Source organism: Erithacus rubecula (genome assembly GCF_903797595.1).
Source record: "Erithacus rubecula genome assembly, chromosome: 14".
Taxonomy (NCBI): domain Eukaryota; kingdom Metazoa; phylum Chordata; class Aves; order Passeriformes; family Muscicapidae; genus Erithacus; species Erithacus rubecula.
In genome coordinates this window covers 14,661,603-14,927,665 of record NC_136666.1, presented here as the reverse complement: position 1 = coordinate 14,927,665, position 266,063 = coordinate 14,661,603, and the positions used below count along the sequence as shown (strand labels likewise).

Sequence of the window (266,063 nt, the reverse complement as noted above, 5' to 3'; positions counted from 1 at the left end):
TATGTGAGTTGTGTGGCAGCATTTCAGTTGAACTCACAGGTATTACACAGACATTTATAATGGCTGTATTTTATTACAATTAGAGTGTTAAGAAACATGCTGACAGTTTCTTCAGCCTCATACTGTAGTTTGGTAAGATGTGAAAGAATTGCACTTAATAGAAAACAAAATACTTAATTAAAGAGGTGTAGACACCTATAATTTTCATGTTGTTAAAGGTTAACGAAGACAGTGTTAATCGATGATGTACAATAATATATTTCCATTGAAGTTAGATGCAAACCAGAAAAAGAAAAAAATGTAAGAATAATTTCTTGCTAAAACAACCAGGCTATGATGACTACTAGTCATTACTATAAAATCTATAATTAATTTTTTTCATTATATACCTCTCAGGTAGCAGCTTAGGAGACACTTCAGTTGCTATCTGTCATGCTCAGCATTGAACTGCTCAGAAAACCTTTCTCTTGTTCTGTACTGAGCTTCAGAAAAATATGCCAAGTTATTTTTGTTTCTTTTATTTCTTTCATTCACTTTACTTTTCTGTATCAAAGATGGGGGCTGAAAAAAAAAAAAAAAAAAGGTGGGACAAGCACAATTGCAAAATTACTTATATTGGCTGTGAGCATCCCAAACCAGTTTTGACTGGATTTTCACAAGCTCTATCCTACACTTCTTGAGCCTTTAATATTTCATTGAAACTGTAGTTTAAGTCAAACATTTAGTCAAACAGTTTCTTACAGATCTGTGGCATATTTTGAGCATGAGTTTTACAAGTACTTGGTTACAGTAATGCAGCAAACATGAATTGTTCAGTAAGAACCATAGCCCAGCTGGAATATTAAAAAATTACAAGGTTATCCAGTGAGGTAAGAATTTTTTAAGGAATGTATACAAGCCCAGCAATAAGCTAAAATTGCACTGAAGACAGACTTAGATCATATACAGAATATCATCTCTGTGCAGGCTGCCATTTCCTTTCCCACCCCTCAGTAAGTTATTTTTCTTGTCCTTGCCTTTAAGTGAAGGTTTTGGTCCTTGTTTACAAAACTGGTTTGACACTGTGATTGATGTCTCTCTGTTCAGGCAGTGTATTATCAGGCACTTGTGAAACACAATACAAAATGGAGTTTGCAGCTAAAGCAAAAATAAACAGTAATGCCCCAGCAGCCTGTGCTGTAGATTAATTCCAGCTGCTGCTCCAGCACACCTCGGGAGCATTCAGCTCTGCCTGTGCAGTGAGTCCCTCTGTGGTGAAACCTGGTGTGCCAGTGCTGTGCTTGGCTCCCAGCAGGATGCACCTCTATCTCTCTGCTCTTCACTACACACTTAACTGAGTTTTGGCACTTCAGTTTCCTTCCAGGGAAGGATCTAATCCAATAATCAGAGTAGAAAGTAGGGGAAAAAAGTCTGGTATATCATTTAATTGAAGCACTGCTTCTGACTTACCTTTTACAATACATGCTGGAAATTTTCTTTATTAACAAAGATTAGATGTCTGTTGCTTAAGAAATAGCAGTTATCCCTCTTACTACTCTATTCAGTAAGCTACTAAATAGACATTTTTATCTATTTCTTATTTCAAGAGACAATCTTAAAAATTCTGGTGTTTACTTTCTGAGAAGGAGATGAGGCATTTGAAGAAATGTAATTACACATTCTTATCAGATGCTTTTTAATTTGTGATCTCTGTTTTTTCTTCAAATGCAACTAACCAAAAGAGGAGGCCTTTCATTTTCTGCTTTTCTTATATTTCCCCCACTGCCCCCCTTTACACAGTGGACCTTCTCTCTCTCCTCTTTCTTCCTTTTCTCTGTGTCTTCCTCCCTTCTTCCCCTCCTCTCCCCCTTTTCTGTTTGGGGGTAGCCCATCTTTAACATTTCTCCCATTTCCCTCTTCTCCCACACAGAGCTGTCAAACACAGGGTACTGCTGACAGAACCCAGAGCACAGGGTTCTCTCTATCTGTAACCCTAGCACTCCATGTGCTTTAAAACACAAATAAAACCTGAATAATCCTAGCCATTAGGCCTAGCCATATATTCAAGAACATATTTACTTTGCAGAAGAATAAGACTTATTAAAAAAAATTTATAAAATGACAGAGTAAATTGTAAAGCAAGAGATTTATGTTTTCAGATCACTTCAACACTGGAAAATACTTTATATCAGCTAAGGATGGTAAGGAAAAACTTAGGAGATGAAGATTTATATTGTAACTTGTTTTCTGTAGAATTTTTCCATCTTAGCTCAAGTTTACAAATACTCTTCATGTTGAATATAAGACTGTACAATTATTTACCTCACTTATGTACATAGAAATCAAGAGTGAGATGAAGATACCATTGACTTTAAAAACTTTTGAGGGGAAAATACAACAGAGAGTTTGATCATAAATAATATGATAGTTTCAATATTCATTTAAGAAAAAAATATGTAGTCAGTAATTAGGTAAATAATTCATATTTATATGAATTTAAGTTGGAGATTTTGGACACTGCTCAGCATCTAGCCACAATGAAGCTTTCTGATTTCCCATTCTTCTCCTTGGACAGCTTTTGACTAAATCTATGTTTCTTCCTTCACCTTAGTGACATAGTCTTGCTCCTACTAGTCTTGTTTCAGTAATCCTAGCAATGAAAAAAGTGATTTTTTTTTTTTTCCAGAAGGATCCTACAAAAAGCCTAAGTACTACCAAATGCACCTACATGAAACTTCCAGAAACCAGTGTAGTGTTACCTGCTCAGCCATGGTCTGTGCAGCTCTCCTTGGCCAAACCCAGGCTGCTGGGATTTAGCTGCCCAGTCTGCAGAAACAAGCTGATTTTTTAAGAGTAGGGTAGCCTGTATTTCCAAAGATACATAAAGTTAGTAATTTGTTGGCATTGTCAATGTATTTATTTAAAGAAAGCTTAATGGGTGTATTGTTTCAGTCATTGCAGATGTAAACATTGATTCATTTACCACAGAAATAGTAATGTAGTAAACGAAATGGCATCTATGCTCTTCATGCATGTAGCTCTTATTTAAATAGAGAGGTGAAACGTTCAATCACTTGGGCATAAATCTAAGCATCACTAGCCCAAGGAAAAATTAACTCTTTTTTTCTTATAGGCATGCGTGGATATCTTAGCAATTACTGTTTTGGGTGGGTTTTTCCTACTTTTGGACAAAACAAGGAGACTTTTGTGGACTCCTGAAGCAGCCAGTGCCTGATCCAAACCCTTTCTCCTGCTGGATTTGGGGAACGGCCGGGAGCCCTCTGTGCTGTGGGGCAATGGCACCACCTGGTGGCCTCGGTCATTGTAACAGTTCCGTCCTTCGGCACATCCCGAGCAGCTTGAAAATAGAGACCAGGAAAAAAGGATTACCTTTAATATTTTTACGTTTGTTTTTATTTCCAGCTACTTTGCTTTATTGGGTGAGGTGGTACCATTTAAACAGTTTTGTGAAGCAATATTTTCAAAGAGATTGTAAACATTTAATGATGTCCAACTACTATAATAACCAGCTTAGAGATATTAAACCTTCTCCTTGAAAGAAAAAAATCACTCCTGTTTCACCTGCAGTAATTTAGCTACTGATGCACTGAAAACTTAAGAAAATAACTGTATCTTTTCAAATCTAGGAAAAACATAGAAATACAACTTAAAGACAGGGTTTAGAAAATTGGAGTTTTCAATACTAGAATGTACATGTGTAAAATAAGCACTTCGTAGACAATTAATTTTTTTGAAAATTTTAAGCTCCACTTATGAACTAATTTCTCAATTTTCACAGCTCTTATAGAAGAGTTAAACAAACAAATTAAATAAACTCACGGGAACTAGGTCGTCCTGGCCTTTACCATGGTTTGTTCCTCATTCTCCTGTGAAAATAACAATGTATTTTATGTGTTTCCATTTCAGATCCCACAGTCATCCATTGCTTTAAGAGAGGAAGCTTACAGCCTAATTATAAGCACAGAATATATAAGGTATTTTCAATTCTCAAAGATGGAGGCTTTGATGATGAAATAGATTTTATCTTTGGCATTTATGCAAAGTCTGCTCATTTTTACCAGGAGAGATATGTTTATATAGATCTGGCACTATGCTAATGAACTAAACTGCTACTCCAGTTTTCAGTTAATACTATTTTTTTTTTTAGGAAGAAGAACTCTTCCTGGTTAGTGTTTTGTGACTGTAGAGGGTGCTCTTCAAATACTGGAGATGGTAATAATATGTGGCAATCAGTTTCTTTTTCTGTAAAGCTTATCAATGTTAGGATGTTTATATTTAGCAAAGAACATTGTAGCACTAGTGTGTTATATTTTTGATGTGGGCAAGAGTCACTATCTGCATTTGCATCCAAAAACGTCCCTGGAAACTTTTTCTGGATTTAGTTTATTTTTGCAAGTATGTTTCTGCCAAACTGTGATAGTATCTTCTGAGAAAACTATTGATGTGCTCTAAAGCAAGTTGAAAGAAATACTAAATAGAGTGTATTTTTAGTTGCAAGGCCACTGAGGGATGAATAAGAGCTTGTTGTTCCAAATAAGCCATTGAAATATTAAAAAAAAAAAAAAAAAAAAAATCCTTAGTTACATGAAGTTGATGCTTCCACATTGTGCTATCTGGCATTCTGTTGGGAACAATTTAACTTTCTTTTACTTTCATTTGTCTGTCTTATGCTTTTTAAATTGAATTAGCAAGTGAAAAAAGTCCTAGGTGCAATAGACTAAATCAAAATATGTCCTGCTATATTTTTCCATCAACAATACAATTTTTTTTTAAATACAAAATTTCATGTTCCACTCAATACAGCAAAGAAACAATTAATTCTGTATGCTTAAGAAATGTTGGCCTTACTAGTGAGACTGGAGTCTAAAAACCTCAGAAAGATAAGAATTTTGTTTTAAAAATCAGAACTGCCCCCTTTAAAGCAGTATAAAGAGGACTAATATTCCCCAGGCCAAGACCTTTAGTGAGACCAAGATGAGGCCAGAGACCTGTTGCAGCCCTGCTAAGTCAGATTGGGCTGTAAAAAAACCCTCTGCTGGAACTGCACTGCAACAGCAGATCTGCCCTTTGTCCTGAGAGGTCATTGAACTGGCAGGAGATGAAACAGATACTACAGAAGCAGAGTTTTCCCAGTTCAAACTTCTGCTAGCAAGAGCTACTCTGCTTCTTACACTGGATTTATATACTTACCCTGAGATGGTGCTGTTAGATGTGAACTCAGTCTATTTTCTAAGATTTCACCAGTGATCACTCAGTTGAGATTCAGTGTCACAAAGACTGTGACTCTTCACTTTTACAGCAGCTCTGCTGTAGGCCCAGTTTAGTGCACAGAAGTTGGTGCAGCTTGTTTTGCCTGGGGGAAGCCCTCTGAGCATTTTTTGGCAAATCCAGCAGCATCTATTCTAGGGAGACTTTGCCAAGACCAGTAGATTAAGCAACCTTGTAAGCATAGACCAAACTGAATTTGCTGGCTTCCAATTTGATGAATTTGTCCTATTCCCTTCTCCAGTTTCCACATCAAATTCATCACTAGTGACTTGCAGGTTAGAGCATGTCTGTGAATCATGCAAAGGGGACTTGAGGTTACCTAGGACTGTGACTGCAGGCTTGCTGGAGTCAAATGAAATTCTTTGTGAGAGCTGGCAAAAATGAACTATCCCCACTCATCAGTCTCTTCAACAGAAGAAATGTTGCTGCCTGAGGTCTGATGGTGGGAAATATTTCTGTCACAAGTCATATAATAGGGGAATGCAATGACTGGCCAGAGATAAGGATTTTTTCTTGTGGGGCTTTCCTGCTCAGGTTTAAGTAGAGATTTGACCAAACAAAACCTAGGCCTCTTCCCACCTTAAGTACACAAACTATTAAAATAAATAGTCATATTTATTCTCTTTCCATTCACAGTATTTATGGTGGGCAGTGTTTTCGCTTCCCTGGGAGAAACTAGAAGTGTTTCCCCTAAACATCCCTTATACTGAGGTTGTTAAAATGGAAAGTTTGAAATGCAAATCTTACACCCTCAGAGTTAAGACTTGAACACAGACTTCCTCTGATGACTAACTTTCTGTTCACCAAGCTATTAGATAAAACAGATAATACTTTTCCTCCCATTTTGTAAGAACAGGTTGACATAAATTTCTAGCTCTTGGAGAGAGTTCAAGAATGTATTTTGTAGATTTTCACACCTCTGCAGCTCACATTAAAGGACCAGAATATTAGAAACAGATGGAACTCAAGACCCATCATCTTTTCTTTATAATGGCCAGTCAGGATGTAACTTATCAACTTTAGTCATTCCTATAATGGATTCTCTTTTCCTGAAGTGTGAAAAGGCCAATGCACTTTATTTGAGGTTGGAGACTCCACTACACAGCAAACATCACAACACCTCTAAGTTGCAGCCACTTACAAAAATTACCCAACACATTCTACATTGAGTCTGCCTTTGCTGGTTCACTTTTTACAGCACATTCTACAATTCTAGAAAATCTTAAAAGCTCAGGAAAAAGATATCTTGCAATGTACAGTACTTGCATATTTCAAGCAGTAAATGTTGCACATGCTGGAATGACAATAAGACAAATGGAAGTTTTCATTGGGAAAATACAAACCAGAAGACAGAGTTTGTTTTGCTTTAGGCTAAGCATGAATGCAAACATTTAAACTGAAGAAACTCCCCTTTCCTTCTGTGGCCCCTCTGAGTCATTACATTAATTACTGGGAACTACTTGCCTACTTCCCTTCATTTAGGCCCCAGGTGCAGAATCTGAGTACAGAAAATTATTTTCATTCTTTTTTCTGGAGTGAAAAAACAATATATGGAAACACTCATAATTTCCTCTCTGAAATCCATGAAGGTGAGAAGGGGTGGCATCCTAATACATATATAGTGTTTTCCTGTTTTTTAATACCCTATAGCAAAACACAAGAGTGGTAGGGTGTGTCAGTGATGTTTCTTTTCTGAGGTACAGTAAGAATATTTGTTTAGTTTTGTTAAATTAGCTGGGGCAGCTGCAAGTGTTTGCACTTAGGCATCTTCTAGTACTTCACTGGAGGGATACCCCTAATTCTTGAAGACAGATAAATATCTCATTTTACAAATTTGCTGACCTGTGCTTATGCAGTGGCTTTGACAGCCTCCTTCTGTGATCAGTGGATTACACTGTCTTTGAAATGTGTCCTCATCCAGCCACATCCAGGCATACACTTTTCCATATGTGAAACTAGAAAATTAACAGAGGCATGAAATGTTTAGAAAATAAACAATTAATCAAATTAGAACTTTTGTTAAAAAAAATCATAGAGGAGGCACAAAACCTAAATTTCCAAATTAGTAGTAAAGAGGTTCAGTTCTAAAATCTACAGTTCTTTTTGGCAAGATAGCCATGTCTCAAAGCTCTTGGTTGGAGTTTCATTTCTAACTTCCCTCTGGGGAAAAAACAAGTTAAACCTTACTTTGTACTCTGAGATGTTCTTCTGCTCTTCATAATTTTGTAATGCAGACAGCAGACTGTAGGACATGGGCTGTATAGATATCTTAAATAACAACTTACAAAATCTATGGCTATTTTCACAAAGTGTAGTCAACTTCACCCTTCCTAATAAAGAGTATCAGTCAATCCCAGGGTAGCCCAGGTCATCAGGGGGTTGCTACTGACTCTGGCTCCCCCTGTCACAGCTGCCTGGCAGTGGGCCCACCCTTGGGAACAGCCAGCTGGCTCTGCTGTGCATTTCAGCTTTCTCCAAGTTTGCATGTGGACCTGTGAAGCAGCTGAGTGTATTTTGCCTGATCGGCTTATTTGTTGTCACTGCAGAGAGTTTTCCCATTGCCATGAGTGCTGATGATTCAGTCAGTTTTCAGCATGGCCCCTCTGCTCTGTCATTTCTGCTGCTCTGCACTGGCTCTTCAAAAGATCAGATCTGTTTCACAGATTTTGCTTGTTTTCAAGTAAGTTCAGCACTTCTCTGTTCTGATATGGCTTGTCCAGATGCACAAGTTTCTTTCTGCAATCTGCCAGCTTTTGAAAGGCCCTGGGCAGACTCAGACTATGAGAAAGATGAGTCCTTCCTCTACTTTGTCTTATGTTCCAGCTGCATACCTGTGTAACTATACAAGCTGTAGGATGACCCTTCATTTAGAATATCTTGTTAGAGCATGGATGTGTGTGTCCATCATTAATGATGCATCTCAAACTTTACTCAGAAATATAACTCCCTCATGGAGCTGTGAGCAGTAACAATGCAAACAAAAGCAACCTCTTCCATGTTCACCCTCTGATGTTAAAAGAAGAGCATAAGTAGCATCTGCCATAGAAACAGAACTTTAAATTCTAGGGTGTAAATCCATGTGTTCAAGGATTTTCAGAGACAATTTTGGATTAATTAAGGAGAGTACCTTCAGAATAAAAAAATATTTTCTAGAAGATTTTAAAATTAAAAATATTATGTATACCCAAAGTATGCAGTGCTTTCTATTCCAAACTGATAATCAATTCTTCTTCTGAAAAATAAAGTTACTTGACATAGTGAACTTAAGGAGATGATATTGTAATTAATTTAACTATTCAGTTGTATTTTTAATCCCATCAGATCAATATCCTGTTCTATTTAGCTACCTAGATGAGGGAAAGCAATAGTTGCAAAATTGTATTTTAATATCTGATCTTTTTTATTGTATATTGTCTTCTTATTCAATAGTTCAGCAATGGAAACATTGGTACTGATACTCATTGATTTACATAACCTCATGATCTTAGTTACTTTCTGTTTCAGCTCAGTAGCACAAGTTTCACAAATCTGGTATTACAAAAGTCTCTTCAGATTGTTTTTAATCATTCTCAATGTCTGGACTTTTTCTGTGATTGCAATATACTTACTGAGATGTGAATTTGAATGAGGAGAAATAGTCCATTCCAGATTTCAATATCCAATGGAGATGAATTTAAGACCTTGTCATGAGTCAGTGGTGGCTTTTCTAAGGTAGGTTCCTGCTAAGTGCAAGGCACATCATTACTCCAGCTTCAACACCCCTCTCACACTTTAACAGTAGTATTCACAGGTATAGAAAGAGACAGTTGTTAGAGCAGCTATTTCCATTCACTTCTAAAGAAAGAGTATCAAATCCAGTGCAGCTATGCCTACCAGATATGTGCTTAAACAACCACTTAGACACAGGAGCCATGGCCATGATCTCATCTTCACACTGAATACTTCCAACAGGCACCAACAAATGTCATTCAATGCTCTTCCAAACCACTCTACTTGGAGTCATCTCATTTAGTATTAATTATTTGGGTTTCAAATTACTCAAATTCATCTGCTTTAATTGATTTTTCATGACCTTCCAAATCTTGTTGCAGCTTGTCAAGAACTACCATGAGCACAGTCCACATCAGCACACTCACATTTTCTGGCAGGTAAATTTCTTACAACAAACCTAGTCAGGATGACATCTGAACATGTGTCCAACCTAGGTGGACAGAATTACTCAGATACTTGAAACTACTGATACTATTCCTGCTAAAGTTCCTTCTTGAAATGGGGCCTTTATCACTATAAGGATGGGCAGCTGCTGAGTTTAAAAAAAAAATAACCAAACCCCAAACTCTGGTGTGGAAATCTGTTTGACATTCCCTTCTCAATGTCCAGTATACACATTCTGATTCAAATTCCTGTTTAGTATCATGTGTAAAAACTCAGTCAGGATTAATATGGAAGTGTAAAAAGTAAAGATATCTGTGAAAGAAAATTAAATTTAAATTGTAATGTTGTGTTTGGAAGTTAGTGTTTACACTATGCATGAAGTCTGTGATTTATTATTATTCCTGCTATTTCTGATTTTTGCTTCAAATGAAATTGGGTTGATTATGAAGAATGTTACTGAATTCTTCTGCTTATTTATAAAGGAAGTTGGAATTTTTGGAAGATGTAGAGCATAATCACTATCATGGTATTTGAGGGCAGGAAGCTAAAGAGTCTGAGAGATCTTTCCCATAAATACAGTGTTCTTCAAGCACAAAGACTTGGGAAGGAAACAATTCTTTCTAATTAGGAAAGTAATTTTAAGCAGAAAAAAAGATGTAAAAGCTTAGGGACTGTTCTTGTCAGAGAGAGATGTTTCCGAGAAGAATTAGGGCAATAGAGGATTATTGTTTTGTTAAGCCTTTGATTGAGATCTCAGACTTTCATCAGTTTTGTAGCAATGCAAGCAAAGAGATAGATCTAAGGCTCAAATGCATCTCAGAAAAGAGATCTGGGAGAAATAAATTAAAATAAAATATTAAAAAAACCAAAACAAAAAAACAACCCAGACTAGGATTTAGCTTTTGGGTATTTGTAACACTCCATTTATAGCCAAAAGGAAGTTTTTCTGTCATCACCCTGTTACTTTTAAAAACAAAGGGGGAAAAGTGTTGCTTTTGATTTCTAAAAACATTGTGCCAGTTACTTGAAAAATTCCAGCTAGAGCATGAAAGATTCTTTGGAGGAAAACTCCAAAGCTGTTGTTTAGAAGCTGCCCTGAGTATAGTCAAGATTAAAGCCCTTAATGAAGGCAAAGCTTACTTATCTGATCAGATTTTAGCATAATGGTCTAGCATGTGATATTATTTTGTAAAAGTTACATAACTTTTTGTTTAAGAGCATACTTTAATTTCAAGCAGCACAAACTACATTTTTAACCTGTTCATATCCTTGAGAAATGCAAGCAGATTTGAAGAAAAAATTTGAATATTTGTTACCAAAAGAAAATCATTCCTTTCTGTGACTTGGTTAAGATGAAAACAAGACAGGAAACTAATAAAAAGGATCAGAGAACATGGAAATAAATGTTGACAGGCTTGTGCACTGGCAGTTTGAAATCACATATTATTAAGCATTAGCTTTCTGCTTAAGTGTTTGCCCACAAGATTGCCTTTCCCTAGGAAAGTCTAGAGATTACCCACAACTCATTTGTGTTTGCAGGTTTTCTGTAAGTATGTGTGGGTACATCCTACCATTTATCAGCCACAAAACACTGAGGTCACAAGTCCCCTGCCTCATTAAAAGACAGTGAGCCAATTGAAAAACAACTCTGTTCTCCCGAGGAGCATCTGGACATCTGGTGCAGGAGTAGTCTGCTTAATTTTGAAACAGACTGATCTGGGAAGAAACTAGGCAGCTAGACAAAAAATAGGTAATAAAACCTTGGATATACAGAGTTTTCCTGTTTTGACAATAGAATTTGTGGATTACAGCTCAAAGCTTTTTAGGGTTTCTCACACACTGAGAAATAGAATTTAAAACTTACAATATTAAATGGTGGGGTTAGAAAAACAAGCACATGACCCTCCACCTCTGTGGAAATATCTCAGGGCTTCATGAAATCATCAACTGCATATTGAGTGCTGATAGACCCAGCACACCATGATGCATTTATCATCAGGGTGTTTGTTACTGTCAAAAAACAAAGACTGAGAAGGAGAGAAGGTGGTGGCTTGGCTCCTTATGTGCCCAGTACAATGCAACCTGTCACATTAAAGAGTTGTTCATAGGCCACAATACAGGCTTGTAACAACTGCAGCAACTCCTGCAGGCATAGTGTGAGTGGCTGCTGCTGCCTGCTGTCATGCCATCCATCTCACCTTTTGCACTGCCACAGAAGTACAGTGCTAATCCCTGCACTTTATATGCTTTTGGCTAAAATATTTACTTCATTAAGCTTTTCACTCATCTGTTCTTCCATTGGCTTAGGGAAATGCTCTTGTATCCTGAGAAAATTGCCATTATATACAGCCTTTTCCACACCAAGAAACTGCTTGCTATATTTTCACTCATCTTTAAAAGGGAAATAGTCACTAAAAATTTTATATTTGAATGCAAACTTCAAGAGTTTTGTTCAAAATGGTCCTCCAGAGAGCACAGTGAAAACAGTATCTCTTGGGGAAGCAATGGAGAAGCTTTCACCAGTACTGAGAATGCAAACATTCATTGCTTCTATAGCCAAGTGAATGATCACTACTTTGTGACACAATATACTCAATCAAAATGAAATTACTTTTTTCTTTATTATTCCTTTTTCCTCCTCAAGATGTCACACTCCCTGTTGAATATTAAATTTATTCTGATTAATCAGTAAATGGTGGAGTTACCCAGCAGGGAAAAACACTGCATTGCCAAATGAAAGGACACTGGTCTGCTGCACCATGATCTCCTACCATGATGTAAAGTAATAGAGTAGAATGGGTAGCAGCACTCTTCTGTCAGCTTAATGCTACAACTTCAAGTTTCTGCATGATGAAAAGACCAAAAGAATGTTGAAACATACTTCTTTTCTGTCAGATATGAGCTAATTAATTTTTTGTTATATTCTTTACTAACAACGTGGGATGAGGCTTTGTGAAGCTCCTCCTACCACATTTTACAATGAGAGAATAATACCCAACAAAGAAGTGTTTCTGCTGTTGAAAGAAGGGAGGGAAAAAAACCTGAAACCAACATGGAGGTAGAAGAAATTAAATATATCTTTTCCTCCCTCTTTGCCAGCTGTACAGAGCTCGGTGATGGAAAGGGAGTGCCACATTCAGTTACTTCCTCCCACAACACACAGAGCAGCAAAGTAACTGATGTTGTTGTCCAGTTGCAGAAACAGATGTGGTTTGAATTTCTGCACACATGGGCCTGAGTGCCTACGCAGACTGAGCTATACCCTGCTTATTTCCACATGCTCATACTTGATTGAAGAGAACTACCTGTAACTTTTTCAATCACCCACAGCCTTTAAGCTGTTCAAGCATAGCTCCAGAGCCAGGGTTATGCTGTGTCACCAGGAGAAAGGCTGTGATAATGCATGATTAGTCCAAATCCCTGAGAAGAAGCAAGACAGCTGGGACTACTAAACCTGGCACTGCTGGTTTGTAGTGATCAAGTTGTGCACTGGAGTAGGGAGACACCTGGAAGCCATTTCCTGCTTGTGAACTGTTCTCCCTCCCCCTTCCTCTCAAAGATAAGTGCATGCCATGTGGCTTTTGGCCACAATGAGTTTTTTTGAATTTGTAACATCGGGAAGGTTTGCTTTAAAGGCACAAATCCAGATCTTGCCTTGCATACAAAACTTCAAAAGACTGTTTTTTCCTCATCTGATGCTTCCCCTCCTCTCTCCCCCCAGTCTCTTCTGACTTCAAATTTTTCCAACTCTGAAAAAGTCTTTGCAATTTTTTCTTGAAACTGGCAAATGAACTTTTAACAGACTAGAGACTGCTTAGGTACTGGCCTTTGTTTTTCCAGTGCCAAAGCCACTGATTGTTGCTTTCTAACATGCTTTGCTAACGTGCAGCAGGTTAAGATCTCCACAAATGCACATACCCCCACCCTTAAGTTCTTGAAGCTTCCCTGGCTTCAAAAAGTAAGCACATATTTTGTCCATGAGAATGCCTTTGAGTATCTCTTTTGTCAGCTAGGTTTCTCTTGTGCATTGTAAATCTTTCCAAGAGCCATCTCCTAACTTTTTTTCTTATTATTTATTTTATTTTGTCTCTGGAAATGCTTCATTCAACAGAATGGTCTCAGTGTTTTAGCCATTGTGCAAGACGTTTCCCCTGAAATCAGCAGGAGCCACCAAATTCTAAGGTACCAGAATTTTTCACCTCTTCTCTTTAATACCACTGAAATCCAGAAACATGCAAGGCTTTACCAGTTTGAGACTGCTCCAGTCTTCTCTTGATATTTTCTATGGAATTGTTGGTCTTAGAAAAACTAATAGCAGAAGTGGAACACTCCTTTATTTTTGTCACAACTTTATATATATATAACCTCCAATTTTTATTTTTTTTTTTTTTTTGTTAAAAGAAATCCTAGCTTTTATAACTGAAATCTAGAAGTTTTGGAAAACAAATTCAAAAGGAGAGACAAACTTTAGTAGGCCAATAAAAATGGTTTTGCAAAATCTGTTATAAAATACCACTGAAGTAGTCTTCAATGTTTTGAGAAAAATATACCTAAATTTATTTCAATATACACCATACTATTGCAGTAGTTGTAGGATTTTACTAAGTGAATTTCATCTTTTAAACAGTAACCTGTAGTTGCAAAGTCTGAATGCAGACTTAGCCTTCAAGTCTTGCTGGAGAAGTAGGACCTTATAGGAAAGTCACACTCCCTTTTAAGAAACAGAAGGGGTAAGATAAAGTGGTCAGATAACAGCAGGGGCTGGCTCCCACCAAAGAAGCCAAACATGATATTACAGCCATCATAGTAGAGACCTTACCAGGCAGAGCTCCATCCCACAACACCAGAACAAGAGAGGAGGCAGGCAGTCTGCAGGGAGGGTCAGCCCAGGAATCACCAGGCAGGACTGTGCATGAGAAAGGAAACTGGGAAATCAGCCCAGCTCATGATCTGATCAGCAGGGTCAATGGCCAGGCACAGGCACACCTAAGATGTAGCTCAGGCAGAGACTAAATACCCATGGCTGATCTTAAATTAATCTCCTGAGCCCATGGGCAGGGTAGAGGCCCCAGGTGAGGCTGGTCAGGGCTGTTAAGCCCTATTGGTTCACTCAGGCCCCCTGATATAAGTCAGTGGAACATCCAGACTCATATTTTCATGCATAAGCAAGAAAAGAGGAGAATTATGATTGTGGTTTGACCTGTGCTGAGTTTTCTGACCCCTGAGTGCCTGATTGCTCAACCACGGTATTACAGTAATGCTGTGTCTACTCATAGTTTATATAAACACAGAGGATGTTAAACAACTGACTTATGATGTGATACTTTTGTTTCCACTGAATTCTAGGCCATCTGTGTACTAAAAAATCTCTAGACTTGGAAAGAAGATCTGATCTCTTCAGTTTTTTCACTAAATAGTTACAGATACTACTGAAGTATTCTTTATGTATACTTTGACATTTATATTTCGTTCCTTTTCTCATTGCAGTTAAGCATCTCTTGGATTCCCAGGCTTGGTTGATACTTCTGTACTTTCTAAATGTCTTCTTTACTCATCTTAAATCTTTAAAATTCTTTATTCATATGCTGTTCAAATTATGAAAATTAATGCAATCTTGAAGACTTTGAGTTGCTATAGCAGAGTTTCAAGTCACCTGATTTCTGAGAAACAGTTTCATCCATGTTTGTTGACAAGCAATGTTTTCTTTTTCATCTTTCCTAGCTGAGGTAATACATATTATTATCTCATATTCTGGGACACAGAGCAGGATATCAGCAGTATTGCAAAATACAATTCCAACAGGCAGTCTGTACTTCTTGGAATAACTCCTGATCAGAATTTTAAGTGTCCAGTTGGCAAACTGTACCCCACTCTATAATTAAAAAATGCGTGATTCTCCTGTTGGCAGAGAGAAGATCCAAAGAGCCACACCAACATCTGCCAACTTCTCACTTGGTAGTGAGAATTATGGCAAAAAGGATCCATTTCAGTGCTTCACACAAAGGGTTTGATCCCAGCTGACTGTTTCTGTAGTTACTGCAGTACAGTCATTTGCTTCCCTGATTCTGTCTGACCAGGACTAGAAGCAAAAGAGTAAGGACAGGCATTGTTTCAGGTGAAGGAGGGGGTAAGAAGTTCAGGGCACCAGTGCTGGGTCAGCCCAAAAGCCCATCTAGCTCAGTATTGTGTTGTGAAAAGTGCTCAAGGGTGGGTGCCTTGCAAGAGGGAAATGCTTTTTGGCTTTTCCTTACAAAAACTGTTTCCTTCACATCTCTTCTTTAGAATACCACAGTGGGCAAGACAACTGCATAAAAGCTAGTAACTCATGTTTTATGCAAGATAAAAGAGATCCAGATCTTGCTGATAGAAACATTGTGGCTTCAGTGCCAGTTGTCTCTGCCGAGGATATTACCTCAAAATTTTACACAGAAAGAAGAGTCTAAATCAGGACATTACTCAGTAGCCATATCAGACTTCATAATCTGTCTGTATTTTATGTCTCTAGAAGATCATAGTGCTGCTCTGTTTCTAGTCTGACACTTTGTTTTGATTTTAATAAACCTAATACGAATTAAAATAGCAGGTGCAGAGCAACACCTCTTTAGAATGAATGTTTGATGCTAATCACCATGTTAAGCAAGACTTTGCTGAGCCATGGCTTTCATCTCAGTCTGTACAATATATATGTGATTAAAAACCACTTAACCCCTTAGTTTCTGGCTTAAGGATTGTAAAAAGCATGTATAAAATCAATAGAAAAATTATAAACCCATGAAGTTACGGGAGATCATCTGGAAAATAAGAAAGATTTAATGTCATCAGTTGCCTAATGTCCCTGTACTCTGTATTTTTTATAATAATGCTGCCAACAGTGGAAAAGCTGGACTGAGAACAGACTAATGCATGTTAAGGGAATCAAACACTACAGAGAAGGATTCTTGCCCAGCACAAAAATGAAACAAGAATCTGGGCACAGACACAAGCAAGTGTAGTTGCATCTAGTGAAAAATTGAGGGCTCATTAATGAAAGGGTGAGGGGAGGGATTATAAGAATGAACTCCAGGCAACCAGTGGATTCAACTCCTCTAGATTGTTGGGAGAAGGAAAAAGCTGCATATCTTTGTCTCTTGTGATTGCTTTGTTCATTACCCTCCTAAATCCCCAAAACAAACAACAAACAGTCCAAGCCTTTCCTTCACACAGATACAGATTCCACTTGTAAAACCACTCTTGTCTTTTTCTGTGCTTTTTTAACATTTTATCCTCTTACCAGGTTGAAGGTCAACAGAACTCACAAAGAAAATACTGTAATTTGTTTTGCTAGCAAACCAGTACTTTACTGGAGACACATGCTGTATCAGACTGTGATACTGCAGACTTCATACTTGACCTGAGTCCAGATTAGAATTCTAAAAAGATAGCTTGGTTGGACCCAATGGTCTCAGAGGTCTTTTCCAAGTTAAATGATTCAATGATTCTATTATGGGTTACTGCCACAATAACTTTAATGTATTATTTAATTTCTCTTCCGGCTTCTGGGGCAAACCCTATATACTCCATTATTATCTTAAATCAAACAACACATTATATAAATTCCCTGCATTGCTGAAGTTTCCAGTTTCTCCATTACTTTAGTACATTTAATGTCTCTCACTGAATCATCAGGCCTGCACCTTCTGATAGAAAACACCAGCAAAATGGCAGATATTAAGGAGAAATCCAACACACATGGAAGAATGAGAGGGATTTCTAAAAGCTGCTTATTAAATTCTGGGGGTTTTTTTAACATTGCTGGGTCTTGGTTATGACTTTGTGTTAGAAGCATAATTGCATTAACTCTCAGCAAGGAAATAGAATTTCCTTTTTCTTGATTTAGTCTCAGTTTGGACAAAGCTGTTAATGGGCTGAGTTCTGCAGAAGTGTCTGTGATTCCAGTGAATCCAGACACAGCAAATGCATATTTGACATGGGTAAACCTGACTATTTGAAGTCAGTGAGCCTAAACTATGTGGCATAATTAGAGGAATGAGCCTCAGGTTGCTTTGTCAAAACATTCTTTAATTGCTGGATTATAGGATTATTGGATTAGAAGATTAGATGGAATGGCTGGAAATCTTAAATTGGAGCATCCAGTAAAGTAAGACTTCTCATGAATCTGAGTTATGATGTATCTATAAACCTCACAGTTTGTATAGGTTGTTTTAGCAATTGTTCAAAATACTCAATGGTAGGACAATATGGACATATTAGCTATGTTTTCTCTTACCTTTCTTTTTAAACACATTTTTAATATTGAGGAATGTGGTAACTTTTCTTCATGACTATTAGTTGCCAGCTTCCATGTAGACAGAGTGCTAGAGCTACTCTGAGCTCAGTCTGTGAATCAATCTGCTTCCTTGTCCATAGGATCTAAAAGAATCTTGATATCAGCAGACACTGCATGGCATCCATCTTGCAGTGTGTGCATATTATTTAATTACATCATGCTCAGTAAGCACAGCTATGGTTTTTTATGGCATTCTTACAGGACTTACTTGGTTCCACATGTCACATACTGCACATGTCAGGTATGAAAACCACAAGAAGTACATGTGTGTACAAGTAGAAAAGTAATGGCTCAGGGATAAACAGATGACCAGATAGGAAGGGAAACTTCAGGACATGGTTCAAATCCCCCTTTAGAAAAATGCTGTGAAATTTTGTGAAGCAAACAGAAGAGGACTTCTGTTCACAAGCAATATGGAGACAGCTGTGTTAGCCATATTCTCAAGCCATTAACTGAATAGTCATCAGCACTTCAAAGTACCATGTTTCTATGTCACTTCATATTTACACTGCTAAAATCACAGCATCCAAAATAAAAGCCAAAGCACAGAAGTGTCCCAGTATTATGAAGATTATGACTCTGAACAGAAGGATCAATATGGAAAGGTGGAAATTGTATTCCTATTTTCTGGAGTCAAACCCCAAAACACTTTGGTTCAATTTTGACATCTTTTAAAATCAGTTATAATTTTTGTCACTGATTTCCACTAAGCCCTGACTGTGCTTTTTAAGTGACCATCTTGTCAGGATTTAACATACCTGGATAAGCAGAATTATATATACTCACAGCTTTAATATTTTCATATTGAAACTGTAGGAATAACAAAGATTACAGTTGATCACTTCCTTCTTTGGTAACAGAGCTCTATTAAAAAATAAGTGCTTTCACTGAATTCCCACTTTTTCAAAAATTTGTGTATGAGCACAGAGCTCACCAACTTCATTTAAAATAGTGATCTGTGTTTTTGTTTAACCCAGGGACTGATGAAAATTCTTCTCAGATAGCATAAAATAGCAAAATAAATAGTTCAACAAATATTCAGTGGGATATATTTTTTTTCTATATTATGGGTGGCTTCTCACTACCATTGAATGAAAAAGAAAGTACCTGCAGAAGCCCTCTGCATGCTCAGACTGGAAGGGGAGCCTAAGTCTTGTCCAAGATCAGAAGCAGTGTTGATCACAGGCAAGGAAGGGATCTCAGTGTAGGCCAGGCCTTTTGCCAGCATGGCAGGGATTATACTCTTCAGGTTCTATTTTCCCACATTTTCCACCAGTGCAGCTGTACTGTCTCCAAAGAAATCCCCCAGTTTAAGTCAGATCAGAATGCAGCCTTGAACTATCTGTCCTTCTGAAGCACTTATGGCTGTGGGACAAAGCAGCAGAACTCATACACAGAAAGCTTCAACACAGCCTGTAAATAGGGACAGAAGTGGGCATGAACCACCTCCCACCCCCATGCCCACCCTATGCCCTCACATTCACTGTGAGCTGGAGGCCTTGAAATCCCTGGCCTCTTCTGAATTGCTCTCATGGGTAATGTTGTCCCCAAAGATACCAGCCACACATGATTTGGGGGCCACTAGAACTGCTGCTAACTTTATGTTAGCTTTTTCAGCTTCTTTGCCTCTTAAAAGGCACAAAAGATACAGTCCTAAAGGTATTTATCAGCAATTTACAGAAAGAGAGTAAAGTGTATAAAGTTCTATAATGTGTGAATCCTACCATTTGGACTATAGAAATACTTTTGTAATCAAAAATATCCTTGCCAGAAACAGTTTCAGGTTTCTTTGGTATTTAGAAATCCTTTGCTAAACAAAGTAAAAATGAATGGTAAACAAAATCGAGTTTCCTTTGAGCCTGATGTTCTTGCAGCTGCACTCCACTTTTAAGAGTAGCCTATTAGCAATTAATTTAGAATGACACTGGCAAGCAGTCCCCAGACTTTAATTAATATCTCTTTGACAAGCTCATAATCTTTCTAGTTAATAAAGTCTCCCTTAAATTAGTTTAACTCTGATTTCACTTACTGTTGTAAGCAATCAGCATCAAATCTAGGGTACTTAACAGTACTTTCTCATTTCAAATGTCTTTAGAAGGAGAATTCATAGTTAAATTTTACAGAGTAGAAAGAGTATTTGATGAAGGTCACCCTCAATCCAGTGGCAGTGCTGGAAAGAATATCTAGGTTTCTGCATGCCCTTCTGTTATGCAATTGATTAAGCAATGGTGTTGTCTCCTGTCTTATTATCTTGCAAGGAAAAGATTAAATTCTGATTCCAAGTTATATAATTGTTTCTTTTCCTTTATGCCAATATCAAGATCTTAGAAAGCTACGGTATAATACTGTAAATATAATATAATGAGTCATTGTAAAAATTGCTTAAATAATAAGTATCAGTATAGGATGATGTAGGAATCAACTTCTTACTTAATTTTAAGCTCTTAATATACTTCTAAAAACTTTGCCTTTAAAATTCTATATCAGTTTTATCCATATGTCTGAAATGCAGAGCCAATCTACATGAGAACCTTATGCAGCCACGTTACTGTGTCCTGTGGAATAGGAGATAATACTGTGAGCTGGAAAAGATGCTCAGATAAAATCTCCTTTGACTTCTTGGTAAGTCAAAAACCTTTATGTAAGTGTAATGAAATGTGCTATATATGTGCCTGTGCATATGTGTATTACAAGGGAAAAATAGCAGTAATGAGACAATTTTTGATGTGTAAGATCACATCAACCTACCTTTCTTTCTGCTTTGCCTGCAGAATAAACTAAAAGGTGCACAAGTTACTGTCAGGCTTTGAGTCTGATAGGTTTTTTTCAGAATTGAGAAAATTCCAACTTCCAGGTTGTGAAGTTCTAAACTGATTAAATCTACAAAGAAAGGAGATCTTCTCATTTTAAAGGTAATCAGTGTTTTGTATCTAACTAACAACTGTAAGAAATATCTGTGTAAGCATTAATGACTGCTGTAATGTACTGCCAAGGGAGACTGAAGTAGGATCTTTTTTGAAGGGAATTTTTGCCAGCTGATGATATTGCAGCCTTAATTTTCAGATTCACAGGAATGACTTATTTTAATGTTTCTTTTTCTTGTAAGATGAAGCTTGAAGTGAAAATAGGGTATGAAAAAAACAAGATTTGCTTATTAGTCTCCAATTTCAATAAATGTAAAAAGCTTAATTTGAAAATCTGTCTCATTAACAAGGACTAAGATAATTGAGATGGCTGAGAAAGGTCAGTTATATATGCAACTTAACTAGGATCCCAAGGCCAGGAGACATCTTACCATCTCTAGAAGTCACAAGCTGTCTAGGCACTCTAGAAGTATTTCTCTAGAATACATAAAACTGAAAATAGCATGTCCCAAACACTTTTCAGAACAGTTTTAGTAGCAATAGGCATGAGCCTGTACCACTGCCTTAGGATACTAAGTTTGTACAAAGAACTTATTTTATGTTGCTTCTTTGTTTTTTCCTCTTCTTAAGTCAACAGGGTGATAACAAAGAGAGGTTAAATAGATATTAGCTAGTGAGGAAAAGTGCAAAAATTGTTCTCAGTCAGCAGCATGTTCTTCAGCTGAATTTCTATAATTTTTCCTTAAGCACTTGCTGCCTCTGTCATATTGACATGCTGAACCACAAGCCTTATTATTGCTATTCCTGTGTTTCTGTGGCAATGATAATTCCATCCCAGAAGTCACAAATCAGAAAAAGTTTCTTCCAATGAGACAGCAAATGAAACACAAGATCATCCTCCTTTCTCATGCGTGTTAACTGTAAAAAGTTTCTTTGCTCGGAATGTGGCTCTGATTACATTTCTCTATCCCAAAATAAACATGGTGCAAAAGAAAAGGATATAGGGAGGAGGGGAAAGCCTGTCAATGGGCCACCCTCAGGAAACCTCACAAGATCTACTGTCTGTCTGTGCAAGCCATGGAAGAGCCAAGGAAGTGATCCCAGCTTGGTGGTCTTATTCTTAATTAAAACAAATGAGGCTCTTTCAGCTGTTCCAGATAAATATTTGATGAAAAGAGACAGGAACAGATGTCGAAAAACTGTAGTAAATAAAGAATAAAACCAGAAGAGCAAATGTTTCAACAGTATTTTATATTTAAAAAATCACTTTACAGATTTCTGTCAAATGTTTATTTTTACTAAGATTATTCCATAAGTGGGAAAACTAATTATTTTTTATAAAGTAGAATTAAAATACAAATGCATATAGATAGTGAAAAAAAATTAAGTAAATTTGTTGCACCTTATATGGTTAAAATAAGAGTTAGTTCTTGGGCCATTGATGAGACAGAAGACTTCAAAGTAATTTGTACACTTCCATGAGAGTTTATGTTTATTCTAGAGTTATTAGCATAGAGTTTTGCTCCAAAATTTATATTAAGGATGCACAATGAGAAAGTGCCCAGCAAAATATTATAGCAACATCCTTGTTGAAATAGTCTGTCATAATATTTTTAAGTCCCTTCCTTTATGAATAGTTAATTTTATGAGGTAAATTCAACCTTTTCCTGTAGTTTGCAGTTCTACTTATGAGTACACTTGGCTCTAACTTTAAAGTTCACCTTGCTCTCAGTGGGGTTTTATACAGAATCTCTGAAGGTCCCTTTCCATTTCAGTTACACCATACCTTGAGAGTACTGGGTCCAAATTAATTTACCTTTTAGCAAATGCATTTATAGCATTGTATGCAAAAAACCTGAAATTGAAATAACTGAAAGTAGGCCATAAAAGAAAACTGAGTCATGAAATAGAGGAAAAATCTCAGTAACTGGCTCTTTCAACATTAACATCTTCATTGTTAGCACCAGATTGGCATTGCCTGCTAGTTTAAGATCTGGTCTGGTCTTCCTGGGTAAAAATTATGTTTCCATTGAATCCAATGTAAATTAAACATCTGAGTGTGAAAGAACTGATTTTATAAGCAGACCTTACAAAACTAAAGAGTGTGAACCACAGGAGTTCCAATGAAAATATTTGAAAATAATATGATGATTTGGGTACCATAATCTGATTTCTGAAGATATGTTCACTCCCACTGGGAGTTGGGAGTGAATGGAGTTCTGAAATATAAGCCTGACTCTGAAGATGTTTGAGAAGAAAAAGTAAACAACAGTTGATTGACTGCAGTGCATCAGGGTCTACATGGGATACTACAGAGCTGGAATCCCAGCACAGTAGGCACAGGAGAAATCAGAGAAACATCCCTGAAATAAAAGTTAACAGGTTCAGATGAGAGATGAGGAACAAATTTTAAAAATGGAGGAAAAGAAAACTTTCCATGACTGGAGGAAATTAAATCAACTAGAATTCTAATGACTAATTAAATTGTGAGGTATGGTACTTCATAAAAACTATGAAGCACTTTGTAGTTTGCAGAAAATCAAAATAAATAATCTTAATTGTATCTTCTAATTATCTCTTCTGGCTACAGCACCTGCAAATTTGTAGTGTTCAGCATAGCATTGTATCCCAGCCCTCTAGAGGTTTTCTGAAGCTGACACAAAACTCCTAATCCACAGGCCATGCAAAACACCTGCCCTTTCCATTGGTGCAAAATTCAGACAAAACCAGGTAGACTTAAGTGTACTTGAGTCTCAAGTGCACACCAACGAGGCAGGTAGCTTTTAATTTGAGGATCAGACATAAAGAACTCAATAGCAACCTTGCTTGGTGCCAATTTGCTTGTGATCTGACAGAGCCAATCTGAGCCCAGCAAGTTCCTGAGATAACAGTTTGTCAATTTTCCATTTCAAAGGCAGCATGATAACTGAAAGCTTACAGATGTATCACATGGAAATCAAACTTGCAGCAAGCAGCAAACTTTCTGATAAAGGCCTAAGCCTAATTCTATTGAAGTCAATGACAAAGCCCAGCAGATTTCAATACAAGTTGAGGGAGGCTTAAGGTGAGAAACAACTCTGAGAACAGTTACAATCAACTCAGTCCCCAGTTAGGACAGAAGAAATGTGAGAGGATTTCTTTTGGTGATCAGTGCCCAGGCTGAGAATTCACAGTGAGTTGCAAAGATCTCTGACACTGTGCATTTTAAGGGAGCCTTGCAGAATCTCATAGGATTTGGCAAGGTCAGCATGTCCCCAGTTAGCCTGGTATTGCCATTCCCAGTGAGAACTTACAGGAACCTGCAGCAGTTACCCTCTTTATTTAGCCCCAAGCAACCTCCAGATTGCTGCAGCCACACTCTTATACTGGAGCATAAACACACAGAGTGTGACTGATGAAACAATAAATAAAATGAGTGGGCAGAGCAGGGACAAGGACAACAACTTTTGCAAGTGTTGTAAGAACAACAAAATGTAATCACATCTATGTCATGGCCAGTGCAAGACATGAGAGAGGCAGGGAGTTGATTCACATCTGCCTCTGTGTGTCTCTGACACTGGCTGCAGCAAGAATGTGATACAGTCTCAGATCAACAAACAGTGGCTACTCTGGATTCCCATGCATCAGTTGCAAAAAAAAAAAAAAAATACCTGTACACCAGTTCTCCACTACTGGAGTAATCTCCAAGCTGTGATGTCATTCACAAAGGCAGAAATTGAGCAACTTCATTAAAGAACTTCCCTTCTACTTTTTGGAGTGCAAAGGAAATGGATAGGAGACATGTTTGATGTTCCTAATCATGAGTGACATGTTTTATAGAGGTCTGCTTCTGTAAAGACTTCTGTGATGGGTGAGAAAGAAGTAAAGAAATTTTTCTCCAATTTCTTGTTACAAAAAGGTAAAGAGAAGGCTCCAGAATAATATTCACTCCTTTGTGTCCATTACAGAGCAGGGTAAGGCAGACAAAAATGAAAATATTTTCCATGGTTATGCTACACAGTCAGGATTCAAACTCAGAACTTCTGAATATAACCCCAGTGCCTGAGCCACACATTCATTTTCTTCTCTATATTCCCCCACAGTCTTAGGCCATGTGGCCACTGTTGGTGAAATGAAAAACAGGTGCAGATCCAGGAACAGATGGGAGACCAGCCCTGGCTGATCTCTGGAGGATAATACAACGTTGTTTTCCAGCAAAGAGGATTCCAAAGAACCACAGAGGCAGCACCCCTGCCCTAAAACTAAAACTGCTCTGTCTCACACTAAATGTTATCTCCACCAGCCCAGCGAATGGGAGTTTTGAGGAATGGTCTGTTGTCTATCAGCAAAGGACACTGCCTCACTGACCTCTTGGATTTGCAATATTGACATCTCTGTTTTTCAAGCATGCCTCTAAAGATTGTAGAAGACTAATTGCAATTCCATTCTTAGCAGTAACTGCAGCCAATGTTTCTAAGTTGCTGGAACATGAAATTTCTTCCCTTGAGTAGAAATCTTTGGAATGTCTAACTCTCAAAAAATGCCATTAGCCATATGCAGCATCTTTCTCTGGGAAAATCACTAGTGATATGGGACAAATCTCCAGGTAAGATGAATAATAGATTTGTTCTGGATTTGTATGGAAAGATCTACTTTTGATTTACAGTTCATGTGGAGCTGATGGTTTATTCCACAATAAGTGATTAAACAAAGGACTTGGACTGTTTTCTTAATGGGAGAGTGATAGTACATTACTAACAGGGCAATTGCTTGGGCCTAAGTACAGAATGGAGTGCAAAGTATTCCCTGCCTTGTGTGACCCACAGTTACTGTCCCTGCCAGACACATCTCCCCTCCATGTGCCACCTGACACATCAGCCAGAAGGCAGGGCAGTCTTCCCTTTGCACAGAGCACAGCCCAAAAGGAAAGTACATGCAGGAGGACAGGGGATCTTAGGATTCTTAGGATCACAAATAGTTTGGATTGGACAGGACCTTTAAAGGCCTTCTGGTCAACCCTGCCCCATCCAACCTGACCTTGAAGATTTCCAGGGATGGAGCATCTATCACCTCTCTGGGCAACCTGTTCCAGTGTTTCACCATCCTCTATGTAAAAAAAAAATCTTGCTTATATCTAGTCTGAATGTACCCTCTTTTAGTTTAAAACCATTCTCCTTATCCTATCACAACAGGTCCTACAAACATTTCAGCTTAGATACTACCTGGTCCAGCCTTCTCCTTGTTTTTTGGTTTTGTTTTGTGCAAAAACCACTCCTTGTAGTGCTGTGTCCAACAGAGATTATTTGTCCTTGCTAAAGTTGCTTTTATAACAATGTTGCTTGACTACTTGGGCCAAGGTATTTGAAGACAATCTGTTTCCTTAGACTCTGTTTGGGGCACAAAACCTGATTTGAAAAAGTAGGCCAAACCCACACTGCTGACATGCATGTATTCTGCTCAACTGTAAATCAAATTCATTGGGAAAACCCATCTTGTCCAAGTGTTAGTCAGGTTTTCAAGGGAAACATTCTCCACCGATGACACAAACAGAATTAAACAACAAAGACCACCCAGGACACTGGGAATTTCAAACTTCTTGGCCTCAGTTTCTCTGATTTGTTCTTCCCAGCTTCATGTGTGCTCTTTGAGACAGAAAAGAATATTTCCTTCATTTTGAACTAGTGTTTGTCTTCCAGTGAAACATTTGTGAAAGCAGCTGGTCCCAGAGGTTGAATGTTCCAAAATCCCATTTTGGAGCCAAGTGCGTACGTTATGGACTCAGTCATGACACCACTTTATAGAGAACAGACAATGAGTTTTGGATCTTGTGAATACCTTTCCTCCCTGCAAATAAGTTCCCTGCCCCCATTCTTTTGGAAACATCTCAGTCTGTATTGGAAACAGAGGATGTAATTTATTTTTATCGCCTTCCCTGTCAAACTGGCCAACTGCCACAGGGTTCTGCTTTCAGATATAGCAAGAGGCAGGAGAATCACAATGAAGAACCATTCATTTCAGTGGCTCCTCCTCTGTTTCCTTATCTTATTTTGAGGCTATCTACTGTGCTGTCTTATCACTCTTTCTAATCCTGCAAAACTTCTCTGCAACTTGACCCCTCTGCAGAAAGGGCTGACCTGCTTAGACCTCCGTGCTTCTCCACTCCTGCTCCCATCCCCACAGAGCATGTTGCTCCTTCCTTTATTACTGTAGAGCTCCTTTTTCACTGTCTTACCCTCACTCCTCTTTTCCCTAGCTCATTACACTGCACTATATTTCCTAGCTGGATGTACATACAGCTGTGTGGCCTCCTTGGGGTATGTGCAATCCCTCACTGTCCAGCCTGTCTTTGATGTCTGCTGAAGAAGGATACATCTTCTTTTCCATCTCTTCACATGTGCCTATTAATTACTCTCTTCAGAGAAACTGTTTACTGACTATCACTCTGTTTACAGTTGAATACAGCCAAACATTTGGTCTTCACAGTTCCCCTCTTCTACACCACCCACCCAGTTTCTTCTCAATTGTTGCAAAATAGATGTCTCCCAATCTCTTTATAAAGGCACAGATACAACATACTTACAATCCACACCCAGCCTCCTGTTCTAAAATGCTGGGTTTACCTCACTTGCAGAGAAGTAGGAAAAGAAGCTATATTGGTGTTTTTGTCTTCTGGCCTCTAACAGAAAAGAAGCAGTGAAGCTTGTGTTGCACAGATTCCTACCCTGAGTCCTGTAGAAAACCCAGGAAGATCTGCAAGCAGAGGACTCATGACCTGTGAAGAAATAATACAAGCTCAGTATGAAGTACAGAAATGTGCCCACTGAAATAAGGACTATCCTATGCATAACCTGTGCATATGTATTTGTGAAATCAAGGGCCCTTGGGCAGAGAGAATTTTAATAGGCTAGGGAGGAAAAAATTACTTTAGCAAATGTGCAGAGAAGTTGTTGTTCACATCTAAGATGAAAATTCCTTCGGATTTCCTCCTTATTCCATATGGAGCTTAAAATATTACTAAATAATATGAAATAAATTAAAAACAAATGTGGGCTAAATTACATTTTTTTCCAATGAACAGATTATTATCCATCATAGAATCATAGAATGGTTTGTATTGGAAACTGACTGACTTCCAACCCCTCTGGTATGGATAAGGACACCTTCCTCTAGACCAGGTGGCTCAGAGGCCCATCCAGCCTGGCCTTGAACACTTCCAAGGATGGAGCATTCCCAGTTTCTCTGGACAACCTGTGCCAGTGGCCAGCCACTCTCACATGAAGAATTTCTTCCTCATATGTAATCTAAACCTGCCCTCTGTCAGTTTAAACCCAATACCCTTTGTCTCATCACTCCATGCCCTTGAACAAGGTGCTGTAAGGTCTCCCCAGAGCCTTCTCCAGGCTGAACAGCCCCAGTTCTCTTGGCCTGCCTGCACTGGAGAGCTGCTCCAGCCCTTGCTCTCTGTGGAAGAGACAGCTGCTGCTGTGTCTGATGGAGGCAGCCCCAGCACTGGGCCTGGAAGGAGCAGAAGCTTTAAACTTCCTTAAACACAAATGTCATGCAACAGAAACTGGGGATGGGCTGGGGCAGGGAAGGAAGTTCAGGGAGGCCTGTGGAAGCAAGCACAGCCAGCTCAGTTTACAGAGCCTTCCAGCTGAAAAGGAGAGGGTACAGAAACATGGGAATGAACCTGTGTGTGGTTATTTTTCATCAGTTATCCCAGACAGGAAAAACAGCCACACCAGAAAAACAGACGGCAAAGCCTGACGTGTCAATTTTAGTGTCATTCACACTCTTTTCCCTGATACTCTTGTAAATGCAGAATCTGCATTTATATCCAAAACACTTTTTAATGAGCACTTTACTGACACATTTGTTCTACTTCTATATAACAGGATAATGATGAACAGCTGGCTACAGATAATGACAGGCACTAATTTATATTGGTTACTACCTTCAGATTCTGTAGGCTGTTACCTTTTTTTTCTTTTAATTTTTAGCATTCTTGCCCTCTGTTGTACTTGCATTTTATGATGCTCACATTTATTACTCTGGCATGCTAGGAAAGGAATAAGCATTTTAAAAGCTTTATGTTTAATTACACTTTCAGCTATTAATTAGACACATAAACAAATTAAATGTACATTTAATTAAATGTTACCCATTTAAACAGGTAAACTGGAAGCAGAGTCCATCGACTTTAAAACCAATATTGTGTGCATTTATCTTAATTAGTCAGGTAGTGTTAGGGATTAATGAACTTTAACTGTTATATTCATAAGCAGATGCATTAGCATTTGTGTCTGTGGCACACAGAGTTCAGATGGGAGCTCTCTCCTGCTATGCAATGTACAAACAGAATGGGAGGTCCATCTGCAAGACTTTCTTTGTCACCTTGGAAGGGAAATACTGATAGTCTATTTAGCTTTTGCAGGTGTGAACTGAACATTCAAAACATCATCCAAAACTTCCCCCTACCTTGTAATTTCATATTTACACCCAGGAAATTCCCTTCCACAGAGTGGCTATTCAGTGTCTTGAGAAGTGGGTTCTCATTCTGGCACATCCAGGTTCTAGTCTGAGTGAATAAAACTGAAGAAATATTAAGCCCACAAATGTCCTAAAGAACTCACCTGACTGTGAAAGCAGTTATTTCAGCAGGCAGAGAAAGTCATTTGGAAGCAGTGTGGAGCACCTGATCTGGCTGTGCAGCAAGCAGTTGGCTGTGTGCTGTCTACCCAGCACACACACAACTAGGGCTGCTGATGAATTCCACTTCTGTGAGAAACTCATTCTTCTGATCATCTCTGCTCATTTATTGGTGCTGGGAAGTAAAATGTGGAGCCATAACTCCTCAGATATTTCATTGTACAGATGAGTTTATAACTTCAAGTTTGGAGAACTTCTTTTTATAATTGATATACACTCATCCAAGTTCATGAAATTTCTTTAGTTGTATTAGACCATCACAGGTATTTCTTTTCTGCATTGTGGATAGAGATTGTGCATTTAATGCAACATCGTGTGTCAGAACTTCCATGAGCATAAGGAACCATTTAACTTATATAAAGAAGTGATGCAGACTGGTAAATTCAGCCTGTTCTGGCATTCCAAGCCTTCCTTTGACATCAAGATACAGTGTCAAAGTATCAGCACAAAAATTAAGTAGAGTGAAAAATCCACATTACTAAGTTATTAACACACTGTTGTGTCCATTTTGTACAAGAGTTTGATTCCATTTACTTTGAATAATTTCCTCCTGGATTTTTTTTTTTTTTTAAGAGCTGAAATGTAGAATTTTCCAAAACAAATAAAACCTGGTGTAGTATTCAGTGCTTTGATGGAAAGAAATTGCTCCAGCTATAGGATCAGCTTTTGTATTTTTTTCTGAATCCAGGACTAGCAGGGCTCTATATCTAACACAGACTGAACTTTGAGTTATATTTTAGAGCTCTTTTCTCATCCATTCAATCACACTTGGCAGCAGTTGTTGCTCTGGCTGATATAGTTTATATTTAACTCCTTTGTCTCTATATGTTTATGTGATACTGTTAAAACTGCAGTGGATCTTTCCTGAAAATGAAACAGCCTTGGTATTCCTCTTTCTCTAGTTCACCTGAAATAACCAGAATTCCAAGTATTAAGCCCAACCACTGACTTTCTAACAGATCTGCCCTCCAGGACCAGTTACAATTACTATTTTGAGAAAGATTTTTATCTCAGCTGGTATAATTTTGTATAAGATTTAAAATAAAAAATCAGGTTCTATTTAAGAGATGTTATTAATTGCATCAAAACATTTTAAAAATTGGGAGAATTAAGAGAGAATTGAAAGGGATTCTGTTTACAGGCCAGACAATTTGCAGTTTCAGAGCCTGGCCTGGACAGTTTCTGACTGATTCAAACAACCTGAGGTGACTGCAGGGAGCAGCTCAAGAGCTGAACAGGCACACACAGTGCTTGTGCTGGCAGCTGAGCAGTATTTCTATCTTAACCAAGAAATAAACTCTCCCTGTTTTGCCAAGGCATCCAGGTTGACAGAGGGATTAACTTCAGTAAAACAAAGGTTAAACATACCAGGTGACCCCCAACCAGCACTGAGTGTTCTGCTCTGTGGCAGCAGAGCTGAGGGGAGAGGAGAAGGGATTGCAGCATCCTCCTGGCAGCACAGCTCTCCCAGCCTGGGAGACATTCACCTCCTTGGCCTGGCAGGGGAGCAGCAGCAGCAGGAGCTGGGCCTGCCCTCCCTGCAGCCCAGGCTGAGGCAGGAAGGTGCCAGCCTGCTCCTTCACCCTGCTCTTGATGTGCTGCCAGCCTTCAAACTTTCTTCCTTTTACAGGACATTTCAGTACCCACAGGCAAGGACTATTAGGATGCAGAAGGTATTGGTGTTACAAACAAATTACCACCCTCTGTTTTGTTGTCTTCTACACGTTGTTCCATTTTAATTTTGGTCTGCCGTGATTTCTAGATGCTGGGGGAAAATGTTTCATTCTTGGGGAAATTTTAATTAATGAAGAATCCAAAATCTTTTTAGTAGCTGGAAGGAAAAAAGGTAAAGCCCATTTTAAGACCTTCCCAATGCTTTAGATTTACAGCAGAGCTTTCCTACAATATTCCAAATGCTAATTCTAGAAGAACCATATCTAACAAAGGTATTCCAACATGCATCTCTTCCACAAACACACACCAAAAAATCAAATGGAAATAAAAGAAACATGGGAAAAAAAAGATGAAAAACTTGTGATCAAAAAGCATATGCAAACAGGACAGCATAAATGAGGTAAAGATAACGACGGGGAAATGGCCATTTTCACTCTCTCTGAAAGAAGTGACAAACTTTTAAGTCTGATTAAGTCTGATTCTGATACATGTTCAAAGGCTGAATTTAGAATAATTACTGGAGTAACGTTTGAATTGGGAGTGTGTGGGGAAGGCACTGAGCATCTCTCCCACTGCTGCTGCTGCAGGCATTCGAGAAGGAGCTGCCTGACCTCCCCTGCTTGGCCAGAGCAGGGCAGAGCTCTGTGTCTGTCACAAACCCGTGCCTGGTCTGCACTCTGGGCACTGCATGTGTCAGGTGAGCAAGGACAGACTGGCATGGGGAGCAGTGCTGAGCACAGCAGCTGTACTGACAGCCCACATTCACACATCAGCCCTGCACGGACACGGAGCTGGAGCTGCTTGTGTCTATGATGTGCTTCAACTCCAGACACCCTCCCCCAAATTTCCACAAAACCTACACAGATGCATCCATCAGTTCAGAAATAACTTGGCCCTGAACTCCCCTGCACAAAGGGGCTCAGATCTTCAGGACAGACAGAGTGAGCTGCACAAGGGGCTGTGCCTGTGGGATCAGCTGCTCCTGGTTCACTGTCTGCCTGTGAATCCCCTTTCTGTCTGCAGCAAACACAGCTCAGGCTCTGCTGCTCCTCAGGCACTGGGCATTTCTGGCCTGGCTTCACAGGAGCAGCAACACTGCCTGCAACATGCCCTGCTCCTTGAGAATGTGTCAGGCTTTGTTCTGATCTTTTTCAAGCAACGCATTGCCTAAGAGGAGAGAGAAATTTAAAAAACTCACTGATTTACCATGTTAAAAAAAGATGGCACATTTATTGCTACATAAATGTTATATACATAGTGTTTTCTGTTACATTGACAGAAATTTTTTGAACTTCTTGCTGCTGGTTGGAAAGGTTTATCAGCAATACCTTGAAATTTGACACAGGGTACAAATCTGCAATAAACCAACAATGGAAACTGGAGAACAAGATGAGAAGCAATTCATCTCGGACAATTAGCTCTTACAATACTCCATAGGTACTACACGGTATGCTAGAACCCTACTATGGTCTTACAATGCTATTGTAAATTTCTGATATTAATGAACAGGTTATGGTAAATAACCCTACATTTTTACTACCTAATATAGTAAAATAAAGTAAGAAACTTTTTACTGAAAACTTTTTTTGATTTCAAAAATCTAGAAAGAGTAATATTTAGAATTCAAGAAATTTTCTTACAAGATTATTGTATAAAAGACTAGCTACAGTGAAAAATAAGCCAAATGTTTTTTTCTTTCTATTTTATGAAGGAAAGCTTCTGGGCATACTGCAAAGTCTAATATAGCCAAAAAGACAACAAGCTTAGAAGGAAAAAGGCCAGGCAGTGGCACGTGATCACTTTCACACGTCATAAGCAACAAATTCCGTTTAGCTGATAAACACTGAAATGAAGAACAAGGCCACAGATATAATCAGGTGTTATTTGATGATATATGCAAATTAAAGTAATAGACATGAGTCCACTAATTCCACAAACTGTTTTGTTAGGAACCATCCAAAACATGAGCTTAAATTCATTAGTTTATTTTATCAATCCATCTTTTGTTCTTTCAAATGAAATGACTTCATAAAAACTATAGTTTTGTTCCTGTTTCGTGTGTGAACCAATTGCCAGTGATGAAAGATGCACTATATAAACAATAGCTCAGACAACCTTGGCTTAGGAAATTTCCTCCATGGTCATTGCAGTGGAAGACAGTTTCCATGGAAGTTCAAAGGGATTTTAACCATTTCAACACATCTGTGACAAAGGAATACTTATGGACACTATTCTGGTGGAGAAACATTTAAAGGTTTAATGCTAATATGGCTTGGGACAGGGGTATTTGCATTTGATTCACACTATTTTTTCTCCACTGACAAGCCATACAACATGACATGATAGTTAACGTGTACAGGAAGGAAAAACTGGTGACCATTGCTCTTAAGATTCCATTACATAATAAGCCCACCTTGCTGGTGGTTATATCATCACACTACCTGCCACGGTGAATCTGAGATTTTACTATTCACCAAAGTTACAGCCTGAAAAAAATCTCCTTTGTATTTTAATGCATTTTGTGCTTACATACAGCTAACACTTTACATGTACTATATGTAGTACTTACTGCTCGGAAAACAAAGCAACTCTAACAAAGTAGATTCTCCCCACCCAATTTACACTTCACGTTACAAGCTTTACTATGAAGCCTAGAAGCCTAAAAAGGTTTTGTTTATAATTAGAAAAAAAAAAATGTTTGAGGAAAGTCTGAGGGAAAATAAAAATCACTTTTTAAATCCAAGAAATGTTATGGTCACAGTATTGCTCCAGCCTGCTGCCTTCATGAGGCCTCTGAGTGGCTTGAGGCACAGAGCTCAGTATGGAAGGGGAACTGTGACCATAACTGTTCAGATTAACAGAGATCAAAAATAACATAAAATAAGCTATACCAAGGAATAATTTCCTATTGCATGGAAAACACTAGTCATATGGCAAAAGGAGAGGAAAGGACAACAAAAGACTTTTCCCTTCCTTTTTTAAGACACTAATAGGTATGCTGGGAATGCTACGGGTCGACGGTTGTCACTGCTTTGTTCTCTGAATGTGAACAGCTTTAGTAAATGCTGGCATTCAGCTGAAATTTTATCAGCTTTCAACATGTTAACTTTTCCCTTTATATGTAGACCTTTACAGTTCCATAACAATAAATAAAATTTGTAGTTACAATGCATTTGTCAATTCAGTTTAGGCACAAGGCAACTTCCACAATGAGTGGAGAGATCACAACAGTCTCTGATTGTGCAGAAGCGACACACTGCTTGCAACAGAATGATATGTTCAGAGTATCTCATGGGCTGAAATTCTGTCTGAAGATCTTGTATCTTCACTCCTGATGCAGGTGTTGACCAGTAGCTTTGATCATAAGATTGCATTTGGGTTTCTTGCTTCAAGTGTTTTCTCCTGTCAGGTTTGTGTCTTCGTATAATGTTAGTTGTCTGTGTCCTTGTGAAGAAAGGTCACCTTCTGTGTATCCTACCAATAATTCTGGAATTCTAGAAAGAAGTTCAGGAGAAGAAAAAGGTTATTAGGAAAAGAATAATTTAAAAGCTCAGTATCAACACTAGAGACCTAATTTAAACTGGATTTGGTGGCATTTTCAGTCATTTAGGTGCAAAACAAAATCAGATTGATAGACCCTGAAATCCCCTGTTCCAGAGATATCCATCCTGAACATGATCTATTGAAGAGATTACTCTAAAGAACCTTCTGTTGGGCCTCTCTGGATATGGGAGAAAGAATAATCTGCACATCTCAGACCTTCAGTTTGTGTTTGCCTTTGCTCTCCAAACCAAGCAGAAGACAGTGCCAAGTTCACTCCCTCCTGAAGGGAAATTGAGCCTTTTCTGTCAACTTCAGTCAACCCACAGTTACTGCTATTAAAAAAGCAATGACACCAAACTTTTGAAAGTGGTTCTTTGTATTTATATGGCAAAAAGAGACTAAATTGGCTATAAATCAAAAATTACCTGGCAATTCCAAAGTAGCCAATTGCTCTTGTACAAAATGAAACAAATCAGAGGAATTCAAAGCATTAAAAATTATAATATACACAACAACAAGAAACCTCCAAAAACATAAAATTTAGTAAGGTTCTGAATTAAAACAAGGGCAGTGAACCCAGTTTTTTTTATTCTTTTTGAAAGTGGCAACAGCCCTACAGGAATACTCAATTTTTTTTTCCTTTTAAAATCAAGTTTCATAGCTATTTAAGAAAAACACCCAACAACACTAAAAAAACCAAAAGACTGATATTCCTGTAGCACCTCCCCATCAGTGTGTTTAAATGAGATGTTACATAGCAGGCTACCTTGCAAAGCTGCAACCATTACTTTTAAATTTGAACTATCCTCACCAATACAGAGCGTGACTTAAGGCAGTTCCCAGTCTCTGCTGGGCAAATGAGAGGAGTTAGAATGACTGGCCTTGAGCCAGAGAGCAAATCTCTCTGGGATGAGGAGTCCCTGAAACTGTATCAGCACCGGGAAACAATAAGAGGATTTTTAAATGAACTAATGTCATATTTAGACCATTTAAAGATGTATAATTCATCTTTATTAAGCTTGGCTTATCTAGCAAGCTGTTCACTGTTCCTCTGATGCCATGCCAAGAAGACCACCTGAGCCAAGAGATGTAGCCATTGGCAACGAGGCACAAAAATAAAGAGACTGACGACAGTTTCTTGGGGTTTTATTATAAACCCAAACAAATCTGCAGCCTTCTGCTTCTGCTGAGAGATGGGAAAGCACAGAGAAGTCTGGTGCTGCTGGCAGCTCAGGAGCTAAAGCCACCACATGCAGGTGTCTCCCCCCTCCAGGCAGGACGTGCCTGACGTACCTGGCTGGTGTTCACATATGACCCATAGGGTTGGTAGTTTCACTCAGGCCAGGGTGGCTTCCTGGGTGTGCTGTTGGTGGCTCTGCCGATACGGCAGAAACTTTTTCTTCTTCCCTTCTCTTAAGGCAGGCTGCTTTAGGGTTTAGGTTTCGTTCTGTAACAGAAAAATCAGATTTCTTAATGTCCCATGTGCTGACACCATGGGCAATACCAATACATGAACCCTGGAGTAAAAATAGCTCTGCAGCTTCCCTCTTCAGCTGCTGACACCCCCTGCTCACCCACAGGTGTCCAAAGCTGCAGACAATCACTACTGAAAGTCCTGCCAGGCAGCTCCTAAATTGGTATTTAAAAAAAAAAGAGACAAAAAGCCAAACCCAAACCCTTTCAGTAGCCTTCATACACCTTCAGAAACTTTTAAAAAGCACCTTCTTTATCAGCATAAGACACTGAAGTGCTAAATGAGAACTATCTGTAATTTACGATATAACATAATGAAATATATCCATTTTGTTGGTAGGCTGAAGTCTTACCAACCTTGCTGACATCACACTAGTTTTAGTAATGTTGCTGCTTCTTTCTTCCCAGTAAGTATTAGCCAGCTGCTAGGGCAGAGGAGGCAGCACACCCTGAATGGATAGTTCTCATCAGCCTCAATCTGTGAAATCACCTTGTGCCCATCTTGGTTCTATCAAAAGACTGTGATGACAGTCGTATACAGCAGGGGCATTATTTTTTTTTCCAAACCCTATTTCCTCTCACATTAAAGTCCATATTTTATACTAACCAGCTGTGGACCAGCTATCAAGGTATTTTCATCAATGTGTTTCCACTTCCCCACTTAGCTTCAATAGATGTAGATTTGGATCTCATTTCCAACTAATGACAGTTTCTAAAAGTCAACTGTTCCTGTTCTTCAAAATGGCTTTTCATGAATCAAATACAGAAGATGTAAATCACAGGGGTCCAAAACACACACAAAAACCATCTAATATATTCCACTGTGGAATTGAATCAACATTTTAAGGTATATTTAAGGTATTTTCTCACTGTCAGTGCATTCTGTTTTGGAGTTGGAGGGCAGATACAATTATAATTGCAAGAAGTCTGCCAAAACTGAACAGACAGCACAAGCCCTTCTCTTCTCTGCACAGGCACCCTCTAGTAACTGCAGTTTACTGACCCCTGTGCATTTCAGCTCATCTGACAGAGACTATTTTGGATGGACTTGATAGTTCTGCTGTCACCAAAGTCATTATCAACAGCCTCCCACTGCATTTCCTTAAGGATGAGCACTCCTAAAGAGTCTACTGGAAAAAAAAAACCCCAAAACTGCTAACTTTCCTTAATCATAGTTTTCTTTGTCTAACTGGGGCTTGCCTTGAAGTTTTAAAGATTTAATTACGTGGAAACTTTGAAAGGAAGTTAATTTACAGCGATTTAGGAAATGGAGATAAAACCCCTGGTCTACACTGAGAGCTTAAATCAGAAATGGTTCATTTTGAATAGCACCAATCACAAAATGAGAAGCTTCATTACCAGCAGAGAGAGGAAATTGTTTATGCAATTACATAAAGCACTGTGCAAGCTCCTGTGGGTGTCACACAAAGCTCTGGTCACTCACTCACAGGAACAGGTGCACAGAGGGACAAACAGAGCCAGGGCCTCTCTCCAGGAGCCCCAGAGCACAGGGAACCTGAGGAAGGCAAGTTCTCCACTTCCACTGCCTGTACAATGGGGCCAGTTTAGCTGTTAGCTCACTGAAAAAAGGATTTCTACCAGAGACACCAGGGCTGGAAGTCCTCTGACCAAGGCAGTTATTTTGTTAGCATGGAGCTTCCTGTGAATTACACAATCTGTGAGAGCAGGGAGATGGAATTGATACTTTTTAAACACCAAAACCCATGCTTGATTAATGCCCCTCAGACTTCCTAATACTCAACCTGATCTTCCAGACCACAGCAAGCATTTTCAGACCTCAACAGTGCCCAAGATCTAAGTCTCAGAGATGCTCAGCTGGGTTTTACAATGGCCCCAGCTGCTGTCTCATCTGCAGAACAGTTGCTCTGTGCCTTGGAAGAGCTCTGGCTGGACACAGTGTGTTCCTTTACTGACAAATGGATCAGTAAAAGTGCCTGAAAACACAGCATCTCATCCTTACTGCATGAAGTACATAAGCTTGTGTTAAGTTAGTTGCATTGAGCAAATCCAGCCACTGACATACCCACATCTCACACTTTTCCTTGATGCACCTTCCATCAGTGAGACACTAAGGAAGGTGGTTGCTGATGAGTCCCAAACAGCAACACATGAGGACACTCATTTGGGAAGTGCCACCTCCACAGAACGAGATTATTTCTGTTGGAAGGGCCTCCCAGCCACCATCCAGTCTGACTCAGGGCTGACCAAAAGTTTGAATAAGGTGCCTCAGAATTTCAGCATGTCTTTGACAAAAATAGACCGGGAGATTAAACGTCAACTGTGGCTTCACCAATTCACAAGAACAGAAGAGCTGAAGAACCAAACGTGATTCCCAGAACCATCTGTCCTTATGAGAATGAATGGCACAAAGCAGTTTTCCTTCTGCACTACCAGCAGGCCTCTTGTTTCTTTCTTGGAAAAATTTAAAGCAATCAGAGAAAGAAGGTTCATGCAAACCCCATTCTGATTCAATTAGAGTAGAAGCTTCCTCTCTCCAGTACATGTTTAATGCAAAAACTTAAGAAAACACAAATAAATTCACTGCATTATAGTATTTCAATTGTGGAGTTCATCCTAAAACCAATCTCTTATTGTTGCTACACTAAAGCAACACTAAACTAAACAAGTGCTTGTTACAATTTAAAGCAAAATGTATCAATCTCTTAATTAAAAGTCTGCCTTGAAAATTTAAGCAAAGAGATGCTGAGGGAACAGAAAAAATAAAGGTCAGAGTATAAACCTTATACTCACTGTTCCCCTTTTCTTTAACAGTAATTCTTTGCTTTTTCTAAAGAACTTCAGCATCGTTTACAGAACAGCAAATACACTTTCAGCAGCTCATGCATCTGGCTGAGCAGGTTTCAACTGCTCCATGGACAAAGCTGCCCCAGGCCACTGACCTCTCACTTGCTGCTCCAGGCTGAGGATGACTGCCACAGCCTGGTGGAGGATCAGCAGCTTGGTCTGCGGCTTCTCGCTCTTGAGGTGCAGCTGGCACATGCGGCCCAGCTCCTTGAACGCCTCGTTGATGTCGCGCACGCGCAGACGCTCCCGCGCGTTGTTCGCCATCCTCCGCTCCTTCTCCCGCTCGATCTTCTGCTCTGGGTTCAGATCCTCATCTTCGTTAGTACTGCTGCAAGAAAGAAAATGTCATAGGAAAAATGGAAATATCGCTGGTGTTTCAAACAAGGGATCCTGCTGCTGACTCCAAATAGGTGAAGAATACAACAATTTCCAACAAAGCTTTTGCTATTTTCTAATACATCAGCTTATGCAAAAGCACGTTCAAGGAATTTTCAGTTTCGTGTGCTTATTTAAGAGCCTTTTGTTAAACATCACACTAGCCATTTTTAGAACTATTTTTTGTAGAGTTAAACAGTTATATTTAGAATTCTTGAACTGCCTCAAATGATATTAAGTTTTTTAATATAGGTTCATCCAATTTAGTCTAAAACTGTACAAAACCTCTAATAAAATTAACACAGTAAAATGCCATCAAATATGTGCTAATACATATGCTGCCTGTGGTTGCAAAATTCTGATTGTTTACTGTTACCTCAAATTTCAATGCTTGTATCAGGTCTATTAGACAGACTCAGAAGCATTTTTTTAGCCAGTGTCAGCTCCAGTTTTGTGGTTTGGGAGGGGACAAAGTGTTTCAAGAGGACACTTAGCCACAGCGTTTCACCTCAGGTTCCAGGTCAGGAGCTGGAACTCTCCACTGACACAAATTCACATGCCCTGTGCCAGGTATAAAGCATCACTAATTTCTGACGTTGCCCCATGCTGTGTGCTCAGTCTTTTGCTGCTTATATGTACAGCAGATATTACAGCAAGGCACTAGAATAAGGGAATGCAAACTTGACAGATGATTTTCCAAGCAAATCCTCTACCTTGTATTTAAATATACAGATACCATAAACTTTTTCTCCCTTTCAGCTGCCTATTGGTATATGCACTGCAGTAACACAAAAGCCTTGCAACAAATTTATCAAATGTCAGGCCAACATGCTACTGAGCATTATCAAGGCACAGATTCTCAGGTTATGTCAGCAACGCACCTTGTCCTGCCTCTGGATGAGACCTTGATATCCTTCTGGGAGGACTCGTCATCTGATTTCATGTCATCTGATGAGGGGGGTTCATGGATATTTTCATCCTTCTCCTTATGTTCAGACTTGATTTCTGTTGGACCTATAGCCACAGACTGGCTCTGTAAGCCACCTGACAGTGCTGCAAGCAACCAGAGAGCAGAGTGAGAGTCACAGCACTGAAACACTGCAGATAATGGCAGCGAGGGGCCAGAGCCGAGCGGAGTCTGGGGAGACAACAGGAAGAACTAACAGAAACAAGAAATCCTGGCAACACCACTGTACTTGGACATGTGTCATGGGTTATAAAGCAATCACAGCTCACAGAGCAGCTTGATTGGTAACAGCTCAGTCTAAGGAAAACACTGTTTAAGACAAAAGGACACTGAGTGAAGTAAGGAAATTTGCACCTGATGTCTGGGCTGCAAATTTACAGGCAGAGCTGCCCTGACACCGAGGCTGGGGTTTAGGCTGAATGTGCAACACCCCCTAAATGGTGCTAGCATGCTAGTAAAGGAGCTGAGTGCAGTTTTCTGCAGTTTACTTCTTCAGCTAGAAATGGAAGGAACTGTAAACACGGGCATGGAGTGACCTCCTTCCACTGGCTGTGCTGAACTCTGCTGTCAGCCCACTCCACAGCTCTCCTGGCTGACTGGGAAATGGCTGCAGCTCTGCCAGTGGATCGTGGCCCTTAAGCAGGAGGGATGTGGCTGTAATGCAGCCTTATCTTGAAATTATACTGGAGTAATTGAGGGATGCCCTCAAAATTGTTACAGGTGTCCCTAACAGTGGTGTTATATTGGATTTGTTACTAATTTTTATTTTTCAACATTATCTATGCCCCTATCCCTTGCACTGATGCCATTTTACCAAGATCTACAGCCTCACTGGCTCTAAACTATTGCAAACCCTGTCCAGCATAGAAGTCTGGAAGGTTACCTCTGTAGCTGTCTTGTGTTTTATGATTTAGTTCTGTGCTCTGAGCAGAAACTGCACTGGGAAGAACTGTATGGTTGCTGTTGAGGCTGACACCTTCTTCCCGGTGAGTCCCAACCTAAAGCAAGAGAAAGCAAAGATTTCTTTTAAAGATGTGTTTCAAAGAAATAATCCAAAAATAGAAATTTAAAACACTGAAAGTATTTGCTGGATTAGAGACCCAAGTTAAAATTCTCACTGAGTAAAGGAAACCTTTAGCTGATTGATGCTGTTACACTGAAACATCTGATTACACCTAACTGGGCTGGGCTGTATCTCAAGCAGTGACCAGCTCTGTTTGGAATAAAATAATCCAGCTATCTAACTATTCTTACCACCTATTTTCTCATCTATTCCTTCATAATACATAATGATTTAATTTCTGAGCGAGCAAGCATTGAGATGAAGAGTCTTGAAAATTTCTAATTTTGCATAAACTTGAATTAATGATACTTATGTGAGACATCTTTGAGTGTGCATACCTAACCTGAAGAGGCAACTTGTTAAAAAACTGCTGCTCAATACAGAATACTGTCATCAACTTCTTTAAAAAATATTTGTTCAAGAAAAAAAATACACTGCCTGTATTTAAATAATTTGGACACATTTCTAAAGTCCTTAAACATTTATAATATAACCAACATAATACAATTAAACAGTTAAAAAATGAACAAAGAGGAGGGATTCTACTATTATTTGTATAGTTACAAAAACTGGCTACAGATGAAGCTTTTTATTGGAACAGTAGCAAACATGTCAACTAGAAGATTAAGCCTTTAATTAAATAGGTTTATTGCCTGGAGTTACACATGAGAACCACTGTTTTTCAATAAATCCTTCAATCCTAGTAAACTGCTGAGCTTTGAATCCCTCTTGAGTAATTAATGCAGCTTTTACCTTTCATGTCTTAGTATGGGTTTTACCCGGAGAGAGATAAATACCCTTATGCAAGTTTATCCTTTGTTTAATATACACTTGTTCCTGTAAGCTAATGCACAGGAACAAAAAAAGAAAGGGGGAAGCACCCCTCCCCAACAACCCACAGCTAATATCAGGTCATTCCGGGCTGCTATTTGTATCCATTGTTCTGCAGAAAATCTCCTCTTGTATACTGTGGAATATCTGTTGCTATTTCAAGTACATTTTATCTTCCTCTGCGTGTAATAGGCTTTGTTTGGGAGAAATTCTGCTCTGGATACAGACGGCCCAGCTCCTGCAAGAGCCATGAACTGCCTGGGAAGAAGGAGCTGAGCCCAAGAGGCAAAACTCTCTACAACTGGAACATGATGCTCATTCTCACTCTGAACTTTTCAAAACGGAGTCTTTCCTTAATTCCACCTTGCAGGTTGTGTGTTTTATTTTCTTCTTCTGGTCATGCTTAGTCCTAACACTTGAGGGTGCTTTTATTCAAGCTACAGACTATTACTTGTTTCAGGATCAGGTTTGTTTCAAAATCTACTTCTTAAAAAAGGCAAAACTTTCTTAAAGCTGTATACAAACAGCAGCTGCCAGAACCTTGGCAATTTTCAAATCTAGAGCTAATCTAAAGGCAATAGATTAGCAAATCAGTTCTGATAAAGGCAGAGAATAGATAAGAAATAAAACCTGAATTCAAGCCATGTTCCAAACATTTGAAACCAAGATGTACAAATTAAAAGCATACAATCTGGATTAACAGGATTTACACAGAAATTTTAAGAGCTAAAATGTTACAAAACTGACCATAACAGTGATTTTTATCTGTGATCTCTGATATACCAGAAAATCCAATCTGGCAAACAAAAAAACCCAAACCAATTAACTTGCTGAAAATCACCGCATCTCATGCACAGGCAAACAGCTCTGTGGCTACTTCAAGCTACCAAAGATTCAAGTACCTCAAACACTCAGTTCCGAATATTTAGTTTGCTCTCCTATCGCTGGACCCGCACGGCATAGAGAAAGCGCTCTCGCCATCTGCATTTCAATGGAGCACAACCTCAGGCTTCCTTTAACTCTTCTGAAAGGCGGCCGGGGCCATCAGCGCCGCGGCGCTCGGAACAAACGAGCTCTCGACGTGTTTTATTGCTATTATTTATAAGCGATTCCCAGTCAGGCGCTTTCCTAGCGCCAAGGGCCAGCTCCGGGGGCAGGGAGCTGCCGGCGGCCCCCGCGGAGCCCGGAGCGGGGCGGGGATCGGGGGGATCGCGATCGGGGATCGGGGGATCGCGGCGCTGCCCAGCGCTCCCCATTTCCATACAGCTGCGGCTGGGCCCGGCCCGGCCCGCGGGACTCGCAGCAGCTCGGCTCCAGAGCCAACTCGCTCCGAGCCAATGCATCCTCTCCGGCGCTAATCCAGCCTTGTTTCCATGGTCTCTCCGCCCAAGCAAAGCTCGAAGCTTCCCAGGCACACAAAATGGGAGACCGGCGGAACGCCGGGCTCTGCCACACAGTGTGCGGGGAGACACAGCGGTGAGCAGTGCCCAGGGCAGGCACAGAGCTCGGGATGTGCTGTGAGCAGTGCCCAGGGCAGGCACAGAGCTCGGGATGTGCTGTGAGCAGTGCCCAGCACAGGCACAGAGCTCGGGATGTGCTGTGAGCAGAGCCCAGGGCAGGCACAGAGCTCGGGATGTGCTGTGAGCAGTGCCCAGCACAGGCACAGAGCTCGGGATGTGCTGTGAGCAGTGCCCAGCACAGGCACAGAGCTCGGGATGTGCTGTGAGCAGTGCCCAGCACAGAGCTCGGGATGTGCTGTGAGCAGAGCCCAGCACAGGCACAGAGCTCGGGATGTGCTGTGAGCAGAGCCCAGGGCAGGCACAGAGCTCGGGATGTGCTGTGAGCAGAGCCCAGCACAGGCACAGAGCTCGGGATGTGCTGTGAGCAGTGCCCAGGGCAGGCACAGAGCTCGGGATGTGCTGTGAGCAGTGCCCAGGGCAGGCACAGAGCTCGGGATGTGCTGTGAGCAGTGCCCAGCACAGAGCTCGGGATGTGCTGTGAGCAGTGCCCAGCACAGGCACAGAGCTCGGGATGTGCTGTGAGCAGAGCCCAGCACAGAGCTCGGGATGTGCTGTGAGCAGTGCCCAGCACAGGCACAGAGCTCCGGATGTGCTGTGAGCAGAGCCCAGCACAGAGCTCGGGATGTGCTGTGAGCAGAGCCCAGCACAGAGCTCGGGATGTGCTGTGAGCAGTGCCCAGCACAGGCACAGAGCTCGGGATGTGCTGTGAGCAGTGCCCAGCACAGAGCTCAGGATGTGCTGTGAGCAGAGCCCAGCACAGGCACAGAGCTCGGGATGTGCTGTGAGCAGTGCCCAGGGCAGGCACAGAGCTCGGGATGTGCTGTGAGCAGTGCCCAGGGCAGGCACAGAGCTCGGGATGTGCTGTGAGCAGTGCCCAGCACAGGCACAGAGCTCGGGATGTGCTGTGAGCAGTGCCCAGCACAGGCACAGAGCTCGGGATGTGCTGTGAGCAGTGCCCAGCACAGAGCTCGGGATGTGCTGTGAGCAGTGCCCAGCACAGGCACAGAGCTCGGCACCACCACACTCCCATCACTGCCCTTTACCTGCCTCCTGCACACAATACCAACACAACACAGGTCAGCATCCAGTGCAATCACAAAAACCTTACCCCTCAGTAACCCTAGGCTGAGCAAAACAGTAGTCCTGTTAAAAGACTGTACGTTGTTGTAATTTACCAGGCCAACTGTATTCATTTTTATGCATTTCAAGAAAAACTTGTAGACAGGACAGTCTGCAGCCCCACTGACACTTGCAAAATTAAAAAAAAAAAAACCCTAACCAAACCTGAGGGCAAAACATATTTCAGTTGATTTAAGTGGTAACATTTTGGATCTGAAACCAGAAAACCAGTTAAGTATTTCAGGCAACTAAATAAAAACTGGACAAATCATGGGCAGTGATGACACACAACTGCATGCAGGAGAACTGAGAGTAACACATGGGGAAAGGACATCTCTGTCCTGCATTGGTTCTGCATCTCACACTTCAGATTGAGTATTCATTTTGAGCACTTAGCACTGAAAGCTTTTGAGAACTGGAAAATAAAAACACCACTCTTGGTCTGAGTCTTAGAACTTACCAAGCCCTGCTAGCTGGTGAGTTTGCCTATGGTCATTAAAACCATTTTAGCCAAGGTGTGCATAATTAAGGCAATGAAAAGGGCTTTGTAATCAAGAATTTTACACTTCAGACAGCTCAGAGTTATTCAGTGGGAGCACAATCTCTGCAGGGAAATAGCAGCTCTGAAAGGGTTTGAGCAAGAGCAGAGGTTGGTGTTGGCAAAGTTGCTTAACTGCCCTTTCGTGCTTCTACTGTAGCAGGCACAGGGCACAAAGAGGGAGATCACCAATTCTCTTAAATTCCTGTTATACCTGAAAAAACCCTCTGACTTAAGGATTGAGTTTCATCCTTAACTGAGTTTCCAGGCCTTTTATTTATTTATTTTTAATCAGTTCAGGCTGTTCTTTTTCCATTGTATTACAATGACAAATAAAAAGCAGCTTGAATAAGAACAAAAAGTATTACTTCTTAACTTTTCAATAATACATGAAATAAAATACAAATCAACTTCAAAGGCCAGTTAGCAAATATTTGATGAGTTTGAGATATTAAAAATCTATTTGAATAAGTCTAATGGCCAGCCCGGCTAAAAAGAAAACAAGACCATTCAGAGCAAGCAGGAAATGAAGTCAACTAGAGTTGTAAAATAAATCTGGCTCAAAAATTAAGCAAATGTTAAAATAAAACCATGCCTGGTTACACTAATTACATAAAAAGGAGTTAAATTACTCATTTCCTAGCTCCTTCTGCCAAGATCATCATCTTCAAGGGAAATTAAATTTTTTTCCTATTTTTTTTAAAAGAGAAAAATGTTTTGTGCAAAGATCCCACCCTCATTCAACAAGGAAGTTTCATTTGGTGCTGAATTCCAATGAACATTTCTTGACCCTATGTCAAACAAAACTTCAAAAATAGGTAATCACCATTATCATTGTTGACATTTCTCACTATGTTAGCCAAATACTCATTATTTTCTTAAAATTTACTGGATGTCATCTTAAGTAAAGTGGTATTTAAATCCAGAATGAAGGCTGGATCTTACAGTTCAGGCCGTGTGTCAAATCCTCTGCTCTCCTACTTACTATTTAAAAAGAACACTAACCTAATAGCAAATAAGAGTTTGAAATTAATTGGTTATTGAAGAAGAATTACCCCTTATACTTGGAGGGCATTACTGCAATGCAGTCATCACTAATAAAGCACTCAGTCTGCAGCACAGCCAGATGTGCCAGCCCCTGCTCTGTACCTATTTCAGGACTCCATCCTAAGCCGTGCTGAGTTCCTGCAATTGCAAATGATGTCAAAGGGCACTCTTTGGGGACTGGGCAAGGCCACAACAGGATGCCTTCTGTTGGAGCCAATTATTCTGATGTAACAAAATTAAGGTCAATCCAAGAAATTCTTTAGCTGACTCACTTTTCAAGGCAAAAACTGATCTGCAAGCTTGTTTCACCAAGTGAGGATAAAATGTACAGGCAGGTTTTTTTTCCCCTTAATTTAAGTTTATTTCTAACAGACAAGCATCTGTCAGCCAAATAATTAGATGATAAATTAGATGTGTAGTACTTACACAACTACATTAAACCAGAAAAGATCAAGGAACTTCTGTCCATTTTGGAAAGTCATTTTCCACTGTCCCCTATTTTAATAAAAACTGAGTTGATAAAGTATTTATCATAGCTTATTTAAAAGAGAAACTGAGATTTTTATATACACTTTAGCACTACCTATATTTATTTGACTGTGTCTGGCTAAGCAGTATCAGAAGGTTCCTCGAGTCACAGAAAAAATTTGTCACTGCAGTTTCAGTCACTTTATGCTGCATCAAGACCAGAGGGGGAAAAAAAGTTTTCTTTTGTATGACTAAATTTCAGTCTTCCCCAGAACATGGTAGAACTTTAAAAAACATTATTTAAATATTAAATCTCAGTAGGTACTACAAAAAAATTCAAAAGTACTTATGCATCACTTCTTTCATTACTAAAAGTAACTGTGAACTTGTATAGAAAGCTGAAGTTGGATGTGCATTTGGAAAGAACCCCCTCCCCAAAGCCCCCAAACACACGCAGCTCATAGAAAACAACCAGTTCTTTTTGATGTTTACTGCAGTGGTCCTGAAATTAATATAAATGGATGTGTGACGTGCGAATGGGAGAGCCTGGAACTAATTCTGTTTTATAGAATACAAACCCTTCAGCAATTGGGGTACCTAATTATTTTGATGATAGGTGAAATTTTGCCTTGATCACACAGTACCCAGCTGTGAATCTGTTTTATAACAGAAAATTTCACAGCATGTAACTGGTCTTTAAAATTACGCTGTAAACATGCAAACACATGGCACCACTAAAACAAGCATGTTCTTAAAAGCTCTTTTTCCTTTAAGCATTTTTGAGAGGGGTGGAATGAAAAGGAAGAAAAAGGGAAGTGTGCAATGCTACAAATAGATCCGTTTACTGTGTAATGCTTTTAGCATATTTCTAATCTATAAAAAGCTCAACTACATTTTTTCAGAACAGTTCACATTTTTAAAGAAACTAAAAGAGATGGATTGAATTATTTCACCCTTCTTGGGGATTAATCTGAAAGTTGTTTCCTTTTCATTGTTACTTACACTACAGCTGTGCTCAAACTCCTTTTCGTTTAGAAAAAAAGTTTAAATTTTGAGCCTGCGCACACTATGGTTCCACATTCCAACAGCTTCCTCCCAGTCCTCTGCCAGCATCTGCTATTGAAGACTAGTTCCAATTTACAATAAACAGCTTTTCCAGACCAGAACACTTGAAATTCAGTCCTTCTCGACTGCTTTTCCCATTCAATCTCCCTATTCACCATTTCAAGGAGAAAACGGTTCTGCCAATTATTACACATCTGGAAAAAATGCATGTATAAGCTGAAATGCTCTAAGCAGAAAGTTTCAGCTTTCTGCATATGGTCACAGCAGGATTTTATGGGCCACTGACCAGGCCAAAGTCTAAGTTTTCCCATCTTTTTCCTCCCCCTCATTTCTGCCCACCCCCACTCCAACATTCTAATTGGAAACCCATAGCAGGTGCAAGCTGTCTGCCATCTTTTTCCTCCACAAAAATCTCAAGTGGTTTCTTCCTGATAAATATTAGTCTTACAGCCCAGTTCAACCTCACTAGGCTCTACAATAGTCTCAATGCATCAGCTGTAGTTGCTTTGCATAAACACACTCATGCTTTATAACATCATTACCATGGACGCTTGTCTGTTGGCTGTTACAAGGCTGGATGCTCCATAGTTTGAGTTCAGGCTCCCAATTGGCCCATTGTGGGATGGTCCCAGTAAGCTGTGGATATCTCCATGGCCAGCTGACAGGCTGGTGGAAGGCCCCACGGCGTGGTTCCGCAGCACATGGATGGCATCATCCAGTCTGTCCAGGCGATCCTCCATCCGGGACTGCTGTGGAGGCAAGAGGGGCAGCAACACCCATTACTCAACAAATCCCCAGGCTCTCACACCACAACAGAGTCTATCTCGGAGGTATTAAAGATAGAAGATGAAATGTGGTATCAAAATATTATCAAAAGACTTTGAGAGCACCTACCAGCACTACAAACAAACAGGAAAAAGAAAATATTATCTGGAGATTTTGTTCGAGATAGAATTCATTCCTCAAATAGGTGGCAGCTTTGAAAGTGAAGCTTATTATAAGGTTAATGTTACTCAGCTGCTATTACATGGCATGAAAAGAAAAAAGGAATTGCTACAAAATAAGCTAATGCAGGACAAGAAAGAATGATCATAAAATCAGCCTCACCACGCTGGAAACAATTAAGAGAGGCAGTAGCTTTTTGAGAATCTGTATTACAGAAAAACTGGACAAAACCTTTAGTAATAATTTTTTAAAATGGACCTTCAAACAGATTAGGTATTTCAGAAATAAAAGCGAGCTATTTGTGTTACTGTTAAAGTCCATCTTAAAATTACTTTCTTTTATTAAAAGGAATATCAAAAAAACCCAAAGCAAAACCAATTCTGACACTGCAGCTCTAGAAACTGAAATAGCAGGATGTTGGAGTCAAAAGATGGGTCATACACCACAGTAATTTAAGTTTTTAATGGGGAATCCGAAGGAAGCGTTAATTGAAACACAAAAAGGCACCATCTAAAGTGAAATAGTACCTCACAGACATCCTTTAAGAAGGACATTGCATCTTGCAAATGCTCGTGAAGTTGCTGTTCAACTCGATTTTTCTGGCAAAGTCAAGACAGAACAGGAAGCAAAGCACAGGTTAAGATTAATTCAAAAAAGAGGTGAGGAAACAGCTGATGTGCATGTCAGCAATAAATTGTTAGTCAAGTTAATGCAACAGAGATCTGATTATATTAAGATAAGAAAAGGCTAAATATTTAACATTGCAGTTATGTTAGAATTCTAAGATGTACATAACAATTATATTTAATTGCAAAAATATTGAAGAAAAGAAATCTGATTTAACTCATAATTTATTCTTGTTAGACAGAAAAAAATAAAAATTACATCTCTGGAAACTAGAAATATTAAGCAAATAATCAAAACCTTCCCTCAAATTTTCCCAATGTTCCTTCCCGATATTGTATCGGAAATGTAAGAAGCAAGTCAGTAACTGAAATCCTCTGCTGAATCCTCCAAAGAAGAAAATTTACAATGCTGTAGATTACTACCTGTGTGTTTTTCTGTAAAATGTATAATTAATAAAGGAACATTCCCCACAACAAATAATACGCAAATAAAAAGTATTAATCCTTTAATAACAGTGTAATGCAAACAAGCCCTAGAGACTGCCATTTGAGGGAGAGAAGGGGGAAGGACAAGTAAATGCGGAGGCATGAAGTCTTTATCTTTCTCCAGACTGAACTTTAGATAAGAATTAGCTATGGATTTGTGAAAAGGTACCAGAATCTCATAACAGCGCTTTAGCACCAGCTGTCCTCAGCACAGAAGCCTGATGCCCAAGGAACAGATGGTGAAAGACACACCCTGCACGTCTTATATTGTTCAACTGAACAGGCCATTTGTTAGCAAAGAATTCATTTGTAATGCTATCCTACTGTTTCCTTTAATGATATGCAGGATTTATACAAAACCAAGCCTTCAACTCCTAAGTAAAAAGTACTATGTTGCTTTCAGCAATTCTTACCAAGGAGTGTAGAGAGTTTTCATAGCTGGGAGATGAGGGGGCTTGTCCTCCACTCCTCGACCACTGACTGGCACCTGTCAAAATTGTCTAGGTTAGTGCACAGATTTACACAGCAGAAGTGGGAAGCAGAGACTGTATTTCTCAACATAATTAAACCCAACATATTCTGCATAAAGGTAAGCTAACATATGGGCATACAAAGGAGGACAAATTCCTTCATTCTGCCTTACTGAGGGGTAATTTTCATATCTTGGCATCTGTAGGGTTAGATCATTGTCAGTGACAAAAGTGGTGACATCTTCAAAGTACTTCAACATTGAAAAGTGGACTAAGTACACACACACCATATTTGAAATATCTGCTTCTGCCTGTGTCACCGTAAAAGACCTGCTGAATTTTTCTTCAGATTCTGTTCAGTATATGAAGGTGTACTTTTAATATTGTTAAAATACATAACAAAAATATTTAAAGTAATCAAATAGACACCAAGTTAAGGGTAATCGGAGAACCATTTTTATGACACCTCTCTAGTAAACATGAAAACTTAAAACTGGGTCTAAAAGCTTTATCTTGTCCAGTTGTCTAGTAATTTCAACTACATAATTTTAGATTACAATGCATTCCAAATTTAGAAGAGTAAAAATACACCTCATTTCCATTTTGTATTTCAAATATTCTTAAGGTAAACCAGCAGCAGAAGAATCATTGATTATGCAACAAATTGACAATTAAATTCATATTACCTATACAGTGAAAATTCAAATACATAGGCATTCTGACATAAATATACTTAATTATGATGTAAATTTTAAAAATTATTAGATGTGAAAAGCAATAACTAATAAAACAGTACTTGTAACATAAAGCCTAAAGTAGTACAACACGCATTTTTCTCACCAACTAATAATGCATCTTTTATAAAGATACTACATGAAATTCTATGGCCATTAGAGACAGCTTCCTTTCAGCCATACAAATGTAATAATAAAGCAATTACATTAATAAATTATGGATATACAATCCAACACAGCTCATTAAAGGAAGAGCCTGTGGGCTTGTTCTTTCAATAACAGCCAGAGCTGTGCGTCTGGAAAACTGGGAAAAGGTTTAATAACATTACAGTTCCTTTGTTCAGAGAGCTGCAAGTAGTTACCTTTTAAAGACAAGGTTTTATTTAACAAAGAGTACAGCTTGCATAGCTATTAAAATTATTAAAATACCCAAATATTTCCTTTCTAATTAAAAAATAATAAAAATCTCCTATTTTATGAAAGTCCAGAGCTGCCATAATTGTGCTGGAATTCTCTTTTAAAATACAAAGAGTTCAGTCAGTAAATTTATAATTACCGATTTTCACTTCATGCAGCTACTCTGGATCTGGACCTGTAGTCTCTGTCTGCATTGCTGTCATTCCTGAACTCGGGAATAATGCTTGGAGCCCCACTTATTTTTGCACAGCCATTAACGAAAAAACAATGGAGTATTCTGGTTCAGCATAATGTTCAAACTTTTCCCAGATCAGAACTCCATTTTTAGAGACAGGACTGTGGCTCCTGCTATCAAATCTCAGAGTACCACTCCCTGCAGCATAGCAGCAGCTCAGATTAAGCAGGAAGGTGAGCAGCACACAGACTGAAAGCCCGTGCACTTCTTCTGACACGTTTGTCTGGGGGGTTTAGCTGAAGAAGGTCCTATTTCTGTAGCGTAAACCCAGAACAAAACTGCCACTGGGAATCTCACAAAAGAGACAAAAAGAAAAGAGAGGGAATAACCAACTGCTCCTATGCAATGCCCAACCCAAGTGCAACCTGCAGCTTTCAGCCACACCTCTGCGCCACCAGGGCTCTTCCCGAGCGTGGCACTCTGCCTCCATGGCTGCAGGTTGCCAGATGGCACCGATTTCCTGCTTGCCTCATTCCACTCCCCCTCCTAGAAGTTTGTGCATGAAATCCACCAATTATGTTAAAAAGCATCCTGGCACCAGAAGCCCTGCAATTAACAACTGCAGCTTTTAGTGCAGCACCAACACAGCAGCATTAAAAAACAAATAAGCCAGGCAAGTGTTAGGATTTACAGGGGTCACCGACAGCAATCACTGCAGTATTGTTCTTACCCCTGGTCTCCCCAACACTAATCCTCTGGCTCCCCTTTCAAACACACTCAGAGCTGCAGAGGGCTTTGCATCCTCAGAACCCACCAAACCTCCTCAATGCCTCTGATCCTGCAGAAGGATTCTCAAAATGCCGAGGCTCCCACCATTCAGATCCCTATAGAAACTTCACATGCGTGTACGCAAACACTAAAACTATGCAAGATGCTCAGCTCTGGGCATGTTTATGTAAAATTAGAAATTAAATGAGGGCAGGGCAGGCGAGACACGCACTATTGTCTCATAATACTTGGGGGTTTTCATCAAGTTGTTCTCCAAGCTTTTACTTAACTGAATTAAAAAACGTCATTAATCCTCATTCAGCAACATAAGAGCCAAAGAGTCACTCATGAGCTTATGAACCCCAAGGTCTCATGACGTTGGTATCTGTCAGTGCTTTCCCTGGTAACAGAGCACTCCTACCCTAATTCACAATTACAGGATGGGCAAATTATGACTTAAGCAATCTGTAATACTATGAATGCTAACTAAACAAATACCTAACTGCAAAAGGGGAAAATGACAATGAAGGCAAAAATGCTCCAAAATATATTATTTCAGTACACATAAAACATTTGTTTTATCTGCAATAACTTTTTGGGTCAAGACAGAAAATGGCTACCAGGAGTATAAATAGCAATAAATGCAGTAGTAATTACTTCACATTGTGCTTCACCGTGTTCTTAGTGACTCATCTGGGAATAAAGATAAAAGTCCAGATTCATAAATGAAGGTAATTAACTACTGGAGCAATTTACCAAAGGCTTGATAAATTCTGTATCACTGAAATTAATGGGGATGGGAGGGTATAAATGTGAAGCAGATGCTAAGTTTGAGCCTGAAAAGGATTTCGGTATTATTTGCTAATGTCCACTACCATCTTAACCATCAGAATCCAAAATAAGGAGCACGAAGTGAAATTTTGTAGATTTCATACAGGTTGCAACAGGCAAAGACATCAGCAAAAGGAAAATACAAATTTTAGTGACCTCAAATTTGTACTCTAAACTCAGAAATTAGCTAGTGCTTTCACACTTCAAAAATTAGGTGCAGTATTTCATTAGGTGACTCTTGGAAAACACCTCATTGGGATCTTTAAAATTTTAAATACTTTAAGATGTCAGAACTTCTTTCTTCCAGCCACTAAATATTTTCAATACTTGCTTTGATGTTAAAAAGAAAATAATAACAATTTTCTGGTCTGATCTGCCTTTTCAGTACAACAGAATACACAAAACATTTTTTGTCAACTGTAATCACTAAATCAAAAATCCCATTAATCCCATCATTACTCAATTCAACATGGATTATTCAGTAATAGAAAAGAAATGCCCAAAGCAGCTGCTCAGGTAAACCATGTCAGATATTCATTAATCCATTACATCCACAGAAAACCAGAGCAGTCTCCATTAAACAGGATTGAAGCATGTATGATGGAGGTTCTGAGTGACACTGCATATAGAGATATGCATATTCACACCCATATGATGATGACTGTATTTTACATGCAATACCTTTGCTAATTTATTCCTCTAGATTACAAAAGTGTTCAGCTAAACTCATTCTGTACCCTTTTCACCTTAAGGTAATTTTATTGTTTTATAAAAAGCACAACACTTTTAGTGACCAATGGTCAGGAACCTGCAGGTTTATATTAAACAACAAAGAACGGGGAAGCAGACTGTTGTATGAATGTTAAATAATTTAACAAATTGCACTGTAGGAAAGAACAGGGTTAAAAGTTACATCATCTTACTTGTAATTCTAGTTCTTTGTTAAACAGCAAATTTAAGTCAATGGAGCTTTCACAGTCCTCTCTATATGGAGAACAGCTGTTCAACTTTTACTAGACAGCTGAGGCCACAGTGTCTGTGAAAGCTGCACTACCACTAATAGCTGTAGGCAGCTGCCCACAGTTCATCTCCACACTGGAATGCTTCTTCCCATATTCACTACAAACACACAAAGCACAGGTGACAGAGGTGGCTGCAATACACAGCACTTATTTTGAAAAATGCCAGAAATTCTTCTCCCATAGAATGAAAACATTCATGAAATATATGAATGAAAAGCTATCTTGTGTAAAAATTGGATAGTCTCATAGCCTACTATATTTTCATTAGAGGGAACACACATCTGCTGTGTTTGTCACTGAAAGCTGCCGCAGAGCGCTAACATATAGCTTAAAAAAACCCCCAAATCAAATCAAATCATTCTTCTTTCTCTCAAACAGTGCAAATCTGTACAAATATCTTTATAGCCCTGATAATGTATGGTCAATTAATGCTTCCAAATATTATTTAAATTAGCTAATTTTCAACGCAAGTTGCCAGGACTCAAGTGAATGCCTCTAACAAAATGTCTATGAATCTGGATTTATAAATCTTCATCTTGTACAATGGAAAAATAACTGAAATGCACAAGCAGTTATGCAAACAAGTTAATGCTGATTTCACTGTGTGATTCCAAACAGGACATATTTGAAACAACAAACAAGGTACTGACAAATGGCCAGTCTCATACCTGTAAGAGGCGATGGTGACCCAACTGGTGTTGATGGATTCGATGGAAAACTACTGCTGGTATGATCAGGAGAATAAATCTGACAACAGACAAAGAGATTATAGATTACTATATGCTATAATACACAGGAAAAAAAGCTACTAGGATTCTTTTTCATGTTTTAATTGTCACTCTTGATTCTGGATTGATAAAAAATGCAATTTGATCCTTCAATCACAGCTCTGCTTTATTACATTCAAGGCTCTAAAAATGTCCGAAGAACTTTCATTTTCAAGCAGCTGTCCAAATAAGCATAGCCTGTATTTCATAGTGACACAAGTATTACTGACCTTCCTGCTCATTTAAGAGCAGCAGAAATTACAGCCTGTCTCTGCAGGGGAATGATTCACGTAAGAGTTCACAATACACAGCTAATTATATCAAACAAAACTTCAGGAAAATGCCAATGAATAATCACTTTCCAAACTTTAGAGAGAGATTTTAGCAGCTAACAGATATTATCTGTTAAAAATCAATCCTTCACAAAATACCAAGAAAGCATTCAGGCTCTCTTCTTATTGCTACCTACCAAACAAAAAACACTCGAAATTTTGTTCCTCTTGCAATGTATTGCAGCACATAACACGTTTCTCTCTTATTTCAGAATCAACTGGCCTCTTGAGATACTAAATTTCAACTAACAATTCTTTCCTTGGTATTAATGAAATTAAAAACTGTTGGTAAAAATAGAAGACATAATACTTAAAGCTTTAATTAAAAATTGAAATCTCAAGACACTGAGAAAATTCATTTTATAAAGGGAATTGAATAGATTCAGAGGCTAACTATGGACTTCAGAACATATTTTTATAGGTCATCGGTTCAAACCTGTTTTACTTGAGCAGAGACCAGGATTTGTTAGATCAGATGGCAGTTAAAAGAATTTTCACTGGCAGTGTGGTTGATGTCTATTCACACAGACAATATGACATTTCAGCATTTAGCTGACAATAACTTCATTAAGTTCCATATTGTATTTTCTGAACTGACAAAACCAGGACCTGATAGACCACATGCTCCTTCCTGGTGTATCATACTTTTCCATTAGAAAAGACCATCAGTTCCCTAATGGAAATGCTTCCTCCTTTTCATACATGCTAGAAAGGAAATATATTTAGAACAAACTACCTCATACTACCGGAGGAAATTCATGCATTGTACATCAGCATAAAAATAAATCTTGGGTGTCAGTACAAGAACCGCAGAGGGTTTCAGACAGATAAGATAAAGAAAATTAAAATAAAGTCAAAGGCCACGGAGTTTTCTTTGAAACTGCTCATTTTCCACAGGTCTACCTGCCAATTTTATTCTGCTGTATTTTGTAACAGGGAAAATCTACAGTACACCAAAGCCCCAAGTAAAACACGAAGTCAAAATTCATTCTGCATGCAGTCCCTGGCTGCTGTGCAGTTAAATGACCAATGATGAACAACCCTGACACCTTCTGCCAGGCTTAAACGGTAACATGACTCATTTTACTGCAACAAATGAGACTCCTCCTCCTATCAGTCATGGTCCATTCCAATCAGTGGGGTGCCAATATGCCAGGGTCTAATGAAAAGGCTCTTAGACAAAAGCTGCACAATTGAGAGCCTGCAGAGCCAAACCTCGGAGCTGTTAGTCCAATTTTTTAAACACTACAGTGTACATTTCAGTTAGGCTTTGTTATGTTAATGTTATTGAGTCTAAAGCAACAAAGAAACTTAATTCATGAATTACTTTTAGAAGTCAACTTCCCTACATTTTCTTTTCTTTTGTGAAGGGACCAGTGGCTATTTAACTACCAAGACGGTACAAAGGCCTTTACCCCAGTGCTGAGGTAGGAATCAAAACATAAGTTATCACAAAGAGGTCTGATATAATCAACAAAGTTAAACAGTCCTCCTGTTTGATCTCCTCTAAATTAAAGACCAAGTGTTTTGATTTGGCATTAGGCAATGAAATAAACCAGATGTTTCTCCTGCCATATAACCCTCCATGGGCACAATCTTAAAGGGTTATTGTTTGGCAAATGTTCAGGGAAACACATTAGAAATGGCACGAATACCCAGATTTTCTTTTCTTTCTATCTATACTAGTTCATTATCCAAACTAATGCATAATCCACAGGGCTTTGGGAACTTTGTGTAAATACTTTCATGTACAATTCTCTTTCTTGCCTACCCTGAGATTAAGACCACAATTATCCAGGCTTAAACCTAAAATAAAAGAACCTTTGCAAATGTATTATCTGGCCTTACATGTTTAATCACATACTATTCTGTATGGTCTTTAATACCTAAACTGAAGAACAAATGTCGTATCCTCTGATGTTTCACACATGAAAGGCCTATTGTGAGATGTACATCAACAGAATTTTAGAACTAGAAATTCCTCCCAACAGTTGCAGCGGCAGCATTTCAAATCAAAACAGAAAGGAATATAGTGGCATTTTACGGGGGAAAAAAAGGCACGACAATCGCAATGTTTAAATAAAACTTTGTTCCAACAGAAAAATATTCTTGATTTCCTAGCTGTCAAAATTCATGTGTGTCAGCTTCACCTGCAGGAGAGCCCAGCTCCCTCCCGGGCCAGCCGCGAGCCGAGCTCTCGCTGAAGCAGCGCGAGGAGTGTGCTGGGTGCGCGTGGTGCGGGGGAAGCAGATGGATGAGGCGAGGGATTTGAAGTGTGCAGACTATGGCATGCACTGATAGAGCAGATGGAATGCATCACCATCAGCTATGACAGAAATGATTTATGGAATGACCTGGCTGCTCCTGCCAAGCAACAACACGGGATGACAGAAACAAGTTTCTATGACAACCAGAGCCCACCCACCAGTTAGATTAAACATTTCTGCCCTGACTTCCACTTGCAATATATTTAGTTTTTCCTCAAAACATCAGCCTGGTTTTCTCAGCTAGTGACTTGGACAAAAATACCTGAAAGGATGAGAAAATCATCTAGAAAAGGAGAGCAGTGGAAAATGTCATGAAGTCCCGCAGGTCTAACTGGCCAGCGTGCCAGACTTAACAACAAAATTTTGTTCCGGATGCAGAACAGCAGACACCCAAATACATCTGCAGAGCAATGGACAGCCTGGAGTATGTGAGCACTGCTATTTCCAGGAGGCAAAATGATCCCCGTTCTTTTCTGACAGCACTCAAACAGACCAAAGGAGAGCGTTAACTGCCCTCTGGACTCCCAAATTGTTATCTACTTGCTGAATCCCTGAAAGCAACAGGAACCTTTTTCTCCTCAAAGCCAGTAGGTCAGAGTTCTCCCCAATATGGACATTACTGACATTATCAGATCTGGTAATCTTTTAACATATGACCCTCTGAGGGATGCAAGGGTAACAGGATCTGCATGAATATGCACATTTGCATTCACTGGTATGAGCTGAGGGATGCAGAAGCCAACACGGGGACGGTCACTTAGGGCTGCAAAGTTTGCCCCATACAAGAAATACAAAGTGCTCCCCCAGCCACCATTCCCAACTTTGAAATTTCTGCCGCTGTGTATCAATTATTCTTTTTATAAAAAGTACATCTGATTGTACTAACGAAAAAATAATTACTGTATGCATGCATATGGAAACAGAGCTTCCAGTAGATTGAAGATACTTGCCATGTTTTACAGTATTCCAACAGGAATTAAAAGTTTAAATTTATGCATATACAACATTCTAAAGGCTGTTCCATAGATTATAGCTAAACAACACAGCATTCAAAACCTCTCGGTTTTATAAGGCCACTGAGAAAACACTTTAAACCTTGAAGCAGGATCTGCTCTAATACTAATGTTAAAAAGAATTAATTTTACCTAAAACACTATAGAAAAAAATTAAAATCAACGTTTTATGATTATCTTATACTTTGTCTAACTAGCTTTTTAAACTAGATCTGCCTTAAATCTTTTGATAACCTGAAGAAAAAGGAATTCAAAATAAGTCCTCTTCAACTCAAAGTATTTTTTGCTTGCATTTAAAAAGGACAGGAAATTGCATCATAGTACACTGTTTTGACTTTGTGAAAATTCCTGATTCGATATTATAAAATGAATGACACATAAATAATAGACTAAAATATGTGTTTCAGATCTGAATATTCTAACTGCTACTTACAGATGCCAATGCCTTTCCAAGTGCATCACCTGTCTGTGAGCTTCCAGCACCATTTCCTCTGTTTCCTGTAATGTGGAAAGTAAACCAAACACTTATTTTTAAAGCTGAAATTTTATTTACTTTTATTATTTTATTCATCACATAGAGTTGAGCAACCACTTTTTAAATGGATTTTCTGAGGAAGTCAGTGTCAATAGAATCAGTTCTCATTAGACTTAAAAATTTAATTAAAACAATTAGATTTACATTTAGATGCTCTCCTCTTAAAAGTCAAACACAGTATCACCCTGATAACTTAAGGACCAACAAGTGAAAGTAGCTAGAAAAAGACAAATTATTTTCTAGCATCATAGTCTAATTTTAATGAAATGTGATAAGAAAAATCAAAATCAGAAAATTACATTATTGCGGCTTATTTCTAAACTGCCCCCACTGAAGCGCTGCACGTTTAATTAATTCTTAAAGCCAAATTCACAGAATAGTTCCTTGTGTGTCTCCTTGCTCCCCCTGCTCCAATTCCCCATGTTGTACTCTCATCTTTAGTTTAACAAGTCCCTGAAAAGCTCTGATGCACCAAGCTTCCTGTCACCCCTGCTCTCAGTTGCATGTTAGCAGCTTTGCGTGCCCTTTTGCTCCACACACCATTAAGCCAAGAGGAAGTCTGAAGCCCTGCCAATTGGAAACACAGAGAGGAACTGAATCCTCTGAAATATCTGCTTTGCTGTAGAAGACAGACCCTTTAAAAGCAAATCTTCTTTCTCCAATTATCAACTTCTAAAGCCAAAAAATGTATTGAATGTGAATGCAAGCCATTCACATCAGAAATCCAAATAATGCAATGCTTGCCGTTTCCAAGTTTGTGACAAACTTGGATTTTCCAGCCTGAATTTCCCATGCAGATTCACTAACTGGGTTCTGTTTAAAGATCTCGGTGCAAAACGTGCTCCCAAATCAAAGCTGACACAGTCACCCTAACTAAAGTCCACTTGCTTTAAAATGAAGCAAAGTGCAAATCCTATTGAACCAACAAGGGGCATATACAAGTATTTAACTTCTACAGCTGCAACTTAAGACAAGCAAATCTGTGCAAGGAACAGATTATCATCCTGTACTTCTTGCTTTCTAGATGAGCACAGAGGAGACTAAACCAGCCACCACAATGGCTACTCTGTAATCTCTAAAACAGTTAAGAGAGGAATTTATGATGCACTTTATCAACCTCCCCTAAGAAACAGCCTTCCTGCCTTTCTCCAGAGCAGTGCTTTGGTGACACAGAAGCTCTGTCTGAAAACTTCAGCACCAGAGCTGCCTATACGGACATGCACACGTACTGAACCACGAAGGGACAGTGGGCATTAAGTCAGGCACATCCAGTCCCTGAGCATAGACTTGACTGCAAAAGCAAATAAATGGGTAAGTCTTAAGCTGACTGAAAAACAATTTGCCTCAGCCACACTGAGAACAGAAATATCACAGTGGTGAATTTTTCCTGATCTACAAGCATGCCATAAATTAAATCTTACTAATTTTGTGCGTCATGCAGCCCTAAATTTCATTTTCCTGTAAAATGGAAAAAAAAAAAAAAAGCAGGAAGAACTTTTTACCCAGAATATTATCTGATCCATTGACAGGTGGAGTGTGTGAGGCAGCTACATAAGGTGAACTGCTGGTACTGCCACGATGGAAGCTGGACATTGGAGGAAGACTGGCATTTATATCTGTAGGTGAGACTGAATGTGGGGGATAGCTCTGGAGAGAAGAGAAGCAGACATAAGACATTAAGTAGTCCTTAAATAAATGTTGATATTTTAAGACACCAAACCTGTAACACCCAGCTCTTCATTACAGAAAAAAGGGACTCATCCATCCTCTGAACAGACCTCTACACAGTCACAGATTTTTATTTATACAACAGACATAACTAAAAGGACATAAATCTAATACATAAAGTTTGTGATTTCTAACAACTGGGTTTTTAACTGACATACATGAGCAGCAAACGAGAAGTTAATTCTCCTAAGTTAGATCCCCATACACGACTATAAACAGATTAATGTGTGCTGAGTCTTACCAAACGATCGTGTGCGTGCAGGCTGCCGTAACTGCCGGACTGGGACATGTGGGAAGAGGAGCCTCCAAGCATCCCACCATAGCCAGGCTGGCTCATGCCATTGGATGAACTCCAGAGGTCAGAAGAATTGTGGGTCCCATCTTTTTTTTTTTTTTTGTAGCATTTTTTCAGTGGAAAAGAAAACAAGAAAAATACATTTAATGAAGAATACTTATTTCTCTGTTCATTTACAAGATTATTTTAAACAAATACAGAATTCAGTTACTGAGACCAACATGAGTGGGGAAATGGTGACCAGTTTATACTGCATCTTCTATTTTCATGCCACCACACTGTTGCTATATTTATTAAAAAAAAAAACCAAAGAAACAACAGAGGCTTTATAACTGAAATATAATCCAACCACAGCTGAGAAAATACCAAGCACTTTTGCTAATTACACAGACCTTCAGTAAGGCCAGATTTAAATCAAGAGTGTTGATAAAAAGTCCGGACTGAAAGAAATAATAAAAAAGGAGGTGGAGGGGTAAGATGTTTGGCCAAACAGAACTCATCATAAACATACACTGCAAAGCACCTATTTACATAAAGCAAGCAATTTATAGTCTAACATACCCTAGCACCACAAAAACATAAAAACATTTCAACGTAGCAGACTTAAGTAGCTGAAATGACTACATTACATAAGCCTTAGCCTGTGTGTCAGTGTAGTTTCCCTTCTGCAGCACAAACTGAAGTGCTCTGTGAATTCCTGTACTGAGACACTGAGCTCTCAGTGTGCTCCAAACCAGATTGCAGCACGAGCTAATTGTGTGACGTGAGGCAGAGGAAGTACATTCTGCTCGTTTCGTTCAGTGCAACCCCCTTTTTTCTGGCATGCTGGATATACAAGCATTTGAGAACATAAGACTGTTAGCTGATACTGTACAGTCAAATTCCAGAAGAGTCAATAAGTCCCCACCTCATTTTTCTCTATCACTCCAGTGTGCTGCTCTGAAGCCCCTACAAATCAAAGGATGGGAATTCTGTCCATCTGGCCTGGTGTGTAATCCCTTTAAATTTCAGTCAGCAATTAATGTCATGAGAAAAACTTTACATCAACAGACAGTTCCCTTCATCTAACTGTTTCAAAAGTATATAAAGCTTAACCATAGGCTCTAGCACGATATGCTTTCAACACTCCTTCATTCACCCAGTAAAACAGTGTCTGACTGCAGATTTCTGCCTAAAGGACAAGTGACATTTTACCCACCTTGCATAAAGAAAGTGCTAGCAAACATACTGCTTGGTGGCTTAGGAGATGGGTAACTTGGAGATTCTCTGTTGAAATCATCAGAACTCGGGGATGGTGCATACACCTATATAGGGGAGAGCAATAAAAGCAGGTTAGCAATAACTGGGTGTCATGCATTAAAAAAAACCACAACAGCATACAGATAAAGAGAGAAAGCACAAATAAAAAAAGAACAGTGTAGCAAGCCGCAGCATTTGTTGCCCTTGTTTTATTTGCTTTTTAGCAAGTTGCCACAGTACAGAGAAACTACAGTAGAATGATCCTAACAACACACTTTCTGGTGTGCCAACTCAGCCAGGTGGCCTGATAAAAGCCTGAATGCTGATTTTGCTTTCTAAGTACACGACTCGCACAGACTTGTTGCTCAAGATAAAAAAGCAAGATAAAACAACTGGGCCCCAAACAAATTTTATTTTAAAACAACTGTATGCCTGTTTGAATATTTAATTAGCTGGCATCCTAACAATCAGAAAGAAAAAGAACATCCAGTGACAAACAGAAAGGTTTTAATGCAACCGTTTTATCATCCATTCAGAAACTCGCACGCCTTTGGAGAGCCATCAGAAAATACACGCTTGCAAGTCCTCAGGAATAATCTCATAACTGCAACAGCGAGCACGTAATTTTCACACTGGCCTAGCTTTAAAGAAAAGCACTATTATTGTTTTTTCAGTGTTAACACATCAGTGGAATGCCCATTCTCAGCTTGCGAGCAACAAATTTTCTTTATAAGTTAAAAACATAAGATGCCAAATAACCATGACTAAGTCTTTCACTGAGCAACTGTAAAAGAAATATCAAGTGTATTCAGGAATAAGTTAAGCAAAACGAACAAGGCCCAGTATTCACAGCAACTCTACCCATAACTAGTTCTACACCAAATATTGCAATGATTAGTGTGTGTTAGAAAATAAATTAAATAAAAAGCAAATCAACATATATGACAGCAAAAAAATATAAAAAGGTAACATTGAAACTGGAGCGTCTTTTTGCTATGAAGTAAAAAATGTGGTATTTTTAATTATTTATCCTACTTCTTAAACACAGATGACTTCATAAATACATACATGAAGAATAATTTCACAACTTCAAAGCTCATATAATGCAATTTAAAAAGTGCACTATGCCCTAACATTCAAAAGTGATTATTTTGATCCCCTCCTATGCACATACGGGCATACGCGTTTCTATAGAATTCCCAACTCTCCCTAGTCTGAGATGTTGTTTACCAAGCAAGAGAAGGGCCAGGAAAACCAAGCTAGCCAACAAAAAAGCCTAAGTTCCCTAAAAAAAGAACCATTGTCCTCGCAGAGAGTGACTGCTCTGATAGGGACATTGAGGATAGTGAAGTGGGCAAGTCGCGCTCCATTTGCATCCCAATCCCCCTCCTCCCGTGCCGAAGCCCTCGCGGCGCGGGAACAAATGGCCGGGATGTGTCGGAGCAGCGGCTCCGATCAGCCGCGGGCAGCGCCAGCGCGGCAGCGCTGCGAGGGACACGGGCACGGGCACGGCCCGGCAGCTGCCGCCACGAACAGCGCAGCGGCTAAACACGCACCTGGCTGCAAGGAGACAAGTTGAAAACTCAAAACTTTAAGTTACGTGCTTGTTTATCATCGTTTTTTATTGAAAACAAATGATTTATTTTTTTTTTTTTTTTAAAGAAAGCTTTTCGGAAAGCTGCTGCTCAATATTTTACTCGAAATTTTTCAGTTTATGGAATAAATATAAAATAGAGATGCTTACCAGACCTGAGTGACAGAATGACAATACATTCTGAGCAGTGTTCACAGTACATATGTATTTACTCTATATGATGAATGCATGTATATTCCATGCCTGAGACATATTTTAACAGAAATGTCACTCTGTCAAATTGTAAATACTCGCACTCATAAGACTGCAAACATATTAGGTAAAACTGGGCTTAATTTACAAGCTCTCTGTTGTGCAGAATAACACAGCATATGCTATAGCTGATGGATAATCTATCACTGTCACAGGACAGCAGTGGAAACAAAGCTTTATGACATTTAGTACCGCCATGGAGATGCACACTGATTAATGCGAAGTCACCTACAGTGACGAATTATACTTACTTTAAACTGCAACATTATCGATGAGATTTGTAAATACAAGCTTCGGACTGAAATTTTAACGTTTTACATAAATGGGTGATTTATAAAAACTGATTAAACACTATCTCAAAAGGGGAATTAAACTCAAAAACTCCTACAAATGCATAATTTACAAATACATATGTACAAGCCATTAACATAATAAAAATGTTACGAATTATATAAACGTAAAAGAGGCCCTTGCAAACAGCTACATGAAAGTCTTAGCACAGACACATAACTTCATATAGTTTCTGCTTGTTTTGGTATCTTAACTATAGCTTGCAAAAACATAGCTGCAATGTTATGAAGCTGCACTTGCGCCAGTCTAGATTTTTCAGATCAAAGGGTTCTTGCGGCAAAACACAACTGATGTGGTCTCAAAGACTTCATTAACTCCAGATGTGGGGAAATAGCCAGCCAATTCCACAAAAGGAGCGAGTCTCTTTTAGTTACAATCAGAACTACCCACAAATTAAAACCAGGCCTCTGATGTCATCTGATCACCTGCAGATGAGCGCCAGGTTTTTTCTGGTTAATGACCTAATCATAATTTTTGTTTTGCGTTACTACAAACAAAATTTAAAAGCAAAGAAGAAATTTTACTAAAATTAACCCGGAGTCTATGAGATGCAAAATACAAAGATTTTAAATAAGGAAGTTGATAAAAAGGAAGAAATTTTATTTTTAAGTTGGGAAGCAATGCATCAGGGCAAGCAGTCTGTTCTCTCCGAAAGGCCCACAGGCACTGGGACCCCCACCCAGGCAAATGTACCCCAGTGCTGCTGGCACTGCTCCCCTGTAGGACTCAGTGTCCTACTTAAAGGGCTTTCTCTTCTGCAACAGCTGAGCAACGCAGTTAAAAATATGACGTGGCTGCTCAAGACAGCCTCTTTTAGCTATTAAACTGATAACACTGACATCCAGGAGGCATCAAACCAGTTTTTCCTGGCTGACATTCCCACTAAGACAAGGAAGGAATACTGTTAAAAGGTCAGCCTGTTTGCAGTCTCCTTGAAGAGGGCTGTCTCCAGCAGGTAGAAGAGGAGCCCATCTTTAATCCCCTCAAAAGCCCTGTGCCCAAAGGCACCGAACGTGCCTCCATGCTGACAAGCAAAACACTCTCCCACTATGAATGGGAAATTCCCTTCCGATAAACGCAAGCCAAAACCAGTTTTTTTACATGACTTATCAAGCCTTGGACTCGACTTTTTTGGAGCTGTGCTAATATATACATCAATCCTAACGCTGCAGCACTCCTGAAGGGTTGATCGCCTCCACTGAGGCAAGCAGGACAAACGAGTTGCAGAGGACAGCAAGTCAGAGACCCACATCAGTCTCTCCAGCAGGAAAGGCAGGATGACAACTCAGATTTCTTTATGAGGGATAGTGGCGGGGGTTGACTTCAGAGCTGAGGAGATATTAGCTATACAATATCAGATTTTTTTATTTGCTTTTTATTATTTTTTGTTTGTTTAATCAAAACAAAAGCATCATCCCAGTTCTGAAATCTGCCTTGGTGATTACCATAGGTAATGAACACTACCATGAAACTTAGATGGCCCTAATATATCTAAAACACTACAAATATTACTCACTGTTGCTTCTGTTTACTAATACAAGTGCCAATAACTTCAACAGTAATTTGAAGATCAGGATTTACCGAATTTTATGCTACGTAAAACTTTTAAGTCTTGTTCTATAAATGCATTTAACACTTGGAGTCCGTCTGTTGGCATCCATCCTCTCAGGCAATTTTCCTGTTTCAAATCCTTAAATATTTATCAATGTTTAATATTAATTTTAAAAGCAGATTAAAAAAACAGCAGTGAAGCAACAAAACTTACTTCCGATGAGCTCATGCTATCTCAAGACCAAGGCTCCCATCACACACACTGTTTATGAAATTATGAATTATGTTACTCATTTACGCATAGTTATTAGCAATTCTTGGAAGTTCAGGAAAATATTTGTCAAGCTGCTTGAGACAGAATTTTTTGAAACCAGTAAAGATGAATAACCTATTCTGTAGCTTGTAAACTCTGCTAAGTAGCCTATCTGCATTCCATCAGCATCAGTCATGCAAGTGTGCGCTGATGAATGATTTGTACATGTGGCAAAACTTTACAGAGTATTATCTGCAGGTTTTGTAGCAAAAACTAATTTTGCTGAAAGGCAGCTCTAGGAAAAGGAAACTTGTTTTCATGTTTATTGTATTTCTTCAGGAATGCAGATTATTAACTAGTTTTCCATACTCTTTACAGCAAGACAGAAGCTTAAAAAAACCCTAACAAAACCAACAAAACCCAAGATCCAGTCTAAATTCTTGTTTAACTGAGATTTAAGCAAGATGATAAAATAAAAAACCCTAGTGTACTAAGTCAGTATAAACACATCCTCAACCATACTTTTGTTTCCAATACCAGGTGTAAAGGTTCACGTGTTTAAAAAACTCTTCTCATCATCCAAAATGAAATAAAAGACTCCTTTAAGACAATGGTCCTGTCTGCAAATCAAGTCATAGTTTTTAAGGATGGTATAAAATTTAAACTTCTTGGAGTAGCTAAACTGAATTCCATCTTAAATAAATGTTTATGCAGTTTAGGCATGCTACACATGCCTATTTGGGTATTTTTGAAATGCAGAATCCCACTGTAATGATACATAGCACAAGTACTTCCTAGCTTCTTCCCTAGGGAATGATAATTTTAGTAATGTTAAAGAGTGAGAGGCAAACTTAGCATTAATCTCAAATTCAGTACAGAGAAACCTTTTGGCCTGGTTTGTTTTTTGATTAGTAGTAGTAGTAGTTCTTTGTTTTTTGGGGTTTTTGTAGTGTCAACTAGAGAAAGGAAGAAAAAGAAGGTAAGGCAACATTAAAACAACATTAGAAAAAATATCAATTTATACAGTGCTTGAAGATTCTTTTTATAGTTTATTTCCTAAGCAAAATTTCTTCACCACACTCTTCAAATCATGCTGTCACTAAGGGACACATGCAATTATGTCTTCAAAAATTCCTGATTAAATTCAGATTTTCAGGAAACAAAAACCAGAACAGTTGAAACTACTCCGCCTGTTTCTAAACCTGCTCCTCATATTTCAGATGGCTGCTCGAGCTGTGGGAGGAATCCCCAGCACCAGCAGTGCCCCAGACACAAGCAGAGGATACAGGCCATCTTTTTCATTTGCCCCTCTCTTGTCTGAAGCCACTCTCTGGTTCTGCACCTCCAGCACAGACTGTTGTATTTCTCCAGACAGACCTTGCTGTGCACGTGCTAATGGGAGCCAAGGCACGGAGCAAACGGGGCGTGTTCCTCTTTGGGGCACGCGTTCTGAGAAATACAGATCTGCCCCATACAGCACCTGAGCCCATCCCTGGCTGCTGTCATGTGCCCAAGGAAATGGACAGAAGCTTCACTCTAAAGCATTAATAAAGCTTGTTGCAGACAAGACACCCTTCTGGCAGGGGACTGCTGCTCAGCAGATTGGCAGTTCAACCCAATGGAGTGGAGCAGGGAAAACTCTCATGGGCTGATGGATCGTAACTCATCGTTTTTTAGTGGGATGGGGAGAGGAAAGAAAAAAACAAGAAACAAAAAGAAAATAAAAATCCAGCTGACCATTGTTTACTACCTCTCTTTATTCAATGTCCACAGCCACATACCCCTAGAGATTTTCCAGATGATCTTATATTTGTCCTGACTCACAAACGTTAGCTTTGACCTTGTGCAAGTTGCTGTGGGCAGCATATGGTACAGAACAGCTTTAATTGTACCTTCCTCCCCGTGTACTAGCTGGTTTAACACTAATAAAAGCAACATTGAATCTTAGCACCTGGTTGCCCCCAAATTTACAAACTGAAAACATTGACCATGGAGGTTAGAAGCCTAGGTACATTATTTATTGCATAACAGGCAGACAAGGCGTGCTGGCAGGATTATTAACGCTGCGCTCCTTCCAGTGCAGCGACGGCTGCGAGCGGGCAACTGCTGCACCAAAAAATCCCAAATGTACCCAGCTCTGCCCATCTCTGTGCATTTGTTCATCTAGAAACATGTGCTCATCAACAACATGTTTATAAAAAGCTTCTCATCGTCTCGAAAATCTCAAAGAAAAGAGTATTTTCTCCAAAAAAATCCCAATATAAGCTACTTTACCAAAAAGCAAATCACAAAACACTACTCATATGCAAAATACCCATATCTTCTGACTTTTTTTTGTCCTTTTAAAATAGGCATTGTAGAAATCTACTGTAAAAGATGCAGGTTCTCCACCTTGGAGAAGGGCTCAATCTCAGCCTATGATGAGAAAAATAAATATTTATTCAATAATAAAATATACTTGTACATAGACTGGTATATTAAATCAACCCATAAAATGCACAAGATAAAACAATAAAGTGAATACATTACAAATCCATTCTCATATGAAATAGTAGCAATAGGTGATATAAAATAAAATGCAGTATTTTTTCAAAAATTATTTATTTTGGTGATAACTGACACATTACTGCATCGTCATCCATATTAAAATAATTCTACAGTTATACCTATACTTGTAAGTGAACTGAAAATAGTGGAAATCATGCAAGTGTATTTTACTTTTAAACACAATGATATCAGGCTTTTATGAAATGTCATTTTAGCTGCTCTGCTGCACTTCCTAAAATCTAAATGAAAGGGCCACAGTGAACGATGCAGTTTGCTTAATTACGCATTAATTAAAAAAAAAGAATAAAATAAAAACATAAAAAGGTATAATTTACATTTGTGCTATGATCTCTACCTACATATTTCTGGAGCTTGATTTTAATTTTATTTTTATTTTGATTATTTGGGGGGCTGAGGTCTGCAGCATGGCTCTAGAATGAAAGAGAAGATAAAACTTTATTGATAGAAACAATTTTTAAGTAGAGCATTAATTTTTTTCCCCAAAAGCTCTATATGAAAATGTTGTAAGCTTTTCTTAAACTGAGAGCATTTTCTCTGTGTCAACAGGTGAAGGGCAAAAAACCCACAAACACACAACAATACCCCCCCCCCCAAAAAAAACCAAAACCCCCAAAACAAACAAACAAACAAAAAACCACCAAAAACCAGAAAAAAACCCAGGCTATGTCTAGTGCAGTGCAAGTGCTTTATTTTCTTTATGAACTAGATAAGGTATTTTTTTCTTTTTGATTGAAGGGGATTCTTGAAATATATATTTTTTCCTATAGCATCTATGATACATAACTGTAAAATTTTACTACTCAGAAAGGGATTTGTATTAACTACTTTTTACTTTGATGCTTTCCTAAAACATAAAGAAATTACAAAAACTGAACTTCTAACAGTAAAAGCCCCTAATTTATATTTCAGGCTTTAATATATGTGTCAGTGCCTACCAAATCATCTTTTGGGGTGCTCATATGCTTGGTTTTTAGTGTAATATTAAGCTTTGTTTTGGCTTACAAATTAAAGAAATTGAAACGAACAAAACATTTTTCAACAAAAACTTTAAACATTTTCTACATGTGATTTCTCACTTATTTTAAATAAATCTGATCTTATAAGCATTAGCAGGTATCAAGGAATGCCAGCCTTCAAAATCTAATACAATGATTTAAATAAAAACCTCTGACTTGAACAATCAGGTTCACGCTAACAAGTACTAATTTTTCAGACAATACAAATAAAAGCACGAAGACATCAAAATTAGGGTATGTGCTGTTCTCTCACTGCAGAAAGGCTCATACAAAGATCTGGCACACACACCAAGAGGCGTGCTTCAAAAACTAAGACAAAAACCAATCCCACAACTCCATATAACCTCTTTATGCGTATTTAAATTAGTAATTTAGGCCAACTTACAGTATTCCTAGGAGAAACAGTGATAAAAGTTGCCACTTTAAAAAAAATATGCTTTTTAAAAAAAAAGAATATTAGATAAAACCTCGGGCAACATGATATAGGATGATCATATGATTTGTCATCTATTTACTAAGTTTTCAAGCTCATAAAGGTCACCTCTGACCCATAACAGGCACATGCTATCAATTTTCAAGCCATGCCCTCCTACAGTACCAGCACTTCCATCTACTATATGCCTGGAAATACTTAATAAGATCAAAGCCTTTTTTCCTGCTACAAGAACAAAGAGAAATGTTGTAATAGAGTGATCTGTGCTCTAGAAAGAATAAAATCAAAACTCCATGCAAGTTATATTCCCTTTGCTTCAGGGGTATTGTATAGTTAATTTTACTTAAGTCTTATATATATCTTCACATAAAACTTCAAACAGATTGTTTTAGCCTAGGAGCAGACATGAAAGAAAAATCATTTCATATTTGAAAGACAGCTGGCATTTATACCAAAGGAAATGAAATAGAGACCAAGCGATTTTACTGATTCCCCAACCTCTCCTCCAGTGTCTTTGCTGTTATTCAAGAAGCTCATACACGGCGTCTTTTATGAATATAAAGATCCATAATTTAATTACCATTAAACAAAAATCTTGGCAAAAAAAAAGTTTACTAATGAAAGCAAAACTCACACAGGCCCACGGGAGGCGGACCAGCAATAAAGAAACAAAACAAAACAAAAGCCACCAAAAAAGATCAGTATCAGCATCTCCTCTTTTCCTACTTAATACTATTTTTATAACAGAAGAAAGCCAAAACCACATACAACATAAACAGGAAGAAACACACCGTTGTTAATTTACCATCGTATGCTAAAATTTTTACACGCAAAAATCAGAACTGGTGTTCTAATTTAAAAATTAGAAGTATGTACCACGAAACAGAAATAAATACCTCGTTCAATTTCCACAAAGTTAAATCCACAGGGAAGAGATTCCTCCCCCCTCCCCGCTCCGGAATCTGCATTTTCGCCCCCCTCCCGCGTTTGCAGGAACATTTGATGATTGCGAACTCCCGCGGCGAGCGCCCGGCGCGGGCAGCGCAGCGCTGGCGGCCGGCCCGGGGCGCGGCGCTGCCGGGGCTCGGCCGCCGGAGCGGGGCTGCGGAGCGCTGCACAGAGCAGCCCTGCGGCGCCTGGGGAGCGCACCGCTTAAAAACGAACCCAAAACAGCTCCAGCCAAACCTACAGCCCCCAAAGAAAAGCCGCGGGCGCGCAGGAGCACAAACTTCGGCGGGTCTTGCGCGGCCGCCCGTCCCCCGTCACACAAAGCATCCCCCGGCCCAGCGCGCTCCCCTCAGAGCCGAGCCGCCCTGCGCCCCCGCGGAGCCCCCGCGCAGCTCCCGCCCCAGCGCAGCCCGGCCGGCGGGGCCCCGGCGCGGACAACTTGCGTGAGCCCGGCCCGGCGGCCCCGGACAAAGGCGGCCCCTCACCGTCTTGCCGTTGTAGTAGTACATGAGGGAGCTGCTGCCCACGCCGGGCACGGGGTAGGCGCAGTACATGGCGCGGCTGGCGCGGGCCGGGCTCAGCGCGCCGCCTCCCGCTCCCCACGGCATCCACCCGCCGCCGCGCACATGGAGCGCTCAAAGGCGGCTTATGCAAAGCAGGACTGAACCATCTCCGGCCGGCGCGGGGGTTGGGCGCGGGGGGCGCGCCAGCCCCCGCTCCGCGCCCCGGCCCCGGCCCCGGGAGGAGGCGCGCACGGGCCCGCGGGCGCCCAGGGCTCGGCACACGCAGCCCTACGCGCCAGGAGCCGCAGGGAACCCGCACATGGGCACGTCCTGAGCCCTGAGATAATCGTCTGCTTTTTGTTTTAATTAAATTAGAGCACTTGTGGCCGTGCAGACGCTGCTCGATGCAGCTCCAGCCACACGGCCATCTGGCTCTGTCTAAAGTTGCTTCCAACTTTGGCAAACGCTTCCCAAAGGCGCGGGGAGCTGCTGGGAGAGAGCCCCAGGGGAGAGCCGGAGCACCCAGCGCTCCGAGCAGGGCAGCCCGCGGCAGGAGTGACCCTGACACAGACTGCACCTACGCGAGGTGCTTGGGTTAAAAAAAAACAAAACCAAAAAAATTATCTAAATATGTTCACTTTACGAAATCATCCAAAATCCATCTTTAAGTATATGGAAGGATTCTCTTGGAAGCACAAGTTCAGGATCCCTTTATATTGTATAATACATTTTTGTATGAATAAAGCACACATATGTGCCCATACAAGACAGGGCAGAGAAGGGGAGAGGACCTCAGCAACTCTGTCACATCACAAAAATGTGAATTTTTTAATACTGCAAACAGACTGCAACTTCCAGCACAGAGATCCCTCAGTATCTGCACACTATCAATGCCTGGTAGGCCTTTTTGCTTTCTTCACTGAGCAGTGGCATTAACTAACGTTAACTCTTAATGAAATGCACATTTTTTTATTTTCTCCAAGTGAACACAGCTGGTTACTAACTGAGCTTTTGCTAAGTCAGATACCAACTTCAATCCAGGAAAAAAAAGGTTAACACACAACCACATTTCTCCACCTCTAGTTGTGTCTACTGCCAATGCTGTGAATTCTCCCTGCCTTCTTCCTGACAAAAGCAGGAAAATATTTCAGGATAAGGAAAAAAAAAATGGGTAAAGTTCAATTCAGCCATTTACAGGGAGAGAAAGCAAGTTGCAGAAGTCTGGTTCATTCTGCCAAGCACCTCGTGTGTCAGTGAAACCCTCTGAACTAAAAAGATCCACAAGGGTGATAAACTGACTGCAGCTGAATACTACAATCAGATAAAAATCTCTGTGTAATGTCCATTATCTCAGGACATAACTACTGTAGTGTCTATAAATATACAGAATATATACACACTGACAAAAAAATATTCCCATCTCAAGCTTCAAATGCTTTTTCAGTGAACTCTTCCAGTCAATTAGACTACCGTGCTCAGAGTATGTTGGCAAATACATCCTGAAGTTTCCATCTGCTGAAGAACACTTGCATTTTTACTGCAAGTCAAACTACACATCCAGAACTGTTTAACTATGCAGCAAAGCTAATGATATCTGAACCAAACTCCTCTCCAATACAAAAGGCATAGCAGCAGCAGCTGCAAAAAAGAACATCACTATACTGCAGACTATTAAATTGCCAGGCCTGCAGAGTGACTGGCGGCTTCCTTCTCCCCTAGAGACCACAAAGACCCATTTCAGTCCCCAGAGAGTCCCTAAGAACCTTTGATTTGCAGCTAACAATGCCATTCCTTAAAGCTTCTCACTAATGTTCAGGACTCTACAGATGAGACATGCTAAAAGATCTTCAGTTCTTTGGATGTCCTACTTCTTATGGTGCACTAGATTAAAAACACTACTTCAGAATAATGTACAACTTAGAACAGTTGGAAGAGGCACTTTCAGCTTACAGACCTGAAGTAGTAAGAGAACCCTTTAAAAGTAATATTTTAGTAAGCAAATTTTTGAAACATTAGAAGCACTTCCAAGGTAACTGCTGTCAGTTCTTTGAAGTAAAGACTATCATCAATGTAGTTGTAATTGTTACTATACCTCCATGCACACATGCCCAGTTTTCAAAATAGTTTAGAGATGATGAGCATGATCAAGCCCCCTTCAAATCACCACTATCAACCTATATACAAGCAATAGAAAAGATGTTAAATCCATCTAACTTGACTGTGTAGCATTGGTGGGAGGCTGCTCTGTGTACAGCCACCCTGTACTTGTAAAGAGCAATGTAACAAAAAATACATAGGTAATATTAACTAGTAATGTTTACTAACACTATTAACATTTATCAGTAGAAGTGAATCATTAACCTTGTTCACCAGCACATGGATAAGACAAAAGCAACAAGATGATCAATAAAACTGAGGAACACCATTGCAAATATCTGTTTGTAGACAAACTGGTCCCTCCATAATGAGTCACTAAATGAATTTGCTCCTGACTGACTTCCCCACAAATCAAAAGGATAACAATTGCATTTTACCAAAAAGGAAATTATTTGCCCTACACTCAGTTACATCATTGGGAATAAAGTCTTGAGTGCCCAATGCTTGAAACATATCACTGTATCTGCTCTGCATTTACTGTACAAAAACATTGTCTCTCACATTGATTCACTATACAGGATCAGGCCATTATTCCATCAGCAGATCAAATGTTAAACCACATAAGTCTACTTTCACCAGGATAAAATATGAACCTAAAATAGAAGAATTTGAAAGACTGCTGAAAAAAATGCCATGTTGTCAGCCATAACTGTATCTGCAGGAACTGCTATCAGGTAACTATTCCAAAAGCTCCTGAAGTCCAAAGCAAGTTTTTGTTTTGTGGTTGCAATTTTTATAATCCTCATTTAAGCCAAGCAACAGCTGCTCTGAAATTTGTTTTCTTAAGAGAATCATGTTACAGTGAAATGAATCATAGCTGGATCAGCGATACTGTACAGGGTACAGTTGTTTACTCCATTTTTCCTTGGTGACAAGTCAAGGGTTAATCTTATGACTCAGCCTGACAAAACAAGTCAGCTGGAGACAGGGCCAATTTTTTAAACTTGATTTCAGACAGACATGCCGTCAGCAGAGGAGCACTGAACTGACATGCACTTTGTAGCCCGAATTGTTTCCACTCATGACCCTGTAGTGTGTGTCAAAAACAATAAACTGCCTATTCCTAAAGTATCTGAAGAGATTATGAAAGCTGATGCAGAGTGAAATACTGACCTAAAAATAAACTAAGCTACCTGTAAGAGAGTATTTTCAAAGATAATTTTAACACTAAGAGATTTTGTGAATGAACCACATGTTCTCCCTGAAAACAAACTTCTTGTGAAATACATTTTTATTCCATTTGTCAGAGCCACAAAGAAATACACAGTACAGAGTAGGTAATTCATCATTTGATTTATAAAAAATAAACATAACTTCTACAGATTACTGAATGTTATACTATATGAAAGATAGTTATGTAACTGTCAACAGATGAGCCATTCTCTAGCCAAATATATTCCACAAAACTGAAATATCAAAATGCTTTAAAGAGGTTAATGCTTTTTTTAGTTTTGTTATTTTAGATGTGTCTGTTCTAAGACAAAAAGCACCAAATCTTTTTAAATTATGTGCTAATAGAAATTAAAGCTCCTCTTTCACCAACAAAAGCAACTGTATTGTGTAAACCCAAGTATCAAGTATCTCCTTGTGGAGAGATACTTGTAAAAAAAGTAGTAACATGGTGAGAGCTCAAGCCTGCTTTCAATGGGGAAACCAGATCCCTTGTTCTTACCAACTTCCAATAATTTCTTAGAGGCTAGGCTAACCTTCTAGCTTTGGAAATAAGGCAAAGACAACTGCCCTAGAACCCTCTCCTTTCCACCCCACACTGTCCAAGGCTAGAATTCCTTATCAATTTCAACCACATTCAACAGAGGAACAGAAGTTTCACAAGTGATAAAGTTCTTATCAGTTCTAAGAAAACTGGAACCTGACCAGGAGAGACAGAGGCAAACTGATACAGAACAACCTGTTGCTATCTAAAACATACATAGTAATTTTGAGCTGCTTGTCCAGCAAAAATGCAGGGAAAAAAAATCTATATATCTTAGGATTCCCAATATAACTTATTTTAAAGCCAAACATTTATGATGATTAACTATAGCAAAGCCAGAGTTAAGACCCTTGCTAAGCCATGCATTGAATATGCTGCATAATGTAGCTGTCGGAATAGACAAGATTTCAAGCAGTAAGAAAGAAACCTGGCTGTTTTCAGGGGGAAACACAATGCTTATTATACTGTCCTCTATGTAATTCATCAGCTAAGTAAATGTTAATTTATTTTAAAATCCTGGAAGGATAGCCTTCTGTGTTAACCAACCACTAAGCATGCTGCTCAGCAGAGATGGAGCAGATGAGCTGTATGGAAGGCAATTTAAAATAACCCAGTAGACTAAATTTTATAGGCAATCCCTCCTGCCAATATCCAAAGGATGATGTTTTATGCAAATTAATTTACTAATCTACACAAGAGCTAAAATAGTTTGGTGGTTTTCCTTTTCAAAGGGTTTTTCTATAAATGCACATTTAGCATTCATGTTGCTATAACCAGGGAAAAAGAAAGAGTTTGAAGGGATAGTGAATAGACAGTAAATACTAATTAAATGGATATTAATTGCTATCTACTACTTATACCTTGCAGTATTACAAGGTTGAGGGATGGGGATTTTGTTGTTGATTTGAGCCCCATTTATTTTTTTTTTCCTACAAAAACTCCAGCTAGCTCTGGCAGATATGGGAAAAAAAAACCCCCAATTTTTTAAATAGGAAACTGCTAGATAGGACTTTTTGGTTTCAGTTTTTCTCTAAATAATAATGAATTTATTCAATGTGCAAGTTGAATTTCTCTAATTTTATGAAATACTTAAGTTATTAAACAAATATTTTCTTGGAATGGGCAGAATGAGGAATAAAGTGCTGTATATCCCATTTGTCTGAATCAATCAAAAATAATTTCTTAGAGGAAGCTTTAAAATTTGTTTCAAAATCATTCAATATAACTTCGATAGCACATTGCTCAAGTTCAGAAAGTTCTATTATTTTGCTGGAAATTTAAAGCACTAAGAGTTTGAAAGCCTCTATAGGAAGGTCTTAACTACCCATATCTGCATTAAAAAGTAAACAAACATGTTTATTATCCTGAGGCGATAAATTATCCTATCAGAAGCCAGATAACCATCACAAAATGTGCTAGAAACCTATACAGACCTTAAAAGAGTTTCAAACCCTGAGATAAATTAGCAAGTCTGTTACTGAAACTCGCAGAAGACTACCTGAAGTACAGACCTCTGTGTCCACACGGAGTCAAGCCTGTGGGTGCCTGTGGGGTCCCTCTGCCCGCCCGGGGGATTCTCTCCGCCTCCGGGCTGTGCCCGGCCCGCCCGGGGATCCCGTCCCGGTCCCGGCTGTGCCCGCCCGGTGATCCCGGCCCGGTCCCGGCTGTGCCCGGCCCGCCCGGGGATTCTCTCCCGGTCCCGGCTGTGCCCGGTGATCCCGTCCCGGTCCCGGCTGTGCCCGGTGATCCCGTCCCGGTCCCGGCTGTGCCCGGTAATCCCGTCCCGGTCCCGGCTGTGCCCGCCCGGTGATCCCGTCCCGGTCCCGGCTGTGCCCGGTGATCCCGTCCCGGTCCTGCCCGGCCCGCCCGGTGATCCCGGCCCGGTCCCGGCTGTGCCCGGCCCGCCCGCCCGGGGAACCTCTCCCGGTCCCGGCGCTGCGCTGGCGCCAGCCGCCTGCAGGGGGCCCCAGCGGCCCGACCCGGCCCGGCGGCGCTCGCACGCACCCCCAGATCCCGTCAACAATCCCGAGGATCCGCCGGCAGGGAAGCTCTGGAACATGGCGAGGCACAGACTGAGAGCTCGCCGTGCCTCGCATCGCTTCCCTTCCGCACTCCACTCGCTGCTCGGCAAAACTGCTTTGCAAATGAAGCCGAGAGCGACCACAAGGCAAACGGGCAATCCTGCTGTCATCCAGAATCAGGAATCCGCCTGTTCCTTACAAAAAGGAAGAACTAACAACTAATCCTAGCTATCAGTGCAAATGGAATGAAATCCCATGACCACATCGCCAAGACGGAACAACTTGCTTGCTTTATAAAAGCTGATGTCACAAGCAACCGTGGCACTAAAATAGGAAGCAATTTAATTTAATTTCTTTGCTTCATTGTGTAAAGACACACGTACATCTGAAATTTTACTTAAAGATTATGCAATTATTTCATTTCAGTACCATACTTTTGAAAAAGCATTTGTTTTGGTTTATATTTGTTTTGTTTTTTGTATGGCCCGGTCACAGGCAAAGCAACCTGCCCCACCTTGGGGCTGAGCAAACAAGAGAAGGGAAACCCACTCCCTTCAACAGCCCAGGAAAGCCCAGCAACAAATGTTCCTCACGGCTTTCCTGGCCGACTTCAAGCATAATAAAAATCTGCCCACCAAAGCCACAAGTATTAGCAAGAAAAAGATAGTAAGAAATGGTTTTCGGAAAAGCTTGTATCTTATCTGTTGTTATAAAACATCACACCAATTTGTGGTAATGGACACATTCTTCTTTGAGGAAAAGTAGTGGTGCAGAAATTCCATGTAACTTCTCCCTAAATAACATTTTTTTCTAACTATGCACAAAATTTAAGGTTCTTTTATATAAATCTACACTCTAATTTAAGAGCATCTAATACAGTCATTTTGATATGTTATAAAAACTTCAAAAATCAAGTATCTCCATTAAATCCAAAAACTGAGAAATTATTTGACATCATTATATATCCACCCAGGATGTATGTATAGGCAGGATTTTCAGAGAAGATATCTCAATTAAGCAACCACACAATTCACCACAGTCAGATGACAGGACAGTTAATTTGGAAAAATGATCTGATTGCAATTTTTTTAAAAAAGCTTTAAAGAGCAGGTTTCTCAAGTACCTTCTCCCTAATTCAGTGAGAACTTGAGCTGAACTCTCACAGCAGGACTTTGCAGTGGGCTGCCTGGTTGTTTAATGACAGCTAAATGTTGTCATGTAGCAAAGAGCAGGTGGGATGCTATAATCTGAGGTTACTGCAGCTTTCAGATAGATTTCAAATAAAGGCCATGTTGAAAAAACACCCTACAATAATCTAACCAGGAAAACAGACATTTCTGTTATTAAACATAAAATGTCAAATATTTTTACTTGGTTTATAGTATAAAATGTCAAATATTATTACTTGGTTTATAATATAATTTAGAGGTTGGATGTTTTATACATTTCAATTTGGTCCAGTTCATAGATGAACACAGAGCTTAAAAAGCAGTATTTAACAAGTCCCTAAAAACTTTATCCCATAAATCAAGCAACCAAAGAACAAGCACAAAGCAGAAGAAGATGGAAAACTGTGTAAAGAGGAAGCAATTGTAAGTTCTGAGTTGCATTATCCATAAAGATTTATTTACTCAGTTTCATTATTTAAAATTGTTTTCTAGAACACAGCAGAGCAGCAGAGGAGGGGGGTCAGGAGAGTTACTGCTGTCTTTGAGAGATCTCACTATTAAAGGCAAGTGACAGGTGAATGTATCACTTGACTGTGCAAGGCACTTCAGAACAGATCTGAACAAAATAAATCCTGCTTTTCACATTTGGGTACAATTTGTGGACAGTGGGGATAAAAATCTTACCAAAAAAAATTACTTTCTCTCCAGAAAAGTCAGCTAAACACAACATCACAGTCAGTGCAACATTGCACAAAGTATCTGCCCAGGATGATCCAAAGTTTTGATTCAGAGCCACACAATTCATGAAGTATTCCAAGGGTGTTACTTTACACCAGGCAACTCCAATACACATGGAAATTGCTAATACTGAGAGAGTGCACACAGTGTGGTGAACATTATATTATTTCTAATACAGTCTAAACTTTAATCTCTCAAAAACTGGGTTTCAGATAATCATTCAGAAGATAATTCCTGTACTACCACTTCAATTAATCTCCTTTTACCCTTTAGGAGGGGTGGGGGAAGGAGAGAACACAGAAGGGAGTAACATCTATTATTTTTCTTCTTGTACTGTTAGTATCTTTATGTGACATGTTTTGAAACATCTCTAGAAGATTAGTCTTAAAAGACTGTCAGGAAAGCAGAATGAAAAGTGCTTTAAATGGAAAGTAGTTCTATGTGTGCAAACCAAGTTTGCTGTATCATTGCACCATAAATAATTCTTGCAAGAAATTAACACCTATGGACCATACACATACTATAGGTGATAAATGAGGAGCCCCTATAAGGAAACTACAAATAGTCTTACATGTATTGAAAAAAATGAGTTTGAATTTAGAAAGAAATCCCTGGTATCAAAATATAATTTGACAATCTCTTATTAAATAAGTGCAGTGCAAAGTTTAATATTAACTGATCTTCCCAGGTGCTATGGAAAGCCTAAAATACACAAAATATTTATTAGAAGCTACACAGAAAACAAGCAGACATTTATGTCTGTATGTCACAGCTCATTTTCTGTAACAAAATCAACAGATACAATGTATTCCAGTTGTTCCTCTGATATGACACTAATTAAGTAGCAAAAGAATGATGATAGATATTCACACTATTTTTCTTAGAATTATGACCTCATGATAGCCACTGATTATGGTACTAGTAACAAATGCTAATTTGAAATATTTCCTGACTCCACATGTAAATAGGAGGTTTCTGCTCACAGCCCATCCATTTTTGGATGCTGATCTCCCTGGGTATTTCTGAGCAAGCCTGACTTGTCTGTCTTCCCCTCCTGCAGCCTGAGCAGCTCCAGAAACCCTGACAGCTCTTCCTGCAGAGGAGCTGCACTGGTTCCAAGCCATGATGTTTCTACTGTCTGGCTCAGTTAGCTCATAGAATCATGAAAATTCTCAGAAATACAACAGTTTTCAATCTCTGAAGGTAATGTAATTCACTGAACCGTATTTCCCCCCCCCCTATAATATAAACAGCATAGCAATCTTGCTACTCACTCAAACCTGGCTTGAAAAAAATACGGTTTTTAATTCCTACCCTCCTCAGAGTTCTTTAAATTCGGTATTTTTAGTTTAACATAAATGCTGGCATGTCAACATTTAAAATGTTTTGGGCACTGAGTCACCACTTAACTAATTACAACACAAAAACTTAAAAATGCATTTGACTAGAACATTTAATTTTTACAGCAAGGGGGAAAATTCAGATTGAGTTGAGTTCCAGAAAGAAGCCAAACAATTCACCAGCACTTTTCTCTGTAACTGTTTTTACTTTGGGCCTTGATAAGAGCACATTAAAAAAGACAAACCTCAAACCAAATAATTGCAGAAAGTACCATACAAAGTCAAGGGGAAAAGAAACAAACTGGAGGAAGGGTTGTTTGAGTTTTTTTGAATCATTATTACTTAAAAGACTATTATTAAATTACAGTTATCTAGGAAATTAAATTACTGCTGAGTATCCGTTGACATGGCAGCCTTATACTAACAAAAACATTGCAGAAAACAGTATTTTAGAAACTGAAAAATTAAAAAGTACAGATTTGTATAACAAAATTATCATCTTTCCTCTGACTTTTCATATTATAATTAATTTCTCTGCACTAAACCAACTTTTTCCCACAATACATTCTGACTTCTTAAGAAGGTATATTTAATATAAAGACCACACTTAAATTATGATCTACTCAATTTAAAATTCTCCTGATGCTCAGTGAAATTTAGTTTTGTATCATCTTCCACATACACTATATCTCATATAACTTTTTGGATTTTTTGGTAATGTGTCGTTTTACTTCAAGGCTCTATTCATCAGTGAAAACATTGAAATACAGAGAAACAGTGCTTAAAACCTGCAGCATCACAACCATTGATTATGCACAATAACTGCACTTAATAGCACAGATTGGTATAATGTTAATACAAATCAAATCTATCAGCATTTTATTGTCTCCTCTTTTACAGAAGAATAATTAAATGAAAACCATTTGAAAAATACTGCTTGTTACAATTAAGCCCTGGTAAGAGAAATGAGAGAAATCTTTCATTCTCCAAAATTATCTCTCTACCTGGCTGATGCTACTAAATATTAAACATGTAGCATAAGCTTTATTACTGCCTAGAATTACTGTAATAAATTTCATGAAAATTGCACTGCTATGTGTTTTAGCTTCTCTGACATTTTAAATATATTTTTGTTAATCTAGCAGAAATCATCTGCTAGACTGTAAAGCCACCCTACATTACACGCAACTGTTAAAATGTAAATTGCCAAACTATTTTTAGCTGCTGCTGAAGGGGGGAAAAAAAAATAAGGAAGGGGGGGGGTGGGAAAGAAGAATATTCCTGGCCTCGGGAATAATGATTTGAGGCATTGTGTTCATTTTGTTTATCAAGCAGCTATTCAGCCTCTAGTGGGGCCCAAGTGCTTATGCAAGCAAAAGCTTTTAAGAGTGCCTGCAGCTGCAATCCTGGCTTCCAGGTAGGCTGCAGGTTCAGAGCACAGCTGCCCCAGGCTATCCACACTATCTCAGCTCCATCTGGAAGTACTGTTAAAATAGGATTTCAGATCGCGGGCTCTGCCTGTATCACCGTGAGCAGGGGCAGGAAGAAGGGAAAGAGAGGGAGGAGAGAAGAGGGGAGATGGGAGGACTAGGAGACACCATCCGTAGTTCAGGCTCAATAGAAAATGAAAAGCTCAGCCCCATTTTGCTCCCACTGTATTACCGTTGCCTGTGCAGTGTGTTCTATTCAGCCTATCCGGCTTTGAGTTATGACTCATCCAAGTGCACCTGCGCCCATGTGTTAAGTACTGCCAAATAAAAGCCCAACATCCATTTACACAACAAAGAGATGTATCCCGCAAGGCAGCGGAGCTTCCCCCTCCCCTCCTGTTTGTTCTGAGCAGGGGAAAAAATAATTCTGTCCTTCACTTCACTGGGGATTTTTCACTTCACGTGGATTTTTAAATGCAGATTCATTTATAAACAATTTTCTTCCTTTTAAGAATAAAGCATATTTAATACCACAAAACACCCCTATAGCATTAGATTATCACAGCCATTAATGATTTTTCCACCAAAAACCCTTCCAACCTTTTTTATCAAAGCCCTTTATTCTCGAAGGATAAATTTTCAAGCAAAGAGGGATCAACAAACTAGTTGCTTGAAAGCTTTCCTGATGCTAGGCTGAAGTTAGGAAAGGCTTAATGAAGGCTTTAAAATCCACCAGGGCTTCACAATGAACATCTGACTCGGTGATTTATGCATATTAATAACCTCAGTCCTACTGAGGCAAGCTGAGCTGTACATGTCCTCCGAATCTTAATGTCTTCAGCTCCACTGGGATTATTACAAATGTAAATTTCTAAGATTCTCAGCTATTAATCTCTGTCTGTCCTCCTGTTCAGCAACATAATGACTAATTAAACATCAAAAGACCTGTACAGGAGATCTTCTTTGACAGCTCCTGGCCCAGCTCTCTTCCCAAGAGAGGAATTCAAATGACAGGGACAAGTGGGTAGGAGCATATGAGCGAGCTACAAATCACTGCTATGAAATCTAAAAATTCCACATCAAATGTATATTTAGTCCTGCAGAACCACTCCCAATTACCTAGCCTAGCTGTTCATGTCCAGCAAACAGCCCTCCTAGTGCTAAAGTTAAGTAATTTGTATGTATGGCAAGTAAAGAAAATGCAATTTGAGCCCAATTTTTATCACTACGAGTAAAAAATGTCATACTTACAGAAGAAGGCAAACCAGGGGGCACCTTTCTTACTTTCTTTGTCTGTAGAGGATCTGTACACAGAAAAATAGCATTTCATCAAGTATCTACATTATAGGTGAAAAAGAATAAATAACTGCACTGCCCAGTTTTTCCTTCCATGATAAATTTCTTATTTTCCAATTTCATGCCTTTTTTATTCCCTGGCAAAGAGATTTGTCTTTCACATCAATATAAAAATGTAACAAACCAATGTTCTCCTCTAAAATAAAGCTTTGCTAAATAGTAACTTTCAATTATTTTTTTAAGAAAAACATCTATTCCTAAGAACAATTACTCTGAAGGGAATACCTATGACCTTATGTATTTGTTAAGAAACAACGAAAGGTTTGGAGATACACAAGGAGGAAAATGGAACTTATTAGCAAGAGAAATGCTTTCTTTTCTGCACATCAGAGTAAAGACAGAACTATCCAAAATGAATTTGACATGTTAAGGTACAATTTATACTCTCAGAATACAAACTGATGTAAATGTTACTACCAAGGTATAAATAAACAGCAAATTTAATGATCTAATTACCTTCCTTGACTAATAAAGACAATACATCTCAAATTTGCATGTAATAGTAAAGTTGGAGGTTTAATACCTGCTTCTTTCTTCCAATAGGTATTGCAGTACAACAAAAGTACCCAGCAATTTTACTATCTAAACTAAGAATCTGAACCAGTTCAATCAGATGCCAATGCAATTAATCTGAAAACTCTGCATGCAAATTACAAACCAGCTGATGTTTAGAAGATGAGTATCTGGTGAGATTACCAATTCTACAGTTAACCAATAAAGTCTTTAATTAAAATACAAAATTCCTATTTTTCTGTTTTAATTCAGGACATTTATGATGCTACGACAAGATAAGGGTGAGATAAGGTGAAATATCTGCTGGATGTCTTTACTCTCATTATTTCCCAAAGGGCACACTCATAAAGAAAAGAAAAGGACTTTTGGAAGATACATTTACATTAGATTCAGAGTGTCACCTGGAAAAGAAGACTGGTTGATTTCAATGCAATTTAATATGAAATTTAACAAGAGCTTGTTATAATCCTGCTCAGACAACTCTTTCTTGGGGATAAAATGGGAATAATATGACTATGCTAGAAATTCTCAGGCAGAAGATTTGTAGCACTTAACAAGTCAATTTAAAAAAAATAAAATTAAAGCTCAGACAAACATTCTCAAGCCATTGGAAAAGACTTGAGATAAAAGTCACTTCCTCCTCCTGACATTCCTAGAAAAAACATTTCCATGGATTTGTAACCACCACCTGCCATATCCCAGGTTACAAGTCCCACATTCAACCATGATAGAAAGAGGAACATCACTCATTTGAACACATTTATACCCCCAAGCTTCTCTTTCAAAGAAAAAGCTAAATATAATCCAAAAACTCCACACTTCATTCCCATTTGTTTCATTGAATAATATCAGGAACTTCCCAAACTCTATACAGTTTGCACAGGAAACAAGAGTCTCATTCAGGAGCATTTCAATGGCTGCTGCACACAGTGACCTTCCTGCACAGGTCTGGAGCAGCCTGTGCCCAGCTCCAACACCCCCTGCTACTCAAACTCAGAGCAGGTCACTACCCTCAGCAGCTTCTCACTAAAACTGGTTCAGTGTGGGCTAAACCATCATCATCATCATCTAAAAACACAATTCTTTTCTATTGAATTGAACCACCCTTTCAAGCTGTAAACAATTCCACTGAGCTTTTTGTAAAAGTGTTCCTTTTCTGAAACAGCTGTGAGGAACTGCTGCATTTGTTCTGGTATTCTGAGCAACAGGAATACTTAAAACAATCTTCATAAAGTCAGCCAACCCCAAGTTAAATGACAGTTGGCTCAACAACAAGGTAAAAAGTTTTTGCAAATACAGTACTTTAAAACACATATATACACATACATTAGAAGACAAAGTGGCCTTCAGTTGTGCCAAGGGAGATTTAGGTTCAATGTCAGGGAAAATTTCTTCACTGAAAGGGCTGTTGGGCACTGGAACAGACTGCCCAGGAAGTGGTGGACACCACCTAAAGGGATTTAAAAGATGTGTAGATGTGGCACCTGGGGACATGGGTTAGTAGTGGACTGGGCAGTGCTGGGATAAGGGTTGGACTGTCTGGTCTTAAAGGGCTTTTTCAAATGAAATGATTCCATGATATATAAGATTAAGTTCCAAAGTAATATTTTTTAATTTAAAAATATTTTAAAAACAATTTCAATTATGTTCAGGACTCTTTTAGTGCCCTAGAAGTTTGCAGTTATAGTTAATATTCAAGTTACTTCACAAAGAAATTTGCATTTGGAAATTTTATTTTGGGTAAAGTATGATTTGAGTTACATGGTTCCAACAAACAAGATTTTTACTATGGAATAGACATGTTATACAGAATGAGAGGCATTAAAAACTCAACCATATAATTAGAGAAATTTTAATGATCTATCATGCCAGTACTGAAACTAGAATATAAGGTTATGTAACTAGAATACAAGGTTACAGTCTCTCTTTTTATACCATAATGTTTTTTTTTTTAATTTGCACACCCAGTTATTGACAACAGTCTTATAGCAGATACTATAGAGCAGCTGGCTCATTTTTTATTCTCTCAGAATTAGAGAGCCACTGTCTATGACCAAATATGAAAATTCCATTCACCTCCAACTATGCCCAGATTAAAACACTAATACTGTCACATGATTATAACAATTTTTAAGTAAGTTCCTGCCTGCATATTTTGCAAGGTAGTTTGATTTTAGGATAAACTACTAGCCTCCAATTGCTAAGATCTTTAAAGGCATGTTGAACCAATTACAATGAACTATATATTGCCCTGAATAAAGTTACTTTTAGCATATAAAAGGATAATTGTTTCCCCTTTGTGTCCTTCCCCTACTAAATAATGGTAATGACCTCAAGGTCAGGCATTTCCAGGAGTTAATGATGGCATGGGTTAAGGGCACTCAGCTGGTCATCAGCTCCTATCCATCTGTCATTATTGCTTTTGCAATTAAGGGTTTTATTAGAGTTTCTAGTTTGTTTTGTAAGCCAGACTGACCAGTGTTGAATCCAAGCTAGCACCTCAAAGAAAATGTTCATAATTCCAATTTTTCTCTTATGTAGCAGTTTGGTTTCATTTCAATTGCTCAGAACAGAGCAATCCCCTGTATATTAAATAAACTGTCAAAAAAAAAAAAAAAAAAAGGTGCAGAGAAGCATCATAAGCAAAAGTCTGAAATTCTGTATTACATACCAAGAGCTGATGAGTCATGAAGGGGTCGCCTGCGTTGATTTGTGCCAGAGAAGGGGTAGTAGGGTGTGCCAGGTTTCCCAGAGGATGACAGCTGACCTGGACTTCCAAGCCCCATATCAGACCGAAGCAGACTAGACTACAAAAGCATAGAGAGAAAAGTCAAATTAAGCTGTATAATAATGCAGCTGTTAATATGCCAGGCATACAAAATAATAACCACACTCGTTGTTCTTGGCATTTATAGGTATTTACTGGGATTTAGTGAAGGTTCTAGAGTTTAAAAAAATGCAGACTTTTTAAAATCAATGTTCAGAGTAGGTATTATAGCATAACCCAGAAAGGCAGAGAAAGTTTGGCTGTGAGCCTCCAGAAAGCCATAACTATTTCAGCTGAAAACATCTGAAAGAATCAATTCATATTTAAATTTTAAACAAAAATCATAATCCTTTGTTTAGCTTGCAATATAACACCTCTTCTATTACACAATATAAACATAATTGATAAAAACTGCTAAGAGCTTATAGTGTGACATTAAGTTTTAGCACATACTTAGAAATCGAGACTTCGATTACATTCATAAATACATGGAATAAAATTGTCCAAAAAAAAAAATCAAATGCAGACAAGAGATAACAGAGTAGATTAATGAACAGAACACAAAAAATTGACATTTAAAAACTTCACCCTTTAAACACCATTTTAAAACTCTACCCTTTTTGTTCCCTTTACACACAGTAAAAACAAAAATATTCTAAATACTTAACAAGTACATTGTATACTGTTTGACCTCACATTTTTTGGATTTCCTCTGTAAAACTGAAATTAATGTTGATGATTTAGAACAACGTAGTTTTTCCACAGGTGATGTTATGCTCAGCTTTGTTTTAGTTTGAAAATCCTGACTTGGAGTGAGTCCCACAGAACTGTCTGAACAGAAAATGTACTTGTACCAGGTGGTACAAATTCAGTGTGTTTCACTTCTGGCTGATGCACACAGCTTTCCTCATGGAGCAGCACCCACTCTCCACTGCACACAGCTAAAGACACTGCTCTTAATGTCTGCCAGTGTTTTAAGGCAGCAGCTCAGAATTTGATTTCAGCTGTGGTCAGTCCATGGTGCACAGCTGGCAGGACAACAGGGATGCTTTGCTTAGATTCATCTGCACTGACATTTCATTGTCAGGTGATGCTAAGACAGAAACTGCTAACTGGAGTAACTTTGATACCAAAACCCTGCCTAATTTCTCCTTCAGCCCTGCTGCTCCCAAGCCAACACTGCTCATCCCATCCAGCTGCTGCCCAGGAGCCCTGGAGGGGCTGGAGTTGCACCAAACCTGCCTGTGGCTGGGGTATGGCAGGAACCACACCAGAGCTGCTGCCTGGGGACAGCTGCAGAGGCCACTCACTGCTCCTGCCTCTCCTCACCTTCCCTTCTGAGGCCCAAATACCTCATTCATAAATGGGTGCATTTCTGGATTGTACTAGACCATCAAAACTGATTCATCTGGTGTGAGGAGTTGTGAAAGGTTCACTCATACAGCTCACAGTAAGGTACTAAATGCCTTTTACCTTGCAGTGCACTGGGATTAGCAGAAAACTAAGACTTCAGATACAGTTACAAAATATATATGTAATAAGCTTTTTTTTTTGCCTTGTATCACCATTGAAATTTCTCTCTTTTCTTATTTGATGACTAATTTGAGCATGAAAATCATATATTTTAATTGAATAGAGTGGGATGTGAAAGAATTGCAGCATCACAAACTAAAGGAGGCCCAAAAGTGTTAAGAATTTTATATGAAAGTGCGAAGATTAAAATTTATTAAAAATGTTACTGCATAGAAATAGCTTCCTTTCATCTTCAGTTCTTCACTGTTATCCTTACAATAGTTTTTGAAACAGAATTCTTAATCTGAAACTCATATTAAAATGAAATACTCTGATAGGGTGACAAAAGTATATAGCAAATACATGCAGGGGGAAATCTGTTGGTGGGCTGTTCCAAGGTCTTCTAATTATTGCTTTGGTCAAATAGTTCAGATTTTATTGTTTTGCAGAAAACATAATGAACATCAGAATATCTGGCTTACTCAGTATAAATCTGAATTTATTAAAGATACTGTTCTAAACATTTACTACTGTTTTCAAGGTGAACACTATGCAGGAAGCCTGGGCAATATTTTGTGAAAAGCAGCTCCTCCAAACCAAAAGTGGCCAGAAGAAGAAATTGAACCATTTCTCACTTAGGCTGTCAAACACAATCAGCAGCTACGGCCCATTCACATTAAAGACAACCCTCCCTGCCACCCCAGCACCTCCCTGAGCATTGGAGGACTCTGGAAATGCAATGGGATCCATACAGATGCTTAAAAAAAAAAAAAATGGTGGGGGAGTGGGAGGGTTCCTAGTTCCTCTGTTCCCTTACTCATTAGAAGATGGGGAAAGATTAATTTTAAAAAATAAAAAATAAAAAAAGAGAGAGAGAGAAGAACCAACCAGTAAAAATGCTTAAACTCATTTCTACAAAGTCATTCCAAAAGGTATGAGTCTGTATCTTTTCCAGACTTAACCTCCAACCTTTACTTCCTGACATTTGTCACTCTTGTTCTTGTTTTAAGTATTCCAGTATTTGAATTTTCACCAGACCCTGAATTTCAAAGCAGCCTGGCTTCCACAATAACATAAAGTTAGTGTGTAAGCACTAGAGTAAATACACCATAAATCTCAAGCTGTGCAACACACTCTGAAGTTTTCTGATCTATACTGTATTTGAGTGAGCATTTTTTTATTTATAAAAAAAGATTAAAAAACCAAAACAATACAAAACCACAACCCTCTTCTACCATTGGCCCAATCACATGAAACATCTGTTTAGAATTTTATAATTGTTCCTCAGTCTTCCGAAAGAAAATAAAAATAGATGTCATTAGTTCAGCTCATTGATTTTTCTGCCTGTTTGAACCAATTGAGAAAAAAATATTGATTAGGACTGATCCTTTCCTAAGGGCATCTGATAAAGAAAGGAATACAAAAATACCACAGAGGATAGCAAAACAGCTTTGTATTATCAGCACCAAGCTTTCCTGAGGAAGTGTCCGAGGTCCCGGCAGAGGCAGATCACTTACAGAGTTAGGGGCATTCTCCACACAGAACCTGCACCTCACTCTGAACCTCATCTGCCAAGCAGGCACCCAATTACCAAAGAATAATCAATGACTGGTTATTCTCCTGAATGCTTGTCCAAGTCCGTGTCTGTATTATCATTGTAAATAAAGAGGCATCACAGTTAAAAATTTGCCTCTCTGGATTTTATAATACATATATCCAGTTTCAAGATATACAAAAAGTTATTTGAAGTAATGTTTCCCCAAAGGAATGAGTGTTCAATAACTTTTAAAAAAAAAAGGGAAAAAGAAGTTTTTTATTATAATCAACTAAGAACACAGCAAGCCTGATTCTGAAGAGAAAAGAGAAAAAGATGTGAACATGACTGCTTAACTTCTGAGATTTATCCCTTTCAGAGAAACCAAGAAACAGGTTTGACAGCCTCAGGGTAAATGGCATGGCCTGACCCAAATAGGAAAGGCTTTCACAAGGGCCACTATCTCAACAAATGCTTTAAAGGGGTCACTTTCCTAAAGAGTATTCTCATAAAAATTAAATGCAGGAGAGTTGTCTATTCAAATATTGCAAGGATGGGGTGGGGGGAAAAGAATCATATCTGCATTTAAGTGGTGGATTTATGCACCTTTGTCACAGGAAACAAGTGACTTTGCATTGCAGCTGCACTTTCATGCAGGCAAAGTTCACTTCCTTTCAAACTAACAAGCCAATCAACCATACACTTGTATCAAAATTATATGCCTGAGATAAAAAGAAGCTCCTTAGTCAACTTATTTTAAAATGGTTTTTAAATTGATTATTTCAAAGAATTTAAGCATAAAAGTAAAAAAGAGTTTTACTAACTCCTAAACTTTCTTCTCTCTAGCCCAACTCTGTCATTCTTCAGGTACAACTTGATGCCAAAACACTGCTCTGCCTTCAATGAACTTCTAGGACACCAGCCAGCAGAATTCTAATATGTCGGTAAACATTTCTTGATTTTACTTGGATATTAAAAAAAAATGTGGACAAGTAAAGGCCTACAGATGTCCTTCCATAATATTCCTTGCAGCTCTCTAACATTTAGGCTCCATGCAAACAGGAAAGCCAAGCTGTTCTGAAAAGCACACAAACAGTTCTAACAAACACACTCCATACACTAACTATATAAAGTTTTACCTGTTCAAAAATATATTTGCCATAGGTAGGTAGCCTTGTGCTTTTTGGCCTAAATCCTCTTCATACATACTCTTTTCCTAAATGCAAACACTGGCAAACACTTTTAAGAATTCAAATTTTCCCAGCGTACCCATAGCCAAACTATGCAATAGTTTCATCCAAACACAACTGTGTGCCTTTACATTATTCATTATTTTCTATCAAAAGAATAATATGGTTGAGAATAAAAGCATTAGCCCATTATATGCAACTGATTATGACAGGCCTATTATGCTGGCATAATAAGGCAGTCTGCTTTGGCAGTGAAATGAGAGCTGCAACTCACCAACTGCAAACTCAGATCTTGAAAACCTCCCCAGCAGTCAACTAGATTCAACTAGATTTTATTTCTCCTAGTTTTTTCATTAGATTCCTATTCATAAAGCTTACGCTTTCACTTCTAGTTGTCAGGCTGTACCTATTTAAAGCAGGAAAACTGTTGAGGTAAAAAAAAAAAAGTACTTGAGTGTTTAGTTAAAAATTGGGAGCTTGGATACTTTACTTCTACACAATAATGTAATGCAACACCATTCATGGCAATCAAATCCCTCCATTATCCCGCCACAGTCGCTGACAAACTCACTTGGCATCTCTCTATTTCTCAAAATTACACAGAGCAGATGGCAAGTGCATTCCTTGCCTTACTGTAAACTTGAAATGTTGCCCTGGGTAGAGCACAAGTTTCATGTGCATGTCCTTTTTTACTCAGTGAGCTATTTGGATGACTTAGAGCATGGATATAATGTGTCTCAGTATTGCATGTCTTGCCTTATAGATAAACCTGACAATTTGCATAAGCTGGCTTAAAAGAATATAACAAAACAGAAAAGTCACACTCTGATAAATTTGCAAAATCCCCCAGCAAAGTTGCATATTTTGTTATGGTGTTTCCAAAGGAAAACCCAGCACAACACTAAAACCTTAACTAATAATTGCTCTGAAATCTTAGTCCAGTAGAGAGGTTACGGCTGCAAAAAGACCATTCACTCAAGTTCCACGTCATGCAGTTTAAGCCAAAAATATAACTAAGATAAAAAGTATCCAATTTCACTTTACTCAAGTCTCCAGTCTTTGGAAACTGCAATGAATATGCACTCCAAAATAGGAGCTGAATTTGGAAAAAACACTGACATATGATGTAAATTCATTTTAAATTTAAATTTTAGAGATATGTTTGCAATTATCAGCATGTTGTTAAAGAATCTCATCCTGAGAATATCATCAAATAGTAATGTGAAATACAGTGTTACCATTTTGAGAACAAAGGGACTCTGAATGAGTAATCAATAGCAACTGGCAGAAAATGAGGCATTAATTATGATCCTCTCTAGTGTTTTGTCTCAAACAACGTTTCATTAAATATATTGTGCTAACCTGTACATCTTCAAGCCATTACCAATAGATTTGATCAGATACATTTTTGGTCTGTTTCAGGAGGAGGAAAATATCAGAATTAGAAAACCAAAACAACATCTAAAGTGTTATATGATAACTTGAGCTTTTTTTTCTTGATCAATTTAAAGGAAATCAGGGGTTGCTAATAAAACATCTCAGGAGAGGATCCTCTAACAACATGTTGATAATTGCAAACATATTCCTCATTTTAAAAAAATACTTAGGTCTTATAATCTCAGTGTAGTCTCTTGAAAATTTAATTATCATCTCCTATACCTAAAGTATCATGCAGGTTTGAGAAGATAATGACAGTCATCCATCAACTGCATCCTGCCAGTGTAATCAGGCTAATCTAGCTCACTGGATTAAAAACCAGCTACCTAGGGTACTAAATACTGAAGTGATGCAACATCATAAACAAAATTACATTTAGCTTTACTGTCTTTCCAATTAATGTTAACACCAATGAAGATCAGGTTATCAATATATTCTCTTTTTATGCCAAAGCTTTTCTGGATCACCACGAGCTGCTTATTCATGTGTGTGCCTAAGCAGAGGCTGCTACTGTGGCAAATTCTGTTCATGTGTAAATATACTGGGACTGAGCACAGGGACAGAGGAGAGAGAAGAAAGGATTTTATTCAGAATTACATATATGGGGGTTTTTTAAGCAGTGAGGAGAGCAAAGATTAAATGCAAAGGGAAGGAATCATTTTGTATTCTTTTTGCATCTAAATGTCTTTAAAGACCCTGATTAATACAAATATTTTGAAAAGTCCCTTCCTTCTCTTTTGTAATATTGTCTTCCCTGCACTGATGCTGCATATTGGCAAGACTACAAATTCAGTTTTATGCTTCTAAAGCAGCACCCTGCTGATATTGGTGTCCAATCCCGGAGGTTATGCTGGCTCAGCTTGTCCTCCTTCATCCCCCCGGGCAAGGTATTTTTGCCTTGCTGACTGAATTCTAGGAAGGCATTGCTAAGCATTGTGATTACAGGTCAGGCACCCCTCCCTTTGCCTTTGAATCTTTCTGCTACATTATGAAAACAGTAATTTGAACAGCTTCCTTACTGGGATTATACAAAAGTCACGGTATTTGGAGCTTTCTGGAAAACTCCAAGATTTTACAAGAAAAGTTGCTGAGCGGTTATTCATCTATATTTTAATTTCATGGTACTACCATCCTTGCTTTCCTTTATGATTACAAGATACTAGCGTGAGTCAATATTATAATAAAGGATTTTATGCTGAGTCTTATTTACAGAAGTCAGACTATAAAGGATATTATAAAGCTCAAAGTATCTTATATCTGTTCCTCCCTTTGCATCTTCAGCAAAAAGATGTAAAAATATTTCAGACCATTAGCCGTACATCTTCTCTCCCACACAACCAAGAGAAAAATCTCTCTTGCTCTAAGCATCAAGTCAGAAAATTATTAACATGTTGAGGATACACTAATAAAGCAACCAGTTAATTATTAGGAATTACCATGGAGAACCCATATGTTTTCACATATGATCAAGGGAGAGCTCAGTTCAATACTAGGGTGCCAGGAAATGGCCAGGAAATCTCAGGCTACAAACCCCTCTCCTGAATAACTGTTATCCTTTCTCCCTGCTCTTCAGAAACCTGTGCCAGCAGGAGCACCAGTGTCTCAAAAAGCACTCCAGAACACAGCTGAAACCAATACAGGTTGGATGGTTTAGTTCCATGAAGGAGGAATGTAAATGACAAATCTTGTGCTTCTTTCCATCACTGTCTGAGTGCCCAAGCTCTCCTCTCCCACTCATCCCAGGAAGCAGGGCTCAGTCACAGGTTGCCTACATCACTCAACTCCCCCCACCCAGTCCTACTCAGGGCCTCTTTTCTTCTTGACACCAATTATTTGTGCATATGTGAAGTTTGAGAAGGGACTTTCTCTACCTACTAATTAAAAAAGGAAGGCAAATGGCCTAACATACTTGGGTAATTACAGGAAAAAATGAATGCACTCTTCTAGAAAATCCAAAGGACAATCCAGCTCATTCAGATAAACAGGTATGAGAGCTGAGCTAATATTTTCCCCATTCTCCACTAATACCATATATTTATAACTGAGAAGCATCCACCTCTGAGGCAGACAGAAAAGCAGGACACAAATAGTAATTCACCAAAGAAGTTTTATCTGCACTCTGTGCTGTAGCATTACTTTTACTTCCTAATGTAGCAATATGCAAGGTAATATGCATATTGGTTCACAGAATATTCATAACCTTAAATACAACCAAAAATAAACAAAAAATAAAGGTGGCAAGAAAATTTGCCAACCCTAAATAGTGTGAGAAAGAGCAGGGCAAAGACAAGAAACTGTTTGCCTAGTAAAGGCATTGAAAATGATTCCTTACAGAACTGCTCCCTCTTTATAAATAGCATCCCTCCTCCAACTATAACAAATTCCTAACACCTGCTACCCACTTCATTCCAGGGGGAATGTCTTCCTTGATTAACTTCAGGTGGTCACCTCCAGCGCTGGAAAATGAAATCTAGCCTGTGCCCCATACATTTTTACATTCTAAAAAGGTTCTGCAGACTCCTTATCTGCTGGGTGACAGTAGATATTTTCCCAATAGCACAATAAGTAATTCACTTCTAATAAATCATGATGAAAAGAAAGTTAATATTGCTTGATTCTACTTGAGAAGTAAAATGAAGCAAAAGAAACTAAAGTTCAGGCATTCCATCTGCCCTTAAACCATGTATCTCTCTCCCCATCCCAATCTTTTAGGATGGTATCAGGTGGCAGAATCCAGAGTCACTGCTTCAGTTAACATTGTGTCAGCCTTTCCTTCAGCAGCTGCATTTCTTTGAGATTGATAGCTCAGCTGTAAAAATCTGCTTCAGGGAGACACCTGATATCAAAAGTGTCAGAGGAAGGGGAGATTAAAAAGAGAAAATTTACAAAATAAGATCAGTTTTTCTGCTTTAAAGTTATATTGGTATTAAAATACCCACATGTGCACAAGCCCTAAGTTGTTTTTTTTTATACTTCCATAACTCAGTATTACTTGCATTTCAGGAGACATCATGTTCTCTATACTGCTTCTAAAAGCATGTAAGGAAGGAAGGAAAGCAACTGGTGCCACTGCTTGTAGCCTTTCTAAGGCCCCACTCTTCAGAAAGGTCCAGAAAATGATGTAATTTTCTGCCTCATTGGAAAGATCCATCTAAAGGACCCTCAATCATACACCAGCAGTGAGGAGGAAGATTTCTGGTTGTTTAATAGCCACTGGTTAGCAGAAACCCTGGCAAAGCATCCCAGGAGCAACTGCAGTGCCAGGCTGCTCCTCAGGACCACCCCTGCAGACTGAGAGGATTTATTTACATGTCTTCACACCCATTTGAACATCAACCACCTTGGAAAATATGATGTGCTACAAAAATATCTTTTCCTAGTCTCTTACATTTTAAGAAACATGTCAGCTGTCAAATGCCACTAAAATCCTGCTCTACCCCATTATTCACAATCACTCATTTCTTTCACTGTTGTCACTCCTGAGTTTTTTGTTCTCACAAAACTTGTATTTCCAATTACATTTTTCATATTCTTCTCTACTTTTCCATTTTTGTCAGTAAATCTGATTTCTGCATCTCACATACATTTTGCACATTCTTATCTCCTAACATTCACATTTTTGTCTGTATGCTTAATCTTACAGCTGTTTAATGCTACCTGATGCTTTAATAAAAACATTAAAATCAGTCAATCTTCTCCATTACACCAAATACACATCTTACAATTATATAGTTTAGGAACATACTAAAAATACTTTTAAATTGGTGCTTTTTTGGGTACCTATACTCTTGTTTTAACTTTTGCTTGCTTAATCCTCACCACCCAGCCAGTAATACAAAAAGTTGCCATTTTTGCTTATGCATAATATGAATGAGCTTTTATGTTCTCCCTTTAAAGCTCAAATTTCTGGAGTTGTATCCTTATTACACTTCCTCAGCTATTAGAGTGAGCTCTGAGATAGTACTTGCCCCAACATTGCAGGATTGTTCTTTAGGTTTGAATTCTGCACAAGCTGCTTTAAAGTCTCTTTAAATTTTAAACAGGCAAATTACTGACTATGCAAAGACAAAGTAACATACACTTGCAGTCATTTCTTTTGTTGAAGTGATCATCTGTTAAATTACCCAAGAAATTGGTGCTAAAGGCATTTTTTGGGTTTATTTCAAAAGTTCTTATAGTGCCTGCTAAGAAACTATTTTTTTTTTGTAGAAAAAAACCCAAACTTTTCAGTCTGTTAAGGATGTAACAGCTAATAAATACAGTCTAACATGCTGCCATTTTATTCTTTAATAAAGAGCTAAATTTGCAGGCAACAAAATGCAAACCTTTAAAGTCCCATGTTAAATTGTGAAGAAAGAAGAAATTGATAAATTCTGAAAAGTTGCCTGAAATCATGTCTTAATATGTTTACTTGAAGTATATGCCCATAAGGAGCACTAAGTGTAGTGCTAATGTGCATAAAATGTTACTGTCATACTGCAAAATTCAGGCTAATTTAATAAAGCCTGATGTGCCTTACATCATGTTGCAATGATGCAATAATATGCTGCTAAATGAGTCATCTCACATTAGCTTCATGGCAACAGCAGAGTTGATGGCTACTGAAGGGAAAATGGAATAGCAATATTACTGCAAATATTGATAGGCCAGCTTTCTATTGGATTTTTTAATCCAAGAAAAAAGCTGCCTTATTTATTGTGTATTACCAACATGTACAAAAGTTATATAATAATAATAGAAGCAAAAATGAGTTTAAAGTCCATCTGCCACTAAATAAAGTATATGTAGTATACACAGTATCATATAGATTATCCATATGCTTGCAGTGTAGTGCTATATATTTCATGCCATATGTATATACATCATATACTAGAGTAATGTATATTTTATAAATTATTATATATATATTATTGTATATAGTCTAAGTGAAAGGCATTTAGTAAATTCCATCCATAGCTCCTTCCAGCACTCATATATTCTAAAGTTTTATCAGCAGTAGTTTTTTTCTAAATGGGTTTTATAATTTCTGAAGTATCCAATCTCTGTGTACACCATAGAGATTAATGAGTAGCAAAAATGGAGTAAATTAAGATTTGACTCTTTATAAAAGGGTACACTTTAAATCACAAGTAGTGAATGTCTCCTTAGTTTCTGTCTAGCATCCCATACTTTGAGCACTCAATTCTACCTCCTTTCCCACAGACAGGATAGTGTGCAGACTTCCAGTTATTATGAAGGGAGGACAAATGTGTTATCTCCACATGTCAAAAAATCCATCATGTCTATTTTTCATGCATGATTGTTTAGAATGAAAATATAATGCTAAGGGGATAGTCACCAACTATTTACTATCCTGGCCTGGTGATGCCAGTGTGGAGAGACTGTGCCAGGCACATGAGAAAGGCACAGTGAGGCTGAAGGAACATCCCCCACCAATTACCCAGGGCACTCACAGGCTCCTGGGGATAAAGTTACCTTCTGTGAAGACCCAGACAATTAGAAGAATTAGACTAACAGCTACACATGTACTGCACATTTATCTCAATTTCACTTTAAAAATAGTGCAGACCCCTGGCTTTCTTTGAACTCAGACCTGTCAAACCAATGTGCAGTGACAGCTGGGGACCTTTATGATGATACTGGAAATGGGAGTAGTGTATTCAATATCTGAAGTCCAATCTTGTTTCTTTCACATAAGCTACTGTTTTCAGTACTAAATTACACAAATGTGAAGAAAACCTTTTTTATGACAAGAAGCTTTCTGAAAAATTAACTTTTACCTGATTCATAATTTGTGAAAAGATGCCCTTCCCAAAACTGCCATTACATGGCCAACAGAAATGGTGGAGACGCCCCAGAAAATCAAAAACTACCACTCTCACTCCAATTCAAAAACACAAAAAGAGATTTTGTGTCAAGTCATGCAGCATTGCATTACATTCTGACAGCAAAATAGAGTTTTTAGTATTTTTTCTAAAAGCTGTCAATTCTTCCTCCAGGTAGAAATTTTTGACATTCATCTAAATCAGCTCTGCATAAGCCTCAATTTGTCATCTTACCCATCCACTTAGAGTCTATACACTTTTGAATGCTCCTTTTTGGCTTTTTTAAAACACCTGATAGAAAGAAAACCTGAGAACCTGCATTTCCTGCTCATAAAATATTTGTAAACCAGCCATATTTACATTCTTGTGACTAAATGTTACAGCTGAATCAGATTCTATTACCTAAGTCACTCAGGTTCTTAAGCTACATTGAAAATCAATCACACTTCAACTCCTACAGCCTAAATATAAAGCTTGTGGATAGCAAAGTCCCTACAAATCACTGCTCAGATTATTTTCAGTAAAAGGTGAGAATGATACTAAGACTCTGAAACATTGCAGTTGACAGTAGTCTTGAAAATTTTCATTGCAGCCTTCTGTAAACTCAACAGAAAGTAAAAATTAAAACTCCTCACACTTTCATACTAGGTTATTAATATCCTTTACACCAATAACATAAGGAAAGGAGGTAGGAGAAGGATGGATTCAAGAGTATTTGGAGAAGTTAGGTATTTTCAATTCATCTGCACCCAATAACAAACTCAGGAGCCTGGCTACTGCCATTTTATCATTTTAGTAACCACAGCCACTGTCCTTGAAGAAGTCATGGTTCAGAGCAGAGACTAGAAAAGAGTGGGGTTGGTTGGTTGGTTTCAGATAAGAAGAAAAGTAGCAGCTTGTAATACCTCAACAATCTAAATTTCCTTTTTTTCTTTTTTTAAAAGAATACTGGAAGAAATAGACTGCAAATGTTAGAAGATAATGAAGAAGTGATACTGATTCAGCTGGAATACACAACATAAAATTAATTTCCTTCTCAAATTGCATAATAGGCTTTTACCAATAGGTTTTAATAAGGCTTTTACCACTTCCACATTTCACAGGTGAACTGAGGAACCAAGGACAAGTAAAACTAGTGCTGAATACAGAGGGAAGCTGATTAAAAAACAGCCAAGAGTTTGTGATCAACAGTGGGTGGATGTATTAACTGAGACTTTGCAGGCGTCTGTTTTGGGCATCATTCCACCTCTTAATTAGTAATTGGATGAAAAATGAAGACTACATTTACTAAACTCACAAAGCAAATAACCCATAAGGATCTACAAATGCAGTGCAAGCCTGGAATTCAAAATTGCACTGACAAATTTAGAGATGGTGGAAGCCGTGTATTAAAAAAACAAATACATTTTAATGCATGGAAACTGCAAGCTGAAAACCCAGGGTGAGGAATAGCAAGCTAGCCAGTATTACCATAAAAATGTATTGGGAAATTTTAGATCACCACAATTCAAATATGTATCAGAAACTGGATATTTGTTAGGAAAATAGGCAAGTACCACTCTGCAAAAAATTCACAGTAATGTCTGAAAGAGCCAGGAAATTTTTTCTTGCCATGATGGTAAGGCCCTAGGTGAGATACTTGACCTCATTTGAAGCACTGGAATTCCCTAGAGTTGTGAACCTACTGGAGAACATTCAGAGCAGAGCATAAGCTTTTCTAGTAATATTTCATTCTGAGATAGATCCTGCTGCATAGCCACTGTTAAAATACACCTGAGCTATATACACACAGGTAAAAATTAATTCCAGTTGTGCCTTATCTTTTCTAAGGACTCCTTATCATATTAATCATCTAATAGCTCTTCCAGCCTCTACAGATTAAATAGATTCTTCTCTATGTCCAGTGTCTGTAGACAAGAGTCAGCTACTTTAATTACAATGATGTTTAGATAAGGGACCAGGGAAACTTTCTAAAAGTAATTACACTTAAGTAGTTGAAAACAAAACCTGGGGTGGTCATGCAGTCTCTTCCATCTCTAGACTTTTTTGAAAACTGACCATATGAAGCCTCTGTCAGGGACAATGCAGCAATTCTTTATTTGGATTGTAACAACCTCTCATGATCACTTTGGACCTTCTCTGTGACAGATTTCAAACACTATAGCTGCAATGAGAGCTGTCTTTCAGGCACTACCATGCATTCAAACAAATAAACAAATGAACAACAACAAAAAATGTTATTCAGAAATGCCACCACAGTCCCAGTTAAATGAATTCAAATACTGTCAGACTCACCTGACAAAGACCAAAAAGTACAAACTGCAACTTAGCACACTACTTTAAATGGAATTAAAATTTAATTGAAAGTTATCTCTATGTTCACTTTTTATTATCCTGAAAATAGAATTCATACAGTTACCCACAGTAACATTTTCCCCACTTACTAAAAATTTTAAGGAGAAAGAAACTGAGGGAGATGAAATAGTTGGAAGCTTATCAAGGGAATAAACAGAACTAAAAGTGATGTTAATAGAAACAAACCTGGCTAAGATTGTAGGGTTAAACAGTTACATGTAAAAAACTATTACTAAATTGTGCTAGATGGAAACAATCCTAAATATACAGAGATATAAAGGATTTTCCTCACTGAGAAATTGAACAGAAATTACACTAATCACTGCAAAGCAGAATGGAATTTTATGCAAGTTCACATAAAATAATTTTCCAATACAAAACACTAACTTAATGAAAGGGTAACATGGAAATTAATTTGATTCCAAACTAATGCCAAATTTAAGTTATTATATTTAAATAGAGCACATACAGTTATTTCAACAATAGTAACTACACTAATACAATGTTTTACTGTCTAGGCTGGCAATAATGTGAAGCCCATAACTCTCAGGTAAAGAGCTATACTGCATTTTGGGAGAATGTTGCTGAAAGCTCACCCATACAGCTACAAATGGGTCTTTGTTTGCCACATCTGTGTTGCAGAGAAGTAGTAAAGGCTGTGAGAATGATCCTTTCTAAATAGGGGAAGTATTGCCACATGGTGTTGCCCATTCACACTTCCCAAGCTACTAGTTAAAAGACTGAAAACCAAGATGTCAAACTCATATGCTAGATGTTATTGTCCAGAAGAGACACTCCTGAAAATATCAGTTCAAAGAAAATAGTCAACCTATTTTAAACATTTTTAAAATATTTCTCTTTGAGAAAATAAACACAAATTAATTTCTTAGAATTATAAACATACTAGTTATTTAAATCTTTATCAACATACACTGAATGTAATCATATGCTAATTATACTTTTTAAACAGTCAAATTTCCTGTGCATTCAAAACAAATTTTTAAACAATGATGAAAGTATTTTTAGTCTGGCTCATTAGAAATAACATGAAGGAAATCATCACTCTAAAATGAAGAAAGAAACTCTGTGCTTACTTGACAGCCTGGTAAGCCTGTGTCTCTACCATACAGTGGAAATGGACCTCTGTCGGAGGTTTTCCCTATAAAAGAAATAAATTTAAAATTTGGTTATTTTTAAAATCCCCTAGACATCCACAGCAGTTCTTTTATACGCAATTCAGAAAATCAATTAGCATCATAATAAATTTACAAACATCAAGTTGCAGGAATAAAATCAGGTTTTTATACATCTGTGTTTAACACACTCAAACAACACTACAGTAATAGATGACATATTTACCTAATTAAATTCCTTTTGTAATCAGTCATTCTATAAAATATTTTTATTCAGTATGTTTAAATACAAAAGGCAAATGTCCATTTTCATTTCCATTACCAACAAGCAAAGGCACAGACACATTTAGACATTTCTCCTTCCTACATGAAACTAACACTAGCTGGTATCCCTCTTAGACAATAAATAGACTGAGCAATAAAATAAAACCACATGAAAAGCAAACAAAAACTTCATTCAAAACAGTAAAACTCATGCCAACCTTAAACCATGGCTGATTCATTTAGCTCTTGACACTCATCCCTAAATCTTTAAATTATTTTTTTTAATATACAGATCAGCAGGTACAAAATTCAAGCAATACAACTGGGTGAGACAGCAAAACAGCCTTTTCTGCCATAATGCAGCCTTTGCATTTGGGAGCACATAGAGAACACGGTGCCTCATGCACAGGGGCTGCCTTCTGATGCTGCTGCCTGAGGTCACAAGACATTAGCAATGGGTTGCCAGCTCTAGAAAAAACTACTTAGTGCTGTATTCATTAGGTTCACCACCAAAACAGCTTGGTTGTTTATGAAAACTCAGTGTGCAATTTCTCCAGTAGAGATCAGAAGTTTCTCAATCAACACTTTGAAAAGATCTTGAATAGAAGCCCAATGAACAATGCCAAGCATCAGACACTCCTCCAGTTTGTTTGCAACAGAAAACACCAAGTGCCTGTGCCTGCCCTAATTACAACACAGTTAGGACTCAGAAAAACCCTGTATCACCACTCAGAGCCTTATCCAAAGGCAAGCATTAATTAACCAGATCTACCATTTGAAAATGAATGGTATCTCGCTCAACTAGGCATTCCCTTTGCAAATGATGTGTGTTATCCTGTCTTAATAAGAAGAAAAAGTAGCCTCTCTTTCACATTCCCATTTCAGTGATAAATAGCTCCATGTTATTGCAATTGCACTTTAAGAATAGGACTTCCTTTGCTTTTTCTGATTTTTCTCTCTTACCAGAAGTCCCTAAACATAATTTCATAAGAGGAAAATCTAAAGAATGCTTTTTGTTCATTTTAAAAGTGCATCTTTTGTAAGCAGGGAGGAAGAGGAAGTCTGGATCTCTTGGAACAACATCTCTGAAAGATTATCATTGTGATAGCTACCAATGGTATGGTCAACAATAGTTTGCTTGAAAAATGGCAGCTCTGCTGCAACAAAGGGAGAAAAAAAAGTTAACATTTTTCTGCTGAAGCAATTTGCCTCTAACAATCTATCAAGCACCAAGCAAATAAAATACCTAGCATGCAAAATTATAAGTAGTAGGATGAATCATGCTGCTCATTTTAAACCAGACTCAGCATTTTCTTTGCAGAAAATGAGAATCTCATATCACATGATAAACAACTTTGACTGAAGTATGCAGTCTTCCAGGCAGGCTTTAAAACAAATATTTGTACAAGAGTCAATTACAGAGGCTAGAAAAATTATGATTTAAATTATGGTTTGTGTAGCAAGCAAGAAATTGTTAGATAAGAATGCATAAAATTGTGTTATTTAAATGTTATAATTTTTAAAGTATGGCAGATTCATATTAAAGGAGAAAAGCTTACTCCAACAACCCTATCTATAGTAAATTTGGTTCCAAGAAGTGACCAGGAAAAGTCAAAGTTTTCTGATGCTGCAGTGCCTAAATATTTATCAAAAATTGGCTGGAGGATATTAATGTTTAACCTGTGTTCAAATGCCCTAGCATTTCAATGAAGGGTTTGGAAAACAACCCAGGATTAATTATGAGAGGGTGCCTTTCATAGACAGTCTCCCAAACATATTCCCATGCAAGCACTCAGACAGGATTCTCAAAGTGGCAATAATGTCACAATGATAAAGGTACACATTTTTTAAACACCAAAAATTGGCAGGCACACACTACAGCAACACACACTGAGCCCACACTCAAGTCCTGCTCTTGGCTCCTGCTCAAACCATGGAGCTGCAGCCTGTGGTGCCAGGTGTGGGACAGCAGCAGTGCCAGCAGCTTGGTCTCCACACCAGCACAGCACAAGGATGGGACAGAGTATATCACTGGAGTCCAGTGAAGCCTCTGAAGCTCCAGTGATGACAGACCATGGTTTCCCAGCATCATGCTGTCTGCATGCTTCACCACCAACACAACAGAAAGGTGACACAGTACAGATTTCAAACTGCCCCTTGTCATCTCAATGCACTTCAGCTAACAAATAGGGCCCATACACACTCTGATCAGTGCATGGGCAGTCTAGCATCCAATTAAGTTCATACACATGGCCAAATATTTCAAAGTAGAATCTCTTTGGTGGATTTTAGCTTATGAAATCCCTTTCTTATTTACTCATACTCTACAGATTGACAGAAAAGCATAAAAACGTAGATGTTACAGTAAAACCCAAAATTACTGGAGTGCCACTGCTTATGAGAAGGGAAACTTCTAAAATACAATGAGACTGAGAGCCAAAGCAGACCCTAAATGGATGGCAGGCCTACCCCACAAAATTTGCAGCTGAGTCTCTTCCACCCTCTCAGGTCTTGTCTCAGTCAGTGCCCACTACACAGAGAGCAAGAGTCTCTTGAGCATCCCAGCTGGAAATTCAGAAACACTAATGCTCAGCATTTTGGGGACATAAGGAAACTCATTGTGGCACCCAACATTAATTAGAAGAAGGGAAGCAAAAAACCACTATAAATGACAAAATCTTTACTCCACACTTCAATTTGCACGAGTTTGTGTAGAGATGGAGGTAAGGTAGTGTGCACACTTATCAGCTGGGAAGGTAAAGCAGATGCCCAGATGAAGTTTATTTCCTCTTCAGATCTGATTTTATTTTCAGAAAAAAAACACAAAACATTAGATGCTCTCATTTTAGAAGCAAAATCTATGCCTTGCTATACAAAGCAGCACCATGGTCAACTTTACTTCAGGTTACATCCTCGTGGCTCTATATAGCAGAGTTGTGCATTCCAAGCAGATTCAGAATAAAGCAACAGACATTTAAAACAATTGAGTTGGTTATGTGCAAAAATTTTGCATTTGCACAGGTCAATTCACAAGCTTTTTTTTGAATCTTTTAATAACTTGGAATTAATGTGTTTTATTGGGCCTTGGGGTTTTTTTTGAAGTTTCATGTGTTCTTATCAGGAAAAATTTCAAGGACCTGGTCACCACCTAACAGGCTTAAAGTTCAGGGACTATGGAGTTAACAGAAACCCAACCAAGAAAATCCCACTAGGTATTTTGAACCACAAATATTTCCCAACTGCATAAATTTAAAACCCTGGCATATTTTCTAACAATTCAAACATTAATAGGCATTTAGTAAATAATTCTTTTTCTCTTGTCTAAATGCAATATACTCACAACTTAATATAGCCTTTGAATACCCCATGAGGAACTGTATTCCACAATATATCTATATGTACAACAGCTGTACAGCCTAAATTCTCTTAGCACAGAATGAACTGAAACAGCAAGATGCAAAGTGGTAGTGAGCTGAAAACAGCTCTGCATTAACTCAGTTGAGGACTACTTCAGTGAATGTGCTATAAATGCCTGCCAGAATAAAACAGCCTTTTCCCACTGCTTCTAGATAATGCTTGGCTTATGAGAAGATGTCAGAACTCTCAAATTATTTGAATTCCCACAGAATTAACCCTTTACAGACTGAAGATCTCTCTGTGCATTGCTAAGAATTCGTTTGGTTGGCAATATGGAAAGCAACAACATCTTTTAATGAAGCCATGTTTATCATCCAGTATGAATGCTATAGTGACCACAGCTGGCAGCTGCTCTGTTTGTCAGACATGAAGTATGTCTGCCCTACTTGTACAGAGAATCTGCTTTAAGTGAACACTGAAGTGTTTTTTTATAGTTCCTAACCATCATTTCTTCAATGATAACACTTTAAACTGGTCCCTACAGATAGCCTACCCAAAAATCAGTTTATAACAAAACATTGTTGACAAGTTTGAGATTTTTTTTTTCTTTGCAAGTTTATTAAACTAGTGTTGGTAATTCAGCTAGAAATCAATTATTATACTACTTTCTCCCCCTCCAAATCCAGCAAAGTATGTCTTTGTTACCCACAGAATGAATATGTTCAAATAATTTTTTTGTATGCAGATCCACAAGGAACAAGCTGCACAAGCTACACTGACAGGTGCATACAAAAGATGCAACCTTCAACAAAGGAGACATTTTTCTACTAATCAGTATTGCTTGCCAAATTACCATGACATAAAAATTACACAAGATTTATAGAGTTAGATTATTGCAGGTCCACTTTTTTTTTTTAATTTTGTTGGCATTAAGAATTTTTATTCAGCAATTATTCAGTACAGTGAAAAAAATATTATGTTTGATTAAAACACATATCCATCTCTGCTCCTAGGACTTGGTGTGTTGCCTTCTTTGAGACAAGACTGACACATGCAGCTGTAACAATTTTTACTATATACCTATGCATTTCCCACAGCAGCAGAGAAATAATGTCTTCCTTTTCTACTGCTATATAGCCTACTCATTAATAGAGGCTGTCACAGCTTTAGTATCTTCCATCTAGCATTTTAAAGAACTATAATGTGCACATGTATATATTGTGACTACATGTTAAAATACAACATACATTTTTCCTTCTGATACTTGAGACCAGAACTCCTGGAAATGAAACAGAGATCTGCAGCAACACAATTTGAAGAAATGGCTTAAAACAAATGACCTCCTATTCTCTTCATGACAATGTTTAAGTATTATTGGCTGATGTGTGCCAAGCATGCTGCTGGCTGCACTAAGGATGTTTAGCAAACCAGTGCCAACAACTGCAGCTGCTGGACTTGCAGCACCCTCCTCCTGTTCATTCCAAGCCAAATTACTCACTCAGCTATGAACAATGAAGCAGCAACACAGAAAAATGCCAAGTGCAAGTGAGATTAGTGATAAACTACAGGATCCCTACAGAGGTCAGTGATTAGCAGGTCCCCAGTTGTAATCACTTTCCTAACCTAGCCTTAATCTCATCACTGCTCCATCTTAGCTCACTCTTCTGACTGCAAGCAGCTTCTCCAATCAATAGCCCTCCAAGTCCTGAAAACTCATCCACACTCTCACACCTTTTAATAAAGCAGTCAAACCTACACAATATGGAATGTCTGCAAACTTGTAGGACACATTTTTTAACCTTAAGTTTAGTAAGTAATTATTCCACAATAAAAACCTATTACTGGAAAAAATTTAATAAAGTAACAGTACAGAAGAAAAACTACAAGCATACTTAGCCAGAAATGTCATGCCCAAGTGTTGATCAGCAATGCAGTCTATACAGATCATCATAAAAATGGCATGTGCAGACTGAAACTAGTGAAAAAATGTTGGAGATTTTTTTTTCCCCATACTGTGACAACTTGTAAGACCAATTTTCCCAGACAGCAGAAATAAGTATTTTAGCAAGACTTGGATTTAACACTACAGACTTGCTCCCTCCTCCTTTTTTTTGGCCAAAATTTTGAAAGACTGGGTAGGATCCTACAAAACTAATGACTGTCAAGAAGTAAAAAACTATGATTATCAATGAGATTTATGAGATTTAACAATCCAGTCTCAGGTCTGCCAGAGATCTCCTAGGATTCTCCATGCCATAAATTCTCATTTGTGAGAAGACAGCATCATACTTCTGTTATCTAGTCCAATTACTTATTTGGAGCAAGAACCGTTTTTCACATCCAAATAATCCAAAATGTGAAAAATCTGAAGCTGGAATTACCTGTAATCAACTTCCCATTATAACTTCTGCAATTTAGGAACAAATGCTGAATCATTGCTTTTATTAACATTTGCACAAGATTATCTGGGGAAAAAAAAATCATTTTGCCTTCCAAAGACTAAAAGGATCAGAAGTTTTTATACTTACAGTTGTGTCAGCATTTGCAGATGTCTTTCACTGTGAAAATTCTACTGATTGAACCAATCAGGCAATAAATCTCAGTGTATATTTATAAAGATGTTAAACACAGAAGTCAAGGGATTTCTCACAACTTCTTTAACACAATATTTTTTTTTTTAAATAATGTCAGTGTGTGAAGAGGTATTAAAGAACCTGCTTCTCAAAGACAAGCCTTTGACACTTCATCCCATTGATTTGTAAGTACATCTAAGAAAAGATGGAGTATTTTGTCAGTTTGCAGATCACTGCACAGATCTTGTGCTATAAAAACAATTTATTAATGTTCTTACATACTTCAAATACACAGGAGGTAAGGGTGGACTAAATTCCACATTATATTTGGATTGACCCTATGAACTTGTAATTTATATGCTCATGTCAAACTAAGAACATTTCTATTGCAACAGAGGCTGATCCATCCTCAGTACTATTCCTGTCCCTCCACTTAGCAGGCTTACACTGAGCTGAATAACAAATCAAATGTTTGCAAGGCTAAAAGGCACTGAAGTCGCTGGCAGGAAGAATGCACAGCAATAACTGAGGGAAGAGGGAGGACAAACCTGAAGAAAGAACTTTCTTCTCTTCCTCCCCCAGGCATATGTGGGCAAGTGTCTGTGAACCAAATAACTCCTGAATAGTTGTTTCATGGAGTTCCAAATCCTCCACTACTATGCCTACCCCAGGCTAACCTTACCATTAACAATGTTAGCACTCTACTAACCCATTGTGTATTAACCCATTGTGTGTGTTGCACATAGAGAGAACACCCAGTGAGAAACAGATTAAAAATACACTAAAAATGAGGGAAATCAGGGATATTGAATTTCCAGAAAACAACAACCAAAGTGAGTTTGCATATAAACACACAGCCATTCCACACTGGTGACATTTGTCATTTACATTTACTTACTTCACCTATCGTTTCCACATTTTTCTAGAGTATCCAAGTGTCTTCACTTTGTCAATTAAAATATTTCTCCCTTTGCCATCTTTCCCACCTCATCCCCAAGGGATTTAGCTCAAATTCTTCAGTAACTAGCAAAGCTGCTACTTAGAGTTAACTTGAAAAGCATCCCTTGCTCTCCTGGTGGGGAATTTGCCCCAGATCTAAGGACAAAAATTACTCTGAACATCAATTACATTCTTAAGTCTAAAGTCAAGAGGATTTTTTAATTGGAAATGAATAGAGAATCCACACTTTACAACAAAATGCTACACCTGTTTCCAATTAAAAGATTATTTTGGCGACACGACTTACTACAAATTACTAGATTACTTCATATAGATATATATGTATGGACTGCAGGTATCTACAGCTCATTAAATGTGAAAAGTCAGCTTGTCAACAAAGAAAGATACCCCCTTGCCCATTTTGTGTATAAACACAGGCACAAACACAACAAACTTTTATAACCATCTTCCACAAGGCCACTGGCAAATGCATACAGTGGTCCTCTGCTGTACATCACTTTTTATGGTTTTTATTTGTATGACTTGCATAACTTTTTCTAACTTCACTCTTCACAGCCATTTCAGTTGCAGAGACAGAGGTTTGTAAAACAGGAATTCTCAAACTGTGGGCTCCAAACTAGCAGTAGCTGCTAAACTGAAGGGAAAAAAAAGCCAACAACAGAAAAAAAAAAAAACCCCAAACAAAAAAACCAACCAAACAAGAAACCACACCAAACCACCCAAAGAACCAAACAACCCAGAAAAACAACATTAAAAACCAAATCCCAAACACACATTAGATGCTAAAACACGTTTTGGAAGACAAAACAACATGTTGAGTGTTTTCTGAATATTACTTCTTCTAGAAACAATTCCCCACAGATACCACAGAATAATCAAGTTACCTGTTAAAACAGGAGAGGAAATCCTCAGGAGATGGTGCCTGAAAGGAGCCATCTCCTGGCTAGGGGCTGGTAATTCCTGACTATTTACATGCATTATATGAAGGCACATCAAGCCAAAAAAGGTGAAACAAAAACCCCATAAAGAATAATTAGATAGTCTAGATTAATGTAAAGTATTTAAAATGCTAAGAGCTTAAAACAGGTGTTCTTATTTTAGTACAAAAGCAGTATTTACAGAATGAGGCTTTAGAATGTCCAAAAATGCAAGCAATCCACCCAAGTCCTGAACCACTGACAATAACTGCACAGGAGAACATTGCTGTAAACTGGTACTGGAGCTGCACAGAGAATGAACTTTTACCTATCTACACAAAAACACCCAAAAATTACAGATCTCTCTAAACCATCCCTCATCTGCAGGCACTTCACATCTTCATGTATTTATGGAAAGACCAATACCTTACTGCCAAGGCACCTCAAGGATGAATACTGGAGTTTTAAGTCACAGAGTATTTATAAGAGATCATAACAGGTGTGGGAACACAACTGAAGGAATATTAAGAATTATAACCCAAGTCCAGACTTAGTCCAGGTGATCATAACTCTCAGGTTTAAAAACACCATGGAACATGGGGAGCTGCTCAATGAACTGAAGATAAAACCTCATATATCAATAAATACTACCTCTCTGCTTGGCTACACATGCTTTACAGAGACTTTAAATGACCTAAAGCAGATAAGGAAAACACTTTTCCTCAGCATGTTAAGAACAAAAGGAACGCTCATTGCAATATTGGTAATTATTTGATAGAAAAGGTGACATGAATAAGAATGATGAAATACTTTCTATTTCAACAGCAATGAGAATGTAACAGCAATTGTTAATGCCCTGCACATCTGTATCAGCAGGGTGAGGTAACCTGACTCCAAAATTATTAACTTTTACTCTTTATTTTCCAAATATATATAAACCAAGAGTTTGTCTCAGATATTAAGGCTGATTTTTACTAAGTCTTAGAATATTGATAGAGTGGAAGATTTCTGGAAGAAAGTTCATTTTGTACAACATTTAAAACAAGTAAAGAATTTATTCTTCTGATAGCAAATCATAAATTATGACATCACCAAAACAGAACTTTATTAATGGTAATGCTCTTTAATCTGATTTTGTGGGAAAGGTGTGGTTTTTTCACTGTAAACTGGCACAGTACACTATCAATGTACCTGAGTTTTCTAAGCTACAGGCACTGCTAAACTGTTTCACAATAAGAGGATACATTTTTAAAGAATTATTTAAAGGAATAACCTTGTTACTCTATTAAAATAAAAATGCATTCAGGGAGAGAAAGCTAGGCACCAGACAGTGTTTTAAATGCAACTGGAAACATCAACATGACTCAAACCTTGCCTCTAGATTTAGTCTTTTTTGCCTTTTATTGTTTTGCTTGGTTTTTTTTAAAGCATCAGCTTGTCAATCTAAATACATGACTGGAAATTCAGAGCTTGCTGGCAGATTGAAACAAAAGAAGACAGGTCAGTGGAGTGCTCTGAATTGCAGTTAAGAAGCAAACTGCCTCTTACTCAGCCAGTGCAGAAGGATTCCTGCAGGACTGACATCCCTGCAGCCTGGAACTGCATTTACCCTTCAGGAGGAGGGCAGGAGATATGAAACTTGGCATGTTCCTCCATTATCCCAACTTTTCCTGTTGGCATGCCTCAGGAGCTCTGCAAAAGGCATTCTGGCCTTGGCAAATTCCACAGGGAACCTTCTGAGGCACTGACTAGAAAAGGCCAAAAATCCACCTTGGTGTTAAGGATATGTGGTTATGGTACCTGAAAGCATTGAAGAGTGAAAATCTTCCTTCTAAGCCTAAACAGTATTAATGAGTGAAAGTAAAACCATATGGGCTTTGTATCTTTTTATCTATTTTACCTGCTTGTATTTCAACTCCCTGGACTATAGAACAGGTACTGTAGAGCTTGCACATTATTGTGGAAGCTTTTCATACACAAACAAGGATTAATTTCAAAGACATTTCCCATTCCATACCTAGCTGTTATCTCTGCTGTAAGCTTTCAACTACACATTAGCTCTTGATATCAAACAGTCATAAACACTTATAAAACACTTTTCTTGATCCTGTACTGAGTAACTCATCTAAATCTCAGCATCTGAAGCACCTATTTTACTTCTCATGCAGTTTTTTCAACTTATCTTTTTATCACTCTCCCTGCATCTATAATTCTGTTAGTATAGAATACATATCTTGCTTAATGTCTTTTCAGCCTGGAGGAAAACACAGAGCACACCCTAAAAAAGTTTGCACAAACCCCCAGTTTTGGAAATGCAGTTGGTATACTTGAAGGCAGGACCACCATTCAGAGGAACAGAAACAATCTAGAGGATTGGGCCAACAGGAACTTCATAAAATTCAACCATAACAAATGTAAAGTTCTGCACCTGGCATGGAGCAGTCCCTTCCACCACTGCAGGTTGGGGTCTGGAAGGAGCAGCTGCAGGTGACACATCTTGGGCAGGTGACCATGCACCTCTGCTCAGCACACCTTAACACCAGATCAAAAATATTGCACCCAATTTCCAAACACCCAATTAAAACAAAACAAAACCAAACCACACCAGCCCACAAACACCAACCAACCAACTCACCCTAAGCTAAATAGCAATAAACAGAAAGAATCCCACCACTTTCACTGTATGCAAAGGTTCCTTTCTTTTAATTACTAGGGCATCCATTTCACAATCCTGGATTCTGAAATACTGCAACAGAAAATTCTGCCCCCAACTTCCATCAGGTCAAATTACTTGTAATTTATTCAGCTTCCTTTTGCAACAACTTTGTATATCTATTTTTCTGTATTGGTTTCTCTTTACCTCTTACATTTACTTTTCCCTCAACACCAAAATTTACTGAAATAAGCTTAAGCTTTCAAATTCAACTGAATTAAGTCCCTTAATTATTTGTTACATACTGGCTTTGCAGAAATGCTCATGCATTTAAAAACCCTCACAACACTGTTCCATACCTCTTTCCTTCTTTGCCCATGAGAGCACTCTCTTGGATATCCGGTGTCTGCAACGAATTTATGCTTTGCACTCTGCTGTACAAAACAGTAAATGATACTGAAACTATCTCTCTTTGAGCAAGCCATTTGAAGAAGAGTTATAAAAAGAATTCAGACTGATATTTAAATATCTGGGTTTCTCCATTTCTTTAAATTAAAAATTGCGTAGTAAAGTAAAACACAGAATCACTGTAGGAGTACCATGCCACAACTGTATCTTGAAACTTTCACCACCTCTGTATTTATTTAATTTGCACATCTATTCTAATTTTTTAAAAAAATCAAATCAGTACCGAGGTCATTTATACTGCTGCACTTTTACTTCTAGGGTTATAGTCACAAGGTCTATTTTAAGAACTGCTTTGGAAGCAACTGATGTTTTATGCAGTGAACTGCTATTTTCCCAGATGAATAGAATATCCATTCTTTGGCTCACAGTTTCCATGACACTAAAAACAAAACATTCATCGGCACCAGCTCAGTGTTTGATGGTAAATGCAGCTGCAGCTCACAACAGCTCGCAGTGTACCTCAGCCCGCCCCAGCTGAACAGAGGCACTGTATTTCCCCAACGCAATTTCATTGTTTTACAGACAAGCCTTTTCTTGCCAAACTCAAACATTTCAAATCCTGCTGCTGTTCTGTCTTGAAATGAAAAGTTATTCAATTCTGTAAGTAACGATACTAATGCTAAGTCTTCCAAATTACCGAACAAAGTACATAACCAGAAACAAGCTTCGGTAACAGTAGCATCTGCCCCTACAGTTAAAAAGAAAATTTTGGCCAAAGAATTTCCAACTTAGCTCCTTGATGCAATTCCAAGTCACTTGCTTCAAGTAAGCTGTTGAAAAAAATTACAGGGGCAATTCTAAAACTGGTAAATGGAGAGTCACATGGCAGTCCAGAGACAAGAAATGGCACTGAGCTTTTAGATCTGCTTCCCTCCCCAAAAAGAAGCACTAAAGTCTGCATGCCTCTTTAGAACAAAGACAGTCTTCTGTTTTAGGGCAAGATGCAAGAGTCCTACCTGCTAATAATTTAATCCTGCCCCATATTAGATAACTTTTCATCTGTGTGAAAGCCAGTTCAAGTACATGGTTACTCCCCTTTTCACACTGGTCAGCATACCACTGTTAAACTAACACTGAGACTATTGGTTTGAGTCTGAAGGTCCCATTGGAAACAAGACCTAATCCATACTCCACATTTATCAGAAGTAGGTCTAGGCATGAATTCCGTAGAGCAACGAAGCACAAGTGTACTTCCAAGTATACAAATAGAACTAAATTCAGCAGGGACTGCTCATATGACTTACACACTCAGGAAACAGAAAGGGGACTGCAGGCAAATCACAGTGACAGATGACAAAGGAAAACACATCATTTCAGCCAACTCCTTATATAGTTCTTAAGAAATTCTGTCAAAACTACTGGAAATACACAAAGAGTACTAAGTTAATAATAACCCATTTGTGACTTAACAGAAGTGCTATTTTAAGCCAGAAATCAGTTTCTAGTTTTGCCATAAAGTACAGTCCACCTTCTCTAAGAGCACAAACACAGTGATGGCTCGCAGGACGCCGTGTTTGGAGCGGAGGGGAGCCAGCAGCACCGCGCCGCTGCGACAAGGCTGTCCCGGGGTGGGGGACGGTGCCAGCCCGGGCTGACGGTGACATTCTGGGGTGACAGGGCCAGCCCAGGATGACGGGGCCGCCCGGGGTCGGTAGCCGGGCCGCCCCGGGGTGACGGTGCCATCCCCGGGTGGGTAGCCGGTCCGCCCCGGGGTGACGGTGCCGCCCCCAGTGGGTAACTGGGCCGCCCCGGGGTCGGTCGGTAGCCGGTCCGCCCCGGGGTGACGGTGCCAGCCCGGGGTCGGTCGGTAGCCGGGCCGCCCCGGGGTGACGGTGCCAGCCCGGGGTCGGTCGGTAGCCGGTCCGCCCCGGGGTCGGTCGGTAGCCGGTCCGCCCCGGGGTGACGGTGCCAGCCCGGGGTCGGTCGGTAGCCGGGCCGCCCCGGGGTGACGGTGCCGCCCGGGGCCGGTCGGTAGCCGGTCCGCCCCGCTCGGCGCAGGCGGCCCCGGCCCGTTCCCGTTCCGCTCCCGCTCCCCGCGGCGCGGCCGCTGCCGTGCCCACAGCGCCCCCTCCCGGGCGCGGCCCCGGCCCTGCAGCGCCGCGCGGAAATGGCAGCGCGGGCTCGGCCTGCGCCGGCGGGAGCGGGACTGCGCAGCCAGCCGGGCCCGCTGAAGGACAGCTCGGTAAAGAAAAACAGTAACCGAAGGCTGCAGCAATATTTAGTAATAAATCATCAGAGAAACAAAAATTAAATCATTGCTCTTTATACCCAAACCATTGACTTCAACTTGAGATTCAGCAGACCCTTCAGGATCAAAGAGTGCTACAGCAGCTTACTCTCAGAGGCCGGTGGAATTCACTTTCAAGCATTACTCTTAATAAATTTCTATTGATGGCCTTTCTACTGACAACTTACTGGACTTCTATCACATCCTTGCACTAAGCCATTAACAAGGCTGAATCATCAGTGCACTCCCCACAGATTACGAGATCAGAAAAAAAGTGAAGCTTGCTTTTGTAGCTTTTCCAGGACCTGAATAAGAAACATACACACAACATTCTTATTGCCAACACAGCACTTACACCTTCACACAGCCCTAGTGACTGGAATATAATCTATATATGCAGGTAGTCATTGCTGTAACCCAGGAAGAACATTCATGTTCTTTTGCAAAGAGAGTCCTGCACAAGTTCTTTGTTGAGTTGGTAAATGCTGATGCAGGACACAAACGCTATTTCAAAATTTCAATTTTATTAAGTGTTTGCTGATGGTTTGACTCCTTTTTTCCTTCTGAAGATTAAAAGGAGACAAGAAACCCAGAAGCTGGCAGAAATAGTCAACTCCCCTTACAGTTCCTGGAAAGAATTTTCTTATCTATAGATTTAAATTCTTCAAGTTTATTGCAACACTGGTTTACAATTCCCTATCCTAGTGTTTCCCAAACAGCAGACAATAAATTGAAGATCCACCATCTGACTGGTGTATTAGAGATGTTGTTTTTCTCCTTTACATCAAGTATGGTGCTAGTTTTATTGAAAATCTTAAAGATAAATCCATGTGTTTTCCTGAGACTGTCTTTCTATAGCTGTAGTGGCAATAGCAAATAAGGATCTTCATAAGAACAATACAAGTAACTGTCTAAGTCCACAGTAAAATCCCACCTGTTTGTGATTATCACACACAGAGCCAGGCCCACAGGGGGAAGATGAATGAACTTAGAGAAGCTTTTTCAAGTATAATTTGCAGCATGAAAACCTGAAAGAAACCCCACATCTTAAGCTAACACAGATTCTTCATAAGTCAATAGTTAGTTATCCTTTTTATTGATCTCTTCTCAAATGCAGATTCTTTATAATTGTTTACTTTCTGAAACTTTGGGTAATGTCTAAAGATGCTAAATTGTAACATCAACCTATTCAGACAGTAACATGGAAGGAATGACTGGACAGACAAACAGTATCTATTAAAATAACTACCAGCATCTCTTGCCCAACCATGAACCATGTCTTGTCCATCTGCTCAGGTACTTACTTCTTTTTCAAGAGATAATTGAAAAAAAATTAATAAATTCCTATCCATGTGAAAGTACTTAAAAAAAAAATACAGCAGCTATATTGGATACAGAAGGTCAAAATTCACAAAAAAATAGTGTTTTAAAAGCATCTCCAAAACTGATAGCTAAAAGATGCCTGCTTTTCAGATAGCAAAGTGCCCTATTTTATTTGAAGGATAACTCAATCAGAAGTGCACAGGAATGCTGAAGCCATGTCATATAGATCTATTTGAAATCCTAAATATGGATTTACGACCCTGATCCTTCAAACAACTACATACGTGCTTAACAGGATTATGTGTGCTTAAAGTCTCTTAGATGCAGAAGTATTTGTAAAATTAGGACTTACCTTGGGCATGCAGATCAGTAGCACACATTAGATTTATACTGACTTTTGTTATATTTGTAAGACATTCAGACACTTCCTATAATATCAGGTAAACATTGAAGTAAAATGATTTCTGCAGTATTTTCTTTGTGTGTATCACAAAAAGATTAGAAGGGTTATTGTTTTCCTAAAAGAAAACAGGGTACTATCAGAGCATTACCAAAGCACCAGATGCTAATTAAGGGGTCACTTGGCTCATGACAAAAACAGCCTTTAAGTGAAAATCAGGATATGTTTTAAATAGCTTTTTTCACACTATCCTAGAACATTATGTATTTCTAGAAGTGGAGCTATACTGAAATATTCTGAAAAGCTAGAGCACTTGAGATATTATTTCCACAATTGTGTGCATATATGTAAAGTAACAACACTATACCTATGCACATTTCAATGTATCCAAAACACTTCAGCTACATACATGCTAAGATTTTTCTTCCCTGAATAAGACCCATTCTTTACTACTTTTTAATTCTTTTTTTAAAAGTCTTTTTTTTTTTTCCAATTACAGGCAGGAAATAAAAAGAAACGCAACTCTTTTATGTAAAGTAAATCCATCTGGATGTTTGCTGCATCCTATATTATAAACTTGTGATCCCCAACCAGAATGAGTTATAGTGAAGCTGCAGGCAAAATTGTCTCCATATACCACAATCCATTATCCCTGTCAAGTTAATGTTCCATGTTGAGCCATATGGCGTGGGTACACACTCAACAAAGGAAATTCCTTAAACTTGTTATAATCAGCACTTACAGTCATCCAAAAAAACTGACATAAACAGCTTTATTGTGTTTTGTGCATTTCAGTTGATATCCATGACAAAAAGAGGAAGCTTCAGGGGGAGGGAAAAAAAAAAATAAAAGAGAAAAAAAAAAAAAAAAAAAAAAAAAAAAGGGAGGAGGCAGGGAAGTTGCAATAATAAAAAAGGAGGGGAAGAGACAGAGACTGTACGTTTCATAATTACACAACATTTTCCTTAGCAAGTGATTTTCAATTACAATAAAGCTCTAGACTCCTGACACTGATACAGTGTGCCAGACTAAGAAGAGACAAAAAACCCAAAAAACCCTACATCAATATCTCATTTTCAATGCAAATAATATATTCTATAGTTTCATAGTGCCTGACTCATGCAAAAAATTATTAATTAAAAAAAAAAAGAATAATTTTTCGTTTTCTCGACTTTGGAAAGAAGATTTGCCTTTAGTTGTTATACAATTATCAAGAATTTAACAATCCTTCATTAGCAATATGGCAATTTAAGTAAATATCCTTCTATGCATTAAGTGTAGGTCACAGATGAATTAAGGACTCCCAGAAGCCTCTGCTACCTGGCACAACCCATCACATCAAGCCTAAGTCAAGGTACAAGTAGAGCAGAACTTCATTCCAGCCCCCGCAGTGACAACAATAAAACGCTGAGAAAACACACTATCAAATACTGAACTCAGCATCAATTTCTGTTAATTACAGCCTTGTCAGCAACGTGATTATTCAAACAGCTCATGCAAATGTTAATGAGTCCTTATTTGCATATTTATTTTTTCCTTTGTTGAAATGTCATTGATTATTACATTCTACAATGATGAATGCTGCTGATGATGTGCTCTGATATGTAATTAGTCATTAAGTGGAATGAATAGATCAATTATGAAAAAGGAGTGAGATTAAGAAATATCAAACAAGACCGCCCAATGTAACCATAGAATTTTTTTTAAAGGAACTAAAATAATTTCTTGGCATTTAAAGTGCAACATCAGTAGTTTTCAATAAATAAACTACTACTTTCCTGAGGTTAAATAAGATCTTCCACATGCACTGCTACTTGGGTAATCTAATTACAATAGCAGAGCGCTTTTGTAAAATCAGTAAGAAATCTGCAGCGACACGTAGGTTTTGGGGTTCGGTTGTTATGTCCTGTCCCTCCTTCAGTTTGATATTTTTTTTTAGAAAAGCTGCTCATGATCCCCTCCCAGACTATCTCATCTGTGAGCAGGATGAGAGCAGTGCTTGAAGCAGCCCCACTTTGTTCACGAGGCGAGCTGAGCGCTGCCTTTCGCGGCTGCCTGCTCTGACTCCCCAGCCAGCACTCGCGGCTTGCAGATGAAGGGGAAATGGGAGAGAAGAGGAAGGAAGGAAAAAAAAACCCCTAACAAAAAAAACACATTACTGCAGACCAGATGGGAACATTCCACATGACCAAACCAATCAATCACCTCGGTGGGGCGCAGGTGCAACACAGCCGTGTAGCAACACACCATTTCACAGTCTATCGGGCACAAACACATGGTCACCAATCAATGGCACCCCCAGGACCTGGGGGGGAGGCTCTCTCGAGCCTTACTGGTCCATGCCTGATGACTTCATAATCACACATCATTTCATTCACTGGAGGATACAAACCAGCATTCTAATAACCTTCCCCCGAAACCGGTCATGTTGTGCATATTAATAGAGTGCCGGGTAGAGCTCAACCACCAGCTCCACGCTGCAATTCGAGCAGAGCCTGCAAGAAGGAAACAACCTGAAGCTGAGAACTTCTGCCCGAGGAAGGAGTTAGCTCAGGCCCAGATCAATGGCAACATTATTCATTTTGCCAAAATAAACTCCGCACAACGCTCGCACCTTTCACCGAGCGACCCTTGAACAATAGCAAACAAGCCGAGATAAAGGACAAAGCAGGATGAAAATCAATGAAAGAATGTACTGCTGGATCTGGTGATATGCAAGACAAAATCCTGAAACAAACAGGAGCACCGGCAACAACAACAAAAAAAGGAAAACTATTTTAAAAATTACTGATATGCTTACCAATGCTCTCAGGGAAATAAATAATTTTATTTCTTTTAATAATTTAGGCCAAGTATCACAGATTAGTTTCAAAACAAGCAGATAAAGTACACAATGAGATGCAACCCCAAACACACCAAGACTTGGATTAGAGCACTAGCTGCTTTTGACTAGCTTGCAAAAAGGTACACTACAAATGTTAATTTATGTTTGTGTTATTGATGACTCAGGAGCATAATAAACATTACAGACATAAGGATATGGTGACATTTTTGCCAGAGCATATCACACTATACTGTTAAGTATTTGCACTGTTAAAAAGATACTCGGGAAACAAATGTGATAAGGAGTACATCTTCTCTTGGAATTACATTATGCCTTGGGGCCAAAAGTCAAATGAGTTGCAACTGAAATGTAAAAGACTAAACAAACTACTAATACACACATATAATGTTCAGAATGCTGCAAGTGCCCAGGTAGGTAGGGCTCCACCATTTGGTATCAAAGCAAAGAGCTTAGTTTGACTTACATATTTCTTAAACTGATTAGAGCAGACACCTCTAAATTTTATAGTCAAAAATTATGCAAATGTAGCACCTACTGAAAAAAACTCAGTTTTGCTTTGGGCATAAATAGCTGAGAACTTGAAAAAATAAGTATTTAGGCATGATAAGAGTGCAGTTCTTAGGTTGCACTCTGAAGCACTACGTGTTGCTTTAGGTCGATGGCAATTCCTCCTAGCCTATCTGGGAGGCTACACAAAGGAACTAAAGCATAACTGAATTCATTAATACAAGGAGGGGGGAAATACTGTCAGAAGCAAAAAGTACACTTTTTTATAGTTAGCATCTAGGTAACTTGATGATTTGTAGTGCTGCAGGCCTTCTAATCTTCTTTCCTTGACTTCCTCCCTTCCCTATTCAAAGATCTCAAGGAAATGCACAGAAGTATTCATATCTTGCTAACAATTCAGAGTCTGGGTATGATAGACAGAACCACAGAGCCAAATCCAAGTCCTGTAGCCCAAAAACTACACACAATAAAAAAGCACCCTTGGTGCTAAGACAGAAGAGCATGGAAGGGTTAAAGAACAAACATGAGTATTAGCAAAGGAATATTCACATCCTTTGGCAGAATTATGTTGACCATCAGCAGAGGAAGTGTTCTCCCTCATTAGAATACAAAAATCATCAATCAATAAATTATTAAATTAAGGGCCTGATGACTGGTTCTATTCTCGGCACTTACAAAATGCTAATCACTGCAGTGTTTGGGGAACCTATAATGTTAAAATCAGAATTTCTCCTTTAAAAAGACCTATTTTTTAGATTAAATTCAGCTTCTTTTATTTTGAAAGCTCTTGAAAAGAAATGAAAATGTCATATAATGAATTAAGTACTAATATTCACTACACTTCATATGCAACACAGGGCAAGTTGATGGCTATGCTACAGACTTGACATCTCTTAAGAGCCAAAAAACTAACAGCTGGTGACATTCCCAATGGAAAGTGCTGGGAGGAGTTTGACAAAGAATCTTGTCCAAAATCAAAGTGCCTCAGTAAATCTTACACTTACCTGGAAACATTAAGCAAGATGAAAAACAAGGAGACAGCTCATGTCTCCAGGTCCATCTGAGCATCTCTCTTCCCTCCATGTGCTAAAATTCTGAGTGAAGCCAAAAAACCAGAGAACTCTGGTGGGCAGCTGAACAAGCCACTAAACCTCTTCTATTGCTCAGACAAAACCACTTGCTTGCCTTTGCTTGTGATATAATTACACCTCAAAAAGGCTCAGCTCAACACATGGGAACTAGAGCACAATAGGATTAAGATTTATCAAAGAAACTTAAAAAGAAAGGGTATTCCAAGATGGCAAAAGGTGGTACTGCTCGTGAGCAGGGGATTTCCACAAAGACAGGATGAAGTGCACCAGACATACATTTTAGTGAACTTCAGAGAAGAGTATTTAAAAAGTGCATGGTACAAGTATCAGGGATCTAATTGCTATATAAATTATATAGGTTGTAAGGACATCAAGATGAACATTAATAGATTTTAATCAGTTTGTTGAAATCAGTGAAAGAATCATAACAACAGTAACACAAATTTTCATCCATAAAGAAGACAATACATAACCCCTGAAGCATTTTCCATAGCAAAGGACTCCATTTAAGATTTACTTATATTACAATTCTTATCCCCAAAATATAAAGAAGCAAAGTTATAAATAAAACATTATATATAATTCACAAGTATATAATGTATAAATTAGCAAATTTATCTTGCAAAAAATAGCTTTGATTAATTCATTCACTAAAAATTAGACTCACTGTTTGGAAAGAGGGAGCTAGAAGTTAATGAACAAAATGGTTATAAAAAAAACTAAATAACCTATTCTTATCAGTGCAGTATCCTGAAATGGAGTTTGTGAGAACTACTCGCAGTATGAAAAATAAAGCAAAATTAATATTTACAATAAACATCAGCAAGAATGTGTTGAAGCTTATGGCAGTTGATAGCTAAGACTGAATGGGTTGTGCAGTTTCTTGAGTGAAAATGTTTAAAAGACAGGGAGGCAATGCAAATGCTACCCTAACAAAAGACAAACATTTGCCCAATATTAAAAGAAGCCTTAAGAAATTCATTCAATGAATGAAACTTAAAACTTAAAAAAATATATACTTCCCTCCATTAAAGCAATTCTTATAAGCATTCAAATCCAACGAAAATCCTCCGTACTGTTAAAAATTTTAACTACTACAGAAACATTCAAACCAAGCTACATTGAATGCTTGAAAGTTTGGATCCTGCCTAAGTGCTCCCTTCTATCTAATCAGCCACACTGACGTTACTCAGCTTTATCCAGGGTCAACAAAAATGATTCATTTTGTGTTTTGCCTAACTGGACTCATTATGATCAGCTGTTAGCATCAAGCTGTCTGATTTCCATTCAGGCTTCACAGCTGGATTCATCAGAAAAAAGAATATTAAACCTTGGGCAAGCATAGCTGGCTTTGACTTCCAAATAAGCATTTTTCTAACTAATCATGCTATACTTTCAGGTATTAAATAAGACATTCATTCCAATACAATTTTTTTTCAATGTGACACAGACTGCATCTATTGAAGAGCTGCAAATGTAAAGAAGCTAACAAAACCAAAATCTTTAATGAGAAAAAAAGAATCAGGACAAGGACCAAGAATTTATCTTCTTTAGGTAAAAATCTCCTTGCAAATTGTTGGAATAACATGGAGGCTGAGGATGCATTTGTTTTCACTTTTTTTTAATGAGGAATATTTTGGGCAGTTTTTTCAGTAGTTACTGAGTTGGTATCTCTTACATTTTCAACAAAAAGGATTTCTAAGTTATGATAGAAAGAACACAGACACTGTTCAGAGTTATTTTGTATATAAAGGATGTTCTTGATAGTGAAAATAACTTCTGCAAGATGAATAGTTATTTAAATTTTTTTTTTAAAAAATCAATATCCACAGGGGAGAAAAGCAAAGTCTGTGGAAATTTTTTAAATTTATATTTGTCCTCCAAAAAAGAAAATAGATGAGCAGTTCTCCCATCAATGCTTATTTAAGCAAATATTTGAAAAGGGTCAACACGACAGAAAGGAGAAAGGAGGCATAAGTTAGAAAAGGTGGTTCTTTGTACAACTGCAAAAGAAGAAATATGGCATCTAATAGTTGGTAGTTACATTGCCAGTTACATTGCCATCCCTTTTTCAAATCACTGCTGATGTCTGCTCATGAATTTTCTCAGGAGGAAAAAGCAGAGCAGGCAAAGGGCCACGTCCTCCTCCTCACAACAGCAGACCTTGAACAGGCTACAAAGGGAGGCAGGGACTCCACTGATCACACAGGAAGGGGAGAACACAGGAATACACATTATCATAAAGACACCAAAGGCAAAAAGGGTAAGAATATAAATAATTAATAATATATTTTTAAAGAAAGCTAAAAATAAAATTTACTTGTTGTAATTTGCCACTTCCTATGTCTCATTGTTGATATATTACTCCTACAGTTTTGTCACAACAAAGTGTTCAATGCATGTTGCTTTAGCCCACTGAATATGAAAAACCAGTTATGAATTTAAGTTAACCTACCACAAATTTTGAACTATTTAAAAAGCATGAATTGCTTTTCAAATCTTAAAAAACATTTAAAACATATATATATTTTAAACATTCTTATTGAAGTGGTCTCCCCAAGCTCCCCAGAGCAAATTTATGGACCTCTGAAAGGAAAGAGTCAATCAGATATCCATTCAATATCTTGACACTTCAGGATTTATTACCAGCTGCCACTAATCCTTTCTCACAGGCCAGTACAACCAAGGAACATATCCAAAGAGGGACACAATCAGGAAAGCCATGAAACTCATTACACACACTGCTTTATTGGCAATATTAAAATTAAAAAAAAAAAGAAAAAACAACTAGGAAAACACATTTTGGACCGTATCCTGCAGTTACAATCTCTTGACATGATTCTCATGCATTTATTCATATTTATTTAAAAAAATGAATTCAAACAAAACAAGTTCAAGGCAATACTGTATTTTTAAAGCTTAACTACTTCTCTGCATATGACCCCTTTTATTATGTACAGACAGAAATAAAATGCAAAAAAAGTTTAGATTTAGTACTTTACAAACTGGTCACAGCACAGTTAGCTCAGATGGCCAGTTGAACAGAACATCCTTAGGGAGACAGAGTCACCCCAGAGGCTTTGTGGGCAGAAAATCTTTAGGCAAAGTGATTCATCATGTGTGGCAAGACGACTGTGACATCTAAAGATTCTTGCCTTGAGCAGCATGGTACATGCTACAAGGAATCAAGCATTCTGAAAAACATCCACACACATCTCAGAAGCTTCAGTAAAAAGGACATGTTTCAAATAACAAAATATTGGGCACTAAAAACATGCACATGAACCTGCTTTCTGCAGTGGGAAATGGAAAGTTCCCCTTCAAGTCATGCTGTTGATCTAACACAGAAATAAACAAATTTTCATAAATTTTCCATTAAAAATATTTTAGGTCTAATTTTATCATCTGGCTCATACTCCTTCCTCCAGTGTAACTAAGCCTTAGTCCTGCTTTGATGTCCTTTAGAAGTTGGCCATCAATAAATTATTATTTTTCCAATTTAAAATGTATTTTCTTATGTTGTTTTTTATTATTCTCTTGTCCATTCACCACAACTTCTAGCATTCCTAACAGAGAATAAGTGAATTCATTACTATACCTCATTGCAATATGAATGCAAGATGAATTTCATCTTCCAAATCTATTGCCCAATAATCTGTCCTGTGAAGGGGAAAATTTACACTACTGCACAGCAAGCCTGCTCAGAATCTGCACTTAAGGACCCCTTAGAAGATGCCAATTTTGAGTATACAAATATCTCACAAACAAAAAGACCCATGTTGGAGAAAGATTCCTCTACCATGGTGTCCCACCAATAGCACTGGCCTCTAACAGGTGCTCAGAGAAACAACCACAAAAACCCAGAGAGAATGTAAAAAAATTATATAGCCAAGTATGTACCACATGGCAAGTAACAGAGCATAAGCAGTTTTAGAATTTACCTTTTCTTTATATTTAAGATAAAGGAAACAAACAAAAAAAACCTTTACAAAGAGCAACACATCTGCACAAAACCACATAAAAATGGTATTTTGTTAAGACAGCTAAAGCAAGTCAACAGACCAAGGCAGACAGACAAACCAGGTAAAGACAGGAAAAATCCCAAAGTGCAGTTGAGCACAAGCCCCATGAAAGTGCTCAGGTGGAACAGTGTACTGATCCAGATGGGTGCATTCAAGGGACAAAAATATGAGTTTAACCACAAAGATTACAGTAAAATTATACTCTACAGATTTGAGGACAAATGATTATATTAATGATTTTAGGGCAAATTAAAGTTTACATTATTTCCTATGTCTCAGGCTTCGGCATTTTTTGAAGAAAATAAACTAGACCAATGACACAACTGCATTGCATTAACAAACAGAAAGCAGCATAAAAGTATCACCCAGAAAGTAGAAGAGATTGGTAGAAGGGCAGTGGCAACTTTAAAAACACATCTTTCATTTCCATAACAGTGCTGAAACTGATTATCAAGGGAATAACAATGCTCGAGAACACAGGTTAAAAGAAAAAAAGTTACTGGGGCCTGGATAACATTTTCTTCAGATGAATCACTGTCTTTCCATTTGGTGTTTTATTTCACATTGGTTTACTGGCATTTGCACTATGTCTCTATCATGAGACCAAGCTGTGTCTGAGCTGGGGAGAGAGGGGGAGGCACACAAAACAAACTCCAAGGCACACAGGAACAGTGAAGGGTTCCTCCTTCATATTGCAGAATGTCAGCCAAGCCAAGTAAATGCAGTACCATGAGTTCAAGACATTTGGGCTCTAAATTTTCTTCTATGTAGGTAAAATGAGAAATCAATACAGAAAATACTCTATTTAAAAAGTACTATTGAGCTTTACTCGGTTCTAAATAAATAGCTGAAAGCCCACGGTTTGTTGTCTGTGCATACACAAACGATCCTCGATAAAATGGTTACCAACTGGAGAAACACATGGGCTTTTTCCTCCTGCCAACAAACCATATTCTTTTCTATAGTTTGTAACTGTGCAACTGAACCAACTAAACCCAGCAGTATTTTTCTACTGGCCCCTCTTTGTTTACCCTACAGTCCACCCCCAACTATAAAATACTGATGGAACAAATTTATACTCAATTCCTTTAGCAGATTTTAAAAGGGTTTGTTTTGGTTTTTTTCACCATGTACCTTTTGAACCACATTTCTAGGAAGATACATTTCTAATGTAATAGCAAAAATGCAATTGAAATACAGAACATACAAGTACACTGGACAAAACTATTTGTTATAATTGTGCCCAGGGCTGAGTGCCAGATAGCTGTCAAACAAAGGAACAAAATCATACAGTTGTTTGGCACTCAAGGCTGAAATCATTGTGAAACATGCACTGTTTATAAATTGTCACTGATGAATAAAAGCAGTGAACAAAAAAATTTTAAAAATGCAGCCAAGTCTCAGAAAGACAAGGCAATCATGGCTCCTCCTCCCACCACTCTGTAATCAAACAAAACAAAATAACCCTCAAGCCCCCAGGATGCCGGGCAAGAACCGCGCACGGCGCAAGGGGAGCCGAGCATGGCATGAACTCCAGGCTGTGCTCACCCTGCAAAGTGATGGCATTCAGACACACACAAAAACAAGGCATGTGCATTTCTCAGCTTTGTTAGATCCAAAATAATTTTTAAATGCTACTAATGCTAGTGACATTCATCTTAAGCTTAAAAATATCAATCGAGAAGATGCAAAGAAAAATTTTTTCACTAATGGTGAAATATATTAGCCAATCTTTCAACACAGAACACAGCACTGCAAAAAAAAAAAAACCCAAAACCAACAACAAAAAAAACACAATACCTCACCTATCATTGAGAAAAAAGATCTAATTCATGCCAGGGCAAAGGATTCTATTTCTCTAAATATAAAGTAAAAACTGTACCCTGGAAAATAAGCAAGAGCTTAGTTTGTGATCTAGCATATCTGTATCAATTCCAGTACCTTTCAAACTTGAAACTATAAAACAATAAAGCACATCCATAAGGAAATGAAAACTCCTCTAAAATTACAGCAAAACAAACTTATAAATATGGGGGAGAAGTTCTCATTTTTTGACAGATAGGTAGAATATTAAGGTGTGACAAACTGCTTTCTTTAGTATAGCTCACATAGGAGCTTCTGCAAACTCCTTTGAAGTTAGAATTACATGATCAGAAAATTCTCTACAGTATTTCATAATGCAATGCAACTCTTAAGACAGGTAAGGCATAATTTAAGAAATATGGTTCTGTAAGTAGTTTATTTTTGCAAATCTTAATTCTAGCAGATCAATCAGTTTAAGTTGGGAAGTACCTCAAGGCTTCAAACTAATATATAAATAAATTAAATTTGAGGTGACAGCTTGTAATGGACCAGCAATACGTGAAATAAATAGATGATGTAATAGGAAAGAAATTAATTCAGTCAGAAACACAAGTGGTATTTATCACATCAAAATAGTAGGACAACTTCTCTTTGCTTCTACCATGGAACAAACATACTTAAAACTGCAGAATCCTGATAAAGAGCATACAAGCACACGCCTTCCTACCACTGCAGAACATTTTTCAAACATGATACAAGTTTATTTATGATACAGTCATGCACTTAGGTATTCAGCATAGACCCTAGGGATTAGCCTTGAAGTTTACAAGACTGCTAACAAGTCACACATTATTCTCCAGACTTGTGTTTTCTATGTCCCATTGTATAAGAGGAAGACAGTGCAAGATGCCTTATTTGTATTGCATGTATCCAAAAGGCCAGATTGTTTTAGAGGTCCCTATTAAAATGGGAAGTAAATTAAAATTTCACTGCAATTATTGTGATGATCTCACTACTTCTGCCCATGGTCTGCACAATTCAAATTTGAATTTACACATTGTACATTACACATTACATATTTTATTGCATTTGGTATCCTAGCACTTTTAAGTCTCACAGCCAGACTTTGCCAGTTTTACAAAAAACTTTTAAATCAGCCAACCCATCTCAATAGTAACCACCGTGCTTCTTCCTCATTCCCATTGGAACGAATCTTTTTTATCTCTCAATTTATAGCTATTGCTTTCTTTAAAAGAATCAGGATCAGTACACCCAAATAGTGTTTTTTAATTGGATATGTTACACATTGTCACATAAAACTACGCATCAACTCTCCCTCGTATTTCATCTTTAGATGGAGGATCTGTGAGCACCTTCCAAAAAAACTCCAAGCACACAGCACCTTCCCTCCACCAAATGCCACCCTGGCAAAGCTGCCACACACATTATTTATCCATGGGGACACCAAGGAAATAACTGTACAGAATTTTCATCTGACTTCCCAATTTACACACAGAGTGACAGAAGCTGCTTTCACCTCTGTGAAAGCTACAATTCTGACAGACTCCAGGAAAAAATATTAAAAGCCAGCAACCAAGACAGCAAATAAAGCAAGATACAACCATCTCTTAACAGAAAGAGTTGCTGTTCCTCTGGTCTTTGCACATTTCTGGTACACTAAATTCTTTCATCCACTTTTCCAAAACAAAACTTGGGTAAAATATTAGATTGAAGTGAAAGCATCCAGATGTTACCATCAAATTCAAATGTAAAAATTTTGTTTTCTTTTGATGATACTTTTCCTATTCATCTATTATGTAGCTGAAGCACTGCACACCTACAGCATCTTACAGGTCTATGGAAAATGCAGCAGCTGCTCTGGCAACTTATAAAAATCATAGTATTAGAGGTCCAACAGCCCTGTACACCTGAAAAATAAAACTACATCTTTTATTTTCATCTGGTTTGTTTTCCCCTCTGAGATGTTTGTTATCTAAACAAAGTCAGGTTTCCAGCAGCAGAAAACATTTGACTCACTAAAACCCAATCTCTAAAGAAAACTATTAGGAACTTCAAAATCATATTAATTCAAATATAAAATATCCCAAATCACTAAAGCCACTTGTTTTGGCATGAGCAGCCTAGTTAGAACATTTTGGTTGATCAGTTCAGAATTCAATCACGGGATACAGGCATTTATTAAAAACTGGGCTGCCAGCAACTCCCAGGCTACAGCTATTTGCAACACAAGAATGAAAAAAAATTAATAGAATGAAATAGAGATTAAATAAGTGATTTTTATGCACCTGGTGATAAGCAAACATCTTTATTACAAAACAAAGACAAGCCATGAAAAATTACAAAATTATCTTTTAATCACCAGTGAGCTTTCTACAGCCTCCTATTTGAACAGGATAATAGTTATTATGTAGATCCCTAAGCAATTGCCTCATGGGGAAGTTACATCACCAGTATGGGAAGAATCACCCCTCCTCCCTAGAAGAGGGCTTGGCGCCTTCAGACAGACTCAAATTTAAAATCCTACAGTTTCACCCAGCTGATCCCATCCACTGGAACACATCTACAAGTGCCCAGGGATGGCAGGAACCACAGGAGAGAAATATGCCCTTTCAGCATTTCATGCACTGATGAGCCTTGTAACAGATAAACATACCCTGCAGCAGCTAAACTGACATGTTATAACAAAGAGGAAATACAAGACTTAAAAATTTCATCAGATTACTATTTATTCCCCTTTTCAAAGGCAGAGTACACTGTGAATAAATCAACACTCAAATGTATCAGACTACATTAACTAAAACCCAAGCTTGGCAGAACAAATTTTATCAGAACTAAAATATTTCAAAATGTAAAAGCCACAGACTTTGCATATTTATTCCCAGACTGGCAATTCAAAAGTACTGAGTATGGCAAAAAAACTGGGCTCAAGTGTGAGACCATTTTGAAGAAGGCAACATTTCATCTTCTTCCAACACAATTAGCACTATGTCTCATTTTTTCCTCCCATTAGTGCACAGTGCAAGCACCACCACTGTCCATGGACCACCAGAGCTGCAATTCTGCCTGTGGGACACACTGTGGATTGTAACATACCTGTGGCACCAATAGTATCCAATGAAAAGCAATCATCACCTCTTCCTAGCACAATGTTTAATGGTACAGCTTGATGGGTTTCCAAGAATTTATTCACTCGCTTACTTGACAGAAAGAAAACCTTTCTGGTTTCTTCCTTGAACCACAGAACTGCAGGCTAAACCTGCCAACAACTCCAACGTTGATCCAGAGATGCAAAAACAGTCTAAAGGTGCACAGTGCTCGAGAATGGCTGAGGATGAGGAGCCTGAGCACTGCAGCACAGCCCTGCAGGCAGTGGATCAGAGGGAGGGGGGAAGGCTGCCCCCCCTGCACCTGCTCCCCTGCTCACCCCCTGTGCCCCGAGCTGCCCAGGGCAGCAGAGGGACAGGCAGCTGTGCCCACACACCTACCTGGCACAGCCACACCTGAGCACCACCTGAGGAGCACTGCCAGGGCCCCTCTGCCACAGCTGCTCACCAGGAGACAGACCAAAGTCTCGAGGGGCAGAGAGCACAGGCAGACACCTGCTACAGCAGAACGTGCCGAGGACACGAGCCCCGCCGCGCCTGCACAGAGCCCCGTGCATTACTGGAGGTAAAGAGATGTTGGAAAAGCTATTTGATTGAAATATTACCGTAAACAGAAGGGAAAACTAAGCTTAACACACGCTCTTGTGAGCAAAAACCCAAGGGTAAAAATGCCCTGCACTTAGCACTTTCACTAAATGACTGTGTAATTTAATTTCCCAGAAACCCATTAGCTTTCACAAAAGGAAAATTAAGAGCAGATGAGAGCAATTCTTCGGTGTGAGTGGAATTTATTTAATGTAATACCTGGGGAAAAAAATAAAAGATAAATCTGAAACTGTATGAACAGATAGAAAACACTGCAACTCTAGAAAGCTTCAGCCCACAGAGCAGAGGCTGTGTGCTGGCAGTAACCAGGGTGTCAGAGCCCAGGTCTGAGAGCTGCCCAACACAGCCAGATGCACAAACACTCCAGAACAAAAGGAGTGCTAGCATTCAAAACAGAAACAAACTAAAAGGAACCTCAATTTATTTATGGTGGTTTTATATATTCATATGCAAAATAAATTATTCAAATAATTATCTGGCAAACAGGAAGAAATAAATAAAATTTAACTTAAAATGATACTCTGGGTTTGAAATTGCATTATAAAACCCAAAATACTATGAAAGCCACAATAGACTTTTAGCCAATCTATATCATATAAAACCAGCATCAATTCAAAACAGAGTGACATGCCCCAAAAGGAAAAGCAACAATCTTAGAAGGGGGCTTAAATGGAAATCTTCCATTTTCCAGATTCATTATATGCAATGATTTGGAAAATACCAATTATTAAAAAAACATAAGCCTATCAGAAGCCAGAAGACAAGAAGCTTTACTGGGGTGAAGCAATGGCAACACTTAGTGAAAGGTAGCCATCATGCATTTCATAGAGGTGAGCCATGAACTCAGTATTTTTAGTTTTAATAATCAAAACAGTAAGTGATTAAATGAAATGTTAACATAATACTGTGAAATTGCACAATACAGTTATGCAAAGTGAATGTTAAGGAATTTTTTCAGCATGGGAAGTTGACAGTCTATGGCTTGTGGGGGACTCAGTGCCAATGCCTCTAAGTATTTATTGTAACTGTGGATGATCCTATACTCATGGTTTTTTTACTAGGGAAAGTTTTTCTAAACTCAGTAATATTTGACAGATAACTATGCAGAATGTAAAGCTTATCAGGTAGCCTTTTACAGTTCTCTTTCAACTTACTGCCCTGTAAAATGAGATGGACTAAAGCACTTGTGATAATCTTTTATGTCACTGTTTTGTCATTTTCTTATTTTAACATTTTCCTCTTTCTTCCTAATGAATTCTCCAAAGGATATAAAATACTCTGTCCCCACCATTCTCCAAGTTAATAACAATGTAACTGCATATAAATTATTTCAGATCAATCTTGCTATTACTCATATCTCTGGAGATAATTTCCATTGTGATGCCTGGGTTTTTTTCATGTGTTGAAATATTAATGACTATAAAAAGCAATTCAAGGAAACCTAACTATTATTTTGGACAAATAGAGGGTCTGCCAACTCCCTACTTGCATCTGCCCTCTCCCTTCCTAAAAGGTAATTAAGACAAGATTCCTAGCAAAAACTATAATGGCATCATTCTTAATGTGTGCTATTTTAATAACTATTTACCCTTGCTGGTTTCCTATTATTGCTTTCACCATTATAAAGTCATTTGATAACAAGATCTCTGTCTTCAATTCCAAAATTATTTTATTGAAGGGTTACTGAGGAAGAAAACTAGCAATTTTCCTGAAGATTAGTTAGACTCTTAACTGAGTACCAATTCAGATGCACACTGCCTTTTAATTGTATTTTAAAAGTTCCAAAGCCTCTCCTTTTACTGACAATAACCTTCCACATATTATGGTTTTAAAAGATTACATCAGCTGTCCAGGAACTACATCAGCACTGGAACTCTTACAGAAACTTCAGCTATCTACCATGTCACTTCAAAAAATGCCCCTCCAATGTTCACCTTTAAAAGTACCTACTCTATCCAAGCCAACTGGAGTGCTTAAATTACAAGTCAAATAATAGATTTCACAGTAAAAATTGAAACAGCAATTTCAGTTTGAAAGATGCACTGGCAGAAGCCCAGCCATTCTTAGAAACCTGTACAATCAGGGAATCAAGTCAATTAAATGAATAGTAACTCTAAAACCAGAAGGCATCCCAATCCAGATATTGATCTCATTCATATGATTAATACATAAAATCCATTGTGAATTTCACAGTAACCCTAAGACTGGCTTTGAAAATTCTTAAAACTTGGCTTCTACCCATGAAGCACCTCCCTGTTCCTGCCACCCTTCACATGGCAGCTTCTACCCAACACATAACCTATTAACTCCTGCTACACTGGAACCAGACTGCTAACCAGTAAGAGAAGGTAAAATTAATGGTGTATGTAGACGTAATTTAGACAGAAACCCTGTTTTGTGATGGTTGATGACAAACCACCCAAGGGCCCCAAGTGCATCAAGTACAACCAATAGGAAAAAAAGTTACACTGCAAAAACCCCAACACGTATTAATTACTCTGTTTCCCTTTACCAGTACTACCTTTGGCTCTTTCATGTATTTATTTCAAACAGAATAATCAGAAAACCTTTATATTCACATTATAAACAGTAAATGAAGCTAGTTCAGAAACACCTAGAGTTCTAAAATGTAACCCAACTAAACTTTAAAGCAACTTGCTAATGAAATAATGAGAAAACAGTGAAATACATTAGAAAGAAAACTTTGAAGAATGATCTCACTTCCTACTTCAAGGGACTGATTCCAACATTGCAAGCTAATATTCAACCACTGTCTTCTCACTCACTATTGACTAAACTTTTTGACTTTTTGTCATATGCCACCTTGTGCAGCACACAGATGATGAACATGGAGCACAAAAGTTTGGCTGTTATCCTTTCTACCTCTTGTGGAAAGACAGGCACACAAAAGAAAGTAATTCACCCACTTCAAATTTTCAAGACAGACCAACAAAAACCCCTTAAACTATATTCAAGAATAATCTGCTTTCTTTCTTCCCAGTAAGTAGTAGTAAAAAAGCTCAGGAGAATAAAGTCCAGGGAACAGTAAAACAGACAACACAATATCACATGCTTGAAGGGTCCTAGCAAAAACTGACCTCTCCTTGCAAGTGCAGAGTACTAAAAGGCAGCATAATTACAGAGAAAAGAATCTCATATCCTTGTGAATAGTTTTCTAGAATGTAATTAAAAGAGAAGTGTTGAATAAGCAAAGATTATCAAGTCTAAATGGAGCTACAATACCACCAATATATCTTAGCCTGATTTTCTACATATCTCTATGGATACCAACAGACTCTGCTGGTCCCAAGACGATGCAGTGGTTTCACTCAAAATATAAGAAACAGCCTTCTTTTTTTATACTACCAAATCAACACGATAATTCTGGAATTCATTAGTGAGGAACACTAACCAATCCAGCATAATAGCTTTACTTCCTCTGCAAAACACTTCAAAAAAATATCTAAATGAATATGGAAATGCATCTTTCTGTGGTAAATTGTTCATTATTGAATCATTATCAACTCTTGTTAGACAAAATTTCTCTCTTTTGCAATGTACAAGATCATTAAAATGTTTGAGAGCTCCATCATGAAAGACAGTGGCACTTTATAATCCACTATCTCTTCAGGCAAATATGCTTACGGTTGAACATAATACACAAAACAACAACATCCCCTTGACACACAATTCTTTCTTTTAATGGTACTCTTAAGTGTTGACAGCAATGGTGAAATATGTTGTTGCTCTCTCTCTTCTTCTTTTTTAATAGTCTTTAACTATTTCAGAAATGTATTTCAGTCATGATAAAATTTTGGGAAGGGATGTATTTCTTAGATCTTGCTTGTGGAACCCCAGATGATCAACCACTGCTATTAGCTAGTGAGGTATTTCCTATAAGCTCATCAAGTTCATGTTTTATCCTCTGTCCATCTCCTTTTAAACTCCAAAGATCACAAAATAATGAACCAATGTCTTAAATATTGTATGTGTACATTAGCTAATAAAATAAATGTGCTCATTCTGTTTATGGGAACACAATTTGACATGAAAAAAACTGTATAACACCTTTTTGTCTAAAAAATCTTCAGAAGAATTACCATTTTTCTTTTCAATAATAGATAAAGAAACTATAAACACAGTAGTACCACACAGAAAAGTATTACTCTATTATTTTTTCATGTAGCTTTTATCATTCTTCTCTCCAAAATTTCACCATCAAATAAATTACAACAGAAAAATTAAGGATGTGAAGGTATATTATACAAGCTGTATCCTATAGAGTAATATAAGTAAAATGAACAAAATTTTTTGTTATGACAAGCCAAAAAAAACGTAAGTGGAATACTTTTAAAGGCATACTTTTAGAGTTTTGATGTGAAGATAATTTAGAGATATATACTGAAAGCTTTCTATAATTCTTGGCTGCATAGAGATGAAAATGAAGTGCTTTTGCTGCAAGAAAATAAAATCCCTAAGAACTATTAGCCACAAAGCTTTAAAAAACTATTTCAGTTCTCAGCTGCTTTGGGTGACTGACACATACATATCTTGCAATTTGTTAATCCTGTCTACAAAACCATCTAAATGAAGGCATTTTCTCAAATCTGTATTAATGATGTAATTCTATTATGTCTAATAGAATCATCTGTTCAATAAAAATGAAAAGACAAGAAGATACAGTTACACCAATTATTTGTGTCATATATTTAAAGGCATATATTGTTTAGAATTTAGATGGTATAAATTAATAGCATGAGCAATCAATTTGCCTTTGGTAACAGAAATTAAAAAAAAAATTAATCTTTGCTACATATATTAGTAAAATAAAATCAGTATCAGATACAATATCTAGAGATATTCCATACATGCTACTGATCAAAATACTGGAGAAGCAATTGAAGTAACTTGTCTTTTTTTCTTTTTTAGCAGAAAACTGAAAAGATAAGTTTGAAAGAGTATTTGGGGAAAGTCTACTTTGCTTTATCAAAATAACTGCTACATTTTAGCTTTGCTGTCTTCAGATAGAAGGTCATTGACCAATTGACATGTCCTCTCTCTAACCAAAGTCTACAGAGATGAGTATTTTAAAATTGCCTGTTTTCAGATTTGCATATGAAGTTGAAACAAAATGCTGTTTTCAGCTGAGCTTCGTCTGTCTCTGTTTCAGAGAAAATTAAAGTAGTAAACAAAGACTGAGCAAAGTAGAAAGATTTCCAAAAGAAATTGCAGACCACCAGGATTTGGATTTAGGTAATCCACTTAGATTACCATGGCTGTGTCTTAAAAGGACAATACTGAGATCACAAAATAGGTCATGTCTACAAGATGCGGAATATGGAAGTGAAACAATGTGAAATGTACAAATTCAGAACAAATATTCAGTCTCCTGAAAAACAAAATGATCCCCAAAAAAACATTTTAAACCTGGTCCCAAGACCATGTATTGCCAAATTAAATATTTCAAAATCAACAGTTTTATGTTCCCAGCTAGAAGACACAAAAGGAGATTTTTCAGCCAATACCATCAGCACATTAATATATTTCAGGTAACACAAAATGCAGGCAATGAAAGAAAGCTTTCAATACCTAAGTCCACAATATAATACACTACCCTTTCCTTGCTTTTTTTCCAGTTTCAAAAGCAGAAAATGTTAAATAACTCTGAAAACAGGAATTTCCATCTATTTCTTGAGAGTGACAGTTTCTAATACAACAAATATAAAAGAAATTAAGAAATCAAAAAAAGAAGCAAGTCCTCAAATTATTACCTGAAGAGAAGCCTACAGTAAATTGGTAGGTAGCTCAAGAACTGAATTTTAGAAAAAAAAAAATTTCAATGCACAAATAAAAAATTGCTATAAATGTCTACTCAAACAAAACTAAGGAAAAATAATTTTTAAAATAACTTAGAATTTACACCAAATCAAAATATATCAGATTACTAGATTATCTTAAGAAAATCTTGATATTTCCTTCTTTTAAAAAGTCCTGGATAATGTCCTTTATGAGGAACTCACCCAACATAAAAAGATTTGAATATGAAAGTCAGTGTTGCTATAAGAAACAGAGCAACTTCCAGATGCTTGACATGTCAGGCCTAGACAAGGGAATGAAAAATGTCTCTTTCTGACCAAAGAGGCTTTGAGGGGATACTCGTAAAGAATTACCTACTTACCCATCAGATTGGAGTTCATGAAAGGTGTCGGGGACAATCCTTCATGAGGCCCTAATCGACTGTCATTCAAGTGATCACTGTAATGAGGACTGTCTGCAAAACCCTAGAGAAAAAAAGACCAGAGTATTAAACAGATTATTTGGCAGCCCTGCTAATTGAGTGTAATGACACTTTCCTAATTAAATGTGCAAAGTCACAATTGGTCATTAATCACAAAAGTTGGCTTTCAGGTCTATTTCACAGAAATTATTCTCTGCCCACATATTACTTTCTTCCCATCAAAAAGCAACCACATAGTTTCTTAATAAGCTGTGTCCTCACGGACAAGATTTCTAAAAATTTAATAATACAGAGATATTTTGATATTTGAATCCTCTTAGTGTTAAGTCACTCGCCACAGAGAGTAAAATTAGTCTGAAGAACTTGCAACTGATTTTTTTTTCTTAAGCTTTCCATTTGTATTAATAAAAGACAGTAAAAAGTTCAGGAAGAGTCACTGATGTTAAGAAAAAAATGTTGGTGCAGATGAGAAGAACAAATTCCATTTCTTCTTGCTGCCTGCTATTAATGTTACACATTAATAGGCATTTTGACACTATCACATTACTAACCAGCACAGCTCACTGACAAAAGGTTTACTTCCATATAGTGATTAAATAAACAACTTTGTCATCCAATTTGTAAAGGAGCACTGAAATGGAAATACTTTTATGTATTTTTCTACCATTAGCACAGCCAGCTTACCAGACTTGGATCAACCCTTTTACAGTCAGGAAACACTGGCTTATTGAAAGCTTATACCAAAGGCAGAGGAGATGGAAAATAAAGAAGTCCTTGGATGTACATATTCTTTAATTAACCCAATTACATAAATCTCTCCTTGAGACATTTGGAAATCCCATCAGCTTTTCTGTATAAAGGTATGAATGTGCCATTTGCCCTTCAGACTTACCAAATGCACACTGAATCACTTATTCTGTACCAAAAGATGAAAGAGCTGGCACTCAAAATTGCACTTCCTTTGTAGCCAAAGTTTTTCAAAACATTGTGCAAACCTTATCTTACAATTCACACCTAGTCACTTCTCGTTGAGAAACCTAAAGCTCAGGCCTAATTAGAGGAGGAGGGAAAATTGTTCACAGCTACCAGAAAGCATCCCAAGTGCCCTGGGACTATAAAATCATCAATCACTGAACATTTATCATCTCTCCAGACCGCAGGCTCACATAGAAGACAGCATTAATGGGGCTGGAACAGGCCTCCCTATCATTGCAGGCGTGCTGTCAGTTCCACCAAAGGGCTGCTCACTGAGAGCTGTCACAGCACTGCTGCTGCCCCTGGATGCATGGCACTGTCCTGCTGCTGCTCTCTGCACAGCAGCTTTCCACAGACACACTGAATCCTTGCCTTTATCTGCTTCAGGATCATGGATACACTCGTGATAGGCATTCAGGAACAATCTTAGTGACATTTACAACTTGGTTATGACCACAAGGGTGTCCTCTGGAAACCATGACCTAGCCCCGTCTGTCAGACAAGCAGCGTGGAACAGCAGCTGCTGAGGAAATGGAGTGGCTCCTAGCTAAGGTCACCACATGTGCTTTAGTTTTATGCTGAAGTGAAACAAGAAAGAAATTAAATCTGCTGAATATAAAGAAACAAAAATTTGCAAATACCTCCTAAGTAGGTAGCTTTATTGTGTCTCTGCTTTTACTCCTTATCGTGGTTGTTTTTTTAAAACCTTTTCCCTAAGACTTTAGCTATACTTTATTTTAAAAGAAAGAAACTATAAAGGACACCATCACTGATAATAGAGGATCCATATCTCAGACACCCAGCAAGCGGTACCCAAACTGAAATCTTTAAGACATCTTTATTTGCAGAGTAAATAAGATAATTATTGAAAATACAACATGGGTAAGACTCATTTCATATACAGTTGCACATCATGCATCACAATCTACCTAGTGCACAGGATTCTTAATGGTCCTCCTCATGTCAACACTGCATTTCTCCCTCACAAAATAGAGGAATTGGAGAACTGGGTGGATGGTTTACAGGAAAAGGAATGTTCTTCCTTCTATCATGAAAATTCCTTTGAAGAATGCTTGACATCATGTTCTTTTCATTTACCCTTTCAGTCTACCAAAATGCACTTGCAACCAATCACCACAGCATCCAAGTTGTATTTCTACACTACCAGACAATTCAACTACTTCATGGAAAATACTTGGGGTTATCCTTCACAACACCAATGCCATTGAAAACAAAACATTTGGTCTACAGGGTGAGAATATACTAAGGGATTCACAAGCCCTTTAAGTAGAATTGGTCTTTTCTGGACTTTAATGCAATTCCTACAATTAATTGTATCAGGCATTTCATTATTTGCCACTAATTCACATTTGTGAATTGTAACCTATGCCTCCACCTGCAGTGTACTAATGTGAAGAGTTCTCACCTTGGCCATCATGCCTGACAATTATTCAGAGTCTCAGTGTTCAGTCAGGGATTATCAACTCAGGCTGCAGAGTTTTGTTTGGGATTAGAAACCCTGGGCTGTTTCCTACATATAACTCAACCACACTAAATTAATATAAAATAACCATAAACACGTGCAGTTTTGATTTAACAAATTTTGCACTTGACAAAAGCAAATTAAGAAAAATCACAAGAGTTCTAAGGACAGTGATTTAAATTACATAGAGTTTTTTCAGAGCATTCTTCACATTTAAGCTGTACTTCAAATAAAATTGCATCCCTGATAGCATTCCTTGTTTTTGCATCTGTACTGTTAACCTACAAAGTAAACAGTAAAATACTGCTACTGGAAAGAGTTGTAACGAATCACAGACAAAACTTCAGAAGTTTCCAGTAGCTTCTGAAAAGCTATTGGAAGCTTCTAGTCATGCAACCAAAGCTCTAAAAATGTATTTAATAAATACAATAGTGCAAATTGACAACATATGCTTATTGCTCAAAGAAGAATACAATTGAGAGCCTTAAAAAATCTGGAATACTAATGAAGGATAGTGGTTTTTAAAACAGATCTCACTTGTGTGACTGAGCAATGAAGAGAAAGCACAATTGGCTAGCAAGTGAACTCATTCCTTGTGGCAAAAGCAGCAGAAGATGGCGGGGAGGGATTTATACAAAATTCTATCAGAGCCCCTTTTCAAATCCTTGTTTTAAGCAGAACTCAATAATACATACTGCCAAATTTCATTCTTCCTTTCTGAGAAAGGCAGAAAATCTCAGTTCCTGCCAATTTTGAAGACTAATCTACTGAAGCTCGCTTAAACATAGCTGGATTAACACAGACTCCAAGCAGAAAATGGAGCTAATCAGTCATGCCAAAAGTTCCTCTCCCCTCCTGGGAAGAGCTATTTGCTGGTATGTATTCTGGCTGGTGATGTCATTCTTTGGACCACACGTGGGCTTCCAAAGCCCTTTGGAACATTTCTACCTCCTGTTACCTGCAGGCACGTTTAACATAGAAAGGCTGGAGAGAGACATTCCATGCTGAATAGACATCCCCATTTCTGCCTCTGTGGCTCCTCAACAAACCTACCAATGGATTGGCATACACCAGAGTGCAGAGCTGGAGTGTTTAGCAAATAACTGGCAAAAAAGTCTCCAAAATAGGAGTTACTGGACAAATTTATTTCCTGTTCTAAGCGCTCTGTTCTGAAGGGACTGCAGATAGCTCAGGGCATTTTTCTGTTTGCAGAAAGCAAACTGATTTTAAATATGATTAGATGACATAGCTGTAAACTCAGAACTGTCTTGCTTGTTCCAAACTCTTACATAGCTATTACAAAAGCAAGTTTTAACTTTCCCAAAGGAAGAAAAAACTTCTTTCTGTACTATTACAGTCCAAATAAAGTGCAATTTGGGTTAACTGTTCCCTTACAGCATTTTGTAATGTTGTTTACTGTTCAATTTGCACAGGCCTTTGCCTGGATTTCAGTCTGACTGAACGTTTGTGATGAGAAACACCAAGTCAGATACATCTACAAATTAAAGCAACAAGTATTGTCTACTAATAATACCTGCTATGAAATGCAGCAGAAGGACTACTACTAATTAGTGCAGCAATTTAACTGAATAGTAAAGGCACTCTCAACATTGAATGCTCTAACTGTATTTGTTTTTGAGGAATTTCACTGCATTAGAGTGATGCTCTCTAATCATTCCAATAAATAAATCTTAAAATTCCACAATTATAATATTCATTCCTACCTCTTCTGGGTAAGATGCAGCAAGTATCCAAGTGATTTAGATTCTATCTGTATCAGGATTTTCCAAGCACAAGGGTGCTAACACAGCCAAACCAATTAAAAATCTGACACTATATCACAAAATCATAAATACCTGTACACAGGACACCTGAAAAACATCTTACATAATGTATTATTCTAGAAGACTCAGAAGACAAAATGAAAAAAAATCCCCAACCCATACACCCAAAGTAAACACATTCCTTACTAGGCATGTTTAATCCTACCAAATCATGACAGAAGGCCTGACACAATGAGTCTATGCCCCATTTTACAAAGTGGTAATTAACCTCCTAAAACTCAGTATCTTTCAATGGCCATTCAAGTTGTGTAGTTTTGGTTAAAGTTAATTACAGAACTCACCTAAGATGAAATCAAAAACCTTTCCCAGTTCACTGTCCCTACCTTTTTTCATTGCATTGGTTCCAGGTTTTCTGTGGGATTAATCCTCTCCCATTTACTTCCCTTTCAAAAACATAAAACTATTGTCCCCTAGCAATTATTTTCTGAAGTCACACCAGCATTTGTCTACGCATAAGTAAATTGTACTCCTGATCCTAACTCAAGTTATGGGGTTTTTGGTTTTGTTTTCAAATAGGCATAACATCTTGTTTCCACTTCAGGGTAAAATGTGAAAAATGAAGAAGGCACTGTCACTACTTGGCACACCATTTTCCTATGCATTTATTGAATTAATACTCAATTCATTGAGCTGTCCTCCCTGTACAATTTACTACTCCACAGCATTTCATTTGCTCTAGTCCACTAGACTAGAGATAACAGGGGTTTTGTTTGTTTCTCCTCCCTTAGCCCCAAGCCCTCTCCTACACAAGTCCCTGGGAACAGACCAAAATCTAAGGCTCGTAACCAAGCTGCCAGATCACTAAGCACGTATTTGCATTTTAGCAATTTACAATATAGCTCAATTACTGCCTTTAAACTTAAGACATTAAAATTCCACTAAAATGAATGGTTGAGTTCACAGTTTGACGTGGCTGCAGACCAAAAGATTAAACTTAATGAATGCTGCTTTCAATTCCTTGAGTTTTATAGTTTGGCTGACTTTAAATAACAAATATTAATTGTTTAAAGCTCAGGAATACTGAGGTCCCTTGCAAGCTAAATTTGGCAATGAACTTATGAATCAGGCAACAGTCATCCAAATGACTAATGTGTAAATGAACGAGTGAAGCTACTGCTAAAATCCACTTTATTTTGGATTATCTGGCTCTCCAAACTAATCTGAAATTTCTAAAGACAAGCAAGAAGGGAAAAAGCACAAGGAGGGTGGGGGGAAGTGAGGGAGGAAAGCGAGAGGCAGAGGCGGTGAGAGACAGACGGACAGACCACAGAGACTGACTTCACCCAGGAACACTGTGCTGAGTCACTGATTGCAGGTTAGCAAGAGGCTCTGCACAGCAGCCATACCAACATGGCCTAGTGAATTTAAAAGATTAGGGATTATATGACTGTGAATGCTTCCAGAAATACACAGCCTTAAAAAATGAAAATAAAAAAAGAAAAAGAAGAATATTTTTTAGTAATTTAATCTGTGCATCAGTCAATGGCTCCTAGAGGAAAGACTAGAGAGCCAAAAACCTGGCTTGGTCCACTGAACATACAGATCAGGAAGAACATTGCAAAAATTAAGGTAAGCTAAAAATAAATCCAGATAAGAGTACTCTTCCTTTTTGCCTTGAGGCTCACTTGCACTATATTCATTGATCTTAACAGAACATCAAGAAACATCACATCATCACAGGTCATGGCCACAACCCCACTTAAATCATGAACAACCTTGCAGAAAACTATCAGTGGGAACAATGTTGTTTCCAAGCAATGACCAAAATCATCTTACAAAGTCTGGAGCAGATGGATGCTGATGGGAGTCTCCCCACACTCCTTACCCTGTTTCATCCATGTTGCTGTCATTTGCCTGCTAAAATCCAAAAGCCAAGGTACCAAGCTGAGACCTGTCTCATGTGCCAGGAAACAAACATCTCCCTCTGCAGGCTCCATGTCTGCCACCTCCCAGCCCCCTGAGAACAGCCAGTACTTCAACCCATATCCTTGAGCTTGCAGAATACTCCTCAAACAGAGGAATAAATGCAGTTTGCTGATGGACAACACACAATTGCACCAGAAACAAGATTTCTAGCTTTAATTACAATTCCCTCCCTGTAACAATCAGTAAGTGTTAACATTCAACTACAATATCTTAAAGACATAAATGCAGCTTTTGGTGTTATTTGGTCACCTGCTATGTGATGGGGCAAAAGCAGGTATCCTTACCCCAGATTTCACATATTATTGGGAAAAGTCAAGACAGCTTTCACAAATATCCTCTAAGTGTCACCCTAAGTAATATGCTTTGTATCAGAGTTCTAAAACTATTCATTAGTTTCCTTTCCCATAACAACTTGAAACACATGAAAAACATGTGTGCAGGAATAGAGAACAATCAAAAACACAGTTTCTTCTTTCAAATTTATTTCTAATGTTATTTATTTTTTTAATAAACATAATTTTCTCCAGCTCTAAATCTACTTCCAAGAGGTTAAGTTACTGAGTGACAAATCTGATTTTAAACAGCTAAACCCAATAGCCAGTTACACCTCTCTAAACTCCTGTGAGACAAATATCAACATGATATGCAATGGGACAATTCCCTGGCCACATGGAAAACTAATTTGTGGACAGATTTCAATGCTAATTTCAGTGTGGTAGGTAGTTGCAATAAAAACAAAACAAAAACCACAACCAAAAGATCCGCTTCTCCAATATAGCTGAAATGAAAAATTCATATGATGGAAACCAGATTTTTCTAGCTCTTATCTAAGCTATAAACCAGGAGACAAAATGATACAAGTACAGCCAACAGACTAACAAGAAATGCTTAAAGGAAATACGTGAAAACCTGACTAAAGTACTCAGAATTTTAAAAACAGAACTTGCTTTGAAAAATGCTGCTTATGAATCAAATTATAAAGTAGGCTGGATTTGCAAGTGTCCTGAGTACTGAATATGGAATATTTAATTTGGGCTTTAATTCCACAGTGAGTCATCTGCTACCTTGTAGAATACATCAGGAAAAGCAAATAACCAGCAGCAGAAACACCAAACAACCTCCCTCCCTCACATTAAAAAAAATAAAAAAAAAATCAGAGGACAAAAAGGACACAAATACAACAGACCTGATAACACTTACAGTGTTTCTGTGTCCCTCCTGTCTTGTTTTGCTATTTAATAGCTTCCTTTCTTGTTATGTATCTGAGATTAAGAGGTATAAAATACTATTTCAAAACCTGCTACCTCATTACTAACTTTTTGACTTCTTTGCAAATTAAAAGCACTACTTGGGGTGAGGAGAGTATTGTTTGGGTATAAAGTATTTCAGATTCCAATTTATGCCTGGGCATTTTACATACAGTAGAGGGAACAACCTGTTGCCTGATGCTACAAAACCAACTAAACTAACAGTGCCATCTTCTTCACTGAAGCCACTCTGGCTTCAATTAAATACATGGAGTTATGTAAAGGAACAGGAAGATAAACTGTGTCCTCAGTACTGAAGCTAGATTCATGTTAAATCAGGTCAAAATATACACTCACAGCTTTTAGTGCAATGTACATGTTGCAAATTATTTGAAACACCTGCAGTTTAGATTTTGGAAGAAAAATGCCTCAGCTAATTTATGCTAAATTTTTAACAGTTCTAATTATTATGTGTGTGTATATATAAAAAGGAAATCCATCAAGGAAATGTCTTATGAAAAACATTTCAGATATGCTCGTTTGGAGACAGCAATCTGAACAGATCAAAAATTGACCTGCTCTTTTTATTGCTCCTTTTATGTTACAACAAAACTGAAACAACAGAAGACAACCTCACAGAGCATTATTCTTCATGAAGCAGCAATCATTAGCCACACCACAACAACAACTATAACAAAAAAAGTTTAATTACAATAGAATGCTTACTCCCAAAAAAGTGATTATACCAATTTGCTGCTACATTATAAATTACAACTCACAAGCACAGCAGGAAAGCAAAAAAGTTCAGTATTATCTCACAACAGGAAGACAAAACTTTCAAGTGCTGTAGGGCAATAAATTATTGTGCAGAAGTCATGGTACTCGAGTCAAGTACCTCAGAATTTGCTTCAAACAGCTCAGGAGAGCAAGACTTTCAAAAAGCAGCTTTACCATCCTCTGCAAAACACACTAAGAGCTCCTCTTCTAGTGCAAGGCATTGTGAACACATGAAAAAACACCTGTAGCTCTTCAACACTCAGATAAGGGAGAGAATATCATCAGCCAAAGATATTCATTGAAAAACCACCACTGCTGCACATACAAAGGTAAAACAAGATTGGAGACTAGGAAGAAAAACAAGCCCCACAAGAGACAAACTTGGTATTGTATATGGACTTCAGTACAACCGTTCAAGAATAAAGGAGGTCCTCAGCACATCACAGAATTCCAGTGACTGCTAACTACCATTCCTGAATTCCTCTTATAAACAACAAAGCTTTCCTACTTTTTTCTTCACACCCCTCAATAACTATCTTTTCATATTATTCATTTTTCTAACAAAACAGCCTATGCAAAAGAGATTTTGCTCACAGAAGCCACTAATGTCTCAATTTGTACCTTTTCACAAATCTAAGATGATCACAGCAAATTCAAACATAAATAGCTGCTGTTCTTTCAGTGTTAGAACACTATTTACCATTAGGTAATGAAAAGACAAGGTCCCTATATGAGGTTTTTCCAAACCTGCTGATTCCTAGCCTTTAATATTACTTTAAAACACTCCTGAAGTAAGAATGGCTTAGCTTTCAATAAGGTATTGCCAGACACTCTTAAAATAAAATAAACTGCTATTATATATGAGAAGGTTCTTGTCTGAATTAATTACTGATGAAAAGATTAAAACACATGACAAACACCCAACCCCAAGCACAGGAACATACATCTCATTTTTACAGTGAAAAGAAGTTACCAATATGTTTTCCTCAATTCTCATACCAACACTCTTCAATAATTCCATGAATAAATCAAAGAGTGGGTAACCAAATACAGTAAAGTTTACTGATAGCAAAACTTTTTAAAAATAATCCTAACTAAAAGTTAGTGCAGAGTTGCAAAGCAAGTTCTCCATGAAATTGGTAATATAAGAGGAGATAAAATTTGGTGTAAAATACAAAATGAACATGCTCAAAAATTACTTAATGCCAAAACAATGTGGTAACTATGGTGCAATACTCAAGAAAATATTTTTTTTTTTTCTACAAAGTTCTTAAAACAGTATCACTTCACAGCCCAGTGGCAATCCAAAAATGCACAATTTAGCAACAAGCAAGAAAAGAGCAGAGAATGAATCTATCATTATATGAGGCAGAAACTTAAGGAATACCCTCCTCTTCACTAGTGCATGCAGTCATAGTCACCCTAACTCTGAAGTTTACAGAAGAAGAAAGATTCAAGAAACTGCATCAAGAACTAACCACAGATTAGGAGCAGTTACTATACAAAAGCAGATACCAATGGGTTACAATACTTCAGCTTGGTTGAACATAGAAGTGGCATATAAAATAAAGGTGTTTGCAGGGAAAGGAATAAAAATTATGAAGTACATCAGTGACTATTTGGAACACTGGAACATGGTAGAAATCAGTTACATCACTGGGAGGCACACATAAGACAAAAAAATCCATAAGTTTTAGCAAAAAATCCTTGTAATTGTTGCCAAAACTGTAACCAAAGCCAGAAAAATTCACAAACAGCAGAGAGCAAGCCCATCAACAACTACAAGAACCATGTCCAAAAGGTTGACTCTGTCCAGGAAATCTAAGCCAAGAGCTGGGGTTTTGCCAGGAGAGTACACAGTAAAGGTGACAAAATATTTGCCCTATACTTACACTCTTACCTTATGCATCATTGCTGGCCACAGTCAGACCATTTATACTGAACTGAACAGACCTTCAGCAGGATTTGGGAAAGAAAAATATCCTTTAGCCAGTATTCTACCATTTTTTTTATTAGCCTTCAACAGGTATGCATTAAATTACCATCAAATTCCAATTCTATTCACTTGAAAAGTGTTTATCTTTCCATGTCTTCAGAAATTCTAGCCAACAGTGAGCCAACACTTTAAATTCTTAATAATTTTGACACTATATTGTGACCTTTAACAGAAAACACCAGTAGTAGGTAATGGACTTTTAAAAAAAATGAAAAACACACACAATATATAAAGAATAAGTGGTACCTCTTGAGATTTCAACTTTTCTATGTCTGTGGAAAGGTCTGAGCTTTTTCCATGAAGACTGCCATTTTCCTGTAAACAGACAAAGAAGTAGTAAGAACAATTAGGACAAGAAAAACATTCTATATTGAAATAATGGGGTAAAGCACTGAATTAGAAAGTCAAACATGTATGACAATTACATCTTACTCAAACTCTCTGTTGATCAACACAAGGAATAACCTAGAAATGTAAAAGACTGTGTATGATTTGCCCTGCCTCCTGAGAAACCAATATATACTCTCACAATACAGATCCACACACTCATTTTAGCTCTTTCCCAGAGACATCTGGTCTAGCAGCACACATAAGAGCAGACAGAAGTTATCGTTATTAAAAATCCTGAATCAGTAATTTGCCTTGTCAGTTGAAAGAAAATCAAAAGCTAAAACCATACAGCATAACCAAAATTCATGCATGTAAGCTTGATTTAAACTGGCAAACCAAGTCCACTGCTTTTTCAGTGAATTCAGAAGAGAAACTCCCATGTTCTAATTTTTTTACAGAAAATGCCAGCCACAGGAAAAAATAATTTTAATTAATCTTTACCAATTCTATATACAGAGAATATAGATTTCTAGTGTTCACTTTTCTGGGGAGAACACAGGAATGAAGTTTTTCTGTGAAAACTAATTAAGTTTCCTTTAAATGAAAACTCTTTACCTGAATTGCATTCTAGATTACCATCTTTACTGTCTCATTAAAAAAAATAAAAATAAAAAGAAGGCTAACACACAAGGCTCACTGACACTGCACTATTCAAATATTAGTTGGCTGATCCTCTGCCATACAAAAAATTGTGATTAATACAGCCACACAAGCAATGAATCTCAAGCTCAAGTTCCAGTTAGGTCAGCTTAACTCATAATTGATTAAAATTGATCAGCAACATAGAAAGTGAAAGTCAAAACACCAAACACATGATAAAAGTATGAGCTACATTAAACTGCATCGTATGATTCCATTTCAAATCCAGAGGAAGCATTTGAAGGTCCAGCTCCATGCTCCAAGTTATGCTGGAAGTTTTAAAAGAATGCCTAATTTTCATGTTGCATAGAACTATTTCTTCAAGACAAAGTATCTCTATTTTTATTATAATTTATTTACTTATGATCAATGGAAAAAATCAGGACTTAATGAGAAAACTTAGAAGCCATAATAACACCCAGTGAGCTGAACAAGGTCTTGCAGCCTACATATTTCATTCCACAGCACAAGAAAGAAGCAAAGGTGCAAGTGCTAATACAGGTCTCTGACTCAAAGGCACTGAAATCAGAACATCAGGTATGCTGTGTATATCTAGAATAGGTACTTAGCTCATTGTCCATTTAGGGAGTTAATATTCATGAAAAGAAAACAGAGTAGATGAAAGGGCATGTGAGTAACTAGGGGAAAGCTTGCTTTGACCATTGACTTGAGTTTGAAAAGGGTCATGTTATTTTAGGATATCAGATACTATCAAGAACCTTCAGCTCAATAACTGGATGAAGCTGGAACAAGAACAGGAGGCAAGTATTCAAAAAGAAAAGCCTCTCTTCAACATCATGACACAGCACAGACTATAGCTGGTTAATGCTAACAGGGAGGCAAGTGCTCCCTACACTTTGCCAATAAATCTGCTCCTAAGTAACACAACTTCCACTTTCATTTTCTGATTATATGTTCAATAAAATACATGCTCATCAATCAAGCATACAGTTACATATGGTTTATTTCCATGAATTCTCAGCCTATATGTTTTTTAGTCTTAGAAAACTGCTGCTGTAGCTCCTCAGAGTCATTAAGACCTCTAAAAGAGGCTAATCTGCATATTTAAAGGAGTATCCCCTCAAAAACTTAGCCAAATCATCTGCTGATTTCTGCTGTACATTCCCATAAACTTTCACTATGAATTATTACATGAGTATCTTACCCTTGAAGATTCATATGAAGGACTTGGCTGACCGCTTGTTCCCCAGGATGTGGCACCTGTTCGCTCATCCATACCTAGAAATAAAAATACAAACCTGTAAGAAATGATAGCAAAAACAATGTTCTTTGATGCAACCTGAAAAAATATTCATCCACTTCCATACACTAAGTAAATTCATCTGCTTTCATATACTTAGTGTTTCTAAAAGCAAAATTTCAGATTCACAGCTTCCTTAATAATTAAGTTGGCTACAGAGGAACCTGCTCATTTGGACACCTGCAGCTGCTGAAAACAGGAGCATAAAAAGCCAAGGAATTTGCCAATCTGCTGTCTGCCCAACCCAATCCATAGGAAATGAGCATGAGTAACAAAACAAGCACAATGATGTGAACATCATGGCTTTTTGAGCAGCCTGATTTATCTGCATCTCGAGCAAGCACTGAAATATTGCAGCACATACTGTGAAGCACATACTTGTTAGCTCCTCTCTGCTCTTGTGTCTTGCTTAAGTATTGTAAAATGTGCAAAATTATTTCCCCTACTTGGCCTTTATGTGACACACAAGATATTTTAGCATAATGGGGAAAAAAGGCAAGGCAGACTGGTAATATTTCAATGGCTTAAAAAACCCACAGAGAATCATGGTCTCTGCCCCACTAAAACAGTAATATTTTTTACAGCCTGTAACGGTTCTTTTAGAATCAGTTCCCTTTATGCAAATCCAGGTTACAGCTCACAAGAGAAAGGGGAAGGAAAAGATAGGGAGATCTTTAAATGCTGTATCAGAATATATATCCCATGTATTATCCAATTTCTACCTAAATTTAATTGGTCAAACCACCTTTAAACCACATTCCCAAACAGCTAATTGCAAAAGCACCTGAAATCCTACAGCTAATTCCTTCATATAGGATAGGGCTGCAAGCATTCTAACCATTAGGTTCCTGATTATCTGCTTCACAAAACAATTTTTTGCCATCTGTGGAACATTTCCATCTCAAACTGCAGGATTCAAAGCTCTCTGGCTTACAAAATGCAACTCATTATTTCCCTGTGACATGAACTTTTCTCATAAAGAACTTTGATATAAAGCATATGTGATATATATTGTAAACTATGTATGAAGTTCTATAATGTCATAATTTATAAATAAGTACTAAGTGTCCAATTTATAAATAAGAGTAAAATGTAAGCTACTCTATACAATCACCTCTAAACTTTAACTTAAAATTTTATGCATATTATGCATCTATAAAATTTTCATGCATATTTCTCATATGGCCATACAGCAAAATCAAATATAAGTTAATGCTGTAAATAACTACCTATGGGTTATTACTATTCTAATCATTATTTCCTTAAGAAATGTGCTTTAAGATGCTATAAAATAATGTTTTGACAAAGACAGCCTGCAGAAAGGAACGTTAAACTGAAAGTACAGTAAATCACTCAAAACTACAGACACTTTTTGTGTGCTGCAGGAAAGATCCTCAAGGTTGAAGAAGACTCTTTGAAAATGCAAAACCACGACTATATTGAGCCAGCAGTTTGGGGAAGTTTACTGTGTTTTGCAGCTGACAGTATTGTTGTTGTTTCATTGTATCTGGTCCAGGAGCTGAGTAAAGAGTCGTGGCTGGCACTGACAAAGGCAAAAGTAATCTTTTGGCACAATTGACTCTTTTCTGCCAGAAACAACAGTGCTAGTAATCCAGTCATTATCATAACAAGTCTTCCATTGCCTTAGTTTGAAAAGAGACGTATGTGGGGGGAGAAAATAAATATCTGACTGCAAGACAAAGTCCTTGGGGAAGTTTAAGATACAGTAGGTTATATAAAAAAAAAAAACATATCAGGAAATATGTCACTAGATAATGGTTATGCATAGAGTGTTCAGATGCTAATCAGTAAAACATGCTACTCCTTTAAAAATTTGAGTCAGTGGGACATAAGGACTTATGTTATGGTTCTGCTTAATCAGCACATGTACAGCTAAAAATTCTAGTATTTAAATTATATCATTTAAATTATGCAAATAAATTGTTTAAAGAAATTGCTCTAAACCAAAATGTAACTGTTTCAGACAGGGAACAAAACTGATTTCTGATTAGTTCCCAGAATTGTTTTTTTCTAAAAAAGCTCAGTACAGTTAACTAGAATAGTAAACTTCCTTCTTCCTGCCAGGTGTCTTTTTCCTCCTTTTCATGCAGCATTTTTTATTCTTACAAGCCCCAGTCAGGCTTTCATGTAGACCTATCTCTCACACAAAATTTTCACACAAGGAAGATGCTTTCACACTTTAGATGCTCTGCAAAGGCTACAAGAAAAAAGACATCATATATTGCACACAGAACACCAGCACTCTGACTTACTGCTGCTTGGCACCTGGATTTGATGTGGAATGATACCCCTGCTGCCCTTGGTCTCCATCAAACACCAAACAAGTGCTGCCCCAGGTAACCAGCAATACTCAACCAGGAAATCAGGTGTGTGTTTACCATGGTGCTCAAGGAATCTGTTCTGCTTTGTACAGTAATGTGTTTTCCATGGATGATAGGTGAAAACCATGCAAATGTTGGATGAGAAAAAGACCCAGACCACTTTTAGCAGGATGGGCACAAACAAACAAACAATGCACACCTTAACACAGCCAAAAATAACTACCTGACTGAGCTAGGACCATCAGATTCACTTTTCAGTGAAAAACCCCTGAAGAGGGGAACACTCGGTAAGAAAGCCTGGGAATTATCTATGGTAATAAATACAATCAAGTCTCAAAGCAGAAGTGTCATAAAAAGAGTTCTAGCATTTTCCTGGGAAACACAAAAGAGAACAGAGGAACTAGGGGCATCATCACCTTTGTACCCCTTCCACAAGGAAATGCAGTGACCAACTCCAGTATGCATTAATTCATCAGGGATGTTAAAGGGCACAGGAAACCTGTGACAGATAGCAGAGCAATGAAAAATGTGCAGGGCAAGGCTGTAACAGCCTCTGCAGGTAAAGCAAAACGTGGAAATTGAACTGTGTTGTTACAAAGGTCCAGTAACACAGACATATGCACTCAGGCAGACAGGAGTATAACAAGGTCCTACCCTCACTTCTTCTTTAGTAGACATTGAGGGCAGCAAGTAATTGAACTGACTCCTAATTTCATAGTTCTTCATCAAAACTGACTCCTTCTGCAGCACATATGCTGCAGTTTAATCAGGAAATCATTCTCTGTGTGTGATGTTTGTTTGAGCAGGCTCAGCTGCCAGGCTGGGGCTGGGCTGGCACTCAGTGCTGCTGTCCCAGTGAGGACACTCCTGACCCTGGCCAGCCTGCAGGAAGGGCTGAGTGCTCCTCACTCTCCTCGGGGACACATGGCCAAGTCATGAGGATGCTTTCTGGTTTATGCATCAGATTCTAAACAGGCCTTGCTTAACACCACTTTGATGATGCTACTGTGAGATTTTAAGCTATTCTAGAAGAAAAACTGAAGAAACGTGCTGCCTCATTATTTCAACATATGTGTTCATTCTGAAGAAACCAAAGATTCATCTTGAAGATCCAAACATTCATCTAATAAAAAAAAAATTTGATCTTACAATCAAACTAAAATGAAGGTTGTTCTTGCTGGCATAAGACAAAGAAGACTATATTTAAAACTTATTTCAAGAGACACAGGCTCTAATGTTCGTGTAAACACGATAATATACTTTATAGGGCTACCATCTGCTATGATGTTGATCAAATAAATGATTTGACAAAAAAAAAAAATCACATTGTAGATTGTTATACTAGGTACTCAAGGTAGGAGTTTCTATCTTTTATAGCTTCTTTATCCAATTTTGCTTCAGAGTAATGATATTCCTTCAGATAAGATTCAACATCTGAAATCAATTACAAAAAAACCTACAGCACAAACCATAACAGTGCTGATTGTGTTTTGCATGTCAGACACACAAACAAATCAATCTACCATTAGGCCATATATTGCAAAAGTCTATTGTGAGGGATGATTCCAACTATTACCCAAAATAATATTTTAGGTGTAGACTTTCTAGTAAGGGGATGAAAAGAGTAATAGTATATGATGGAGAAATACTATTCTCAAGTATTTTAACTTTCAATAGGTTAAATTAGTTCTCAGCCTCTTTGTGTTGTTTTCAATTAAAACTATTTCTCTTTTTATACTAGATGTAATATTTTCAATAACATAATAAAACCATTTCTATTCTAACAAAGAACTCAGAATTCACAAGTAAGACAAATAAATAAATAAATAAAGACAAGATAAAGTTCCACATGTTCATTACTCAGGGAGTGGGAGAAACACAGACGAGATGACAAGAGGACCAGACTGACACTCAAAACCAAAAGCAGCTTTGACAATAGATACAAGGTGGTAGGCTTAAAATATCCAAAGCTGAGAGCATTAATCAAACTGAGAAATGAAAGGCAGGCAACCTATCAATAGTCTAAGACCACTTTAGTGCCATTGGGATAAATTCAGATGCAGCATTATAATTAGGTAAAATACAAACCACTTTATTTAAAACTACATCAATAGAGAACTTTCTCTCCATCCACCTTCCACAATAAAGGAAAAGCAAGGGGAAGTGCAAGCATGGAGTGCAAAAAAAATTTCAAATCATAATGCCTACTGTTCATTAGAGGAAGTACTAATTGCCTTCCAGCATACAGATACCAAGTTGCTCCCATCCCTCAAGTTCAGAAAGCAAAGCTCCTCCCCAATAACAGAACTGCTTACTAGAGGCACCAGTGGGATCAGCAGAGCAGTATCCTTTTTTGTACCTCTGCCAGAGAAAATGAATGGAAGAGCTATGGATATGTCACAGAAACACCACCTTGAGTCTGTCATCTGGTACCAACTCTAGACTTTATGATTAGTTCAGGAAACTTCCCAAGATAATTTTATTAAATTGCACAATGCCCCTTGCTCTCCTCCCAGCTGTGATGTCACAGATTGAACCCTTAATCCATTGCACTGTGCAAAAATGAGATTTCTCCTGGGCTTCCCTATTAGTTTTCATACCTTTCCCCACCTGCCCAGCCATGGGAGTTGAGATTGTTAACCACCAGCCTCTAATGGCAGAGATTTAAAAGTGCAAGGAAACCCTGCAGGGACTGAAGGCCCTCTGAGGGGACATGGGTTAGCTCAATTAGTACTCATAAAACACTGGCTTCCATTTGAATATTAATCTTTGCAAAGATCAGTTTGCAAGATCTGCTTGAAATATCAACAGGGATTATTAATAGTAGTAAATAAATTAATTTTCATTTTTGAAACAGTGTTTATCCTGAAGATTCCCAGAGCATAAATATCTAATATAGCAAAGAATAAACATCCATGACGCCAGTCATTGCAAAAAGTATTTGAGTAACAGTCAGAAGATACAGTATACAAAATTAATTTCTATCTATAGAACAGGTAAGCACAATTAAAACTTCAGAAGAACAAAATTATTCAAATTGGAGGCATGTACAGCAAGCACACAAGTTACCTGGGCAATAACCAAAACTTAGACAAATATTGGCATTGGCAGAAACTAAAATTTAGTTGTGACTTAATATATCAGCAAATTGAACTCTCCCTATATGTAAAGCTGTTTAAAACCTATACTTTCATACAGAAAATTATTTGCAAGAACAGTATTTTCTCCAGACAGAATAAAACTTCAGGGTGTATGCCTGAAGAATGTTTTGTCAAGTAACAAAAGATTCTGCATAAATTGAAAAGAAAATGGGGAAAAAATCCATACAAGTTCAGGAAAACTGAAGAAAAGCTTGAATTTCTTCTAAAAGTCTCTATTAGCATAAAAATTCAGTACTGGTAAATACAGTTCCTGTATAACTATCAAGTATGGTTTAGATTAGTTTCAACTCATTACCTAAATACAATTTGCTAATTTAAAAAAGGCAATTACTACTTTTAACTTGATTTCACAAATAATCCTATTCATTTCTTGCAATAAGACCTATGTATTCCCTAAGAACAACCTTGGGTTATTAATTCCTGGAAGAGCAGTGCCCTTACAGAAATGTCAGGCATTACCTGCTTCTCTTTCCTCTTATTCTCTGCTTCCTAGACTCCAAATCATGTCACCAAACACACCAAGTGACCTGGCATGACCTGGACACTTCAAATACAATACAACCCACTCAAAATAAAATTGGAACTGGCATTTCCTACACAAACTGTACTCAACCAGAAAACTGCACATTGCTACACACATCTTGCCAGAAAAAGTACATCAGGTACTGTTCAAAGAGGAGAGTATATTTATAATACTGTACGGAACAACCATTTGCTAGCTGTGTTCCAGCATAAGTTAATGACAAAAACTATAAAAATTAGCATTTAAACTATTAAAAAAAAGAATTTTCTTATAAATCCACTGAGGTGCTCAGAGCACTACACAGTGAAGCTATTCTTCACATATCCCCCCAAATTTCCTACATTAACACAAGATTTAACACTATTCTTTGATCCAATTTAAGAATACATTTTAAAAAAAAATAAAATGCTAATACTCATAAATTACCCTGTATACAAATAATATTTATATGCATGCCCACAGAGTATATTTTGAAGCCTCCCTGGTTATAAATGTGAAAAAAGTACACCAGCTTAGAGATCAATCCTTTAGCAGGGGTACAACTCAGAGCTTTTATTCCCATGCAAACACACACAGTTAAACTGCTCTTAAATTGCATCACCCTGCTTATCCCCTCTCTGTGCTGAGCCATGGAGTATCAGGCTGAACAGCTCTCACAATGCAAGTCTCAGCCCCACAGAACCAGCTATCAAAATAATCCTTTCTACTGGCAAATTTTCCTGTGGTTACTTCAGTTATGAGTCAACTGGTTTATATAACCATACACTTTTAAATATATATTTATATACATATATATTTATACATACACACCAAATCAAGGCCAGTGTCACAAGACTGCACACACCAGGCCAAAAATATTCTAACACAGCCTTACAGGCAACAGCTACTGTTACCAATTGTATTACAACACAATTGTACAGAAAACTGCCAATTCAGGCACCAGAACACAATTAATCTGAGTTACACAGTGTGTAACTGAGGTGTTAACTCTCATGAGCAAAGGAAACATGGCAAGTGTGACAGCTTGCTTCAGAACATGTCTAAAAATGTAAAGAAAAAGTATTTGTAATCATTTACTGTATCACAAGGTGTCCAGCAAATTTTGACCCTCTTGATAACAAATTCCAGGATCAGCCTGAGGTCAGTATCCTTCCATGGTGTTGATAATTGTCATGTATCTTTATACAAATACAATTAAGATAACCCAATTGCAACAAATTTAAATTACTTGGTTGATATTTAGAAGATCATTAATACCTTAATACTAAGATCTTCCAAGTGAAAATAAACCCTCTAACTTATCAAGCAGAGTGAGGAAAAAAAAAAAAAGTTTGAGAAACAGCATGTATTTTGACTTTCCATGTTCATCAAGGTGAACCAGTGGAGAAATCAAGCATCAGACAAAAACTTTGCAATTTAATGAGGTAGAATTTTGAGCCTTAAGTTTAACAGCAAATATCCTATACCAAATAGCCAAGAAAATGTCAGTGTAACTCCACATTTACAATACTGTGACTGGAAACAAAGACACTTAAAGGTACACTGTCAAGATCACAGAAGTCTGAGTCTGAGCTTGAGAAGATCTAGATGAAGCCATTTCAAAAAGCATGTGGAAGAAAACCTGCACTTTGCCAAGGTACACAGTGTCTCTGTATCTGGTTTTTGGCAACCCTACAATACTGAAATCTAAAGTCTATTAGCAGCAGCATGGCATTGCAGCCTCTCACTTTAAAACAACAATACACCAACATTTTAGATTTTTCAAAAAACAAAACATGCAGAATACTAAGAAGTCCAGAATGTTTTAAAGTTTTACTCTAAACAGGCACATCCTCAATGGGATGATATCTTACTCTTCCTTGTTCTAAAGAGCACATCTAAGTCAGCTGCAGGAATTAAGCAAAACAGAAATTACACATCAGGGTTGTGTGAACTTAAGTTTCTCATGAGAGAATTCTGTTTCTTTCAATACAGCTAGGGGAAAGTGTCAATTGTATGGCAATTTCTGCATTACACACTCCTAACTCTAAAACAAAGTTTATCTGCTCAGTATTTAAACAGAGAAGAATGCTTAATGAATAAGTGCAAGCACAGCACACTTGCTCACCTAAGCCAGAGCTGTGGTTGGACAGACAACCCTAAGTTAGATGTGGAAAAAACAATAAAATATAGTCAACGCTGACTTATTCAAACCTGGCTCATTAATTTCTCTCCTCTTTTGCCAAAAATCAAGAAAAAATCCTCCATATTTCTTTATCTTCCATCAAGAAAGCAGCTTTTGTGAGATGAGGGCTCCACTATTTGCCCTGCAGCACAATGAAGCACCTTTTGGTTTGTCCAAGGGAAAGGTAGCAGTACTTCTTCCCTCAGTAAAAGAGCTGCCTGTGGCAAAATATGTTTTCTTCTATTATTTTAGACACTGAGGAAAAAAAGGCTTAAACTATTTTAAAAATTTTAGGAGAATGTCTATTTGCATTTATATGACTGATAATTTGAGCTGATGGAAGTTAGCATCAGCCTGCAGTGTCAAAAATTACTTTTTCCAGTATGCACTTTGTACCAACAAGTGCTTCTCCCTCCATAAGCAAGCTGGAATGTAGTACAGCTCTTGCCAGATATTCTCCTTCTGCAGAAGTCCAAAACCAACAGTTCTCAATAATTCCATTACTTCCAAGAGTCAAAGCCAGAATCCAGTCTGAACAAACGGAGATCTGGCACAGCCTGTGTTGCCAGCAGGGCCTTGAGACACCTTAAAAAAAACTTTCAGGAAAAAAAATAACAAAACACCCAAAGAAACCTTTATTTTCTCAACACTGAGATATTTCTTCCAACAGCTTATTAGACAGATTTTACTAGTATTGTTAGATCTCATTCTCAAATTAAGAAAAAATTATGTTCCCTGACAAAGGAGAGAAATCTGTTTTTCAAAGTGCTGGGTATCCTTACATCTGCCCAAATACCTGCTGAGTCAAGGCTGGTGCTGCCTGGGCTGTTAGCTGCCCCCTGGGGCAGGCAGGCTTGGTGCTGACAGCACCTTTAGTGCAAGTGGCAGCAAATGTCAGTGTGCCCAGAGTGCTGGAAAGCTGATCTGATACAGCTCAGCCTCCTACATCAACAAACAAGGTGGAAGGGACTGGGGCTGACCTTAATGGGCCCTGTGCTAATACACAGCAGCACTGCAGCACCTGGAATGTCAAAGGGAGCCTGGTTCACCTTCCAGCCCCAAAAATATTCACTTTTCTTCTTACCACTCTTTCCCCTTGTTTAAAAGAAGGGCTGTTCTTCCCCTTGAACTAATACATTCAGCTCATGGCAGTTGCATGATATCTGTATTTACTGGACTTTCCCTTCATAACCTAAAAGTATCAGCTGGTCTACTGACTTCTGCTGCACTTCAGGACACTGCACATTTTAACATTCTCCTGGTAGCATATCCATGTTGTTAGATCTTTAAGTCTGGAAAGATTACTCTTGAACAACAAAACAACACCTTTAGAGCACCAGCAGCACAGAAGTAACAACTTCTAGAGTAGCCAAGACTCTGTGTTCAGTGTTGTGGTCTTCAAATGCTAAAGAATAATTAAAATAATTTTATTTTGCTAGTTTAGCAGAAACATACAATTATTGTGAAAATAACTTAACATAGTATCCACTAACTAAGGAAAAAAAGTCCAATTTACTTTTCTATTCTAGAAAATAACTACTAAATCTGACAGTCTGGCTGTGGTGGAAGTGCATCCACAAATATCTTAATCTGCTAGTGAAGATGTTGAGATTTCTCCAACTTTACTTCTTAACCAAAGATTTTTTTTCCTGTTTGAAGACTTTACTGATCTTCCTTTTATTTCTTCTGTTAGTTTTTCATTTAATACCCCATAGTCTGATTCAACTGCATAACATTTCTCCTTGGCTTAAATCCTAAATATCACACTTTTTATGGAAATCTAAGTTTTCAATGCTTTTCTTGTAACAAGTGTTACATGAGTTAAAACACTCTTAATAAAATGCACTTAAGAAGCCATGCATACTTCAGAAGCAGAACTTTGACAAAAAAGTTAAAATTGGAATTTATAGTCAAGTATCCCCATTTTAAATTGCCTTCATACTCTAACAGCCAGAATAAACATACCTGTTGCTGTAAAAGTGCAGTCATGCCTTTGTTGCTTTTTATAAAATGAGGACAAGCTGTATTTTGAATACAAAATAAATTTGCTGTTGCTGTTTCTCCAAGTATGCTGTTACAGCAATTCTGTAGGTTATAGCTAGAAAATGCTGAAAGTGAAAATAGGGTAGACAGTATTTCTGCAGGAAAAAATGCACCCTTACCTAGTAATTATCCTTCTTACAATAATAATACGGTATTAAAGACTTTAAAATATTTACTTAAGTAGTCAAAAAGCAAGTAGCAATCAATAACTAATTATTTTTCTTTAATTCCTCCTCCTAGTATGTTTTAAAAATCTCCTTTTACAAAAGCATGAAATAGTGTCATAATGTCATTCCTAAAAAACCACACCTTAGTTTTAGGAACCAATTTCTAGGGATATTTAACCAGAATGCTGCAGTGAATGATTTCACATTAAAAACAGGACAAATATTCTAATTTTAATATTACAGATGAGCAAGAATAAGAAGTGGAAGGATTCTAGAACCCCTTCAAGTCTCAGCACTGCTGGTCCCCACCAGCACAGAGTCCAACAGACCCATCCTGTCACCAACCTGCAGGTACAGCCCCAGAAAAGCTGTGCAAGGTGAGCCTGCACACAGGCACAGCACTTCCCAACTCCAGCAAGGGACTCAGATGCAGGAGCCTCTGCCAAACAACAGCTCATGAGTCAAGGTTTGTGTAAGCAAACACAGCCTAAGGGCTGGCTGCCACCCAAAGGAGCCCTTCCTGCTTCCCTTAACACTTCCCTGTCCCCACTGCCCACAGCACATCTCCTTCCCTCAACTAGCACCAGGGCTTGTAGGGACCTGCAGAAAACCCACTCAGAAAGAAACTGGTAGAGATCAGACCCAGAAAAATAACAAACCCTCCCTGCTTTCTCACCAGACTTGCTCACAGAAGTGTTTCACCACTGGGACAGAACAGCACCAGTGCTGGCAGAAGGGAAAGGGAGAGCACAAGAATCAGAGCAGGCCAAAGTCAGGGGTGTGTGAAGGGCCAGGGAAGCCAGCCCATCACTCCTGAAGATTTTACTACCTCATAGACTGGCTGTATTTAATAGGAAAGAAAAAAAAGTCAGTGATTTTTTCAGGGAAAAAGAATAAAGAAAAAAATCCAGCCATCACATGTGGTGATGCATAAAATCCTGCAGTCTACTTTGGGACTACTGACTTTATTGAACCATTGGTAGGTACTATGCCAGTATGTGAGAAAAATAACTTAATAAATGCATGTTTTAATTACATTAAACACCAATAATCTCAATTTAAAAAAATCTTTAAAATATTGAATCTGCTCCATGTTAGGGTAGAAAGAGGCTACCAGGAAGTTCAACACTGCCAAAGAACTCCCACATATACTTTATTGTTCATGCACTAGAATTTTAGCCAAAAGTCAGAAGAAGAGTGTATTACGTCAAAGTAAATGGCAGCTAAACCTAATCATTTTCCTTGCCTTTTTCTTTGTTAATTAAAAAAAAAGGTAAGAATTTTTATTTAAAAATTTCAAGGTATGTCTTGAAATTTAGCCAAAATAAGCCTTGGGTTCCATGTGCCAAATAAGTTGCTTCTAAAAATTATGATATCCCATTTTCTCTTTTTCTTAAGCATTAAGAAAAAATAATCTCAAGCATTGCCAAAACAAGTAAATTTATCCATATTGCCTCTCTGGGTGGGAACTTTGTTTGTCTTAGATCCTGTATTCAGTTCTCTATATAGATGCTTGTAGCTCTGACAACAGCTTTCAGACTTGGTTTCATTTTGTATTTTACTTGTTCATACTGCAACACTCCAATACAATGTGATTTGTAAACGTGCCCAGATTTGCTCAACCATTAAAAATAAAACTGTTACCATTTATAAGGGTATATTATAAAAAAGAAACAAAACAACCAAATAATTTTTACACAAGACAGACTCTTCCTGTTCTGTCTTTTCGAAAGAGACAACCATGACTTGGTATTTGTGAAACAATTTCTTATATTCCAGTCACAAAGACTATTACTACTCTTCAACATACTGTAATTTAAGTATTTTGCAGATCACACTTTGTGAAAGGGTAATAAGGCATCAAATGTCTTCACATTCCAGTTTATAAGGGAAGGATTACTGACAAAGATTCAGAGGAAAATATCAACCCTCCATTCCCAGATGCACAAGAGCATTCTGAAGATTCACACATGTAATAGGGCATCCCAGAATAAACATCACATACAGCTCCACAACATATGTTCACGTGAACTAAAAATGCAAAACTTAATCCTTTGGATAAGGCTGGCCCATATACTTTTAAGAAAATTGAGAAATTCCTGCAAACTGAAGGGAATTCATACTTCAACACTCTTCAGCTGGACTCAAAGGTGATATGCTCACATGACTGAAAGGCTAAACAAGGTGACATTTGTGTCCCTTTGTGCCCATTCCACAGACACACACAGGATTTCCCTGGCAGCCAAACCAACACAAGCTCTTGACTGAATTTCCACAAGTGATATGAAGGCCTAGTGAATTAAACAAACACATTTTAAAGCACCTGGAAGGAATCATGAAACAAATGTAAAAAATCAAGTACAAGAGCTCCAGTAACAATTTTGTTCTACTCCATTCACTTAACAGGTAAAGCTTCTATTTAAAAAGTCACACAAAGGAAATAAACATGTGCATCACTCAGGTGTATATCTATAATTTGACCTTTAAAAAAACTCCATGTATATTACAAACTAAATCATCAAATTTACTTTCAGGAATAAATTTGTGTTCAGATTTTATTTCTTGCCTTTTTAAAGAAAAGACAAATAAACAATACACCTGAAGCCACTTCCTTCTATGCTTTAAAGTTTACTGATGGATTTTTAAACAGAGTAGAATTTGCCCTAAGATATATATTCTTAAATAATTATCAAGAAACTAAAACATTGTATACACTTTAACCCCTAAGATCTCTTTAGTTTTTCTTCTCCTGAAGGACTCAGAGTAATTGTTATTTTAATGTTGAGTGTATTATGGGACAAACAAGAGAAAAAAAACCTAAAAAAACTCCTATGAAATATTACACTAAAAAGAGCACAAATAACAGAGTAAGAAGAGCACAGAAAAACAATCAATACCTGCTTTTATTAAAAAAGTTTCAGCGTGAACAGGAACTTCACACATGGTGGAACCTCTTAAGACCTGTGAAGCCTCTAAGTCATCTGAGGACTAATTAGGTTTTCAAGTAGTCTTAGAATCTAATACACCATATTCCTACAGAATTTCAATTGAATATGGATTCTTAACTCTTTCATTGTAAAATCAGAGTCTAGCAGTTTATAAGAGAGTGTAAAAATACAGATGAAGCTAAGCCACTTCATCATATTTTCTATTAAGAATTAAATGAAGTACAGTTGAAATCAAAATGCTGTACTTGCTGTACTTGATTTAATCCAGAGTAATGCCATCTATAATGCTACTTACAGAGAAGTAATAGAAGAATCTGCTGTGGTGCCTGTATTGATCTAGTGTTGTACTGAACACTTTTTCTACTGAGAGTCAATTACATCTCCTCCACACCCACATCTCTCATTCTAACACAAAGTTTACAACTTTTTTTTTTACATCACAAGAAATTTTGTGCTAAATAGAAAATATAGAAATTATAAAAGGGAACATCTGTATTTTAAAAAGATCTATCTTAATATTTGCCTAAGAAAAATACTGACTAGAATTACAACAGCATCATGATTATGTGTATGCCATCTTTCACACAAGAAAATCCACTCAAAGCCTTTTTTAAAACAGATCCAAAATTAGAAGTCTGTAACTGCTGCAATCTTAAGGCTGCTAAGCTTCCAGACCACAGGCAGTTCATAGCAGGGCTGATTAGCTCAATCACAGCACCTTGCTAAAAGCAGTTGGGAGCCCCAAACTGAATCTAAATCACACCAAGCAAAAACACAGGCAAAAATATTTCATCCTCAAAGCACTGAGTATACTAACATAAAAAGAATGGATAAGCTACAGAAGATCATCTTCTATGATGCATGTTTCCACAAATAGTATTTATTTCAACCAAAAAAAGTACAGTAAGTCCCAAAATCAACTTCATGGACACTCCTAAATGATGGAATACTGTCTGAAGTTAGTGATTGCAAGTATGGGTACAGCACCTAAATGTTATTGGGGGTGGAAGACAACATGCTATTGAGGAGAGAGAAAGGGAAATAAGAGCTAACTGCTCTAGGGAGGTTTTTACCAACTTTTCCTGTGTCCCTTGATGTAGCCAGCCTATGTGGAAAGGAAAAAATTTCTCTGCAAGATTTATTTTGTTCTCTTTTCAAAGTAACTGAAGTCATTCAAAGCTACCAACAGCTTGAAGAAGAATTAACCACCTGTAGAGGTCAGCATTCTAAAAGTGTATCGGTAAAAATGTAACAAATTGTCAAATTCTCTGTTTAGCAGAAACTTGACACTATGTGTGTTGAATAATGATAATCCAATGCATCTACAGCATGCATGTATCCTCTGTCCTGTTCAACAAATAGCATGGAAATAATTTTGTTCTGATTAATACAATGTGAAAGAAGATGAAAACAAAATTCCTGAACTGGTTCATCACAGAAGTAACACTTGAATAAAACCAGTTTCCTAAGGCAGAATAGAGCCAACAGTATGATTAAATATTTCATTAATTTAAACCAATAATTTCTACAGAGAATTAAATAGAAAAATTAATACATAGATGGATGGCACAGGCAACTTTTAAATTTATGTTAAAAGATTTCCATAGTATATCAAATGGCAAAATTCCTTCCCAGAGTGAAGAGTTTTGCTCAGCTCATATCATAAACTAAATATGGTATAGTAAAGAAGACCAAGGAATATGTGTTCAAACAGTTCAAAAATTTTAACTACTGTCCAACTCAAATATATTTTGCTAGATCATGAAATACATTAGATATAAAAGAATACTTGTTTTATCACTATGCTATAAGGAGAAAAGAATCATAAGAATTCATTGCATTTTTTTTTCTCTGAGTGCGTGGCAAGATACCAGGTTTCATCTAAATTTCCTGTTGATTTCAGCAGGAAAGCAGCTAAAAAACACCTGCTACAGAGAAATCTCTCATTTGTTTCTTTTGGCTGCATGGAATTCTTCTGTGTTGTCTCAGGCATTTCAGGTGAGGTTGCTCCTTGAATGAAGAGAGAAGCAACTTAACTTCGAGTTGTAAAACTAAAATGGAAAGGCTTACAAAAAAGTAGTTAGTCTTTTTCATGGGAAAAGAATTTATGTGCATATATATATGTATGTGTGTGTAATGAGCCTCCAGCAATAAAAACAAGGCAATTCAAAGGAGTTTTCAAAAAACAGTCAGACATAACACCATGAAGGAGAAGGTTCTCCTGCTTGAAATGGGTTAATATGAACAGAGAGGATTAAAATTCTGTTTCACTAACATACTGTTTTTTAAATACTTCAACCTTATTCTCTTATTTTTGCTTACCATTTGGTCTTTAGGACATGCTACAGATGATTATTTATTTTCTGATTGCCAATCCTTCCCTTTGGGAAATAGTTTCTGTCCAAGGTTCTCCAAGTTTCCATCCTTCTCAATACATTTCCAATTCTAGTATTTGGCTCTGGCTGTGAATTGTACAAACAATCCCATCTCCAGGCAATCACTGATGAGGCAGAGCCTGGCAGCAATGGTCAGTGGAATCTGACAAAGCCTCCTGGTTTAGGAACCTCCTTCTAACAAGTCCTGGCTGTTCCCAACTTTTTGCATTAACAACAAGGAATCCATCTTCTAATCCAGAACACCCATGTTATCCAAGTATGCAGACAAAGCAAGCAAAAAGGTCTTTGAATAACACAACCTTTGAGAAATCCAGCAGCAAAACTGCCTGCACCAAGCAGCTCTGCTCTCTTCAGCCTATTTAAGCAGCCTAAGTGTGAAGGAATTAGTTGAGTGCATGACCAGAATATTAAATATCTCACACTGTCCAGATTCACAGCAAGCCTATCAAATAATAGAGTAACAAAGTACTTCAGAGCAAAACTTATTTAATGACTACACACCATCAGTAGTACCAACAAGAGCAGCATCCACACATGTACATACCCAGTTACACACTATCCTAAATTGTGAACCAGAGTTTGGAGAAAACACTGCCATAGTTGGCAAACATCACTTTCCACTATCACTGCCAGAGCCACTGGATGCAGTGACAGACATTGTCCTCTTACAATTTCACCTAATTTTAAGAAGCACTCAAGTACCCAGCCATTTCTGAAAATCTTAAGTGGATTAGCATTTATTAAAAAACTCACTTGAAATACTGTCTTATAAAGGATGTCCTCCCTAAGTCTGCAAACAAAAAATACTTGGAGCCACTGTGCTAGAAACATCAAAACCTGAAACAGAAGGTGCAACTTCCTTGTCAATAGATTTCCACTGCATAGGCACATCTGTAATATGTGATAGCAAAAGCAGACAAGAAAACACAATTAAATGGCTCCACAGCCAAGAAATATATACATATATACACACAAACATGCATAAAAATGCATTAAAAAAATGTATTCATAGAAATTTCCTTTAGGCATTGCAAATCAAGACACCAGTTAAAGCAAAAAAACAAAATATTAAAAGACAAAAAAGTCTTTGACATTTACATGTCATCTTTAAAATGCAGAGGAAGGCATTTTTTCTACTGCTATTACACAGCAAAAATTCACAAAAATATAAGCCAGACAGTTTCAGCAAATCTCATGTCCCTGGTGGCAAACTTGCAGCTAACCATGGAGCCTCACCTTCAAAGCCACTTGGTTTAAAAATCACTAATTTCTCTGAAAATACTCTGAATTTCGGCAAAGTCCCAACAGCAAGTCAAACAGGCTGGGAGGGAAAATAAATAAATGAAGGACAAGAAAAAAGAAGAGACATATACAAACAAAATGAACACATTTGAAAAGCATCAAGGGAAGTATTTTCTAATAACCAACATGTGCTGTCCCTTGCCCCTCGCAGGGCTCCCTGGCACTCCCAGCTGCAGCAGGAGCAGCTGCTGCTCCAGTGCAGCCTTTCCTCCCACCTGCAGCACTGCAAAGCAGATTCCTTGTGCTCACCTAAGCAAGGCTACATTTTTTGGATGACAAAAAGGTAAGGAAATCTGCATTACTACCACAAATAGATCTGGTTTTAAAAATAAATAAAATAACATTTAAAAAACTCAAATACAAAAACCCACACGCAACCTATTGCCTATGATTTAATCAAGAACAGAAAGAAAATGAGAGCAGATATTACTTGGCTAGATTTAAAGGAAAAGGACAATGCTCTACAATAGCAGGCTCCATTTCTCAACATTACTATGTTCCAAAAGATTAGATAACAGTATCAGGCAACATCTGACTATTAATGACACAACCTCACAGAATGGAGAAAAGTATTTAAGCATATATTGACTTTGTAAGATTTAAGATACCAGCACAAACAGCCCATCCTTTTCTAACACATTAACATATTGATATTAAATGCTTGGATTAATGGATTATAAAGGAGTAATACCATAAATTAATTCTGATACATCTCAGCAAAGTTGCTGAAGAAGAAAAGAGGAAGAAAAAAAAATAAAAAAGAAAAAAAGAAGAGATCAGCATTCCAGAAGTATCCCCAGGGGAAAGCAGCAGCCGATCATGGCACACATTACCTCTGCCCCTGGTTCATCCATCTGCTGCACCTCAAGGAATGCCACAGGGGAAGCAAACATGTGGAGCACAGCTAATAACAGCAATTCTGTCCGTATTAGAAACTAATTATCACCCTTTCCTATCAGGATCAGTGCTTCCAGAATTATAAGCAATTTACCCTACTAAATGCAGTCTAGAATTTAACACTCAATAGCTTATTTTTTTAAAAAATGCCGATTCAAACTTAGATATAATACAAATTATAATTATTTTTCTCTCAACCCTGCCCACTTTCTTGGATCTAAAAAGATTAAGTTTTTGTTGTTCTTTTTTTTAGTGAAGGGAAAAAAACCTCTGCTTCAACACAATTCTGTGCATTTAACTCTCAGCTCAAAACTTCACAATTGCTGTGATTAAGTCTATGTAAATCTAACAAAGAAGACAAACATTGAGTTTGTATTGTATTAGCCATCTTCTGGAAATAACAGCACGAAATCTCATTGCTCCCTACCAAATACACTACTTTTCATTAAATACACAGACCATAAAACTACAAAATGAGATTAAAAAGCTGTGAATAGTATTTTATGTATTGACCTCACAAATAGAAAACAAGAGTTTCTCCTTGGTCTGTTGTCATTCTACCAAACTAAAAATTAAGAACCTGGAGGACTGTTGAGACCCCTCAGCATTAGCCTGGTCTGTAAGAACATAATTATTTCAAAACGACCAAGCAAACAGTTTATTTTGAATTTTTGTTTTAATTTGCTTTGTTTTAATTAACACCACCTATTTGAGGCACTACTTCTGCACACTTTGTAGCACAATCCAAACAACTGAGAAACAGTGAACACCAAGGAAAATCATATTATGAGTGAATGCAAAGACCTGAATAAAGAACATCAGATATGGATCAAAACAGTGTTTCTCTCACGAAAATCTCAATTTCTCTTTGTTTTCTATCCATCCACTCCTCAAGCCAAGTACTTCTTTAGCCCTGACCCAAGTTTTGTCTCACAGCCTACCAAGACCAAATCATCCTCTTCCAAAATCCCTCAAAGCCCATCCTGCTTAGCCAGCAGGTGCCACTTTTTTGAGAAAGAGAAGGTCAACATTCCCCTAAGGATTTGAGCAAAGTGCCTCCTCGAGCGAGCAGTCTGGCATTGGTGCTTGGGTCTGCTCCCTTGAGACTGCACATGCTGGCTCTGAGCCTTGAGGTAGCAATGTCAAGAAGTGTTAAGGATTTACAGAGAAGTCTCACGGATTTCAGTGAAAAGCATTCTAATGGAAATCACTCAACTACTTGGTTTGCACCTCTGAAGAACATATATTGATATTATGCATAAAACATTTTTTAGATGGAAATAAAATATTCCCCAAAATATTTGGCTAAAAAGTAAATAGAATTTAGTGCCAAATGCTAAAGAACTGTAATAACAAAGCAGAGCTACTGCTTTTTTTAGCACACAGACAAATGTAATACCAGTATACATTCACAACACTTTTTTTTTTTTTTTTTTTTTGCTAAATTGGGAATAGTCAAGGCTGCATTTAAGATCAACTGTATCTTTCAGCATGAAGGGATGCAAGGCACAAATCTAACACAAAACATCAGCAACTTGGCTTAATAAGATTACAGTAGAGTAAAGGGTGCTCATAAGCATTTTCTATAAATGAAATGTAAAGCCTGATGACTACATACGAGCCGGAAGACCAACCTAAGCTCATAATGAAGGTATTGTGATAAAGCTTAGTATCTAAAACACCAACAGAATGGGGTATTTTTGATGTGGCTGAAAATTTCACACTGATTATAAAGCAGCCATGTTCCCAGTGGCTAGTTTTAGGGTAGTAGTGTTCTAGTTTCTATGATCCATGTGAAAGTTATAAGGCAGATAATACTGGGTTTACCTAGTATATTATTCCTTCCTGCAAATCTCACTTCTTAAAATAACAGTATATTTACAGCAATGGCACATGGTTGGAAAATTTAAACTCTTGTTCAACACTTTTAAGGAAATAAGTAAAAATACATGTACATTTAACTCAGGACACAACAGTTTCTTTTTCAAATGCAGAGAAAAAGGGATATCATGATCTTCCATGGGAAAAGCAAGCTGGCAGACTGAATAAATATCAAGAACTATAACCATTAATCCACTAAGTAAAAATAGGCAGGAAATCAAAACCCATCAGCCCTGCTCTCCAGTCACATCTGCCCTCTACCAGGACACAGAAATAAGTACTACAGTGAATCAAACAGCATCAGGTAAACTTGCTTTTGCTTCCTCACCTTTGCAGTTTTGAACCCCATACCCACCACAGAGACAGAGATACTCTTATATCATCTGTATGCCTTCAGAAAAAACTCCTACAGTCCTAGACCAGTAATGACAGAAATTTGCCTAAAGATTTGTTAATAGCAGTGATGAACAGCATATAAACTATTCTACCAATATCCTACTTACCTTATCTCCTTTGCTAGATTCAGTAACTAAGTTTGCATTAAAATAATTGTACAGTGGTACTTCAGCATCCAATAAACCACATTCCTTAGTATGTCACCATGAGTTATTCCCAGGATTAGGGGAAAAAAATATTGGAGTATAAAATGTAGAAGTCAACATCCTTTAAATTCATACCTGGTTGTCTGTCCAATCCAAACCTCAGTTAAATCAATATGAGTCAAGGTCTTTATTTCTTTATAAAATTCCATTTTATTTCTAAGAGTTATCAGGAGCTCATTGTGCATGCACAATGCATAGAGTGTGCTGAGGAGGAAGAACTAAAATAAGGGTACTCTTACACAAGCCAGTCACCCATTCTTTCCATCATTTACTAAAAATAATTTAAACAAAAAAATCCCTTCTGTTAACTGAAGCACCTAAATGTTTTTTTCTGTTTGCTACAAGGAAGTCAATTCTGAAAAAATATATTAATTATTTGAATTTGAATCGAAATACATGCAAGCCTTTGAGTAGACATAAGCCTACAGCCACGTGCCTATTTCTAATAATAAAATAATAATAAAAGCAGAGTTTTAAGTAGAGCTCCTTTCTGAAACAGGATTTTTTCGCTCAAAAACTTGGTTGCAAGCCACAATATAAAACCAAAGGCCAAACATCTTAATTTGCCATTCCTAAAGAAGACAGATTTAATAAAAGACCTCCAAATATATCCAGTTGAATCAGATGATGTGTAAGAAAAAAAGAGGGGTTGTTGCTGTTGCTTTTTAATAACATGAAGCAACTGATCACCTGTCAGTACCTGCACTGTCAGCAGTGGCAATAGGAAAGGGAATTCACATTGACAGAGATGCAGGCATATCCAGCAAGCTTCTACTTCTTAATATCTGCACTTCCTTCCCTGCAGTGCACCCTGTGTTTCTGTGACATTTACTTCAAAAGTTTTCCATTCTCAGCTCTAGACACATATTACAGGAAACATTTTTTAAGGATGTGCAATATCATCAAATTTTATTTGAAAAAATGAGCATATAACCCTTCTCAGGACTACTTTCTCTAACTCTAATACTAAGAAGAATAAGAGGAAGTGCTAAGACAAGTCACCAAAATGCCCAAAGAGAAAGTCAAATTAGAAGAGTCAAGTACAAAAAGGCCAAAATGTGTGAGAATAGAAATACTTTAACAGTCATATCAAAACAGAGCTCCAGCCTGAAGTAGTAAGAGGCATATTGAGAAGGGTGTTCTTGGAGTGCAGAGCCAGCTCCCTCCTCTGCAAGGCACTTCCACTGTCAGGCCACAAACACATCCAAAACCAACAGATTTACAAGCTATGAAAGCATACCTGTTTTGGACTTCTACTTCCTACAAATAATCTTGTAAAGGAGTGGATAACTACTTAACAAACACAAAAAGGTCAGAAACAACTTCCAAATGGCTGGCATTGCCCCAAGCTATTACAACAGGGTTACAGATAGGCAGATAACAGTTTCTGAACCTAAGTTCCCACACCCCAGAAGACCTTAGCACCCTGGCTGAGCTCCTTCCCTCCAAACAGATAAACCCTAACAGCCTCTTTCTGCTCTCCAGCACAGGCTGGCAGTAAGCACAGAATGAATTTCACTGCAGAACATAAACCACAACCAAACCCCACCACATGTGCAAGTGCTGGCTGTATGCACAAATGGCTCCCAGCCAGCTTGACTCCTGTCACTCACAGGCAGGAAGAAAACCAGACAGGCCACTTAAGCAAAGGCTTGTTCACTGTGGGACAGCAACAGAAGATTTATTTTCACAATTGGAGCCATTATGCCAATAACTTCTGTTCACTGATACCCTTTACAGAAATTCTAAAAGGGAAAAGTTATAGCACAGAGAACTAGAATTCACAATAGTCTCCAAATGTCTGAGATTTTGTGAATTTATATACAAAGTGAAAAGTAAAAACTACCAGCATGCAAGTGGCTTCAATAGAACAGGATTATTAAGCCAGCATCCAAACTACATTTCAATAGTAATAATAATAAATGTCATAATAAATGTAATGACACACATTATTATAATAGGTACAAAATACTTCATCTTGCAGGAACTTTACAATATCAAAATTTTCTCTGCAGTTTATACAGGACTCAAATCAACTCCTCCAAGTAAACCAGGTATATTAGTTCTTGACTTACACAGCTAATATCACTGACCTGATTAAAAACTACATCTACAACTGAACTGAGAGACATGCAAATTATCTAAAATCTGGGAAAATTAACAAAGAAAGTACTAACTGAACATACTCCATCACTTCCTTATGGTCAAAGAGAAAATTAATAAAGAATAAAGAATTCAGAAAGATAGCCAGATATTCCAGTGCTGACAGAAATAGAACACCAGATAGTTCTAGTGATTTTTCACAGAATTACAGAACATTCTGAGTTGGAAGGGACCCAAAAGGATCATCAAGTCCAACTCTTCAGTGAATGGGAACCAAACCTGCATCATTTGCATTATTAGTACCATGTTCATTACTACTGCTGCTAACAACATGGAATTACACACATGTAAGAATGCTTTACATTAAGGTGGTTCTTAGCTCTGCTTTTCTTAAAGGAAAACAGAAAATGCATAAAGGAAACCAACAAAGGCACAGTCTTCACAAAAGAGGTACAGATACCAAAATTCTATTTCATCATAATGGTAGCCTGTATTTCCAAAGTTTAACAGACTGCTGAGAAATCAAGTCCTTCCCTATAGTCCTAACTTTTACCTGAATAAGAGCAACAAACTTCCTAAGAAGAAGTAATAATATAATTTTCAATAGCATCATTCCAGATAGATGCCAATTAGTCCTATATGTTGTATATTTCAAAGATCATTTCCAAAAGGACTGGAAACAAAAATTATCTTCTTTTGCTTTAATCTGTCAGCATTCAAGTTTAATCCATCATGAAGTTTCAGAGGAAAAAGCAGGCTAAAAACAATCCAAAAGCCTATTCCCAGCCCCATGGGAATGCAAAGTCTCAAATCACTAAATCTGTCACTGGTTCAGGGGTGATTGCAGACTCTGCTGTGCCTCCCACTTACATTCTCAGTTGTACATTTCCAGAAATACCTGTGTGTGAAAAGAAACTTTAAGACAAGTGATTTTTCAAAGGAAAAATATTTTAAACTGTTCAAAGGTGATTGCAACAATCTTGAGGCATTCTTAAAGACTATTCTTACAGCAAAAGGGAATCAAACTGTACTCCAGAACACAGTCATTATTCTTAATATTTATGTCCACACACTTTCTTTTTCTCTGCCCACTTTCTTTTCTTGTTCATGACATCTCCATAAAACAAAATAAAAATTGCAATAACACCATCAGGAATAGCAATGAAAGAGAAAGTTACCAAATCATCCCTGGGCATTTTGTCCATCTCTGCTTCCTGATTTCCCCAGGTTTCTGTGTCTCCCTAAATACTTGCTCCAATGTAAACATCCTACTTCCCATAAAAACTGCTGGGAAGTTTAAAAATAAGTACCTCAAATCTCTTCAATTACAAAGAGATGGGAAATTAAAAATAAATAAATAAATAAATAAATAAATAAACCCTCACAATAAGTATCACATTCAGAAGCTGCTGAAATGTAATCTATAAATTGCAGTCAACCATTCACCTTCCTAAAGAAAAATATAATTGTTTAAATTCATTTTTGCTCTCTCCCCTTTCAAAGTTTTCTAAAATATTGTTTCCACTAGCTATAATAGGAATTCCATTTAAAATAAGAAGGGATAACAAAGCTACAATATTTCGATGACTTACTTTTATCCCAACCTGATAGCTTTTCATGTAAAACAGTTTTTTCCCCCAAAAAAGCTAGAACCAAATATAAGACAAGAGTCACAACAGGCTAGTTTGACAAAAAATTGTAGCTGGATTTTGAGTTTCAAAGAATTGTTTGAGGGCCAAGACATTTTGTCTCTTAAATAATATTTACTTAGAAAATAGGTTTCACTAATCAAATGGAACTGAGACCAAAGCACACTGTTAATATGTGAAGTATTTATTTTCAAAATATCTGTAGTGCTTGAAGTCTTCCCTTTTGACATTATTTACTTATCAGCACTTCTTACATACCAGAATTTTGATATAAAAATCATCTATTTCACAAAAGGCTCCATTTAATGATATACTACCATTTTTTATGACAGAAGAAAGAAACAAAAAGCACTTTAGGGGAAGTTGAAATTACTGTTTTGAAACTAAGTTCTTCATAATCATTAGGTTAAATCAAATCTGTTTCCTAACTTTAAAGACATACTCTGTTGTAGCACAATTAGCTTTTTTCCATTGTTGTTCTGTACAGGTTCTGTCTACAACAAGCCAAATGATATTTTTAAGTACTCAGAATACAGATACTGTAGCAAATGCAGCCACATTTAACACAGCCCCATCTCATGTTACAGTCACAGTAGGTTTTGTCAAAAACCCCATTTGATTACTGAATCTTTTTAGACTACTTGTTACCATATCCATGATTATTAGATCATGGCCATAGGCTAGACACTGGTACATATATCCAGCTGTCAAAATGCATTTAATCCATTAAATACAAAGGATAGCTATGGACAGGGTTGTTTTCTGTTTATGCATCAGGAAACCTTTTTAGACTACAAATTTTCTCCCTTGAAGAAATTTAGGCAAATGTATCTGTGTTTTCTTATTTGGATAAGATTCAAATAAAATTTACAGAAATGAGACACATATGTAATCTGTGAAGGTGTGCTGAAACAGTTTCTATAATGCTGATACGAGTCCCAGACTGAAATTTGCATTTCCACATTTTAAAATAACAGAGTCTACATTTAAGAAGCTGTATAGTAGACACAGCCACAATTGAAGAAAAACCCCAAAACTCCAACATAAGTAAAAGACTGAATTAAACAAGCAGAGACATCAAACTAAATACAAAAGTAGGGAGTGAACATTGACACTGAAAACAGTGCAAGCTAATTTAACTCTGCTTAGGTCATATGAGGTTATTGATATTAACCCATTCCAAGACCACCATTTACATGAACTGAGCAAGTTCAAAAACATTTCTTGTCTGTTCTACAGTGTAAACACTAGCCCTCATTTTAGAGCTGAGGAAACCAGAACATAAAAAAGGAAAAAAGACAGTTCCTCAATGATGTAGCTAAACAGGAACAGAAATTTTACCTCTTTGCTATGTCCTTTAAAACAAGAATATCTTCACTTCACTATGCAATGATACAATCTTGACAAAAGCTTTTAATGGAGATAAAAACCTGCTTTAACTTTTTACAAAAATTTGCAATTTTACAAAAATAACAGCACTAAGTAGAAAGTGAGCAATAGTATTTCCTGATGATTTTTTAGATATGAATTAAGAGTCAGATAAAAAAAAATCACATTTCAAGAACTATGTATTTTGTTCATTACTCAGTATTCCGTGTTCCTATAATTTAGCAGATCAAATATAACAATAGCATAAATTATAAGGTCACAGACTATTGAAAAGCATTTAATATTTCAATATGGAAGCTTGTTATATGAATTGAATGATCTGTGCCTTCTATTTAAGGATCAGCCATACAAGTATAAAATTATTTCAGAACTAGAATTTTAAAAGATAAATACCTAACTTCTCATACTAACTCATTTAAATTGCTATCTTTGTTAAGCCTGACAAAATCAGGCCAGTACTTATACACACTTACATATTCAGAGCACAATGAGCTTATCTCAATGTATGTCAGTGACCCTACTGCCACAATCCCAAAAACAGTGCCTACTCAATCAGTACTGACTCAAAGGCTAAAAGGACACAAATAGAACATTTGTTGGAGCTGTGAAAGACCTTTTATTCCCAAACGTGACATGAGACCAACTGGCACAGCAGTCAGAGGATCCTGGGTTATTAATGCTGTGTTCCTTCCCCAGGATAGCTGCAGAGCTGGAGGACACACGTCTGCTGAGGCAGCACTAAATGTGCTTAAAAGGGAAAAACAACAACAAGCAGACACCTTGCAGAGCCTGATTCCCCTACTGTCCTTGTGGTCAGTGTGACCTCTCCTTGGAAGAGGATCTGGTCCTCATGCCAAGGCCACTCACACCACAACTTGTCTATGCAGGTTAGGCCAGCACATGTAGAAGCTGTAAGGAACAAGTCCTGTCTGAAGTGCTTAGAGCAGCAACACTTGCCAAAGCCAAGCCAACCTGGAGCTCTGCTGCTTCCTGCTCTGGGAAGGGAAAAGGGCAGCAGGGACTGAAAAACAACAGCCAGGCTAAGGACCTCTAGCATGGCACAAGCACACATCTGCTGCAGCAGGCAGAAAGCTCTTTTCAAGTACAAATCAAGTATTTGTTATTTCATTCTTCTTTCATTTCACTTGGAAGGTGAAAGAAGAATGAAGTGTTTGCTTAATTCTTACTTTTATCTATTTCAGAGAAAGTGATAGATCTAAAGACTATGTTATATAAACAGATGTAAAGAAGGAGCAAGCTATATGGATAACTTCAGAACTCATCTCATCTAGAGGCTCTTTCAGTTAAAAAAAAATACTTACACATGGAAGTCCCATAAAAGAATATGTTGTAGTGTTAATCACATTGTCTCCAAACTTAAAAAAAAATTCGATTTTTTTCTTAGTTCTTCAGATTCAACATATTTCTATCTTCTTAAATAAGCAAAAAATTGTGCAACTCCATCCTGACAGCACACGTAGAAATGGATATTATAGCTGCCTAGAATGCCTGCTCTAAAAATTGACTCTGATTTCCCACATTTCATCTTGATGAAAAACCTCACATATAAAAAACCCCTAAGAACTATATTATCTGATGTGATACAAGAAATTAATATCCTTTTCTTAATTTGAAAACAATTAACATTGGATAATTACAGTCTGAGGAGGAAGTATTAATATACAAAGATATAGCCAAGTTTGCTGAAAAAGGCATCCTATGCAAGGTATGTTTCCCAAATAAATACAGAACTTTACCTCTCTGTAAGTGATTTTCCCTCATGGTGTCACATTTATAAATAATATGTTAACAAGACAACAATTTTCTTATAGAAAAGAAAAATATGAATGAGAAAAGGATGATGAATGAAGCAATGTATTTTCCCAACTGTTTTGCACTACCCAAAATTACGGAGGAAATCCTCATAAAATATTTCTTGCAGGTACAAAAAGGGACAAGTACTGTGGGAAACTCAAAGTGATACTTCTGCAATAAACACTGGTTAGCTGTTAGAACCATTCAATCTCTAAATGCAACCAAGCCAAGTATGTTAAATACACAAAAAGTTCACAGACAAAGATTTTAAAAATTTGTAGCATTATGAACATTGGGTTCAACCAACCAAAAAAATAAGTACCATATTTCAAGGAAATCTCTGCTTCCCACTCCTTTTACTCCAGCTATGTGCTAATACTGACAAGGTACTTGCAGATGAATGCACCAAGCACTTCAGGAGATGCAAGAGCTGTGCCAGGAATCCTGCCTTCAGAAGGACTTTCATTGCTATGGCAACAGCATGTTCTCCAGGATCCAATTCCAAGACAACCTGTGACACACTCATGAGAGATGGCCAAACTCCGCCGGAGTCTCGCTGCAGCACAAGTGGCACTGTCACACACATGCCAGTTAGCACTTGCAGAAATGCAAGCTCCAAAGCAGGGGGGTTTGTGATAGTTCACAGGGAACTCAGGTTCCCTGCTTGTAGACTGGTTCCCTGCTGTGACTGGGAGAAAAAATACCATTCACCTTATTAAACAAATTTAGACTATTCAAAGGCTGAAAAGCATATTATCATTAATATAGAATACAAACTGCATTACACATCATTTCCTATATTCAGGCATTTAACCCTTTTCTGATCAAAATTTCCCCTGATGAGGATAAAGGAAAATGGAAGGGTTAGTACATACCAAAGAAGCAAATTATTGAAACTACTATTCAGTATTCAACAAGTATCTCGAAAGTGAGTTTGAGGCCACAAACTCTGGTTTTACTATATCACTCTACAAAAATCCCCAAACAAAATCTCTTATAATGCTTCACCTTCTACCCAGAAGTGCATTCCCAAAAACACCTTTGCCATCCTGAGATTTAATCACCAAACATGTCGAGTTCTACGCATCCCCTATACATCACTCTTGTAAGAATTTCTATACTTCTACATAGGGACCAGGCAGCAATCAAAGCACTAAAAAACCACCAGAAGGAAATATGAGTCATTTACCCATTTTTGTACTTTTATTACATTAGTTTTCAAAAACTAATGTAATACTTACAGACAAAGCCCTGCCTAATTTCGTTCACCCCAGATGATCAGATCTATCTTTCCTGTACACAATGAAGATCATAACATGCTGCATTTTCTATGTTTCTGACTATGTCCAAAATAGTTTAGCCCCTTTTAAGATTCCTTCTGGTTATACTGTACAACACTTCCATCCAAAAGGCCTGGTAAGACTTGGGTGTATGTGCTGGAGAAGATATGGAAGAAGTCCCTCTCTTCTTCCTTTTGAAGCATTGGGCATTATCCAATTTGCTTTGCAAGTAGTAATATTGTAGATCATTAAAAAAATCTTGCAAATAAACTAATAAAATTAACAGTTGAAAGAGGAAGAAATATGTGGGGGTTGTGTTTTATTGGAATTTGCATTTTTGGGAGGTTCTTTTAGGTTTTGTATTGGGTTTTTTTTGGTTGGTATTTTTTCATGTTGTTTTGGTTTTGTTCGGGTATTTTGGGGGGAAGTTTTTTACTTGAGGAGCTTTTAAATTCAACATCTTACAGATACTCCCAAGTATCTAATTCATATATTCTTGACATAAGTAATAATAACAAAGCTTATGCTCCATTTTTTTTGTGTGCTTATTACTGTCCTCTGGCATGAGAATACAATATCAGAGATATCCTCAAGGTTACCAAAATAAAAGTATAACACAGAGCAGAGAACACATGCCAGACATGACATGCATTTATACACTAACTGGCAGAAACATGCATTTATTTTACAAAATCCAGCTAAGGGAAAAAATTCTGCATTACTATTTCATTCAATCCCCTTGCATCTAAGCACCACAAGCACTAATCTTGCAAAGACACAGTACAAAATTCAGCCATTTGAGCTCTACAGGAGTAAGTACCAGACATCATTTTTAGAAATATACAAAAGCTTTTCATTACTCCAAAACTCGGTCATCTTCATTAAATCACCATCTCTTCATAAAAGCCTTGGCTTCATTTAGCATGCAGGAAGATGAAAGAGCAGCTACCCTCCTTATGGATTACTTCTCTATTACAAGAGAATACTTTGCACGTCAAAAGCAAACAGTAAAGGATTAAATGATATTGTAGTTTCTGCTCTTATTTATTTGCAATGGGCAGTGAATACAATTGGAAAGAAACAATCAGTGATTATTTTAAGCTGTGTGCCTTGTGCAAGGATTATGACTCATGAAGTCGCTGCATAAAGAACTGGAACAGGATAGGTGTCGCATTGGAAATGGTCAAAACACCACAATATGAAAAATGTTTGTCCTACAAGCAAAGCTGTCTGATTTAATCATTTCATAGAGTAGCCACAATAGCTCTTGGGATAACACCAAGACAATAGTATCATGCATTCAAGTAAACAAAAAATAAAAATGTACACAGTGAATTCTATTCTCCTACAGAAGACTAAAAATACCTCTAGACTTTTTGTTTATACTGAATTAAGGGTAAAATACATTTTAAACTCAATTTAATACACAGAATATGCACATTTATGGTTTAATATTCACTTGCATTTTACCTGCAAAATGTATACAACTAGAAAGGGCCAAATTTGGATTTTGATTAACTAGGTATGTTTTTCTAAATTAGTTCAGCCTACTCATCTTTTTATTTAAATGGAAGGAATAGACCATTTAAAATATAACTTCCACAAAATGTGGCTCAGAGCACACTTCAACATAAAACTCCAGCTCAGCCTAAGTTTTGCTGTGTTACCACTGCTTCAGCAATAGCAAAGATCTCTTCCAGAGACAAGCTAAATACAAAATGCATCCTACAGTTTCGTTCATGAAAAACAAAAGTAGAAAGCAAGTGGTTCAACTTCTTACTTGAAATCCACAAAACAAACTGACCAAGACATGGAGACACCATCATCTCTGTAACTACAACTGGCACAGAAAAAAACCAACAAAATCTGCTACCAAAATAAAGCAAATTTGAAAAGTGTAACAAATGCCTCACATGCTTACATAAAACAATATGGGCAATCTCTGTACAAGATCAGGAACAAGAAATCCAATGCAATAAACAAAAGTTACTTCAGAAAAAAATAAATTAAAAATTGTCAGTTCTATGTCAAAAAACCAAACCCAAACTACCTATTTTTCACTTAGCAATAAATTGTTACCATAACAATGTACATTTTTAACCATCTTTTAAAAGCAATTCCATGGACCAAATATGAGTGTACAACTTGTCTGTCCAAGATAAACTTTATTTAGTATTATGCCAAGTTTTTACTACCATTCACAGAGAGCATTTGTCAGGGCTGCAAAGTAAACACTTTTAGTCAAGTCTTTTTCACCACCCTGTTCCAAACACTACTTTAACACACTAGCAACAATTATTTTGGTGTGGTCAAGCAAGATTTTTCTGCAGTTTCTGGAGCTTATGCATTTTAAAGCAATTTTAGCTCTTTACTTAAAAAAAAAAAAAAAAAAATAATCACATCTCTACCGTACAAGAATCTAACAAAGTCCTGAAGATTGATTGGGTACTTTTTAGTCTGATTATCCTCTGAAAACAGTGAGATATTATAAATATAACAAAAGCTACTCTTTCTGATCATTCTTGGTATTCAGTTAACATCTTCACCAAAGAAGTACGTCCTTTATGTTTTTGAATGTTGTGTTTACAAACACAGTTTTGTTTTACAGATGAAAAAACAAGGCATTCATTCAAGACATTTAAAAAAAAAATCATTATCTCATCTTAGACTCATAATAGAAAAAAATAGAAAACAAACAACTTTACCCCTACAAACACTAGCAAATAATGCATTGTCGTATTTAGAAGTCCATCAAGTACCACAATGTACCTCCAAATCATCAGGTTGAGGTATACAATAGAACTGGGGACTTCTGAATTTTCAAATCAATTTAAAATAATCACAAAGCAAATAAAACCCACAAAACACAAAAACAAAGGAAAACAAGGAAAAAACCCCTCAGATATTAACATAAAATTCCTATCCTTAGAATGATAATTTTTAACTGAAATAATATTTCCCTCCTTTCCATATAATGTTGAATAACCAAAAGTTATGAAGGTAAACACACTATTTAAAACTAGTTACCATATTCAGTAACAATCTCCAAATAATTCATATGCAAAAGAAAATACTGCCTTTGTTTATTTCTTTATTTAAAATCTAGCAACCTCCTCACAGGAGGATCTACAAAACCAATCAAGTTTTGTTATATATTTCTGAAGAAGTGCTCACACATTGAACTAGATAATGGCAGTAAAAAAAGGTTTTCAGAGAAGATACTTTATTTCATGAGGTCATTTATTGAAACTGAATTTTCAAGTATGAAAATTAGCATTTATTTTCAAGTAAATTTAAGATAGAAGACTTATTTATGATATCCTATTGATCACATCTGGCTCCATGGGTACTTTAATAAATTTTATTTCATTCTGAAAATACTCAGTGCTATTTCCCTGAAAACATAAACTTTCCACAATAGAGCAACAAAAAACTGCATCTCCATGGTCAAGAGAGGCCAGTTCAAGAAGCCTAGCAAACTATTTCAGTTTATGTGCAGCCTCCCATTTTAGAAACACTCTCCACAAACTTCAGTCATAGTAAGTGGTATGGTATTATATTACTGCCTTAAACAACCTTCTCTTCATAAATACACACAATGTTCAACCACGAAAAAATTACACTGTATCTTGAGCAATTTCAGGAAAATACAGTTTACCAAGTTAATAGTAGAGTATAGGGTAGATTAAGATAAACTCATATAATGGCATCTGCAGGCTCAGCTATGGATAAAGTAGATTTACCTGAGACAAACAGCTGTCACAGCAACTTGACACCAAAACAACTAAGGGGTTAAATCCTCTTTGTGTGACAGCTGGAAAGAAGTGAGGGGAAGGGGAACTTTGGCAAGCATGTATGAATGATAATCTTTTAACATTAAATTCCTTTGCTGAAGATCAAAGAGAGACCATAAATAAACCCCAAAAAAGCTGAAACTTAGCAAAAGCTGCAGACCTAAGTTTTACAGAGAGAGATTACAAGCTCAGCTGACAAGAAAGGACATATAAATACAGAACAATTCCAGTCATACTTCTCTTTCTCTTCTTCACCCAAAGCTTTAGTCCTCACATTTATATTTCTATCAAATCTGCTTTCTGGATAAATACAAAATTTCAAATCACACTTCTTCCACAAGCCATTAAGACCACTCTCCAAAGCATCCGAAGACTCTTCATCACTTACAGTAGAACAGAAAAATTTGGCAGAACACAGAGTTACTGGTTGAGGAGAGGCTGATGGTGGAAGGTACCCCATCCTAGGTAGAACCACTCCAGGAAAGGAGAAGGCACTACTGCAATCCCACACACTCTGAAGCCATCCACAAATAACCTTGCAAAGATCTTCCTTGCATCCCAAACCAGTAACATTTATATGAGGATTGGAGGTTGGATGCTGTGCCTGTAACACAGTGACCACACTGCTGCTCTCATCTAGGGAAAAGGTTGCTGGAAATACAGGATTAACTTTTTGAAAGAATGCTTTCTACATGCCAACACAGGAAAAGCCAGTTTCCCTTATAATTGGTGTCAAATGTATCTCTAAACAGAAGACAGGCCAGCACTATTACAAATTCTCAAATCTTCTATTTAGAAAACAGCATTCTGACCAAGTGTCATGAGGTTCATCTATCAAAATCAAAGTCTACAGCAATGAAAAATGGACTAACACCTATTTATCTGCTCACCAAACTAGACTCAGAATACTGAGGTGTTTTAGCAACTCTCCCTTTTTCCTCAATCCCCAAAATATCAATATCCATATGACAACAAACACCTTTAAAGCAATACATTGCTTTCAAGTTGGATTGTCAGTTCTCTCTATTTGTCCAGCATTTTTTCTCCTTCTCTTTCTTAAATAGGAGTATGGAAGCTGTATTACACAGGAATATATGCTATACTTTTCAAGACTTTTCACAGAGTGCCTGGTAATTTATCTTTCCAAAGGCAAAGAATGGAAGGAGGAAATGAGACAGCAACAGTGAGACAGGGGCTGCCAACAGACGAGCTGCAGTGTCATGAATTTTCTCACTCTGCTTTACCTTCTAAATGCAACAGCTAAGGGAACCAGACTGAAATCTTTATCTCCTTGCATTTGGCCCATTTGAAGATCATTGGTGATTTTAAATTGATAATTGATTTCAAAAAAATAGAAGGTAAAGAAGCCACAGACACCCTTCTGCTTTCAAGCACAAGGATTCTTCAACTCCCCTAAGGCTCTTCAGAAGAGGACAGAATTTAGCACCCCTCAGACCAAAGACAAAATACCAGGTTACCAAGTCTGCTGGTTCACCTTTATATAAGCTAGAGGACAAATTAGACATTGAAAAATTAAAAATACTAAAAAAGCTACATTGCTGCCTGACCTAATGATTTCCAGCATTTAACACACAATAAGAGTGGCCTTTTCTCTTCAGCAATTGCATAGATCAAAGAACAGAGTATCTAATCCATTGCTCATCCAGGTAACTCTCCCAAATTCTTTCTTTTTATTTGGGTTTTTTTGTTTGTTTCTTTTACACAGAACTGCTGATGGAAAATTGTCAATCCTGTGAACTCTTATTTCCTTTTCAAAGTCAGATTTTGTTAATTTTGGAAACACTGTTCCTAACTTAATACACCTGCTCAAGAATTGCCATTCTCAAAACACATGGCCCTAATTTAGGGGTTAATGGCAGGCTATCAACTTAAATGGTCTTTGCATCAAGTCACTAATTAGTGGCCTATCCCAAACCAATGCACCCCATACAAACCTCAATACATTAGTAGAGATAAGTGCAAAGGACAGCCAGTCTTGAACTTGTATAAAAGGGACCAAACCAATACAAACAGATATTTACACAGATACATTCAGAAGTTTTTGCATGCATGAGGAACATCTGGGTACACACAAGATTTGTGCCCAAAGCTGTTGGTACCCAAATGTGCTTACTTATTTTACATGAACTTCACAAGAATCTTACAGGCACCTAATTGAAAATGGTAGGCCACAGAAAAGCAGTGTCTCAGATTTATTATTCTTTGCAAAAGACAAAAAAAAAAAAAAAAGTCATTTATTTTAGGGTACCAAACCTGAGATTTTAAAAATTGCAGTTTATCAGGAAAAATTGAGATTGAGATCTACTAAAAACCATAGGAAAATTGCACTACCATTGCCTATGGTGGGCACTTGCATATTGGGACTGGTTGTTAATGGAATTACTGTAATAAATAAAGCATGTTGGGCAAAATCAGTAACCATTCAAGTGTGTATTGGCATAGGTGTTCTACCTTAGGCAAAGGCAAAACAAGCAAAACGTCACTGTAAATCACAAACACTAACGTTAGCCATAATAGCAACAGAAAATTTTTATTTTAACTAAAATCTGAAAAAAAAAGCCTAATTTAAAAGCCCATTGAATTGAACAAATCTCTGGCCTTTGCCACCTTCCACTACAGTTTCTAAAACAGACATGGCTTCATCTTCAGAAGTTGGTTTTGGAGGAGAAAAGAATGACAAGTTCTGTTTTAAACAATAATTAAGTACAGCAGGTATGACAAGGAATATTTTGTGGCTTAACTCACTGGCTTACGTATCAGGTTACTTTTTCCAATATGTTTATTTTCACCAGTAGTCTGACCAAGTTATTTTCCTTTATGAGCAGCTTATATGACTTACTGTCATAATATACAATATATCAGATTAGTTCATTCATTTTATCTGCAGCTTTCATTCATAACTGATTGACCTGTAGAAAGCAAGGCTGCCCCAGCTATCTTTTAATCAAAACAGTGTTCAATTCTTAATCCAAGACAGTAATTTCTTACAAATTATAGATCAGTTGTATTAGCTGTTTTATTCATGCAATCCAACTACTATAAAATATAATGAACAGAAGTCTTGCAGAATTATAGCAAATCAAGCTTGTTACATCAGAATTAATAACTTACACTCCAGTATTTCCAACACTTCACAAAGCCACACCTGAAAAACAAACACTTAACCATTCTTTAACAGCAACTAATTTGACCTTTTACTCTAGGGACCTGGGGATGGTAAAGAAAAAGCATCATGAGAATTCCTTCCTTCTAAATCAGATTTCCCAGAAATATACAGTCTTAAGAGCCATGTAGGCATACAATTGATCTTCACCTACTTAATGGTGCCATTAGGCTGAATCTCAAATCACTGACAGGTTGGAGGGGGAGGGAAGGTGTTTATAGATGTTTATTTTAAGTTCAAATGAGAAAGAGGATGCTCTAAAATAAAAAACAATGAACACAGTCTTACTCCAACTAAGAAAAAGAAACCACTTTACTTGAGTATGCTTCTAAAAATATCACAAAAATAACACTTGAGCTTAATGGGAAAGATACCAAAGCAAGCTACACTTCTCTAATTCCATCAAAACCACTGAAAATCTGTGTAAGAGGCAGCAACACCCAAAGGAAAAAAAAAAATTACTTTTCAGGAATCTGCACATAGTGTGATATTCAGTTCTAGATAGTGCAAAGGAATAAATACCTTCTCTTTTCATATTTCCCTTTAAAAGCTTTCAAGTATTGTTTGTCCTAAAAGTTACAAAACACTTGAAATTATAGGAAGACAATTAAATCAAAATACTTAGAAATTAAATGCCTGTGTTTCATCACTGATCTTGACATAGCTTTTCTACAACACTTAACACTGTCTCAGAACACAACTAATAAAGAAGTTTGTCACCTCTCACTTCTGCAGAATAATCTCCCTAGGTCAAGGCTTAGATCATAACATTACCAGAATCAGGGCATATAATCCCACTAACCAGTAAATCTCTATAACTAGAAATGTTTTAAATTAAAATCCAAGGGGAACTCAACTGAGGTTGTAGCTTGTTTGATTGTTGCAGGCTTGTACTGAGGATTGGTATTAATAGAAGGATTCACCACATTGGTAAAGAAATTCAAGGAGTCACACTGTTTGTCTTAAAGAAATAACTATTCTGGCATTCTTTCTTTTTCTAAGCCATCCAAGGGAAGAAAGGAAAGCATTACCTACAAATAGGACATATCACATTATTTAGCAGTGCTCTAAGACCTAAAGTAAAAATGAAAGCTTTATTATTCAACAGAAGATTATTCTACTTGTTCAGGAAAAGCAAGGACAAAGTGGGATGAGGTGCTCAGGTTGTGTTCCCCACAATAAAGCTTTAGGTGCCTGAATGTCTTTCAAAATAAGCTTCAGAAAAACAACTCTCCTAAATATTTGTATTTTTTAAAATTTAAATATTAAGTACATTGTGAGATATATTTGCTCTAACTGACAGTAATTTAAAATTGGTGTACTTTCAAAGAGGAAGAGAAAGCCAGTCATTTATTTTAGGAGAAAACCTAACAGACTTCAAGGATGTAACAACTACATTTGCTACATAGTTTCACTAAATTAAATGTGGGAGACAGTCTCTGGAAAGTTTGAAAAACTACTCCACGGAGAAGTTTTAAGATGTTTTAAAAACAAAAATCCTCGAGTGTCACTAAAATGCAGTGTCATTTGGACTCTCAAAGTAACAACCCTGACTACCTTAGAGGCTAACAGGATGTTACTGCAAAACTTCAAGCCTCCACTTCCCTACTGGCATTCTAAATATTTATTTTCATTAACTAAAATACAAACATCACTTTGTTGCATCCATAAGAGTAAAAATATCGTTGCACTGTATTCAAACATGATGAACCTACATAAGAAGTTTCATCAAAAACTTACTTTGTTTTTTCTTTTGTAATAAGTAATAAATACTCCCCTCAGACATTCACACAAAGCATGTGTTTAAAAATTGCACTTTTTTCCTTTAAGTCTCAGCATAAAGGTCTCTGACACAGCTATTAGGTGGACCCTGTGATAATACATTGAAGCCACAAAGACATGCAACATGTAAATACAGTTACTTGTTTTCCAGATACATGGATAAAGTTTTGACACAAGAAAATTCTAGTTGTCAAATCTTTGAGAGCTACACAGTACTAGAAAATTGTATTAAACTCACATTTTCATTTAGTACTGCATTTAAGAATAACAAGCTAAGTCAGAAGTATTTAACTATTTGGCATTTTACAGAAGTTTTCTCCCTTTATACAGGATGGCTAGGAAGTTCCTCAATTGACCAGCTAGGTCTGATTTTCTCAAACAAAAAACAACACAGCCATTCATTTTTAATATAACAAATATACAACTTCCATGTAAGTATGGCTGGAGATACTCAACACTTCACTGTACTGTGGCTAATAGTCTAAGACAGAGAGGGAAACCTGGGTTAAAGTTAGCAAAATGTGCTATAAAGATCAAAACAGCACACCCCTAACAGATCTGAATATCTTATGAGAATATGCACAAATGAAAGATTACAATACTCTGAGAACATGAAGACTACCCTGAAACATCAAGAGTCAGTGAGATGAACATGATGTATCTCAGATGCATCCTACCTGATCCACTGAACTGGCTGCTTCCAAGCGTAGTTGGTCTGGTTTTTCCACTATTTACAGGTGGGGAAAACATCTGCAAAACAAGAAAAAAAAAAAAAAAAAAAAAAAAAAAAAAAAAAAAAAAGACATGTTTGAGTTGGCTTTGAAAGCCTTGCTGAATTATTAATGTAAACAGAAAAAAAGGTCAATAGGAAACAATTTTTTTCTAATTTCTGCTTGAAAACAAACAGAATGCAAGACGCGTGTTTAGACACTCAAAACCAATGAGCTGAAGTACTCCTTGCAATTTATTAATAGGACTCATTTCTACATGAACACAACTTAAAATTAAAAGGACACCTACCATTACTGTGACAATTTCAAATAGTTATATTACTTACATTTTTTTACTCAAACTATACTTCTTACTGATCTGCAAGTATAAAGTCACTGCATAAAGACAGCGTTTAAGAGACAGTAGTTTTATATTTATAAATCAAGAGCCTTTTTGGTAGGTTGAAATTATCACACAGAAAATACCTACAATTTTCTTAGCCAAGACTATCAATGAATAACTTTCATTTGTGGGCGATAATTTTTCTTTTGTTTAAATAAGATGCAAAAAAAATAGGGGGGGGGGGGGGAATCCAAGAGCCAAGGTACCAGTGCCACACGCCAGCTTAACCAACGTTAATTATTAGATTATGCCATCACTGGGTCAGCCTGATTTTAACCAGTTAAACCAATTGACCCAGCTGGTATTACAGTATTAAATCTGGAAGTCTAGACATTACATCAAAGTTCAGGTGTCCAACTTGGCTGAGACAGACTCAACCAAGCCCTGCACGCTGCTGCCCCTACTCCTCAGTTCGCATGACCACGAAGAAGTCATGAGAAGACCTCGGAGAATATCCTACCGCACTGAAGTCCAGCAAGTCGCTCAATTCCTTGTCAGTTCCTATAGCGGCCATCCTCTGCTGCTGGGAATTCATCTTCCTCCGCTCTTCCGATCACCTTTCTAGGGCACAGGGAGAGAGGTACATGCAGCAGTTCACGGCGCGAAGCCAGAGCCGGGGACAGGGGCCTCCGGTACCTGCGCCCCCGGGGCGGGGTGGAGCCTCCCGGGGGAGCCTCGCTCGGCCGGGCGGGCTGAGCGAACCGGCAGCAGCAGCTTCCCCAACTAAACAACTCTCTTCAAGTTTCCTCAGGCTCCCTCTTCTCCCTCATTCCACTTCTCCCACAACCTCGAGCAAGGCACGGTCACGCCGCAGAAGGGCCGCCGCCAGGAATTAAGTCCCCCCCAGGCAAGCGAAAGCAAATAAACAGCCGCGGCCCGGCGAGGTCCGGAGAATTAGCGAGAGATTAAGTGACTCACTGTCCCCGCAACAATGGGGCTGCCGAGCGGGGCCGGACGAGCCTCAGCAGAGCCATCTCTGCCCCGGCATTACCGCCCGCCGCCGGTGCCGGCTCCCCCTCCCCCCTCTCCCGACCCACCCACCGGGGCCGCGGCCGCCGCTCCGCGCTCGGGACCGCGGCGGGCCGGGAGCCGCCCCCGCGCCCCGCACGCGCGCACGCGGGACCGGGCGCGCGCGCCGCCGGCGGGCGGGGGGGGGCTGGAATGCGCGTGCGGCGGCGGGGACGGGAGGGGCCCGCGCCTTCCCTTGTGCCGGCGGGCGCCGCGGGGGAGCCGCCGCGGCCCCGCGCCCCGGCAAGTTTCGGAGCCGCCCGCTCCTTTATGAGCGCGGCAGCCGCCGAGCGCCGCCCGCGGGGACTCGCTCCTTGCCCGCGGTCCGCGGCCCGGAGACCCCCGCACGCCGCAAGCCCGCCCCGCCGCCCGCGCGGCCGGCCCCGGCTGCCGCCCCTCGAGTTCCCCACCGGAGCCTGCGCCTCCCCCGCGGTCCCCTCGCCGCCACCCCCGGCGGCCCCACTCCCGCCCGCGCCCCCGCGGCCCCGTCCCCTCGCCGCCGCCTCTGCCCCTGCGAGCGCCCGGCCGCCGCTTCCCTCCCCCCGCCGCTCTCTTCCAACTTCTCGCGGCCGCCCGCACTCACCCGCTGTCCCTGTACGCTCCGGTGACCAGGGCCGGGCCGGCGGCGGCGCGCGGGCCGCGGGCTGGGTGGGAGGCGACGAGCCGAGCGCTCCCCCCCCGCTGGAAGGAACTTGTGGGTTCCCTCAGGCGGACATTTTTTTGCTTACAGAGCCTCAGCACCACGTTCACGGCTCCGGCTCCGTATCCCTCCGCGCCGAGCGCCGCCGCCTTAACCCTTGTCGCGCCGCGCCGCTCCCGGCCGAGGCGGGCGGGATCCAGTGGCACCCCCGGGAGCCGCCCCGGCACAGCCGTGACCCCGAACGCAGCGCCGGGACGCCCCAGCAGATGGGGAGAAGCGGATCCCCTCGGGCCGCTCAGGGAAACAGGCACCCCACAGGAATACACCCCTCCCCACCGCTCCCCAACTTAGGCGAACAGACAGCAAACCTCGACATGCAGCACTGCCGGCAGCGCACGTGCCCCAAAACACATTATCGCACTCATCCTGAATTCACGTACCCTAAAATAGGCCTGAATACTTTTAATATATCAATACACCGTCTTACTGCTCAAAATGAAATGGCATATAGATTACATAAATTTTAAGCATCCATTAGCAGCTTCCTCTTAATGCATGCCATTAAAACCGTAACGTGTCAAAGCACAAGACCACGGCTGTTACTACAAGAACACACATTCAAATAAACACTGCAGCTCTCTGAAACAGGTGATGCTAAAGGTGAACCAGTCCAACGGCTTCCGTGCAGGAATGGGAAGCACCGCGCAAAGAACCTGCGCCCTCCTTTGGGTCCTGCCACTGCTACAGACAAATCACTCTTTTGTGCTCCGTCTCCTTCTCACAAAACCGCACTGCCAGCCTGTCCTGCCGGGAAGTTTATTTCGTGTCTGCAAAGCCACCCCACACACCAGCGTGCCGGCCTAAGGCGAGCGCACGCCAGTCGGCGGCAGGGAGCGGAGCGGCGCCGGTGCGATGCCGGTGCGATGCCGGTGCGATGCCGGTGCTCTGTCGCACACCCGTCTCTCGAGCCTGCAGAGCCCCCAGGTGGCACCTACTTGCCACCACCTGGGGCTGGGCCTGCTCTTTTCTGACCCCAGCTACCGAGGGCCACTTACCATTCTCTCCGAAAGTGAGAATTATAAATCACTAATCTATGCAGTTACTGGCATATTATTCTTTTGGAGCAAGGGTACTTACGAAACACAAGGACAATGGAAAAGGACACTAAAACCCCGGAGAAGCTAAAAGGCAGCAGGGAGCCGGTAAGCGAGCGAGGGGCGGCAGGCAGGGTGGAGGGGCGCGCATCCCTCACAGGCTGCTGCTTGGCAGCCCCCCAGCTCTGGAAAGCAGCAGGCTGTACCGAGGGCTCTCCAGACACACACCCTTCCTTTCCAAATCAACTCTTCCTACCCCAGTGCCTGACTGTTAGCAGGAATGTTCCCGTTCCTTCGGAAGATGTCACAAATTTTCCATCCCCAGGCAAAGACAAACTGGAGAGTCTGGAGACTCTCCTCCATTTTTCTCCCTTACATGCCTTGTGCTCAATGATCATTTGGCCTCGTGATTCTATGAATATTCATATATTTGCCACTTAGAAATGCAGGAAGCAATTTGTATTAAAATACCAACACAATGACTTCCATTCTCTGTGCCCCTGAGGGATCTAAGTATGTACTTTTTCTCTTTGAAGTATAAATAATAATACACTTTAGAGGGAAGTACCCATTGAGAGAGCATTATACATTTCATGTGTAACATTCTTTAACATATTTTTGTTTCAAGATCCCCTATATACCTACTGAGAAGATATTGGTTCTCTGGAAGTGCTACTTTTCAACCAGTAGTGGCACTCAGTACTAGTTAGTACAGCTGCAGCGCTGATCAGCGTTGATTAGAAAGCCAGCTAAATGTAAAGAAAGTGGAAGCAATAATGCTAACAATTATTTGTACTGATGTGTAATTGGATTAAAATTATAACTTATTTTTGTTAAGATTTAGATAACTATAGATTCTTTTTATTTGCCCTCTGACATCAGATTTTAAGGTTAATATTTTTAAGCTTTTATTTGCAGCTAGAAGCTTTGAGTAGAAGATGATATAACCACATAATCAGTGGCAAAGGGTTTAAAGTTACACAAAATACCATAAAATGTTTTATTTGCTCCACAAGGACATGTCACTTTCTCGTGCAGATGCTGAGTAAATGTGCTCATTGCCAAAAGTCACATTGTAGCAGCCATTCTGCTTTACATCTCCATGCCTTGGCGGCCCTCTCAGAAAAACTTCAAGGCACTTAGGGAAAAATTATCAGAACATAAATGAACTTTCCAGAAATTAGCCGGACAATTTAGCAAGTACACAAGGCCTCAGGAAGGTATGCTTTGACCCAAAACACACTGTGAGTCTGATCTAAAAGAAGATTGCACAAAACTGTAGTGAGTTGGCCAAGTCAGAAATTTCAGAACATTCTTCTGCAGGTAGCTTGACTAAAATTGTTGTGGAAGATCAGTAACTATCACATCCTTTGTTACACTAAAATTCAAAACATAACTAACCTAATGTTTCCTGGGCACTGAATATATTCTTCCACATTTGTGAGATCTGGAATCTTCAAGTTTTAATCTCTTATCATGTAACACTGCCCAGAACTAACAGGTACACTCAAAACATTAGGGTATGATGTTCTATGTCTATGCAATACTTTTTTCACCTATTCTAAGAATCCCCAACCCCATGCTCAAGTAGCTCTGCCACTCCCTACAAATTATTCCTGTTCACTGCAGAGAGTTTTTTGAAAATGCACTTCATACCTTTATTCTGTCATAGCCATACACAGAAAATTAAACAAAATCCAATGCTGTCAACACTAAAAAGAAAAAAACCCAAACCAGTATATATTGTAAACATTTTAAAAGATCTGAAGGAACCAGTGTCTGAAATCGGGTTCAAACAGGTGCAATGGTTTCCTGTTTGTAACAAAGAAAATACTTTCAGACTCATTCCTGTTGCAGCTCCTAGATAGGATTCTTCCCTTGCAAACACAGCAAGCATAGTACATAAATCACCCACAAATAAAAAACTTTCAACCCTTCTGTGACATAACTATACCTTTCCTGTATATTATGTAGCAGGCTAAAAATGCTACTCCCTTTTGTGACTGTTACATCCTCTTTTCTTTCACCTCATTAAAAATGAAAGGTCTTCACTATGTAGGGAACAACTATTCAGATGGATAAAAGGAAAATACAGGAGCAATCATAAGCACTAATAATTTTGCTGGTGATATCACAAGCCAGGACTCCAGCAATCAGGACTGTATTCCTGCTGATGTTTGCCCAAAAGTATTTTGATCAATGAAATTTTTACCAAGAAAAGTATCAGTGCTGCAGATGAATACCCTTCCCTTAGAGGAGTCTTCAGTCTGCCATGGAGTAGTACAAGTAATAGGCAGGTAAACCTCTGCACACAAAGTCATCAGTGAACTCCAGACGCTGACAGAACACACAATACAACTGTAAATCTTTATGGTAACTGCCCTGACAGCTGAGCTACCAACATCAATATGGTCAGCGACCAACCAAGCAATCAGGGAATTGCTACTTGCCAGATGGCGGTGGCAGCATTCTTCCACATGCTTCAACGTGACCATGAAAATGAAGAATTACATACAGAACATAATAAAAAAATTAAGAGGAATATAAAACCCAAATCACTGGAGCATAACTCCCTGAAAATAATCACACTCATACGCAGTTTTCACAGCCTTCATGAATTGCTTTCCACCCACTCCTTAAAGGAAAAATATTTGATACAGCAGACAGCTGTTGTGCATTCAGGGATGTGAGAAAATGTATTCTGTATTACTATTTAATGTATCATGCCTGTGTGAATAGAATCATTAAGCTTGCATGTCTCCTTTTGGCTTATTTATTCTTAAATTTACAGATGCTAAATTAATTCACCATCATCACCCAAACTGTACAAACTCCTAGGGTGATCCCCAATAGAGTACTTGACCAAGGATGGAGTTTTCACTGCAACAGCTCCTTTAAATCAACATGTATGTGGTCAGCTTGCATCCACAGACAACAATTTATTCATGATAAATACTATTGCTTGGCAAATCCATAGCCCTGGAGAAAAGTCAGCAAATCTTCCCTGCTCCAGTTTGTTGTTGTTCTTGTTTGGTTTCTTACAACAAGTTCCCACCCTCACCTAAATCACTGAGTCCTTTCTACTGCTTCCAGAAAACTTCAGTGTACAGAGAGCAATGCTCATTTGGAGCTAGCAATAAGTAGAAAACAACATTGTTTCCGGCACTAGGATGGACAAAGCAATTCCATTTTCTCACTGATATATTCCTTCATTTGGAACCTAACTTGAGCCAATAAAAAATTAAAGTATTTTTGTTATACTGCATGAAACTTTTAGATGAAGTTCCTGGAGAGGCATTCTGTTCTTCCTACATCTTTTCCTTACCAAACAGACTGGAAAAGTATCCTACAAAAGAGAGTGTTCCTATGCCCAAGCCTCATGATTACGTAGTGCTTGCTGTTATCAGTACAGCCCATCTTAGAGATAACCGAATTTGCTGCCTGCTATATTTACCTCGCGGTAATTAAAATTATATAACATATATATTATGTAACATATTCTACAATCGGAAAAATTTACAACATTTGCAGGAGGCTACAACGGTGAAACCTGTCACCAAAGAGAACTGCTTATGAGGTGACCAGAAAGAACAAATGCGGAGTGACTATTGTTAAATCAAAACCCGCTTCTGTGGGGCACTGACAGCTGCACTTCACTCGTTTTCTGCCGCTGGCAAAGTGCTTTCCAAGTGCTTGTGGTTGAGCAGGGGGCGAGTAAAAGCTTTAGCTCGCCGTAAGGGACCTCCTCTCAAGAGGAATTCCTACAAAAGTTGTCTGGTGGAAGGAGGTTTAAAAAAAGAAGGCGCCGGGAAGGAGAAATCGCGGCGGGAGGCCCCCATCAGAGATGATTCCTCCTGGTCCCGCTGCCCGCAGCAGAACCGGGCCGGACCCCCGGGGCCGCCCGCCAGCGTGAGGGCGAGCGGAGAGCCCGGGGGCGGGCGGCGGAGCTGCGGCGGGAGCTGCCCCGCCAGCGGCCCCTGGGGCCCCAGCAGCCCGCGGCAGAGCCCGGGGCGCGCCCAGCGCAGCCCGCCCGCAGCGCCCCGAGCCCCGCTGCCCGGGCACCGCAGGGACCGGCACCGTGCCCGCCGCCCGCCGCCCCTCCGCGGGGCCGCCCCTCCGCCCGCAGCCCGGGAGCGGCCCGAAGTTGTGCGGAGCCGAACAATGCGGCGAGGACTATTTGTCCTTCCGCCGGCCGGGGGAGGGGAGCGGCGGCCGCGGGGGAGGGTCGGGGGCCGCTCCTCGCCGCAGGTCCCGGGGCGGGACGGGCCGGCTGAGCCCTCCCCGGGGCCGGTTACGAAATCCCGGGGAGCCCAGCCCCGTCCCGTCCCGTCCCGCCCAGGTCGGGCAGGCCGGGTGCGCCTGTAGCACTGCGGGCCTCTGCGAGAGCCGCGCTCGGAGCAGCGCCGCGTACTGCCCTGCCCCGCTCTGCCCCGTCCCGTCTCCTCCTCCTGGCCCCCACAGAGGCGCTGGGGCCCAGCAGAACTTGAAGCCGTTCGGGCGGGGGGAGGCTGATGTCCCGTGTCCCTCCTGCCGCTCCAAGCCCGGCACTCCGCGCCTCCCGCGAGTTCCACACCAGCACCAGAGCTCCGTACGAGCGCGGGGCAGCTCGTGGCCATGTGCGCCTGAACGCTTCTCATCTTCCCCTAGCTCAAAAAACGAACCTGAACACCACCAGCAAGCAGTTTAAATAAACGAATGACGTTAATTGAAATTCACACAGGAGCTGGCTTGGGTACTCATTTTGTTTAAACCAATATTTCTTACATTGCCTGAAAACAATCAGCAAGTTTATGCTAAAAGCCACATAATGTTTTCTTGCTTTTACAGTACTTTGCCACTTACAGAGAAGTAAGTAGTCACGAGAGATTTACACAAGTTTAATAAAATTAATCTAAATTACATTGTCTTCAAAGGTGGCTTTAAAAATCAGTATGATCTAAAGCTTAATAGAAACGTGTTTAGATGTTTAATTAAAGCATTCATTACATTGAAAGCAGATTGATATCCCTGGAGAAAGTTGGGGTTTTTTCAGTGTTTTTTCAACCTTTCTGTTCAGGAGCTCTCAGCAGGGCCATATCGACTGTTCCTAGGAGGCGATCACGGGCACAGTGCAGCTACAGCACTTTGAACTACTTTATTTTGAGAGAACCCATTTATAAACTCAGAAAACACAGATTACAACAAAGAATCATGTAACTGAGGTTTAAAAGGGGACTTTCAATGAGGAAACAATACAAAGTTTTAAGTTTCTTATGTGAACTACGTGCCTTTCACTACATGTTTTTTATCACATCACACAGTTCAACGTGAACAGTTTTGAAATACTCCCAGGACGATCATTACTGGGGAAAGCCATCGGGGAAAGCATCTTTCACTAGCAAGTTCTCATGATGAAGGAGGTTGGCTAGGTAGTCAGAATTTGCAGAAAGGATAAAACATGAGTATCACCACTTTTAGCCTGATTTCCTAGAGAAATCATTTGCACACTGTGTTCATGGGGATGGATGAGTTTTCTTAATAAATCACAAATTTACTTGCTAATTTCAACCAAGCAGACTTAGATCACATTCACGCATGTCATGGAAACAAGGATTAAAGGAGAGGAAAACAGAAGACTCTTAGTGCATCTACTGAAGAAAGGAGTAGTTAAGGTCAATCCTTGTTAGTGGCCAAAGAACCCAGGGATGCAAAGCCAGGGGGAAGGTAACTTCAGGCAGTTCCCTTCTGGCAGACAAAAATTCTGCTATTCTGCCTGCCACTGGAAGTGGAATCACCCATCTGTTTTACACAGAACTTTCTGAACATTTCCTCATCTCCAAAGTTTCACAGGAGCCAGGAAATAATTACTTTAATGTAATCAAAAGCCATATAACCCATAGATAATGCTTTACATTCTCAAATTGCTTGAAAGAATTTAACTGAAGTCTGACTACAGCCATTCATCAGCCAGTCCCAGATGGGTCCCTCATGCACGAGATTCCTACCCAACACTAATTCCCTGCTTGGCACTGACAGGAAAAATTTCTGTCCTTCACACAGCTAATGGACCATCAGATGATGCACTTTGGGGAACTAATGGATAACAGAGAGGACCAAATCTACAGAGGAAAATCACAACTTTGAAGAATAGTAGGAACCCTTTACACCAAGCACATATAGAACTACACTTGGAGCTATACTGAAGGAAGCTTTTCTTAAATCAGTAGAGTGATAATATGGAGTTTTTTAAGGCTTTGGGAGGAAAAAATATGCTCAGAGTGTAAATTCTGTTTTGAATATTGTTGCAGCCACATCTTAGGTGGACTCTTGTATAAAGACAATGGTTAATACTAAAGTATTTCCCTCCTCATATATCATGAATATTATTGTTTCCAACAATATCTGCAGAATATATCAGATTAATTTTCATTTGGAAATGCAATTGTATGCAGTCTCTTTGTCATACATAATTATATTTCCTTGTAATTAACATAAATATTTCTGTTAGAAATAAGAGACAGTATTGCAAGTGCTCTGTCCAGAGAACTATTGATTGACTACATTTAATGTTCTTTTTACATTAATAATTTAAGATTAAGCTTCGTAAAATACAACTTGCCCCACATAATTTGCCCTTATATGGCTCTTAACATAGGAAAAACTAGGGGAGTTGTCTCAGTTACTGAATATACTTGATTATCTTGGTTATTCTTTCTCAGAGAAAAAAACTTCAAACAACAAAAAACAGTGTCAGAAATAATAACGTGATAGGATTACTGTACATAGCATATTGCTATTTTGACCATAAAATGTTTCCATGACAGACATGCAAATATGACTTCAGATGACTTCAAGAATGGTACCCATTCTTTTGATGAACTAGTTTGCATTATCTCATTGAACCCCTCTTTTATCATAGGCAGATGAACTGGCTTATGCATTCATATGGTTTTGACATTGTCACATTCAGACACTTATTGTAACTACCTAGTTTCCAGATGCTACAGAACAGTACAGCATCCCATTCAAGATTCTGTCCATCAGAAATTTTATGAGTCTGGCCTGAAATTAGAAACTAACATGGAAAATGTGGATGTTATACCCATGTAGAGGGTTGTTCTACACAGGTCTCAAGTCTAGAGCTTAAGGACACTTAAAGAAAGTGAATTTCTGAGATTTAACTTCCTTTTTTGAAGAGTAGTTTACTTTCTAAACAGCATATTTGTGCTTTCAGTTCTTCTGTGCTCATACAGTAGTAGTTACAACCTCCAGAACCACAATTCTATCATACCTGCAGGTCCTGGGGAGCTGGCTTATGGCAAAGAGGCTTCTGAGTAAAATACAACCTTAAATCAAGTTTCAACAGCTTATCAGAAGAGGGAACATAAGAAAACAGTGCTGCTCAGACCAAGGGTCCAACTATCCCAGTAGCCTATTTCCAAAATAACAGCCCAGTATAGTGTTTATTCTCTTCAGTTTAGTCTCTCATATGTTCTCAATGTAGCGACTATTCAGTGGGATTCTGGATAGTAGAAATGGGTTTGGCCCTGTGCCTGCTCCTGTTATTGCATAATTTCCAAACTAATGAGAAAGATAAATCATTCACCAGTACAGGACACTCAGGAAAGTACATAGGAATCAGACAGGAGAAGAGTAATCCTGTACCTGACATATTCCCCTTACTGGCAATAAGAAAATTAGTAATTTCTCAAGCAAGAAGCTACATTTGATTATTGTTTTTAGTGGCTATTGAGAGCTCATCCTTCATTAATTTCTTTGGTCATACTGAGTTATTCTAACTACTCAGCAGCCATATTTGTAGAAATCATAACAAAGGGGTCATCAAGTAGTGAAACATTTTACAACTGTCAATGGGGTAAATATGTTCCAGGAGGGTCACTCTGAAAGTCATTAAAGGAGATCCAAGTCTTGATGGAGAGGACTTGTGATTGTTCTTCATCAAATACAGGGTAAATATATTGCCACTGAAAGCTGCAAGGGCCAAGTTAAAATACGAGCTTTTAGTCAGTCATTTTACATTCCCTGCATCACCTCATCTTTAGTTATAAAGTTGAGGTTTTACAATATGGAACATACTGTGATTAGCCCAGCATATCATGGTTAGTTTGCTGCTACATGCAAGCTGCTGCCTCTTGTGTTGGGCAGACCAAGGTGAATGGCTAAAGGTCACTGTCTCTGCATTTGCCTTAGGAGGGCTCAGGGTCTTCTACCTAAATTCTTATATTCATGAAACTTGTAGAGATTTACTATCTTGGACCCTCTGTTAAATTGAATTAAGATTGAAAAATACATTTAAAAGTTATTGGAAAGACTAACAGATAAACTGGTAGTGCAACTGTCTATTTTCTGTAAACAAAAACCAGAATAAAGCAGTTATAGAAGGTACTTGCCATAATACTGTTCTGATTAAAGTCAATGGATATGAAGCAATTGGCTTCAAAGGAGGACCAAATACAGCCTATCCAGAGTCTCTTCAAAACTATTTCCAGCAGAAATGTCACAGCCTGTCAAAATAATTCATATTACATGTGGAAATTTTTCATTATGTTCTCTAAGAAAAATGGTTATTTTGAAGTCATAAGATTTTTCTTCTAACATTGTTTTGTATTAATCCCTTCTTTTTCAAACTGCACAAAAAATTTAAATTGATCATATAGCTCAAGGCTATTCCAAAGCTTACATCCATTCTGATGGTGATTGAAGTGATGGTTAGAGACCTAAACAGCTGCATTGCCATCAGGGTCCTGGCTCAGAATTGAAAATTGAGGGGTTGCTGAGCCCAAACTGAAGTTCAGAATATACTTTTATCACTGGGAGGCAAGAATTACTGTACAGTTTGCAAGTTTTTTTCAATGTCAGACTCAGTTTAAGGTTTCTGAAAGGCTACTTATGTACAAATAATTTTGAATACTGTCTTCCACTTCACAATTTTAAATATTACAGTCTTTGTTCTTATTTTTTAATGTTAAGGGAAACATTTTAGCAGCACAAATAGAATACTTGCAGCAGAATCTTGCCCTCCTGAACCATCTCAAAATTTTAGCTTTCTCTTGAGGGAGGCTGTGATTTTCTTTCTGGGCTTTCAATTCAGCCAATAATCAAGTAATTTCACATAAGTCAGTTTAATTTTCTTTATTTCAGTTGCCTCACATGTAACACAAGAATAAACAAAAACCTCCCTTTAAGGCTTGCCAAGAAGAACTAAACTATAAGATCTTCAAATGAAACACATAATAAAAAAGATTTTAAGTAATTTGACATGTAAAACTAGAACTGGGTAGCATTCTACATACCTGTATAAGACTTTATTTTAATTTTGAATTATAGGGTAGATGTGCATCAAGCAAAATCTTAGATAATTTATAAATTTTACCACTAGGTATATACTACCTTAATTTAGAAAAGCTAATAATATTAATCTAAACCCCCCTCATTATTGCTATTTGATACACAAATACTTACAGAGATTCTGTCCTACACCTTATTTAAATATATTTTCAAACATTATGACAAATATATTTTAAACTTACTGACTTTAGATGTATCATTAGAATTTATACATATGACCTGCATTTCCTAACACCTGTACAACACCTAAAGAATGCCTTAAGTTTCTATTACCAGTGAAAGCAATGATTTTCTAAATTCTTTTAATGCAGAATTTAATTTTTTTTTCTATGTGAAATTCCACTCACCCAATTTCACTCATCACATTTTAAAATATGTATCCATTTCAATCAGAAACAGTTTCTATGTTTCCACCTTCTACTTGATATTATAAAACCACTGTAAAACACATTGCAACTCTAAATCAATATAGCCTTTAAACTGTCCTTAAGTCAAATAACAAAAGAGAACTGCTGTGAGACAAGGCCCTTTCTTAAGCAACTCCAAACAAGCAGGACCTTTTTTCATAGTGTATTTTACAACTCTTTGGACAATTGTAGCTTATAAATAAAATAAAACTTAGCTCTTTTCTAAGAGTTATTACTTATTTGTATTTCACATTTTCAGAGCATATTTTTCACCTCTCCACTACAGAATACATAATTCCTAAACAGCTTTTATTTGCTAAAAAGTTACACCAATTTCTTTTTCCATGGGAGAGGCTTAATTTTTATCAATAAGAAAACAGTATTAAAAAGCCTAAAGAAATTTTTTGAGGCAAGAACCATTTCCAGTGGCATTGCTTTTCAGATTACCAGTGAATGATAACCAGTGATACTTTGGGATATAAGGAATTACAGCTGCAATGAAACAAGGTAATAACAGAACTGTTACATTTCTCTCTCGGTACTCATACTGGTGTTGTCACCAGCCCAGTGCCACCTTTTTGATCGGATTCAGCTCTGCTTTATCTGGATAGCTGGTTATCCCCATATACCATTTGATTCATTGCCCTTCTGAGGTCCCTTCCAATGTGAATTACCCTGTAATCTTGTGATCCCATGGTTCTTCATACTAATTGGTTTAACATTTCTGTTAACACCTCAGACCAGCAGAGAAACTGCACATGAAAAATTTCTATAGGTGTACAGAACTTCATCACAGAGGATTGACTGATGTCTCTGACCTCCAGTCAGCCTTTAGAAAGGTTAGCAATGAAATATCATAATAATTTGTTATGAAGTTTTTTCTACATTTGAGAGACTGTTATGCATGATGTAAAGAAAGCCAAATTAAAAGTAGGACATAAAGCTTTTGGGGGAACAGACACATGCTAAATAAAAGTGGCTGCTGCCACTGCCACCCTGCAGGCCCTTACAAGATATCATGGAATGTGTCAATGTGATTTATTTTTATGAATTATTCCTACAGGCATGATGTATGTATTCTGTGAAGATTAAAAGGAGTTGTTTCTTTAGATATACTACATTAAGAATCACCATAATGTTATAGTTTAATTCTGCAGAACAGAAGATTCCACTCACTGAACTTTTATCAGTACAACAGAATAAATATTGCACACAAATTTCATCACGGAACAATTCACAAGGCTGAATACACTTTGCAAAGTCAATGAAGTTTGACGTGAAACAGATGAGGCACTGAGCAAAAATATTTTCTGTTTTTTGAAGCAATGCATTCAGAGACATATTTCCTGTATTGTAGGATTTAATCTTCTTAATGATATCTGTTAGCTCTTCAAGAACTGACAAACTGGCTCCCACTGTTGCCCACTTTATTTAAGGTTACCCATCTATCAATTGCTTCTAGAGGCACCAGTTTCAGAAGAATTTGTGATTTCAACCCACATTGAGCAAGACTATGATTATCTCAGAAATGTTATTTCCAGTGGATTTTTGCATTTTTCTAATAATCCATACAGAAAGGCACACTACACTCGATACAGGACTACTACCTATGCAAGTTTCTATGATAATCATGACAGATTATTTTTCTTGCAGAGAAGCTTCAAGAAGCATAAGGCCAAGTTGTCTGAGCATCACAGAGCATTTAATGAATGGTCTCTCGAGCTGCACTGAGTGCCCCCCTGGCTCTGACTGCACTGGCCAAGTTTGCACTGCAGCAGGTTTAGTACTAGTACACAGTCAGTATTTCTAACAGGTGACCATTCTGATTCACAGGACTCCCTCTGCTTTCAGCCACTGCTGGACACAACAGCTATCACTGTGTGCAGGAAAGAATTTGACATCAAAATGGCTCAATTAAAAAGGTTGATGAATAAAACTAGAGATTTTGATGTTGTACTTCCCAAGGTGAGCAGATTTTTTGTTGTTTATGCTTTTTTTTTTTTTTTAATTTTAGTTATGCTTTTCAACCTCCTTTCAGATGATAGTAATTCTAAAAAAAACAAACAAAAAAACCCTGCACAAAACCCTGAAGACACAAACAAATGAACAAACAAACAAATTAGTAATTTTAAATATTGTTTCTAAATCATTGAACTAACGGTAAGTATTGTCTATTTCAAATGTTAAAGCCTTAATAAAAACTGTGCATATATTTAGCTAGCCCTCCAGTATAACATTACTGAAACATTAACATACCAAAACCTAGCTTCCTACTGTAAGTCTGGTATTTTCTCTAACTCCTCATGAATTTGCTCTTAATATTTATATCCTTTCATTATGTACATATTATTGTGGAAATGATGTGTCAAGTGTGGAGAAAAAAAAAAGCTGTTTTCATTTTTTGCTCTTTTGCTGAAGTAGACAAATATTGGAATTAAGGCACAATAGAATTCCATTGTACAACATGGCAAAACAGGTGAAAAAGCCTGTGTTCTAGAAATAAACTTTACTAATTAAAAAAAAAAAAAAAAAAGGAAAAAAATAAGTTGAGGATGCTAATACAACAGTAGAAAAAACCCTTAAGGAGTATGATGGTGTTGAATGTGTGATCCAGGCCAGTTTTTAACAGAGGGAAGAATGGTGGTGTTAGTTAACACACACAAGATATGGGCCCAGAAGCAGAGATCACTGGCAATAGTTGTTGTGTTCTGCAGACAATAGGAAGTAGGGGTGTGACTGGCCATCTGCTCTGCACGCTCCAGCTCCAGCTGTGCTAGCAAGATTAGAGGAGGAGCTGCAGCTGTGTAATGAATATTTACAGCAGAGGAGGGTGTGATTTATGGCAAAGATAAGAATTGATGAAAAAGTTGGACTGGACGTGCTTGAGGTTTAAGATGGCAAATCAAATCCTGCTGTCTGTGATTCAATACTGGACATTTCCTTAAAATATTTAGAGACCTGAAAGAAGAGGTTTGATTCATAAAACTGCTTTAGTGTGGGAATTAGTATACAGGTGCCCAGGTCCAATTCTTATCAACATAGTTACACAAGCACAAGTTTTCCTGCTAAGCAGAATGATCAGAAGGTTTTGATAATTTACTATCTAAGAATTAGAATTTTATTTTAGATAGTTGGGACCTGTGAACACCTTAAGTACAACTAATTTTATATTATTCATGCCATTGAATCAGACTCAGAGATGATCTATGTGGAATAACAAATTATCATCACAAGATATCTTCACTGATGGAACTTGTTAGTCTTTAAAGTTTTGTTTAAAAAATAGGATTTTTATAAATGGGATTTCTTTATATAGCAGATATTAAACAGTTCTACTTACTGTCCCTTCTAAAGAGATGGTGAATAAATAATCACAATATAACTGTCTTAAGATATACCTTGCCCTTGCTATTTAGCTGCCACAGTGAAGCTTTTTGTGATGGCTCATGTACTGGTAGGGAAGTACTAACCTGCCCAGCAGCTGAAAGCAGGCAGGAGGGAACCTGCAGTTGTCACAGTACACAGTAACAGCAAGAAGCTAACTTGTAACTGTGTGGAAAAAGAATTGCCAGCATGGTTTCCTCATTTTTGCCTTGCTAAAGAAATGTATCTTGGATCATAGGTACTGCCTTGAAAAAGTATTCAGCCAGAAGCCTTCAAGTGGGAATTAGTAACATTCCTGGTTGCTTTTCCCGGGCCCCAGAGAGTTTGTGACAAGTACAGAGAAGTGTGAAAAGCTTTGATATTAAATCTAGAGATAACATTCATCTGAAGAGCTGATATCCCTGGAGAATGGAGGGAAAGTGTTATTCTCTAATATTCCTTAAAACACTCAGAGCAAGTAGTTTTATTCTGTCCATGAAGACATTCTCAGAAATCCAGTTCTATTAAGTGCTGCTACCTTAAGAAGCATTCATTCTATAAAAAAAAAAAAAAAATATGCCACAGGAAATCCTTAGATATAAGGGTGGAGGTAAGTAGCTGGCATTTGTTTCTAATTCATGTTTATTTTATTTCATTGCAAATTCTAGTTCATCTCTTCCAAATGAATATGGAACATTTCATTTGCTGATCTTCTGCATTAATGTGGTCAATATAATTGGAGCTGAAGCGAGCTGTTTGCCAGACTTTCTAACTGCTGCCAAGAAAAACTTGGGTGTCATTTTAGAAAAATCCATGGGTGGAGGAGGACGAGATCATGACCATCTGTCTATGCATCAAAGGCTAAATCATTATAGGGGAAAAATAACTTCTCTGTTGTGTTTGCTAGCCTTGTTGCCCTTCAAAGTAAGTTCAGTTAGTAATTTTTGAAGACAAACATCTTCAAAATCATCCTGTGGGCTCAAATGTTTCTTGGAAGGAAGTCGGGGAAAAAATTGAAGGTCAAAATTGAAGGTACAATTTGGAAGTGAATGAGATAGCATGGGAATAACATTCGAGGAAAATTACACAGTCTCCTTCAAAACTTCCAAATGCTTTCTGCTGCATCCTTTCAGATCCAGAATCTACCAGGTAACACACAGAAAGCACATAATCTTTCACTTGTCCTGAAGACAGTTGACACACACTCCATGCCCCATGGCATTTACAGACTTCTTAACATTTAACAAAGGGACAATAGACTAACAGCTTTTGAGAGATGTGACAGTAAATATGCACCTGGACCTACCTGAGCCTTAGAATTTCTCTTGTTGGTCAAGATAATAGTCTGAAAAATAAACATTCTGCCAAGATATTGCATAGAAAAGAGAGGCCTCATCTGTACTATAGTTAATATTTTGCTCTTTTTACTTAGTTAGATTTTTATTTAATGCAACGCAAATTTAAATTCTTGGCATCATGCCAAAATCCATCATAAGGAGCTAAACTAGGAATGTTTCTGAAAAGCCATCAGTCCTTCAAACCTGGAGTCACTACTGCAGGCATGCTGTGGACTGCTTTATCAGTAGTCACTATGACATAAATGTCTCTCTGAGGGGAGTGAAATGGCAACAAATGGAAAATGCTGGTAACCATGGGAGCTCTGTTTAGGCTGCCACTTTCAGGATGCTACTGCTCTAGTTCAGTCTCCTACTATACCCATTGCAGTTCCTGCAAGTTTCAACTTCTAGCATGCTCTCTCATCAAAATGTCTGCATTTTGCAGTGTGTGACATCCAAGTCCAGACATTATTACTCAAAGATATCACTCAGGTTTTTCTGAACAGGAATCCTTCATAGTGTCAGTCTTCAAAGAAAGCAGTTACAGTTCTTATCAGGAGTATGGAGGTTTCCTTTCTATTGAGATTCTGAATTCTCTCCTTCTTTGAAGATAAGAAATCCCTGCTATCACAGCCTTTATCTGAATATGAATGGGTCCCTGGATTTGATAAACTGTTTAGGACTACCAGGATCAAATCCTAAATATGTGTATATTGAGAGTTCAAAAGGTGAATTAATTTCACCTTTGTACACTTGCTATTCTTGATTTCTCTTTCCTAATAATAAATACTAACATTTCAAAACGTACTTTGAAAACAATCATGGCTTTTTGGAGCTATACTTCCTGTTTCAATATTTTAAAATTTAAAAAGAAAATATTTTACAGGCAGATCAGGTGTAACTTTTGGAAAAATAGGCCATGTTTTTTTAATAAATGCAAAACTAAGGACAAGTGAATTTTTAAAAAGAAGTAAAATGTCATAGAATGTTTCACAAATTGAAATGTAACAAATACAGTGCTAATTTGCAGTGCATTCTGAACAGAGAGCCACAGCATTCTACCACATCTGGAATGTTGAAAGATAGAAACATTACAAGTTTTTTTCTAAGAGTAACTACAAAGTATTATTACAGCCTCATATAATAAAATGCTGTCTTGAAGATAAATGTAAAAAATCCAACCACTGAACAAAGATTTTTAACAGGTGTTGACAATTCAGAAAAATGGAATTTTTATGTTATTGAAGTTGAATGATACCCTGAAAAAGATTTCAAATTCTGCAAGTTTTCCTCAAAATCAAAATGTTTACCACAATGACATGGTTGAGTTTCCTAAAATATTTGTTTGCATCAGGCTTCTTGAATGAACATCTCTCTCAACCTTTAGTCTTGAATTTTAACAGGATTTGTGCATTCAAGAAAAAGGTTTAAAAGAGTAAAACCTAGAAATCAAGTGCTTCAGTGCCACTTGCAGAAATCTTGTGGCAAAGAATAAATTTGGCTCATTATAGTGAAAAGTGCACATATACATACTGTTTCAGAACATTCTTTTAGGGCTTCTATGAAAAGAGTAGAAGCCTTTCTGCCCTGCCACTCCCTCACTGTCTACCTGGTCAACAAATAGTTGACCTTGACAAGTAAAATTTACTGTCTGAGATGAATAATAGGACATCCTGTAAAGCAGGAGTACTAGAAATCTGCGTGGAGGATTGAATTAGAAAACTGCCAGAAGTTCTAGGGCCACATCCATTTTGCATAAAATGAAGCAGATGGTAGCTGACTTAATCTTTGATGCCATGGTACAGTCCACAGAGATTATAAATCCCAGCATGACACACTCCATTTCTTTCTTGCATTGAGCAGGTGATAAAGAAAGATATAACATCTTGCAGATATTTTGAAATACTTACTTTAAAAAAAGGCTCTATGATGCATTCTTGTTTTGACCTATATTTTTCTAGCAAAGGTTCTAATTTTAGCACATACAACTAATACCATACAGTTGATTAGCAACCATAACTAATTGGCAGTTTCTTGGCTGTGTTATTGGAGATTTGCCTATGCTGGCCCAGAGATTCCCTGTTTCTCAGAAGCCTTTTTCCTATGTTACACAAGCATTTATAAATCTTCCATCATTATACATGCCATTCACAGGCATAACCAGATCAACCAATAGAACAAATGCTTAGAGTCTGTATTTGAAATTCCTACACAACTCAGGGGCTGGTGGGACATGAATATATTGCTGAGGAGAGGATGTCTTGGGTTCTTCCCTGAGGATCATAATCTAATAGGTACTTTACATGACATGAGGGACTAAGACTATTGGCATTTTTGGTTGAGAGTGTAAAAAATTTAGAGCCTTATTCGGAGAATTTTACATTCAAAACATTCTGTTCATATTAAGCAAAGCAAGTAAACTAAATCAAACACTTAATGTGTACATCAAAATTTCAGGAAATCCACACCATCTATGTAGACTAAGGAAGCTGAAGATAAAACCATGTGCTATGAACAGTACTGAGTAGGTCACTCCCTGCAGACCTTTCTGTGCTGCACCATATCAATTTAATGCTGGGTATGATTTGTAATTTATTTAAAGGTTCTTCACTGCTTTTTGTTCTATTGCTAATGTTCAGATACAAAATACTCATCTCAAAACACTGGTACTCCAGACTGAGGAAGGCTGAAATCTAAAGTCAAAGAATAGAATAATCTTGTTAATCATCCACAGCTTGCTAATACAGTGTGAAATCCATTGGATACCTGGTAATAAAAATTGTGTTGTCCTTTGGAAATACGCATTTTCTGTAATAAGATTTAAAATGTAAGTCCTAGAATATTTCTAAACTTTGAGAATATCCAACTACTATATTTGGAGATATTTAACTTTCATTTAATTTGAAGACCCCTATAAAGGCATACATGAACTATGACAGATTTTGGTGTAACTACTTTTTAAGGAAATAGTTCAAATGTGATTACTGAAGACTGATCTTTCCATGGAAAGATGACTAGAAAGCATCCATAATGTGAAATCGTGGGTGCTTCTCTATCTATGTTTTCCCTAAAAGACAAACAGACAATGTTTTTTCATCCAAAGCTATAACCAGTATTACTCAGTACTCGTGGAGACCAGCCTCAGCCCATCTGCTTTGCTCTGATCTGACTGCACAGAGCAAACACAAATCTGGGTGGGTTACAGGAGGCAGAAATCCCTGGCACTGCTGCCTAAGTTTGAGGCCCTGCTGGCCTTCTCCCACACAGGTGCTGCCAAACAGTGGATGCAGCTTTGCAGCTCTGTACTGCTTGTCAGAGTCTCTGCCTAAACCTTTAAAAACTCCCTGAGAGCTGGGAGAAGCTCAAATACTTTCTTAGCTGGAACCTGCTGAGGCTGCAGCTCTCCTTGTTCATACTTTCCAATTTTTCATTAGTAGTTTCAATCTCATGATGTGGTAACAGCTCCAGAGCCAAGGACTTGTACCCATTGCTTCAATTGAACAGCACTAGAGCTGCTGTGATTTGCGTCAGGGTCTGACTCAGTACAAAACTTAAGGGGCACCACTGCAAACTAAGGTTTTCCCTTCCTCACAGCCCCAAGCCTATATAAGCTGTAATATTTCAATTTTATAGATGAGAGAGATGAAATTATTTCTTTTGATATTGCAGATATGTCCAGGGTATCCAGAAATTAATGTTCTTGCCCTAATACTGCAACAGGAAAACAAAAAATCAAGGGGAGAAAATAATCAGAAATTATTGTAACTACATCTTTTTTTGACCTTTGAGGATTTTGTTTTCAAACAATGGCTTCTTCTAACAGCTTTTAATACTTAACTAGCCATTTTCATCAGCATGGAGTTGTTCTAATTTGTTACTTCTATGTTCCAATTATGAAATACGACAGAATTCTAAATATTTAATGGGAATGGGATGATTAGCAATGTGCCCTTGTTGCATGCTACATTGTTATCCTCTTTAGTATTGTAAAATATATGATGTACCTGTGGAAAAGAGACCTTAGTAGAGCATACAGATGGAACTGAATTCCTAAAGCAGTCATAGCTTTGGAAGTGTTATTCTCCAAGTCTCAATACAGGTTCTTCAGATTATTATACATGAACATTGGTGAAAAAAGGCTTTGCCCATCTTCCTTTAAGAAATAAAGTCCACTTATTATTCAAAGATACACCAGTACAAAATTATCAGTTTGATGTTTTGGTTGGTATGCAATGCATGATAAGTTCATAATTTAATATGTTACTGTATGAGACATACTTCTTGCAGACTATAATGACCCTCACGTTATTTTGGTTCTTGCTCCCATTTTAAATGAATTCTTCTAATATTCTTTGAGAAAGGTCAGATTCAGACAAAGGCCCACAGAGAAATACTGTCATTAAAAATGGAATAGTACAAAACATTATGGTTTTGCACTGAGAAACACGTGGTGAGATTTTTCGTTCATGTGTTAAGTCACTGAATGAAGATTATTATAATATCTGGTAGTCAGTTGCAAGAACTTTGGGGTGAAAAGCCTCCTAGATTGTTCACTTGGTATCAGTGCTTTTTGTAAGAGAAATCTATGGTGTTAGAAAAACACAGATTTGGCTTAAAGGTGATATAGGAAAAAAAAAGAGCAGTGCTTTGGTAAGCTTTTTCCACCAAAAGAAGCAATTTTAGGTTGGCAGTGTATCTGCAGTAGTTGAAATCAAAATCTCACTGGCCTATTAAAAAATGTAGCAAATTAGTGTCAGATTTTGATATAAGCAAGACATAAAAATAGAACACCAGCTCAAAACATTCACTGTTCATAGGATGATATACAGAGACAAGGTTGGAAAGTACTTTGGGTTGTGTTAAAGGTCAAGCTCTACCAATGTTAAATCAGTTGTGGGAAGAGAAATATCATGACAAAGTCAGATTTCCTTTATAGAACACCTGGTAAGACCAACCAGAGTTACTCAAACAACATAGAAATTGCAGCAACCATAGTCATAGGCTGCATTAAGAATAACTAGAATTTATTGTATAGTGGCCAAGAAGAACACTAAATGACATTATTTCTGAGTTGCTGTAGTGAAGTGAGATACATGCTTCATCTCATGTAGTAAAAGCAAGAGTTCTGCCAAAACAGCAATAAACTACCCAGCTTCTTTCTGCTGCCAAATGTTCTCAGAGACAGAGATCAGGCCCGTGTCAGTCACTGATTCCTACTGCCTTCATTGCACTGTAAGTCACAGCAGTCCCACCTGGGTCTGCTGATGCAAAAGCTGATTTTCATCTCTCATGGGTCTTTTCTCATTTCTGTCACACTGTCACAGATCAGGCTATCTCCTGTGCTCAAGCATCCATTTATTCAGCCATCTCACCAGCTCTAATTCTTCTGGATCTTAACTACTGCAAATATAAAGCAAATCAAAGACTTTTTTTAGAGCTTTTTTCCCTCATTAACTGAAGCCCTTCCCTCTCACTTCAGCCTTATGTTGAGGTTGTGTCCAGGTGACAGCCAGGATAGCATCTAAGCCCTCCACTAGGCAAAAAGAAGACTTACTACAGACTACTCCTTAAACGTCCACTGTCTCACTATGCCTTATAAAAAAATCCAAAATGAGTAATCAGAAATCAAGCATAATATTTGCATTGCAGAGGTGGTTTCCTTGAAAATGGTGAATGAATTAATGTGTTTTTCAAATGGTGAACATTAAGTCTAATTAAGATCTGGCTTTTCATAAAAACATGGAAATCAGGTGCAGGGTGTTTTTAGCACCGATTTCAACTACTGGGAATTAGGAAATGGAATTAAGTTGCAATATGCTGCATATAGATGTTAGACTTCTTAACGACTCATGAAAATAAAAAAAAAGTAGTTAGGCACAAAGAATATCAAATAAATTGGGATTGGTTTTTTGCAATGAAAAAGCTCTGAAGATGCCGTGTCCTATATTTTTATGGGATAGATCATAGAAGAAAAGCATAGCTTAAAAATGATGTCATCACAATTATTGCTATTCTGCATCTGCCTAATTTCTAGTTGCTTAATTTAGTTGTTTAACTCCTCTTCAGACAGGATTTTAATTTATGTTATCTGTTATCCTTTTCTTGGTATTCTCTAACATTCATAAGAAATGGAACCAACACAATAAATATCTGAGTAAAGACACTGCAGAAACCTTCCTAACCTAAAAATGTTTTATTTTAACAAGCTACAGTAGAAATCAGTAAAATTTTTAAAAATCTATTCAAATCAGCACAATATTGTATTTCTAGATGGTGAGGAAGTTATGTTGTATTAATGGACACAAGAATATGTGGGGGTTGATGTTTAAAATGATCAGTTTATCATGTGTGTACATTTTATTCCTCTCCAAAATAATAACAAATTGAAAATACTTTAGAAGAATTAGATGACTATATGATTCCACATGAACAGTATCTCTTCCCCTGTTATAGATCATTAGGTGGTTAACAATGTGAATGAATGTGGCTGCTCCTACAAATCGTTTTCAATAAGCTGTTGAAATAGAAAACTCATCTGAGAAACTGCTCTAAAATAATAACACAAGTTCCCCAAGTGAGTACTTTGCTACTGACCAACAAGAGCAGTCCTGTAGTTTAAGCCACTAGAGACAGTTTATAACCAATGCCCAATTTTTCACAGGTGTATTTTTTATATATTTTGTCAGGGTATTGACATTTTGTCTGAAAGTTGCAGCTTTAGTCCATACAATATATATTGATAGAAGCAAGGTGTGATGTTAAATCTGTAAGTGAATTCCACTTATAAGATTCTTTTATTTCCAAATTAACTTTTTGTCAAAGCTAATAAGTCCTCTCTGTAATAATAGCTCTGAACACAAGGCTAAGTATCATTGCTTCATATAATACCAGTTCTTGATATTCTTATTGGTAACTCATATTTCTCTTTCCTGAAAAGTAAAGTATTACCCTATCTTGAACCACCGAAGTGATGAGCTGGTTTTCACTGGCTTGTACATGGCCTTTTAAAACACTGATTCTGGGGACTGGCAGACCTGCTGGACAATTCTGGCTTATCATAAAGGATATGCGCCGTCTTTACAAAAAGTGGTTTAGGAAACTGTCAAAATACAGTTTTTAAAAATTCTGTCAAATTCACATAGGTGGCTTGTTTATTGTAGAAGTTTAATGTCTGCACTCCACCTGTCTAAACAGACACAGAGCAGTTGACTGATTCACTGTTAATGCTTCCCAAGAAAGTCATATACTAGAAGTGGGACACGAGAGAGAACTACTAAACTGCTAAAAGTCTGACATCTTTTATTTGTGACAATGGAATTAACTGCAAACCACAAACTGTTTAGGGCTTCAGTGTGTTGATAGATATTTAAGGTTCAGAAAAAATATTTTTACTGTACATAGATTTGTACTAATATAGTAGCAGAATTAAGGAAATCACCCTGCAAATGTCTGGTGCAGGCACAGAAAAAAACATTTGTTAGAAATTTGTGGCATGCAGAATATTCTTCTGTTCACCTGTACTTTTTTGTCATGATGGATTTTATTGACATTGCATTGTTGTGATTTAATGCTGCTTGTTTATAAAATGTAAAGTTAATCTTTGGCTGTTTTAACACCAGAATGACATTTCTGCTATCCTCAGCCACAAGAGTTTTCAGCCAGTGCCTATGCAATTCTATCAACTGCAATGTCATATGAAATTCCTGTTTCTCTCTGTGAATCCTCACTCAGAGATCAAACAAGCTGTTTAAGATGTAGCTCAACAATCTTTCATTGCCAAGGCTCTGATGCTGTGTTGTCCCTGTTGCTACCAGACCATTATGTGAGTTTACAATACACAACTTTTCTGTAGCTGGGCTGAAAAGTTACATTGGCCAGCCAGAGACAGAATTTGAAGACAGAAATTAAAGGATGTTTTTACTAATTTTATGCACTTATACAATCCTGGAAACAGGGATAATAATAGGGTGTATTGAGCGGAAATGGAGCTCTATGGAGTGTTGAGATAAAGAAAACGGGGCAAAGATACTGAACTTGAAGTGAGGTTAGCACAGAAATTCTTGGAAAAAGAAAAAAAAATAAGAGCTGTAAGTTCTAGTTTGAAACTTGAGACTATAATTATTTTAAAAATACCTGTAGGACTCAGAAAAGTAATACAAAGATACTCAGCAAAATAGTTCTGTTTGTGAAAAACAGCTAAGAAACAGTCAGAGGTGACAAAATGACATGAATGAGCATCTCTCCAATTTAAGTCATCCTGGGTATTTTCTTTATCGAAAAATTTGAAGTTCTTGATGACTTTAAAGGTGAATCTATTCTTCTATCACATTTGTCTCAAATCAGCCTATGTGCTCAAAACCTATTAACAGAGCATGTGTGCTATGGTTGTACAAATCTTCTTTCCTTAGTAAACTAGACCAAATACCTCTAAGAAGCCAAATGAAAGTTCAGTCTTTTAGAAATTGCATTAAAAAATATTTTCTTGCAGACAATCCTACCAAATTCAGTATCATGTTCATCCTACTATTCAAATGTACAGGAACAAATAAGAAATTATATTCTTTACATGAATTTTTGACTCTTCCTCTATGCTTCTACATGACAAGTAAGATTTTCAATCAAGATTTTAGAACACCTGAGATATTCCCAGACAAATGACTGAGTTGACTCAATATTGACCAGTGAGGTATGTATCACCATGACATTCTGTCTTAGGTGGCAATGCAAGATGTAACCAGCAGCACTGTAGAAACCAAGTGGGGCAGTGGTCTTTATCTCTTCTATGACCCATCCCTCATAACTACCAGGGGATATCTTCTGTTAATGGGCCAGCTGTTAAAACTAGGTGGGGCAGTTTTCTTTATCTTTTCCATGACCCATCCTTTGTCCAGAGAGATAACTTCTGTTATGAGTCATTGAGTCCCACTGTATGACTGATAAAATTACATCATCCCATTGTGAGATGCTCCAATCAAGGGGAGGAGCCAAGCCTTTCCTACCTAGATAAAAAAAACGAGATTTGGAACAACAAACAGCCTTTTCCCACTGGATTTCCAGAGGAAAACCAGACCCTTCTACATCATCACTAAACCTTCAGAGAACTGCACCCTTCTTAAGAATCATTGCTTCAACAAGAGGACTGCAGCCACCATATAATTGGACAACACCCTGATTGACACGGTGTCAGGTTGTATTCTGACTCTGTCAGTGTTTTGGTTTTTTGTATTACTGTATCTTTATTTTAGTTTTTCTAATAAGGAACTGTTATTCCTATTCCCATCTTTTTGCCTGAAAGCTCCTCCTTAATTTCAAAATTGTAATAATTTGAAAGGAGTGGGTTTTCATTTTCCATTTTAAGAGAAGCTTTGCAGACACCTGTCTTTCAAACCAAGACACATTCAGACACATTTTGCATTTTTACTGAAGTACAAGCCACTCTAGGCTGTCAGACACATGCAGCCCAGCTAGGATGCATGCATTCTGCTTTGCACTTTGGCAAGGGAACTATTAACTGGTTAAATTTTATTTGAGGACCAAATATTCAAGAATCTGGAGATGATGGAGAGCCTTGATAATATCAACTCTGTTTTAGAGTTGCTGCTTACAATTTCGTTTTGTAGGTTTTCTTGAAGAATACAAAAACTTCCCCTAAAAACACTGAATGCCCAAAGAAGGGAGCCTAAAGTAAAGATAAACAAGTTGACTGCTGAACACTGAGGCAAAAAGGAAATTGTGTAGATATGAGGTCTGTTGGACAGCTTTAAAAATATAAGTCAGTGGATCACAAAAAACCACAAACAAAACAGCACAATCTTTTTTTTTTTTTTTAATAAGGTTTTAAAAAATATACAATTCTACTATTCTAAAGTTATTATTCATGTGCTCAAGAGTAAGTTTCTAAAACTGAAAAATGTTTATCTTCTAGAGACTGTCCTCAGTAGAGTCTGGCAAAAAAATTAATAATTCAAAGAAAGGCAATAATACAGTAGGCAAATGAAAGAAGCTAAGTATTTAAGAGGGGAATACTTTCTTCTGCTGCTGCTTCCTAAACTTCAAGAAGCAGCTCTAATGCAAAACCCTGCAACACAAATGGCCAGATTCATAAGCAAGGAAAGGAAACTGGAAGTGATGCCACCTTTAATCCAAAAGTCCTGTCACTAATGCATTCATCTGGGAGAAGGCACTAGACAGAGAAGACCCATACCTGTTTGAGGGGATTTTTAGAAGGGATTTTGAAATAAACCTCCTTGTTATGTTTCATGTAAGTGTTCACTGAGTCAGAATGACTCAAGTCTGATACTTAAACCACAAAATGGGGAGATGGGACAGCCTAGACTTTTAATCCCTGTTCAGATAGACACTTAACATTCTTAAAGTGAAACAGCTAAATCAGAGAAGAGCACCCCAAATACCCTGCAAAACTCTGGTTAGACCAGACCTGTGGAAAGTGCTGAGCCTACGAAAAATAAGATGTGTCCCCTTATAGACTGTAACTGACTGGCTACCAGATAAGGCAGCAATTCCCATTGTTTTCTGTTGTGTTATCCTAATATTTTCTTTCCTTTCAGTTTGGCAGCCAGTCTGACAATCAAAAATCCGTTATTTGAGCAGACTTTTTCAGAATTCATGTACAAGTTTTACAGACGTGATAAGAATGCCAATAAATTAGCTTCAGTTCTAGTTTTATTAACAGAAACTGCTAAGCAAATGCATGATTACTTTTAAAGACCATAAAGAAATTTAACAATCTAAAGATGTGTCATTTTCTTCTTACAGTGATTGATACAGAACTGCAGATACCTCAGCAGAAATTTTGAACAATATTGTGCTAAAGGAATATTATCCTCTTTTTGTCTGCTAAAAAGAATGTGGCTTGCTTGTGAAAGCCTATATGAGCCATGGTTAATATTTTACATGAGTTAATTAATTTTACAAATCACAACAAAAGGAAGCATCATAGAAGAAATTTTCACTTCCTGTTAACAAGGGCACATGCTGTTGAATATCTGTTCACCATATTTTAATGAACTACAGTATCTTGGCAGAATAACAGACAACACTCTTTCTTCCTCTGACAATGCTTGTGAGAGAGGGAAACCAATCCAATGGAAGGATTCTTGCAGTATAGCTGTTGTCAGTATGGCAATTGCTGTCAAAAAACAATTGCTCCAATAAATACCTATTATTCACTTTTTTAAAAGTAGTAAATATGACTGTAAACTTTACCCAGTAGTGTAATTTTTCAAGATCTCCAGGTCATTTGTTGAGTTGGTGTTATGTCATCTTTCATGCTCTTTAAGACTTCTGTCAATATAACAGTCTGGCATCAACTTAGTGAACAATGTTCTTTACTACTGAATTCCTAATTTAGTAGAAGTAGATGCAGAGGCAAAACCAAATAGCAATTTGGATTTTCTTTACTATGTGGATTACATACAGCAGTAGACATTTTGGACTGAATTTCTTTGAACATGAGGGATAAAAATCCAATAGACAAGGTGCATGCCCTGTGTCTCTGCTCTGAGAACTGGGTGAGCAGTTGCAATAAGTGGATGTACACAGTATCATTTTTCCAAGATCAATTTCTTAAATAAAAAATAAATTATCTCAAGGCTTATTTCTTTATGATAATCTACTGAACTTCTTTTAACCTGAAGCTGCAGTGAGTAACTGCTGGGAAAAAAAAAAAAAAAAAAAAAAAAAAGAAATACTTTTCTTTTGCTTCCAAATGAACAAACTGGATTTGGAATAGTGATGGCTTTGTGGCCATTTCCACTCTGATACAGCTCATCCAATGGATACATTTCTTGTAACTTCAAGCAGTTTAGAATGTGTTTTCATCTGGTGAGTTACAGTAATATTGACAGAGAAAAATATACATGCTGATGAGACACTGGCTCTCCTAGATGCTAATTTTTATTATTATTCTGCATAATGATATGTTGGAAGTGTTTTATAAGGCAAATTATGGTTTAAGTTGGTTTTTTTTTTCTTCATTTACAGAAGCATACTTTTAAAGACTGGAAGGCTGTGCTTTCTTCAGGGTTGCATACCTGAGACTCTTCATATTGTCTTGAAAAGGACACTATAAACATGATATATGTGTCTAACAAGCATTACAAAATAACGTTATAAGCACATTAGATCACCCCTCTGTGTTTATACTTGTGCCAAATTCCTGAAGGTATGATACTGTAAGAACAAACCACAGCAGACTAAATGCAATCAATTTTACAAGTGTACCTTATGGAATAAATGAGTAAACCATACATGTGTTGAATAATGTTTGTGTTGCAGATGTTCATTTAGTATCTGTTTGTGCATTCATAGTTACAGGCTTCCCATCTGAACATATCTATTCTAATGAAGCTTTGGCAGTAGCTCCAGCTGCAATTTCATACGGGTTGGTACTTGCTGTCTGTGTCTAGTGCCTCAAAGAATAACAAACAATATTAAACAAACCCAAACTTCTGTGCTAATGAGCAAGAACTCCCCACTCTGCTCCAGGTGTTTTACTGACACACAAAATCAGGACTAGATGCCCTTTGATTCCCAGATCACATTCAAAGAGTGACTAAGTAGAACATGGAGTTTAGTAGAGTTTAAAATAAAAATAATTTTAAAATCATCATTAGGTGTATTTGTCACAGTATTTTAGCAGTGTTTTTTTCAATTTTTTAACCTGAAACAAGCAATCCAAGCAGTTTGGACCATTGAGGGATATGGCAATCAATCAATGTCCCTGGCACAGATTGTGCTTTTCAAGGCAAAACCCAGAAACTGATGAGAGATTGCTGTCGATACTTCTCTACAGGCAAAGGAATGTCTCTTTAGCAACTGAGACTGTAACAACAAATGAAATAATTCAGACCAGTTAACTAGCAAGCTTAAGTGTACTGCTACAGCCAACAGTGTATGAATGCTGCCCAACTGCATGAAATCCAATTGTTCTCTCCTATCAGCTTCTGTTAAGTTTTTCTCAGAATATATAATATGTTCATAGTTTTCCGAGTAATTCTTTTGAAATTAGGGGGACTATTTCTTATCCTTTATTAATTTGTGTTTTAGAGTTATGAATGCTTGTTAATTCTCATTTGATAAACTCTGGTTTGCTCCTATGCCTCTGTGGGATGGTGTGAGATATTCACACCAATTCATCCAAAGACCTAGAGCTTTGCAGAACAGACAGTATGCAATTGTGCACCATCAGAATGCACAAATTTAATTACAAAAATGTATAGAGTAGATTGTGGGTTTGTTATTTCACAATTTTTCAATGTTTTACTTTGTAATCTTAACATTCTCTTTATGTTTATCTTGCTTTAGAAGGAACATAAACACCTGCAATGACTTCTCAGTAGGTAAATTAGTTGAAAATACATGTTTCAAGTAAATGGACAAATTATTTCCCAGTCACTCCTGCTCAGAATAAGTTCCACTCGTTGCCAACCTTTTACTCCATTTTCTGTCTAATATTAAGAATATTTCTTTCTCTTTTTTTTCATCCTTCTTTGGCAGAAGGGCACAGCTTAGTAATTGTTTAACTACTAAACTATAATAACCAAATGATTTAATGACATAATCACTAAGAACGAATTATTTAATTACTAATGAGTTTTTTCTTCACTTCTCTAAGGTTCCAAACTACTCCAGAAGTATCTCAAGGCCAAAGATATTAGTTAAAATGAATAGAACATTTTCCAGGATAAACACAGTATTCAAATTCTTAGTGCTTAAGCTCACAAGCAGAAGTACACTTCACTCATTCATCTGAAAATATACCTATATTTGAGAAAGAATTTACACTAAATAAACCGTGTATTTCTGAAGGCAGCTGTGGCACATAGTACAACAATAAGCTGCAAGAAGTATGGGCTGAAAAAGTTGAGATATAAATGACATGTTTAAGTATTTTCCTATTATCTATCTTAAAAAATCACCAGAAAGATTTTCATATTTTACTAAAGGATTGTATTTTGGAGGTTGTTTGTTTGTTTTTGGGGGTGTTTTTGTTGGGTTTTGGGTTTTTTGTGGTTTGGTTTGGTTTTCAGTTTTGTTTGTTTTAAAAAAAGTTTTGCTTTGTTGGTTGGTCGATTGGTTGGTTGGGGTTTTTTTGTACTTTTTGTTGTTTTTTAATTAGTATATAATAAACAGAAAAACTGAAAAACACCTCCCCAATTCAAACTTGGGAGCATTCTTAGGTGTTGGTCAAGATAAAGCCACACTATAGACAAAAAAGCATAAGAAAACTGCATTACTTCACCTTTCGATGCAGAGATTTTCATATGCAAATTCTGAGGCGAGTGAAACCGCAGCGCCTGGAGCTGCTGTGCTCCAGGGCTGTTTTCTCCAGCAACTGTGACTCCATCGCCTGGGTAAGGCCCCATCCAGCAGTTCAGCGACATCCCACTGAAAGTAATGGGAATGTTTTATCCAATAAAGCTTCAGAAGAGTTGTTTGTGTATTTGACTGATATTTAACCCAGCGGGTAAATGAGAACACAGGTGCACAACGAACCTTCAGTCTGAACAGCATTAGTATCTGTGCTGCTCCACTGACTGCACCAGCACACTGTGTGCTACATTCTCCGCTCTCTGTATTGCATGTCAGCTCTGGGTACAGCTGTCCCTGGCGTTGTGCGGGCACAGGCCTGTGGGGAGCTCCGCGTGCTGGCGCTCGGCTGCCCCGCGGGAAAGGCCTGCCCGGGTCCCGCTGGGAGGGATCGTGCTGGGCCCTGCCGCCCGCCCGTGACCTGGCTGTGGTTATGAAGAGCCCATTCAGTGCTGGCAGCTCGAGCTGCAGGCTCAGCTCTGGGCGGGCAGGAGAGCTCCGGCGAGAAGCCATGAGCGGCTTTGCACAACAAAGAGCTCCCAGACCTGCGGCCCGGCCAGGTGAGGGATTCACACAGACAGCGACCGCACACTTTCCTGCCCTTAGACTGTGAGGGAATAAAAACCCAGAGGTCCCTCCTGAGAGTTACCCTGCTCGAGCTGCTATGTTATGATTTAGTTACCATGCCATGATTGAATTATTTTAACGATCGGGACATCTGAAACATTGCTATGTAAAATCTGTAAGCTGGTAAGGAAGTCTGGTCTCTGTGAGTGTGAGAGGTTTCCGTCCTAGCTCAAGTGGTGCGTATGTGACAGCCAGAGTTGTTCCTAGGTAGTGGAGTATCCAATCTTAGAAGGGTTTGGATTGGAAGGGATCTTAAAGATCATCTAGTTCCAAACCTCCTGCTGTAAGCAGAGACACGTAAAGTGAGACCAAGCTGCTCCGAGTCTCATCCAACCTGGCCTTTAACATGTCCAGAGATGGGACAGCCACAATTTCCCTGGGCAACCCATTCCAAAGCTTCACCATCCTCACAGTAAAAATTTTTTTCTCTAATATCCAATCCAAACCTACTCTCTAAAACAAACCTACTCTCTTTCAATTTGAAAGCATTCCCCCTTGCCCTATCATTGCATGCTCGTGACAAATAAGTTTGCCCCATCTTTCCCAAAAGTTTCCTTCAGGTACTGAAAGGCTTTAATTAGGTTATTCTGAAATCTTGTTTCCAGGCTGAACAATCCCAAATCTCACAAGTCTTTCCTCACAGGAGAGGTCTCCATACCTCTGATCAATTTAGTGGCCTTCTCTGGACTTGCTCCAACAGGTCAATGTCCTTCCTGTGATGGGAGCCCAGAAATAGATGCAGTACTTGAGATGGAGCCTCACCACAGTGGAAGGGCAGGATCCCCTCCTTCCCATGCTGCCCACGCTTTGGATCCAGCCCAGCTGGATTTTAAGTGCACATTGACGGCTCACGTCAAGCCTTGAATCCACCAGCACTTCCAGGGCTGTGAGGTCCAACTCATGGCGGCGGTGTTACAGCAGCCTGTGATGCCCGGCACACGGCAGCGGTGCCGTACCAGGGTGTGAGGCCCGGCACATGGTGGCAGTGCCGTACCGGCTGTGAGGCCCGGCACACAGTGGCGGTGTGGTAGGGGCTGTGAGGCCCGGCACATGGTGGCGGTGCTGTACCGGCTGTGAGGCCCGGCACACGGCAGCGGTGCTGTACCGGGGTGTGATACACGGTGGCGGTGCGGTACCGGCTGTGAGGCCCGGCACACGGCGGCAGTGCTGTACCGGCTGTGAGGCCCGGCACATGACGGCGGTGCTGTACCGGCTGTGAGGCCCGGCACACGGCGGCGGAGCCGTCCCGGGGTGTGAGGCCCGGCACACGGTGGCGGTGCGTTCGGGCTGTGAGGCCCGGCACATGGCGGCGGAGCCGTCCCGGGGTGTGAGGCCCGGCACATGGCGCTGGCCCCGCCCCTGCCCGGCTCCGCCCCGATCGCGGGCTCCGCGATGTGTCCGACCCGTGGTTCCCGTCAGGCAGCGCGCGGGGCCGCGGCCGCCCCCGCCTCCCGCCCGCGTTCCCCCGGCGGCAGCGGCAGCGGCGCTGAGGTGGCGCCGCGCCCCGGCGAGGTGAGCGAGGCGCCGCAGTCGGCGCTGCCCCATCCCCCGCCGGCCCGGGCGGCAGGGAGCAGCGGCCCCGCCGCGGCCCGTACGGAGGCGCAGCACGGTAAGGTCAGCCCGCTCCATGCCCCCGGCCCGCCCTGCCGCGCTCCCCCGGCGGCGGGAGCGGCGCTCGGCGGGCACGGGCGCGGGGGGATTGTCGCTGGCGAGACCGGCGCCATCTTAGGTCGGAGCGCGGCCTGGCGTCCCCGAGCGGGGCCCCCGCACCGTGGGAGCTCCCGCGAGCCGCCCGCGGTCCCCGCTGGCACCGGACCGTTCTTCCCTCCAGGGCAGCCCGGGCAGGACTCGCTCCGCCCGCCGTTGGCCGGGTGGGGCCCTCCATGGGCCCCAGGCATTAACAGCAAGAGCGGTGCTGGCGGCGCGGCTCCGCTCGGCCTCCTCCCCGCCGGCCGCGGTTCTGCCGCGCGGGCCTCGCCCAGAGCGGAGCCCGCAGCCCGAGCCGAGTGCGGGCGCTCGGCCGGCGCGGGGGGCGGGACGCGGGGCGGTCAGGCTGGAGCGGCAGCTGTTCGGCCGCCCTCGGGACTCAGCTGCTCCCACGGCCTGGCGCCACCGCGGCTCGGCGGCGTGAGCTGCTGGCGGGCTGGCACCGCTGATATTGCCCTTCCCTAGGCGGAGCTTGTGCTTTCTCATGGCACAGAGGGCAGCGTTGACTGCTGAGGTTTGTGTTTGAGGGAAGTTGGTTTACACTTTGGCTTTTTACAATTTTTAGGTGCACTTTCAGCTTGGTCATTATTTCTTTGCTACTAAGCAAATGCAGCCCTCAATTAAAACCCAGTTGTTTCTAGGCCTGGTGGAGCTGTGGATTGCACACCTTTCATCATATGAGGTGGTGAGAAGTTATGTGCCTGTATGGGACATTATCTGAGAAATGCAACACTAGTCCATCCTGTGATATGTGTTGTAAATAAGGTAACTTCTCTGGGCATTTGAAATACAGCTGTTACAATGGGGGAAAAATTCGTTTAATAACAGATGAGTGGCTGGTCTCTTGGTCTGTTCAGCCTAGAGAAGAGGTGACTGAGGGGAGGCCTCGTGGCAATCCTCATGAGGGGAAGAGGAGGGCAGACACTGATCTCTGTGGGTCACAGGACCCAAGGGAATGGTTTGAAATTGTGTCAGGGGAGATTCAGGTTAGATACTGAAAAAAGATTCTTCACCCAGAAAGTAGTTGGGCACTGGAGTAGGCTTTTAAGGGAAATGGTTACAGCACCAAACCTTGTAGTTCCAGAAGAGTTTTGTCAATTATTGGGGATGTCATGTGCAGAACTAAGAGTTGGACACTGTGATCTTTGTGGGACTCTTCCAACTCAGAAAATTCTGTGATTCTATTATGAAAGGTGGCAAGACTAGTCTGAAAAAGTTCTGGTTAATGTAAATGTCCTCACTCTTTAAGCTCGCTACCAATTTTGTTTCAGTTACTGGACTTTAACCCACTTCAAAGAAGTTTTGAGTATTGGAAGGCTCACTTGAGATTACCAGTGGAAAACACAAATTCCCATTTAAAGTGAAATCTGGGTTTTCAATAACTCTTAAATCTTATTGTGGCTGCATCTATCTGATTTTCTGTAGTGCCAATTTCTGTCCATCCTTATGGTGCTCTTCTACAGATCATTTTGCTGTTTCCACTACAGCTGTTGCACTCTTGATACATTTATTAATGTTGTATCATTTTTTGTTGTTCATATGTGAGTGCTTTTAAATCTGAACTTAAAAAAAAGAGGTTATAAATATGACTGGCATTTAATAAAGTTAGGTATTTTTAAACCTTGCTGCCACGATAAAGATGGCTGTATTATAATGTAGATGAAGGCATCACACATATCTTGTTAGAATTCTGCTAACACATCATTGCTTGTGCCTTTTTTGTGTTTTCAGTATAAACTGCATTGCATCCTCTGAGCACATTTTATAATTACTTTTTTCTCGGAGGTTAAAAAAAAATAAATGTTCTAAAGAATGTCCTGCAGAGAAGAAAAAGTTATAGTTGGGCTTGATTCTCTTTCCAGGACCTGACATGTGGCCCAGGTCATCTCTGCCAAGTTTAGTATCCTGTTCTCTTGTTTCCTAGCACCGTGTCTCACTTCAGCACCCTAAGCTGATGGAGGAAGCAAAGAAGTTCAACTTTGCTACTTCATTTCATCTCAAGACTTAACATGTGCTAACACCAGCGGCCCCATTCTCATTCAAGTAGAGGATGATTGTCTGCTCCCCTGTAATATGCTGTTACAGACTCACTATTTCTTGATGTTGTTTTTTTTGTTTTTGGGAGTTTTGTGTAGGTTTTGTTGGAGTTTAAAGAAAATGTGACCATATGGGAAGCCCTGACAAAATTTTAGAAAATTTGGGAGGTTGTGGTAGGCTGTGGGTTTGTTTGGGGTTTTGTTTTGTTTGTGTTGGGTTTTTTAAGATGCAAAGAGAATAAAACTGTGTTTCATTAATGTTTCACTAACTCAGTTGTGCTTTGTAGAAGCCCCTTAACATTTCTTGTGAATCACTTATCTGGAATAGGAGTATTTTTTAAAAAGTTACTTTTCGCTGTGGTGTCAGAGGTGTCTTCTGATAGTTACTGGTGTTTTGTACAAAAATAGCTTAAATTCTGTGGAGGATATCTTTGGTCTTTTCTCTTGAATAGCAAAGATGAGCATGCAAGTGGTTGTCAAAATGGTGATGTGGCATCAATCTTTGAAGATCTGTGTGAGATCATGTTCAATCTGACATAGTGGGGAGGGAGACAATTCTATGGGAATTATTGCAGTAATTATTACTAATTATTGAATATTAACTGCAGTATTCCTTATTGAACAGTGAAGTATTTAATGAAATTACTGAATGTTTTGGTATGTGTATTTTTTGTTTCTTTTTTTACTGTCTAGTCTCAAGATGGCAGAATTATTTATGGAATGTGAAGAAGAGGAGCTAGAACCCTGGCAAAAGAGAGTGAGAGAAGTGGAAGAGGATGATGAAGACGATGATGATGATGAGCCAATCTTTGTTGGGGAAATCTCCAGCTCAAAGCCAGCTACTACATGTAAGAAAACACTTTTCCATATTTTAAAACAGATCTTTCAAGGTTTAGAAAGTTCAACTTCGTTTGAAAGTATAGTATTCTTAATAGTACGACTTAAGAAATTCCACATCTTAAATCTGTATGTCTCTGGCTTACTAAGAAGCAGAATTCTTAAGAAATTCTGCCTTAAACCCCAGGTTATGCACAGTTCTGGTTGCCTCTAACCTTAAATCTCTGAGGTCAAAATAAGGACTTTTGAAGGTTTTAGCATTAGTGACAGAGTTTAAAAAACAGTATATATAAGGTTAAATAATGCATGCAGTTGCTTACAGTATAGCTAATATTAAGTTATATATTTGAAAGTGTCTCCCCACTAAAAAAATATGCATGAATTAAAGTTTTCCTTTTACAGTCCTTTATTTTCCTCCACCCCTCATTTCATTTGTTGGTGGATATAATTCTGACAAAACCGAGATAACTGTCTTAAGTGTCTGTAATAAAAGCACAATCTGGAAAGACTGAATAATAATAGGAAAATAGTGAAAGCCTGTCTGTGTAGTAGGTGATTTTTATTGATTAATTTACCCATCCTTTTACCCATCTATTTCTACGGAAATAGAGTTCCTTAGTTTTCTCCTAAATGCAGGCTGTGCAGGGAGTGGGTTAGGTGGTTGTGATGACAAGAGATGGGTTCCTTATTTGTCCTTTGATTGAGCTTTGACAGGTAAGTAAAGACCACCTTTTTTGTTGTTATTTTAATTAATTTTAGTAATGAAACATTTTTTGTATATCCATCTTGTAGTAATTTTTTAAGAGCTGTGACCTAACATCTCCCTAGCAGTCACATACCCAAGACTTTACCTGGTGAGGTTTACTTCTCACAGTTTCTGCCTCATCTCTGCTAATGTTTGTGTCCAAGATTTCTACAGTAGTTTTCTGGAGATGTATAACTTGCATTGAAGGATCTCAAGACAAAATGTTGCACAAGGCTGGCTGTCACACTCTGCTGTGTGGATTTCAGAGCTGTTATTAGCTGTTCAGTCTTGTAGTTCACAATACTTTCATGTTGCATCTATTACTTTTTTGCTCACTAGGTTAAGAAAGTGGAAAAATTATTTTAAATATGTAAAGAATGCTGAATCATATATTTAAGTACTCACACAAAAATATTTTTTAAGAGTGAATATTTTAAAAATACTCTGGATTGTCTGGAAATTTAGAAGACTATTTTAAAATTACTCTAAGTTTTCTGCAGTTACAAACCTCTGGAATGTCTGAAAATTACCCTCTCTGTTTTCTGGAAGGTCCAGAGTCCTCTCAGTTGCTGTTGGTCTTTGCCAGTAGGTCATGGCATAGAGCAACTATTAAGGCACTGCCCTTACTAGTGTGTGTGTATATATGTATGTGTGTATATACATATATATATATATACACACACATAATATTTGTATAGAATAATGAAGTTGTTGTTTGGAACAACAAATATGCCAAGTTTGAGTGCAATTGTTGTAGCCTCAAGATTTTTTTTTAGTCAAAGGTTAGAAATAATTCAGGTAAAAACTATAATTTTGGTATGATTCTGTGAGCTTCAAGAACTTTGGTAAAAGAGACTGAAAATATTTGCATCTTATTCTAGTGCTGTCCATGCTCGGTCCTAACACAAGTAAAATCACTTATGGTATAACTTGTTACTTTTTTTCCTTCCCTTTCCTCAACTTTTCTCTTTTTAATCTTCTACTTCACTATCAAAAACAGCTATGGAAGAATGACCTCTGTTCTTCTCTGGCTTGTAAGTAGTACTACCTGGCAGTAGTCAGGCTTCAGTTTGTTATTGGTGATAGGCAAGATACTGTGAGCTCAGCTTTGCTTATCACTGTTTTGTTTGCACCTGATCACATGAAAAATTGATGACAAATAGAAACTCCAATATAGGTCTTAATTTTTCTGAAAGGTGTAGTTTCTACATGCATTGCATTTTCTTAACCTTTTCCTAACAGTACAATTACTTGTTTTTGTACAGACTTTGTGGAAAACTTACAGGAAATCATTTGACTTGGTGTTAGAGTTGTGCAGAATCAAGTGTCCCTTCTGGTGTACTGGAGGATTGTTTTGGCTGAGATGAAAAGTAGTTCACACTTTGTTCCCTTTATCTTTTTTTGCAACTGCTCATTTTCCTACAGTTACCACTTAGTGTCCTTGCTTCCTTTTTCTTAATGATACAAACCTGTATTTTGTTACTGCTTTAAAATGTTATTCTGCATGTCAGCATGCTTATGCTTCAGTGCTGTTTTACCTAAACAGGACAAATAGGAAAGAACACATCAAATCTATGATGAATCAGTTGAGTGATGTAAATGGAGTTAATAATTTCAAATAACTGGCTTTCTGAAATGTTCTTTTTAAAAGCAGTAAAATCCACCTTTGTAATTTAGAATATGTGCACATCAGACTGTCTTGACTATGCTTTGTGAGACATAACTTTTAGAACAGCTTTTCTTTTGCAGATAGATGATGCTTTAGTTTAATTTCACTCTGGAATTAATGTGTGAGGCATAAATTTGTTAATCACAAAATGTATGTGTTCAGCTAAATACCGAAATAATGTAATCCTTGTTTGTTGTTACTGTTATGTTGAAGTAAAAATAGCATTACTATTGCAGAACCAAATTTTGTTGTATCTTAAATGCAAACCTGTTTAAATCTGTTGATTGCTGCTACTTTTTTATTAGTGTAATCTAAATACAGGTGATCTTCTGAGCTCTACTGCTATTAGATGTATTTATCAACTGGAGAAGTATACTAATGAGACATTGTTGGTGGAAGTAGCCTTAATGTTATTAAACACAATGTGTAGGTACTCTGAGATCTATTGTTTGAGAACTTGATGTAATTTGACCCTTGTTTGAAAAGTTACTTTAAGCCTTGTGGGTTAGATTTTGGAGAATCAATCTAACTTCCTATGCGTGTTTTCACAGGTCAGAGCAAGCAGCTTGTCCGCAACACTAATGGACTTGGGAATCGGGGAGTAGAAAAGTATCTTGATTTGATGAATATTTTTGTAACTTTCTGAAATTGTCAGAAACCCCTGACTAAGACATAAAAGGTCAGGGAATGTCAGTGGCATTAGTTAGGGAGTAAGTATAATTTAAGCAATTGCATGTGCTCCTGCTGAGCTAGAACTCTGGAACACACAGACTGCCATGTAAGAAAATCAGTGCTCTTGTAGTGCAGTTCTAATATGACTCCTTTGGTTGCTGGTGTGTTGATTTTTCCTTTCACTTTGGAAAATTGATATCATGAAGTCTAAAATCCAGTTTGTAAGTGCTGTTTGCTAATACAGAAGCAAATGAATTCATTACTGGTTTAGAGAAAATGCTTCCTTTAATGTAGAGCAGTTCTAGTGTTTGGGAAACATGTATATGTGAGAATGAGACATAAATAAATGCACTATAATCAGCAAATTTAAATGTTAATGAAATGTCCTTTTTTTTGTTGTTCTTGTTTGTACTCTTATGTGTGTGTTCATCTGTCTCCAAGAAAATGATCACTGAGATTCTTAAATGAACTATCTTAACCAAAGAAGTGGAAGAACATAACCTAATTTGTACAGATTACAACTACTTGGTTTTGCCAGGTTTTTGTTTTAGAAATAATAATTTAATTTATAAGCCAAATCCTAATTGGCTTAATTAGTATGTGTGAATGCAGCTTTTAAATTTGAAAAGCAATGAAGCTAGTCATTTATTTGGAATTAAGATAAATGTAACTTTTGACAGATATATTGAACAGAGTCAACCTCAGCTCATCACGAAGGGGGAGACAGAATGGTGCACCCAGTAGAGGTACTTTATTGTCCTAATACGGTAATTAAAAAAAAATCCACAACACTTATGAAACATTTGACTGCAGAATTACATAAAGATAACTTGGGAATCCTTTGCAACAGGTTCAGTCACTACATTCAAGTCAGAGAGTCAGCAGTATGGGACGCCTGCCTCCAGCCCCGGTGCCATGCCTGCCCCATCAGTCTTTCAGACTGTGCCCAGACCTGTGACCAGCTCGGTGGCAGTTCAGCCCTTGACTGTAGCAGTGAATGTTTCAGGAACTTCACCAACACTGCAGAGACCAGTTGCTGGATGTTTGTCAACACAGCAGATGCCTGGGTCGAGTTCTGGAATAACTCAGCCTGTTAGCAGATCTGTAACAACGCAGCCAGTATCAAGAAATGTCACAATTCCTGTAGTGACTCAACCTATATCCAGGACAGAGACTACTGCAACAGCACAGCCTGTAATACTCAATCAGGTAAATCTTCATTAATTTAGAATGTAACAGGTATGATTACTTCTGAATAAATAAATGAAGAACATACTGTCTCAGTCTAGTGCTTTAGAGATCTGGATTAGATTATAGATTGGCATTATGTAAACTGTAAAGAGTCCAGGACCATAACCTTGCACTGGTAAATGAAACTATATATTTGGAAATACCAATTTGGAAGACTCAAAGATGATAGCTTTAGTAAGAGTAAAATGGCATTAAATGAAAATCCTAGACACTAGAGATATTAGTACTGTTTAGATTCTTTATGTCCTGTGGAGAAATGATGCAAATTCGTTCTCTAAATTTTGCAGATTTCTTTGCTCAGAGATTAATCCTCTGCATTGACAAATAAATTAATTTTAAAATAGCTTGCATTTAGTGTGTAAAGCACCTTTGTGGTTTTCCACCTGTTTTTTACAGTGCCTCGCCTTGGGATTTTTGATTCTTAAGAGAACACTAGTAGTAGTTCCTTAGTGGTTTTTCTTTTTCATTCATGTGGCACATGAATGAAAGCATTGTGAAACATTAGGTGGTAAGGAGATTTAGGCAACCAACAGTTGCACAGTCTGCAGGTGAAGCAATTTGGCAACATACTTTTTTTGCTTGGAAAGCCTAAGGGAATTGTGCACGTAGGTCATGGTCACAGACCTTGCTGGATTGCCACAGAACCCCAAAATTTTGTCACAAGGGAGTTGAGTTAGATGCTGTTTTGTTGCCTTATCTGTTAGACATAAATGATAGAAAGAATGAGGGTTAAAATTCCGTATTTATATGAGGTAAACTATGATGCAAGGCCTTCACTGAAAATCATTTATACTGAAACAGTACAGACCACGTGTACCTATAACATTAGCTACTATTGTCAGATTCAAATGAAGCCTGACTATATGCACCATCTCCATTGTCCATGAAAATGCACATAGCCAAGGTTGTTAGTCTTTTGGTGTAAATAAAAATCGTGCAGCCTTATGGATTCTGTGTTTGCTGAGCAGGGCAATCAGTCTGAATGAACAGAGTTAATTAGGCCATTAAAACATGAGGGTTGGAATTGGGTGTTCTCCTTAAGACTTGTCACTAAATAATTGCACATGAGAGCATGTACTTTACGAAAAACAGAATTAAAACAAAGCAATGTAATCACTGCCCATCAACTGGCTAGCTAAATCTTTGGCAAGTTCAGTAGGAAAAATACTCATACTTTCCAATTCTGAGTCTTCAGCAGTTGATCGATAATTTGCAGAGAGAAATTGTGAGTGTGTCTGGTGAAGTGGGTTAGCTAAATAGTCTGTCACTGTTAAGAAGGCCCAAGAAATTATATAATTTAAAGTCCAGATATCAGTAGGATAATCTAGGTTGCTTCTTTAGTCATCTTAAATCTTTCTTTGTGAATCAGGACAGATTAATAGAGAAAGGTTTGCAACTTTACATGATTATACACATATTTCAAGTCTGAAGTTTTTTATATGTTTACTGATGACATAGTATACTTTATTAAGTCCTCTAAAGATGTGCTAGTGTGTCCTGCAGAATCTTTAGTGCAAAAGAAAGCCCACTCCTTTACTTCCCTCACACACACAGGCTCATGTTTTTGTTCTAACAGACAAAGCTGGTAGGGGCTTCTACATTGTTTTTATGACAAAACCTCAGAGTAAGCAGAGCTAGGAAAGCTGAACTTTTCCATGGAGTATACATAAACTGGATGTAACTCATCAAGACAGTGATTTCCTTTAAAGAAAGCATGCAGAGTACACTTCTTTTTGTGAGACTTTTCTCATTCATAGAGTTTATTTACGTTAGCAGTGAGGCTTTAGTTAAGTATTTAGAGTGTTACTTTGTCAGAATATGCAGGTTGCTATTCCATGGCAGAGTAGAGAAACAGCTATCTGAAGAAGTTGCAGGTTGACATAGGACATGGAAAAGGTTCTCTAACCGTGTATTAATCAGTTCTGTCTATTCCAGGTTAGACTGACATGCTTTAGAAAGTAATGCATCCTTACCTGGGATATCCCATGCAGATCTGTGGCCTCTTAAAGCTTCCACTGTTTGTTGAACAGTTTGTTATACAGCTTCTTTAGTGTTGACATTTTGATCATGGTTTTCATGAGCCTTTAATTTTTTTAAGCTGTCCTAAATGTAACATCCTGTTCTTTAGATGTTAAGAAATTCTTGAATACCTTTAAGAAGAATTTTCTGTTTGCATTTTTACCTTGCTTAAGACATGGCAAATTTTCCATCTCTTCAGCTTAACTTTTCTAGATTCAGAACTGTATTTTCAGTTTAAGCATATCTAGAATTTTTTTTCTTGTTTATATTGTTATTACTACTTGATGACGTTGCACTTTTTATGGAGGAAGAAGCTTGTCTGATGTACCTTTTTTTTAGAGAGTTACTATAATTTAGTGTCTTGGGCAAAGTTCTGTGATTTTTAATCACTCCTGCCACATATCATTTGCTGTTCTTAGTGTTACACGTGTACTTACCTGTATTTTGGCTCATGCCCTTAGTTTGAATTTCTTCATTCAGGAGTTCCTTAGGGTTTTTGGATTCCTCAGCCACTCCTCATCTAGTGTTTATTTCACTGGGGACTGCTGTCTTATGGTGATGATTTTCTGCCTTGGGCTTTCTGTGACACTTTTGTTCACGCATGTTCTCTTTCTTCCCAACTTGATTATTCCTAAGTGGTAAAAGCTTCAAATAAATTTTTTTGAAAAGCATTTGGCATTTGGATCTTCAGCTTCTAAATGTTGAAAGCTGACTTTGAGAATGTTACGAAGATCATTGAGGGGTATAACTAGACACTGACAGGACCCCTTTTTAGCTGAATGTCCTTCAGAGTGCATTTGCATTCTAAGTACAGTGCAATATTTTTTAATCTCAGGATGTCAAAGTTTCTCAACAGGTTTAAAATTTGCCTCTTGTCAATGTTTGATATTCCAGTTTTATCATTGAAATAGTCCTTTCCAATCACAGGCTTGATTCACTGACTTCCTAAATAAGTCAGTCTATTTTTCATGTTACTGTACTGTGTGCTGTGTACTAAATGCTATGCAGTTCCAGAAATTCAGAGTTCATTTTTATTTCAGTAATACAATTTACAGCAATTTCAATTCAGTCAGAGCAACTGTTGCATTTCATAGCATAGGACTATCCTCTTTTTAAAGAAAAATTTGTCTTGAGCAGTGTTCTGTAATTCAGTGCTCAGAATGTTCTCCACTAAGCCACAGCCAGTTCTGTCTTTTACTTACTAAACACATTCCTCAGTCACTGTGACTCAGGTTCTGGTTGTTCCTAGGTACTTTTGAGAAAACAAAGGTCCAGTACTGTGCATTGTAATTTTTCAGGGTGGATTTAGTTACCAATGGTATATTGGTAACATGGCTTCCACAGTTGAACACCTAGGATGCAGACTACCCAATATTGTCATTAGTCCCTTAGAAAACTAAAAGTAGTGGTGTAATACTTCTCTTCACTTGAGCACTAGGAAATTAACTTACAGAGACATAGGATTTTGCTTTTCTGCATGTGGAAGCACTTATACATGTTAGTAGTTTGATTTTTTTTTTTTTTTCATCAGTGTGGCAAACCTGTTTTGTTTTGGTTTTTTTACACATTTTTGTTTTCTAAAGCACTGGACAATATTGAGGGGTTTGTATGTAAAATGATAGAGCCAAATTGCATTAAAATAATACCTGTCAACAAAAAAGGACTTTTTGAAAATTAGGCAAAATTTTCAGTGTGTCTGTTGCCACATTTTTTTGCTTGGTGAATGTGTTTAGTATATACTGGGGAGATGTGTCCATGCCATCAAAATACCCAAACTGTGATCTTGTTGAAAATCAAATATTGGCAGGACATAAAAACAAAGAAACAACAGACTAGTAAGAGATGCAGTGTTTGCATGTAGCTGTTGTATTGGTCACATTTTAAATGATTTGCACAGGGCCCTGCACTCAGATCCTGCCACAGGTTTGTACCCTGAGCATTAGTTGTGCTTTGCTGTCCTTTCACTGGCTCTTCTGAAACTGCTGTGACTACAGTAACACTTGCTGTATTGTGACTGCAGTTCATTTAGCTGTTACTCATAGCAAATACAATACTGAAACTCAGTAACTATTTCCATAGCTACTCCTGAACATGTATCTTTAATTTGGTTAGAGTGGATTAGGTGACTCACCAGAAGGAGGAGTGGCTCTTTAATAAAGTCCTGAAAGCTCTTCATTTAAGGAGAAGTACATCAAAAAGGCAGGATGGGGAGCAGCATCTTCCTTTTTGTTCTGGTATTTTAGGCCTAAACCAGATTATCATACCTGTTTATGCACTTTTGCTCACTTAGATTTCTTTCCATTAAGTTTGGTTCACACGGTAGTAGTTAAAAATGTAACTTCCACAGGGATGTTTTCAAATGAGTAGCACAGTTGGGAATGGGAAACAGTTGGTGAGCTTGATCTTTTCAGCAAAATGTATTTGACCTTTGTCACGTGGATACATTGATGACAAGGTCTCTGTATGTGTATTGGGTGGGTTTTAAAATTTGTTTATTTCTTTTAGTTTAGGTAGATAGCCTTACTCTTGTCAATTTTGTTTCACAATACAGCTTGATGAAGTGTGACCATTTGAATTATTTCAGAGTTGAAATTGCCAATACTTTTCTATTTCTACCTTAGTTTAAAATTAAACCTAACTATCAGGTTTTTTTCTTAATTGCTTATTACTATTCCTGAAAATACTTCACGTTTCAGATTGTGCTAGGATGAATGCCTATTAAAATGTGACCAGTATTGATGAATCTTGAAAAATGTTTCTCCTATCTCACCCTCTTAACTTTGGGTATTTGTAAAGAGAGCTAAATTTCATGTTTCTTTTTCCTCCAAGTGTTACATATTTTAGTAACAGTGGAACTGTTACTATTGTTACCAATATGTGGAAGGAACTGTTTTAACAGTTTTCAGTGCTGGAGACAAGAAATGTGGACTATGTTATATGTAGTATAGGTACTAAAGGGCAGACTTTTTAAAGTGAAGAGTAAAAGAACACCTGTACTTGGAGATGCACAAAACTTAATTTAGCAAGGTGCTGGGAAACATGAACCAACTTTTAGGTTAGCTGGGCTTTGAAAAGAGGGTTTGATTATATGATTTTAATACCATCTTGTTTTGAGAAGCTTCTACTTGCTGCAAGTTTGTGCTACTTTTGAGTTCTGGTTTTTGATCTTTTTAAGATGCAGCACGATGTTATGCAGGAGTAACAGCAAATGCCTGAGTTTAGGTTGAAAGAAGCAAGTTTTTTTGTTTTGTTTTGTTTTTTTAAACGACCAAGTATAATCTGAATTCATTAGACTTTTTTGAACAAAAGCATTTACAATTCAAACAGATTATTGATGTTTCATTAAATGGTCTTTCCCAGGTTTTAGGATTGTTTTTACTATTCTGGATACACAGCTATGAAACCTAACAAACACTGATGAGAATTGCAATCTTATTAAAATGTTAAAAGAAACTATTTTGGGGAGATTGTAATGGGCTTGATTTTTCAGCTGAGTACTTCTGAGTACTTTTAAGCAATCATATGTTTTTAAAATAAACCCTTTAAAGCCTGCAAGTAAAAAATTATTAAACCTCAATTTTTTTTTCCCTCTTGAAAATATCTTATTAGGATTATATTATGGATTCTCCACCAGCTGCACCAGATAATACATCTGGTTTACTGTTTGGTGTGAGACAGAACTCGGGAGTTCCACAGTACCAGACTGAGCCAGCAGTGAATGTAACAGGTGGGTATAACTGTAATAGTTGATAAGAGAAAGAAACAACCTAATGTTGTTAACTCTAGGGCAGATCTTTGGGTTATAACTTTAAATAGGATTTCTAGAATATAGTATAGCTGCTTTTTTTCTTCCCCCTGTACATAACACTGTATAATGTTTAATAAAATAAACTTTGGAGTCTTGTCCTCTCAGATGTTGCTTTTCAGTGCATTAGACTGACTTTAAAATCAACTGATGTCTTCTTATAATGCTCATTTAGATGAGAAAAAGCATTGCTAGGTCCACTGTATCTTTATTGACAGGTAAAGGTTTGCTTTCAGTATACTCATCACTCTTTGGCCAGTGGGCATAGGAAAAGACTGTTAGCAAAAGAGGGACTGTGAACAATTCCTGAATACCTGAGTCTGCTGGATGGATTGCCTGTGATGATCTTGGTTTTCTGCTATATGCAGGAGTTGGAGTTGATGGGATCAAAAGGATCATTCTTGAAAGGGAGGGGAAGGGAGAGAGTATGTCATTTGATAACAAGTACCTTTTTTTTCCAACTAGCTTTTCAGCAGTAAACATTTAATCTATTTATAAAGAAGCCAAATAGCACCTTTTTTTGTGTGTGTCACAGCAGATTAAGTAGATTTGAAGCATGCATTGTATTCAGTCTTAACTGAGACTTCCCTCCTCCTTTTTGAAGGATTGTGCTTTTGTAATGACTCCCATTATTCTGTCTATAAGTTATGGGTGACAACGACTTTCAATTCTTCCCTAACAGGTTAAGTACAGTGAATGGCCTGGTCATGCTAAGAAGTTGCACAGGACAAAGGGGTAGCAAGTTTGCTCAGCTTCATGTGATGATTTTTCATTTTTAGTTTTAGATACATACAGAAATATATCAGTGAAGGGTTAGCAGTGTATTTTTTTGCTTGTATCCAGCCATTCTGTTGGTTTCATTCTTGTGTTAGGTTAAACAGCTTTTTGTCAAGTAAGGAAATAGTTTGTTTTTGCTAATGGCTCATTATTCCAGCTCTTGTTCTCCAAAGGACAGGTACTAAAGTTGAGTTGTTTGTGGGTTTTTTTAACTTTGGAGACTTGCTTGCTTACTTAAAAATTACTGGTATTAGTTTCTCACTGGGAAAAAATGATTTGTTTAAAAGCATTGCAACTGAGGGTTGCAATTCAAAGCATTTAAAATGTGCCATACTTAGTCTATGTTTATTACTGTAAGATGGCAATTGGATTTGAAAGTTAAAATAAAAGTTTTATTATTGTGGGTTCAAACATAAATATTTTTGACACAGAAGGCAAGTTTAAGATGCATTTCACTTTGGAGAAAGGAAATGTCTGTGTATTTTGTGGTTTGGCTTGCTTGGTGAGGGAGGCTATGTAATGAGATTAAATGCATGTTCATGTATGCCAAAGCCTCCTTGCCTGTGTTGATGCCATGCTTCCCTAATTCATATGTGAATTCTTGTGCACTTTTGGTACAAGACATTCTGGAATATGGTATTTAAAAGCAGAATCCTTTCCTTTGATACTCTGCAGGACAACTTAACATACAACTTAAGCATGTGGATCACGAAAGACATTTTTTAGCTCAGGATAGCATAAATATTTATTTCTGAGGTCTAAGCAGAGAAATGGCAGCCTGCTGATGGACACTAACCAAGCATCTCCTTAGGCTGCTAAATAGGTGGTGATATTTGGGTAAATGCCATTGGTGACTCTTCCATGCAGGTTGGATGTAGCTTTCTTTCTGAGAATATTGTGAGAACATTCTCCCACAAACTTCACCTGCTTGGAGGAACTAGAAAGATCTGTGGTGTGGAGTTGGTTGGGCTCCATTCATGAATCCATAGCTCCAGATAACTGGGAGGTGTTGATGCAGGACAGGGCACTAGGAGGCCTGAAGCAATTTGGCTTTCATGTGCCTATTCTGTTATCCCAGTACGTTTGGTGCTTTTTTTCTAGGTTATTATTTCTGATGTCTTTTTCCATCATTTGTAAAATCAGGTCCAGCCAGCACAGATGCACAAAGCAGCATTAAGGTTTTTACAGTGATGGTGTGTGTTCAGAAACCTGCCTGCAAGGTGGTGCTGCAGCCAGTATACTTTGCTACTTCCTTACCATCAGGGATGGCAAGGTACACAGGAATATTGTGTGTAAGAGCATAGCCCAGCTCCTGGTTAATAGCTCCAGAAGTGTTCACTAATAGTGCAAAGTGACTAAACAAGAATTGTTTGGCTGCTGCTTTTCTCTGCTGTCCTGAGTACTTGGAGTCCTTGTGACCTGCTGTGTAGAGAAGTGGACAAACTAGCCTGGAATGTGGATGATTCAAGGAATTCTTGTGTCCACACTCCAGCTGAGAGAGGCACTTTCTCGATAAAAGATGTCAATCTGATTTATACCAGAAAAATATTAAATAATATTTGGAGTTGGTGTGATTAATTTTCAAAATATACCTAATTTTTTTTATGTGAACAAACAACAGAACTAAAATGCAAATATATATATTTTTCTAGTATTATTATAGTTCTTCTGAAAGAGAATTCACTAATTAAGGTTGTATAAACTGACTACTCACATTTATAAATATGTAAAAGAGTCTTCACAATTTTTATCACTGGTGTTAAGCTTTTAAAATTGGAATTATGAATAGTTTTTTTAATGTGAAGATAATCCTTGTTTCCAAATTGGGTTTTCAGCACTCAAATAAAATACATCACTAAAGATCTGTGTAAAACTCAGTCAGACCTTGTGTCTTTTCCCTGGCCCTCATTGCACAGCTACACATAGTTTAATGTACAGCAGCAGCAGTTCCTGCTGTAGGTTGATGGCTAGATGCTCAAATAGCCTCAGTGATACAGAGGAATGCTAAGGTCACACCAGCTCTATGGAAGCCTTTGCTGAGCAAGACATGTCAGTGTAAGCAGCTAATATACCTAACACAGTGGGTGTAATTAAATTAAAACCCCCTAGGAAGCAGCAGCATCTAATTAATAACCTGATAATTTTGGATGTGTGAATAAATGAACCTTTGGCAAACAATGCACAGATTAAAACGTTTGAGCTTAATATGTGTACTACACATTAAATGTGTACTACAAAGGAGAATGTTAGGATGGTTAGGTGACTATACATCAAGTGAATTATGTCTTCCCACGTGTGAGGCACAGTGTAGCAAATTCTCCAAGATGTTCATCAGCATTTTCTGCTGGGAGTCTGCCTACGTGCATTGAATGAGGAGATTCTCCAGACTGTTGGCTAAGTTTAGATAGTTCTCCCTGAGCAAACACAGCTATGGGTGCCAGAGGGCTGTTTTGTTTCTTCTCAGAAGTTGGAATAATTAGTTGTGACACCAGGTATCTCTATTTGTTGAGCTTTTTTTCACACCCTGAGAAATCATTGGAGCAGCTATACCACTGGGGGGAAAGAGATATACCAGAATGTTCTTAGCTTAGATCATTGTGTCCAGAACTGAAGCCTTTTGTATATTTTATTATAGTCTTAAGGCTATTTGCAATCTGTCATTGTGAGAGGTTTACAAGACCTGTGCTGGTGCTTCAGACTTCTTGGTTTGTAACTGTGTCTTTCAGGTCTGCTTGAGGACTGATCTCTGAATTGAGTTCATGTTGTCAAGGGCAATCTTACAGTGACAGAGACATGGATTTCTGACAAGATGGAGCTGAGTGTTTATGGGCTGAGTGTTAATCAGACAGTGGACCTCCCAGTTTCAAAGTTAATGGAGAAGTTGTGGGGATGTTTGGGGTTTTTTTTTTGTGGATTTTTTTTGGTTTAGTTTTATTAGAGTTTTTTTGTTTGTTTTTTGTTTGTTTTTAGTGATTTTCTCTAGAAGAAATACTGCAAAGCATAAGGGCATGTAATATTTTTTCAGAAGAAGAGAGCAGATAGGTGTGCTTTGCTTGCTCATTAGAACTTACAACACTTTTTTTCATTTTGCATGCAAACTGAAGTTTACAGAGTTCTATAACAAACTAAAACACAGATCCAGAAAAAAGGAGAGGTGTTTTTCATCAGAAGTGCAGAGCTTGTTCCGAGTAGTGGGCGTGCAGAAACCAGCTGCTTAGCTTAACTTTGTTACTGTGAACTCACCTTGTTTCAGATTAGAGTGGGTCAAGATGTGAAAAGTAGGCCAAATGAATTCAGGTGGCCATAGTGTGATTTACTGAGGTTTCAGAGGTGGGTTTGTATCTCTTGTGTTTACCCTTTCCTGTTTCACTGGACTGGACCTCCAATCTGATTTGGATATTTTCTTAACTTCAGTATGGCATATTAGTTTAGGAAAATCTTAAAACAGCTTTGTGTGTACTCTAAATTGCAGTCATCACTAACGTGTTCTAATTACTATGGGGAAAAAAAAAGGAGGTTCTTTAATTTAAAATGCTGTAGGTCTAGATGAGAGTGGTTTTGTACCTAAACCTCCTGCTAGTTCTGAAGGTGACAATGTAACTCCAAAACAGGCCAAACTTAATGAGGTTGTTGCTAGAAGCAATTTGGCTGTTACACCTACAGGTAACTGTCCAACAGTTACAGAGGCACAAAATGGAACTTCAAACAGTAGGAAGACAGAATGGTCTAGCTGGCAGTCCTGCCTCTGTGTCATGGAAAAAACTAACACATCTCTAGTGTTGCAGTTGGTCAGTGTTTTTAATGCTCTTAAGGCAGTGTAAGTAACTGTTCTAATATCTTAAAAACAGCTATTCCATGCAAGAATTTATATACCATTACAGATTAATTTACCTGAGGTTAGTACTTACTCAAATTTTAGACCTCTGTTGTTTAGTAGGTAGGTTTGAATTCTGCAGAGCAATAATTAGTCATTCTAAGACAGATGATAAAAATAAATGCCCCTGACCTCATTCTCTTAGCTCAGATTTTCTATGTCAAAGAAGGGAGTAGAAGGTTGAAACTTTAAAACACAACCAACCAGGAAATCAAGATTGAAAGAATTCTTGACTTAATTCTATGACTACTTAATTTATGAACTAGTTCTGATTAGACGAAGGAAAAAATAGTTTTAGCAGTGCCAGACAAGGAAGTAACAACTTAGATTGTGAAATCCTCATCCTTGAAGATATTCAAAAGTTGGCAGGACATTACTGAGCATAGATTAGACTTTGTTTGAGTGGAAAGTTTGATAAAACCACCTCCAAAGGTCCTAAATTATTTTGTGATTCTGTGCTTTGACTCATTAATGTAAAGTGTGTTTTGCAATTTTCCCCTTCTTTTCTTTTCCCAGTTTGAAATAGTAGTGGGAGGAGAGAAGGTAAATTTCAAAGAAAGGATGTTATTGGAAAGGTTTTTCCTTCCCTGCAAGGAGACAACTAGTCTGACTATTTCAGACTAGCTATTAGGTGCATTTTTGAGCCAAAAGGTGCTTTCTAGTAACTGCAGTAGGCCAGGATTTATTCTTGACTTTGAGACATTTGCAAGACATCCTCTGTCCTACAATATTGAAATGCTTGTTTGGAATAATTTCAGATTTGGGGTTTTGCATGTCTTATTTTAATAAAGCTCATTTGCTCTTTCCTGCAGCCAGGAGGACATGGCTATAATATGGACATGGCTATAGCATGAACATTGCAGCAAAGAAATTTCAACCCTCTTTTGGGTGAAACAGATATTGTAGCAGCCTGTAATAAAAAAAGATAACTGAAGGATCTTGCTAAATTCAGTAAAAAAAGAAGTAGATCATATTCACTTAGAACCTTATTTTGCTGAGTTTGTCTCTAAGCCATCTCCTGCTGGCATAGCAATTTCTAATCTGCCACAGAATCCAGCACTGAAGCACTGCAGAACACAAGATTTTGCTGCAGAACTGGTTTTCTTCAACTCAGTTTGCACTTAGCTGTGAAGTGTCAACATGTTTTACCAATTCTAATAGTGAAGACTTGCAGCACTGTTTTGTGGTACATCTTTTACATGGCCATCCACTCACGTGAAGGACTTTCTGTTTAAAAGTGATTCTTAGCAAAACTGTTATCTTAAGGAAAATTATTGTTTATTTGGGGTCTAGGCAGGGCTATTTTGGTGTAAAAATGTATAGCACTACTGCATGGTCATCTCTTAACTCATACACTTCCTCATTCCCTTGTATTTATGTTTTTGTTTTTATTACATCTTTTTGTAGTCCTGGCAGGGAACAATTGACTCTACTGGTGAGATGCTGTTTCCTGTGTTTGGCTTCCAAAGTACTTACTTAGTATGGAGTCCTCCAGATCTGTGAATGACTTGAGAATACAAGAGAATTTCATCTGGAAAAGGAGAGCTCTTGCTCTGATGTTTTTTGGCAGTTTGGAGAAAACTCAGAGCTTGTGTTTATTCATTAAAATTTAAACTAATGCAAAGATTTAATATCTCTCTTTTGCTCAAAAGGTATTAATCATTTATGCTGATAAGAGAAGTATTATTTCTTTTAATTGTTGGGAGTAATTATTAATTTAGAGGATTTATTCTCTAGATTCTCCAAAGACACCTTTGCTTAATAGAAATACAGCATTTGAATAAGCCTAGATTCCAACAAATCTCCAGAGAGAAATAACCTCATCATTAAGAACCAAATGGTGAAATCCTTTTCCAAAACCAGTTGTCTGAGCCCTATTGTGGTGATCACGTCGTGACAGAAAACAGGCTTCAGGTGTTTGTTTGAAAAGTTTGTGAAATAAAAACATCAGAAATCCATCCTATCCAGGATGAGGTTGGCTGGTAGTGCACAGAAGTAATGCTTTCTCCCTATCATGCTGTCTTCATCTCCTCATGTGGTTTTTTTTCCTTGTTTGTTGATAAGACTTTGTAAAATCTGTTTATCAGTTGATATCAAACAGAACAAACTCTAAGTCAGTCTGGGAAAAAGGAAGAGTAGTTAAGAGATGCTTGTAAAGCCTTGCTTATGGTTCTACAGCTTCCTTGATGGTAATGGTTTCCATTTGAAATAGCATTGTTTACTAGAGTATTACCTCTACTGCTAAGTTAAGTAGTCTGCTTGTGAATTCTGAGTCTTTATATGTTTTAAATTTTACAGGGACAAATGCTGCATCAATTAAAAATGGAGGACCTTTTCCACGGGCTTGTCCAAAGTGTAATATACATTTCAACCTTATGGATCCTCTGAAAAATCATATGAAGGTAAAATATTTTGGGGCTGGTAAGCAATAGAACAAACTTTGTGGGCTTCTGTTTGGTTATGGAAGAGGGACATGGTTTGATAGGAAGCTAGTTTGGCTTCTGTCTGCTGTCAACCAGAGCCAAATGCTCCAAGTCTTGCAGTCATGGAGAGCAAGGCAGGAGCAGGGGAGCTCTAAATCTTGTTATTTTTTGCCTCATGTTTCCAGTGTGCTGAAGGTAAGTGTCTGAGAATAGGCAGCCAGGTGACCCACATCTGTATGACATTGCAGGTGACACAAAGATGACAGTGCAATCTTACTGTTTTATCTTGATGTGTCACTTGATATAGCAAGATAAAAATGCTTGATACTTAATAGATAAAAAGTTTTTAAACTATGGGGAAGAATTTCATTTGTAGTTCATACTTAAACACTGTAGAAAACAAAACTCTCAGAAGTTGAGCATCACTTTATCTGATTGTGAAACTACTTACTACTATTTCTGGAAACATTGTTTCCTGGGAAGTGTTTATCATTTGGCAAAGATCCTCACAATTCTCAGGCATATGTATTTTATTTCAGGGACAGAGAAATGGCTTTGTAGTCTGCATACAATGTGTATATCCAAAACAAAAAGAAGTATCAGCTACTGTGTAGCACAAATTTGTGGGGATCTGAGTTACTCTTCTCACAGATGGTTCTGATCTGCAGGATTACAATACCCTAACCAGTAATTGCTGTTCTCTTTGTCTCTGAAACATAATTAAGAAATACAGATAGCAGTGGAAAAAACCCAAGGGTTTTATCTTTTTCTAATCATTATTTGTACAGAGTAGCTTTTGCACATCAGCTGAATGAAGGAACCACTGAAGAAGTGTGCTTACTTAGGATACTGAATTACAGTATACTGAATTCCTGCTGTGGAGCAGGAAATTACTTCTTACTAGTAGGCTTATGGAAAGTAGTAGTCCTGCATGGTGAGACCGTTATTTGGCAGGAGAAAAACTTGTCCTCTGAAGCATTCTATTTTGTTGGAAACTTCATAGCATGTTCTTTATGAAGTATGTTGTACTTTTCAAGTGATAAGTTTCATGAGATGGCTCTTGGGCTAAGCATTCTTTAGTATACTTCAACATAAAGAAGCTTAAACAATGTTTATTATGTGACTCAGAGTTTTGAATTTTTTTAATAATGCTGGAAAGAACTTTTGAAGGTTTCAACATGCATTCTTCCCTAAAATTAAAGGACAAAATTTCTCATTAAGTTCTCAATAAACTTACCCTCATCAGCAAAATACTTGCATGAAAACTGCTATTTTTTTCCTTTTTATTAAATGTAAATGAAATAGAATTTTTTTTGCAAGAAAAAGGCAATACCAAGCATTATTTTCTTTTTGATTCGATTTACCTTACATGAATCTATGAGAATCTTCTTTAGTTTTATAATATAGTATTTTATTACTTAAACACTAGTTAAAGATGAATCACTGTTCAAAATTGAGTGTGACTATGATCAATGTGTCAGAGAATTAAGCTTTGCATTTAACAATCTTTACTGCCTTCAGTTTTTAAAATGCTGTTCTCATTGATGCAATTTGGTGAGGCTGATACCTTTGTTTCTCTCTGTCTCATCTTTTCTCCTTGTTTGCATCCAGTATTGTTGTCCAGATATGATAAATAATTTTTTCCCAGGAGTGGTCAAAACAGAGTGTTTGAGCACAAGCAGCAAAACCATTGAATCTGAGAAAGGAAAACTGATTATGTTAGTTAATGACTTTTATTATGGGAAGGATGAAGGTGACCTCCAGCAGGTACAACAAGAGCAGAAGACTCATACAACATTTAAATGCATCAGTTGTCTGAAAGTTCTTAAAAATAACATAAGGTATTTGAACTAATTTCCTTAATTTAACTGTTAATCACTTACAGTCCATAGTAGTGTCATATGTTCAAGTTTTGTGTCTCTGGAGTAGAGTTCCTTTCATACTGAAAACTATTGGGTGATAAACAGAAATTGAATGAATTTTTGCTTTGCATTGATGGCCATAATTTGAAACATTTTGCAGATTAGAGTATGAATTTTTGTGGTGTGTAGCATAAACATAGTTTTGATAAGAGCAGTTGTAGGACTTTGGGGTTAGAAAGGGCAACACAAAGGATTTTACAGTTTGCCATGTGGATTGATGGCAATATTGGTAGATGTGAGTGTTAATTCCCTTTAGGGACACACAATGACTAATAGACAGTAGTTCACTTATGTAACATCTGTTATTTTGTTGGAGTAATTTTATTTCCAAATGCTGATAAAACCCCAGTAAGCTGTTTTAGTAGGTAGACAAGTTTGTGTCATTGTTCCTCTGGAAGTTAAGGTCACTGAACTTTTTTACATGCACTGTTCAAGGGAAGCTGAAGTAGCAGAATGTAAAATTGAAAAATGGACTGTTGTTTCAAAGGGCACAGTCTGCAAGTTAAAATGAGCAGATTTATGCTAACATTAGACACATATTATTGAAAAAAACAAGTTTTCTGTAATTAAAACAATGACATTTACTATTAATCATTAAATGGGCACTATTTTCTACTCAGCATTATATTGAAAGCAATGGGTGCTGTGGTGCCTATGTGTTGTACAGCAAGTTATTAAAAATGTACAAGCCACCTTTTTTTAAATTTCTGTAGCATTGACTTTAATGATATTAATTTTGACTGTAACCTTGTAGCTTTATTCCATAATTCTTTAACTTAAGAAATTTTTTCAAGGTGTAGTTTGCATCTTTTATATATAGTAGACAAAATAAATATGTCTTACCTTCCTAATTCAAGTATAAGTTTTTTGACTGAAATTCAGAAAAGCAAAAAGTGATTGATTATGATAATCCCCTGCTTTCTTTAAGAGATCTGTGGTTGAACATACTGTTGCAATAATTATACTTTAAGGCATTATGCAGTAATGCAGTGTCAGTTTCTTTTGTCTGCTTAGGAAACTGGATAGACTCGGTTTGCGTTGTTTTGTTTCTGTTTTTTTATGCAGCTGCATAATAGCACAAGCTTGTGCTCAAGAGACTATTCTTCCTTGCTCATTTGTTTTTTCCAGTTCCAAGATCTGCATTCTTTTTGTGATTTTTAGCTTTCCATTTAATAGTTCTTCTGGCTGTTCTGAAATAAAGTGCATTCAAAAGAGGGATTTTGGAAGTTGAGCTGTAGTGGGTTTGCAGCTAACCTGTCCTTGTGCTGCTCCACCAGTAACAGTGACCTGCTGATGCTGTCATGGGTGCCTGCACTTCTCAGCCAGAATAGGTTCCTACTTCAGACAGATGAGCAGATTAATGAGGAAAAGCTGGTAACTTAAAGTAGTTTCTCCCATACCAGTTTCTCCCATTCTTGATGTTTGGCTGCACAGTGGTATTTTTGGTAGCTGTCCTCACAATGCAACATTAGGCCTCAATGTGTTAGACGAGGAAGGTTCCTGGAACTCCTGCAGTGGTATCACTTAAGGCTGTCATGTCCAAATTGCAGATACATTCTTGCTACTTAATAGTTTTCAGCAGAGCCAAAGTTACACATGTTTCAAAATGGTGAATCAAGTGTGAACAGTTGATGTGTTCTTGTTATCTTCACTTATTACCCTGTATTTCATGGCAAAAATTTTGTCTAAGCAAAAAAAAAAAAAAAAAAAAGAGAAATGTAATAGATTATTTAGTCTTAGAACATGTTTTAGACTTAATGGATGTTCCTTAAAGTCAAGATTTCTAATCAGCTTTAAATTTGTTGCCTGTTTTTTTTAGCAAACATTACATTTTTTAAAATTGAAATGGAGAAGTCCTTACAGAGCAAAATATCTAAAGAATCTTGTACATTTTGTATGTGATCTGTATGGGGAGTGTTAAAATGTAGTTTTTTTGCACCTGTTGACTATAATTTAAAGGTTTATGAACCACATGAAACATCACTTGGAGCTTGAGAAGCAAAGCAATGAAAGTTGGGAAAGCCACACCACCTGCCAGCACTGTTACCGACAGTTCCCCACGCCGTTCCAGCTGCAGTGCCACATCGAGAGCACACACACGCCTTACGAGTCATCCAGTGAGTTGGATCCTGTCAAACTCAACTTTTGCTAAGCCAAAATGTTTAGAAATTTCCCAACTTTTATTTCCTGGATTGTGATTTCTGAAGAAAGCTATTCTACTCAAATAACAATAACCTTGAGATTTAATATGGCAACAGAGTACTTTTTTTTTAGATCAAATATATGTGCAAAAAAGTATTTTTAAAGCTTTTGGGGTTTTTTTCTTGCATTTTTTGTTTATTTATTTTTAGTTGAAAGCTTTAAGACCTCATGTTTAAGGCCATTGCCTTTCTGACTTTCTGAAACTACAAGAAATTATAGCTATGTACGTATAACCGCTAACAAATTTTTACTTTTTTCTTATTTTTCATTTTTCTAGCCATTTGTAAAATCTGTGAATTGTCATTTGAAACAGAGCAAGTTCTTTTGCAACATATGAAGGACAATCATAAGCCAGGTGAAATGCCGTATGTCTGCCAGGTATCTCAGAGTGACTTTTGTATTTAAGATGACACCATTCCCCTGTTTTCACTGTCAGTAAACTTGTAACCAAAAAGTCAATTTCTTATTTTAGGTGTGCAGCTACAGATCCTCGGCTTTTTCAGATGTAGAAACACATTTTAGAACAGTTCATGAAAACACAAAACATTTGCTATGCCCATTTTGCCTCAAAGTTATTAAAATTGGAGCGCCATATATGCATCATTACATGAGGCATCAGGTAAGCAGGTCTTTTCAATCCTTAATGCTAGAAAAATGCTAAACACGTGTAAGGAATCTTCCTCTGAAAAAAAATACAGCTGATTTGTATGGTTGTTACTGGGTAAGAATAATTAATAAGAATACAGAAGTCTTAAAGGGAGTTGTTAGACTTTGTCTTGTTTTTGTATGATAGCAGCTCCCTGTTTATAACAATCTCTGAATATCCTTGGAAGAACCTTCTTGCTGTTTTGTTTCTTCATTACATTGTAGTGATTTGATTCTGCTTTTCTTGAGGTTACTATCAAACCTGCCTCCAGTTCAAATAAAGAAAAAGATAATGAAGTGTCTTGTAATTGGGAATCTGATTGCTCCTCCTCTTAGTAACCATACTGCCTTGCAAGTATCTAATTCCTGTACAGTATCTTGTCTTTGTATAGCATTGGAATTTGTATTTGTTTAGTTTTAGGAACTGCATGAACATTGCTTAAGACAAGTTAGGGCTAGAGTTTTGTCATGCCACTCATGCTTACTATAGATTGTCATTTGTCTTTAAAAGAAAAAGGGAATATACCGTTGCACTAAATGCAGACTGCAATTTTTGACATGCAAAGAAAAAATGGATCACAAGACTCAGCATCATCGAACATTTAGGAAACCCAAGCAATTAGAGGGGTTGCCTCCTGGAACAAAGGTGAGTGTTCATGCAGGAAAACCTGAGGGGTAGAGAAAAGAGTGCAATAGTGCAATAGTGAGAAGTGCTTTCTCAGTTTTTTTTTCCTAAACAAAGTGTTGGGGTTGTATTTTTTCCTGTGAGTCCTGTTTTGGTTTTTTCCTCGCCTTTAAAACTCAAAAAAATAATCCTGTTCAAAGAATTACCAGGCAAATTTTATAGTTTCTTCCTGGTGATGTGTGGTTTTGCTTTCTGTCCCATTGTTCCATACACCTGCATACATGCCAGTAGTCAAGTCAGAGCTGCTGCTTTCTTAAGCTGATGGTTAATTTGTCCCTTCCCATTTATGCTTTCTTGTGCTGGGAGCTGCTTCTGTATCATTTTTTGTGAAAGATTTTCGACTTATGGAAGGTGGTGGCAAAAATCCATATAAAAATGCAAGACCAACTTCTGCATAGAATATCTGTGCTAAAACTGGGTTTATCATGTCTTCTTAGAGGTTAACTCTAGTCCAACAGTGTTTTCAGTATTTTGTATTCTTCAAAGTAATCTTTAATCGGGAGAGTTTCTTATGCTATGATTTGTGCTATAAAGTGACTTAAACTTGAAGAAAAATAGGAGTGGGAACTTGGAGAGCTTAAATCTAAACAATTTTTTTTAAACTTTCATACTTGTAGGTGACTATTCGAGCATCTTTGGCATCTCATCAGTCAGGACCATCAGCTACATCTTCTGTTAGTACAAGCAGCTCCACATTTCAGTTATCACCTAAAGCTAAAAATGCAACCACTAAAAATCATAACAAATCTAATACAAGTAAGTCAAGAGGAAAATCAAAACAATCTACATCAAGGAAACAAAATGCATGGACAAACAGCAGGAAAAAAAAAGAACCTACAAATATAGCATTTCCTAGTCTAAGGTAAATTAATAGCATTAAAATTGTCTTTAAGTATGCTTTGAACATAAATAACTGATAATTTAATGGTATTTGAGTAACTTTATTGCTGTAATACAGAAGATCTGGCACTTCAAGTTTGCCAAGAAAGCAGATGCATGAACTTTGCACATACCAGTACTGTGGTTGTAATTCTGAATTTTCATTTACCAGTTTTGGTAATGGTAGACTACTTTATGATGGAACAACAAATGTTCTGGAAACTTCTCTGTGCCACCATTTAGAAATTTTCTCTGCATGGAGCCTTCTTTTTTTTCTTCTTTTTCCTTTTTTAATTCTTTTTTTTTTTTTTTTTTTTTCCCTCCTTCCCTCCTTCCCTCCTTCCCTCCTTCCCTCCTTCCCTCCTTCCCTCCTTCCCTCCTTCCCTCCTTCCCTCCTTCCCCCCTTCCCTCCTTCCCTCCTTCCCTCCTCCCCTCTTTCCCTCCTTCCCTCTTCCCCTCCCCCCTCCTTCCCCCCTCTCTCCTTCCCTCCTTCCCTCCTTCCCTCCTTCCCTCCTTCCCTCCTTCCCTCCTTCCCTCCTTCCCTCCTTCCCTCCTTCCCTCCCATTTTATCTGAACCTGTAAATTAAAAAATTCTATCTATCCTAGGAGACACCACATTTTGGGGAGCTAATTTTAAAAAAAAAATCAAGAAAGGAAAAGAAAACTTTTGGGAGAATTCTGTCTTTATCTTCACAATTTATTGGGATTTGCTGTCTTTGTTACTATTTTCATGGATGAAAATATGTTTATTACACTGGATTTTAATTTCACTGCTTATGATGAGTTAACATTTTTCTTTGTCAAAGATGGAAGATGTCACCCCTCCAGATTCTAACTTTCTCAGTGTGTAGCTCTGGGAGAGATACAAAAACAGTCAGCAAAACTGGGGAAGAGTTCTTGCTTTGTAGATGTTTCAAAGCTTGTGGATAATATTGGAGTGACAGAAAAGCCAAAGGCTTTTTCTCTGCATTGTGATGGATAAATGAAGTAATTATTGGAAATACTTCTTAAGTGAGTAGAGACAGCAGCTGAAGTTGGAGGTTCTCATCCACTGCATTATCTCTTGTTTCCAAGAGTGCCAATAACAGATGCTTACATTAAGTTTCACTTTTAATTAGGATCATAATTAAATCATAGTTCAAGTAAAAACAGTTTTTTAAATTTGTGCTAATGTCACTTATAAGTGTTTAGCTGATGGATTTTAAGTTCCTCATTTTTTTCCCTAGTGTAGGTGAACTTGCTACTTACTTAAAGAAAAAAGTTTAACATAGTTACCTCTTCTGAAAGTGTTGCTATTAACTGATAACTTTTTCATGTTACTGTCAGGCATCGTGTGGGAACTCACAAATGCATTGAGTGTTTCTCGGAAATAAAAGATTTTGCGAGTCACTTTCCTGCTTACGTCCACTGTAGTTTATGCAGATACAGCACCAGCTGTAGCAAAGCCTATGTGAATCACATGATGAGGTAAGAACTCTTCAAAGTTTTTACTGGCTTAGTAAATACTTCCTAGGTTCATGTAAGGTGTGAAGTGTTTGTTAGGTGAATTTTGAACTAAGTCCTCAGACTGGCAGGTAAATGTCTAAGGTTGAATTCTTTACTTTTTAATCAAAGCTTAAACTCCACATTCTTGTTTGGCTTTAAAAATCCAGTGGTACAGGCAGTATTATACCTTTGCTTCAGAGTATCTATGGGATCTTCAATAATAATTTCAGCCTGACTTAGCAAATAATGACTAATCATTGCACGTTCTCTGGGTTTCACATTGAATGGCTTATCTGATTTTACACGTACTGAATGTATACAGGACATAGCTATTGCTAGTGAAGTCTGTGCTCAGATTTAAAGGATGTCTCAAACAGCAAACTCAAGTGGATACTTTTCCTTAACACTACTTCTGGTCATCCATAGAAATAGCATCTCATATTGTCACCAGTTGTGGAGCAGAGTAGGGTGTTAGCAATGACAGCTGTAAAAAAGCACGTTAAGAAAACAAATGCATTCGAGTTCAGAGCCATAGAATTATATTATACAATAACAGTGACAGCAAAACAAACTTTGAAAATCTACTTGTTAATCTTGTGCCCTGAAGAAGCTAACTGTATTGTGTAAAATAGTGAATGTGATTTTATTTCTGAATTCATGTACATAGGAAATACTTTGACATTTGTGAATGCTAGAATCTTGAATCTGGCACCTAAGTTGGATGTACTTTATATGTATATTGACCTATTCATACTAATTTCAATGCTCATAGAAATCCTAGGCTGAAATAGTTTACATGTTTTTATTGTAATCTGTTGTTTGTATGCTTAAAAAAAGTGATAAAATAATGTGCATAATTCCAGCTGTAGATGAAAATACTTACTCTGGAAGGGGAAAGAGGGTTCTAAGATAAATTGCTCCTATTGTTGTCAGTGGTCTGGATGGCAGATCAAATTCATCTATGCAGTAAAACTGCTGATCTTTAGTCATTTGTCCCCTTGATGCACTAATGCATCACTTACTCTGATCCTTTGCATCACCTACCATCACCTCTTTGGTTAGTGTAAGGAAAATGTGATGGTGAGGAGGCAGACTTGGAGGGTGTTTGTCAAGGAGCAGCCCCTGTACTCAGCTGCCTTCTGAAAATTTCATTTCTCATTGAAAGCAATCTCTTTAGGAAGCACAAGTTCAGCCAAGTTCTAGCTCTTTAGTGGGGCACTCTATAGCTATAGCTGTGTTTCTTCAAAAGCTAAACTATGAAAGTATGTTATTGCAGGACTATGTCAGTAAGCTAAGCTTTTCACCTCCCAAACTCATTTACAAGGGAGCCAATGTTTCAAACTAGAGCTGATATTCACAAGTGGGTAAGCTTTAAGCAATTTTTGTTTAAAAATATTGCAGTTCAGTAACTTAGGCTTCTATTTTCATGTTTTGTCATAAGCAAATTGCAGTACCATGACTACTGAAGGGGTTATGTGGAATAATATATTGAAGAAAACCAGTCTAAGTGGTAATGTTTTCATATATTTAGTTTTCACAGTGCTCGTCCAAGTAAAAGATTTTGGATCTTTAAGAAGCATTCCGAAAAGCTACGGTAATTCAGCTTTTTTCAGTTACAGATCATTGTTTTTACTTTCTGATGTGGAGCTGATAACTTAGTTGAAATTATAACCTCTTGAATTTCCACAATTTAGAGCAGAGAGATAAAACCATTAGCTTTTCCAATAGCAGTGTTCTGGTCAGTGACAGATACTTATTTGTTCACATTTATGAACTTAATTCTGAGCAGTTTGAATTTTTTAAATTATTATTCTTTGATTATTCATAAGGTGCAAAATGGGGAGGGAGTCAGGGAAAGGAAAAAACAGCCATCCAAACAGAGAAACCCATGCTGTACAAATAAATTTCTGTCTAAAGTCATTTTCTTTGTACTACATCCAGCATGGAGATGCCCTGCTCATTGATGGGAATTTCCTGATACTAGTTGCAGTAGAAAAGTAACATTGTCTTTGTGAATCATCTTATCTGAAGTTGAATTTTTTTTAATAGTCTGTCCAGTTGCTGTAAGTTAAGGAAGGTGTTTCCATAACCATGTTGTAATTACACTTCCTTTTCAATTTTTATTTCCTAGAGGTGTGACTGTAGTGTGTCTTAACTGTGATTTCCTGGCTGATGTTTCTGGCTTGGATAACATGGCCACACATCTGAGTGAGAACCAGACTCACACTTGTCAAGTTATTGTAGAGAAAGGTGAGTACACTTTGTCTTTTTTATACATTATGTAAATACTTACATATGGATGTCTCATGTGTTATCACAGTCCTATTTTGCATTGCATTATTTATGTGCTTGCATTTAATAGTGAGTTCTGTATTTGCACATTTTAAAATATTCTTAATTAAATCCTTTGTTTTTATTTTCAATTTCCACAGATAATGCAACTGCTGCACAAGTGTCTCAGTAAGTTTTATTTTACTGCTTAATGGTTTTTTTCTATTGTTTACTGATAGATGGCCAAAATTTGCACTTTGATCTTGGGTTTCTTTTGAATTCTGTAGGATTTGAAATGTATGGATGAACACAGGCCTTTACTGTACTGGTGCTTTTTCATCTTATCATGTCCACAACTACAAGAATGAAGAGATAAGATGCTTGCCTATTGCAGCTAAAACAAAATCAGGCTTTTGTTCAGTTTGAAGATAACACAAATAATGGTGGCAATGTTGTAACTTCTCAATTCTGACCTGTCTATAGACAATGAGATTGTTACTTCTACTGAATACTAGCTTTATCAAATTAGTGGTTTTTGTTCTTTATGTAATATGAATACAAAAAAGAATGTCCTTTACTGAGGTAGGACAAATTCCATCTTAATATTTAAAAATACTTAAAATTATTTTTAAAATTATGTTCTTCATATGACAAAGACATACTGTTTTCTATTAACTGTTTTTATTCAGACTTTCAAACAATTAGTATGTATTAATCAGAGTTTTTTAAGGATTTGAAAAAGAACCTGCACAGAGTGATAAGTTTTTAGGCCTCCAAGCATAAATCAGCTTTTACTGAGTTTTGGAGATATCCCTAATAGATTATTTAATATCTATTAAGTATTTTAATTCTTAGTTTGCATGAAGTGGCTAGTAAAAGGGAGTCCTCTAGTAGTTTAGCTTTCAGTGAAACTCAAACAATGACAAGAAATGTTGAATTATGATACTTGTGGAAATGCTAGCTTTTATATTTGGAGCTGGCATTTGGTGCCAGGAATTAGTACTTGCTGAAGGAAAGGTTCTAGATGTGTTGAATGGTGGCTGAAGATGTGCAGCTTATACACTAATACAACTATGGTAGGCTGTTGTCAGTACTGCAAAAGGATCTTGCTCTCTTGAATACATTACAGAGTCATATGGAAATATATAAGACTGTTAGAAATAGGGATATATATGTATTACTCAGAAGCAGATGGGTGGGCACTGAGTAAAGTCAAGAGTATCTGCAGGTTTGTTTCTGCAAGATGGTAGAGTAGGACAGATGCAGGTAGCCATTATTTTTGAAAGTTCTGGTGCTAACATAAAATTAGTTACTGTACCACATGAAATGATATAAAATCCATGATGATGCTTTTTGAAACTGTCAGGTTCATAGACTTCATTAATTTCAGTAAGTCTTGTCCTGTTCCATATGCTAGTTCTGTAATACTTTGGACAAGAATATATCATTGCTAAACTGAAGACTGTGAATATACCTGTGTAGCAGATAGTTTAATTCATAATTTGCTGTACAGAGTACAAACAAATATTCATTTTTTTGTGGGCTGGTTCTTTGTGGTACTCTTTGGTTGCTTTGGAAGAAGAGGAACTTGCAGACAATATTCATAACTTCTGCTGTACAGTTTCTCAGTGATCTTTGAATGTTTCTTCCAATTCTTTGACTCCAATTCAATGACTTGGTTATGGGGCTCTTCAGAATCACTTCATCATTGGAAACAATGTCTCAATTGCAATCTTGAACACTTTTGGATCTTCTCTTACATCTCTCACATGGGATCTTTTGGTGTCTTTTATAATATATTGGATTGTCTCTCTGTGTTTTAAAACTCATCTTTATTGCTAATGAACAGACATGTTCCATGAACTCTGTGTATTTTGACAGAGCCTGTCTTTGGACCAGAATCCTGCCATTAGTAATACAGATAACCTAGCTGGGGTTCTTCCAGCAGAATTTGTTTTTTAAATTTTTACTCTACATAACTCTCCTTGTTTATTTGGTGAAATAAACCACCCTGTGCTGAAAAAGTAAGATTTAATAACTATGCAAATACTCTTCTATTGCTCAACTCTCTGCTTTGCACAACCATTAACATATTTTTAAATGAACTGACAGCAGACATTTTTGTTGCAGGGCAGTTGAGAGTGAGCAGGTATCCTATACTGCCTTGGCTCACTGATACATCATTGTGGACCAGAAAATTGAACCCAGTCCAGCTTGGGATTATTTTGGTATGTAAGCAGACAAGGATCTGACCAGACCTTCTCATTTTTTCTTCATACATTGAAGCTGTGGTATTCTCTTCTTGCATCTTTTAGACAGCAGGTCTGGTCTTTTCTCCCAGTATTGTAGTCCAAGGCCCTTTTTGATAATGTTCTCTGATTTGCAGCTTTGATGGCAGCCTTTTGGCAGCTGTACTCCACTGAAGAGAGGCTTCCAAGGAGTTTCACTTACATGATGCAGTGTTTCTTTGCTGCTCATGTGCAGCATTTCTTCCCTGCTCCGGTCTATCATTATCGTCCCAAGCTAGAGTAGTGAGTAAATGTGATGTGTATGGGCTGACATCAAAGCCCATTTTGTTCTGAACTTGATTCCACCAGGCTTTGTCATTCTTTTTGGGTGTTCACTAAAGCATACAAGTCCTGATCTATTTAATACTCAAATAAGTTACATTTTTTTCTTCCAGTGACTTTATGGTATACAGTGGCAAAATATGCTTTGAACATCTTCTGTTGCATGTAACTACATAAACTGAGTCTGGTCAAGAGAATTTATTAGCTGCTTTGCTCTCTGGTAGCTAAGCTTTTTGCTCCAAAATACTATGAGAGGAAGAAGGCATGTAATGGAAGTACATACATTCATTGAGCCTTGTTTCTGAGGGCAGAGCAGCTACAGTTGCAGTTCATTCACACCTTGTTCTTTTGGTATCATCTCCATCTTCAAGGATGCTCTACTCAAGCTGCTGGGATAGTTGCTGCTTTTGATTTTACTGCTATTGATTTCATCTTCAGTTCTAGATTATCTATGGCAAATTTATCCATCAGGATAAGTGATGAGCTTTGCTTTGGCCATAAAGAACTTCTAATGTTCCTCCAGACTCAGCATCCTGGTTACAGTGGATACATTTTGGTTGAATCTCTCATTTCCTAGCCTGAGAGCAGCATAATAGATAAAGCTTACCTCACTTAAGGATCAGTCACTGATACAACTTCCTAGTTGTAAGAGTTCAGTTTTGGTGGATGCAAGCTGTTCTTGATTTGCAGCACTTCTTTTTCTGAATAATCAGATTCTTTGAGATTAATTAATTATCAACAGTTTTTTTTGTCCTCTTGACTTTCAGTACCCAGTCACAGGTCTGGTGCTAGTGAACTTCTGCAGCTGTTATAGTGTTGCTAATAATGGCAAAGATCCTGCCATCCATTGTCTTTTGTGTGTATTTTGTGATTGAGCATCTGCACACTTACTCAGTACTCTAAAGTCCTGATTTTTTTGCGACCTTTTTTCCTTCTGGCAGAAGCTGTTCCATCTTGAATGCTGCTGTTCAGCCTCAAGCATCACTTACCTACTACAGGTTTTTCTTGCAGGGCTTAATTCTGTTTTGACACAACAGCATTCAAAAAAGCATAGTGGGTTTGTGTTTTCATTGTGAACATGCTGTTCCATTTCAGAGGAAGTTGAATTCATATTTCACTTTTGTTCAGGTTTCCAACAAGAAGAAGAATGGAATGTGATTGCAGGTTTTTGTGGCTTTCTAATTTCTCAGAAGTAATACTAGATAGACACTTGGATTTGAAGTTATATGAATTCTACATCTTTTGAATGCTTATTTGGAGTATTATCCTTTGGTTATTTTGCAGCTTTGCTACAGAAATTTAAGTTTCAAACTTGCATTTTAAACAAATAGAGTACTTACAAGTATGAGAGATTTGTGGAAGTGGTTCATGTAGAATCAATTTGCCTTGTGACATCCTGTTTCCATTTTTGTGAGGATCTTGGAAAAGTTGCTCATGTGGACAACTCACAAAAGCACTTCTAAATCATTTAAATAACCTTCCTTACTTAGTATTAAATCTCTCTTATGATCCTAACAATTTACATTAATAATGCAACATATTGGACCATGTCTGCAAGGGCAGAGCATGAATATGTGTGATATAACCAGTTTAGCCTATGGTCAAAGAATTAAGATTTCATTTGTATGTACTTTAACCTATCTCTCTTTTAATATTTTTAGGACATTGAGTGTCACTGCTTGACCAGCCAGTTATTTCTTAGCTTTATTTAGAAACCAAGTATATGTTTGTTTCTGCTATTCCTGTTAAATGTAACTGTGCAGCATTTAGAGTTGCATCTGTCAAAATAAGATATTTCTTCTAGGAGATGGGATTAGTAAAAAAAAAAAACAAAAAAACAAAAAAAACCACCAACTGCTAAAATCCCAAACCCAATGACCTTTCCATTCTTTTGAGTGTCAATAGATTTTTTTAATGCTATGTATGGTTCAGTTGAGTGTCTGGAAGATACCTTGAGCCACTTGATTTCTAGAAACTCTTGAAGCTATAGTCATCCCAGAAAAGGTTACTTTTGGTTAGATATGGGCAAAAAAGTAATATTAGGCAAAAGATTCCAGCTGAATTTGTTCTGCTTACCCTGTGAGTCTCTGGTTGTAAGAAGGGTGGTTCATTTGTGCTGTATGTGTGTGCAAATATATACAATTTCATTGTGTGAGAGCAGGGTAAGCAATGAGACAGAATTTCAGAAATGAGAACACTCCTATTTGTGCTTATTAACTGCATTTTAGAGTTTAGCTTTTGTTACTGACTCCAGATCTCTTCCATTAGTCCTAGGTGTCCCTTCATCTCTCAAAATTTCAGGTCAAACTGAATGTAGACTTCAAGTCTAAACTAATGTTCTTGTTTGACTTTAACTCTGAGTCTCTTCAATTTTATGGCTGATCCATTCTGTTGGCTATCTCAAGGTGAAATTTTGTGCTCAGCTGCTCCTTTTTTATGGGCAGGTTTTTTTAAAGATTAACAATTGAAGAATATTTTTTCATTGTTCTTAACTAAAAGTTCATGTAGAGTGAAGAATCTTTGGAGAGTTCTAGAAAGGTTTCAGAGTTGCTCAAAACTGTTGGACCAACAGGCTGTACTTTACTGGAGGCAGTCACAATCTGTTTTATTTTCATAATATTCTTTCCAGAAGCACTGTGACTTCACAGATGTAAGAAAGTGTTGCCTTTGTTGATGTTTGAGACCTATGGGATTTAAGATTTCTTGTATCATAAACGTGTTGGGAACCTGACAGGTGAAAATTTTCAGGTGATAACTTTCTATGGTTTAGTCTCTATTTATGCAACTTTTGCAAATTACAGATTGGAAGAAATTGCTTTTCAAAACAATTCCTAAACAAAATTAAGGTTGAGAGCATCTATCAGGAATCCAAAGTAAACCAATGACAAAGATGTTATCACCACAAAATGTTACAAACTCTGCTCATTTCCAAACCAACATAAATGAGCCAGTTGGAATCTACTATATAAGCTATAAAATGTGAACACAAAAATCTCTCAAATTTGATCATGTAAAATAACATTTATAATGGATTTAGAACAATCTATAGATATTGGATCTTCTTCACACACATTTAATTTAGTGGCAAAACTTTAATTTATTGAGACAAGAACAGTATCTTTTGTCCTTGGATATTCAGCATCTAATGTATTTGTGTCTAAGTTAGTGAGTCTAACAGGAGCAGCTTTTTTATGAAAGAAGTGACTGTTTTATGACAAACGTCTGTTTCCAACAGATTTGCTTTAAATTCTTGCATATAAATCATTAAAGCAGTAAAGCTAAATATTTAGTGTTGCATCATCTTACACTGGTGTGGCTACTGTGATTAAGTACTTCAGAGTATTAAAAGTTCTGACCCCAAAAATGTGTTCTCATTTGATTTAGCCTGAGTATTTTCCTGGTAATTATAAGAATATTTTTGCAGTGCTACTGAAACCACTCCTTTTTTTTGTATATATTTTTGCCATCTATTGTTACTGATTAAGATGTAATAAATAATAATATGTGATTGTTTATGCTACAGTTTAAGATCTGCTTAGCTGCTGGAAGAAGACTGTTAGAAAGTGTCCTTGGTGTGCTGATACTTTGTGCTTAAATCCTTTAAAATGTCTGGGTTTAGACTGCTTTTTGGATTTAGGAAAATACATGTGGTTGATCAATCTAATATTAGTGTACAGTTTTCATAAAATTTAAGTGGTAAAGCTGTTTTTTGTGTCAAGTATTTTGCACCCTGTAGACAACCATTAAGACTTGCTGAGGTTGTGAGTAATTTAATTTATGATTAATAACATTATCTAAATATAATAGAGGCAGCACTTCATACTTCAGCAGATTAAATTTGCTTTTAATGCAGCATCAACAAAGAAGATATAGGCATAAGCAATTTTGAGGGGTTTGTTTGGTTTTTCTTTTTTCTGTAAGAAACCTTTGAAAGGTTAGATTTTGTTAGAACTGATGACTTAACAAGTTTGTAGGAGATACTTCTTGCAATCTCTGCGATAACATTTTCTTTTGGAAACACAGAAAATCAATTTTGGTGATGTTGTGATAAGCTGTTTAATTAATGTGGTTTTCAAAGTCAATAAATTTAAATAATTTATGGCTCATCTAATGTATGGATTGTGCCCATAAAGGTGTTCTGTGTGAAGCATCCTCTCCAAACAGTGATTGGAGGTCAGCTGCAATGTTTTACAGTTATCCTGAAGTAAACTACAGCTCTGTTCTGGGTGTTTGGGTTATAGTAGACAAATGAAAGAAAACTGAGCTTATATTGTGGAATGTTTTTGTTAGGTAGCTTTATGCACTTAATTTGGCCTTTCAGATCTTAAAATACTTCAGTCATGGCTTAAAAGACCTTTCTGGTGAGATCATTACTCAGGTAGAATTAAGTAAAAGTAATGCTCACTATCTTAAGACTACTGAATTATTTTTAAAATCTTAATATGAAATAGCCAATATAAAATAATAAAATACTCCAAATAATGCAGAAAAAAAGCTTGAGCTAGTAGGATTTTGAAACATTGAGTGATAAGAGCCTGGCTTTCCTCTGCCTCACTTGGCACAGAAATCTTGCATTTTCTGTGCTATGAGAAAAAAGAAAACCAAATTGCCTTAACTTTTAAGCTTCTGTATCCTGAGTGGGGTTGTTTGCACTTTGCAGACTCATCTCTCACATTCAGAGCTGTGGCTTGTGCTGCTCCCTTGAAGTGGTCTTATTGTAAGCTCTGATTTCAGACTCTCTGGCCACCAGTTCATTAATATGTCCCATACTTGGTGGACAGCTCATGGACCTGGCCTCATGGATTTCATTAAACACAAGTCAGATTTTGGACTCCAACTGTTCATTGACATCCTCTTTTCTGTATAATACAGCTGTTATTATTCTCACATTTTCCTGTATTTTTCATGGCTGAATTTGTAGTTTGCTTACACTGTAACCAGTCCTATTTGCATAGAATACTAAGAGTACTTTTAATTGCTAGTACTGGATAGAAGGCTTTTTCAGCTACTGACTTCCTAACAGAATGAATTTTTGAAATATTGTATGATTTTTCATTTAGTGTGGTATTTTAGATTATCACAATTGCTAGGGTCTCTGCTAATTCATCTGCAGCTCATTGCAGAGGCAAATTATTTCTTTGGAGAACTAATATCTATCCAAAGGAACTTACTGTTGTGCTTAGCAATCTGAAAGATCATGGTTGTTTGTGGATAATTATTTTTGTGGTGTGATTGTTGCACAACAATATGTGTGTATATATTTAATTTCTTCCCCTACCACTTGTTCTTCCCTTTCTGTGTTTTGCTGGAAGTGAGTAGAAAAAAAGGGGCTAGGTAGATGAAGCTGTGATTTTTGGTTGCTAGAAGGTGAAGATTGTGATTAATTTGTTTTATATGTTAAGGGTGTATTTGTCCTTGGAGGAGTTGCTTGATGTGAATCTTGTCTCTGTGTGTTCACACATGTATTTAATCTATCAGAGTTCTTCAGTGTGGAACACTGCTCTTTGTGGGATTAGTTATTAGTCATGCCTTTATTTAAAACCTTTTGTTTGTTTGTTTTTGCATATCTATGTTCAAAACTTCCCACATAAAGCACAATACTGTGCCTGGTAGCTCTGCAACCACATCTTGCCCTCAAGCTGCCTGTTGAAAAATAGCAGCTGAAGGTCAAATGTGTATGCACTGTTTCATGAAGAGTTGACTGGATTTCTACATGAAAACAGTTCTAAATATTGGACTAATATTTATATGGCTCTTCATAACTGAAGAGTTTCTGTGGAATAGATGAAGAAATCAGGAACAGTTATGACAAGCCAGTTATGTCAGCCTTAGCTGAGGGGTGCTTCTGAACATTGACTTATGTACTGGAACTTAGTCTTGAGTTTTCCTCCAATATTACCTTTTTTGCCCTTTTTTTTTCTAGATGTTTGAGAGAGAAGAGCTTGGATAGATAAATTGAGTATTCAAGTATGTCATCTACTCTTTAGCTACTCCATTAAATGAGAAAAAACCCCCAAACCTTAACATTTCTGTTTGACAAAAGCAGCAAATACAGGTTGTAATTTGGTAAAGAGGTTGGCCTATCTCTTGAGTTCATTCCTTATAACAAATGAAAATGTAACAGGATGAAAAGATTCCTATTTGATTCCCCAGTGACCAGCAAAACTTCACTACTGAAGGATATCCCAACAGTCTCTTATTCCTGCTCAAACTATTCCTCTGACCTAGAAGTAGGAAATGGAATATTTGTGGATTAGTTTATTTGAATAAAAGTACATTTGAAAACAGATTTCTGAATGCTTGTAGCTCCTTTTCCAGAATAACCATTTTCTATAGAACTCAGTATCATTTAATATATAAGTGAATCACTGGAATTGTTTTAAATTCCTTTAAATTAAATTTCAAGGATGAGTAGAACATATGTAGATTTTCAGCTTGAAAATATATGAAAAAAAAATAGTAGCAAGGAGTTGATTCTTCCTTTTAAGAGTTCTGAAGTGCGTGTTGCTTACAGAATTGAGTGGCTTTAGCCAAAAAAATGTTTGAAACCACTTTTTAAAACAATTTGAAAAATTAAAAGAAATATGCATTTTTATTAATGACATATTTTGTGATATTTCTCACAGCTTTTTTCTGCATGTTACTGTTCAGATTGTTACTTTCAATTTAAATTTTAAAGGTTCGTTTGGGAGAATCTGCTCTTAATTTCACATTCTATATACAATTTATATCTGAAATCAGACAAATTATTGTTCTTCCAACTGTTCTTTTCCTCTCCCCCACACTTTTTGTCTGTTACCGTCATCATTTTAGGTAATTCAATCTGCTTATTCTGAAAAACTTGGGATTGATTAACAATTGTATTAAACTTTTACCAGACTTAATTTTTACAGAAAAAATTGAACTTCTCTATTTCTGTATTTCCTCTTTATAAACACAGTTTTTCTCTGAAAGATGACTGAAATGCTGCTTCACACATTCAGTTCTTCAGTGAATCCAGACTGTAATTCCTCAATAAATTTTTGATTCATTAATTTAAATCTCCAGCTGTTAGCCTTTTTCTCATGAGCATTGCAGAGTCAGTTGTGGTATAAAGATATAAAGCAATTTTATCTGCCTCTGTGTCAGAGGCTGTGTGGGTAGAGGAATTTTGGGAAATTCCATGTGTCACACAAAGGCAACCTTCCTTTCTGGAGCTGAAATGCAAGAACCAGAGTATTAATTGACTGCTAAATGCAAAGCTTAGTTTGTAAATGGATAAGAAAAATGCAGCTGTTAATTGAGTTCTGCCTTTCTTGCTAAGAAGCCTCATGACAAATCCCAGAAAGGAAATCTTTAGTACCCTTCTGAGTGTCACTTTGCAGAGTATAGCCAAGCATTGCTTGATTTTTATCTAAAGCATAAAATTGTAAAAATCATGCCTAAAAATAACTTGGGTATTTTTTTGTTTCAGCAAACAAGATCATGACTCTTCAGACGAAACAAAAGAATGCAGTCAAAATCCAACTAAAGAAGTTGCATCTGTTGAAAAGAGTGAGGACTCATCACTGTCAAATACAGAAAATGTTCTGAATTTGGAACCCCCTGGAAACAGCTCCAAGAATTCTTTGCATGAGAAAAGAACATACTGTGATTCAGCTAATAACAAACAGTTAGTAGATGAGAAACAAAAATGTATTCATGATGAAAGTGAGGTGAAAATATGCCAAAGTTCAGATGACATTGTCCTGGATGAGCAGACTAAAGTGCGTCCCTTGGACGAAACTGCGCTTTCAGCAAAGAATGTGAGGGACTTAAAGCTGACATTGGGTGAAGATGTCAGCTTTGAGCAGTTCCTGAGGAAGAGGGATGAACCTGAATCTGTTAGTTCAGATATAAGTGAACAAGGCAGTATTCAATTGGAGCCCTTAACTCCATCAGAAGTACTAGAGCATGAAGCTACTGAAATCCTCCAAAAAGGTAATGTCGCACCTTCATCAAAGAAATCAGGACAGCTCACAGAACAAATAGATGAGACTTCTAGAGACAGCAATCCCAGCAGAATGGGAGCAACTGCAAACAAAACAGATGAAAATGAATTAAGCTGAAATTGTGTTATTTTTATTGTTAATTTTAAATTATGGTAAGAACACCATGGACCTTTCCTCATGTGTGTGCTCATGGATGCTAAGACTAAAAGTTTTTAAAGGGAGGAGAAGAGAAAGAGACACCAAAGGGAAGTTTGCATATGGAGGTAGCATGTATGTGTATGTATGACTGAACTCAATAAGCTTCAAAAAGGTATGTTAAAATATATCTTCCTGTCTCTTGGATGTGATATATTATTAGATTGTTACTTGAGAAGAGGTATAAAATCTAATTTTTTTATAGTTAACTAGCCCAGGATAAGGTGACTTCTTCGCCCAGAAAGTATTTTTCTAAGTTCTTTAGTGTGAATATCATTGAACTGGGGATTGAGTAGGAATTCACTTCTGATGCTGATGTGGAGCACACTTGTAATGAAAGTTTATTGGTCTGCTGATAGTTTTGGTAAATATAAACTTGGGACTTGTTGTCACATTCCTGTCTGTAAAAGCACGTAAACAGAAGTATATTCATTTGTGCACCTCTGTACAGGTGTAATCCCGCCAGACTGTAAACTTACCTTAATAAACTTTCAGTGAAAGTGAAATTATTACAATAAAAATTTATATTTGTGGGGTTTTCACTGTGCAGGCTGTGCAAAAATACCGAATATAACTATATAAAGTAGGACTGAAAGTAATGTAGCTTTTAGTTTAATTATTCTTAGCTGTAGACCCATAGGAATGGTCTGTAAGTCACACCAAAGTATGGTTTAATGTAAAAATGGTTTTAAGCAAAAATAAGAAAAACTCCAAACTGGAAGCACCACCTGGCATGCATTCTGCCATTTTGCAGCTGCTACTGGCTAACTTAAAAATAGGACACAAGGGCATATAAAGTAGAGTTGTACAGTTTAATTTCACGATTTTTTTGTAGTCTTAAGTTATGTACAGAAAGATGGCTGCTGGTTTTGGTTTGGTTTTTTTTTTTTTAGTTTTGGGGGTTATTTTTCTCTTCTAGATAGCTAGGTTTAGGAATGCATATGATTAACTGTAGCTTGCTCTTTTGATTTCATTGCTCCATTTGAAACATTCAGAATGTGCTTTTGACTTTCAGTTTTGTTTTTAATGAATGTTAAATGTTTTGAACAGCTGTTAAAGCACTGCTGTAAATTATTACTTTTTGAGTAAATATTTGCAACAAAAATTTGTCTTTGTGTATAATTTTATGCTCAGCTTGAAACTTTGGGCATAACCTCCCATTTTTTCAAAAGATTTAGTGACTGCTCCCAAAAAAACAAGTAACTTAATTGAATTCATGACTTATTACTAATTTGAGACCTATGCTAAATTGGGGGTTTTTGTTAGCTTTTGGTCAGTTTGTTTTATTTTAGAATTGAATGAGCAAGTGCCTATTCATAAACATTTTTTTTGTACCTGTGTGTTGTGATAGGATGTGCTATAACCTTTCCAGACTATACAGATATTTTTTTGGCCAGTCAGCCTGCAGTGCAAGTTTCCTCTGTCCTCCTAAGTTCACCAAGCTCAGCTGCTAAATGAATTGAAATCTAGAGACCATCCAGCTTACTATTGGAACCTCTAAATAAACCAAATCTCAACAGCCTCAGAAGTTCCTTCAAGGTCAAAAGAGATGTATAATTTAAATTTTGGACTGCATCTTCATTGTCATCCATGTGCATGTAGAAGACTTCAAAAAAAGTGGAACAGTTTACATACTCCCAGGTCTTTGAGATCTGCCACTTGAAGAACTTTGAATACCACAATACAGGAAGAAGCTAAGAATAAGTTGCATTTTTCTTTTGTTCATTAAAGATTTTAGTGAAATCATTAAATAGGTGTTTGGTTAACCAGTCTGATGTCTTCATGCTTTTACACATGGAAGGTTACTCATTGCAATGCTTTATTTTATGCATTTTAAAGCAGTTAATCAACTACAAAACTGAATGTATGTGTTACCAAGGGAATTCCTGAATGCATCTGTGTTGAAACCCAGGGAAATCTGTATTTTTAATCTGGTTGATGAACTTCCATGCAAGTTATATATTTTGAATAATGCTCTGATATGTGCTGTTAGAAAAGACTAAGTTCAATTGAAACCAGTTGCCATACTTGAAATTTTCTCATATATGTCTTTTATTATGCAATTAAATTTTTAAAATATTTGCCATTTTAATAAGAATTTGAAAGTATTTGACCACATAGTGTTGAGAAAAGGTGGAAAAGAGCTGAAAAACCTGCATATTTGGCAGAATTGTATCCATATCTCAGGGTGCTTATTATGTAAAGAATCATTTGTTTCAAACCATGTTGACAATGCTTATTCAAAAAGTAACTTTAGGTACAAACCACTCAGGTATCTTCTGGTCCTTCTGAAAGAAGAGGTGAAACAACTTGATTGTTCTAGCAAAAGCATCAGATAGCTTTTCATAGGCAGGGAAGATAATATCATGAAAACACTGGTGTGGTGTTATTTTGAAGGTACAAAATTAAAACTCATTGCTATTTTTGCTATATAAAGTAATAGATTTGCTCATAGACACTGTAGGAAACTGCAGAAGTACAAAGATTCATTTGTATCATGTTATTTGGGAGGTTTCCCAAAGAAGAGAAATTAAATAGATACTTTTGGCAGAAACTTCTCTGGAGGATCAAGTTTCATTAATGCATTTTCAGTTAATTCACTTAAGTGCACATGATTCAATTTGTTGTTTGTGACATTTGAAAGTTGGAAAACCAGAATCACCCTTTCCCTTCATCTCAAGTGCTTTATCATATTTG

General features: G+C 37.9%; 2 protein-coding genes and 1 long non-coding RNA gene across 25 annotated transcripts; 1 reads left to right on the top strand and 2 right to left on the bottom strand.

Moving 5' to 3' along the window:
- Positions 1 to 32,185: 32,185 nt before the first annotated feature.
- Positions 32,186 to 190,344, bottom strand: TCF12 (transcription factor 12). 10 transcript variants are annotated; one of them, XM_079318101.1, is made up of 22 exons: positions 190,164 to 190,344; positions 189,033 to 189,133; positions 188,137 to 188,209; positions 149,942 to 150,015; positions 147,994 to 148,062; positions 137,440 to 137,542; positions 102,082 to 102,146; positions 87,039 to 87,174; positions 83,750 to 83,802; positions 62,420 to 62,525; positions 61,168 to 61,307; positions 60,701 to 60,845; positions 59,097 to 59,161; positions 54,953 to 55,031; positions 50,281 to 50,354; positions 49,283 to 49,354; positions 48,353 to 48,559; positions 41,043 to 41,157; positions 40,074 to 40,245; positions 38,913 to 39,142; positions 35,812 to 35,965; positions 32,186 to 34,469 (listed from the first exon to the last, which is right to left on the bottom strand). In XM_079318101.1, exons 2-21 carry the CDS (start codon positions 189,105 to 189,107, stop codon positions 35,823 to 35,825), a joined length of 2,196 nt encoding a protein of 731 aa, XP_079174227.1. In that variant the 5' UTR covers positions 189,108 to 189,133; positions 190,164 to 190,344; the 3' UTR covers positions 32,186 to 34,469; positions 35,812 to 35,822. The 10 variants fall into 10 exon arrangements, with proteins under 10 accessions (XP_079174227.1, XP_079174223.1, XP_079174226.1 ...); XM_079318097.1 differs by having other exon boundaries at positions 38,913 to 39,145; positions 190,164 to 190,341; XM_079318100.1 differs by having other exon boundaries at positions 38,913 to 39,145; positions 48,353 to 48,556; positions 190,164 to 190,341.
- Positions 190,345 to 198,778: 8,434 nt separating this feature from the next.
- Positions 198,779 to 221,543, bottom strand: LOC306808010. The gene is made up of 3 exons (XR_013775879.1): positions 221,386 to 221,543; positions 220,033 to 220,178; positions 198,779 to 199,818 (listed from the first exon to the last, which is right to left on the bottom strand). It is a non-coding gene; the product is annotated as an uncharacterized lncRNA (long non-coding RNA).
- A 576-nt stretch (positions 221,544 to 222,119) lies between these two features.
- ZNF280D (zinc finger protein 280D) lies at positions 222,120 to 265,132 on the top strand. 14 transcript variants are annotated; one of them, XM_079318091.1, is made up of 18 exons: positions 222,120 to 222,336; positions 223,076 to 223,199; positions 225,164 to 225,318; positions 229,074 to 229,139; positions 229,244 to 229,602; positions 235,273 to 235,390; positions 242,418 to 242,521; positions 244,154 to 244,383; positions 246,424 to 246,581; positions 246,944 to 247,044; positions 247,139 to 247,285; positions 247,823 to 247,957; positions 248,614 to 248,858; positions 250,202 to 250,342; positions 251,892 to 251,954; positions 252,492 to 252,610; positions 252,793 to 252,820; positions 262,655 to 265,132. In XM_079318091.1, exons 3-18 carry the CDS (start codon positions 225,171 to 225,173, stop codon positions 263,286 to 263,288), a joined length of 2,796 nt encoding a protein of 931 aa, XP_079174217.1. In that variant the 5' UTR covers positions 222,120 to 222,336; positions 223,076 to 223,199; positions 225,164 to 225,170; the 3' UTR covers positions 263,289 to 265,132. The 14 variants fall into 14 exon arrangements, 12 of the variants coding, with proteins under 12 accessions (XP_079174217.1, XP_079174219.1, XP_079174218.1 ...); XM_079318093.1 differs by having other exon boundaries at positions 222,120 to 222,341; XR_013775878.1 differs by lacking the exon at positions 223,076 to 223,199 and adding an exon at positions 254,762 to 254,859 and having other exon boundaries at positions 222,124 to 222,239; positions 262,655 to 262,792.
- The last annotated feature ends 931 nt before the right edge of the window (positions 265,133 to 266,063 follow it).

What these genes read in the sequence shown, in the direction of transcription:
- TCF12 (XM_079318097.1), bottom strand. Translation starts at nt 189,107, where the DNA reads ATGAATTCCCAGCAGCAGAGGATGGCCGCTATAGGAACTGACAAGGAA. An exon ending in TCATCCAGAGGCAGGACAAG is followed by an intron (nt 39,146 to 40,073) that starts GTGCGTTGCTGA and finishes TCTTTCTTGCAG; the next exon opens with CAGTACTAACGAAGATGAGG. An exon ending in CCTGGAGCAGCAAGTGAGAG is followed by an intron (nt 35,966 to 38,912) that starts GTCAGTGGCCTG and finishes TTTCTGTTACAG; the next exon opens with AACGAAACCTAAACCCTAAA.
- ZNF280D (XM_079318092.1), top strand. Translation starts at nt 225,171, where the DNA reads ATGGCAGAATTATTTATGGAATGTGAAGAAGAGGAGCTAGAACCCTGG. An exon ending in CTCAAAGCCAGCTACTACAT is followed by an intron (nt 225,319 to 229,073) that starts GTAAGAAAACAC and finishes AACTTTTGACAG; the next exon opens with ATATATTGAACAGAGTCAAC. An exon ending in ATAGCATTTCCTAGTCTAAG is followed by an intron (nt 248,859 to 250,201) that starts GTAAATTAATAG and finishes TGTTACTGTCAG; the next exon opens with GCATCGTGTGGGAACTCACA.